This window comes from Ranitomeya variabilis, chromosome 5, assembly GCF_051348905.1.
Source record: "Ranitomeya variabilis isolate aRanVar5 chromosome 5, aRanVar5.hap1, whole genome shotgun sequence".
NCBI classification, from domain to species: Eukaryota; Metazoa; Chordata; class Amphibia; order Anura; family Dendrobatidae; genus Ranitomeya; species Ranitomeya variabilis.
The window spans coordinates 309496424-309784781 of record NC_135236.1 but is presented as its reverse complement, the minus strand read 5'-3'; positions in this window follow the sequence as shown (position 1 = coordinate 309784781).

Sequence of the window (288358 nt, the reverse complement as noted above, 5' to 3'; positions counted from 1 at the left end):
CATGTCTGCTTTGCAACATGCACGCCCCATTTTCACCTTAACTTTGGGGGAAAAAAAGGGCGTCGGTACATACGGTATGTCACTTTTAACGGAGGTAAAGGTTTTAAATATTCCAGAGTTAAAGTCTTGTAGGATATTTGATAGGTGAGATGTTCCAGATGATGCCCATTGGTTTATGAATTTTTTTGTAATGGCAATTTATAAGAATATGTTTGATATATTATGAGGATTAATCTTAAATACTTTATCCTTACATGTAAGATGTATTTTTTTCAATGCATATACTGAGGCTTTAAGTGTGGGGAAGCTTGATAATTAAGTTTTGTATCAAGAATATGAGCCTGAATTAGAGATGTGAGAGGGATGTTGCTTTTGAGGTATGTCGTCTCTATTTCTAACCAGCCTGATTCCCATGATTGGAGAAACAATTTTTGTGTCCGGTTTATTACATTGGTTAAGTAATATCTTATAAGGTTAGGTAATCTCATGCTTCCTCTTCTTTTGTTTTAACTAGAATGTGTTTTGCTAATCTGGGCTTTTATTTTTCCATGTAAATCTGGACATTTGTTGCTGTAGATTTTTTAGCCAGATGACCGGAATGATCAGGGGATTGTGCAAAGTATATAGAATATTCTGGGTACAGTCAATATTTTGTATACAGTTATCTTTCCTAACCAGCTATTATCAAAATTAGATACTGTATCTATGCCAATTCGTCTTGAATGGTTTTATATATTCTGTGTGTGTTTTCACTGATCATTGCAGGACCTGGGTTTGTGATCTGTGTGCCCAAGTATGGAATGTTGCTTTTTCCCATTTAAAGATGTATTTATTTCTGTTTTTTTGCGTGTGTTTCTTATTCAAGAAGAAACTTAGCATTTTAGATTTATCTGACTTTATTTTGTATAATAAAGTTTTTTTGAATGTTTGTATTGTTTCTGACATGACAGTGAAGTTCTTATGTCTGTTATAGAGATTAATATGTCATCAGCATATAAACTAATTTTATGCTGTGTTATGCTAGTAGATATACCTTTACTGTTATTATTTGATCTCATAGATTCTGTGAAGGGCTCCATTATCATGGCAAATAGAAGGGGTGATGAAGGGCACCACTGTTTCTTGCCACCGGAGATAAGGAAGTTGTGGATAAATTTGTATCCTTCTTCGGGTGAGTCCAGCACTACAATGGTGCCATAGCAGTTTCGTAGTGAAACTCCATCTATGTAGGATGCTGTTCTGGCAAAGTATAGATTTGACTTTTTGAAGAGTTTCCTTTGAGAAATGGAGGAAAATCTTAATCCCATTGAATGGTAGAGGGAGATCTTTATATACTCTCATGTAGGGCATGCGTTGATCCTTGATATGGAAAAAATAAGTTTTATTATAATGTCTCTTGGTAAATCTTTTGCCACAAAGCCAGGTTGATGTAGACAGTGAGGCGGGTCTATCATGCAGTCCATGTCGTTGGTATCTGGCAGGGCTTCCTGTATCAGATCCTTGATGAATTGTGATAGGTTCAGATGGAAGATTGGTTCATGTATGCCTCTGTGCTTGAAATCATTCCTTCTGTTCCTGTCCTCTATATCTGCATTTTTCGTTTTTAGTTTTGTGACTTCTTTTAGAAGGATGCTATGTATGGCAATTTGAAATTTAGGAATGACACCAATTTTCTTCCCAGACTTCAAAACTCTGATTTTAATATCATCAATATCATCAATGGAAGCTAGCAGTTGATCAAACTTCTTGCTGAGATTTTTTTCTATGGTATTGTTAGGTGCCGCAATTATATCTTTGATGCTTGTTGCATCCAAAGTGGAACCAGAGTTGTTGAGATCTGATTGGTAGTTCCTTTAAATGTGCTGGAATTGTTTTAGGTCCAGTCTGGGCTTTTGCATATTGGAGAATGTGAATCCTTGTCTTCATCATGTTTTGGGTCATTTATTGACTCATCCTTGTCAGTGTATATAGCAGCAGAGTTCATGGTCATGGCTCCTTTCATGCCCTCACCGTCACTCACATTAGTCTTAATTTTAATTCTGTTACTCACGATTGGTGAGTCTGTGTCTTCCTCGGTGTGATGGAGTTTGGGAAAGTTTTCTGTGGATTTCTGCAGACCAGTAACTGGCATGGATGGGGAATCTAGTATTGCAAGCCACTGATAGGACTTGTGGTCTGGCAAAGGCAGCCTACTAGAGGCTGAGGCTTCATTCCTTTTGCAGTGTTGCCGGCTGAGACCCAGTACTCTTATCTTTCTTCCTGGTTTAAATCATACCAGTGCCTGGAGTGTTCTGTCGCAAGATGGGCTCGGGCTTGGATGGAAATTATGCTTTTTAGGGCATTTTTAGTTGCTTTTTATGGGCTGAGCTGTGGAGCTGTGGAGCATCAGCACAGTGAAACCTTGCAGTAGCACTTCTAGCCATCCCACCACCCTACTCCAGTTTTGACTCAGCTTGTTGACATGACGCAAAAAACATCCCTCAAAACACTGATACAAGAAAGTGGAAGTGAATGGGAAGAGTCTTTCAAGTGGTTTTTAAGTGATTTTTGCTGTGGCGTACTCCTGAATACAGTAGTACAATTATAGTGCAGTGATCTTGCACAAACCAGAGTTTCACAGAGTTAGGGGGCCAATGTACAATTTTTACCTTGGTAGCTGGGGTGTCTAAAAAAACTACCTAGGTGTGCTCAAACCCCTTTACAAATAAGCTCCCTTTTCCATAAAAAAAATTTTGTTTTGTAAAATAAACAGTATACATAAAATTTAGTTTTGTAGATATTACTTAGCCAAGTAAACAAGGGCACAGCTGCTAATCTTATCATTTTAAATTCACTCCCGAAAAATTAATAAAAGATAATGAATAAATCATATGTTCCCTAAAAGGATGCGAAAAAGAAATGTAACTTTTCCAGTGAAGCCTCTTTCAGCAGGCTTTCTTCAGCTACATTGGGGATAAATTTAAAAAGTTATGGCTCTTGGAATTCAACCATGAAAAACAAAATAAACCATGTCTTTAATCGGTTACATTTCCTCCATTTGGGCTTAAAGGAATATGGTTATTTGCTTTTATTTTTCTTAACTAGTGGGAACCTTTTTAGAAAAACTGTGTTGTCACCAATTACAGCATGTCACTAGATTTTCAATATCCAGCAGCTCACATATACTGCATAATTGCTAAGGTGAGTACATAATGAACTCTGTTTTCTATACCTGACATTTAATTGGAATTTTTTTTTTTATATTCTTGCCATTTGATGTCAGGAGCTGACCACCGAATCAATGAAACATGCAAAATTATGCAATGTGTTTAATTTAAGCATGGTCCATTATTTGATCCGCTTTAAGAATTTTGCTCTATTATTAGGGAATTTAAATAATAATTTATTTCTTACATAGGTAAATTAGAGGGAAATTAGTTGTGAAAGGGCTCTCATTTAATGTCTTCCTCAATGTACAGTGTTTGCAAGAATTAATTGCCGTGCTCTTAGCATTTTGATGAGATGTGCCCTCTTGCCCTCAGCAAACTGGTCTGTTTTTTTTTCTACAAGCTCAAGCCGAAGTAGCTTTTTTCATAAAACTTAATGTGAAAAATACATATCGAAATAAGATTCTCTTAATGTCGCAATGTACAAAAACCTAAATAGTTTTAATGGTATTGTATATTAAATCATAATAAATGCTCCCTAGAGATTACAGGTCCAGATGTGTTCTTTTATAAATTCTTTTTAAACCCAACTATTCCAGAAATGTATGATGAGAGGTGTTCAACAAAGTAAATAGTCTCATGGCCAACACTACAGCTCTCCAGATCCCTGTTAGCACGCTAAGGTAATTTTTAGATGTAGCAATTTCTTTACCTAACACAAGAAGCATTAGCTATATACCAAATCAAAGAAAAATATCAAAGCTGTAACTGGACACTTAACCCTTTAGTGACCACCAATACATCTTTTTAAAACCTGCGATATAACGGGGGTGTGGTTTGCCAGGGGAAGCAAGCAGACGTGCTTCACAGGAGCTCCAGCTATTTCCCCCTATATAGCATACTTTAAGCTTACTGAAAGTGCTGAGACTGACTTTATTGCTATCCTAATATGCCAGGACCCACGCACAAGAAGAAAAAAACAGGCACCGGGAGTTATCACCCTCCTTCGGTGCTAAACAGCAGAGGAGCCCGCGGTGAAGACCTTGCTACACCCAGGCCTGTGATGACCGGTAATGCTGCGGCGACGCTAGTCCCAGCTCCCAGCCAGATCCCGGACAAGGCTAGATCCATTGAAGCACAGACACCGGGTAAACAATGTACAGCGAGGAAGACCGGTCTTCCCGGGGCTTGTGCAGCAGCCAGCAGCGGCGGGGACACAAGCCGGAAATCAATGCCGAGGACAGACATCGTAAAGCAGAAGCTGCATGGCGGAGACAGCACACAGGCAGTGACTGCTCAGCGGACACCCGATGGAGCTCCAGCAGGCAAACAGGACACAAGAGCGCAGCTGAGTGCTGCGCGAAGAAGCCGGAGAGAAGCGACTACCCAGCTCACGGCAAGCCAGGGTCACAGACCCAGAAGTGAATCGGCGCTCTCGCCGCCGCTGCAGTTAAGGTACGATGCGCCGGCATTTGTGGCAAAGAAGCAGGCGCTGGCTGAGTCACGGCCACAGGAGAGAGCAACGTCGGAAGAGGTCATCACCCGAGAGGTAGGCGGGTCCTACCGGGGAGACTCGGTCCTGAGGGGGCAGAGAGAAAAATCATTGAGCGGCCCGGAGCTTTCTTTGATGGGCGCATGTGGAACAGCTGCGGTGGGGGAGGAGGGAGTCCCGCCACTGCAGGCTCTGCAGAGGATTTACAAAGCAGGGAGTGGAACGTCACCACTTATTTTTAATGCCACAAAACCTCCACAATATATAATTGACTGTGTCATCCCTGACCACCAATGCGACTTTACTACTAATAAGGGGGACTGTAATGGGGACGTGGTAAATAAGAGACAATCAGGCAGAAACGGCAATGAGGAGGGAGAGGAGCCTGAGGAGGGGTAGGACAAGGAGGAGGGAATATGGCTAGCAAGCAGTGCTGGAATAGCGCCAGCAATATCGCCACTGCTACATAGCACCATACAATCTCCACTGAACTTGGAGAAATATGCCTCTCTAGTCTCACATTACAGTACCCCAAAATTCACAGTGATGAACCATGAAATCCCTAACAACGGCCAAATAAGCAGAGATCCATCTACTAAAAGGTCATCGCCTGAACCCTGGAATGATGGTGACCAGTCGTCTGTAACTTCAGAGGACGATTTGCTCGTACAAATGAAGTTACAACAAAACATAATGACGAAAAAATTCAACCTGCTATTTAAAAGAAACATCAGAGATTTTGTGACAGAATTAACCCCCCTTCTCATTGGAGTCCAAAAGGAACAGGAGGCTATGAACCATAACTCAGATAACTCCTCTGACACATCAGAGGGATCAGAAAATACCGTCTCAGAAGAATATATTAAAACAACAGACAATTCTGATAGCGAGAGCAGTGACTTTCATAATTCCACAGACTCTAACGTAACTTCTACCCAGAATTCTCTTCCAGGGAGCCCTATGGCGTTTGAGACCCATGTGCCTACAAAACAAAGTCAAAAGAACCAGGATGAGAGACCCGAGATCCATTCTCCGATTACTTTAATAGATAACATTCCAGCTTCCGACGACCACCCATCCGAAAGCTTCATGATAGACATTTGCAGAGCTCTTTTATCATTAACAAATATTTTGAAGAAGGGCAACAATCATACTGGCTATGAACCAAAAATTTCCGTTTCTCAACAACCAAACACGGAAAGAGCCTCTGAATCATTTATTAAACAGCTCTTTAAAGATTTAGCTCATTTTATTGTTGGTGACTCTAAATTTTGCCCTAACAGGGGCAGCAGTACTCTGCTTCAAGACCAAAGGAGGATGGAACCTCTGGTCTAAGATTATCGTACCTCGCTTCCTGCCCAGACTGGCAACCCGCACGTATTCTTGGACTCTCTGGAGGGGATCCAAAAAGACATCACCTTCTTCAGAGACTATTTGGCCAATTATGAGGACTTCAGAAGAAAAGACAATATTAAAATAAGGGGCATACCTGAATCGATTCAACCTACACAACTAAAAGAGTATATTTCTAAAATGATCTCCCATCTGTTACCCAAAAGAGAAGGGGAAAATTTAATTGAGAAAGTCTTCAGAATCCAAAGGCCTCCATCTCTCTCTTCACATCTTGTCTGCGACGTCATTGTGTCCTTCTTCCCCACAGGAGTTAAAAATGACCTTCTTGGGTTGACAAGATACTCAAAAGTTCTCCCAGCCCCATACAGTAACCTTTCTTTTTTTAAGGACCTGTCAAAAATAATGCTACAAAGACACAAATCTTTTCTCCAAACCACCCGGGGACTCACACACGCTGGAATCCGCTACCAGTGGACAAAGTCTTCCAACCTACATGTCAAACTTGCTTCAAAGGCGTACACCCTCTCAAGTCCGGAGGAGGGAATGACTCTCCTAAAAAGAGTGGGGCTATTGTTTTCTTCAACTCCACCTGATGCTGTCCCTCTGGCCACACCGGAATCATACCCTACTTGAAATAAGTATACTTTCCATTTGAATGTCTTACTGATACTGAACCGGACATTGCCCCCCAAGAGATTTCTGGGTCACTTAAGGTGACCCGGACCGGGCAGGTTTTCATGTTTTACTGAGTGCTACAGATTTAGTCTTGTATTTCAATTTGAGTAATTATTTTCACAAGGGAAGCGTTGTTGAACTCAATAATACATTTATCTACTTCACAAGCACAAGCTCATATATTCATATAAGAACTCATTTTAGGCTACTTTTCAGGTTTTATGAAGCTACAACACATAATCTTATATTTCAGTTACACTGTTTAAGCTTTTTCAATAATACCTTAAAAAAAATAAGTTTTGTAAATTTCCTTAAAAAATGAAAAATTACTGCTACATTGTTAAACCTTCTAAAATGCTTACAAAATAAAACCACAATTTTACAAATGGTGCTGATGTAAAGCAGACACGGGGAAAATATTATTTACTATTGTTTTTGCGTGGTATGACTATCCGGATTAATAGGATAATAATTCAAAGTTTGAAAATTGCTAATTTTTAAAAATTTTTGTAATATTTCTTATATTTTTTTTAATAAATAAAAGCAAAATATATTGACCTAAATTTACCATAATCATAAATTATAATGTGTCACAAAAAAAATCTCAAAATCAATGGGATATGTTGGAGCATTCCAGACTTATTGCCACATAAAGTGACACTGGTCAGATTTAAAAAATTTGGACTGGTCACTAAGGGGTTAATACAGTACAAGCTATTGTACATATCCGCATAGGTTACATAGTTATTAAGGTTGAAGGAAGACTTTAAGTCCATCGAGTTCAACCCATAGCCCAACCTAACATGCCCTAACATGTTGATCCAGAGGAAGGCAAAAAAAACCCACGTGGTGTGCTATACTGTTTTGCATCAATATATCTTGCTGCATTGTGGTTTATGTGTCAAGATAGAAATTGATATATCTGTCCTGTCACAATGTCACCTCTCTGGAAAAACAAAGGATTGCTAATATAGAAAAAAACTAATTCACTTCCAATTTGCTACAGGTCTTTTTTCAGACTTACATTATATGATTAAAACAATTGGGATACCTATTCTTTATGCCTACAGAAGTTTTCATGATATTCCATTCTAAATCCATAGGCAATAAAATGGAACTACTTCCCCAAACCTTTTCCCTTTGCAGCTACAAGGTAAGAATAAGATGGCTGTATAACTTGGACGAGGATCACAATGCAATACTAGGACTGACTGTCGACTCTCTCGACCCGAGCATGACAACTGCATAGAAATACATGCTGTCATATTTCGATTGGAAGAGCGTCCCTACCAGCTTCCACTTTTTTGGGAAGGCTTTCTACAAATGTTTTGCGTGTGTCTGCAAGAAATTTTGCTTAACCAAGTAGAACATTTGAGAGCTCAGACACTTGTGTTAGACAAGAGATTCTGGCTCTCAACATCTGTTCTAGTTCATCCCAAAAGTGTTTGATATTCAGGGTGGGCCATTTATATGGATACACCTGGGTGGGCCATTTATAAAGTTACATCCAAAATGGCTGACTACAAAATGGCCGCCATGGTCACCACCCATCTTGAAAAGTTTTCCCCCTCCAATATACTAATGTGCCACAAACAGGAAGTTGATATCACCAACCATTCCCATTTTATTTAGGTGTATCCATATACATGGCCCACCCAAGTTTATCCCCATATATGGCCCACCATGTAGTTGATGTCAGGATGATGTCAAATTCATCCAACCATGCATGTATAGACATTGCTTTATGCATTGGGGCACAGTCATTCCAGGAAAGAAAAGTGCCATCCCCAAACCATCCCCACAGAGATGAAAGCATACAATAGTCCAAAATGTCTTGGTAGGCTGAAGAATTAAGATTTCGCTTCACTGTAGGGTTCTAGGCCATCCTCTGAAAAAAACAGTCAGGTAATCTTCTTCTGGCCATTGCTAAACCCAGACTTGTCCATTGGAATGTCAGACAAAGAAGTGTAATTCTTCACTCCACAGAACATATTTCCTTTGTTCTAGAGTCCTTGGCAGTGTGAATTAGAACATTCCATCTGATGCTGGACACTGTGCTTGTTTACCACTGCTTGCCTATGCAAATTCTCAAAATGAAGCTCCATGAACACAGTTTTGGCCAGAGGAGGTTTGGAACAACTATTGCATTAAGAGAGCCTTGTTGACATATATGCACCATTCCTTACAGTGATGCTACTCTGTAAATTTACATGGTCTTCAACTTCATAGCTGAGTTGCAGTGGTTCCTAAAAGCTTCCATTTTTCAATAATATCTCTTGTAGTTGATCGTGGGTTATTTAGGAGGGAAGAAATATCACAAACTGTCTTGTTATCATTGTGGAATCCTATCACAATACCATGTTCTAATTCAGTGAGCTCTATATGATGACCTATTCATTCACAAATGTTTTTTGATAGCAGACTGCATAAGTTAGGTGCTGGATTTTTTAAATTTGCAAGTCAGATAAATTAGGCTGGTTTCACACTTGTGTTGGGAAGAGCTGCGGAGGGCTGCGTAGTTCCTCTGTTAAGTCCCGCACACTGCTGTACCTCTTCCATTCAGCTCCACCTATGTCAGCATGCGTCCTGCATACCTATCTTTAACATTGGGTATGCAGGCCATGCAACTGTATGCGGATGCCTCAGTTTTGATGCTGTGCCAAACTGCGCCCAATGCAACATGTTGCATTTTATTGCTGTCGGCGCAGCCTCAAAGTGACGCATGCGGAGGCATCTGCATACATTCACATGGCCTGCATACTCAATCTTAAAGATAGACACGCAGGACACATGCCGACGTAGGCGGAGCTGAATGGAAGAGGTGTGACAGTGGGCAGGGCTTAACGGTGGAACAATGCAGCGCTCTGCCCTACGCAAGTGTGAAACCAGCCTTAAATATCTGAACTCAGTGATTAAGAGATGTATCCCAATACTTTTGTCTAAATAGTGTGTATTAATTTGCGTTGTGAGACTTCATGACCTTCTAATTATGAGGAGAGAGGAGAATATAAGAGGAAACAAGCATCTTGAGTGAACTAGACACAATCTGGAAAAGACAATTTGATTTTTGGAATGAAATTATCCTTTGCAGTATGCATGGATTGTAGTATCAGGTTATAGATAGTCGCTGTGCTGTAGATGCATCCTTTCAGTGAAGACAGGTGTGTCAGAGGAGTGACATGAAACAATTTAGTACATGAATAAGGAAGGCACTCATCAGATCTTAATGCAACTATTAAACCATCACTTTTTTAGAGATATATATTCCTTTTAACATTATTTGACAGTTAACATATGGATACAATCTGCATAAAAAGTTCTGCTGGTTGCTATTGGAAACAGATGACAGGCTTATTGATTGACACATCCTTAATAGCATAGCTGAGCTCCTGTAATAAAGTGAACAGGTTAGTTTTTTTACCCACATCTCAAAGGGTGCTCTTAATACCTGTCATGAAAGGACAAGAAGGTGGGAATTCAAAGGCAAAAATGCAGCAATGAGATGAAGTGACAGCTAAGATTCATAAGAATGTTCTAGTCAAAAAGGGAAGACATTAAATGACATGGTATTTCTATGTATTCCTAATGTTGAAATTAGAATGGTTTTCTGCTTTTATTTGTGCAACCTACTATATGCATACTACAGTATCACAACTGATAGAATATGTCATAGATAAAAATGGTAAAATTCATAAAGATATCTACGGAGAGGAGACTAATCACCTTCACATTGAATATGTGGGATTAATTATAACTGAGAAAGTGAGAAAGAGCTGACACTTCAACCTCCATTAAAGTCTGACCTCCTGCCGTGAACATGTAATTTTAACGGGGATCTGCTGAGAGCCAGCCACCAAGTCTAGGATTCATTTACTCAGAGGCAAAGAAGTACAATTTTGGAGACAGGGGCTTCCTCAGATCAAATTCATTATCTCAGACACTCTGTAGCCAGTGGTCAATGATGAATATTAGAGTTTGCATCAATCCGATATTTATGGGAGATATATTTTAACCCCTTTCTGACATTAGACGTACTATCCTGTTGAGGTGGGGTGGGCCTATATGACCACCAATGGGATAGTACGTCATATGCGATCGGCCGCGCTCACGGGGGGAGCGCGGCCGATCGCGGCCGGGTGTCAGCTGACTATCACAGCTGACATCCGGCACTTTGTGCCACGAGTTGTGATGACCTGCCCCCGGCACATTAACCCCTGGCACACTGCGATCAAACATGATCGCAGTGTTCCGGCAGTATAGGGAAGCATCGCGCAGGGAGGGGGCTCCCTGGGGGCTTCCCTGAGACCCCCGGAGCAACGCGATGTGATTGCGTTGCTGCGAGGGTCTCTTACCTCCTCCTCCCTGCAGCAGGCCCGGATCCAAAATGGCCACGGGGCTGCATCCGGGTCCTGCAGAGAGGTGGCTTCACAGCGCCTGCTCAGAGCATGTGCCGGGAAGCCTCCAGGAGTGCACGTCAGATCGCTGATCTTACACTATAACATGATGCCCCCCCTGGGGCAATGTTATAGTGTAAAAAAAATATATTTACATGTGTAAGAAAATTTAAAAAAATTCCCCCCCAAAAAAATAATATATTGTTCCTATAAATACATTTCTTTATCTAAAAAAAACCCCAAAACAATAAAAGTATACATATTTAGTATTGCCGCATCCGTAACGACCCAACCTATAAAACTGTCCCACTAGTTAACCCCTTCAGTGAACACCGTAATAAAAAGAAAGAGGCAAAAAACAACGCTTCATTATCATACCGCCAAACAAAAAGAAAGAAAAAAGAAAGAAAAAAGTTATAGTCCTCAGAATAAAGCGATGCAAAAATAATTATTTTTTCTATAAAATGTTATGATCTGGTGGCCCAGGATAAGCATTGGATGTACTCTGGAGAAGGTGGTATCTATACTGACCACGGCCCCTGAACCTAACACCGCAATTAGAAGTAGCCGTGGGATGTACCTACTGATCCTAGACACCTCGACACAGCCGGAGGACTAATTAACCCTATAGATAGAAAAGGGAAAACTATCTCGCCTCAGTGAAAATTCCCAAAGGATAGGCAGCCCCCCACAAATATTGACTGTGAGAGGAGAGGAAAGAACATACACAGGTTGAAAACAGGATTTAGCAAAGGAGGCCAATCTAGCTAAATAGGAAAGATAGGACAGAGAACTATGCGGTCAGTATTAAAATACTAAGAAATATCCACCACAGAAAATACAAATATCTCCACATCTAACTAAAGATATGGAGGGTATATCTGCCGCTCCAGAGATTCCAGCTTGACTGCATAAATCCTTACACAGATTTAGCTGGACAAGAAAAAACATGAAATGCACTAAACAATGAGGCCCACAACATGTGGGCTGCAAACCAGCAGAACTTATCTTGGTGAAAAGACCAGGAAGCAGGAGAAACCATGAAGGGATGTGAATCCTCCAGAATACAATGGACAACTGGCACAGACCAAAGGGTGAGGCCAGACTAAATAGCCCAGTCCAGAGTGAACACACCTGATAACTGCTGTGAAGGACAGACAGCAGCGCTACCACTTATAACCACCGGAGGGAGCCCAAGAACAGAATTCACAACAGTACCCCCCCCTTGAGGAGGGGTCACCGAACCCTCACCAGAGCCCCCAGGCCGATCAGGATGAGCCAAATGGAAGGCACGAACTAAATCATCAGCATGAACATCAGAGGCAACAACCCAAGAATTATCCTCCTTGCCATAACCCTTCCACTTAACAAGATACTGAAGCCTCCGCCTCGAAAAACGAGAATCCAAGATCTTCTCAACAACATACTCCAACTCCCCATCAATCAACACCGGGGCAGGAGGATCAACAGAGGGAACGACGGGTACCACATATTTCCCTTACAAAGATCTGTGAAAAACATTGTGGATGGAAAAAGAAGCTGAAAGGGCCAAACGAAAAGACACTGGATTGATAATCTCAGAAATCCTATAAGGACCAATAAACCGAGGCTTGAACTTAGGGGAAGAAACCTTCATAAGAACATGACGGGAAGATAACCAGACCAAATCCCCAACCCGAAGCCGGGAACCCACACGCCGCCGACGGTTAGCAAAATGCTGAGCCTCCTCCTGAGACAAGACCAAATTGTCAACAACTAGTGTTGAGCATTCCGATACCGCAAGTATCGGGTATCGGCCGATACTTGCGGGTATCGGAATTCCGATACCGAGATCCGATACTTTCGTGGTATCGGGAATCGGAATCGGAAGTTTCCAGTGTATGGTTCCCAGGGTCTGAAGGAGAGGAAACTCTCCTTCAGGCCATGGGATCCATATAAATGTGTAAAATAAAGAATTAAAATAAAAAATATTGATATACTCACCTGTCCGGAGGCCCCTGGACTTTACCGCCGTAACCGGGAGCCTTCTTTGCTTAAAATGCTCGCGTTTAATGGTTTCCGTGACGTCACGGCTTCTGATTGGTCGCGTGCCGCCCATGTGACCGCGACGTGACCAATCACAACAAGCCGTGACGTAATTTTCAGGTCCTGATGCCTAATTCTAGGCATTCAGGATTTGAAAATTACATCACGGCTTGTGATTGGTCGCGTCGCGGTCACATGGGCGGCACGCGACCAATCAGAAGCCGTGATGTAATTTTAAAATGCGCGCGTTTACTGCCTCCCGTGACGTCACGGCTTGTGATTGGTCGCGTCGCCCATGTGACCGCGACGCGACCAATCACAAGCCGTAACGTAATTTTCAGGTCCTGATGCCTAATTCTAGGCATTCAGGACCTGAAAATTACGTCATGGCTTGTTGTGATTGGTCGCGTCGCGGTCACATGGGCGACGCGACCAATCACAAGCCGTGACGTCACGGAAACCATTAAACGCGCGCATTTTAAGCAAAGAAGGCTCCCGGTTATGGCGGTAAAGTCCAGGCTGCGTCGGAGAGGTGAGTATATCAATATTTTTTATTTTAATTCTTTATTTTACACATTAATATGGTTCCCAGGGCCTGAAGGAGAGTTTCCTCTCCTTCAGACCCTGGGAACAATCAGGGATACCGTCCGATACTTGAGTCCCATTGACTTGTATTGGTATCGGGTATCGGTATCGGATTAGATCCGATACTTTGCTGGTATCGGCCGATACTTTCCGATACCGATACTTTCAAGTATCGGACGGTATCGCTCAACACTATCAACAACATGAGCCCAAATTTGCTGCAACCTGTCAACCACAGAGTCCACCCCAGGACAATCCGAAGGCTCAACCTGCACTGAAGAAAAACGAGGATGAAACCCAGAATTACAAAAAAAAGTGAAACCAAGGTAGCAGAACTAGCCCGATTATTAAGGGCAAACTCGGCCAATGGCAAGAAAGCCACCCAATCATCCTGATCGGCAGACACAAAGCATCTCAAATAAGTTTCCAAAGTCTGGTTAGTTTGCTCGGTTTGGCCATTTGTCTGAGGATGAAATGCGGAAGAAAAAGACAAATCAATGCCCAGCCTAGCACAAAAGGCCCGCCAAAACCTGGAAACAAACTGGGAACCTCTATCGGACACAATATTCTCCGGAATGCCATGCAAACGAACCACATGCTGAAAAAACAACGGAACCAACTCAGAAGAGGAAGGTAATTTAGGCAAAGGTACCAAATGAACCATCTTAGAAAACCGGTCACAAACCACCCAGATAACCGACATCCTCTGGGAAACCGGAAGATCTGAAATAAAATCTATAGAAATATGCGTCCAAGGCCTCTCAGGGACCGGCAAAGGCATAAGCAACCCACTGGCGCGTGAGCAGCAAGGTTTGGCCCGCGCACAAGTCCCACAGGACTGCACAAAGGAGCGCACATCCCGTGACAAAGAAGGCCACCAAAATGACCTACTAACCGAATCTCTGGTACCAAAAATCCCAGGATGGCCAGCCAACACAGAACAGTGAACCTCAGAAATCACTTTGCTAGTCCATCTATCAGAAACAAACAGTTTCCCCACTGGACAGTGGTCAGGTTTATCAGCCTGAAATTCCTGAAGAACCCGTCGTAAATCAGGGGAGATGGCAGAAAGAATCACCCCCTCCTTCAGAATGCCGATCGGCTCAAGGACCCCAGGGGAATCAGGCAAAAAACTCCTAGAGAGGGCATCAGCCTTAACATTCTTAGAACCCGGAAGATACGAGACAACAAAATCAAAACGGGAGAAAAACAGGGACCATCGGGCCTGTCTAGGATTCAGCCGTTTGGCAGACTCGAGGTAAATCAGATTCTTATGATTGGTCAAGACCACAATACGATGTTTAGCCCCCTCAAGCCAATGTCGCCACTCCTCAAATGCCCACTTCATAACCAACAACTAACGATTACCGACATCATAATTGCGTTCCGCAGGCGAAAATTTTCGAGAGAAGAAGGCACACGGTTTCATCAAGGAACCATCAGAATTCCTCTGAGACAAAACGGCCCCTGCCCCAATCTCAGAAGCGTCAACCTCAACCTGAAAAGGAAGAGAAACGTCTGGCTGACGCAACACAGGGGCAGAAGTAAATCGGCGTTTAAGCTCCTGAAAGGCAGAAACAGCCGCAGAGGACCAATTCGTCACATCAGCGCCTTTCTTCGTCAAATCGGTCAGGGGCTTAACCACATTGGAAAAGTTGGCAATGAAACGGCGATAAAAATTAGCAAAGCCCAAAAATTTCTGAAGACTCTTCACAGATGTGGGTTGAATCCAGTCATGAATGGCTTGGACCTTAACAGGATCCATTTCTATAGACGAGGGAGAAAAAATAAAACCCAAAAAAGAGACCTTCTGAGCTCCAAATAGGCACTTAGACCCCTTCACAAATAAAGCATTATCACGAAGGATCTGGAATACCATCCTGACCTGCTTCACATGAGACTCCCAATCATCGGAAAAAATCAAAATATCATCCAAATACACAATCATGAATTTATCAAGATAATTGCGGAAAATATCATGCATGAAGGACTGAAATACAGAAAGAGCATTAGAGAGCCCGAAAGGCATCACAAGGTATTCAAAATGGCCTTCGGGCGTATTAAATGCAGTTTTCCATTCGTCACCCTGTTTAATATGAACAAGATTATATGCCCGTCGAAGGTCAATCTTAGTAAACCAACTAGCCCCCTTGATCCGAGCAAACAAATCAGAAAGCAAAGGTAAAGGGTATTGGAATTTGACCGTGATCTTATTAAGAAGGCGATAATCAATACAGGGTCTCAAGGAGCCATCCTTCTTGGCAACAAAAAAGAATCCCGCTCCCAATGGTGACGAAGACGGCTGAATATGCCCCTTCTCCAAAGACTCCTTAACATAATTCCGCATGGCGGCATGCTCTGGCACAGACAGATTGAAAAGTCGGCCCTTAGGGAACTTACAGCCAGGAATCAAGTTAATAGCACAATCACAGTCCCTATGTGGAGGAAGGGAACAGGACTTGGACTCATCAAATACATCCTGGAAATCCGACAAAAACTCAGGAACTTCAGAAGAGGGGGAAGAGGAAATTGACATCAAAGGAACGTCACTATGTACCCCTTGACAACCCCAACTAGTCACAGACATAGATTTCCAATCCAGCACCGGATTATGTCACTGTAACCATGGAAAACCCAGTACAACAACATCATGCAAATTGTGCACCACCAGAAAACGGCAATCTTCCTGATGTGCTGGAGCCATGCACATGGTCAGCTGAGCCCAATACTGAGGTTTATCCTTGGCCAACGGTGTAGCATCAATGCTCCTCAAAGGAATAGGGCTCTGCAAAGGCTGCAAGGAAAAACCGCAGCGCCTGGCGAATTCCAAGTCCATCAAGTTCAGGGCAGTGCCTGAATCCACAAATGCCATGACAGAAAAGGACGATAATGAGCAAATCAAGGTCACAGATAAGAGAAATTTAGGCTGTACAGTACTGATGGTAACAGACCTAGCGACCCTCTTAGTACGCTTAGGGCAATCAGAAAAAACATGAGCAGAATCACCACAGTAAAAACACAGCCTATTCTGGCATCTGAATCCCTGCCGTTCTGCTGTAGTCAAAATCCTATCACATTGCATAGGCTCAGGACTCTGCTCAGAGGATACTGCCATATGGTGCACAACTTTGCGCTCATGCAGGCGCCGATCAATCTGAATGGCTAGAGACATAGATTCGCTCAAACCAGCAGGCGTGGGGAACCCCACCATAACATCTTTAAGGGCTTCAGAAAGACCCTTTCTGAAAATTGCTGCCAGAGCCTCCTCATTCCATTTAGTGAGCACAGACCATTTTCTAAATTTCTGGCAGTATATTTCTGCCACTTCCTGACCCTGACACAGGGCCAACAAGGTCTTTTCTGCATGATCCACAGAATTAGGTTCGTCATACAATAATCCGAGCGCTTGAAAAAATGCGTCTACATTAAGCAATACCGGATCCCCTGATTCAAGGGAGAATGCCCAGTCCTGAGGGTCACCATGCAGCAGAGAGATGACAATTTTAACCTGCTGAATGGAATCACCAGAGGAACGGGGTTTCAAGGCAAAAAACAATTTGCAGTTATTTTTAAAGTTCAAAAACTTGGATCTGTCCCCAAAAAACAAATCAGGGGTTGGAATTCTAGGCTCTAAAGCTGGAGTCTGGACAACATAATCTTGGATACTCTGTACTCTTGCAGCAAGTTGATCCACACGAGAAAACAAACCCTGAACATCCATGCCAGTGCCAAAATCCTGAACCACCCAGAGATTAAGAGAAAAAAAAAGACAAAACAGACTGCAGAAAAAAAAATGGCTCAGAACTTCCTTTTCCTTCTTTTGAGATGCATTTAATTCATTTTTGGCCAGTTGTACTGTTATGAGCTGGTGGTTTAGGAGCAACATGGGACGTGCTCTGGAGGAGGTGGTACCTGTACTGACCGCAGTTCCTGAGCTTAACACAACACTAGAAGTAGCCGTGGGATGTTCCTGTCACTCCCTAGACACCTCGTCACAACCGGAGGACTAACTACCCCTAAAGATAGAAACAGGGAAGCTATCTTGCCTCAGAGAAAATCCCCAAAGGATAGGACAGCCCCCCACAAATACTGACTGTGAGTGGAGAGGGAAATGACATATGCAGAATGAAACCAGGATGTAGCAAAGGAGGCCAGTCTAGCTAGATAGATAGAACAGGACAGAATACTGTGCAGTCAGTATTAAAAACTAGAAAAATCCACCACAGAGTTTACAAAAATCTCCACACCTGACTAAAGGTGTGGAGGGTAAATCTGCTTCCCAGAGCTTCCAGCTTAACTGAATAAATCCATACTGACAAGCTGGACTAGAAAAAACATAGAAAGTGCAGAAAGATTAAGTCCACAACAAGTGGACTGCAAAAGAACAAAGCAAGGACTTATCTTTGCTGAACTGGACAGAATATCAGGGAAATCCAAGCAGAGATGTGAATCCAACCAGGAACCATTGACAACTGGCACAGGCTGAAGGATAGAACCAGGCTAAATAGCCGAGCCAGAAAGACAATCAGTGGAAGCAGCTGCTGACTACTAAATCCAAGGAGCAGCAGTACCACTTAAAACCACCGGAGGGAGCCCAAGAGCAGAACTCACAAAAGTGCCACTTACAACCACCGGAGGGAGCCCAAGAGCGGAATTCACAACAGATCAGCTCATGTTACTGAAACCCAATAACACTGGGTCATGTGTTTTGACTGTGCAGACGGCACTTCTGAGCATCAACAGGCGTTGTTGGAGCCCAGGGATTACAGTTCAGGTGGTAGAAAGATGAACACAACAGGAGACCTGGATACTGTAGACTCCCAATTATTTAATCGGGAAGAGGAGAGGCAAATTCCTGCGAGATCCAGGCCTGGTTCATTTTCAGAAAAGTAAGCTGGTCAACGTTATCGGAGGATAGTCGCATGCGACGGTCTGTTAGTACACCACCTGCAGCACTAAAGACGTGTTCCGATAATACACTAGCCGCAGGGCAAGCCAGCACCTCCAATGCATACTGGCTTAGCTCTGGCCATGTATCCAGCTTAGAGACCCAAAACTTGAAAGGGGAAGAGCCGTCTGGGAGTACAGTAAGAGGGCAAGACATGTAGTCTGTCACCATTTGACGGAACCGTTGCCTCCTGCTGACTGGAGCCGCCTGTGATGGTGTAGACATTTGTGGCGAGCACACAAAACTGTGCCACAGTTGGGCCATACTGGTCTTGCCTTGGGCAGAGGCACTGCTTCTGCTCCCTCTTTGTGCAGAGCCTCCTCCACTGCCTCGACGCACTGAGCTGCTTTGTAAAGCACTAGCAGCACTGCTCTCAGTTGGACTGGAGAAGATGATGGAATTCACCAGTGTGTCTTGGTACTCCCACATTTTACGCTCACGGTTCAACGGTGTGATGAGGCTTTGTAAGTTGTCCCGGTAGCGAGGATCTAGGAGGGTGTACACCCAATAATCAGCCATGTTGAGAATGTGGGCGATGCGGCGGTCGTTTCTCAAGCACTGCAGCATGTAATCAACCATGTGCTGCAGACTGCCAACTGGCCAAGAAACGCTGTCCCCTGCTTGAGGCGTGATCTCTGCCTGCTCTTCATCACCCTCGCTGTACACACTGACTACTGGACAATTGTGTAACTCCCTCCTCTGGACAGATGTCTTCCTCCTCCATTGACTCCTCCTCATCCTCCTCACAAAGTGTCCCCTGCCTACGCATATATGAGGAACCATGTAGCGCTGACTGTCCAGAAGCTGATGGAAATGGTGACTCCTCCTCATCCTCCACCTCTTCCACAACATCATCCCTTAGTGCTTGCAGTGTTTGTTGAAGCAGGCAGATAAGGGGGACAGTCATGCTGACTAGTGCATCATCTGCACTCGCCATCCGCGTGGAATAATCGAAGGGACGCAAAACCTGGCAGACATCCTTCATAGTGTCCCACTCTGTGGTTGTGAAGTCTGAACGGCGCGGAGTGCGACTTCTTTGTGCCTGATGCAGCTGGTACTCCATTACTGCTTGCTGCTGCTCACACAACAGCTCCAACATATGTAATGTGGAATTCCACCTGGTGGGTAGGTCACATATGATGCGATGTTCCGGAAGGCGGAATCGGCGCTGCAGAGCTGCAATGCGCGATCTTGCCATGCTGGAACGCCGCAAGTGAGCACACTCTAGGAGGACCTTGTGCAGCAGTGCATCAAGATCTGGATAGTCCCTCAAAAAACTCTGCACGACCAAGTTGAGCACATGTGCCAGACATGGGATGTGAGTGAGGTTGCCTAGGCCCAGAGCTCCCACCAGATTTCGGCCATTGTCACACACTACCATGCCTGGCTGGAGATTCTCTGGCACAAACCACACGTCGATCTCCTGCTTGACGGCATTCCAGAGCTCCTGCGCTGTGTGGCTTCGATTCCCCAAAGAAATTAATTTCAAGACGGCCTGTTGACATTTGGCCACAGCTGTGCTCATGTCGGTCATAACAGGTAAACGTTCACGGGTCCATGTGGAGGTGGACTGTGACGGCTCCTGCAGCGATGATTCTGATGAACATGTGTATGAGGAGGAGTCAATGCGTACAGACTGGATTCCTGCAATCCTTGGAGTTGGCAGAACACGTCCTGCACCACTCGCACGATCTGTACCCGGCTCAACAACATTAACCCAATGGGCAGTGAGGGAAAGGTATCGCCCCAGTCCATGGTGACTGGTCCACGCATCGGTGGTGAGGTGGACCTTGCTACTGACGGCATTCAGTAGCGCGTGTTTTATGTGTCCCTCCACATGGTTGTGCAGGGCAGGGATGGCTTGCCTGCTGAAATAAAAGCAGCTGGGCACGTTGTATTGTGGGACTGCCAATGCCATCAAGATACGGAAGCTGTCAGTCTCCACCAGCCTGAATGAGAGCATTTCAAGGGACAGTAGTTTTGCAATGCCAGCATTCAAAGCCTGTGCTCGGGGGTGGTTTGCCGAGAATGGCTGCTTTTTCTCCCATGCCTGTGCTACCGATGGCTGTAGACTTGGCTGGGACTGTGAGGATAACTGGGAACGTGGTGCTGTGGGTGGAATTACAGTGGGTCTCTGGACAACAGTGCCAGAGGTACTTCTGTTGTGAATTTGGTTTCTGGGCTCCCCCGGTGGTCACTGGTGGTACTGAACTTGTGTGCTTCATCGCCTCTGTTCACCTGTTTCCATCAGGATGTGGGAGTTGTCTATTTAGTCTTGCTCCTCAGTCATTTCTATGCCGGCCAACAATGTTACCAGAAGCCTTTCTGTTGCATGTTCCTGCTCCTAGACTACTATCAGCTAAGTTGGACTTGTAGTCCTAAGTTTGTTTTGCATTTTTGTTCCAGTTCTCTGTGTTTGAATATTTCTGAGGCTGGAAGCTCTTGTGAGCTGAAATTGCCACTCTGGTGTCATGAGTTGATATTAGAGTCTTAAAGTAATTTCAGGATGGTGTTTTGAAAGGGTTTTCAGCTGACTGTGTAGTTTCCTTTTCTGTCTTCCTACTATCTAGTAAGCGGACCTCAATGTGCTAAACCTATCTTCATACTTCGTATGTCAATTTCCTCTAAAATCACCGACATTATATGTGGGGGCTACTGTCTGCCTTTTGGGGAAAATTTCTCTAGAGGTAAGCCAGGTCTGTATTTTCCTCTGCTAGGGTCAGTCAGTTCTCCGGCTGGCGCTGGGCGTCTAGGGATAAAACGTAGGCACGCTACCCGGCCACTGTTAGTTGTGCGGTAGGTTTAGCTCACAGTCAGCTCGAGTTCCCATCTTCCAAGAGCTAGTCCTTTTGTATGCTTTACTACGTTCTCTTGCCATTGAGAACCATGACAGTTTGGCCGGCCAAGGGTTAAAATAATTGGCAGAAGAAAGGAGAGAAAAGAAGTCTGCAGAGAATTTTTTTTTTTTTTTTCCCTGAGTTTGCTCATTAGTTGATTCACTAGCATCTCTGCTTACTGCAGCCTTCGTCTCTCTCTCCTTCTAATCCTTGAATGGTTCTGATTTCACCTGATGAAAATGGATCCTCAGAGTTTAGCTACAGGTTTGAATAATCTCGCTATGAAGGTTCAAAGTTTACAGGATTTTGTAATTCATGCTCCTATATCTGAACCTAGAGTACCTTTGCCTGAATTTTTCTCCAGGGATAGATCTCGCTTCCAGAATTTCAAACATAATTGTAAATTATTTTTGTCTCTGAGATCTCGCTCCGCTGGAGATCCTGCACAGCAGGTCAGGATTGTAATTTCCTTGCTCCGGGGCGACCCTCAGGATTGGGCATTTGCTTTGGCACCAGGGGATCCTGCGTTGCTCAATGTGGATGCGTTTTTCCTGGCTTTGGGGTTGCTTTATGAGGAACCTCATTTAGAGATTCAGGCTGAAAAAGCCTTGATGGCCCTGTCTCAAGGGCAAGATGAGGCTGAAATATACTGCCAAAAATTTCGTAAGTGGTCTGTGCTTACTCAGTGGAATGAGTGCGCCCTGGCGGCGAATTTCAGAGAGGGTCTCTCTGATGCCATTAAAGATGTTATGGTGGGGTTCCCTGTGCCTGCAGGTCTGAATGAGTCCATGACAATGGCTATTCAGATTGATCGGCGTTTGCGGGAGCGCAAACCTGTGCACCATTTGGCGGTGTCTACTGAGAAGGCGCCAGAGATTATGCAATGTGATAGAATTCTGTCCAGAAGCGAACGACAGAATTTTAGGCGAAAAAATGGGTTATGCTTCTATTGTGGCGATTCAACTCATGTTATATCAGCATGCTCTAAACGTACTAAGAAGGTTGATAAGTCTGTTTCAATTGGTACTTTACAGTCCAAGTTTATTCTATCTGTGACCCTGATTTGCTCTTTATCGTCTATTACCGCGGACGCCTATGTCGACTCTGGCGCCGCTTTGAGTCTTATGGATTGGTCCTTTGCCAAACGCTGTGGGTTTAATTTAGAGCCTCTGGAAGTTCCTATACCTCTGAAGGGTATTGACTCCACGCCATTGGCTAGTACTAAACCACAATACTGGACACAAGTAACTATGCGTATTAATCCGGATCACCAGGAGATTATTCGCTTCCTTGTGTTGTATAATCTGCATGATGTGTTGGTGCTTGGATTGCCATGGCTGCAATCTCATAACCCAGTCCTCGACTGGAAAGCCATGTCTGTGTTAAGCTGGGGATGTCAGGGGACTCATGGGGACGTACCTTTGGTTTCCATTTCGTCATCTATTCCCTCTGAGATTCCGGAATTTTTATCTGATTATCGTGACGTTTTTGAGGAGCCTAAACTTGGTTCACTACCTCCGCACAGAGATTGCGATTGTACAATAGATCTGATTCCGGGCAGTAAGTTTCCAAAGGGTCGTTTATTTAATCTATCTGTGCCTGAACATGCTGCTATGCGGGAATATATTAAGGAGTCCTTGGAAAAGGGACATATTCGTCCTTCGTCATCTCCCTTAGGAGCCGGTTTTTTCTTTGTATCTAAAAAAGATGGCTCTTTGAGGCCGTGTATTGATTATCGGCTTTTGAATAAAATCACGGTTAAATATCAGTATCCTTTGCCACTGCTTACTGATTTGTTTGCTCGAATAAAGGGGGCCAAGTGGTTCTCTAAGATTGATCTTCGTGGGGCGTATAATTTAGTGCGAATTAAGCAGGGGGATGAGTGGAAAACCGCATTTAATACGCCTGAGGGCCATTTTGAGTATTTAGTAATGCCTTTTGGTCTTTCAAATGCCCCTTCAGTCTTTCAGTCTTTTATGCATGACATTTTCCGTGAATATTTGGATAAATTTATGATTGTGTATCTGGATGATATTTTGATTTTTTCGGACGACTGGGACTCTCATGTCCAACAGGTCAGGAGGGTTTTTCAGGTTTTGCGCTCTAATTCCTTGTGTGTAAAGGGTTCTAAGTGCGTTTTTGGGGTTCAAAAAATTTCGTTTTTGGGGTACATTTTTTCCCCCTCTTCCATTGAGATGGACCCTGTCAAGGTTCAGGCTATTTGTGATTGGACGCAACCCTCTTCTCTTAAGAGCCTTCAGAAGTTTTTGGGCTTTGCTAATTTTTATCGTCGATTTATAACTGTTTTTTCTGATGTTGCTAAACCGTTGACTGATTTGACTAAGAAGGGTGCTGATGTTGCTGATTGGTCCCCTGCTGCTGTGGAGGCCTTTCGGGAGCTTAAGCGCCGCTTTTCTTCCGCCCCTGTATTGCGTCAGCCTGATGTTACTCTTCCTTTTCAGGTTGAGGTCGACGCTTCAAAAATCGGAGCTGGGGCGGTTTTGTCACAGAAAAGTTCCGACTGCTCCGTGATGAGACCTTGCGCGTTCTTTTCTCGTAAATTTTCGCCCGCTGAGCGAAATTATGATATTGGTAATTGGGAGCTCTTGGCTATGAAGTGGGCTTTTGAGGAGTGGCGTCATTGGCTTGAGGGGGCTAGACATCAGGTGGTGGTATTGACCGACCACAAGAATTTGATTTATCTTGAGTCTGCCAGGCGCCTGAATCCTAGACAGGCGCGCTGGTCGTTATTTTTCTCTCGGTTTAATTTTGTGGTTTCTTACCTACCGGGTTCTAAAAATGTGAAGGCGGATGCCCTTTCTAGGAGTTTTGAGCCTGATTCTCCTGGTAATTCTGAACCTACAGGTATCCTTAAGGATGGAGTGATATTATCTGCTGTTTCCCCAGACTTGCGACGGGTCTTGCAGGAGTTTCAGGCGGATAGACCTGATCGTTGCCCGCCTGGTAGAATGTTTGTTCCTGATGATTGGACCAGTAGAGTCATCTCGGAGGTCCATTCTTCTGCGTTAGCTGGTCATCCTGGAATCTTTGGTACCAGGGATTTGGTGGCTAGGTCCTTCTGGTGGCCTTCCCTGTCGCGAGATGTGCGAGGTTTTGTGCAGTCTTGTGATGTTTGTGCTCGGGCCAAGCCTTGTTGTTCTCGGGCTAGTGGATTGTTGTTATCTTTGCCTATTCCGAAGAGGCCTTGGACTCACATCTCCATGGATTTTATTTCTGATCTCCCTGTTTCTCAGAAGATGTCTGTCATCTGGGTGGTGTGTGACCGTTTCTCTAAGATGGTCCATTTGGTCCCCTTGCCTAAATTGCCTTCCTCATCCGAGCTGGTTCCTCTGTTTTTCCAAAATGTGGTTCGCTTGCATGGTATTCCGGAGAATATCGTGTCTGACAGGGGAACCCAATTCGTGTCTAGATTTTGGCGAGCGTTCTGTGCTAGGATGGGCATTGATTTGTCTTTTTCGTCTGCTTTCCATCCTCAGAATAATGGCCAGACCGAGCGAACTAATCAGACCTTGGAGACTTATTTGAGGTGTTTTGTGTCTGCGGATCAGGATGATTGGGTTGCCTTTTTGCCCTTGGCGGAGTTTGCCCTCAATAATCGGGCTAGTTCTGCCACCTTGGTTTCTCCTTTCTTCTGTAATTCGGGGTTTCATCCTCGTTTCTCTTCCGGTCAGGTGGAGTCTTCGGATTGTCCTGGAGTGGATGCTGTGGTGGAGAGGTTGCATCAGATTTGGGGGCATGTGGTGGACAATTTGAAGTTGTCCCAGGAGAAGACTCAGCATTTTGCCAACCGCCGTCGTCGTGTTGGTCCTCGTCTTTGTGTTGGGGACTTGGTGTGGTTGTCTTCTCGTTTTGTCCCTATGAAGGTTTCTTCTCCTAAGTTTAAGCCTCGGTTCATCGGCCCGTACAAGATATTGGAGATTCTTAACCCTGTGTCCTTTCGTTTGGACCTCCCTGCATCTTTTTCTATTCATAATGTCTTCCATCGGTCATTGTTGCGCAGGTATGAGGTACCGGTTGTGCCTTCCGTTGAGCCTCCTGCTCCGGTGTTGGTTGAGGGTGAGTTGGAGTACGTTGTCGAGAAGATCTTGGACTCCCGTGTTTCCAGACGGAGACTTCAGTATCTGGTCAAGTGGAAGGGCTACGGTCAGGAGGATAATTCTTGGGTGACAGCCTCTGATGTTCATGCCTCCGATTTGGTCCGTGCCTTTCATAGGGCTCATCCTGATCGCCCTGATGGTTCTGGTGAGGGTTCGGTGCCCCCTCCTTGAGGGGGGGGTACTGTTGTGAATTTGGTTTCTGGGCTCCCCCGGTGGTCACTGGTGGTACTGAACTTGTGTGCTTCATCGCCTCTGTTCACCTGTTTCCATCAGGATGTGGGAGTTGTCTATTTAGCCTTGCTCCTCAGTCATTTCTATGCCGGCCAACAATGTTACCAGAAGCCTTTCTGTTGCATGTTCCTGCTCCTAGACTACTATCAGCTAAGTTGGACTTGTAGTCCTAAGTTTGTTTTGCATTTTTGTTCCAGTTCTCTGTGTTTGAATATTTCTGAGGCTGGAAGCTCTTGTGAGCTGAAATTGCCACTCTGGTGTCATGAGTTGATATTAGAGTCTTAAAGTAATTTCAGGATGGTGTTTTGAAAGGGTTTTCAGCTGACTGTGTAGTTTCCTTTTCTGTCTTCCTACTATCTAGTAAGCGGACCTCAATGTGCTAAACCTATCTTCATACTTCGTATGTCAATTTCCTCTAAAATCACCGACATTATATGTGGGGGCTACTGTCTGCCTTTTGGGGAAAATTTCTCTAGAGGTAAGCCAGGTCTGTATTTTCCTCTGCTAGGGTCAGTCAGTTCTCCGGCTGGCGCTGGGCGTCTAGGGATAAAACGTAGGCACGCTACCCGGCCACTGTTAGTTGTGCGGTAGGTTTAGCTCACAGTCAGCTCGAGTTCCCATCTTCCAAGAGCTAGTCCTTTTGTATGCTTTACTACGTTCTCTTGCCATTGAGAACCATGACAGTTTGGCCGGCCAAGGGTTAAAATAATTGGCAGAAGAAAGGAGAGAAAAGAAGTCTGCAGAGAATTTTTTTTTTTTTTCCCCTGAGTTTGCTCATTAGTTGATTCACTAGCATCTCTGCTTACTGCAGCCTTCGTCTCTCTCTCCTTCTAATCCTTGAATGGTTCTGATTTCACCTGATGAAAATGGATCCTCAGAGTTTAGCTACAGGTTTGAATAATCTCGCTATGAAGGTTCAAAGTTTACAGGATTTTGTAATTCATGCTCCTATATCTGAACCTAGAGTACCTTTGCCTGAATTTTTCTCCGGGGATAGATCTCGCTTCCAGAATTTCAAACATAATTGTAAATTATTTTTGTCTCTGAGATCTCGCTCCGCTGGAGATCCTGCACAGCAGGTCAGGATTGTAATTTCCTTGCTCCGGGGCGACCCTCAGGATTGGGCATTTGCTTTGGCACCAGGGGATCCTGCGTTGCTCAATGTGGATGCGTTTTTCCTGGCTTTGGGGTTGCTTTATGAGGAACCTCATTTAGAGATTCAGGCTGAAAAAGCCTTGATGGCCCTGTCTCAAGGGCAAGATGAGGCTGAAATATACTGCCAAAAATTTCGTAAGTGGTCTGTGCTTACTCAGTGGAATGAGTGCGCCCTGGCGGCGAATTTCAGAGAGGGTCTCTCTGATGCCATTAAAGATGTTATGGTGGGGTTCCCTGTGCCTGCAGGTCTGAATGAGTCCATGACAATGGCTATTCAGATTGATCGGCGTTTGCGGGAGCGCAAACCTGTGCACCATTTGGCGGTGTCTACTGAGAAGGCGCCAGAGATTATGCAATGTGATAGAATTCTGTCCAGAAGCGAACGACAGAATTTTAGGCGAAAAAATGGGTTATGCTTCTATTGTGGCGATTCAACTCATGTTATATCAGCATGCTCTAAACGTACTAAGAAGGTTGATAAGTCTGTTTCAATTGGTACTTTACAGTCCAAGTTTATTCTATCTGTGACCCTGATTTGCTCTTTATCGTCTATTACCGCGGACGCCTATGTCGACTCTGGCGCCGCTTTGAGTCTTATGGATTGGTCCTTTGCCAAATGCTGTGGGTTTAATTTAGAGCCTCTGGAAGTTCCTATACCTCTGAAGGGTATTGACTCCACGCCATTGGCTAGTACTAAACCACAATACTGGACACAAGTAACTATGCGTATTAATCCGGATCACCAGGAGATTATTCGCTTCCTTGTGTTGTATAATCTGCATGATGTGTTGGTGCTTGGATTGCCATGGCTGCAATCTCATAACCCAGTCCTCGACTGGAAAGCCATGTCTGTGTTAAGCTGGGGATGTCAGGGGACTCATGGGGATGTACCTTTGGTTTCCATTTCGTCATCTATTCCCTCTGAGATTCTGGAATTTTTATCTGATTATCGTGACGTTTTTGAGGAGCCTAAACTTGGTTCACTACCTCCGCACAGAGATTGCGATTGTACAATAGATCTGATTCCGGGCAGTAAGTTTCCAAAGGGTCGTTTATTTAATCTATCTGTGCCTGAACATGCTGCTATGTGGGAATATATTAAGGAGTCCTTGGAAAAGGGACATATTCGTCCTTCGTCATCTCCCTTAGGAGCCGGTTTTTTCTTTGTATCTAAAAAAGATGGCTCTTTGAGGCCGTGTATTGATTATCGGCTTTTGAATAAAATCACGGTTAAATATCAGTATCCTTTGCCACTGCTTACTGATTTGTTTGCTCGAATAAAGGGGGCCAAGTGGTTCTCTAAGATTGATCTTCGTGGGGCGTATAATTTAGTGCGAATTAAGCAGGGGGATGAGTGGAAAACCGCATTTAATACGCCTGAGGGCCATTTTGAGTATTTAGTAATGCCTTTTGGTCTTTCAAATGCCCCTTCAGTCTTTCAGTCTTTTATGCATGACATTTTCCGTGAATATTTGGATAAATTTATGATTGTGTATCTGGATGATATTTTGATTTTTTCGGACGACTGGGACTCTCATGTCCAACAGGTCAGGAGGGTTTTTCAGGTTTTGCGCTCTAATTCCTTGTGTGTAAAGGGTTCTAAGTGCGTTTTTGGGGTTCAAAAAATTTCGTTTTTGGGGTACATTTTTTCCCCCTCTTCCATTGAGATGGACCCTGTCAAGGTTCAGGCTATTTGTGATTGGACGCAACCCTCTTCTCTTAAGAGCCTTCAGAAGTTTTTGGGCTTTGCTAATTTTTATCGTCGATTTATAACTGTTTTTTCTGATGTTGCTAAACCGTTGACTGATTTGACTAAGAAGGGTGCTGATGTTGCTGATTGGTCCCCTGCTGCTGTGGAGGCCTTTCGGGAGCTTAAGCGCCGCTTTTCTTCCGCCCCTGTATTGCGTCAGCCTGATGTTACTCTTCCTTTTCAGGTTGAGGTCGACGCTTCAAAAATCGGAGCTGGGGCGGTTTTGTCACAGAAAAGTTCCGACTGCTCCGTGATGAGACCTTGCGCGTTCTTTTCTCGTAAATTTTCGCCCGCTGAGCGAAATTATGATATTGGTAATTGGGAGCTCTTGGCTATGAAGTGGGCTTTTGAGGAGTGGCGTCATTGGCTTGAGGGGGCTAGACATCAGGTGGTGGTATTGACCGACCACAAGAATTTGATTTATCTTGAGTCTGCCAGGCGCCTGAATCCTAGACAGGCGCGCTGGTCGTTATTTTTCTCTCGGTTTAATTTTGTGGTTTCTTACCTACCGGGTTCTAAAAATGTGAAGGCGGATGCCCTTTCTAGGAGTTTTGAGCCTGATTCTCCTGGTAATTCTGAACCTACAGGTATCCTTAAGGATGGAGTGATATTATCTGCTGTTTCCCCAGACTTGCGACGGGTCTTGCAGGAGTTTCAGGCGGATAGACCTGATCGTTGCCCGCCTGGTAGAATGTTTGTTCCTGATGATTGGACCAGTAGAGTCATCTCGGAGGTCCATTCTTCTGCGTTAGCTGGTCATCCTGGAATCTTTGGTACCAGGGATTTGGTGGCTAGGTCCTTCTGGTGGCCTTCCCTGTCGCGAGATGTGCGAGGTTTTGTGCAGTCTTGTGATGTTTGTGCTCGGGCCAAGCCTTGTTGTTCTCGGGCTAGTGGATTGTTGTTATCTTTGCCTATTCCGAAGAGGCCTTGGACTCACATCTCCATGGATTTTATTTCTGATCTCCCTGTTTCTCAGAAGATGTCTGTCATCTGGGTGGTGTGTGACCGTTTCTCTAAGATGGTCCATTTGGTCCCCTTGCCTAAATTGCCTTCCTCATCCGAGCTGGTTCCTCTGTTTTTCCAAAATGTGGTTCGCTTGCATGGTATTCCGGAGAATATCGTGTCTGACAGGGGAACCCAATTCGTGTCTAGATTTTGGCGAGCGTTCTGTGCTAGGATGGGCATTGATTTGTCTTTTTCGTCTGCTTTCCATCCTCAGAATAATGGCCAGACCGAGCGAACTAATCAGACCTTGGAGACTTATTTGAGGTGTTTTGTGTCTGCGGATCAGGATGATTGGGTTGCCTTTTTGCCCTTGGCGGAGTTTGCCCTCAATAATCGGGCTAGTTCTGCCACCTTGGTTTCTCCTTTCTTCTGTAATTCGGGGTTTCATCCTCGTTTCTCTTCCGGTCAGGTGGAGTCTTCGGATTGTCCTGGAGTGGATGCTGTGGTGGAGAGGTTGCATCAGATTTGGGGGCATGTGGTGGACAATTTGAAGTTGTCCCAGGAGAAGACTCAGCATTTTGCCAACCGCCGTCGTCGTGTTGGTCCTCGTCTTTGTGTTGGGGACTTGGTGTGGTTGTCTTCTCGTTTTGTCCCTATGAAGGTTTCTTCTCCTAAGTTTAAGCCTCGGTTCATCGGCCCGTACAAGATATTGGAGATTCTTAACCCTGTGTCCTTTCGTTTGGACCTCCCTGCATCTTTTTCTATTCATAATGTCTTCCATCGGTCATTGTTGCGCAGGTATGAGGTACCGGTTGTGCCTTCCGTTGAGCCTCCTGCTCCGGTGTTGGTTGAGGGTGAGTTGGAGTACGTTGTCGAGAAGATCTTGGACTCCCGTGTTTCCAGACGGAGACTTCAGTATCTGGTCAAGTGGAAGGGCTACGGTCAGGAGGATAATTCTTGGGTGACAGCCTCTGATGTTCATGCCTCCGATTTGGTCCGTGCCTTTCATAGGGCTCATCCTGATCGCCCTGATGGTTCTGGTGAGGGTTCGGTGCCCCCTCCTTGAGGGGGGGGTACTGTTGTGAATTTGGTTTCTGGGCTCCCCCGGTGGTCACTGGTGGTACTGAACTTGTGTGCTTCATCGCCTCTGTTCACCTGTTTCCATCAGGATGTGGGAGTTGTCTATTTAGCCTTGCTCCTCAGTCATTTCTATGCCGGCCAACAATGTTACCAGAAGCCTTTCTGTTGCATGTTCCTGCTCCTAGACTACTATCAGCTAAGTTGGACTTGTAGTCCTAAGTTTGTTTTGCATTTTTGTTCCAGTTCTCTGTGTTTGAATATTTCTGAGGCTGGAAGCTCTTGTGAGCTGAAATTGCCACTCTGGTGTCATGAGTTGATATTAGAGTCTTAAAGTAATTTCAGGATGGTGTTTTGAAAGGGTTTTCAGCTGACTGTGTAGTTTCCTTTTCTGTCTTCCTACTATCTAGTAAGCGGACCTCAATGTGCTAAACCTATCTTCATACTTCGTATGTCAATTTCCTCTAAAATCACCGACATTATATGTGGGGGCTACTGTCTGCCTTTTGGGGAAAATTTCTCTAGAGGTAAGCCAGGTCTGTATTTTCCTCTGCTAGGGTCAGTCAGTTCTCCGGCTGGCGCTGGGCGTCTAGGGATAAAACGTAGGCACGCTACCCGGCCACTGTTAGTTGTGCGGTAGGTTTAGCTCACAGTCAGCTCGAGTTCCCATCTTCCAAGAGCTAGTCCTTTTGTATGCTTTACTACGTTCTCTTGCCATTGAGAACCATGACAGTTTGGCCGGCCAAGGGTTAAAATAATTGGCAGAAGAAAGGAGAGAAAAGAAGTCTGCAGAGAATTTTTTTTTTTTTTCCCCTGAGTTTGCTCATTAGTTGATTCACTAGCATCTCTGCTTACTGCAGCCTTCGTCTCTCTCTCCTTCTAATCCTTGAATGGTTCTGATTTCACCTGATGAAAATGGATCCTCAGAGTTTAGCTACAGGTTTGAATAATCTCGCTATGAAGGTTCAAAGTTTACAGGATTTTGTAATTCATGCTCCTATATCTGAACCTAGAGTACCTTTGCCTGAATTTTTCTCCGGGGATAGATCTCGCTTCCAGAATTTCAAACATAATTGTAAATTATTTTTGTCTCTGAGATCTCGCTCCGCTGGAGATCCTGCACAGCAGGTCAGGATTGTAATTTCCTTGCTCCGGGGCGACCCTCAGGATTGGGCATTTGCTTTGGCACCAGGGGATCCTGCGTTGCTCAATGTGGATGCGTTTTTCCTGGCTTTGGGGTTGCTTTATGAGGAACCTCATTTAGAGATTCAGGCTGAAAAAGCCTTGATGGCCCTGTCTCAAGGGCAAGATGAGGCTGAAATATACTGCCAAAAATTTCGTAAGTGGTCTGTGCTTACTCAGTGGAATGAGTGCGCCCTGGCGGCGAATTTCAGAGAGGGTCTCTCTGATGCCATTAAAGATGTTATGGTGGGGTTCCCTGTGCCTGCAGGTCTGAATGAGTCCATGACAATGGCTATTCAGATTGATCGGCGTTTGCGGGAGCGCAAACCTGTGCACCATTTGGCGGTGTCTACTGAGAAGGCGCCAGAGATTATGCAATGTGATAGAATTCTGTCCAGAAGCGAACGACAGAATTTTAGGCGAAAAAATGGGTTATGCTTCTATTGTGGCGATTCAACTCATGTTATATCAGCATGCTCTAAACGTACTAAGAAGGTTGATAAGTCTGTTTCAATTGGTACTTTACAGTCCAAGTTTATTCTATCTGTGACCCTGATTTGCTCTTTATCGTCTATTACCGCGGACGCCTATGTCGACTCTGGCGCCGCTTTGAGTCTTATGGATTGGTCCTTTGCCAAATGCTGTGGGTTTAATTTAGAGCCTCTGGAAGTTCCTATACCTCTGAAGGGTATTGACTCCACGCCATTGGCTAGTACTAAACCACAATACTGGACACAAGTAACTATGCGTATTAATCCGGATCACCAGGAGATTATTCGCTTCCTTGTGTTGTATAATCTGCATGATGTGTTGGTGCTTGGATTGCCATGGCTGCAATCTCATAACCCAGTCCTCGACTGGAAAGCCATGTCTGTGTTAAGCTGGGGATGTCAGGGGACTCATGGGGATGTACCTTTGGTTTCCATTTCGTCATCTATTCCCTCTGAGATTCTGGAATTTTTATCTGATTATCGTGACGTTTTTGAGGAGCCTAAACTTGGTTCACTACCTCCGCACAGAGATTGCGATTGTACAATAGATCTGATTCCGGGCAGTAAGTTTCCAAAGGGTCGTTTATTTAATCTATCTGTGCCTGAACATGCTGCTATGTGGGAATATATTAAGGAGTCCTTGGAAAAGGGACATATTCGTCCTTCGTCATCTCCCTTAGGAGCCGGTTTTTTCTTTGTATCTAAAAAAGATGGCTCTTTGAGGCCGTGTATTGATTATCGGCTTTTGAATAAAATCACGGTTAAATATCAGTATCCTTTGCCACTGCTTACTGATTTGTTTGCTCGAATAAAGGGGGCCAAGTGGTTCTCTAAGATTGATCTTCGTGGGGCGTATAATTTAGTGCGAATTAAGCAGGGGGATGAGTGGAAAACCGCATTTAATACGCCTGAGGGCCATTTTGAGTATTTAGTAATGCCTTTTGGTCTTTCAAATGCCCCTTCAGTCTTTCAGTCTTTTATGCATGACATTTTCCGTGAATATTTGGATAAATTTATGATTGTGTATCTGGATGATATTTTGATTTTTTCGGACGACTGGGACTCTCATGTCCAACAGGTCAGGAGGGTTTTTCAGGTTTTGCGCTCTAATTCCTTGTGTGTAAAGGGTTCTAAGTGCGTTTTTGGGGTTCAAAAAATTTCGTTTTTGGGGTACATTTTTTCCCCCTCTTCCATTGAGATGGACCCTGTCAAGGTTCAGGCTATTTGTGATTGGACGCAACCCTCTTCTCTTAAGAGCCTTCAGAAGTTTTTGGGCTTTGCTAATTTTTATCGTCGATTTATAACTGGTTTTTCTGATGTTGCTAAACCGTTGACTGATTTGACTAAGAAGGGTGCTGATGTTGCTGATTGGTCCCCTGCTGCTGTGGAGGCCTTTCGGGAGCTTAAGCGCCGCTTTTCTTCCGCCCCTGTATTGCGTCAGCCTGATGTTACTCTTCCTTTTCAGGTTGAGGTCGACGCTTCAGAAATCGGAGCTGGGGCGGTTTTGTCGCAGAAAAGTTCCGACTGCTCCGTGATGAGACCTTGCGCGTTCTTTTCTCGTAAATTTTCGCCCGCTGAGCGAAATTATGATATTGGTAATCGGGAGCTCTTGGCTATGAAGTGGGCTTTTGAGGAGTGGCGTCATTGGCTTGAGGGGGCTAGACATCAGGTGGTGGTATTGACCGACCACAAGAATTTGATTTATCTTGAGTCTGCCAAGCGCCTGAATCCTAGACAGGCGCGCTGGTCGTTATTTTTCTCTCGGTTTAATTTTGTGGTTTCTTACCTACCGGGTTCTAAAAATGTGAAGGCGGATGCCCTTTCTAGGAGTTTTGAGCCTGATTCTCTTGGTAATTCTGAACCTACAGGTATCCTTAAGGATGGAGTGATATTATCTGCTGTTTCCCCAGACTTGCAACGGGTCTTGCAGGAGTTTCAGGCGGATAGACCTGATCGTTGCCCGCCTGGTAGAATGTTTGTTCCTGATGATTGGACCAGTAGAGTCATCTCGGAGGTCCATTCTTCTGCGTTAGCTGGTCATCCTGGAATCTTTGGTACCAGGGATTTGGTGGCTAGGTCCTTCTGGTGGCCTTCCCTGTCGCGAGATGTGCGAGGTTTTGTGCAGTCTTGTGATGTTTGTGCTCGGGCCAAGCCTTGTTGTTCTCGGGCTAGTGGATTGTTGTTATCTTTGCCTATTCCGAAGAGGCCTTGGACTCACATCTCCATGGATTTTATTTCTGATCTCCCTGTTTCTCAGAAGATGTCTGTCATCTGGGTGGTGTGTGACCGTTTCTCTAAGATGGTCCATTTGGTCCCCTTGCCTAAATTGCCTTCCTCATCCGAGCTGGTTCCTCTGTTTTTCCAAAATGTGGTTCGCTTGCATGGTATTCCGGAGAATATCGTGTCTGACAGGGGAACCCAATTCGTGTCTAGATTTTGGCGAGCGTTCTGTGCTAGGATGGGCATTGATTTGTCTTTTTCGTCTGCTTTCCATCCTCAGAATAATGGCCAGACCGAGCGAACTAATCAGACCTTGGAGACTTATTTGAGGTGTTTTGTGTCTGCGGATCAGGATGATTGGGTTGCCTTTTTGCCCTTGGCGGAGTTTGCCCTCAATAATCGGGCTAGTTCTGCCACCTTGGTTTCTCCTTTCTTCTGTAATTCGGGGTTTCATCCTCGTTTCTCTTCCGGTCAGGTGGAGTCTTCGGATTGTCCTGGAGTGGATGCTGTGGTGGAGAGGTTGCATCAGATTTGGGGGCATGTGGTGGACAATTTGAAGTTGTCCCAGGAGAAGACTCAGCATTTTGCCAACCGCCGTCGTCGTGTTGGTCCTCGTCTTTGTGTTGGGGACTTGGTGTGGTTGTCTTCTCGTTTTGTCCCTATGAAGGTTTCTTCTCCTAAGTTTAAGCCTCGGTTCATCGGCCCGTACAAGATATTGGAGATTCTTAACCCTGTGTCCTTTCGTTTGGACCTCCCTGCATCTTTTTCTATTCATAATGTCTTCCATCGGTCATTGTTGCGCAGGTATGAGGTACCGGTTGTGCCTTCCGTTGAGCCTCCTGCTCCGGTGTTGGTTGAGGGTGAGTTGGAGTACGTTGTCGAGAAGATCTTGGACTCCCGTGTTTCCAGACGGAGACTTCAGTATCTGGTCAAGTGGAAGGGCTACGGTCAGGAGGATAATTCTTGGGTGACAGCCTCTGATGTTCATGCCTCCGATTTGGTCCGTGCCTTTCATAGGGCTCATCCTGATCGCCCTGATGGTTCTGGTGAGGGTTCGGTGCCCCCTCCTTGAGGGGGGGGTACTGTTGTGAATTTGGTTTCTGGGCTCCCCCGGTGGTCACTGGTGGTACTGAACTTGTGTGCTTCATCGCCTCTGTTCACCTGTTTCCATCAGGATGTGGGAGTTGTCTATTTAGCCTTGCTCCTCAGTCATTTCTATGCCGGCCAACAATGTTACCAGAAGCCTTTCTGTTGCATGTTCCTGCTCCTAGACTACTATCAGCTAAGTTGGACTTGTAGTCCTAAGTTTGTTTTGCATTTTTGTTCCAGTTCTCTGTGTTTGAATATTTCTGAGGCTGGAAGCTCTTGTGAGCTGAAATTGCCACTCTGGTGTCATGAGTTGATATTAGAGTCTTAAAGTAATTTCAGGATGGTGTTTTGAAAGGGTTTTCAGCTGACTGTGTAGTTTCCTTTTCTGTCTTCCTACTATCTAGTAAGCGGACCTCAATGTGCTAAACCTATCTTCATACTTCGTATGTCAATTTCCTCTAAAATCACCGACATTATATGTGGGGGCTACTGTCTGCCTTTTGGGGAAAATTTCTCTAGAGGTAAGCCAGGTCTGTATTTTCCTCTGCTAGGGTCAGTCAGTTCTCCGGCTGGCGCTGGGCGTCTAGGGATAAAACGTAGGCACGCTACCCGGCCACTGTTAGTTGTGCGGTAGGTTTAGCTCACAGTCAGCTCGAGTTCCCATCTTCCAAGAGCTAGTCCTTTTGTATGCTTTACTACGTTCTCTTGCCATTGAGAACCATGACAGTTTGGCCGGCCAAGGGTTAAAATAATTGGCAGAAGAAAGGAGAGAAAAGAAGTCTGCAGAGAATTTTTTTTTTTTTTCCCCTGAGTTTGCTCATTAGTTGATTCACTAGCATCTCTGCTTACTGCAGCCTTCGTCTCTCTCTCCTTCTAATCCTTGAATGGTTCTGATTTCACCTGATGAAAATGGATCCTCAGAGTTTAGCTACAGGTTTGAATAATCTCGCTATGAAGGTTCAAAGTTTACAGGATTTTGTAATTCATGCTCCTATATCTGAACCTAGAGTACCTTTGCCTGAATTTTTCTCCGGGGATAGATCTTGCTTCCAGAATTTCAAACATAATTGTAAATTATTTTTGTCTCTGAGATCTCGCTCCGCTGGAGATCCTGCACAGCAGGTCAGGATTGTAATTTCCTTGCTCCGGGGCGACCCTCAGGATTGGGCATTTGCTTTGGCACCAGGGGATCCTGCGTTGCTCAATGTGGATGCATTTTTCCTGGCTTTGGGGTTGCTTTATGAGGAACCTCATTTAGAGATTCAGGCTGAAAAAGCCTTGATGGCCCTGTCTCAAGGGCAAGATGAGGCTGAAATATACTGCCAAAAATTTCGTAAGTGGTCTGTGCTTACTCAGTGGAATGAGTGCGCCCTGGCGGCGAATTTCAGAGAGGGTCTCTCTGATGCCATTAAAGATGTTATGGTGGGGTTCCCTGTGCCTGCAGGTCTGAATGAGTCCATGACAATGGCTATTCAGATTGATCGGCGTTTGCGGGAGCGCAAACCTGTGCACCATTTGGCGGTGTCTACTGAGAAGGCGCCAGAGATTATGCAATGTGATAGAATTCTGTCCAGAAGCGAACGACAGAATTTTAGGCGAAAAAATGGGTTATGCTTCTATTGTGGCGATTCAACTCATGTTATATCAGCATGCTCTAAACGTACTAAGAAGGTTGATAAGTCTGTTTCAATTGGTACTTTACAGTCCAAGTTTATTCTATCTGTGACCCTGATTTGCTCTTTATCGTCTATTACCGCGGACGCCTATGTCGACTCTGGCGCCGCTTTGAGTCTTATGGATTGGTCCTTTGCCAAATGCTGTGGGTTTAATTTAGAGCCTCTGGAAGTTCCTATACCTCTGAAGGGTATTGACTCCACGCCATTGGCTAGTACTAAACCACAATACTGGACACAAGTAACTATGCGTATTAATCCGGATCACCAGGAGATTATTCGCTTCCTTGTGTTGTATAATCTGCATGATGTGTTGGTGCTTGGATTGCCATGGCTGCAATCTCATAACCCAGTCCTCGACTGGAAAGCCATGTCTGTGTTAAGCTGGGGATGTCAGGGGACTCATGGGGATGTACCTTTGGTTTCCATTTCGTCATCTATTCCCTCTGAGATTCTGGAATTTTTATCTGATTATCGTGACGTTTTTGAGGAGCCTAAACTTGGTTCACTACCTCCGCACAGAGATTGCGATTGTACAATAGATCTGATTCCGGGCAGTAAGTTTCCAAAGGGTCGTTTATTTAATCTATCTGTGCCTGAACATGCTGCTATGTGGGAATATATTAAGGAGTCCTTGGAAAAGGGACATATTCGTCCTTCGTCATCTCCCTTAGGAGCCGGTTTTTTCTTTGTATCTAAAAAAGATGGCTCTTTGAGGCCGTGTATTGATTATCGGCTTTTGAATAAAATCACGGTTAAATATCAGTATCCTTTGCCACTGCTTACTGATTTGTTTGCTCGAATAAAGGGGGCCAAGTGGTTCTCTAAGATTGATCTTCGTGGGGCGTATAATTTAGTGCGAATTAAGCAGGGGGATGAGTGGAAAACCGCATTTAATACGCCTGAGGGCCATTTTGAGTATTTAGTAATGCCTTTTGGTCTTTCAAATGCCCCTTCAGTCTTTCAGTCTTTTATGCATGACATTTTCCGTGAATATTTGGATAAATTTATGATTGTGTATCTGGATGATATTTTGATTTTTTCGGACGACTGGGACTCTCATGTCCAACAGGTCAGGAGGGTTTTTCAGGTTTTGCGCTCTAATTCCTTGTGTGTAAAGGGTTCTAAGTGCGTTTTTGGGGTTCAAAAAATTTCGTTTTTGGGGTACATTTTTTCCCCCTCTTCCATTGAGATGGACCCTGTCAAGGTTCAGGCTATTTGTGATTGGACGCAACCCTCTTCTCTTAAGAGCCTTCAGAAGTTTTTGGGCTTTGCTAATTTTTATCGTCGATTTATAACTGGTTTTTCTGATGTTGCTAAACCGTTGACTGATTTGACTAAGAAGGGTGCTGATGTTGCTGATTGGTCCCCTGCTGCTGTGGAGGCCTTTCGGGAGCTTAAGCGCCGCTTTTCTTCCGCCCCTGTATTGCGTCAGCCTGATGTTACTCTTCCTTTTCAGGTTGAGGTCGACGCTTCAGAAATCGGAGCTGGGGCGGTTTTGTCGCAGAAAAGTTCCGACTGCTCCGTGATGAGACCTTGCGCGTTCTTTTCTCGTAAATTTTCGCCCGCTGAGCGAAATTATGATATTGGTAATTGGGAGCTCTTGGCTATGAAGTGGGCTTTTGAGGAGTGGTGTCATTGGCTTGAGGGGGCTAGACATCAGGTGGTGGTATTGACCGACCACAAGAATTTGATTTATCTTGAGTCTGCCAGGCGCCTGAATCCTAGACAGGCGCGCTGGTCGTTATTTTTCTCTCGGTTTAATTTTGTGGTTTCTTACCTACCGGGTTCTAAAAATGTGAAGGCGGATGCCCTTTCTAGGAGTTTTGAGCCTGATTCTCCTGGTAATTCTGAACCTACAGGTATCCTTAAGGATGGAGTGATATTATCTGCTGTTTCCCCAGACTTGCGACGGGTCTTGCAGGAGTTTCAGGCGGATAGACCTGATCGTTGCCCGCCTGGTAGAATGTTTGTTCCTGATGATTGGACCAGTAGAGTCATCTTGGAGGTCCATTCTTCTGCGTTAGCTGGTCATCCTGGAATCTTTGGTACCAGGGATTTGGTGGCTAGGTCCTTCTGGTGGCCTTCCCTGTCGCGAGATGTGCGAGGTTTTGTGCAGTCTTGTGATGTTTGTGCTCGGGCCAAGCCTTGTTGTTCTCGGGCTAGTGGATTGTTGTTATCTTTGCCTATTCCGAAGAGGCCTTGGACTCACATCTCCATGGATTTTATTTCTGATCTCCCTGTTTCTCAGAAGATGTCTGTCATCTGGGTGGTGTGTGACCGTTTCTCTAAGGCTGGTTTCACACTTGCGTTTTTGTCTGCATGCGTTTTTTAAAAAAAACGCATGTGTGAAAAACGCATGTAAACGCGGTAAAACGCATGCGTTTTTTAGACGCATGCGTTTTTATAGAAAAACACAAGAAAACACAAAACACAAGAAAAAACAAGAAAACCCTAACCCTACCCCTACCCCTAACCCTAACCCTATACGTGACTGAAATACGTGGCACTGAAATACGTGCAACTGAAATACGTGGTACTTAAATACGTGGCACTCAAATACGTGGCACTTAAATATGTGCCACGTGGCACTTAAATACGTGGCACGTGGCACTTTAATACGTGGCACTTAAATATGTGGCACGTGGCACTTAAATACGTGGCACGTGGCACTTAAATACGTGGCACGTGGCACGTGGCACTTTAATACGTGGCACGTGGCACTTAAATATGTGGCACGTGGCACTTAAATACGTGGCACGTGGCATACGTGGCACTGAAATACGTGATACGTGGCACTTAAATATGTGGCACTTAAATACGTGGCACGTGGCATATGTGGCACTGAAATACGTGGCACGTGGCACTTAAATACGTGGCACGTGGCACTTAAATATGTGCCACGTGGCACTTAAATACGTGGCACGTGGCACTTAAATACGTGGCACGTGGCACTTAAATATGTGCCACGTGGCATTTAAATACGTGGCACGTGGCACATGGCACTTAAATACGTGGCACGTGGCACTTAAATAGGTGGCACGTGGCATACGTGGCACTGAAATACGTGATACGTGGCACTTAAATACGTGGCAATATGACTGTCAGAAAATGTTCATTAAACGGTTAGGGGTGAGGTTAGGGGTAGAGTTAGGGTTAGGGTTTGGATCCCTTTATCACCTTGATGGTGGTGGGTGGCTTTTCAGTGTGTTTTCTGGTTTTTTTCTATAAAAACGCATGCGTTTTTAGCGCAAACAAACGCATGTGCTTAAAAACGCATGCGTTTACATAGACAGCAATGCATTTTTTTGCCGCGAAAAAACGCATGCGTTTTTTCGCGGCAAAAAAACGCGCAAGAAAATACTGCAGGTAGCATTTTTGAAAATGAACGCATGCAGACAACAAACGCATGCGTTTGAAAACGCGACCAAACGCATGTGCAAAAAAACGCATGCGTTTTCAATGTTAAATATAGGGAAAAAAAACGCATGCGTTTTTTGTGCAAAAAACGCTGCAGACAAAAACGCAAGTGTGAAACCAGCCTAAGATGGTCCATTTGGTCCCCTTGCCTAAATTGCCTTCCTCATCCGAGCTGGTTCCTCTGTTTTTCCAAAATGTGGTTCGCTTGCATGGTATTCCGGAGAATATCGTGTCTGACAGGGGAACCCAATTCGTGTCTAGATTTTGGCGAGCGTTCTGTGCTAGGATGGGCATTGATTTGTCTTTTTCGTCTGCTTTCCATCCTCAGACTAATGGCCAGACCGAGCGAACTAATCAGACCTTGGAGACTTATTTGAGGTGTTTTGTGTCTGCGCATCAGGATGATTGGGTTGCCTTTTTGCCCTTGGCGGAGTTTGCCCTCAATAATCGGGCTAGTTCTGCCACCTTGGTTTCTCCTTTCTTCTGTAATTCGGGGTTTCATCCTCGTTTCTCTTCCGGTCAGGTGGAGTCTTCGGATTGTCCTGGAGTGGATGCTGTGGTGGAGAGGTTGCATCAGATTTGGGGGCATGTGGTGGACAATTTGAAGTTGTCCCAGGAGAAGACTCAGCATTTTGCCAACTGCCGTCGTTGTGTTGGTCCTCGTCTTTGTGTTGGGGACTTGGTGTGGTTGTCTTCTCGTTTTGTCCCTATGAAGGTTTCTTCTCCTAAGTTTAAGCCTCGGTTCATCGGCCCGTACAAGATATTGGAGATTCTTAACCCTGTGTCCTTTCGTTTGGACCTCCCTGCATCTTTTTCTATTCATAATGTCTTCCATCGGTCATTGTTGCGCAGGTATGAGGTACCGGTTGTGCCTTCCGTTGAGCCTCCTGCTCCGGTGTTGGTTGAGGGTGAGTTGGAGTACGTTGTCGAGAAGATCTTGGACTCCCGTGTTTCCAGACGGAGACTTCAGTATCTGGTCAAGTGGAAGGGCTACGGTCAGGAGGATAATTCTTGGGTGACAGCCTCTGATGTTCATGCCTCCGATTTGGTCCGTGCCTTTCATAGGGCTCATCCTGATCGCCCTGGTGGTTCTGGTGAGGGTTCGGTGCCCCCTCCTTGAGGGGGGGGTACTGTTGTGAATTTGGTTTCTGGGCTCCCCCGGTGGTCACTGGTGGTACTGAACTTGTGTGCTTCATCGCCTCTGTTCACCTGTTTCCATCAGGATGTGGGAGTTGTCTATTTAGCCTTGCTCCTCAGTCATTTCTATGCCGGCCAACAATGTTACCAGAAGCCTTTCTGTTGCATGTTCCTGCTCCTAGACTACTATCAGCTAAGTTGGACTTGTAGTCCTAAGTTTGTTTTGCATTTTTGTTCCAGTTCTCTGTGTTTGAATATTTCTGAGGCTGGAAGCTCTTGTGAGCTGAAATTGCCACTCTGGTGTCATGAGTTGATATTAGAGTCTTAAAGTAATTTCAGGATGGTGTTTTGAAAGGGTTTTCAGCTGACTGTGTAGTTTCCTTTTCTGTCTTCCTACTATCTAGTAAGCGGACCTCAATGTGCTAAACCTATCTTCATACTTCGTATGTCAATTTCCTCTAAAATCACCGACATTATATGTGGGGGCTACTGTCTGCCTTTTGGGGAAAATTTCTCTAGAGGTAAGCCAGGTCTGTATTTTCCTCTGCTAGGGTCAGTCAGTTCTCCGGCTGGCGCTGGGCGTCTAGGGATAAAACGTAGGCACGCTACCCGGCCACTGTTAGTTGTGCGGTAGGTTTAGCTCACAGTCAGCTCGAGTTCCCATCTTCCAAGAGCTAGTCCTTTTGTATGCTTTACTACGTTCTCTTGCCATTGAGAACCATGACATTCTTCCATGGCGTTCCTGTGAGGAAGCCGAACCAGCTGTGTGTGAGCTGGAGGAAGAGGCAACAACACGAGCTGAAGAGGTGGTAGGTGCCGCTGTTGGTTGGCCTAGGTCTTCAGTGTGTTTTTGTAACTCCGCCGCGTGCCTGCTCCGCACATGTTTCCACATATTTGTGGTATTGAGGTTGCTGACATTTTTCCCTCGTTTGACTTTCTGATGACACACCTTGCATTTGACAAAGCAAATGTCATTTACTACTGTGTCAAAAAAGGACCAGGCACTGCAAGTCTTGGGAGCGCCCGTTTTGGCTTTTGGAAGAGACATGCTCCTAACGGGTGCCAAAGTGGAGGATACAGGCTCCGCAGTCTTCCCCCTCCCTCTCCCTCTTTGGGCCGTTCGGGGAATCTCTTCCTCAGATCTGCTCCCACCACCTTCCTGTACCTCACGCCATGATGGGTCCAGGACCTCATCTTCTACACTCCCCTCTTCCACCAACTGCTTCTCCTGGGTAGTCTCGGCAGCACAGTATGCACCAGAAAGTGGCACCTGAGTCTCATCATCAGATGCGTACTGAGGTGTGCTGACCGGAGGCACTGGCCCACCCATCTCTTCAGAGTCAGAGAGACAAAGCTGTTGGGCATCACTACATACTGCCTCTTCTTCCATTTCTCCAATGCTGCTTGGCTGGCCCCCTGTTTCCAAGCCAAGAGATTCAGAGAACAGAAGTAGACACGGCTCCTGTCCTGGGCTCTCTGACTGCCTGGGCAATTTGGCAGGTGGTGAAGAGACAGATGGGTGCTCTGTGCCTGAGAGGATGTGGAACTAATTGTAGTCGATGCGTTAGCTGTCATCCATCCGACAGCGGCTTCAATTTGGTCTTCACGCAGCAGCGGTGTACGGCGCTCTCCTACAAAGCTGCGCATGAAGGACTGTTCCCTGCTGAAACTGGGTGATGATGAGTCACCGGTGCCCGCAGCAGGCACAGAATTCCCATGTCCTCTCCCTGCTCTGCGCCCACGCCCACGTGCCTTACTCCCTGCCTTCTTCATCTTGATTGACTGATAAAGATAAGCAGAAAAGTACTACTAAGGGCTTAGTGTGCTTATTCCTGAACAGCTCCTAACAGGTATAAGAAACACTGATTTTCTAGAGTGTGGACTAGACTTTAATATGAGCTAATGTGGCCTACACAACTGTAAAGTGGTGTGTTTGGTGAACTTTTTTCATTTTTTTTTTTTGTTGCAGAACTGACTACAGAGTGAGCTGCAGTCAGACAAAGACCGTGCAGACAGCCGTAAACGGCGCTGCAAGGCCCAAAAAAGCTCCTCTATGTTATCCTATGTAGTGTTTTTCCAAAATTTTGTTGGATACGGATGGAAAGCCACTAATAGGAAATATTTGAAAAAATGTGCAGCAGGCTGCACTATTTGTCAAAAAAGGACAATGGATTTAACTGTATGAGGCTGTGACGCACCCTGAGCTGACTCCAACCGGCTGTGGCTGCAGACAGACTACAGAGCGATATGCACTCACACAGCGACCGTGCAGACAGCCGTAAACGGTGCTGCAAGGCCAAAAACAGCTCCTCTCTGTTATCCTATGTAGTCTTTTTCGAAAATTTTGCTGGATACGGATGGAAAGCCACTAATAGGAAATATTTGAAAAAATGTGCAGCAGGCTGCACTATTTGGCAAAAAAGGACAATGGATTTAACTGTATGAGGCTGCCTGTGACGCACCCTGAGCTGACTCCAACCGGCTGTGGCTGCAGACAGACTACAGAGCGATGTGCACTCACACAGCGACCGTGCAGACAGCCGTAAACGGTGCTGCAAGGCCCCAAAACCCTCCTCTCTGTTATCCTATGTAGTGTTTTTCCAAAATTTGGCTGGATACAGATGGAAAGTCACTAATAGGAAATATTTGAAAAAATGTGCAGCAGGCTGCACTATTTGGCAAAAAAGGACAATGGATTTAACTGTATGAGGCTGTGACGCACCCTGAAGTGACTACAACCGACTGTGGCTGCAGACAGACTATAGAGCGATGTGCACTCACACAGCGACTGTGCAGACAGCCGTAAACGGCGCTGCAAGGCCAAAAAAACCTCCTCTATGTTATCCTATGTAGTGTTTTTCCACTATTTTGATGGATACGGATGGAAAGCCACTAATAGGAAATATTTGAAAAAATGCGCAGCAGGCTGCACTATTTGGCAAAAAGGACAATGGATAGAACAGTATGAGGCAGTGACGCACCCTGAAGTGACTACAACTGGCTATGGCTGCAGACAGACTACAGAGCGATGTGCACTCACACACACAGAGACCTTACAGACAGCTGTGAACAGCGCTGCAAGGCAAAAGCAAGGTTCTCACACAGCGGTTGCTAAATTAGCCTGGGTAAAGCACAATGAAGCAAATCGCTATCTCTAAACTGGCCCTTAGTCAGAACACAGCGTCCTGTCCCTAACTGAATTCACAGCAGAGTGAGCCCGAAATGGCGGCAGCGATTTTTATAGTGCATCATGACATCATTTCAGCAGCCAATCACAGCCTTGCCAGTAGTTACATGCCCACCATGCAGAACAGGATGTGCCCACACTTGTAATCATTCCTTATTGGCTGAATTAGGCAGTTTGAATTATGGGAACTTCCGATTCCGTATCAGATATGCGGAAAATATCGGAACTCGGTATCGGAATTCCGATACCCCAAATATCGGCCGATACCCGATACTTGTGGTATCGGAATGCTCAACGCTACCCATGAGCCATGTAGGTGCAGTTTTTTTGCCACTCAGGCACTGGCTCATCATATTGCTCAGTCTGTTACTATCATGGTTGCTAGGGGGCTTCACATTGCTAGCCTGAGGGATTGTTTTTCTGGCTTGCTTCTATTAACTTTTCTTTGCCTATAGCTATACAGGCTGGCATTCAGGTAGGCCTTATTACACTATTTTGTTGGGTATTTACTCTTATATTCAGATCTATATGATTGTGTATGGACAAGGCTCTTTTGCTGTTTTTAATTATGTTTTATATTGTGTGTTGTGTGTCAATAAAAATCTTGTTTTTCATATAATTTAGTATTATGTCTCTTATTTTTGTGTATGTGGTGTGCATACTTGGAGTGATGCTTTTTTCTCTCTTATTATGTCGATATGGGTGTCAAAAGAACCTTTTAGTTCATTTTTACCTTCTGGGGTAGGTGGTCATCTCAGATCAAATATAGAAGGACATAAGGGCTTTTGCCATAGCACATCATCCTTTCCAGGGGGTGTACAGTCTGGGCCTAATTTTCATGTCACACATAGCCAATACATGTCAGGTAATAGGTAAATTTGGCCTACCAATAAAGAATCATTGTATGACCTTCCTGCCTGGACCTGGATGACATGATTGCAATAGTCAGATGGTAGCTTATCTACATATACCTCGGGAGCATCACGTTCAAAACAGGTGTAAATCCTTGGATAAGGGGTTATCCCATAGCCAGTTGGATCCTTACTTTGGTAAGGTGGGTTTAAATGGGATACAGCTTGGCATTTTTGTGAGTTACCTGGGTGGTTGTTCATGTACAGTGATATGGCACATGTGAATCCCTCTTCATCTATCCTTGGGTCTATTGGGAAAGGCACTTTGCCTAAATGAGGTCATGCAGTGGTACATTGTTGACAGTGTATTTTACCCATTCTAGCCAGATGTTGGAGTCAGAAAATCCTGTGTATATGGTTAGTTTATCCTCATAGGTCAGATCTAGTAGGAATTGAGCTCCTGGTATTGGTTTATCTATCTCTTCAGTTTGTGTGGCTGAGATAGACTTGGTACTGATGTCTCTTAACCTAAATTTGCCCATTTTGTCACCATTCCCCTCTCTCTCACAAGTTTGGTACTTGTGCCTAGTACATATAACCCTGGGTCATTCTTTGAGGGGTCAATGGTGAGGTACAGAAATATGCATCCCTCCTTGGGGCAATGAGTGACAGGGGTTGGGAGTATTGAACCCAGAAGGCCCTTCTTGCCCTTAAAGGGGGCTTTGGTCAGAGTCATGCTAGTTAATAGGCTGATTCCCCATTTGTCTCTGCATTGCAGAGTCTGGGCTGGTTAATACTACCAGTCACTTTCTCCAGTGTGCCACCCAAAAAGTGACCAATCCTCACAGTTTGACCTTTCCCCTGTTTCAGTAGTGGTGACACATATGAATTGTGTGCCTAACCAGATGTCAAACTGTGCCATGGGGCCTGGGCATTCTACTAATAGGCAATAGTCAAATTGATATCTTACTCTTGAGATAGAGACATTATACCAGAAGGTCACTATTCCCTCTTCATGGGTGATTGCACCATAGTGACTGGCTACACCATGGGCTAGATAAAGTATAAGTGGTAGATGGATGAAGAGTGGCAGACACCACTAGCCTCTGTATCTGGCACCTTCTTACAGTGGGAAGTGTAGATCCATGTGGGCTTTCCTTCAAGCTTGACTGCTATTGCAGTGGTAAACAGAAATTGGAATGGGCCGTCATATCTGGGCTCGAGGGTACGTCTGTTGAACCTCTTGATGAGGACCCAGTCATTGGGCAGGATCTGATGGGTTCCTTCTAGGTCCTCAGGATCTGGGAAGGATGAAAAAATGTGAGAATTTATTTTAGTTACAGTAGGTGTTTGGTCAATTCAATCACAAACTTAGTCAATGTGTCACATTGCATAGACATCTGCTGTGGGAAGTGCAATCCTAGCCTGGGAGCACTTCCAAATAGAATGTCATATGGGCTAAGTTTGGTTGGACCAGCTGGTGTGTGTCTGACACTAAACAATGTGAGGCGGTCTCTTGTGCTGCTTTGAGCATGGTACCTTTTAGTGTCCCATTTAACCTCTCCACCTTGCCACGGCTCTGTGGATGGTACTAAGTGTGCAGGGCTAACTCTTCCCCTAGGGCCTACCATATCTCTTTTGTGAGATTGGCTGTGAATGCAGGCCCTTGGTCACTTTCTATGGTCTCTGGGAGCCCATATCTGCACACTGTCTCAGAGAGTATTCTTGCAGTGGTTTTGGTTGATTTTTTTCACAAACGAAAACTTCTGTCCACCCTGAGTATATGTCTCCCACCACTAAGGCATACTCAAACTCCCCTGAATGCAGCATCTGTATGTGATCTATCTGTATGAGCTGGAAAGGTTAAAGGGGTCTGAATGTGAACTTCTGGGATGTCTTTTCTGTTTTCCCTGGATTGCAGCAGGCACAGGCAAGACATCCCTTTGTGACATTTGCAGCTATTGTTGAGAAGCCTGGTGCATGGCAGTACTGTTTCACAAGATTGTGCATCTTCATTTTGGACTGGTGGGCTGTGCCATGGGCCCATTTGGCCACAATAGGGTAGAGGACTCTTGGGAGGCAGGGTTTTCCTTTGTTCATCATTAGGTATTTTTTATCCTGTGTGGCTCCATCTTGGATTCATTTCTCCTTTTCTTCTTTGGATGCCTGCTTCTGAAGTGTCAAGAGCAGCTTTTCCCAGGATTGTTCCGTCACCTCTGTTTCCTGGTCCATTAGAGAGTACAGCTAAGATGTTTCTGTGTCAAGTAGTAGCATTGCTGCTTCTTTTGCTGTTGCATCAGCCAGTCTGTTGCCCACTGCTTCCCTTGAGGTAACTCCGGTGTGTGCCTTATCCTTTACCACTGCAACTCTTTCTGGCATCAATAAGGACTCCATCAGTTCTTGTTCGGCTTTGTGGTGTCTTATAGGTGTTCCATTAGCTGTGATGAAGTCTCTTGCCCTCCAGATTGGTTCATAGTCATGACACACGCCATGAATGTGATGAGAGTCAGAGTATATCATAGCTTTGCGTTGGGCAGACATCTTGGATGCTTCTGTCAAGGCCCGCAATTCTGCCTCATGGGGAGAGAATGATGGAGGCAGTGGTTTTACTAGCAGCACATTATTTTCTGTGACTACTGCTATACCAGTGTGGAAATGGCATTCTTGGTCTGCATACCTTGAGCCATCCACAAAGAGAATCAGGTCATAATTTTCCAAAGGTACATGAGTCAAATCCAGAGGTTTCTTGCCTCATGAGAGCGAGACAATCTTGTTGAGCCATCTCAGAGTTGACTACCTCTTCCACTAGTGTGTCAGAGATGGGATCTTCATCCTCTTCCCCCTTTGCAGAGGTAGGAGAGCAGCTGGGTTAAAGACAGCACATCTAGAGATGGTGACATAGTCTGGAAGCAGAAAAGAGCATTGTTCACGTAGAAAGTGGGCAGCAGACACGTGTTTTGGCTGTGTCTGGGCCAGAATGGCAGTAACGCTATGGGGTGCCATTATCTTCAGCTGGTAGCCCAGAAAGATATCAGAAGTCTTATCCATCAACAGGTGTGTTGCAAACACGGCTCTCATGAAGGTTGGTGATCCACTGACAACTAAGTCAAATCTGACAGAGTAGCACCCAAGAGGACATTGTTTTCCTCCTTGAAGTTGTTTCAGGACTCCAGTTGCATGGCCTTGCTTCTCCATGACAAACAGGCAGAACATTTTGTTGTAGTCTGGTAGTCCTAGATCAGGAGAGAATGTGATTGCTTTAGCATGTAGAATCCATCAATAGCATTCTTGGTTAGACTGAAGGGAGTGTCCCTGAGGCATTCATACAGGGATTGCATGTGTAGAGCAGCATCAAGGATTCAGAGATGGCAGCAGGATACAAGTCCAAGTAAGGACTGTAGCTGTGTTGTCTTTGAGTGGTATGTTCTGCACAGCTGCCTTCCTGTCTTCAGTCAGGTGTTTTGTTTGGTGGGAGAGGCAGTGTTTTAGGAACACAATTTTTTCCTGGCCTAACTGTAGTTTGTCTTTGGATGCCTTGCATCCATAGTGCACAAGGAACTGATGTAAGTAGATGGATTCCCTTCCAGGGCTCCACGACTGTGGTCATGGCCTGGGTGAACATATAGGGGCTGTTTTGTGCCCCTTGAAGCATCGTAATCCAAGTATATTGTTGGCCATCATGTGAGAAAGCAAACAGATACTGGCTGTCAAGGTGTAGTGGAACACTGAAGAAGGCATTGGCTAAATAAATCAACGTGAAGTATGGGGAGTTAGGCAGTATTTATGAAAGCAGAGTGTGTGGGTTTGGCACAATTGGTGGGTCCAGTACTGGGGCTTCATTGACAGCATGCAAGTCATGAACCATGCAGAACATGGTAAGTTGCCCCTTTGGTGATTTCTTCTTCACTGGAAACAAGGTGGTATTAAAAGGTGAGTTGGTGGGGATGATTGCTCCATTCCCCAGGTAGATTTTGAGTTGTTAGGTAATAGCAGCAGACTATGGAAAGGAGAGTGGCTATTGTGGTTTCCATGGTAGCAGGGCTCCTGGTTTCCGTTTAGCTTTCACAGGCTGGACCTGGAGCCTGCCAGTATCTTCTGGGCCTTGTGCCCACAGTGTGTCCAGGACTTGTGCTATCAGTTTAGCATCTACTGGGTCTACATGAATGTCCTGTAAAGAGAAGAGGCCATACACTTCTGCTGAGTGTTCCTGTGAGAGTGAAGTGGTGAGGGTGACAGTTCCATCCTCATGAAATAGAATGCTGGCTTGGAGTTTTTACAGCAGATCTGATCCTAGCAGATTGACAGGTCAAGTTGAGGAGACTACTAGTTGAGACAGCATACTCTGTGTGGGTTGTAGGCCTATGTGTATGGGTCTGGTCATTGGGGTGTACCATGTATTACCATCCGCCCCTACACAAGGCACCACTTCATCCGTGAGACAATCCGCATCTGGTAAGTCAATGTTCCTGATTACACTTCTGGCTGCACGGGTACCCAACAGGAAATTGAGGCATTTACCCTCAACCCCTATCTGGATGGTAGGTGTTGGTTCACTTGGCTGTTTTGTAGAGTGTAAGAGAATCAATGTTCCTGGTGTGTAGTGGATCTGGCCTGCCAATTTCCTATTGTGGCTGGTGTCCAGGTGGCCCCTGTGGCTGACATTGCTGTCTTGACTCAGTGGAACTGATCTGCAGTTCCTTTTCAGGTGTCCTCACTTGCCACAGTTGTAGCAGGTGATCCTAGGCCTTTTGCGCATTTGTGTTGTGTGAGGGGTCTTGTGACAGCAGAAGATTGATGCAAGACCAGGCTGGCTGATTCATCTCCAGCCCTTTTGCCACTGTGTGGAGTACCTCTGAGCCTAGCCTCTGATACTCTGGTCTTGTGGTCTGCAGTTGTGTATAGGTTCTCAGAGGCCTTGTACAAAGGCTTGTTCCTAGATCTGGTGGTGGGATTTCTCATTAATGTCGAACCCCAGATCTGTCAACATTTGCTTTAATCTGTGGAAACATTTTTCCACAGTTTCACCTTTTTCTTCCATGGTATCCTGCAAAGAGGTGGCTTGGACTGCTAGGCAGTCTTTAGCCCAAGCATGGAGCTTGTCAAGGAAATGATGCCCTGAATCCAATGATATGAACCAGTCCAGTGTTCCATAATCGGGCCTCAAGGCTGATTCCATCACAGCCCAGAAAGAATCTCCTGCTTTAATCTCAGTTAGTCCAATCAAGTCTATCCATAAAGCAGAGTGTGTTTTTTGTATCTGACTCATTTTGCTGTAGAAGGGCATAGGTAAACTGTTCATCAGAGTAGCAGCTTCATGGGGTTACGTATTGGGTGCCACGTCTAGGAGGAGGTCGGCAGGTGTCACCTGTAAGAGCTCGGTAGATGTCACCTGTGGATTCCATTCTGCTTGGGGTGGCATCACTGTATTAGGACATATACCCCTTGTTTGGTGTGCTCTTGTCCCATTGTGCTACTGCTAGGCTCTGTATCCCCATTCTGTAGTGGGGGTGAGGTTGTGGCATGAGGGGATTCTATATCTTCCTTCTTAGCTGTTCATTCATCCTCTTCATCCTCTTCATCCTCAACCTGTGTGCATAGTGTGTGCTAGATACTTCTGGAGCTAAAATGGCCACTGGGTTGGGCATGCCCCTACCTAAGGTGGCTGCCTTTTTTGGTTGTGGCTTACTTAAGATTGCCACTAGTGTAGGTGTGGCCTGACTTAATATGGCCACTGGTGTAGGTGTGGCCTGACTAAAGATGACTGCTGGTGTGGGTGTGACCTGACTTAAGATGGCTGTTGGTGTGGGTGTAGCCTGACTTAAGATGACCGCTGGTGTGGGTGTGGCCTGACTGTGCAGCGTGGTGCCCCACAGACAAAACACTTGTCCCTCCTATCTGGGTTCTGGTTTTGGCAGACTGCACATGTCCACCCCTCTGGGGAGTATGGGGGTTGTCTGTGCGGTGTGGGTGGAGCTGCCAAAGTCAGATCCATTTTTTCGGGAGGTGGTTGGTACATACTGCATATTCACCAGTTACAGATTCACATATTTCACATTTGTTTCTTAACTTCCCTTACCGTTCTATACCATACCTCTGCATTCTTCAATACATTGTGGTCCTGTAGAAGGCCTTTTTTGCTTATCAACATACATTTCCTTTCCTCCTCATCAAGTCTCCCTAATCGGGTTGTAGATCCCGAGAACTTCAAGAGAACGTTTGCATTTTTAATACAGTGTTTTCCTTCTCTCTCTGCCACTAACTCCTTTGCAGAGAACTGACTGGTTTTAGACTAATTGGTACCCATGTTACAGTTTGAATCCCAACCACTGTACTGCCTTCCTTGCCAAAATCTCATAAATTTTTGTACTGAAGTAATTATGGCTACACCTGAAGGGTTCTACTACGTGTGTGAGATTATACAGCCTTCTGGATGTCGTGTAGTAATGTGCTTTCTGGACTGGGAATAGTTAGTCTAGCGTGTATGTTTAATCTAAACACTTTAAATTCCAGATATTCAATTGAAAAAGCAGTATGACCAGTAAGAAATCTGGTGAGGGGTGTGTCTAGTACTCTGGTAACGTGCCAACCTTTGTGGGAAATGCTAAGCTCTAAAGTCTGCACACATTCATTGCACGACATCTGACCGATGTGGCAAGTAGTGAAATGGTTAATAATTTTACACAAAACAGTTAACATTCTTATCACTGCTACTTTGCAAACTCTGCCTTTGACAGATCAACAGTGGTAGTGTCCAGCTAATACATTTGTCACCACGGCACCCTGGATTCAACCTTTGGGTTAAGCCCAGGGGGGTTAAAAGCCCAGCTAATGATTAGCTATCTTGGATCTTTTTACTCTGGTTTTACCAATTCATATGCAAGCAGGGAGAAGTATAACAATGCCTCTATCGTGATTCATTGCGATGGTCACGCAGCCGGACGTGAGCACACCTGAGGTCATCGATCGTGGAAGATCGGAACCAGGGTAATTGTCCTGTTCTATTATGCCACTACTCCCTCTGTTGATGGCGCTGTGCAGTATACACACCCTCTCGCTTGTCCCAAGAATACACACAGATTCACAGACAATTAAGGAAATGAATTTGACCGATTCATAGGCTCAGGACTTTCCAGTTATGGTCAATTATTGTCCAGAGATGACAGCAGACTATCTCTAACCCAGCCCGGACATGCATTAGAGGGTCATTAGGTAAGAAGATGTATTTTCTTACCTCCTGTGGAGCTGCAGTCTCCTGGCCCAAAAGTGGTGTCCGTCCTGGGCAGAGATGAGGTGCTGCTGTGGTCATCTGGAGGCTTCGCACTGGCCCCTCGTTGATGCACCAAAATTAGTGATGAGCGAGTGTGCTCGTTACTCAAGATTTCTGAGCATGCTCAGGTGTTCGCTGAGTATTTTGGGTGTGCTCGTAGATTATGTTTGTGTCGCCGTAGCTGAATGATTTGCGGCTGTTAGACAACCTGAACACATGCAGGGATTGCCTGTTAGGGAATCCCCACATATATACAGGCTGTCTAGCAGCCTCAAATCATGCAGCTGTGGCAACACAAACATAATCTACGAGGACGCCCGAGATACTCAGAGAACACCTGAGCATGCTTGGAAATTTCAAGTAACGAGCACACTCACTCATCACTAGCCAAAATGTTAGGGTCACTCTAAATGAGTGATCATCTTAATTGTCTGTTGCAAAATTGTATCTCTCGGAGAGATTAACGAGTGCATGGAAACGAACTACTCTTGATTGAAGACATAGTACTTTTACGCCGATGGCAGTATCCCCCCCTTTGATGCAGGCTCTGGCGGTGAGCCTTATCAAAGCCGGGACATGTCAGCTGTCCAAAACAGCTGACATGTGCCCGCAATAGGCACGGGCAGAATAGCGTTCCGCCTGCACCTATTAACTAGTTAAATGCCGCTGTCAAACTCAATAGTTTCAGACAATAGTGTCAATAGATCAGAATCGCCTGATCTATCAGTAAAAAACAGTATTAACCTGATCGCTAAACTGGGTAGAGAGAAAAAATTCAAAACACCAGAATTATGTTTTTTTGATAGCCGCAACATTGCATTAAAATGCAATAACGGGCAATCAAAAGAACGTATCTGCACCAACATGGTATCATTAAAAACATCAGCTCGGTACGCAAAAAAATAGCTCTCAACCAACCCTAGATCACGAAAAATAGAGATGCTATGGGTAATGGAATATTGCGCAATATTTTAATGAAAACTTTGGAATTTTTTTTCACCACTTAGATAAAAAATAACCTTGACATGCTTGATGTCTATGAACTCATAATGACCTGTAGAATCATAATGCCAGGTCAGTTTTAGCATTTAGTGAACCTAGCAAAAAAGCCGAACAGAAAACAAGTGTGGGATCGAACTTTGTTTTGCAATTTCACTGCACTTGGAATTTTTTTCCCATTTCCTAGTACATGACATGTGACACAAAATCAATGATGTCATTCAAAAGTATAACTCTTCCCACAAAAATAAGCCCTAAAATGGCCATATTGACAGAAAAATTATAAAGTTATGGCTTTGGGAAGGAGGGGAGCGAAAAACGAAAACACAAAACCAAAAAAAGCTCTGGGGGTAAAGGGGTTAATCAATATTCATTAGTTTTATGATTTTAGTCTTTTCTTAGACACTACTTCATTCTTGATTAGCTCAGTGGACATGTTGGCAGACCAAGGTCCACCTGAGTGTTCTAAAACCTGCTGACAGGTATGACTTCGAGCACGTACACACATTAATCAGTATCTGTGATTCTTATATATATATATATATATATATATATATATATTCAACTAAGTGTCCATTTTGTCTGCAAGTGTCCATTTTGGATATCTTGAAATCAAATACATATCCGTATCACCTTGGCCTGGGATAACTTATAGAGTTCCACGGCTTCAAAAACCATCTGTACGCTGATGGCACTCAGATCTACCTCTCTGGGCCATCTCTCTACTTTTCAGAATCCCGGAGTATCTATCAGACATATCTTCCTTCTTCTCTTCTCACTTCCTCAAGCTCAATGTGGATAAATTTGAACACATTATCATTCTTCCATCTCACATATCTTCCCTACCTGATCTATCTATCACAATAAATGACATCACGCTTTCCCCTGTACCTTAAATCTGCTGCCTTGAAGTAAGCCTTGACTCTGCCCTGTCCTTCAAACCACGCAGCCAAGCTCTAACCACCTCCTGTCTCCTCCAGCTCAAAAGCATTTCCAGAATCTGTCCTTTCCCCAGCCTTCAATATACTAAAATGCTTGTGCTTGCCGTCTTCATCTCCCTCTTTGCCTACTGCAAGATCCTTCTATGTGGCCTACCTGCTAACACTCTTGCATCTCTCGAGTCCATTCTTAACTCTGATGCCCGACTAATCCATGCAACCTCTTCTCATGTACTGCACCTTGGAATAAATGGTGCTATATAAATAAATAATATAATAATAACAATAATTCCTCTCTTCAGTCATCCTGACAGGACACTAAGTGGAGCCGGACTATAGGAAAAGTTAAACACCTTTCTTCAGCTGACTAAGAATGAACATCCATGTCAGTCAGCCTGACAGTTTTAGTGTGTGTGTCTGCTTCATGCAGTCTGTCCTACTCCATGTCCTGACAGTTGCCATGTTTAAAATGCTGACAGAGTGCACTACATAAAGCATACCTGACTGCTAAATAAAGTTGTTTAGAAAAATGTTTCATAGTTAAATGTGTATTATTTATTTATTTAATTACATTTATTGTAGCACCCTCTCCCCTGCCTTGACACATGCTATTGGACATCCCGTTATCAATTGACACATGAAAATGCATCCTCTGGTTCCCTCCCAAAACCCACTCATTCTAACAACTCACGTCTTGCTACTAGTGTTGAGCATTCCGATACCGCAAGTATCGGGTATCGGCCGATACTTGCGGGTATCGGAATTCCGATACCGAGATCCGATACTTTTGTGGTATCGGGTATCGGTATCGAAACAACATTAATGTGTAAAAGAAAGATTAAAATAAAAAATATTGCTATACTCACCTCTCCGACGCAGCCTGGACCTCACCGAGGAACCCGGCAGCGTTCTTTGCTTAAAATGCGCGCGTTTACTTCCTTCCGTGACGTCACGGCTTGTGATTGGTCGCGTGCCGCCCATGTGGCCGCGACGCGACCAATCACTGCAAGCCGTGACGTAATTTTCAGGTCCTCAATGCCTAATTCTAGGCAATCAGGATTTTAAAATTACGTTCCGGCTTGTGATTGGTCGCGTCACGGTCACATGGGCGACCCGACCAATCACAAGCCGTGACGTCACGGGAGGCAGGAGATGCGCGCATTTTAAAATTACGTCGCGGCTTGTGATTGGTTGCGTGCCGCCCATGTGACCGCGACGCGACCAATCACAGCAAGCCGTGACGTAATTTCAGGTCCTGAATGCCTAATTCTGCATTCAGGACCTGAAAATTACATCACGGCTTGCTGTGATTGGTCGCGTCGCGGTCACATGGGCGGCACGCAACCAATCACAAGCCGTGACGTATTTTAAAATGCACGCGTCTCCTGCCTCCCGTGACGTCACGGCTTGTGATTGGCCGTGTCGCCCATGTGACCGCGACGCGACCAATCACAAGCCGGAACGTAATTTTAAAATCCTGAATGCCTAGAATTAGGCATTGAGGACCTGAAAATTACGTCACGGCTTGCTGTGATTGGTCGCGTCGCGGCCACATGGGCGGCACGCGACCAATCACAAGCCGTGACGTCACAGAAGGAAGTAAACGCGCGCATTTTAAGCAAAGAACGCTGCCGGTTCCCTCGGTGAGGTCCAGGCTGCGTCGGAGAGGTGAGTATAGCAATATTTTTTATTTTAATTCTTTCTTTTACACATTAATATGGATCCCAGGGCCTGAAGGAGAGTTTCCTCTCCTTCAGACCCTGGGAACCATCAGGGATACCGTCTGATACTTGAGTCCCATTGACTTGTATTGGTATCGGGTATCGGTATCGGATTAGATCCGATACTTTGCCGGTATTGGCCGATACTTTCCGATACCGATACTTTCAAGTATCGGACGGTATCGCTCAACACTACTTGCTACATGTATGTACATATTGGCATGTAATGAGTGGGGTGGGTGAAAATAAAGTAATTTTCTTTTTTAACTACATAGCTGCAGAAGTCATAGGTGACTATGGCATCAAATGAGACTTTACTATGGCAACTGGGCAGCTTGACTAGCACTCCCAAGTATGCCAGAGGACTATCAATTAAAATGAATTATGCATAGGGTGGAGCCACATAATAAAAATAAATTGCACAAAGCAGAATAAAGAAACCACACGCAACAAAAGCAAAAAAACCATTACATTTTAAAAACTGGCACATTCAAAAAATATTGTATAAAAAAGTTTACTTTTTTCTACATTTATGCAAACAAATAATGGACCAAGATATGTAATTTAAAACCAATAAATTAATCAGCAATATAAGCAAACCAAATGGTGTCTGATAATAATATGTTGCTAGACACAGCTTACAAAAGAAGACCCCAAAAATTATAAATATTTGATTGCTAAGACATGAAAAAATACACCCATCAAGTATGATGGGCAGGTATAATGAAAACACCAGAATTTTTGGGATTTGACTCCATCCCAGGTGTAGATATGAGGAAAATTTCACATCACTCAATTTGTTTACATTGCTGTGTATTTTAATTAGTTTTAAATTGTCCGTCTTGGCTTATTATTTTTTGCATATACATAAATAAAGTTGATTCTATTAATGCTGTATTGTTTTGGATGTGACAAATTTATATAGATTCTTCAACAAAAGCAAAGAATAAAAGGTAAAAGTTATTGATGCTTTGGATTGATATGTTTTACGTAAATGATCAAAGCACCACAGCTTGAAGTGATCCTCTTCCATAAAAAGTAAAAAAAAGGATTATACTATAAAAAGTTGATTCTATTCATACTATAAAAGTATATAGATTTTTTTAGTTAAAACTGTTTTATCATGTGCTTTTGTTTTAGAAACCCAACAGTTAATGCTTTGATTACTATGTATAATATAAGTGATCAAAGGATTACAATTTAAAGTCCAGCTCCCTCCAAAAAAGAAAAAAAAAGAAAAAACTTATTTCATGAAAAATATATATTTAAATTGAAATAAAATAAAGTAAAATACATTCCTAATTGAAATTGCTGCACCAAGTAGGAAATTATGAAAATCACAGTATCGATGGACCTGATATGCGAATAATGAAAATATGGAAATAAAATGTTCTAAATATCTTGCCACACACAGAAATATACGCACTGACACCCCATGGCATGCTATCAGTTAGGTTATTAACCCCTTAGTGACAGAGCCAATTTTGTGCTTAATGACCAAGCCAATTTTTGCAGTTCTGACCACTGTCACATTTTAATTTTTTCACAAATTTTTTTACTTTGGAACAATTTTTTTTAATTTTCACAAGGTTATCAGGAGAAAATGGACCAAAAAACTTGTTTTGCAATTTCTCCTGAGTACGCCGATACCCCATATGTGGGGAAAAGCCACTGTTTGGGTGCACGGCAGGGATCAGAAGGGAGGGAGCACATTTGTCTTTTTGAACGCAAAATTGGCTGGAATCAATGGTGACGCCATGTCACGCTTGGAGACCCCCTAATGTGCCTAAACAGTGGAATTCTAACTCAAACCCTAACACACCCCTAACCCTAATTCCAACCCTAACTATAACCTAACCTAACCACTAACCTAGCCCCAACACACTCCTAACCCTAATCATAACCCTAACCATAAACCTAACCCTAACCCTAGCCCCAAACCTAGCCCCAAACCATATCCCTAACCCTATCCCTAACTTAACCCCAGCCCTAACCCTAACTTTAGCCCCTCTCACTTTAGCCCAACTCTAACCCTAATGGAAAAATGGAAATAAATATATATTTTTATTGTATTATTTTTCCCTAAGGGGGTGATAAAGGGGGTTATATTTACTATTTTTTATATTTTGATCACTGTCATAGGGTCTATCACAGTGATCAAAATTAATCAATAGGAAAAATGTCCTATTGTTGCCGGGTGCCGGCCGGCAGATCTTGGCAGGCACACTGCGCATGCGCCTGCCATTTTCTTCCAGAAAAAGACACCAGTGTTCCGGGGGACTTCATGGGGGCATGCCTGGATACCAGAGGTACTGGGGGGGGGTGATCAGGGGACCGGGAGACCTTATTTCTCTCCTCTGATGTGCAATCACATCAGAAGAAAGAGAAATTAAATGGAAAATCTGACTTTTTTTGCGGTCATCTATATACCATTAATAATGGTCATTGCAACACCAGGGTCAGTAAAAACCGACTCAAATCATGTTCTCTGGGGTCTTAACCAGGTAGCCAAGACCCTGGAGAAATTCTGATGCTGGGGGGTACTATACACTTAAACCTCAGCGCCGTTAAAAAGCGGCGCTGTGGTTTAAGTACCCTTAACTGTCACTGTTAAAAGGTGTATAGGCGGTCGTTAAGGGGTTAATAACTGTCTGAGGAATTTTCTACCAAGCTGAATACATTTGGGCATGGAAACCATCAAGATCGACTGCTAACAACTTACTTTGCAAATGTTGACCAAAGACACCTAATTTAAGCTTGGCATTTGGAGATACTGCAGGGCAACTTAGCACGTTTAGGGCATGCTAGTTACTCACAATAACATGAGCAACATGCAGCCTGGCATTGTCCTGTTAAGAAACACCTCGTGACTTTTCTAAGTTCTCTCATGAAGGTCTCTTAATGACATTGCGCTTACGACCTCCAGACCAATCTCCAGCTATCATTGCTCCTAAGACAAAAGCAGGACTCATCGATAAAGAGGATTGCTCTCCATAACAGGCTCCATTGCCATCTTTCTCTGCACCATGATAGACTTTGAGAACGGCGGAGTTAGGTGTTGTGAATTCTGTTCTCGAACTCCCTCCTGTGGTCATGAATGGTACTTCGGCGAGGTCTGTCCGTGGACTCCCTCTGGTGGCTGTGAGTGGAACTGCTGGTTCTGAGGTTGCTTCCTCAGCTGCCCTCGTTTGCGGCTGGCTGGCTTCTCTATTTAACTCCACTCAGATCGTTACTCCATGCCAGCTGTCAATGTATCAGTACTGGTTCAGATCTCTCTCGGATCTTTCTGATGACCTGTCTACTCCAGCAGAAGCTAAGCCCCTGCTAGTTCATTTGTTGTTCATTGTGTACTGAATATGTTTCTTAGTACTTGCTAAGTTCTAGTCCAGCTTGCTATCATGATATTGCCTTGCTAGCTGGAAGCTCTGGGTTGCAGAGTGGCACCTCCGCACCGTGAGTCGGTGCGGGGGTCTTTTTGCACACTCTGCGTGGCTTTTTGTAGTTTTTTGTGCTGACCACATAGATCCCTTTCCTATCCTCAGTCTATCTAGTAAGTCTGGCCTCCTTTGCTGAAACCTGTTTCATCCCTGTGTTTGTGACTTTCCTCTTAACTCACAGTTAATATATGTGGGGGGCTGCCTTTACCTTTGGGGAATTTTTCTGAGGCAAGGTAAGGCTTATTTTCCTATCTTTAGGGGTAGTTAGCTCTTAGGCTGTGAAGAGGCGTCTAGGGAGAGTTAGGTACGCTCCACAGCTATTTCTAGTGTGTGTGTTAGGATTAGGATTTGCGGTCAGCAGAGTTCCCACTTCCCAGAGCTTGTCCTGTCTTCTAGTTTAACCATCAGGTCATTCCAGGTGCACCTAACCACCAGGTCCATAACAGTTAGGTAAATGGAACACCTGTTTCTGGCCATCTGTTTGCAGCCCACTGTCTTGTAAATTCCTTCTTAATGTTTGTGTAGACACTGTTAGACACCTTAGCCTTGGTATGTGATGTCTAATTTGACTTGCAGTACAAAATGGTATCATTATTTGTCATTCTTAGAATCTGACAAGACCAGTTTGGCAAAGCCATGAAGAAGCCATCACAAAGGAACCTCACACTGGTCCTGTTTCTGAGATTATCGTGTGGAGTAGCATAATGTACAGTAGATGGACCAATTTAGTCTTTATTCCAGGTACACTAAGGGATCAGCATTGCATTCATTTGTTTGTGGAACAAATGGTACGTCAATTTCTTTAGAATGTTCCAGAAGCTATTTTTCAATGCAACGCCAAGAAGCATATTGCTCATGCAACTGTGAACAGCCTTTGTGGCCTAAACGTGCTCTGCAGCACCTCCAGGTTTGTCTTCCATCAAGCATATGTAGAATGTCATTTGTGTCCAATTACATAGTGAACTGCGAGTTGTGCATTTTGATGATTTACGTGCCAAAGTACATTCAGCGTGGCAGACAATTCCTCAGACAACCATTTACAACCTCATTGATCGCCTGCTAAAGCATGTAAGTACATGTATTTCTGTGAATGGAGCTCATACTCAATACTGATTATATCGAAATGTTTTGAAAATTTTGCTTCCAATTTTCACCATTTACCTGTCATTAACATGTCTGTCGATGCTGTGATTATAATAATTCCATGATGCTTTTTTCTTGATGTTTTAATTTCAATTTTGAGGAGTGTAGATATAAAGTATTAGCCAAATCATGACACGCCATCAAAATATTTAAACAAATTGTGCACAGGATGAAAAAAGAGCAAAAACAAAAGCAGGATTGCTACTTTTTCCTAATCCTACTTATGGAAAATAATCAAACAACAAATGTATTCTATAAAAAATATTCAAACTATTCAGTAAAAAACAAACGCTCATAAACATAATCGGGGTTGATTAAACAAAATATAGGATAGAAAAAAGGTGTAAAACACTTTGAAAAGTCAACACTTTTTTGCGCATTGCAGAGTTGCGCAAAAAAATGTGCGACTTTTGGCATTTTCATGTCAGATGGAAGCAGCTCTTTCAAAATGGATTGCCAGGACCGAATGTGATGTAGCTACGCTTAGCTATCAAATTCATCAAAAGTGTCGGTGTTTTTTATGCTAGTAAAATTACTCTAGTGAGGCACACACAACTGAGATGATGCTCCAAATGTATTACCGTATATACTCGAGTATAAGCCGACCCGAGTATAAGCCGACCCCCCTAATTTTGCCACAAAAAACTGGGAAAACTTATTGACTCGAGTATAAGCCTAGGGTGGAAAATGCAGCAGGTACCGGTGAATTTCAAAATTAAAAATAGATGCTCCATACCGTTCATTATGGCCCCATAGATGCTCCACATAAAGCTGTGCCACATATAATGCTCTGCACCGTTCATTATGGCCCCATAGATGCTCTACATAAAGCTGTGCCATATATACAATGCTCTGCACCGTTGCCCCATAGCTGTGCCATATATATAATGCTCTGCACCGTAGCCCCATAGCTGTGCCATATATATAATGCTCTGCACCGTTGCCCCATAGCTGTGCCACATATATAATGCTCTGCATCGTTGCCCCATAGCTGTGCCATATAGTGCTCTGCACCGTTGCCCCATAGCTGTGCCATATATAGAATGCTCTGCACCATTGCCCCATAGCTGTGCCATATAGTGCTCTGCACCGTTGCCCCATAGCTGTGCCATATAGTGCTCTGCACCGTTGCCCCATAGCTGTGCCATATAGTGCTCTGCACCACTGCCCCATAGCTGTGCCATATAGTGCTCTGCACCGTTGCCCCATAGCTGTGCCATATAGTGCTCTGCACCGTTGCCCCATAGCTGTGCCATATAGTGCTCTGCACCGTTGCCCCATAGCTGTGCCATATAGTGCTCTGCACCATTGCCCCATAGCTGTGTCATATATAGTGCTCTGCACCGTTGCCCCATAGCTGTGCCATATAGTGCTCTGCACCATTGCCCCATAGCTGTGCCATATATATAGTGCTCTGCACCATTGCCCCATAGCTGTGCCATATATATAGTGCTCTGCACCGTTGCCCCATAGCTGTGCCATATAGTGCTCTGCACCGTCCATTATTGCCCCATAGCTGTGCTGCTGCTGCTGCTGCAATAAAAAAAAATAAAACACATACTCACCTGTCTTGCTTGCAGCTCCTCGGCGCCATCTTCCCGGCGTCTCTCTGCACTGACTGATCAGGCAGAGGGCGGCGCGCACACTATATGCGTCATCGCCCCCTCTGCCTGAACAGTCAGAGCGGAGAGACGCCGGGAAGATGGAGACAGCGCCCGGCGTGTGGAACGAGGACAGGTGAATATGCGATACTTACCTGCTCCCGGCGTCCCGCTCCTTCCCCCGGACAGCTGGTCTTCGGTGCCGCAGCCTCTTCCTCTGTCAGCGGTCACCGGCACCGCTGATTAGAGAAATGAATTATGCAGCTCCGCCCCTATAGGAGGTGGAGCAGCCCATTCATTTCTCTAATGAACGGTCCCACGTGACCGCTCAGGGGAAGAGGCTGCGGCACCGAAGACAGTGTGACAGGCAGGGGGAGCGCCAGGAACGCCGGGACTAGGTGAGTATATGACAGTGCTCACCCGCCGACCCCACCACATATCATGACTCGAGTATAAGCCGAGAGGGGCACTTTCAGCCCAAAAATTTGGGCTGAAAATCTCGGCTTATACTCGAGTATATACGGTATGTGGTGTGAGTCTTAATAAATTTGTCTCATTGTATGCCAGCAAGCCCATCATTAAGACTGGCGTGCACAAAGCCAATTGTCTTGAATTAGCTACTTTGAGCCTTAAAGTAGGATCCCAAAAAGGATGTTGATTTTTTTTCTTTAACCCCTTAGTGACAGAGCCAATTTGGTACTTAATGACCAGGCCAATTTTTACAATTCTGACCACTGTCACTTTATGAGGTTATAACTCTGGAATGCTTCAACGGATCCTGCTGATTCTGAGACTGTTTTTTCATGACATATTGTACTTCATGCTAGTTGTAACATTTCTTCGATATTACTTGCGATTATTTATGAAAAAAACAGAAATATGGCAAAAAAAATTAAAATTTTGCAATTTTCAAACTTTGTATTTTTAGCCCCTTAAATCAAAGAGATATGTCACAAAAAATAGTTAATAAATAAAATTTCCCACACAAAATACTTAATACGTAATATTTTCCACATGTCTACTTTACATCAGCACAATTTTGGAAACAACATTTTTTTTTGTTAGGGAGTTATAAGGGTTAAAAGTTGACCAGCAATTTCTCATTTTTACAACACCATTTTTTTTAGGGACCACATCACATTTGAAGTCATTTTGAGGGGTCTATACGATAGAAAATAACCAAGTGTGACACCATTCTAAAAACTGCACCCATAAAGGTGCTCTAAACCACATTCAAGAAGTTTATTAACCCTTGATGTGCTTCACAAGAACTGAAACCATGTGGAAAGGCAAAAATTAACATTTAGCTTTTTTTTGCAAACATTTTACTTCAGAACCATTTTTTTTTATTTTCACAAGTGTAAAAACAGAAATTTAACCATAAATGTTGTTGTGCAATTTCTCCTGAATACGCCGATACCCCAAATGTGGGGGTAAACCACTGTTTGGGCGCACCGCAGAGCTTGGAAGAGAAGGAGCGCCGTTTGACTATTTCAATGCAGAATCGGCTGGAATTGGGATCGGATGCCATGTCACGTTTAGAGAGCCCCTGATGTGCCTAAACAGTGGAAACCCCCCAGAAGTGACCCCATTTTGGAAAGTAGACCCCTTAAGGAACTTAACTAGATGTGTGGTGAGCACTTTAAACCCCCAGGTGCTTCACGGAAGTTTATAGCGTAGAGCCGTGAAAATAAAAAGTCGCATTTTTTCTACAAAAATGATCTTTTTGCCCCCAAATTTTTATTTTGACAAGGGTAACAGGAGAAATTAGACCACAATCGTTGTTGTGCAATTTCTCCTGAGTATGTCGATACCCCATATGTGGGGGTAAACCACTGTTTGGGCGCACCGCAGAGCTTGGAAGAGAAGGAGTGCCGCTTTACGTTTTCAATGTAGAATTAGCTGGAATTGAGATCGGACACCATGTCACGTTTGGAGAGCCCCTGATGTGCCTAAACAGTAGAAACCCCCCACAAGTGACCCCATTTTGGAAACTAGACCACTTAAGGAACTTATCTAGATGTGTGGTGAGCACTTTAAACCCCCAAGTGCTTCACAGAAATTTATAAAGTAGAGCCGTGTAAATAAAAAATCCTTTTTTTCCCTCAAAAATGATTTTCTAGCCTGCAATTTTTTATTTTTTCAAGGGTAACAGGAGACATTGGACCCCAAAATCTGTTTACCAGTTTGTCCTGAGTACGCTGATACCCCATATGTGGGTGGGGGCACTGTTTGGGCACCCATCGGGGCTCCGAAGGGAAGTAGCGCCGCTTGGAATGCAGACTTTGATGGGATGGTCTGCGGGCGTCATGTTGCATTTGCAGAGCTCCTGATGTACCTAAAAAGTAGAAACCCCCCACACGTGACCCCATTTTGGAAAATAGACCCCCCAAGGAGCTTATCTAGATGTGTGATGAGCACTATGAACCCCCAACTGCTTCACAGAAGTTTATAATGTAGAGCCATGAAAATAAAAAAAATCATATTTTTTCCACAAAAATGATTTTTCACCCCCAAATTTTTGCTTTCACAAGGGTAACAGGAGAAATTGGACCCTAAAATTTATTGTGCAATTTATGCTGAGTAGGCTGATACCCCATATGTTGGGGTAAACCACTGTTTGGGCGCATGACAGAGCTCGGAAGGGAAGGAACGCCATTTTGGAATGCAGACTTTGATAGAATGGTTTGAGGGCATTATGTTGCATTTGCAGAGACCCTAATGTACCTAAACAGTAGAAACCCCCCACAAGTGACCCCATTTTGGAAACTAGAGCCCCCAAGGAACTTATCTAGATGTGTGGTGAGAACTTTGAATGCCCAAGTGCTTCACAAAAGTTTATAATGCAGAGTCGTGAAAATAAAAAAACATTTTTTTCCTACAAAAAAGATTTTTTAGCCCCCAAGTTTTTATTTTCACAAGGGTAACAGGAGAAATTGGACCCCAAAAGTTGTTGTCCAATTTATTCCGAGTACGCTGATGCCCCATATGTGGGGGTAAACCACTGTTTGGGTGCACGGCAGAGCTCGGAAGGGATGGAGCAACATTTGACTTTTTGAGCGCAAAATTGGCTGTGGCGTTTAGAGACTCCCTGATGTACCTAAACAGTGGAAACCCCCCAAATCTAACTCCCACCCTAACCCAATGCCAACCCGATCCATAATCCTAATCACAACCCTAAGGATAACGCAACCCTTACCCCAAAACAACCATAACCCTAATCAGAACCCTAAATCCAACACACCCCTAATCCTAATCTCAACCCTAACCTCAAACCTAACCCTAATTCCAATACACCCCTAATCCCAACCCTAGCCTTAACCCTAATCCCAAACCTAACCCTAATCCCAAACGTAACCCTAATGTCAACCCTAATCCAAACCCTAATCCCAACTCTAACCCTAAATTTAGCCGCAACCCTAGTCCTAACTTTAGCCCCAACCCTAACCCTAAATTTAGCCCCAACTCTAACCCTAGCCCTAACTTTAGCCCCAACCCTAACCCTAGCCCTAACCCTAAATTTAGCCCCAGCCCTAACCCTAAATTTAGCCCCAACCCTAACCCTAAAATTAGCCCCAACCCTAACCCTAAATTTAGCCCCAACCCAAACCCTAGCCCTTACCCTAGCCCTAACTCTAGCCCTAACCCTAACCCTAACCCTAGCCCTAACCGTAACCCTAAATTTAGCCCCAACTCCTCTAGCTGCCAGCCGGCAGATCATGGCGGGCGCACTGCGCATGTGCCCACCATTTTCTTACAGAAGGAAGAAGCCGGCGGCCAGAAGATGACACAGGAGGACCCAGGGACACCGGTAAGTATGATAGGGTCCCCGAATCCCCCTATTTCTCTGTCCTCTGATGAGAGATCACATCAGAGGACAGAGAATTACACATCGCTTTTTTTTTTTTTTTGCGGTCGCTGGTGAATAGGGTTGAGCGAAACGGGTCGTTCATTTTCAAAAGTCGCCGACTTTTGGCTAAGTCGGCGTCTCATGAAACCCTATCCGACCCCTGTGCTTGTCGGCCATGCGGTACGCGACTTTCGCGCCAAAGTCGCGTTTCAATGACGCGAAAAGCGCCATTTCTCAGCCAATGAAGGTGAACGCAGAGTGTGGGCAGCGTGATGACATAGGTCCTGGTCCCCACCATCTTAGAGAAGGGCATTGAAGTGATTGGCTTGCTGTTTGCGGCGTCACAGGGGCTATAAAGGGGCGTTCCCGCCGACCGCCATCTCACTGCTGCTGATCTGAGCTTAGGGAGAGGTTGCTGCCGCTTCGTCACAAGCAGGGAGAGCGTTAGGCAGGGTCCATAAACCACCAAACCGCTTGTGCTGTAGCGATTTCCACTGTCCAACACCACCTTCGGTGTGCAGGGACAGTGGAAGCTAATTTTTTTTTTTTCTCTCAGCGCTGTAGCTCATTGGGCTGCCCTAGAAGGCTCTGTGATAGCTGTATTGCTGTGTGTACGCCACTGTGGAAACCAACTGCTTTTTTCAAAGAACATATCCTCTTGTTCCTTCCTTTCTGCACAGCTATCTTTTTTGTTTGTCCACACTTTTTATTTAATTTGTGCATCAGTCCACTCCTATTGCTGCCTGCCATACCTGGCTGAGATTACTGCAGGGAGATAGTAATTGTAGGACAGTCCCTGTTTTTTTTTTTTTTTTTGTGGGAGGTTAAGATTGGCATTTCTGCTAGAGTGCCATCCCTGTGTGTGCCGTCTCTCACTCAGTGGGCCATAGAAAGCCTATTTATTTTTTCCTTGATTTGGGTTTTAAAATCTACCTTAACAAAAAAACACTACATCAATCAGTGGGAGAAAAATATTGGCCTCAGTCAGGGCTTGTGTGCCACTCCTGTGTGTGCCATCTCTCATTCAGTGGGCCATAGAAAGCCTTTTTTTTAATTTTATTTTATTATTTGGTTTCTAAAGTCTCCCTGAAAAAAAAAAATTAAAAAAAAAACAGTGGGAGATTAATATTGCCCTTTCAGCTTGTGTGCCAGTCTTGACTCCTGGGTGTGCCACCTCTCTCTCTCAAATTGTGGGCCATAGAAAGCCTATTTATTTTTTTCCTTGATTTGGGTTCGAAAGTCTACCTTAAAAAAAAAAAACTCCATCAATCAGTGGGAGAAAAATATTGGCCTCAGTCAGGGCTTGTGTGCCACTCCTGTGTGTGCCATCTCTCACTCAGTGGGCCATAGAAAGCCTATTTATTTTTTTGCTTGATTTGGGTTCTAAAATCTACCTTTAAAAAAAATACTACATCAATCAGTGGGAGAAAAATATTGGCCTCAGTCAGGGCTTGTGTGCCACTCCTGTGTGTGCCATCTCTCACTCAGTGGGCCATAGAAAGCCTATTTATTTTTTGCTTGATTTGGGTTCTAAAATCTACCTTTAAAAAAAACACTACATCAATCAGTGGGAGAAAAATATTGGCCTCAGTCAGGGCTTGTGTGCCACTCCTGACTCCTGTGTGTGCCATCTCTCACTCAGTGGGCCATAGAAAGCCTATTTATTTTTTTGCTTGATTTGGGTTCTAAAATCTACCTTTAAAAAAAACACTACATCAATCAGTGGGAGTAAAATATTGGCCTCAGTCAGGGCTTGTGTGCCACTCCTGACTCCTGTGTGTGCCATCTCTCACTCAGTGGGCCATAGAAAGCCTATTTATTTTTTTGCTTGATTTGGGTTCTAAAATCTACCTTTAAAAAAAACACTACATCAATCAGTGGGAGAAAAATATTGGCCTCAGTCAGGGCTTTTGTGCCACTCCTGACTCCTGTGTGTGCCATCTCTCACTCAGTGGGCCATAGAAAGCCTTTTTTTTTTAATTATTATTATTTGGTTTCTAAAGTCTCCCTGAAAAAAAAAAAAAAAAAAACAGTGGGAGATTAATATTGCCCTTTCAGCTTGTGTGCCAGTCTTGACTCCTGGGTGTGCCACCTCTCTCTCTCAAATTGTGGGCCATAGAAAGCCTATTTATTTTTTTCCTTGATTTAGGTTCGAAAATCTACCTTAAAAAAAAAAAACTCCATCAATCAGTGGGAGAAAAATATTGGCCTCAGTCAGGGCTTGTGTGCCACTCCTGTGTGTGCCATCTCTCATTCAGTGGGCCATAGAAAGCCTTTTTTTTATTTTATTTTATTATTTGGTTTCTAAAGTCTCCCTGAAAAAAAATAAATAAAAAAAAAACAGTGGGAGATTAATATTGCCCTTTCAGCTTGTGTGCCAGTCTTGACTCCTGGGTGTGCCACCTCTCTCTCTCAAATTGTGGGCCATAGAAAGCCTATTTATTTTTTTCCTTGATTTGGGTTCAAAAATCTACCTTAAAAAAAAAAAACTCCATCAATCAGTGGGAGAAAAATATTGGCCTCAGTCAGGGCTTGTGTGCCACTCCTGTGTGTGCCATCTCTCATTCAGTGGGCCATAGAAAGCCTTTTTTTTTATTTTATTTTATTATTTGGTTTCTAAAGTCTCCCTGAAAAAAAATAAAAAAAAAAAAAACAGTGGGAGATTAATATTGCCCTTTCAGCTTGTGTGCCAGTCTTGACTCCTGGGTGTGCCACCTCTCTCTCTCAAATTGTGGGCCATAGAAAGCCTATTTATTTTTTTCCTTGATTTGGGTTCGAAAATCAACCTTAACAAAAAAACACTACATCAATCAGTGGGAGAAAAATATTGGCCTCAGTCAGGGCTTGTGTGCCACTCCTGACTCCTGTGTGTGCCATCTCTCACTCAGTGGGCCATAGAAAGCCTATTTATTTTTTTGCTTGATTTGGGTTCTAAAATCTACCTTTAAAAAAAACACTACATCAATCAGTGGGAGAAAAATATTGGCCTCAGTCAGGGCTTGTGTGCCACTCCTGTGTGTGCCATCTCTCATTCAGTGGGCCATAGAAAGCCTTTTTTTTATTTTATTTTATTATTTGGTTTCTAAAGTCTCCCTGAAAAAAAAATAAATAAAAAAAAACAGTGGGAGATTAATATTGCCCTTTCAGCTTGTGTGCCAGTCTTGACTCCTGGGTGTGCCACCTCTCTCTCTCAAATTGTGGGCCATAGAAAGCCTATTTATTTTTTTCCTTGATTTGGGTTCAAAAATCTACCTTAAAAAAAAAAAACTCCATCAATCAGTGGGAGAAAAATATTGGCCTCAGTCAGGGCTTGTGTGCCACTCCTGTGTGTGCCATCTCTCATTCAGTGGGCCATAGAAAGCCTTTTTTTTATTTTATTTTATTATTTGGTTTCTAAAGTCTCCCTGAAAAAAAAAAAATAAAAAAAAAACAGTGGGAGATTAATATTGCCCTTTCAGCTTGTGTGCCAGTCTTGACTCCTGGGTGTGCCACCTCTCTCTCTCAAATTGTGGGCCATAGAAAGCCTATTTATTTTTTTCCTTGATTTGGGTTCGAAAATCTACCTTAACAAAAAAACACTACATCAATCAGTGGGAGAAAAATATTGGCCTCAGTCAGGGCTTGTGTGCCACTCCTGACTCCTGTGTGTGCCATCTCTCACTCAGTGGGCCATAGAAAGCCTATTTATTTTTTTGCTTGATTTGGGTTCTAAAATCTACCTTTAAAAAAAACACTACATCAATCAGAGGGAGAAAAATATTGGCCTCAGTCAGGGCTTGTGTGCCACTCCTGTGTGTGCCATCTCTCACTCAGTGGGCCATAGAAAGCCTTTTTTTTATTTTATTTTATTATTTGGTTTCTAAAGTCTCCCTGAAAAAAACATTTTATCTTATTTGGTTTCTAAAGTCTCCCTGAGAAAAAAAAAAAAAATAGGAGGGAGATTAATATTGACATTTGTGCTTGAGTGACAGTCCTGCGTGTGTGTCATCTCTGTGATTTGGTGCCACAGAAAACAGAGTGTGTAACATTGTGCCTGATTTTCCTTGTGGTCTCACCAACCTGTTAAGGGATATTGAAATCATACTGAAGTTATAGCTCAACATGTAAGTTGTTTGACAGCAACAAATAAAGTTAATTTGGTTAAGTTTTTCAAACAATGAGGAAGTCTGGTGCAAGAGGTCGTGGCCGTGGGCGTTCATTGTCAGCTGGTAATGATGGTAGTGGTAGTGGAGCATCAGGTGGTCGTGGGGATAAAAATATTCCACCTAAGTCTGGAGCTGTGGAGGCTGTTTCGTCATCTGGCTACACAAGGCCTCGAAAGCTTTCTTTTCTGGGAGTAGGAAAACCTCTTTTAAAGCCGGAGCAGCAACAGCAAGTTTTGGCTTACATTGCAGACTCAGCCTCTAGCTCTTTTGCCTCCTCTTCTGAAACTGGTAAATGTAAAAGCAGCGCGTCGCTTGTGGATGTTCACGGTCAGGGACAAGTCGCTTCCTTGTCCTCCTCAGCAAAAACAACAACAAGAGAGAAGGATGCAGCAGGCGACACAACGGGTTACTCCATGGAGCTCTTTACACATACCGTCCCTGGCTTAGAAAGTGAAACACTTAACAGGCCATGCCCATTACAAGTAGATTCTGACATGGAGTGCGCTGATGCACAGCCACAGCCAGAGTACTATGCTGCTCCTTTGACTGAGACCACAACATTGCCCTCTCAGGGTACTGATCCGCAATCAGACCCTGATGAGACTATGTTGCCCCGCCACGAACGTTATACCACTGACCGACACAGTGACACAGACGAAGTTGCACACGAGCTCGAAGAGGAGGTAATAGATGACCCAGTTGTTGACCCCGATTGGCAGCCATTGGGGGAACAGGGTGCAGGCGGCAGTAGTTCAGAAGCGGAGGTGGAGGAGGGGCCGCAGCAGGCATCAACATCGCAACAGGTTCCATCTGCCGGGCCCGTATCTGGCCCAAAACGCGTGTCAAAGCCAAAACCTGTTGGAGGACAGCGTGGCCATCCGGTTAAAGCTCAGTCTGCAATCCCTGAAAAGGGATCCGATGCTAGGAAGAGTGCAGTCTGGAATTTTTTTAAACAACATCCAATTGATCAGCGCAAAGTCATCTGTCAAAAATGTTCAACTAGCTTAAGCAGAGGTCAGAATCTGAAAAGTCTCAATACTAGTTGCATGCATAGACACTTAACCACCATGCATTTTCAAGCCTGGACTAACTACCAAACGTCCCTTAAGGTTGTAGCACCCTCGGCCAATGAAGCTAGTCAGCAACGCAACATCCCTTCCGTCACTGTAAGGCCACCATTTTCCGCACCACCGGCAGTATCTGTGCAGGTTTCTTTGACAGCCAAAAGCAGTCAGGGTCAGGGAATCACCAGTTTTGTAGGAGGAAATATTGCATCTAGGGCACCGACAGAAACAATACCGTCTCCAACCGTCTCTCAGTCTGCCAGGTCCACCGGCACACCCGCAAGTTCCACGATCTCCATCTCTCCAGTTCAGCTCACACTACATGAGACTCTGGTTAGAAAAAGGAAGTACTTATCCTCGCATCCACGTACACAGGGTTTTAACGCCCACATAGCTAGACTAATCTCGTTAGAGATGATGCCCTACCGGTTAGTTGAAAGCGAAGCTTTCAAAGCCCTGATGGAGTACGCTGAACCACGATACGAGCTACCCAGTCGACACTTTTTTTCAAGAAAAGCCATCCCAGCCCTGCACCAGCACGTTAAACAGCGCATCGTCCATGCACTCAGGCAATCTGTGAGTACAAAGGTGCACCTGACTACAGATGCATGGACCAGTAGGCATGGCCAGGGACGTTATGTGTCCATCACGGCACACTGGGTGAATGTGGTGGATGCAGGGTCCACAGGGGACATCAATTTCGGGACAGTTGTGCCTAGCCCACGGTCTAGGAAACAGTTGGCTGTAGGCGTTCGCACCCCCTCCTCCTCCTCCTCCTCGTCCTCCTGCAGAAGCTACAGCTCTTCCACAGACCGCAGTCGGCCAACCACTCCATCGGCAGATGACACTGTTGCACACCAGTTGTCCCATTATGGGCCAGCTACTGGCAAGCGTCAGCAGGCTGTATTGGCTATGAAGTGTTTGGGCGACAACAGACACACCGCGGAAGTTCTGTCCGAGTTCTTGCAACAAGAAACGCAGTCGTGGCTGGGCACAGTAGATCTTGAGGCAGGCAAGGTAGTGAGTGATAACGGAAGGAATTTCATGGCTGCCATCTCCCTTTCCCAACTGAAACACATTCCTTGCCTGGCTCACACCTTAAACCTGGTGGTGCAGTGCTTATTGAAAACTTATCCTGGGTTCTCCGACCTGCTCCTCAAAGTGCGTGGACTTTGCTCACATATCCGACGTTCGCCTGTACACGCCAGCCGTATGCAGACCTATCAGCGGTCTTTGAACCTTCCCCAGCATCGCCTAATCATAGACGTTGCAACAAGGTGGAACTCAACACTGCACATGCTTCAGAGACTGTGCGAACAGAGGCGTGCTGTTATGTATTTGTGGGAGGATACACGGGCAGGCAGTTGGATGGCAGACATGGAGTTGTCAGGTGTGCAGTGGTCGAAGCTACAAGACCTGTGTCAAGTCCTTCAGTGTTTTGAGGAATGCACACGGCTGGTTAGTGCAGACAACGCCGTAATAAGCATGAGCATCCCCCTAATGCGTCTGCTGATGCAAAGTTTGACGCACATAAAGGAACAGGCGTCTGCACCAGAGGAAGAGGAAAGCCTTGATGACAGTCAGCCATTGTCTGGTCAGGGCAGTGTACAGGACGAGGTAGCGGGCAAAGAGGAGGTGGAGGACGAGGAGGATGATGGGGATGAGTATATTTGTAATGCGGAAGCTTTCCCGGGGGCACTGGAAATTGGTTGCGTGGCAAGGCCGGGTTCTGGTTTTTTGAGGGACACAAGTGACGTAGATTTGCCTGAAACTGCCCCTCAACCAATCACAACCGGAGATTTGACAACTGGAACTTTGGCCCACATGGCGGATTATGCCTTACGTATCCTAAAAAGGGACACACGCATTACGAAAATGATGAACGATGACGATTACTGGTTGGCCTGCCTCCTTGATCCACGCTATAAAGGCAAATTGCAAAATATTATGCCACATGAGAACTTGGAACTAATATTAGCAACCAAACAATCAACTCTTGTTGACCGTTTGCTTCAGGCATTCCCAGCACACAGCGCACGTGATCGTTCTCACACGAGCTCCAGGGGGCAGCAGACTAGGAGTGTTAGGGGTGCACACATCAGAAGTGGCGTTGGACAGAGGGGTTTTCTGACCAGGTTGTGGAGTGATTTTGCTATGACCGCAGACAGGACAGGTACTGCTGCATCAATTGAAAGTGACAGGAGACAACATTTGTCCAGTATGGTTACTATTTTTCATCCCTTATCGATGTTCTCCCTCAACCGTCATTCCCATTTGATTACTGGGCATCAAAATTAGACACCTGGCCAGAATTGGCAGAATATGCATTGCAGGAGCTTGCTTGCCCGGCAGCAAGTGTCCTATCAGAAAGAGTATTCAGTGCTGCAGGTTCAATATTAACCAAAAAAAGGACTCGTCTGGCTACCCAAAATGTTGACGATCTAACATTCATTAAAATGAATCACAACTGGATTTCGAAATCTTTTGCCCCACCTTGCCCGGCCGACACCTAGCTTTCCTATGAAAAGCTCTTGCCTGTGAATTACTTTTCTAATGTCTAATTTGCTGCAGCTGATTGTACAGCATACGACATGTTTACACCTCCCTAAATGGCCAAACTCCCCACACGGGGCCGTGGTATCGCGACTTGGCGCAAGCACCCGTGAGACTGCTGTTTGTCTGAAGAGGTGGGTGTGCTCGCTTTTGGTTGACGGCATTGCTACTGGGTCCCTCATAGTACAATGTAGTGTCTCTGGCGGTGGTGGTGCGCACCCAACGTCAGACACACCGTTGTAACATGAGGGGCCCTGGGGCGGTCCCGCCGGCCTCAAGAGAGTTCCCCCCTCCCCCAGCTCAAACTGTGCTCTACCACGTGCAAAATTATGTCGCACAGCTCCACCAATCTTTAGTCTATTCGCTGACATCATTCAATGTCTGGCACTGACAATACAAATTTGTAGACATCTATGATGCAACTTAAAGTAGTCTGTGTCTGTGTCCTATATTGGCACCATTAAATAGTTACTGCCAAATTACTTTGTCAGAAACTCAGCAGATGAGCCCACCCCTGTACCTAAGTATGCCACCTTTTTTTTTTTTTGGTTGTTTTGCGAGACATTAACATCTATTTATATTTTGGGAGTACTGGGACAGACACTCCTTGCAATACTCCTCCACTGACCACAATGCTGCCTGTGTATCCATGTAACCGATGTAAAACTGCCATGAGCCTATTGTTTGTTATTTTAGGCCTTTGATAGCCTGTCTGCGGTCCCTACTTTAAATACTCCTCCACTGACCACCAAGCTGCCTGCCCGTGTATCCATGTAACCGATGTAAAACTGCCATGAGCCTATTGTTTGTTATTTTAGGCCTTTGAAAGCCTGTCTGCGGTCCCTACTTTAAATACTCCTCCACTGACCACCAAGCTGCCTGCCCGTGTATCCATGTAACCGATGTAAAACAGCCACGAGCCTATTGTTTGTTATTTTAGGCCTTTGATAGCCTGTCTGCGGTCCCTACTTTAAATACTCCTCCACTGACCACCAAGCTGCCTGCCCGTGTATCCATGTAACCGATGTAAAACTGCCATGAGCCTATTGTTTGTTATTTTAGGCCTTTGATAGCCTGTCTGCGGTCCCTACTTTAAATACTCCTCCACTGACCACCAAGCTGCCTGCCCGTGTATCCATGTAACCGATGTAAAACTGCCATGAGCCTATTGTTTGTTATTTTAGGCCTTTGATAGCCTGTCTGCGGTCCCTACTTTAAATACTCCTCCACTGACCACCAAGCTGCCTGCCCGTGTATCCATGTAACCGATGTAAAACTGCCATGAGCCTATTGTTTGTTATTTTAGGCCTTTGATAGCCTGTCTGCGGTCCCTACTTTAAATACTCCTCCACTGACCACCAAGCTGCCTGCCCGTGTATCCATGTAACCGATGTAAAACAGCCATGAGCCTGTTGTTTGTTATTTTAGGCCTTTGATAGCCTGTCTGCGGTCCCTACTTTAAATACTCCTCCACTGACCACCAAGCTGCCTGCCCGTGTATCCATGTAACCGATGTAAAACTGCCATGAGCCTATTGTTTGTTATTTTAGGCCTTTGATAGCCTGTCTGCGGTCCCTACTTTAAATACTCCTCCACTGACCACCAAGCTGCCTGCCCGTGTATCCATGTAACCGATGTAAAACAGCCATGAGCCTATTGTTTGTTATTTTAGGCCTTTGATAGCCTGTCTGCGGTCCCTACTTTAAATACTCCTCCACTGACCACCAAGCTGCCTGCCCGTGTATCCATGTAACCGATGTAAAACTGCCATGAGCCTATTGTTTGTTATTTTAGGCCTTTGATAGCCTGTCTGCGGTCTCTACTTTAAATACTCCTCCACTGACCACCAAGCTGCCTGCCCGTGTATCCATGTAACCGATGTAAGACTGCAGTATTTTGCTTATAAAAAAGAAAATACTGGAGAGATATCAAATGCAGACATTTTAACATTAAAAACAAAAACACATACAACAAAAAACTGGTACAGTACAAAAATTGGCCACCAGCTACAAAAACTTTCTCCTGCAAGTAGTTAACTGAAAGGTTTTTTTCCATTGAAAACACAGATATGGCATCCACCGAGTGTTGTCCTGTCGCGTCTTCTTTATATTATTGCCAAGAAGCTGCAACTGAATAAAGCTGAGCTTCTACCTTCTGCCTCTTATTAACTGCTTTTTTTTAAAAAAAATTGGCCACCAGCTACAAAAACTTTCTCCTGCAAGTAGTTAACTGAAAGGTTATTTTCCATTGAAAACACAGATATGGCATCCACCGAGTGTTGTCCTGTCGCGACTTCTTTATATTATTGCCAAGAAGCTGCAACTGCATAAAGCTGAGCTTCTACCTTCGGCCTCTTATTAACTGCTGTTTTTTAAAAAAATTGGCTGTTCCGGCCTACTAAAGGTGTCTGCCCCTGCCTGGTGTTGTCCTCAACTGAATAAAGCTGTGCTTCAACCTTCTGTTCCAAATTATGATTTTTAAAAATGAAATTGGCTGTTCCGGCCTACTAAAGGTGTCTGCCCCTGCCTGGTGTTGTCCTCAACTGAATAAAGCTGAGCTTCTACCTTCGGCCTCTTATTAACTGCTGTTTTTTTTTAAAATTGGCTGTTCCGGCCTACTAAAGGTGTCTGCCCCTGCCTGGTGTTGTCCTCAACTGAATAAAGCTGTGCTTCAACCTTCTGTTCCAAATTATGATTTTTAAAAATGAAATTGGCTGTTCCGGCCTACTAAAGGTGTCTGCCCCTGCCTGGTGTTGTCCTCAACTGAATAAAGCTGAGCTTCTACCTTCGGCCTCTTATTAACTGCTGGTTTTTTTAAAAATTGGCTGTTCCGGCCTACTAAAGGTGTCTGCCCCTGCCTGGTGTTGTCCTCAACTGAATAAAGCTGTGCTTCAACCTTCTGTTCCAAATTATGATTTTTAAAAATGAAATTGGCTGTTCCGGCCTACTAAAGGTGTCTGCCCCTGCCTGGTGTTGTCCTCAACTGAATAAAGCTGAGCTTCTACCTTTGGCCTCTTATTAACTGCTGTTTTTTTAAAAAATTGGCTGTTCCGGCCTACTAAAGGTGTCTGCCCCTGCCTGGTGTTGTCCTCAACTGAATAAAGCTGTGCTTCAACCTTCTGTTCCAAATTATGATTTTTTAAAATGAAATTGGCTGTTCCGGCCTACTAAAGGTGTCTGCCCCTGCCTGGTGTTGTCCTCAACTGAATAAAGCTGAGCTTCTACCTTCGGCCTCTTATTAACTGCTGGTTTTTTTAAAAATTGGCTGTTCCGGCCTACTAAAGGTGTCTGCCCCTGCCTGGTGTTGTCCTCAACTGAATAAAGCTGTGCTTCAACCTTCTGTTCCAAATTATGATTTTTAAAAATTAAATTGGCTGTTCCGGCCTACTAAAGGTGTCTGCCCCTGCCTGGTGTTGTCCTCAACTGAATAAAGCTGAGCTTCTACCTTCGGCCTCTTATTAACTGCTGTTTTTTTAAAAAAATTGGCTGTTCCGGCCTACTAAAGGTGTCTGCCCCTGCCTGGTGTTGTCCTCAACTGAACAAAGCTGAGCTTCCACATTCTGGCTTTCGGCCTATACTATCAGATATTAAACTGCATTTGGCCTACTAGTATGGTTAGGCCCTTGAAACAGTGTCTGCTGCTCTTGGGTTTGCTACTCCACTGAACAAAGCAATGCCGCCTGTTTAGTCCTGTTACCAATTTTGAACTGCATTTAGCCTACTTTATTCTTTGGCCCTATATCTGTTTCCTCCTCATCCTGCCCATTGCCCAGCCACTGCTAGATGAGTCTGCTGGTACATTGACCTAGACCACTACATTCCCCTTGTACTCTACACAGCCAGAATCTGACCCTGCTGAAAGTAAGGTTCCCCTTCCCGCATGTTATACCACCTTACACAGGGACAAAGAGGAAGGTGCAGATGAAAGTGCAGGTTCCTTCATCAGGTGGGGGGGCATACTCGTTGGCGACGTCACTGGCACAGGGCCCATCAGAGTACGCAAAAGTGTCGCTGCTGGTGGGAGGCGCCCCCACCATGCAAACACACCGCCGTACTTTGAGGGGCCCTGTGCCAGTGCCAATGCGAACGAGTGGCCCCCCCTGCTTGCTCAGGATCACAGCACTTGCAACGTTGAAATACTTACCTCTCCCTGCAACACCGCCGTGACGTAGTCCGCATTTCCTGGGCCCACGAAAAACTTGAGCCAGCCCTACTCCCCCCACAACTTTTGCCAAATGACCCCCAATTTCCTATGCCCAACTATTATTATAAAGTTAATTAAGATTGACAAGCTTCAGAAACAAGAATGGATGTTTTTGGCATTAAAATGGGCACTGTAGGTGTTTTCCTGGCCTCCACTCACTGCCGACTATGCTTCCCCATTGACTTGCATTGGGTTTCGTGTTTCGGTCGATCCCCGACTTTTAGCGATAATCGGCCGACTGCACTCGACTCGACTCTGGACAAAGTCGGGTTTCACAAAACCCGACTCGATCTTAAAAAAATGAAAGTCGCTCAACCCTACTGGTGAACAGTTAATTACCGGCGATCGCAAAACAGGGGTCGGTAAAAACCGACCCCGATCATGATCTTTGGGGTCTCGGCTACCCCCGGCAGCCGAGACCCCAAAGATCTCCCGGGTGCCGGCCGGCGGGCGCACTGCGCATGCGCCCGCCATTTTTTTGCCGGAAGAAGATGGCGGCGCCTATCGGGAGCCACGAGGAGCACCGGGGGAGACAGGTGAGTATCGGGGGGCTATCGGGGGCGATTGGGAACCCCATTCCTCTGTCCTCTGATGTGCGATCAAGTCGGAGGACAGAGAAATTAAATGGGAAATCGCGTGTTTTTTTTTTTTTTAGACCGCCGGTAAAAGGTTAATTACCGGCGATCGCAACTCGGGGGTCGGTAAAAAACCCCCGAATCATGTTCTCTGGGGTCTCGGCTACCCCCGGTAACCGAGACCCTAGAGAAAATCCGACTCTGGGGGGTGCTATTCACTTTTTCCGCAGCGCCGTTAATTAACGGCGCTGTGGTTTAAGTACCCTTAGCAGCCGCCGTTAAAAGGCATATCGGCGGTCGTTAGGTGGTTAAACATGTTTTTATTTAGTACTAAATCATAAAAATGCTGTTAATATGATATCGCTGTAATCAAATCAACTCATGGAATAAATGTCTGCTTTCCTTGATCACATGCATAGAACACTGAAATATTCCTTTATTGAAAAGCTAATATGCAGTCTAATAGGCTCTGGTACATGGCAGAACTGATAGCCATTGATGGCCATCAATGCCCATGTCCATCAGCTGCCCATGACTTACAGAACATTGACCTAGATTTCTATTTGATTTTTTAAATTTTCAATAATTACATTTAGCCAAATTGAGACATAATTTCTCATATTAAGGCTAGGGCCACACCAGTGTAGATTTTCTCTCACCTGAGAGAATCAGGCATATTATGATATGCACACTCTTACTAGACTCTTATCTTACATTGATCAGAGTGTGATCACAGTGTGACACAACCTTCCTGGATAAGGAAAGTGTGGAAAAAGAGATTTCTCACCTTTCTCCATTCTACTAGTCTGTGAAAATCAGACTACACTCAGTTATCGTCCAATGTGTCACGATTCATTTTTGGATCTGTGGCAGATTTGGCATTTCATATTAAAACTTTTTTCCTTTCAGGCCACCGGGAGTTGATGTCAGGTTTTCCTCCCCTCCCGGTGTTGTCTGTCTTACCTAACATTGTGTTGTTTTAGTGCAGCGGTTGGACCACTGTCTTCATTTGCCAATTCCCTACTTAGGGATATTAGCAGGGCAAGTGAGGGTTTAGGTATCCTGCTCGGTGATGGGGTGAAAGAACCCATATAGGGACATCTGGGAGATTAAGTTACAGCCTCAGGTGAGTGCAGGAGGTGTCCATTTCCCCATTCCCAATTGTCAAGGCCCACCGTTGTTATTGTGTCCCCGGTGTACCCTTGTGTGTTTCGCCATTTGGTGACCTTCCACTCGTCGGGTCGTGTCACGCTAGGGCAGTCACTTTGTGACACAATGTTTTCCGCGGATTCATTGACTTGCATCTGATTTACGGGCTGACTCGGTGTAAGGAAAAAATTGGATATGTGCACTGCCCTAGAGAACAACATTGATCCAAGTGTGATCTTATCTGTCTTGTCGGATCGCACTTAGACTGATTATACGGTCATCTGCATGAGCCCTAATTTAACACCTTCATGACCTTTAAAGCATATATTTACATCAAAGGTCATATCCGTGCCTTTGATGTGGACTCGCATGAAAAGCCAACATTTTTACCCATACATCTTTAACCAGTTAAATCTCACTGTCAATCTCTGTGGCTGTTGGAATAAAGGGATAAAAAAACGAAAGCGCAAAAAGTCAAGAAGGGATTACAAGGATTAACTCATCTAGACAACCACTTTACATATTCCATATTGTACCATTTGGATATAATAGGGTTTGAAGTGTAATAATACGGTATGTTCTCCTTCTAGTTGGTGTGGCAGCACCAGGGTGGCTGTGATTAGAGAGGCCACCTTTAATACATTTTATATATGCCTATTTGTTTTTTTCTGTCCATTTAGTGAACTAAAATAAATAAATAAAAATTTGATATAAGGGTTACCCCATAAGTGGGGAGTATTTTAAACTGCAGTTATTTCACTTATTCTAGAACTCAGCATTTTACAATGTGTTAAAAAATACATTTTAATAAGCTATATAAAACAACAACAGGTTTACCATATTTGGCATGTTGCGAAAATTATAGAAAATTCACTGAACAATAATTAGATAACGAACACTTTCATTAAAATAGAAGAACTGGTGTGGGTAGTTTCATATGCCCATACTCGAAAGTCTGAAAATAACAAAAATATGAAACAAAACTAACAAGCTTCAGAATATTCAGGTGCCCATAGGAATTCTCCACACAGTATCAATAAATTTAATTATTTTCTTTATATCCTTTGGTTGGTGAAATAAGTGACATGTAATTAGGAGCTAAATAGCTTCAGTTTCCTTCTGGTAATTTACTGCAGCTAATTTTGTTAATAAGACTGGTAATTGTTTTACGCTCATTCAGAATGTAAAGTTTACCTAATACTACAGCCTATCTGGAGAAGAAAATAAAGATATTTTTCAAGAAATCAGTGCCATTATTGAACATAATAGGAATGCAGAGTCAGATGAACGCAAATCTCCCGTGGGCTTATTTCACTTTTATATTCATGGCTAGGATAAGGTTATTATGAAAGAATATTCGTGTGATGATTGAAAAAAAGCATACACTTGGATCTAGAGCCCTTGCTGATTTTTGCAGATTTTATGGAAATTACCTTTCAGTTGCATTTGCCTTCTTCAGATCATTAACCCATTGTAATCTTTACAGTGATTTCAATTTATCTAAGTATGTGCTACTGCTTGGAAAAAATATTACTTGTTAAACATGCATTTCATTGTTTTATTCTGTCCTGATGTAATCCTGTGTAATTTTTATGCTGTAAGGCAAACGAGGATGAATACTTTTAGAAAAGTAATTTGTGCATTGTGGTTCAAAGTATTTTCAAAAGGTCAGGATGAAAATAGTTATGGCTAGTGTTGAGCATTCCGATACCACAAGTATCGGGCATCGGCCGATACTTGCGGGTATCGGAATTCCGATACCGAGATCCGATACTTTTGTGGTATCGGGTATCGGTATTGAAACAACATTAATGTGTAAAATAAAGAATTAAAATAAAAAATATTGCTATACTCACCTCTCCGACGCAGCCTGGACCTCACCGAGGGAACCGGCAGCGTTCTTTGCTTAAAATGCGCGCGTTTCCTGGTTCCCGTGACGTAACGGCTTGTGATTGGTCACGTGCCGCCCATGTGGCCGCGACGCGACCAATCACAGCAAGCCGTGACGTAATTTTCAGGTCCTGAATGCAGAATTAGGCATTCAGGACCTGAAATTACGTCACGGCTTGCTGTGATTGGTCGCGTCGCGGTCACATGGGCGGCACGCAACCAATCACAAGCCATGATGTAATTTTAAAATGCGCGCGTTTCCTGCCTCTCGTGACGTCACGGCTTGTGATTGGTCGCGTCGCCCATGTGACCGCGACGCGACCAATCACAAGCCGTAACGTAATTTTAAAATCCTGAATGCCTAGAATTAGGCATTCAGGACCTGAAAATTACGTCACGGCTTGCTGTGATTGGTCGCGTCGTGGTCACATGGGCGGCACGTGACCAATCACAAGCCGTGACGTCACGGGAGGCAGGAAACGCGCGCATTTTAAGCAAAGAACGCTGCCGGTTCCCTCGGTGAGATCCAGGCTGCGTCGGAGAGGTGAGTATAGCAATATTTTTTATTTTAATTCTTTATTTTACACATTAATATGGATCCCAGGGCCTGAAGGAGAGTTTCCTCTCCTTCAGACCCTGGGAATCATCAGGGATACCGTCCGATACTTGAGTCCCATTGACTTGTATTGGTATCGGGTATCGGTATCGGATTAGATCCGATACTTTGCCGGTATCGGCCGATACTTTCCGATACCGATACTTTCAAGTATCGGACGGTATCGCTCAACACTAGTTATGGCCCTTGATTTTTAGGGCTTGCTCAGAGGAGTGTATTTTCCGTGAGCACAACAGACTGCACATGGATCAATGTAAGTGAATAGTGTAGATCAAATGAATGGCCAGTGTATAAAAACCCCCCATAACATATGCTTATTTCAGACTGCCCTTAAACTTGATGGATGGGTAAAGAAAATGGATGCCATAAGGACAATATCCGTGTGTCTAAAATGTACATTTCAATGACTCATGGAACAGCATACAGATCAAAAATCTTCCATTTGTTTTTGGATGATAAAAAGAAAATTTTTCATGTGGTCGTCTAACCACAGTCTTTGGGCCCCTCCAAACATCAGTGTATCCAGTACATGTGGTGTCAGTTTTCACACGTACCGGAGATACCTACACACACACACCCATTATAATCTATGGGGCTGCGAACATGTCCATATGTTCACAAGGGCCGTTTGTCCATGTGACCTACATGTGGACATGCTGGTTTTTTTTTTCCAGCAGCACAGACACCAGTACATTCCACACACGTGCACACGGTTGACCTAAAGTATGTAATCTGTGTCACACATACCGGAATAGAATGCAGAAAAGAAAAGACAGATTTTTAGGTGTTAGATGTCTTTGACAAAAGAAAAAGAAAAAAGAGGGACGGCACTACCTTCCACTTGGAGACCTTCAGCCTCTGTGCACATCAAGTGCTTTCATGCAGAAAAGCAGTCAAAATTCCACCACAAGCTACCGGGTGCTCCTCCAGAAATCACATGAAAATCAATGCACTGCTGTTATGACCCCAATGGCAGAGGGTCTCAGAAATAATTACTAAGTCTGCAAACACCAAAAACCAGCTCATAGGGCAGTGGTAACTGAGCTGACCATATATCTAATCCTAGCACCACAAATAGCAGCAGCCGGGGAACGTGCCTACGTTGGTTCTAGACGTCTCGCGCCAGCCGGAGAACTAACTAACCCTAGAAGGGAAAAGAAAGACCTTTCTTGCCTCCAGAGGAAAGACCCCAAAAGTTGGATACAAGCCCCCAACAAATAATAACGGTGAGGTAAGAGGAAAAGACAAACGTAAGAATGAGCTAGGTATTTAGCAAAGAGAGGCCCACTAGCTAATAGCAGAATATAGTAAGATGACTTATATGGTCAGCAAAAACCCTATCAAAATATCCACGCTGGATATTCAAGAACCCCCGAACCGTTTAACGGCCCGGGGGGAGAACACCAGCCCCCTAGAGCTTCCAGCAAAGTCAGGAATCACATTTAGTACAAGCTGGACAAAAAATAAGAGCAAAGAAAATAACCAAAAAACAAAGAAGCAGGACTTAGCTTAATTTTGCACGAACCAGGATCAGCAGACAGGAGCAAACAGAAAGGATCTGATTACAACGATGCCAGGCACTGGACTAAGGATCCAGGAAGTTTATATAGCAACACCCCTGGACTAACGACCCAGGTGGGTGCCAAACTGAGGAAAGACAATCCCAGAGTCATATCACTAGTAACCACAAGAGGGAGCCAAAAAGTCTAATTCACAACAGTCCCCCCCTCTTAAGGAGGGGTCACCGAACCCTCACCAAGACCACCAGGGCGATCAGGATGAGCAGCGTGAAAGGCACGAACTAAATCGGCCGCATGCACATCAGAAGCAACCACCCAGGAATTATCCTCCTGACCATAGCCCTTCCACTTGACCAGATACTGAAGCCTCCGTCTGGAGAGACGAGAATCCAAGATCTTCTCCACCACGTACTCCAACTCGCCCTCAACCAACACCGGAGCAGGAGGCTCAACAGAAGGAACCACAGGTACAACGTACCGCCGCAACAAAGACCTATGGAACACGTTGTGAATGGCAAACGACACCGGAAGATCCAAGCGAAAGGACACAGGATTAAGGATTTCCAATATCTTGTAAGGACCGATGAAGCGAGGCTTAAATTTAGGAGAGGAGACCTTCATAGGAACAAATCGAGAAGACAGCCATACCAAATCCCCAACACGAAGTCGGGGACCCACACCGCGGCGGCGGTTGGCAAAACGCTGAGCCTTCTCCTGTGACAACTTTAAGTTGTCCACCACATGATTACAGATCTGCTGCAACCTATCCATCACAGAATCTACCCCAGGACAGTCAGAAGGCTCCACATGTCCCGAGGAAAAACGAGGATGGAAACCAGAGTTGCAGAAAAATGGCGAAACCAAAGTAGCGGAACTAGCCCGATTATTAAGGGCAAACTCAGCCAACGGCAAGAAGGTCACCCAATCATCCTGATCTGCCGAAACAAAACACCTCAAATAAGCCTCCAGAGTCTGATTAGTTTGCTCCGTTTGTCCATTAGTCTGAGGATGAAAGGCAGACGAAAACGATAAATCAATGCCCATCCTAGCACAAAAGGATCGCCAGAACCTGGAAACAAACTGGGATCCTCTGTCAGATACAATATTCTCAGGAATGCCGTGTAAACGAACCACATTCTGAAAGAACACAGGAACCAGATCGGAAGAGGAAGGCAGCTTAGGCAAAGGCACCAAATGGACCATTTTAGAAAAGCGATCACATACCACCCAGATGACAGACATGCCCTGAGACACCGGGAGATCTGAAATGAAATCCATGGAAATGTGTGTCCAAGGCCTCTTCGGGACAGGCAAGGGCAAGAGCAACCCGCTGGCACGAGAACAGCAAGGCTTAGCTCGAGCACAAGTCCCACAGGACTGCACAAATGACCGCACATCCCGTGACAAGGAAGGCCACCAAAAGGACATAGCCACCAGATCTCTGGTGCCAAAAATTCCCGGATGCCCTGCCAACACCGAGGAATGAACCTCGGAAATGACTCTGCTGGTCCACTTATCAGGAACAAACAGTCTGTCAGGTGGACAAGAGTCAGGTCTACTGTTATGACCCCAATGGCGAGGGTCTCAGAGGAACGTGGAAGTCTGCAGAATACAAAAATCCAGCTCATAGGGCAGTGGTAACTGGGTTGACCATATATCTACTCCTAACGCCAACACTAGAAGTAGCCGGGGATCATTCCTACGTTGATTCTAGATGACACGCGCCAGCCGGAGAATCTAGCTACCCCTAGTAGAGGAAAACAAAGACCTTTCTTGCCTCCAGAGAAGGGGACCCCAAAGCTGGATAGAAGCCCCCCACAAATAATGACGGTGAGGTAAGAGGAAATGACAAACACAGAAATGAACCAGGTTTAGCACAGAGAGGCCCGCTTACTGATAGCAGAATAAAGAAAGGTAACTTATATGGTCAACAAAAACCCTATCAAAATCCACACTGGAAATTCAAGAACCCCCGAACCGTCTAATGGTCCGGGGGGAGAACACCAGCCCCCTAGAGCTTACAGCAAAGGTCAGGATACAGATTTGGAACAAGCTGGACAAAAATACAAAACCAAAACAAATAGCAAAAAGCAAAAGGCAGACTTAGCTGATATAACTGGAACCAGGATCAGTAGACAAGAGCACAGCAGACTAGCTCTGATAACTACGTTGCCAGGCATTGAACTGAAGGTCCAGGGAGCTTATATAGCAACACCCCTAACTAACGACCCAGGTGCGGATAAAAGGAATGACAGAAAAACCAGAGTCAAAAAAACTAGTAACCACTAGAGGGAGCAAAAAGCAAATTCACAACAGTACCCCCCCCTTAGTGAGGGGTCACCGAACCCTCACCACGACCACCAGGGCGATCAGGATGAGCGGCATGAAAGGCACGAACTAAATCGGCCGCATGAACATCAGAGGCGACCACCCAGGAATTATCCTCCTGACCATAGCCCTTCCACTTGACCAGGTACTGAAGCCTCCGCCTGGAGAGGCGAGAATCCAAGATCTTCTCCACCACGTACTCCAACTCGCCCTCAACCAACACCGGAGCAGGAGGCTCAGCAGAAGGAACTACAGGCACAATGTACCGCCGCAACAAGGACCTATGAAATACATTGTGAATAGCAAACGACACAGGAAGATCCAGACGAAAAGATACAGGATTAAGGATTTCCAATATCTTGTAAGGCCCAAGAAAACGAGGTTTAAATTTGGGAGAGGAGACCTTCATAGGAACAAAGCGGGAAGAAAGCCATACCAAATCCCCAACGCGTAGTCGGGGACCCACACCGCGGCGGCGGTTGGCAAAGCGCTGAGCCTTCTCCTGTGACAACTTCAAGTTGTCCACCACATGATTCCAGATCTGCTGCAACCTATCCACCACAGAATCCACCCCAGGACAGTCAGAAGGCTCCCCATGACCCGAAGAAAAGCGAGGATGGAAACCAGAGTTGCAGAAAAAAGGCGAAACCAAGGTGGCGGAACTAGCCCGATTATTAAGGGCAAACTCAGCCAACGGCAAGAATGTCACCCAATCGTCCTGATCAGCAGAGACAAAACACCTCAAATAAGCCTCCAAAGTCTGATTGGTTCGCTCCGTCTGTCCATTAGTCTGAGGATGGAAAGCAGACGAAAACGACAAATCAATGCCCATCCTACTACAAAAGGATCGCCAGAACCTAGAAACGAACTGGGATCCTCTGTCTGACACAATATTCTCAGGGATGCCGTGCAAACGAACCACGTTCTGGAAAAACACAGGAACCAGATCGGAAGAGGAAGGCAGCTTAGGCAAAGGAACCAAATGGACCATCTTGGAGAAGCGATCACATATCACCCAGATAACGGACATGCCCTGAGATAGCGGAAGATCAGAAATGAAATCCATGGAGATATGTGTCCAAGGTCTCTTCGGGACAGGCAAGGGCAAGAGCAAACCGCTGGCACGAGAACAGCAAGGCTTAGCTCGAGCACAAGTCCCACAGGACTGCACAAATGACCGCACATCCCTTGACAAGGAAGGCCACCAAAAGGACCTGGCCACCAGATCTCTGGTGCCAAAAATTCCCGGGTGACCTGCCAACACCGAGGAATGAACCTCGGAAATGACTCTGCTGGTCCACTTATCCGGGACAAACAGTCTGTCAGGTGGACAAGACTCAGGCCTATCAGCCTGAAATCTCTGCAACACACGTCGCAGATCCGGAGAAATAGCTGACAAGATAACTCCATCTTTAAGAATACCAACAGGATCAGCGACTCCAGGAGCATCAGGCACAAAGCTCCTAGAAAGAGCATCGGCCTTCACATTCTTTGAACCTGGTAAATACGAGACAACAAAATCAAAGCGGGAGAAAAACAATGACCAGCGGGCCTGTCTCGGATTAAGGCGTTTAGCAGACTCGAGATACATCAGATTTTTGTGATCAGTCAAGACCACCACACGATGCTTAGCACCCTCGAGCCAATGACGCCACTCCTCAAATGCCCATTTCATGGCCAACAACTCCCGATTGCCCACATCATAATTTCGCTCTGCCGGCGAAAACTTCCTAGAGAAAAAGGCACAAGGTTTCATAACAGAGCAACCAGGGCCTCTCTGCGACAAAACGGCCCCTGCCCCAATCTCCGAAGCATCCACCTCAACCTGAAAGGGAAGTGAGACGTCAGGCTGGCACAAAACAGGCGCCGAAGTAAACCGGCGTTTCAACTCCTGGAAAGCCTCCACGGCAGCAGGAGCCCAGTTAGCTACATCGGAGCCCTTCTTGGTCATATCCGTCAAAGGTTTCACAATGCTAGAAAAATTAGCGATAAAACGACGGTAGAAGTTAGCGAAGCCCAAGAACTTCTGAAGACTCTTAACTGACGAGGGCTGAGTCCAATCAAGAATAGCTCGGACCTTGACTGGGTCCATCTCCACAGCAGAAGGGGAAAAAATGAACCCCAAAAAGGGAACCTTCTGTACACCAAAGAGACACTTTGAGCCCTTGACAAACAAAGAATTTTCACGCAAAATTTTAAAGACCAACCTGACCTGCTCCACATGCGAATCCCAATTATCAGAAAAAACCAAAATATCATCCAGATAAACAATCAAAAATTTATCCAGATACTTCCGGAAAATGTCATGCATAAAGGACTGAAAAACTGAAGGCGCATTGGAGAGCCCAAAAGGCATCACCAAGTACTCAAAATGACCTTCGGGCGTATTGAATGCGGTTTTCCATTCATCACCTTGCTTAATGCGCACAAGGTTGTACGCACCACGAAGGTCTATCTTGGTGAACCACTTGGCACCCTTAATCCGGGCAAACAAGTCAGACAACAGCGGTAAAGGATACTGAAATTTGACAGTGATCTTATTTAAAAGCCGATAATCAATACAAGGTCTCAAAGATCCGTCCTTTTTTGCCACAAAAAAGAATCCCGCACCAAGAGGGGAAGAAGATGGACGAATATGTCCTTTCTCCAGAGACTCCTTGATATATGAACGCATAGCGGTATGTTCAGGTACCGACAGATTAAACAGTCTTCCCTTAGGAAATTTACTGCCTGGGATCAAATCTATAGCACAGTCACAGTCCCTATGAGGAGGCAGTGCACTGGACTCAGACTCACTGAAGACATCCTGATAATCAGACAAATACTCCGGAACTTCCGAAGGCGTAGAAGAAGCAATAGACACAGGCAGGGAATCCCCATGAATACCACGACAGCCCCAACTTGAGACTGACATAGCCTTCCAGTCCAGGACTGGATTATGGGTCTGTAACCATGGCAGCCCTAAAACAACCAAATCATGCATTTTATGTAAAACCAGGAAACGTATCACCTCGCGGTGTTCAGGAGTCATGCACATGGTAACCTGTGTCCAATACTGCGGTTTATTTGCTGCCAATGGTGTAGCATCAATACCCCTAAGAGGAATAGGATTTTCCAATGGTTCAAGAGTAAAACCACAGCGCTTAGCAAATGAGAGATCCATGAGACTCAGGGCAGCACCTGAATCTACAAACGCCATGACAGGATAAGATGACAGTGAGCAAATCAAAGTTACAGACAGAATAAATTTAGGTTGCAAATTACCAACGGTGACAGGACTAACAACCTTAGCTATACGTTTAGAGCATGCTGAGATAACATGTGTAGAATCACCACAGTAGTAGCACAAGCCATTCCGGCGTCTATGAATTTTCCGCTCATTTCTAGTCAGGATTCTATCACATTGCATTAAATCAGGTGTCTGTTCAGACAACACCATGAGGGAATTTGCGGTTTTTCTATCACATTGCACCGAATTAGGTGTCTGTTCAGACAACACCATGAGGGAATTTGCGGTTTTGCGCTCCCGCAACCACCGGTCAATTTGAATAGCCAGTGCCATAGTATCATTCAGACCTGTGGGAATGGGAAAACCCACCATAACATTCTTAATGGCTTCAGAAAGGCCATTTCTAAAATTAGCGGCCAGTGCACACTCGTTCCAATGTGTCAGCACGGACCATTTCCGAAATTTTTGGCAATACACTTCAGCCTCGTCCTGCCCCTGAGACATAGCCAGCAAGGCCTTTTCTGCCTGAATCTCAAGATTGGGTTCCTCATAAAGTAAACCGAGCGCCAGAAAAAACGCATCAAGATCAACCAATGCCGGATCTCCTGACGCCAGCGAAAAAGCCCAATCCTGAGGGTCGCCCCGTAAGAACGAAATAACAATTTTTACTTGCTGAGCAGAATCTCCAGATGAACAGGGTCTCAGGGACAAAAACAATTTACAATTATTCACGAAATTCCTAAACTTAAACCTGTCTCCGGAAAACAGTTCAGGAATCGGTATTTTAGGTTCTGACCTAGGATTTCTGATAACATAGTCTTGTATGCCCTGCACACGAGTAGCCAGCTGGTCCACACTTGTAATCAAGGTCTGGACATTCATGTCTGCAGCAAGCATAGCCACTCTGAGGTAAAGGGGAAGAAGAAAAAAAAAACTCAGAATCTTCTTTCTTATAATCCCTCTTCTGCAATGCATTAAACATTTAATATTGGCCTGGCAAACTGTTATGACCCCAATGGCGAGGGTCTCAGAGGAACGTGGAAGTCTGCAGAATACAAAAATCCAGCTCATAGGGCAGTGGTAACTGGGTTGACCATATATCTACTCCTAACGCCAACACTAGAAGTAGCCGGGGATCATTCCTACGTTGATTCTAGATGACACGCGCCAGCCGGAGAATCTAGCTACCCCTAGTAGAGGAAAACAAAGACCTTTCTTGCCTCCAGAGAAGGGGACCCCAAAGCTGGATAGAAGCCCCCCACAAATAATGACGGTGAGGTAAGAGGAAATGACAAACACAGAAATGAACCAGGTTTAGCACAGAGAGGCCCGCTTACTGATAGCAGAATAAAGAAAGGTAACTTATATGGTCAACAAAAACCCTATCAAAATCCACACTGGAAATTCAAGAACCCCCGAACCGTCTAACGGTCCGGGGGGAGAACACCAGCCCCCTAGAGCTTACAGCAAAGGTCAGGATACAGATTTGGAACAAGCTGGACAAAAATACAAAACCAAAACAAATAGCAAAAAGCAAAAGGCAGACTTAGCTGATATAACTGGAACCAGGATCAGTAGACAAGAGCACAGCAGACTAGCTCTGATAACTACGTTGCCAGGCATTGAACTGAAGGTCCAGGGAGCTTATATAGCAACACCCCTAACTAACGACCCAGGTGCGGATAAAAGGAATGACAGAAAAACCAGAGTCAAAAAAACTAGTAACCACTAGAGGGAGCAAAAAGCAAATTCACAACAGTCTACCAGCCTGAAATCTCTGCAACACACGTCGCAAATCAGGAGAAATGGCCGACAAGATAACTCCCTCTTTAAGAATACCAACTGGTTCTGCGACTCCAGGAGAGTCAGGCACAAAGCTCCTTGAAAGAGCATCAGCCTTCACATTCTTTGAACCTGGTAAATATGAGACCACAAAGTCAAAACGGGAGAAAAACAATGACCAGCGGGCCTGTCTAGGATTCAGGCGTTTAGCAGACTCGAGATACATCAAATTTTTGTGATCAGTCAAGACCACCACACGATGCTTAGCACCCTCGAGCCAATAACGCCACTCCTCAAATGCCCACTTCATGGCCAGCAACTCCCGATTGCCAACATCATAATTCCGCTCAGCAAGCGAAAACTTCCTAGAGAAGAAAGCACATGGTCTCATTACCGAGCAACCAGGGCCTCTCTGCGACAAAATGGCCCCTGCCCCAATCTCAGAAGCATCCACTTCGACCTGAAAGGGAAGTGAGACATCAGTCTGGCACAAAACAGGCGCCGAAGTAAACCGGCGCTTCAACTCTTGGAATGCCTCCACGGCTGCAGGAGCCCAGTTAGCAACATCAGAACCTTTCTTGGTCATATCCGTCAAAGGTTTAACAACGCTAGAAAAATTAGCGATAAAACAACGGTAGAAGTTAGCAAAACCCAAGAACTTCTGAAGACTCTTAACTGACGTGGGTTGAGTCCAATCATGAATAGCTCGGACCTTGACTGGGTCCATCTCCACAGCAGAAGGGGAAAAAATAAACCCCAAAAAGGGAACCTTCTGTACTCCAAAGAGACACTTTGAGCCCTTAACAAACAAAGCATTCTCACGCAAAACCTGAAACACCATCCTGACCTGCTCCACATGTGAGTCCCAATCTTCAGAGAAAACCAGAATATCATCCAGATAGACAATCATAAATTTATCCAGATACTTCCGGAAAATATCATGCATAAAGGACTGAAACACTGAGGGAGCATTAGAGAGCCCAAAAGGCATCACCAAGTACTCAAAATGACCTTCGGGCGTATTAAATGCTGTCTTCCATTCATCTCCTTGCTTAATGCGCTCAAGGTTGTACGCACCACGAAGATCTATCTTGGTGAACCACTTGGCACCTTTAATCTGGGCAAACAAGTCCGACAACAGAGGCAAAGGATACTGAAATTTAACAGTGATTTTATTCAGAAGCCGATAGTCAATACAAGGTCTCAAAGATCCGTCCTTCTTGGCCACAAAAAAGAATCCCGCACCAAGAGGGGAAGAGGATGGACGGATATGCCCCTTCTCCAGAGACTCCTTGATATACGAACGCATTGCGGCATGCTCAGGTACAGACAGATTAAATAGTCTTCCTTTAGGAAATTTACTACCTGGAATCAAATCTATGGCGCAGTCACAGTCCCTATGAGGAGGCAGAGCACTGGACCTGGACTCGCTGAATACATCCTGATAATCAGACAAATACTCAGGAACTTCCGAAGGAGTAGAGGAAGCAATAGACACCGGCGGGGAATCAGCATGAATTCCCTGACAGCACCAACTTGACACAGACATTGCCTTCCAATCCAAGACTGGATTGTGGGTCTGTAACCATGGCAGACCCAAAACGACCAAATCATGCATTTTATGCAGAACAAGAAAACAAATCACCTCCCGATGTTCAGGAGTCATGCACATGGTTACCTGCTTCCAAAACTGCGGTTTATTTTCCGCCAATGGCGTAGCATCAATACCTCTAAGAGGAATAGGATTTACCAACAGTTCAAGAACAAAACCACAGCGCTTGGCAAATGACAGATCCATAAGACTCAGGGCAGCACCTGAATCCACAAACGCCATAACAGGGTAAGAAGACAATGAGCAAATTAAAGTCACAGACAAAATAAATTTAGGTTGAAAATTACCAATGGCGACAGGACTAACAACCCTTGTTAAATTAAACAAAACCCAGCACTCAACTTTGTGGTGAGCAACTATAGAATTTATTGATCCCAATGCGTGATAAGACGTTTCGGTCCCTACACGGGGCCTTCATCAGTAACTAAAAGATTGCATACAGAAATATACAATATCACAACCAACATAAACAAAATTAGAACAGAAAAGCAGAGGGAATATCAAAGGAAACAAAAGTATATACAAGCAAATATCACAAGACCATATTGGTAGTGGCAGAATTGCAGACAATGATATATTTACTATAGAGAGCTGTAACAAATCATGGCACAACGCAACATATTTAGTATAGAACATACCGTACAGAGGGATGTGTGGTGAGGAGGACGGCTATGGAAGCCTGTGAGAAAGAGATTATGGTGGTATTTTAAGCGCCTATAAGTGATTTTGAGTCGTGATAAAGAGTTGGTATGGTCTTACCTATTAGCATGGATAAGAAGCGAGGGTTTCCACTTAAGGTAGGGACAAGGCCTATATATGGGGATGTATTAGCAGGGATTGAGATATGGCATACATAAAGGCACCTATATGAACATCTATGCACTATATTAGTGCATGCTAGTATAGTCAAGGCACGTATAAAAGCCGGGTTGTGCATACCTGTGTCCTGTGGTGCCGCGGTATCCACCGCTGTGGAGGGGACACGAGGAGACGGGCTCTTTTATGCCGTGGTATGGAGGATCCGGCCGGAAAGTAGTTTCCGGTTACAGACGCAGGTCGGGGTATACTACGCATGTGCGGAAGTGACGTCTATGTAGAGCTGTCACTCCTTGCGTTCCACCGCCGAGTGGTCTATGTGTTCCACATAGAATAGCGTCGGCTGCGCTTGACCGCGCATGTGCGGAAGTGACGCATGCATGGGGGTGTAATCACTTGCGTTCCACAGCCGAGTGGTCCTTGCGTTCCACACTGAATTATATGGGCCAGACCGCCCCCTTATGTGTGGGAGTGACCTATGGATTGTCACTAGGAATGTCAGGAGCTTTATGTGTGCCACTCAAATATAGCGGACGTATGTGCGCCTTGTGACTAATGGGGCAGGAAGCTGTTAAGTGGATATAATAGGGTGACATGACCATGTAAGTAGATACTAGACAGGGTACTAGATGACCAGGTGCACTTAACAGGTCGGGAAGTGTTACAAACCGGTACATGATAGACCCATGGGTGAGTGAAGAGACGCTAGACGTGCAGGATTCTATTCAGTGCACAGCAGTGTCCGTGGGTCAATATAGGTGACTCTGGAGAAATAAAGAAGAGGTATTAGTATATGTACAGACAAGCAACCTAAACACTTTACAAGAATGCCATCAGGTCATAATCTTTATTTAGACCCTTAGGAGAAAGGGTTTCTAATGTGTGGATCCAAAAAGCTTCCCGTTTTTTCAATAAAGTAACCCTGTCACCACCTCTCCTGGGGGGTGGGACTGAATCGATGACTTGGTATCTAAGTTGTGATACTGAGTGCCCATGAGACTGAAAATGATTGGGGATTGGTAATAACAGATTATTGCACCGGATTGTAGATTTGTGCTTCGAGATCCTGTTTCTAATGGGCTGCGTGGTTTCGCCGATATAGAGGAGGCCACATGGGCACTTTATCAGATATACTACAAAGGAAGACTCGCATGTGAAGAAATCTTTGATGTAAAAGGTTTTACCAGACCTGGGGTGACGGAATGTGTTACCTCTTTGGATATTGTTGCACTGGGCACAGTGCAAACAGGGGAATGTGCCTGTTTTGGGTTTGGCTAGAAAACGTTGTCTTTGAGGGATGCCCGGGCCAATGTCGGCCCTGACTAGACTGTCCCTAAGATTAGGCGGTCTCTTAAAACAGGGTAGGAACGGTGCCCTGAATTCCGGCACAGTGGGGTAAGCGGTGGCTAGCAAGTGCCAGTGTTTCCTGATGGACTTATGTAGTATATAAGAAGCAGGATGATAGAGATGGACAAACGGAATCCGTTTGTCCGTATTTCTGACAGGGGTGGTGAATGGGGGGTCCCTTGATTGTTCTAAGACCTCAGGAGGGTAACCCCTCTTTTCAAATTTGTCGGTCATATCCTGGAGTCGTTTATTTCTTAAAGGGCCATCCGGGACAATACGTTTGACTCTGTGGAACTGGGATCTAGGAATAGAACGTTTAATCGGAGGAGGATGGAAACTTTGAAAATGAAGTATACTGTTCCTATCCGTTGGTTTAATATACAAATCGGTGGATAGTAAACCCTCACTGTCCTTGAGGACCATAGTATCCAAAAAGTTGATGGCGTGATGGTCATAATTCATGGTGAATTTAATCCCTGGCCAGGTCTATCATGTACCGGTTTGTAACACTTCCCGACCTGTTAAGTGCACCTGGTCATCTAGTACCCTGTCTAGTATCTACTTACATGGTCATGTCACCCTATTATATCCACTTAACAGCTTCCTGCCCCATTAGTCACAAGGCGCACATACGTCCGCTATATTTGAGTGGCACACATAAAGCTCCTGACATTCCTAGTGACAATCCATAGGTCACTCCCACACATAAGGGGGTGGTCTGGCCCATATAATTCAGTGTGGAACGCAAGGACCACTCGGCTGTGGAACGCAAGTGATTACACCCCCATGCATGCGTCACTTCCGCACATGCGCGGTCAAGCGCAGCCGACGCTATTCTATGTGGAACACATAGACCACTCGGCGGTGGAACGCAAGGAGTGACAGCTCTACATAGACGTCACTTCCGCACATGCGTAGTATACCCCGACCTGCGTCTGTAACCGGAAACTACTTTCCGGCCGGATCCTCCATACCACGGCATAAAAGAGCCCGTCTCCTCGTGTCCCCTCCACAGCGGTGGATACCGCGGCACCACAGGACACAGGTATGCACAACCCGGCTTTTATATGTGCCTTGACTATACTAGCATGCACTAATATAGTGCATAGATGTTCATATAGGTGCCTTTATGTATGCCATATCTCAATCCCTGCTAATACATCCCCATATATAGGCCTTGTCCCTACCTTAAGTGGAAACCCTCGCTTCTTATCCATGCTAATAGGTAAGACCATACCAACTCTTTATCACGACTCAAAATCACTTATAGGCGCTTAAAATACCACCATAATCTCTTTCTCACAGGCTTCCATAGCCGTCCTCCTCACCACACATCCCTCTGTACGGTATGTTCTATACTAAATATGTTGCGTTGTGCCATGATTTGTTACAGCTCTCTATAGTAAATATATCATTGTCTGCAATTCTGCCACTACCAATATGGTCTTGTGATATTTGCTTGTATATACTTTTGTTTCCTTTGATATTCCCTCTGCTTTTCTGTTCTAATTTTGTTTATGTTGGTTGTGATATTGTATATTTCTGTATGCAATCTTTTAGTTACTGATGAAGGCCCCGTGTAGGGACCGAAACGTCTTATCACGCATTGGGATCAATAAATTCTATAGTTGCTCACCACAAAGTTGAGTGCTGGGTTTTGTTTAATTTATCACTACGGTTTGGGAACCTACCCATGCACCTTACAGTTGCTGTGCACACGCTTCTTTGTTACTTGTACTTCCCATACGTGTAGCACGCACTTGTGGCAATGTCTTCGGCCACTTTCTCTTATAACACAGAGGAAAGCTCTACTATCTTGGCACAATCCACATACTCTAGTGATTTTTTGAAGGTTCCCCCCAGTGAAACACGGGGACGTGACCTGGAACGGGCACTGAGGCACCAGGTGAACATTGAACTCCACTGCGCCACACTCTCTGAATATCTCAGAGTTAAAAGAATTCCACGTGGTCTAAGGGTCCCTCTACGTCCCACTCTCTTTCACGATTCCCCTGAGTTTTGTTGTAAGTTCGAACAGATACTTAACAAGTGCTCTTTTGATCTGATAACACTCACCCTAGAGCATCTCCATAAAGCCATCGAGTCCAACGCGGCACAGATCAAGAATATCGAGGCGCAACTCGCCACCGTTGGCACACCTGACGAACTTCAATCTTTGAAAACTCAAATCCAGGACCGCATTAACTTACACAAAAGGGATACTGAGAACCGTAAACGCAGCAAATTCTCAAGGGACACAATAGACTACGAGACCAACCAAGTGTATCGATGGCAGGGCAACTCTTCATCAAGACGTCAATTTACACGCAACCCAAGATCCTCTACGGACTACTCCACATCGGGTTCGGAGCCGGACAGGAGCTCACTCCCCTCTACCTCTGCTCCTTTTTTAGGACCTCGTCGTCGCTTCCCCAGAAGAAGACCAGACGGGGCCACGGAAAGAAAAACCGCTCCGGACTTTACAAGGATCACGAGATCCAAGGTATAGAATCGATTGTTGTTAACATTTCGTCCAGGTCTCTGAGCATTGCCGAATTGAGTGTCCTTCAAAAAGGCCTATCCTTTTGTCCCTCATATCAGTGTAAAACATTCCAACTTGAAATGGAGTTACAGCGTTTCTTCCGTCTTCTTAGACTTAAAGCTCACTTCGCTGCATTACCTATCTCTGACACTGTCACTACTAACATCAATTCCATGTCCATCTCTAATTTGGGTCTCCGGAATAAAAGTTCTTTTCGCCCACCCCAGACGTCCCATGCGGTAGAAACATTCGTAAGTTTCGTTCAAGATTCATTCCATGCTATACGTAATGATATTGAAAAGAATAGATTATTCTTTCCTCATAATCTGTCTTCTACTGAGTTACAAGCGCTGTCAACACTACAAAAGGATGACAGCCTTGTTATCAAACCAGCAGACAAGGGCGGTGCCCTCGTAGTGATGGATAAGGTGGCATATATTTCTGAGATTAATAGACAACTAAGTGACACTACGGTATATACCAGACTCACTAAGGATCCCACTTCAGAGATCCGTGCGAAAATTGAATCCATCCTGTCCAAATACTCTTTGCTCGGCATCCTAGACGCCAAGACTCTTCAATTTCTTAAAAAGGAGAACCCCACAACACCGGTATTTTATACCTTACCTAAAATTCACAAAGATTTACACAACCCTCCGGGGAGACCTATAGTTGCGTCCACCGACTCTATCCTGTCCCCACTGTCCATCTATTTAGAGAAAGTATTGACCCCCATCACTCAGTCCTCACCATCATTTCTTCTAGATACAGGGGGATTCCTACAGTGTATTTCACAAATCCAACAAGTTCCAACCGATACCTTATTGGTCACTTTCGATGTCAAAGACCTCTATACCTCTATCCCACATATCAACGGCATTAACTCAGTGCACCATTCATTGACCAAATCTGGCTTTGACACCGATCAAATTAACCTGTGTGTGGACCTTCTGACGACTGTGTTGTTTAACAACTTCTTTCTATTTCAGAGTACCTTTTTTCTGCAGACCCGTGGGACCGCTATGGGCTCCAATGTAGCGCCCCCCTATGCTAATACCTATATGTCTGAATTCGAATCTTCTATCATCTACCAACATCCCCTATACATCAATAACGTTTCCCTCTGGAAACGTTATATCGATGATATTTTTTGCATTTGGGGGGGCTCATTGGAGTCCCTACATGAGTTTTTTACATTTCTTAATGATGCCTGGCCAGGGATTAAATTCACCATGAATTATGACCATCACGCCATCAACTTTTTGGATACTATGGTCCTCAAGGACAGTGAGGGTTTACTATCCACCGATTTGTATATTAAACCAACGGATAGGAACAGTATACTTCATTTTCAAAGTTTCCATCCTCCTCCGATTAAACGTTCTATTCCTAGATCCCAGTTCCACAGAGTCAAACGTATTGTCCCGGATGGCCCTTTAAGAAATAAACGACTCCAGGATATGACCGACAAATTTGAAAAGAGGGGTTACCCTCCTGAGGTCTTAGAACAATCAAGGGACCCCCCATTCACCACCCCTGTCAGAAATACGGACAAACGGATTCCGTTTGTCCATCTCTATCATCCTGCTTCTTATATACTACATAAGTCCATCAGGAAACACTGGCACTTGCTAGCCACCGCTTACCCCACTGTGCCGGAATTCAGGGCACCGTTCCTACCCTGTTTTAAGAGACCGCCTAATCTTAGGGACAGTCTAGTCAGGGCCGACATTGGCCCGGGCATCCCTCAAAGACAACGTTTTCTAGCCAAACCCAAAACAGGCACATTCCCCTGTTTGCACTGTGCCCAGTGCAACAATATCCAAAGAGGTAACACATTCCGTCACCCCAGGTCTGGTAAAACCTTTTACATCAAAGATTTCTTCACATGCGAGTCTTCCTTTGTAGTATATCTGATAAAGTGCCCATGTGGCCTCCTCTATATCGGCGAAACCACGCAGCCCATTAGAAACAGGATCTCGAAGCACAAATCTACAATCCGGTGCAATAATCTGTTATTACCAATCCCCAATCATTTTCAGTCTCATGGGCACTCAGTATCACAACTTAGATACCAAGTCATCGATTCAGTCCCACCCCCCAGGAGAGGTGGTGACAGGGTTACTTTATTGAAAAAACGGGAAGCTTTTTGGATCCACACATTAGAAACCCTTTCTCCTAAGGGTCTAAATAAAGATTATGACCTGATGGCATTCTTGTAAAGTGTTTAGGTTGCTTGTCTGTACATATACTAATACCTCTTCTTTATTTCTCCAGAGTCACCTATATTGACCCACGGACACTGCTGTGCACTGAATAGAATCCTGCACGTCTAGCGTCTCTTCACTCACCCATGGGTCTATCATGTACCGGTTTGTAACACTTCCCGACCTGTTAAGTGCACCTGGTCATCTAGTACCCTGTCTAGTATCTACTTACATGGTCATGTCACCCTATTATATCCACTTAACAGCTTCCTGCCCCATTAGTCACAAGGCGCACATACGTCCGCTATATTTGAGTGGCACACATAAAGCTCCTGACATTCCTAGTGACAATCCATAGGTCACTCCCACACATAAGGGGGCGGTCTGGCCCATATAATTCAGTGTGGAACGCAAGGACCACTCGGCTGTGGAACGCAAGTGATTACACCCCCATGCATGCGTCACTTCCGCACATGCGCGGTCAAGCGCAGCCGACGCTATTCTATGTGGAACACATAGACCACTCGGCGGTGGAACGCAAGGAGTGACAGCTCTACATAGACGTCACTTCCGCACATGCGTAGTATACCCCGACCTGCGTCTGTAACCGGAAACTACTTTCCGGCCGGATCCTCCATACCACGGCATAAAAGAGCCCGTCTCCTCGTGTCCCCTCCACAGCGGTGGATACCGCGGCACCACAGGACACAGGTATGCACAACCCGGCTTTTATACGTGCCTTGACTATACTAGCATGCACTAATATAGTGCATAGATGTTCATATAGGTGCCTTTATGTATGCCATATCTCAATCCCTGCTAATACATCCCCATATATAGGCCTTGTCCCTACCTTAAGTGGAAACCCTCGCTTCTTATCCATGCTAATAGGTAAGACCATACCAACTCTTTATCACGACTCAAAATCACTTATAGGCGCTTAAAATACCACCATAATCTCTTTCTCACAGGCTTCCATAGCCGTCCTCCTCACCACACATCCCTCTGTACGGTATGTTCTATACTAAATATGTTGCGTTGTGCCATGATTTGTTACAGCTCTCTATAGTAAATATATCATTGTCTGCAATTCTGCCACTACCAATATGGTCTTGTGATATTTGCTTGTATATACTTTTGTTTCCTTTGATATTCCCTCTGCTTTTCTGTTCTAATTTTGTTTATGTTGGTTGTGATATTGTATATTTCTGTATGCAATCTTTTAGTTACTGATGAAGGCCCCGTGTAGGGACCGAAACGTCTTATCACGCATTGGGATCAATAAATTCTATAGTTGCTCACCACAAAGTTGAGTGCTGGGTTTTGTTTAATTTATCACTACGGTTTGGGAACCTACCCATGCACCTTACAGTTGCTGTGCACACGCTTCTTTGTTACTTTAACAACCCTTGTTAGGCGTTTAGAGCATGCTGATATAACATGTGTAGAATCACCACAGTAAAAACACAACCCATTCTGACGTCTATGATTTTTCCGCTCATTTCTAGTCTGAATTCTATCACATTGCATTAAATCAGGTGTTTGTTCAGACAACACCACCAGAGGATTAGCGGTTTTGCGCTCCCGCAAACGTCGGTCAATTTGAATAGCCAGCGCCATGGAATCATTCAGACTTGTAGGAATGGGGAAACCCACCATCACATTCTTAATGGCTTCAGAAAGGCCATTTCTGAAATTTGCGGCCAGAGCACACTCATTCCACTGAGTAAGCACGGACCATTTCCGAAATTTTTGGCAATACACTTCAGCTTCATCCTGGCCCTGAGAAATAGCCAGCAAGGCTTTTTCTGCCTGAACTTCAAGATTGGGTTCCTCGTAAAGCAATCCAAGCGCCAGAAAAAACGCATCAATATTTGCCAATGCCGGATCTCCTGGCGCTAGCGAGAAGGCCCAATCCTGAGGGTCGCCCCATAAAAAAGAGATAACAATTTTAACTTGCTGAGCTGAATCTCCAGATGAACGGGGTCTCAGAGATAGAAACAATTTACAATTATTCCTGAAATTCCTAAACTTAAATCGGTCTCCAGAAAACAGTTCAGGAATAGGTATTTTAGGTTCAGACATTGGACTACTGGTAACAAAATCTTGTATGCCCTGCACACGAGCAGCAAGCTGGTCTACACTTGTAATCAAGGTCTGGACATTCATGTCTGCAGCAAGCACAAGCCACTCAGAGGTAAAGGGGAGGAAGAGAGGAAAAAAAAAAAAAAAACTCAGAGTTTCCTTTCTTATTATCCCACTTCTGCAATGCATTAAACATTCAATGTTGGCCTGGCATACTGTTATGACCCCAATGGCAGAGGGTCTCAGAAATAATTACTAAGTCTGCAAACACCAAAAACCAGCTCATAGGGCAGTGGTAACTGAGCTGACCATATATCTAATCCAAGCACCACAAATAGCAGCAGCCGGGGAACGTGCCTACGTTGGTTCTAGACGTCTCGCGCCAGCCGGAGAACTAACTAACCCTAGAAGGGAAAAGAAAGACCTTTCTTGCCTCCAGAGGAAAGACCCCAAAAGTTGGATACAAGCCCCCAACAAATAATAACGGTGAGGTAAGAGGAAAAGACAAACGTAAGAATGAGCTAGGTATTTAGCAAAGAGAGGCCCACTAGCTAATAGCAGAATATAGTAAGATGACTTATATGGTCAGCAAAAACCCTATCAAAATATCCACGCTGGATATTCAAGAACCCCCGAACTGTCTAACGGCCCGGGGGGAGAACACCAGCCCCCTAGAGCTTCCAGCAAAGTCAGGAATCACATTTAGTACAAGCTGGACAAAAAATAAGAGCAAAGAAAATAACCAAAAAACAAAGAAGCAGGACTTAGCTTAATTTTGCACGAACCAGGATCAGCAGACAGGAGCAAACAGAAAGGATCTGATTACAACGATGCCAGGCACTGGACTAAGGATCCAGGAAGTTTATATAGCAACACCCCTGGACTAATGACCCAGGTGGGTGCCAAACTGAGGAAAGACAATCCCAGAGTCATATCACTAGTAACCACAAGAGGGAGCCAATAAGTCTAATTCACAACACACTGCATAAGAAAGGAAGGAGGTCACTCACCGATCTGTGAAGACGACAGCTGTTTCGCGCTCTCACTGCGCTTCCACGGGTCTGTATACAGACCCGTGGAAGTGCAGTGAGAGCGTGAAACAGCTGTCGTCTTCACACTGCTCACAGGAGCTCCTTGTTTACTCTCCCAGCCATGATGTTTTAATGAACATTTAATAAAGCAAAGTCAAGCTTCAGATCGGTGAGTGTCCTCCTTCCTTTCTTATGCAGTGCATTGATTTTTAGGTGTTAGATGTGCAAAGATAGAGAATAAATATGTAGAGGATAGATAGATAGGTACTTCATTTACATCTTAGTCTTTTAATTTGAAACAACAAATAGTGGCATGCAGAGCCCAAATCACAAAGATTCAGACAATGTCCAAATATTTCTTGACCTAACAGTTCAAAACAATTGTTTGGAAATCTCACGCCTATGGCAGAATACTGAAGAGTAATGCTGGGTGATGGCATGCTCAGGTGCAAGATTTTCAGACAAATACTCAAGGTCACAGGAACAGAGTGACAATATGGGAGGTGATACAAATGATAATGAAGTGCCGAGGCAGAGTTTTCTTATGGGCAGCATCCTACCCATAGCCTGGAAGATCTCATTTACAACATTGTATAAAAGCGAATTTATCAACAAAGCATCTAATTTGAAACATACAAATATGACTTTCTCATCAGTCTATATACCCATATTAATAGTTTAGATAGCTCAAATGTGGTTACTAGGGTTGAGCGACTTTCATTTTTTTAAGATCGAGTCTGGTTTTGTGAAACCCGATTTAGTCCAGAGTCGAGTCGAGTGAAGTCGGCCGATTATCGCTAAAAGTCGGGGATCGACCGAAACACGAAACCCAATGCAAGTCAATGGGGAAGCATAGCCGGCAGTGAGTGGAGGCCAGGAAAACACCTACAGTGCACATTTTACTGCCAAAAACATCCATTCTTGTTTTCTGAAGCTTGTCAATCTTAATTAACTTTATAATAATAGTTGGGCACTGGAAATTGGGGGTCATTTGGCAAAAGTTGTGGGGGTAGGGCTGGTTCAAGGTTTTAGTGGGCCCAGGAAACATGGACTACGTCATGGCGGTGGAGCAGGGAGAGGTAAGTATTTCAACGTTGCAAGTGCTGTGATCCTGAGCAAGCAGGGGGGGCCCACTCGTTCGCATTGGCACTGGCACAGGGCCCCTCAAAGTACGGCGGTGTGTTTGCATGGCGGGGGCGCCTCCCACCAGCAGCGACACTTTTGCGTACTCTGAGTGGCCCTGTGCCAGTGACGTCGCCAACGAGTATGCCCCCCCACCTGATGAAGGAACCTGCACTTTCATCTGCACCTTCCTCTTTGTCCCTGTGTAAGGTGGTATAATATGCGGGAAGGGGAACCTTACTTTCAGCAGGGTCAGATTCTGCCTGTGTAGAGTACAAGGGGAATGTAGTGGTCTAGGTCAATGTACCAGCAGACTCATCTAGCAGTGGCTGGGCAATGGGCAGGATGATGAGGAAACAGATATAGGGCCAAAGAATAAAGTAGGCTAAATGCAGATCAAAATTGGTAACAGGACTAAACAGGCGGCATTGCTTTGTTCAGTGGAGTAGCAAACCCAAGAGCAGCAGACACTGTTTCAAGGGCCTAACCACACTAGTAGGCCAAATGCAGTTTAATATCTGATAGTATAGGCCGAAAGCCAGAATGTGGAAGCTCAGCTTTGTTCAGTTGAGGACAACACCAGGGAGGGGCAGACACCGTTAGTAGGCCCTAACCACCATTTTGTTTTTTAAAAAACACTTAATGAGAGCCAGAAGGTTGAAGCTCAGCTTTATTCAGTTGAGGGCAACACCAGGCAGGGGCAGACACCGTTAGTAGGCCGGAACCAGCAATGTGTTTAAAAACAGCAGTTAATCAGAGCCGGAAGGTAGAAGCTCAGCTTTATTCAGTTGAGGGCAACACCAGGGAGGGACAGAAGCCGTTAGTAGGCCCTAACCACCATTTTGTTTTTTAAAAAACACTTAATGAGAGCCAGAAGGTTGAAGCTCAGCTTTATTCAGTTGAGGGCAACACCAGGCAGGGGCAGACACCGTTAGTAGGCCGGAACCACCATTTTGTTTTTTAAAAAACACTTAATGAGAGCCAGAAGGTTGAAGCTCAGCTTTATTCAGTTGAGGGCAACACCAGGCAGGGGCAGACACCGTTAGTAGGCCGGAACCAGCAATGTGTTTAAAAACAGCAGTTAATCAGAGCCGGAAGGTAGAAGCTCAGCTTTATTCAGTTGAGGGCAACACCAGGGAGGGACAGAAGCCGTTAGTAGGCCCTAACCACCATTTTGTTTTTTAAAAAACACTTAATGAGAGCCAGAAGGTTGAAGCTCAGCTTTATTCAGTTGAGGGCAACACCAGGCAGGGGCAGACACCGTTAGTAGGCCGGAACCACCATTTTGTTTTTTAAAAAACACTTAATGAGAGCCAGAAGGTTGAAGCTCAGCTTTATTCAGTTGAGGGCAACACCAGGCAGGGGCAGACACCGTTAGTAGGCCGGAACCAGCAATGTGTTTAAAAACAGCAGTTAATCAGAGCCGGAAGGTAGAAGCTCAGCTTTATTCAGTTGAGGGCAACACCAGGGAGGGACAGAAGCCGTTAGTAGGCCCTAACCACCATTTTGTTTTTTAAAAACACTTAATGAGAGCCAGAAGGTTGAAGCTCAGCTTTATTCAGTTGAGGGCAACACCAGGCAGGGGCAGACACCGTTAGTAGGCCGGAACCACCATTTTGTTTTTTAAAAAACACTTAATGAGAGCCAGAAGGTTGAAGCTCAGCTTTATTCAGTTGAGGGCAACACCAGGCAGGGGCAGACACCGTTAGTAGGCCGGAACCAGCAATGTGTTTAAAAACAGCAGTTAATCAGAGCCGGAAGGTAGAAGCTCAGCTTTATTCAGTTGAGGGCAACACCAGGGAGGGACAGAAGCCGTTAGTAGGCCCTAACCACCATTTTGTTTTTTAAAAAACACTTAATGAGAGCCAGAAGGTTGAAGCTCAGCTTTATTCAGTTGAGGGCAACACCAGGCAGGGGCAGACACCGTTAGTAGGCCGGAACCAGCAATGTGTTTAAAAACAGCAGTTAATCAGAGCCGGAAGGTAGAAGCTCAGCTTTATTCAGTTGAGGGCAACACCAGGGAGGGGCAGAAGCCGTTAGTAGGCCCTAACCACCATTTTGTTTTTTAAAAAACACTTAATGAGAGCCAGAAGGTTGAAGCTCAGCTTTATTCAGTTGAGGGCAACACCAGGCAGGGGCAGACACCGTTAGTAGGCCGGAACCAGCAATGTGTTTAAAAACAGCAGTTAATCAGAGCCGGAAGGTAGAAGCTCAGCTTTATTCAGTTGAGGGCAACACCAGGCAGGGGCACACACCGTTCGTAGGCCGGAACCACCATTTTGTTTTTTAAAAAACACTTAATGAGAGCCAGAAGGTAGAAGCTCAGCTTTATTCAGTTGAGGGCAACACCAGGCAGGGGCAGACACCGTTAGTAGGCCGGAACCAGCAATGTGTTTAAAAACAGCAGTTAATCAGAGCCGGAAGGTAGAAGCTCAGCTTTATTCAGTTGAGGGCAACACCAGGGAGGGACAGAAGCCGTTAGTAGGCCCTAACCACCATTTTGTTTTTTAAAAAACACTTAATGAGAGCCAGAAGGTTGAAGCTCAGCTTTATTCAGTTGAGGGCAACACCAGGCAGGGGCAGACACCGTTAGTAGGCCGGAACCAGCAATGTGTTTAAAAACAGCAGTTAATCAGAGCCGGAAGGTAGAAGCTCAGCTTTATTCAGTTGAGGGCAACACCAGGGAGGGGCAGAAGCCGTTAGTAGGCCCTAACCACCATTTTGTTTTTTAAAAAACACTTAATGAGAGCCAGAAGGTTGAAGCTCAGCTTTATTCAGTTGAGGGCAACACCAGGCAGGGGCAGACACCGTTAGTAGGCCGGAACCAGCAATGTGTTTAAAAACAGCAGTTAATCAGAGCCGGAAGGTAGAAGCTCAGCTTTATTCAGTTGAGGGCAACACCAGGGAGGGACAGAAGCCGTTAGTAGGCCCTAACCACCATTTTGTTTTTTAAAAAACACTTAATGAGAGCCAGAAGGTTGAAGCTCAGCTTTATTCAGTTGAGGGCAACACCAGGCAGGGGCAGACACCGTTAGTAGGCCGGAACCAGCAATGTGTTTAAAAACAGCAGTTAATCAGAGCCGGAAGGTAGAAGCTCAGCTTTATTCAGTTGAGGGCAACACCAGGGAGGGGCAGAAGCCGTTAGTAGGCCCTAACCACCATTTTGTTTTTTAAAAAACACTTAATGAGAGCCAGAAGGTTGAAGCTCAGCTTTATTCAGTTGAGGGCAACACCAGGCAGGGGCAGACACCGTTAGTAGGCCGGAACCAGCAATGTGTTTAAAAACAGCAGTTAATCAGAGCCGGAAGGTAGAAGCTCAGCTTTATTCAGTTGAGGGCAACACCAGGGAGGGACAGAAGCCGTTAGTAGGCCCTAACCACCATTTTGTTTTTTAAAAAACACTTAATGAGAGCCAGAAGGTTGAAGCTCAGCTTTATTCAGTTGAGGGCAACACCAGGCAGGGGCAGACACCGTTAGTAGGCCGGAACCAGCAATGTGTTTAAAAACAGCAGTTAATCAGAGCCGGAAGGTAGAAGCTCAGCTTTATTCAGTTGAGGGCAACACCAGGGAGGGGCAGAAGCCGTTAGTAGGCCCTAACCACCATTTTGTTTTTTAAAAAACACTTAATGAGAGCCAGAAGGTTGAAGCTCAGCTTTATTCAGTTGAGGGCAACACCAGGCAGGGGCAGACACCGTTAGTAGGCCGGAACCAGCAATGTGTTTAAAAACAGCAGTTAATCAGAGCCGGAAGGTAGAAGCTCAGCATTATTCAGTTGAGGGCAACACCAGGGAGGGGCAGAAGCCGTTAGTAGGCCCTAACCACCATTTTGTTTTTTAAAAAACACTTAATGAGAGCCAGAAGGTTGAAGCTCAGCTTTATTCAGTTGAGGGCAACACCAGGCAGGGGCAGACACCGTTAGTAGGCCGGAACCAGCAATGTGTTTAAAAACAGCAGTTAATCAGAGCCGGAAGGTAGAAGCTCAGCTTTATTCAGTTGAGGGCAACACCAGGGAGGGACAGAAGCCGTTAGTAGGCCCTAACCACCATTTTGTTTTTTAAAAAACACTTAATGAGAGCCAGAAGGTTGAAGCTCAGCTTTATTCAGTTGAGGGCAACACCAGGCAGGGGCAGACACCGTTAGTAGGCCGGAACCACCATTTTGTTTAAAAACAGCAGTTAATCAGAGCCGGAAGGTAGAAGCTCAGCTTTATTCAGTTGAGGGCAACACCAGGGAGGGGCAGAAGCCGTTAGTAGGCCCTAACCACCATTTTGTTTTTTAAAAAACACTTAATGAGAGCCAGAAGGTTGAAGCTCAGCTTTATTCAGTTGAGGGCAACACCAGGCAGGGGCAGACACCGTTAGTAGGCCGGAACCACCATTTTGTTTTTTAAAAAACACTTAATGAGAGCCAGAAGGTAGAAGCTCAGCTTTATTCAGTTTAAGACAACTTGAATTAGGGACTGCATACAGACTTAGCAGGCTGTCCCCTGTGTGGACCATGCATCCAATACATTAACCCATTGAGCCACAAAGGACACGTAACCTTCCGTGGCCATGCCTACAGGTCCATGTGTCTGTTGTCAGGTGTACCTTTGTCAGTGTAGGCCTATTGGAAGGAGGGACCGCAGACAGGCTTCAAAGGCCTAACACAATAAAATGGGCTGGCTGTAGGCACTTTAAAATTGGTTCCAGGGGTACACGGGCAGCAGTGGTCTGGTCAGTGGAGGCCTAGTGGAAGGAGGGACCGCAGACAGGCTTCGAAGGCCTAACACAATAAAATGGGCTGGCTATAGGCACTTTAAAATTGGTTGCAGGGGTACACGGGCAGCAGTGGTCTGGTCAGTGGAGGCCCAGTGGAAGGAGGGACCGCAGACAGGCTATCAAAGGCCTAAAATAACAAACAATAGGCTCATGGCAGTTTTACAGCGGTTACATGGATACACGGGCAGGCAGCTGGTGATGAGTGGAGGAGTATTTAAAGTAGGGACCGCAGACAGGCTATCAAAGGCCTAAAATAACAAACAATAGGCTCATGGCAGTTTTACAGCGGTTACATGGATACACAGGCAGCTTGGTGGTGAGTGGAGGAGTATTTAAAGTAGGGACCGCAGACAGGCTATCAAAGGCCTAAAATAACAAACAATAGGCTCATGGCAGTTTTACAGCGGTTACATGGATACACGGGCAGGCAGCTGGTGATGAGTGGAGGAGTATTTAAAGTAGGGACCGCAGACAGGCTATCAAAGGCCTAAAATAACAAACAATAGGCTCATGGCAGTTTTACAGCGGTTACATGGATACACAGGCAGGCAGCTGGTGATGAGTGGAGGAGTATTTAAAGTAGGGACCGCAGACAGGCTATCAAAGGCCTAAAATAACAAACAATAGGCTCATGGCAGTTTTACAGCGGTTACATGGATACACAGGCAGCTTGGTGGTGAGTGGAGGAGTATTTAAAGTAGGGACCGCAGACAGGCTATCAAAGGCCTAAAATAACAAACAATAGGCTCATGGCAGTTTTACAGCGGTTACATGGATACACGGGCAGGCAGCTGGTGATGAGTGGAGGAGTATTTAAAGTAGGGACCGCAGACAGGCTATCAAAGGCCTAAAATAACAAACAATAGGCTCATGGCAGTTTTACAGCGGTTACATGGATACACGGGCAGGCAGCTGGTGATGAGTGGAGGAGTATTTAAAGTAGGGACCGCAGACAGGCTATCAAAGGCCTAAAATAACAAACAATAGGCTCATGGCAGTTTTACAGCGGTTACATGGATACACGGGCAGGCAGCTGGTGATGAGTGGAGGAGTATTTAAAGTAGGGACCGCAGACAGGCTATCAAAGGCCTAAAATAACAAACAATAGGCTCATGGCAGTTTTACAGCGGTTACATGGATACACAGGCAGCTTGGTGGTGAGTGGAGGAGTATTTAAAGTAGGGACCGCAGACAGGCTATCAAAGGCCTAAAATAACAAACAATAGGCTCATGGCAGTTTTACAGCGGTTACATGGATACACGGGCAGGCAGCTTGGTGGTGAGTGGAGGAGTATTTAAAGTAGGGACCGCAGACAGGCTATCAAAGGCCTAAAATAACAAACAATAGGCTCATGGCAGTTTTACAGCGGTTACATGGATACACGGGCAGGCAGCTGGTGATGAGTGGAGGAGTATTTAAAGTAGGGACCGCAGACAGGCTATCAAAGGCCTAAAATAACAAACAATAGGCTCATGGCAGTTTTACAGCAGTTACATGGATACACAGGCAGCTTGGTGGTGAGTGGAGGAGTATTTAAAGTAGGGACCGCAGACAGGCTATCAAAGGCCTAAAATAACAAACAATAGGCTCATGGCAGTTTTACAGCGGTTACATGGATACACGGGCAGGCAGCTTGGTGGTGAGTGGAGGAGTATTTAAAGTAGGGACCGCAGACAGGCTATCAAAGGCCTAAAATAACAAACAATAGGCTCATGGCAGTTTTACAGCGGTTACATGGATACACAGGCAGCTTGGTGGTGAGTGGAGGAGTATTTAAAGTAGGGACCGCAGACAGGCTATCAAAGGCCTAAAATAACAAACAATAGGCTCATGGCAGTTTTACAGCGGTTACATGGATACACGGGCAGGCAGCTGGTGATGAGTGGAGGAGTATTTAAAGTAGGGACCGCAGACAGGCTATCAAAGGCCTAAAATAACAAACAATAGGCTCATGGCAGTTTTACAGCGGTTACATGGATACACGGGCAGGCAGCTGGTGATGAGTGGAGGAGTATTTAAAGTAGGGACCGCAGACAGGCTATCAAAGGCCTAAAATAACAAACAATAGGCTCATGGCAGTTTTACAGCGGTTACATGGATACACAGGCAGCTTGGTGGTGAGTGGAGGAGTATTTAAAGTAGGGACCGCAGACAGGCTATCAAAGGCCTAAAATAACAAACAATAGGCTCATGGCAGTTTTACAGCGGTTACATGGATACACGGGCAGGCAGCTTGGTGGTGAGTGGAGGAGTATTTAAAGTAGGGACCGCAGACAGGCTATCAAAGGCCTAAAATAACAAACAATAGGCTCATGGCAGTTTTACAGCGGTTACATGGATACACGGGCAGGCAGCTGGTGATGAGTGGAGGAGTATTTAAAGTAGGGACCGCAGACAGGCTATCAAAGGCCTAAAATAACAAACAATAGGCTCATGGCAGTTTTACAGCGGTTACATGGATACACAGGCAGCTTGGTGGTGAGTGGAGGAGTATTTAAAGTAGGGACCGCAGACAGGCTATCAAAGGCCTAAAATAACAAACAATAGGCTCATGGCAGTTTTACAGCGGTTACATGGATACACGGGCAGGCAGCTTGGTGGTGAGTGGAGGAGTATTTAAAGTAGGGACCGCAGACAGGCTATCAAAGGCCTAAAATAACAAACAATAGGCTCATGGCAGTTTTACAGCGGTTACATGGATACACAGGCAGCTTGGTGGTGAGTGGAGGAGTATTTAAAGTAGGGACCGCAGACAGGCTATCAAAGGCCTAAAATAACAAACAATAGGCTCATGGCAGTTTTACAGCGGTTACATGGATACACGGGCAGGCAGCTGGTGATGAGTGGAGGAGTATTTAAAGTAGGGACCGCAGACAGGCTATCAAAGGCCTAAAATAACAAACAATAGGCTCATGGCAGTTTTACAGCGGTTACATGGATACACGGGCAGGCAGCTGGTGATGAGTGGAGGAGTATTTAAAGTAGGGACCGCAGACAGGCTATCAAAGGCCTAAAATAACAAACAATAGGCTCATGGCAGTTTTACAGCGGTTACATGGATACACGGGCAGGCAGCTTGGTGGTGAGTGGAGGAGTATTTAAAGTAGGGACCGCAGACAGGCTATCAAAGGCCTAAAATAACAAACAATAGGCTCATGGCAGTTTTACAGCGGTTACATGGATACACGGGCAGGCAGCTTGGTGGTGAGTGGAGGAGTATTTAAAGTAGGGACCGCAGACAGGCTATCAAAGGCCTAAAATAACAAACAATAGGTTCATGGCAGTTTTACAGCGGTTACATGGATACACGGGCAGGCAGCTGGTGATGAGTGGAGGAGTATTTAAAGTAGGGACCGCAGACAGGCTATCAAAGGCCTAAAATAACAAACAATAGGCTCATGGCAGTTTTACAGCGGTTACATGGATACACAGGCAGCTTGGTGGTGAGTGGAGGAGTATTTAAAGTAGGGACCGCAGACAGGCTATCAAAGGCCTAAAATAACAAACAATAGGCTCATGGAAGTTTTACAGCGGTTAAATGGATACACAGGCAGCTTGGTGGTGAGTGGAGGAGTATTTAAAGTAGGGACCGCAGACAGGCTATCAAAGGCCTAAAATAACAAACAATAGGCTCATGGCAGTTTTACAGCGGTTACATGGATACACGGGCAGGCAGCTGGTGATGAGTGGAGGAGTATTTAAAGTAGGGACCGCAGACAGGCTATCAAAGGCCTAAAATAACAAACAATAGGCTCATGGCAGCTTTACAGCGGTTACATGGATACACAGGCAGCTTGGTGGTGAGTGGAGGAGTAGTGCAAGGAGTGTCTGTCCCAGTACTCCCAAAATATAAATAGATGTTAATGTCTCGCAAAACAACCAAAACAAAAAAAAAGGTGGCATACTTAGGTACAGGGGTGGGCTCATCTACTGAGTTTCTGACATAGTAATTTGGCAGTAACTATTTAATGGTGCCAATATAGGACACAGACACAGACTACTTTAAGTTGCATCATAGATGTCTACAAATTTGTATTGTCAGTGCCAGACATTGAATGATGTCAGCGAATAGACTAAAGATTGGTGGAGCTGTGCGACATAATTTTGCACGTGGTAGAGCACATTTTGAGCTGGGGTAGGGGGGAACTCTCTTGAGGCCGGCGGGCCCGCCCCAGGGCCCCTCATGTTACAACGGTGTGTCTGACGTTGGGTGCGCACCGCCACCGCCAGAGACACTACATTGTACTATGAGGGACCCAGTAGCAATGCCGTCAACCAAAAGCGAGCACACCCACCTCTTCAGACAAACAGCAGTCTCACGGGTGCTTGCGCCAAGTCGCGATACCACGGCCCCGTGTGGGGAGTTTTGCCATTTAGGGAGGTGTAAACATGTCGTATGCTGTACAATCAGCTGCAGCAAATTAGACATTAGAAAAGTAACTCACAGGCAAGAGCTTTTCATAGGAAAGCTAGGTGTCAGCCGGGCAAGGTGGGGCAAAAGACTTCGAAATCCAGTTGTGGTTCATTTTAATGAATGTTAGATCGTCAACATTTTGGGTAGCCAGACGAGTCCTTTTTTTGGTTAATATTGAACCTGCAGCACTGAATACTCTTTCTGATAGGACACTTGCTGCCGGGCAAGCAAGCTCCTGCAATGCATATTCTGCCAATTCTGGCCAGGTGTCTAATTTGGAGGCCCAGTAATCAAATGGGAATGACGGTTGAGGGAGAACATCGATAAGGGATGAAAAATAGTTAGTAACCATACTGGACAAATGTTGTCTCCTGTCACTTTCAATTGATGCAGCAGTACCTGTCCTGTCTGCGGTCATAGCAAAATCACTCCACAACCTGGTCAGAAAACCCCTCTGTCCAACGCCACTTCTGATGTGTGCACCCCTAACACTCCTAGTCTGCTGCCCCCTGGAGCTCGTGTGAGAACGATCACGTGCGCTGTGTGCTGGGAATGCCTGAAGCAAACGGTCAACAAGAGTTGATTGTTTGGTTGCTAATATTAGTTCCAAGTTCTCATGTGGCATAATATTTTGCAATTTGCCTTTATAGCGTGGATCAAGGAGGCAGGCCAACCAGTAATCGTCATCGTTCATCATTTTCGTAATGCGTGTGTCCCTTTTTAGGATACGTAAGGCATAATCCGCCATGTGGGCCAAAGTTCCAGTTGTCAAATCTCCGGTTGTGATTGGTTGAGGGGCAGTTGCAGGCAAATCTACGTCACTTGTGTCCCTCAAAAAACCAGAACCCGGCCGTGACACGCAACCAATTTCCTGTGCCCCCGGGAAAGGTTCGGCATTAAAAATATACTCATCCCCATCATCCTCCTCGTCCTCCACCTCCTCTTCGCCCGCTACCTCATCCTGTACACTGCCCTGACCAGACAATGGCTGACTGTCATCAAGGCTTTCCTCTTCCTCTGGTGCAGACGCCTGCTCCTTTATGTGCGTCAAACTTTGCATCAGCAGACGCATTAGGGGGATGCTCATGCTTATTACGGCGTTGTCTGCACTAACCAGCCGTGTGCATTCCTCAAAACACTGAAGGACTTGACACATGTCTTGTATCTTAGACCACTGCACACCTGACAACTCCATGTCTGCCATCCTACTGCCTGCCCGTGTATCCTCCCACAAATAAATAACAGCACGCCTCTGTTCGCACAGTCTCTGAAGCATGTGCAGTGTTGAGTTCCACCTTGTTGCAACGTCTATGATGAGGCGATGCTGGGGAAGGTTCAAAGACCGCTGATAGGTCTGCATACGGCTGGCGTGTACAGGCGAACGTCGGATATGTGAGCAAAGTGCACGCACTTTGAGGAGCAGGTCGGAGAACCCAGGATAAGTTTTCAATAAGCACTGCACCACCAGGTTTAAGGTGTGAGCCAGGCAAGGAATGTGTTTCAGTTGGGAAAGGGAGATGGCAGCCATGAAATTCCTTCCGTTATCACTCACTACCTTGCCTGCCTCAAGATCTACTGTGCCCAGGCACGACTGCGGTTCTTGTTGCAAGAACTCGGACAGAACTTCCGCGGTGTGTCTGTTGTCGCCCAAACACTTCATAGCCAATACAGCCTGCTGACGCTTGGCAGTAGCTGGCCCATAATGGGACAACTGGTGTGCAACAGTGTCATCTGCCGATGGAGTGGTTGGCAGACTGCGTTCTGTGGAAGAGCTGTAGCTTCTGCAGGAGGACGAGGAGGAGGAGGAGGAGGGGGTGCGAACGCCTACAGCCAACTGTTTCCTAGACCGTGGGCTAGGCACAACTGTCCCTAAATTGATGTCGCCTGTGGACCCTGCATCCACCACATTCACCCAGTGTGCCGTGATGGACACATAACGTCCCTGGCCATGCCTACTGGTCCATGCATCTGTAGTCAGGTGCACCTTTGTACTCACAGATTGCCTGAGTGCATGGACGATGCGCTGTTTAACATGCTGGTGCAGGGCTGGGATGGCTTTTCTGGAAAAAAAGTGTCGACTGGGTAGCTCGTATCGTGGTTCAGCGTACTCCATCAGGGCTTTGAAAGCTTCGCTTTCAACTAACCGGTAGGGCATCATCTCTAACGAGATTAGTCTAGCTATGTGGGCGTTAAAACCCTGTGTACGCGGATGCGAGGATAAGTACTTCCTTTTTCTAACCAGAGTCTCATGTAGGGTGAGCTGGACTGGAGAGCTGGAGATCGTGGAACTTTCGGGTGTGCCGGTGTACATGGCAGACTGAGAGACGGTTGGAGACGGTATTGTTTCCGCCGGTGCCCTAGATGCAATATTTCCTCCTACAAAACTGGTAGTTCCCTGACCCTGACTGTTTTTGGCTGGCAAAGAAACCTGCACAGATACTGCCGGTGGTGCGGAAAATGGTGGCCTTACAGTGACGGAAGGGATGTTGCGTTGCTGACTAGCTTCATTGGCCGAGGGTGCTACAACCTTAAGGGACGTTTGGTAGTTAGTCCAGGCTTGAAAATGCATGGTGGTTAAGTGTCTATGCATGCAACTAGTATTTAGACTTTTCAGATTCTGACCTCTGCTTAAGCTAGTTGAACATTTTTGACAGATGACTTTGCGCTGATCAGTTGGATGTTGTTTAAAAAAATGCCAGACTGCACTCTTCCTAGACTCGGATCCCTTTTCAGGGATTGCAGACTGAGCTTTAACCGGATGGCCACGCTGTCCTCCAACAGGTTTTGGCTTTGACACGCGTTTTGGGCCAGATACGGGCCCGGCAGATGGAACCTGTTGCGATGTTGATGCCTGCTGCGGCCCCTCCTCCACCTCCGCTTCTGAACTACTGCCGCCTGCACCCTGTTCCCCCAATGGCTGCCAATCGGGGTCAATAACTGGGTCATCTATTACCTCCTCTTCGAGCTCGTGTGCAACTTCGTCTGTGTCACTGTGTCGGTCGGTGGTATAGCGTTCGTGGCGGGGCAACATAGTCTCATCAGGGTCTGATTGTGGATCTGTACCCTGAGAGGGCAATGTGGTGGTCTGAGTCAAAGGAGCAGCATAGTACTCTGGCTGTGGCTGTGCATCAGTGCACTCCATGTCAGAATCTACTTGTAATGGGCATGGCCTGTTAAATGTTTCACTTTCTAAGCCAGGGACGGTATGTGTAAAGAGCTCCATGGAGTGACCCGTTGTGTCGCCTGCTGCATCCTTCTCTCTTGTTGTAGTTTTTGCTGAGGAGGACAAGGAAGCGACTTGTCCCTGACCGTGAACATCCACAAGCGACGCGCTGCTTTTACATTTACCAGTTTCGGAAGAGGAGGCAAAAGAGCTAGAGGCTGAGTCTGCAATGTAAGCCAAAACTTGCTGTTGCTGCTCCGCCTTTAAAAGCGGTTTTCCTACTCCCAGAAAAGAGAGCGTTCGAGGCCTTGTGTAGCCTGACGACGAAACTGGCTCCACAGCTCCAGACTTAGGTGGAATATTTTTATCCCCACGACCACCTGATGCTCCACTACCACTACCATCATTACCAGCTGACAATGAACGCCCACGACGACCTCTTGCACCAGACTTCCTCATTGTTTTAAAATCTTAACCAAAGTAACTTTATTTGTTGCTGTCAAACAACTTACACGGTGAGCTATAACTTCAGTATGATTTCAATATCCCTTAACAGGTTGGTGAGACCACAAGGAAAATCAGGCACAATGTTACACACTCTGTTTTCTGTGGCACAAAATCACAGAGATGACACACACGCAGGACTGTCACTCAAGCACTAATGTCAATATTAATCTCCCACCTAATTTATTTTTTTTTTTTTCTCAGGGAGACTTTAGAAACCAAATAATATTAAAAAACAAACAAAAAAAACAACAACAAAAAAAAGGCTTTCTATGGCCCACAATTAGAGAGAGAGAGGTGGCACACCCAGGAGTCAAGACTGGCGCACAAGCTGAAAGGGCAATATTACTCTCCCACTGTTTTTTTAAGTTTTTTTTTAATTATTTTCAGGGAGACTTTAGAAACCAAATAATATTAAAAAAACCAAAAAAATAAATAGCCTTTCTATGGCCCACTGAATGAGAGAGAGAGGTGGCACACCCAGGAGTCAAGACTGGCACACAAGCTGAAAGGGCAATATTACTCTCCCACTGTTTTTTTATGTATTTTTTGTTTTTTAAGGGAGACTTTAGAAACCCAATAATATTTAAAAAAAAAAAAAAAAGGCTTTCTATGGCCCACAATTAGAGAGAGAGGTGGCACACCCAGGAGTCAAGACTGGCACACAAGCTGAAAGGGCAATATTACTCTCCCACTGTTTTTTTATGTATTTTTTGTTTTTTAAGGGGGACTTTAGAAACCAAATAATATTTAAAAAAAAACAAAAAAAAAAATGCTTTCTATGCCCCACAATTAGAGAGAGAGAGGTGGCACACCCAGGAGTCAAGACTGGCGCACAAGCTGAAAGGGCAATATTACTCTCCCACTGTTTTTTTATGTTTTTTTTTTTTTCAGGGAGACTTTAGAAACCAAATAATATTAAAAAAACCAAAAAAATAAATAGCCTTTCTATGGCCCACTGAATGAGAGAGAGAGGTGGCACACCCAGGAGTCAAGACTGGCACACAAGCTGAAAGGGCAATATTACTCTCCCACTGTTTTTTTATGTATTTTTTGTTTTTTTAAGGGAGACTTTAGAAACCCAATAATATTTAAAAAAAAAAAAAAAAAAAGGCTTTCTATGGCCCACTGAATGAGAGAGAGAGGTGGCACACCCAGGAGTCAAGACTGGCACACAAGCTGAAAGGGCAATATTACTCTCCCACTGTTTTTTTATGTTTTTTTTTTTTTCAGGGAGACTTTAGAAACCAAATAATATTAAAAAAACCAAAAAAATAAATAGCCTTTCTATGGCCCACTGAATGAGAGAGAGAGGTGGCACACCCAGGAGTCAAGACTGGCACACAAGCTGAAAGGGCAATATTACTCTCCCACTGTTTTTTTATGTATTTTTTGTTTTTTAAGGGAGACTTTAGAAACCCAATAATATTTAAAAAAAAAAAAAAAAAAAGGCTTTCTATGGCCCACTGAATGAGAGAGAGGTGGCACACCCAGGAGTCAAGACTGGCACACAAGCTGAAAGGGCAATATTACTCTCCCACTGTTTTTTTATGTATTTTTTGTTTTTTAAGGGAGACTTTAGAAACCCAATAATATTTAAAAAAAAAAAAAAAAAAAGGCTTTCTATGGCCCACAATTAGAGAGAGAGGTGGCACACCCAGGAGTCAAGACTGGCACACAAGCTGAAAGGGCAATATTACTCTCCCACTGTTTTTTTATGTATTTTTTGTTTTTTAAGGGAGACTTTAGAAACCAAATAATATTAAAAAAAAAAAAAAAAAAAAGGCTTTCTATGCCCCACAATTAGAGAGAGAGAGGTGGCACACCCAGGAGTCAAGACTGGCGCACAAGCTGAAAGGGCAATATTACTCTCCCACTGTTTTTTTAAGTTTTTTTTTTTTATTTTCAGGGAGACTTTAGAAACCAAATAATATTAAAAAAACCAAAAAAATAAATAGCCTTTCTATGGCCCACTGAATGAGAGAGAGAGGTGGCACACCCAGGAGTCAAGACTGGCACACAAGCTGAAAGGGCAATATTACTCTCCCACTGTTTTTTTATGTATTTTTTGTTTTTTAAGGGAGACTTTAGAAACCCAATAATATTTAAAAAAAAAAAAAAAAAAAGGCTTTCTATGGCCCACTGAATGAGAGAGAGAGGTGGCACACCCAGGAGTCAAGACTGGCACAAAGGCTGAAAGGGCAATATTACTCTCCCACTGTTTTTTTATGTTTTTTTTTTTTTCAGGGAGACTTTAGAAACCAAATAATATTAAAAAAACCAAAAAAATTAATAGCCTTTCTATGGCCCACTGAATGAGAGAGAGAGGTGGCACACCCAGGAGTCAAGACTGGCACACAAGCTGAAAGGGCAATATTACTCTCCCACTGTTTTTTTATGTATTTTTTGTTTTTTTAAGGGAGACTTTAGAAACCCAATAATATTTAAAAAAAAAAAAAAAAAAAGGCTTTCTATGGCCCACTGAATGAGAGAGAGAGGTGGCACACCCAGGAGTCAAGACTGGCACACAAGCTGAAAGGGCAATATTACTCTCCCACTGTTTTTTTATGTTTTTTTTTTTTTCAGGGAGACTTTAGAAACCAAATAATATTAAAAAAACCAAAAAAATAAATAGCCTTTCTATGGCCCACTGAATGAGAGAGAGAGGTGGCACACCCAGGAGTCAAGACTGGCACACAAGCTGAAAGGGCAATATTACTCTCCCACTGTTTTTTTATGTATTTTTTGTTTTTTAAGGGAGACTTTAGAAACCCAATAATATTTAAAAAAAAAAAAAAAAAAAGGCTTTCTATGGCCCACTGAATGAGAGAGAGGTGGCACACCCAGGAGTCAAGACTGGCACACAAGCTGAAAGGGCAATATTACTCTCCCACTGTTTTTTTATGTATTTTTTGTTTTTTAAGGGAGACTTTAGAAACCCAATAATATTTAAAAAAAAAAAAAAAAAAAGGCTTTCTATGGCCCACAATTAGAGAGAGAGGTGGCACACCCAGGAGTCAAGACTGGCACACAAGCTGAAAGGGCAATATTACTCTCCCACTGTTTTTTTATGTATTTTTTGTTTTTTAAGGGAGACTTTAGAAACCAAATAATATTAAAAAAAAAAAAAAAAAAAAAGGCTTTCTATGCCCCACAATTAGAGAGAGAGAGGTGGCACACCCAGGAGTCAAGACTGGCGCACAAGCTGAAAGGGCAATATTACTCTCCCACTGTTTTTTTAAGTTTTTTTTTTTTATTTTCAGGGAGACTTTAGAAACCAAATAATATTAAAAAAACCAAAAAAATAAATAGCCTTTCTATGGCCCACTGAATGAGAGAGAGAGGTGGCACACCCAGGAGTCAAGACTGGCACACAAGCTGAAAGGGCAATATTACTCTCCCACTGTTTTTTTATGTATTTTTTGTTTTTTAAGGGAGACTTTAGAAACCCAATAATATTTAAAAAAAAAAAAAAAAAAAGGCTTTCTATGGCCCACTGAATGAGAGAGAGAGGTGGCACACCCAGGAGTCAAGACTGGCACAAAGGCTGAAAGGGCAATATTACTCTCCCACTGTTTTTTTATGTTTTTTTTTTTTTCAGGGAGACTTTAGAAACCAAATAATATTAAAAAAACCAAAAAAATTAATAGCCTTTCTATGGCCCACTGAATGAGAGAGAGAGGTGGCACACCCAGGAGTCAAGACTGGCACACAAGCTGAAAGGGCAATATTACTCTCCCACTGTTTTTTTATGTATTTTTTGTTTTTTAAGGGAGACTTTAGAAACCCAATAATATTTAAAAAAAAAAAAAAAAAGGCTTTCTATGGCCCACTGAATGAGAGAGAGAGGTGGCACACCCAGGAGTCAAGACTGGCACACAAGCTGAAAGGGCAATATTACTCTCCCACTGTTTTTTTATGTATTTTTTGTTTTTTAAGGGAGACTTTAGAAACCCAATAATATTTAAAAAAAAAAAAAAAAAAGGCTTTCTATGGCCCACAATTAGAGAGAGAGGTGGCACACCCAGGAGTCAAGACTGGCACACAAGCTGAAAGGGCAATATTACTCTCCCACTGTTTTTTTATGTATTTTTTGTTTTTTAAGGGAGACTTTAGAAACCAAATAATATAAAAAAAAAAAAAAAAAAAAAGGCTTTCTATGCCCCACAATTAGAGAGAGAGAGGTGGCACACCCAGGAGTCAAGACTGGCGCACAAGCTGAAAGGGCAATATTACTCTCCCACTGTTTTTTTAAGTTTTTTTTTAATTATTTTCAGGGAGACTTTAGAAACCAAATAATATTAAAAAAACCAAAAAAATAAATAGCCTTTCTATGGCCCACTGAATGAGAGAGAGAGGTGGCACACCCAGGAGTCAAGACTGGCACACAAGCTGAAAGGGCAATATTACTCTCCCACTGTTTTTTTATGTATTTTTTGTTTTTTAAGGGAGACTTTAGAAACCCAATAATATTTAAAAAAAAAAAAAAAAAGGCTTTCTATGGCCCACTGAATGAGAGAGAGAGGTGGCACACCCAGGAGTCAAGACTGGCACACAAGCTGAAAGGGCAATATTACTCTCCCACTGTTTTTTTATGTTTTTTTTTTTTTCAGGGAGACTTTAGAAACCAAATAATATTAAAAAAACCAAAAAAATAAATAGCCTTTCTATGGCCCACTGAATGAGAGAGAGAGGTGGCACACCCAGGAGTCAAGACTGGCACACAAGCTGAAAGGGCAATATTACTCTCCCACTGTTTTTTTATGTATTTTTTGTTTTTTAAGGGAGACTTTAGAAACCCAATAATATTTAAAAAAAAAAAAAAAAAAGGCTTTCTATGGCCCACTGAATGAGAGAGAGAGGTGGCACACCCAGGAGTCAAGACTGGCACACAAGCTGAAAGGGCAATATTACTCTCCCACTGTTTTTTTATGTATTTTTTGTTTTTTAAGGGAGACTTTAGAAACCCAATAATATTTAAAAAAAAAAAAAAAAAAAGGCTTTCTATGGCCCACTGAATGAGAGAGAGAGGTGGCACACCCAGGAGTCAAGACTGGCGCAGAAGCTGAAAGGGCAATATTACTCTCCCACTGTTTTTTTAAGTTTTTTTTTTTTTATTTTCAGGGAGACTTTAGAAACCAAATAATATTGAAAAAGCCAAAAAAATAAATAGCCTTTCTATGGCCCACTGAATGAGAGAGAGAGGTGGCACACCCAGGAGTCAAGACTGGCACACAAGCTGAAAGGGCAATATTACTCTCCCACTGTTTTTATGTATTTTTTGTTTTTTAAGGGAGACTTTAGAAACCCAATAATATTTAAAAAAAAAAAAAAAGGCTTTCTATGGCCCACTGAATGAGAGAGAGAGGTGGCACACCCAGGAGTCAAGACTGGCACACAAGCTGAAAGGGCAATATTACTCTCCCACTGTTTTTTTATGTATTTTTTGTTTTTTAAGGGAGACTTTAGAAACCCAATAATATTTAAAAAAAAAAAAAAAAAAGGCTTTCTATGGCCCACAATTAGAGAGAGAGGTGGCACACCCAGGAGTCAAGACTGGCACACAAGCTGAAAGGGCAATATTACTCTCCCACTGTTTTTTTATGTATTTTTTGTTTTTTAAGGGAGACTTTAGAAACCAAATAATATTAAAAAAAAACAAACAAAAAAAGGCTTTCTATGCCCCACAATTAGAGAGAGAGAGGTGGCACACCCAGGAGTCAAGACTGGCGCACAAGCTGAAAGGGCAATATTACTCTCCCACTGTTTTTTTAAGTTTTTTATTTTTTATTTTCAGGGAGACTTTAGAAACCAAATAATATTAAAAAAACCAAAAAAATAAATAGCCTTTCTATGGCCCACTGAATGAGAGAGAGAGGTGGCACACCCAGGAGTCAAGACTGGCACACAAGCTGAAAGGGCAATATTACTCTCCCACTGTTTTTTTATGTATTTTTTGTTTTTTAAGGGAGACTTTAGAAACCCAATAATATTTAAAAAAAAAAAAAAAAAAGGCTTTCTATGGCCCACTGAATGAGAGAGAGAGGTGGCACACCCAGGAGTCAAGACTGGCACACAAGCTGAAAGGGCAATATTACTCTCCCACTGTTTTTTTATGTTTTTTTTTTTTTCAGGGAGACTTTAGAAACCAAATAATATTAAAAAAACCAAAAAAATAAATAGCCTTTTTATGGCCCACTGAATGAGAGAGAGAGGTGGCACACCCAGGAGTCAAGACTGGCACACAAGCTGAAAGGGCAATATTACTCTCCCACTGTTTTTTTATGTTTTTTTTTTTTTCAGGGAGACTTTAGAAACCAAATAATATTAAAAAAACCAAAAAAATAAATAGCCTTTCTATGGCCCACTGAATGAGAGAGAGAGGTGGCACACCCAGGAGTCAAGACTGGCACACAAGCTGAAAGGGCAATATTACTCTCCCACTGTTTTTTTATGTATTTTTTGTTTTTTAAGGGAGACTTTAGAAACCCAATAATATTTAAAAAAAAAAAAAAAAAAGGCTTTCTATGGCCCACTGAATGAGAGAGAGAGGTGGCACACCCAGGAGTCAAGACTGGCACACAAGCTGAAAGGGCAATATTACTCTCCCACTGTTTTTTATGTATTTTTTGTTTTTTAAGGGAGACTTTAGAAACCCAATAATATTTAAAAAAAAAAAAAAAAAAAGGCTTTCTATGGCCCACAATTAGAGAGAGAGGTGGCACACCCAGGAGTCAAGACTGGCACACAAGCTGAAAGGGCAATATTACTCTCCCACTGTTTTTTTATTTATTTTTTTTTTTTTCAGGGAGACTTTAGAAACCAAATAATAAGAAAAAAAATAAATAAATAAATAGGCTTTCTATAGCCCACTGAATAAGAGATAGCACACACAGCAGTGGCACACAAGCCCTGACTGAGGCCAATATTTTTCTACCACTGATTGATGTAGTGTTTTTGTGTTGAGGTAGAATTTAGAACACAAATCACGGAAAAAATAAATAGGCTTTCTATGGCCCACTCAGTGAGAGATGGCACACACAGGGATGGCACTGTAGCAGAAATGCCAATCTTAATCTCCCACAAAAAAAAAAAAAAAAAAAAAAAAACAGGGACTGTCCTACAATTACTATCTCCCTGCAGTAATCTAAGCCAGGTATGGCAGGCAGCAATAGGAGTGGACTGATGCACAAATTAAATAAAAAGTGTGGACAAACAAAAAAGATAGCTGTGCAGAAAGGAACAAGAGGATATGTGCTTTGAAAAAAGCAGTTGGTTTCCACAGTGGCGTACACACAGCAATACAGCTATCACGGAGCCTTCTAGGGCAGCCCAATGAGCTACAGCGCTGAGGAAAAAAAAAAAAAAATAGCTTCCACTGTTCCTGCACACCGAAGGTGGTGTTGGACAGTGGAAATCGCTACAGCACAAGCGGTTTGGTGGTTAGTGGACCCTGCCTAACGCTCTCCCTGCTTCTGACGAAGCGGCAGCAACCTGTCCCTAAGCTCAGATCAGCAGCAGTAAGATGGCGGTCGGCGGGAACGCCCCTTTATAGCCCCTGTGACGCCGCAGACAGCAAGCCAATCACTGCAATGCCCTTCTCTAAGATGGTGGGGACCAGGATCTATGTCATCACGCTGCCCACACTCTGCGTTCACCTTCATTGGCTGAGAAATGGCGCTTTTCGCGTCATTGAAACGCGACTTTGGCGCGAAAGTCGCGTACCGCATGGCCGACAAGCACAGGGGTCGGATCGGGTTTCATGAGACGCCGACTTAGCCAAAAGTCGGCGACTTTTGAAAATGATCGACCCGTTTCGCTCAACCCTAGTGGTTACAGATTCCCTTTATAAAAAACCAGAGCACTCACATTAATATTTTCACCAGTGACATTAAACACAGGAGTTCTCTATATAGTGTAAGAGTACAGGTAACATAGTGACTCACTCATGGTATCTCCAGTTGAAGTAATTATTCTTCACTTTTCCTCTTCATCCAGTGCAGATTGCTAGAAATTCTTTGGCTGCATGCCCGCGATCAGGAATAGCAGCGTTTTGGATCCAGCACATTTGCGCTGTATCCATAATGCTGCGTTTTAGGTTACAAGCACAGTAGAGGGGATTTATAGAAATTCCATGCCCACTGTGGGTATAATTATTATGAACCATAATAATTATATGCAGATTACACGTGCGATTATGCTGCAGCGCAGGTGCCACGACTGCCACCTGCCTGCAGAAAGGATTTTTCTTTTCAGTATGTATATATAATATTCATTATATAAACTAGGGGGCAGGTCAGTGAGGGATCAGTGACCTGTCAGCAGTAGTGTAGTGTTGAGCGATATCTTCCGATACTCAAAGGTATCGGTATCGGATGGTATCGGCCGATATCCAAAAAGTATCGGATATCGCCGATACCGATACCCGATACCAATGCAAGTCAATGGGACACAAGTATCGGAAGGTATCCAGGATGGTTCCCAGGTCTGAATGAGAGGAAACTCTCCTTCAGGCACTGGGATCCATATTCATGTAAAAAATAAAGAATTAAAATAAAAAATATGGATATACTCACCTCTCCGGCGGTGTGACCGCTCACGCGACCAATCACAAGCCGCGGCATCATCGCAGGTCCTTCACGCGCTCATTCTTAGGAACGGAGGCTGCCGGTTACAGCGGTAAGGTCCAGGGGCCGCCGGAGAGGTGAGTATATCCATATTTTTTATTTTAATTCTTTATTTTTTACATGAATATGGATCCGATTCCGATTTCCGATATCACAAAAGTATCGGAACTCGGTATCGGAATTCCGATACCGCAAGTATCGGCCGATACCCGATACTTGCGGTATCGGAATGCTCAACACTAGTCAGCAGTCTTCATTATGAATACCTAATCAGAGCACCACATGAAGACCCCCCACAGGCCACCCCGGAGCACGAGCATATCATTAACCTCAAACTGAAAATGAGATTAAACAACAACCACAAAACATCATTGTAATCAGTATAACGGCGCCAACCTGACAGTGGCTGTAGGTTACTGAGCACAATCCTACTGACAGGTTCCCTTTCAGAAGACTCACAGCAATGCCTATACAGTATCTACATGATCAAAATTAGTAATTCAGGATATGGACAAATCCCGATTTCTACTTTTTGCTGTATGGTGAAATGTTTGGTTGTATGTTGTATGTTTAATTCACTCTTAAGTGCCATAAAGCAGCACGTGACAGACATCATCATCACTGTCCGCATTTGGGCTTGCAATCTAATTTACCTATCAGTAGGTCTTTGGCGTGTGAGAGAAAACCCACGCAAACATAGAGATAATATACAAACTCATTCCAGATGTTGTCCTTGGTGGAATTTGACCCCAGCGCTGCAAGGCCACAGTGCTAACTACTGAACCATCGTGCTACCAGGTAGTAGGATTAAAAAAATGTTTTGGTTAGTGAAGGTTTTGGAAAGATTTTTGGAGTAAGTGTGACAAGCCCGAGTTAGGAAATTTTTCTCAAAACACTTAAACAAAATATGTCCCCCAAAAAATATTTTTTAGGAGAAAATTTAACAAAATTACTTTAAGACCATGTTCTCACATAGCGTCAATACTGTATTTTTTCTGCTGTGCTTATTTGTGCAGCTTATTGAGTGCCCCTTTGTTTTCTAAAGACGCTGTTGCACTGTGTGGGTTTTTTTCATATGCTTCTACTTGGATCTTGAAAAAACACATATAAAATGCATTTAAAAATGCACAGAAAAAAGTACAGTTTTACGTCCAGAGTCAAAACTTTTCTGTAAAAAAACAAAATAAAACCACAGCTTTAAATATGCACCAAAAACACATCAAATAAAAGGGAACATGCAATATTCAGAAAAGATTCTTATTGCACATTTTGGTATGGGAAAACATTGGGATAAAACCAGCAGAAAAGCACACCAAAGTTGCGAACAAGCCATAAATGTTTAAATATTTGTTAACTAACAAAGAGGAGCAATGTGTGTTTAGGTCAACACTGCTTGAATATTTCTGGCTTGGAATTCCATTTCTCTTTGGAGAGACCACAACTCTGACAATCATTTTGCACTCAAATCTATATATATAATTGTCTAAGGGTTTTTCCGTCTGTCTGTCTGTCTGTCTGTCTGTCCTGGAAATCCCGCGTCTCTGATTGGTCGAGGCCGCTAGGCCTCGACCAATCAGAGACGCGGGATTTCCATTATGACATCATCGTCGCAATGCTGTGCCCGTCTCTGATTGGTCGAGGCCGCCAGGCCTTGACCAATCAGCGACGGGCACAGTATCGACGTAGATGTCATAATGGTTGCCATGGCGACCATGATGTCATAAAGGTTGCCTTGACCAATCAGCGACGGGCACAGCCAGCTGCGAATTCTGGAATCATCATTGTCCATATACTACGGGGACATGCATATTCTAGAATACCCGTGGCGGCCTCGACCAATCAGAGACGCCAGGCCTCGACCAATCAGCGACGGGCACAGTATCGACGTAGATGTCATAATGGTTGCCATGGCGACGATGATGTCATAAAGGTTGCCTCGACCAATCAGCGACAGGCACAGTCTGCCGCGAATTCTGGAATCATCATTGTCCATATACTACGGGGACATGCATATTCTAGAATACCCGATGCATTAGAATCGGGCCACAATCTAGTCTACTATATAATTGTCTAAGTGTCACTTCCATCTTTCTGTCTGTCTGTCTTTCTGTCTGTCTGTCACGGATATCCATTGGTCGCGGCCTCTGTCTGTCTTGGAATCCAAGTCGCTGATTGGTCGTGGCAAAACACCCACGACCATTTCCACAACCAATCAGCGACGGGCACAGTCCAGCAGCAAAATGGCTGCTCTTTCCTCCCCGCAGTCAGTTCCCGCTCCATACTCCCCTCCAGTCATCCAGTCAGCCCTCACACAGGGTTAATGCCAGTATTACCGGAGTGCGGTGTAATGCACTTCGGTTACGCAGCTATTAACCCTGTGTGACCAACTTTTTACTATTGATGCTGCGTATGCAGCTTCAATAGTAAAAAGATGTAATGTTACAAATAAGAATAATAAAAAAAGGTTATTCTCACCCTCTGATGTCGCCTGCTGTCCTCAGCAGTGCAAGCGGCAGGTTCCGGTGCCAAGGATGCTATGCGAGAAGGACCTTCCATGACGTCACGGTCATGAGACCGCGACATCATCACAGGTCCTGCACTCATACCAACCCTGGGACCAGAAGCTGCCGCGTGCACCGCACACAGGGCCGGGACTTCAAGGGGCCTTCGGAAGGTGAGTATATGTTTATTTTTTATTTTAAGTCTTTTCTAACCACGCATATAGTGCCCACATTGCTATATACTACGTGGGCTGTCTTATATACTGCATGGGCTGTGTTACATACTGCGTGGGCTCTGTTATATACTACATCTCTGTGCTATATACTAACGTGGCTATAATATAGTAAAGCACGGCACTCTAGGTATCTGGGAGGTGCTCAAGTTAGGTATCCAACCCGTAGTATATCAGTAATAATATACTTGGCACTCAGGAGAACTTTGTAGTGAAGTAAAACATGATTTATTCAGTGCATCCAGTTCAACATGAACGTTTTCAGTCCAAACATAGGACCTTCATCAGACAGGATTTTTGAATACTGCAATATACATATACAAAAAATACAAAAAGATTTTTTTAGAGACAAAATACATGATGCAAAATACATGATGCACATTGAGGCTACAATGTATTCTATTTAGAAATATATAGCACAAAAACCAAACATCACGAGTAGAGTTACCAAAAAACAACAATGGTGACGGACTTTAGTGAATCCTGACTTGGTGATACGTGAGTTGTGAGCTTCATTACGGAGATACAGAAAGCTGTGAGTGTGTTGATGAGAGAATTACGACAAGGTGACCATGCTTAGGTCTGGATAATAGCCTGTCAGAGTGGGGAGTTACTGGTGAGATTGCCCCAGGGTCGTGCCGGGTAAGCTGCCTAAAATACAAGAACACAGATGCATAAAGTATGTGACAACATATAAAAAAAGAGAAGGTATATCAAGATATCAAACTGCCATAAATAAGAGTAAGTGCTAGAATATGTAGCGTGAGGTCACCCTAAAAAATGGTGACCCTGACGTGTGACCACCTGAGCTGCGTCCGAGCTACTATAGGTAGTGTGGCTACCAAGCCTTATGGTGGCATACTGAGGGTAGGTGTAAAACTGTCCCCCCACACACAAGAAGTGATATACCGTATATACTCGAGTATAAGCCGACCCGAGTATAAGCCGACCCCCCTAATTTTGCCACAAAAAACTGGGAAAACTTATTGACTCGAGTATAAGCCTAGGGTGGAAAATGCAGCAGGTACCGGTGAATTTCAAAACTAAAAATAGATACTCCATACCATTCATTATGGCCCCATAGATGCTCCACATAAAGCTGTGCCACATATAATGCTCTGCACCGTTCATTATGGCCCCATAGATGCTCCACATAAAGCTGTGCCATATATACAATGCTCTGCACCGTTGCCCCATAGCTGTGCCATATAGTGCTCTGCACCGTTGCCCCATAGCTGTGCCATATATATTATGCTCTGCACCGTTGCCCCATAGCTGTGCCATATAGTGCTCTGCACCACTGCCCCATAGCTGTGCCATATAGTGCTCTGCACCATTGCCCCATAGCTGTGCCATATAGTGCTCTGCACTGTCCATTATTGCCCCATAGCTGTGCCATATAGTGCTCTGCACCATTACCCCATAGCTGTGCCATATAGTGCTCTGCACTGTTGCCCCAAAGCTGTGCCATATAGTGCTCTGCACCGTTGCCCCATAGCTGTGCCATATAGTGCTCTGCACCGTTATTGCCCCATAGCTGTGCCATATAGTGCTCTGCACCATTGCCCCATAGCTGTGCCATATAGTGCTCTGCACCATTGCCCCATAGCTGTGCCATATAGTGCTCTGCACCATTGCCCCATAGCTGTGCCATATAGTGCTCTGCACCATTGCCCCATAGCTGTGCCATATAGTGCTCTGCACCATTGCCCCATAGCTGTGCCATATAGTGCTCTGCACCATTGCCCCATAGCTGTGCCATATAGTACTCTGCACCGTTGCCCCATAGCTGTGCCATATAGTGCTCTGCACCATTGCCCCATAGCTGTGCCATATAGTGCTCTGCACCGTCCATTATTGCCCCATAGCTGTGCCATATAGTGCTCTGCACCGTCCATTATTGCCCCATAGCTGCTGCTGCTGCTGCTGCAATAAAATAATAAAACGCATACTCACCTGTCTTGCTTGCAGCTCCTCGGCGCCATCTTCCCGGCGTCTCTCTGCACTGACTGATCAGGCAGAGGGCGGCGCGCACACTATATGCGTCATCGCGCCCTCTGCCTGAACAGTCAGAGCGGAGAGACGCCGGGAAGATGGCGCGATGCCCGGCGTGTGGAACGAGGACAGGTGACTATGCGATACTTACCTGCTCCCGGCGTCCCGCTCCTTCCCCCTGCCTGTCTTCGGTGCCGCAGCCTCTTTCTCTATCAGCGGTCACCGGCACCGCTTCATTAGAGAAATGAATTGGCGGCTCCGCCCCTATGGGAGGTGGAGCCGCCTATTCATTTCTCTAATGAGCGGTCCCACGTGACCGCTCAGGGGAAGAGGCTGCGGCACCCGGAGACCGTGGGACGGGTAGGGGGAGCGCCAGGAGCGCCGGAACTAGGTAAATATATGACAGTGCTCACCCGCCGACCCCACCACCGATCATGACTCGAGTATAAGCCGAGAGGGGCACTTTCAGCCCCAAAATTTGGGCTGAAAATCTCGGCTTATACTCGAGTATATACGGTATATAACTGGAATATACAGTATGTCTGTATGGGCCCACGAGTGGTGCCAGTGTCAGACAGAGTCCAGGAGGTGTAGTACCGCCGAAAAGGGGGATATCATATAGTAGGTATAGGTAAATGCCAAGAGGCACTAATGAGGACCATTAGTCCTCATTAGTGCCTCTTGGCATTTACCTATACCTACTATATGATATCCCCCTTTTACGCGGTACTACACCTCCTGGACTCTGTCTGACACTGGCACCACTCGTGGGCCCATACAGACATACTGTGTATTCCAGGTATATATATCACTTCTTGTGTGTGGGGGGACAGTTTTACACCTACCCTCAGTATGCCACCATGAGGCTTGGTAGCCACACTACCTATAGTAGCTCGGACGCAGCTCAGGTGGTCACACGTCAGGGTCACCATTTTTTAGGGTGACCTCACGCTACATATTCTAGTACTTACTCTTATATATGGCAGTTTGATATCTTGATATACCTTCTCTTTTTTTTATATGTTGTCACATACTTTATGCATCTGTGTTCTTGTATTTTAGGCAGCTTACCCGGCACGACCCTGGGGCAATCTCACCAGTAACTCCCCACTCTGACAGGCTATTATCCAGACCTAAGCATGGTCACCTTGTCGTAATTCTCTCATCAACACATTCACAGCTTTCTGTATCTCCGTAATGAAGCTCACAACTCACGTATCACCAAGTCAGGATTCACTAAAGTCCGTCACCTTTGTTGTTTTTTGGTAACTCTACTCGTGATGTTTGGTTTTTGTGCTATATATTTCTAAATAGAATACATTGTAGCCTCAATGTGCATCATGTATTTTGCATCATGTATTTTGTCTCTAAAAAAATCTTTTTGTATTTTTTGTATATGTATATTGCAGTATTCAAAAATCCTGTCTGATGAAGGTCCTATGTTTGGACCGAAAACGTTCATGTTGAACTGGATGCATTGAATAAATCATGTTTTACATCACTACAAAGTTCTCCTGAGTGCCAAGTATATTATTACTGATGTACTACGGGTTGGATACCTAACTTGAGCACCTCCAAGATACCCAGAGTGCCGTGCTTTACTATATTATATATTGGATCCGTTCACGAGCACCTAGGACGATGTCAAGTGAGACCTTCTCCTTCAACGCAACAGAAGTGGCGGATATTCTCTCCAAAGTGACCGCTCCAAGTGACTTTCTTCAAATCCCCACAAAAGAGTTAAAGAATCGTGACCTGGAACGTGAGTCCAGACGAGCAGTTAACCTAGAACTGCATATTATCACAATAGCTGAGTACCTCCGAGTCCAGAGGATCCCACGGGGCCTACGGGTCTCTCTTCAACCGACCTTCTTCAGGGAAGATAAAGATTACTGCACCAAGTTTGAACACATCCTGAACAAATGTTCAGCAGATCTGATGGCTCTAACTCTTTCTTACCTCCAAAAGAACCTGGAAACGGTGAACAATCAAATAAATGCCATAGAAAACCAACTGATCAGTACCATGCCCCAGGAAGAGTTCCAAGAACTCAAACTAAAGAATCAAGATCTCTTAAAATCGCACAGAATGGAAGTAGAAATGAGGAAAAGATCAAAATTTTTACGAGATACCGAGGACTACCTACAGAACCGAGTCTACCAGTGGTGAGATACTCGCCATTCTTACAGACGACACAGCTCTTTAAGCTCATCCGGCTCTGTCGACAGCAGACCTGGCACCTCAAACTCTTCCACTTTCCACTCTTCTTCTTTTTTAGGGCACAATCGTGGCCGTCAAAGGGGAAAACGAGGCGGGGGGGCCAATGCCGCCGTGGAAACCAGAAACCAGATGGCGACACGCTCGCAGGTAAGGACCTCCCACTGGTAGTTAACATTTCCTCAAAAATCCTGGACACACATCAATTGGCTGTACTCCAGAAAGGCTTGTCCTTCTGCCCAATGTATAAGTTCAACTCGTTTGAACTCAATATGGACCTACAGAGGTTTTTTCGGAACCTCAGACTGCGTGTCCATTTTTCGGAACTGCCTCCTGTATTGAACCCTTCAAGGCAGGACAAGACCCTACTCGAACTTCATGACTTGGGGCTACGAACCCACAGTGAGTACATGCCTCCACGGTCCAACCCACCAGTGGAAACTTTCGTTTCCCTCGTTGAAAGAGATATCCACAGGCTGACTCGCGATATGGACCGGGGGAGGTTCCAGTTCCAGACTAATCTCTCACTCTCAGAGAAACTCTCGTTGGAGCAACTAGCGTCTCTCATAATCAAACCAGCTGATAAGGGTGGGGCAAAGGTAGTTATGGACAGGACTGACTACCTTGAGGAGGTCACTAGACAATTGAATGACACCACGGTTTACAAGGTAATACCCCATAATCCCCTAAACCGACTGGTCCAACAAATTGCACCAATTATAGACTTTCATTTTCAAATAGGTACGATCCATAGCAAAATGAGGGATTTCCTTATCAAAAAAGATCCCATCACTCCTATATTCTACATCTTGCCTAAAATTCACAAAAGACTAAACAAACCACCGGGCAGGCCCATTGTTTCCTTGACCGATTCTGTCCTGTCACCTCTGTCTATGGTGCTTGAAAAGATCTTGACACCACTAATTAAAACCACACGTTCCTTTGTGTTGGACACCAATGACTTCATACAGGTCATTAGGTCCTTGGGCCCCATATCTTCGTCTTCCCTGCTGATTACCTGGGATGTCAACAGTCTGTACACGTCAGTAGTACATGAGAAAGGTCTGGCAGCCACGGACAGACTCCTGAGTAACAATAAGGTAGACACTAAAATACGTCATTTTTGTGCTGACCTTTTAGGTTTGGTACTTAAAGAAAATTATTTCATGTGTCAGGACACCTTTTATGCCCAGCAACAAGGCACTGCAATGGGCGCGAACGTAGCGCCCCCTTATGCCGTGGCCTATATGGCAGCCTTTGAGAACGACTACGTGTACGACCACCCCCTTTTTAAAGACCACTGTAGGGTATGGCGGAGATACATCGACGACATATTCTGTGTCTGGGATGGCCCTATTGAGTCACTCCTTTCCTTTGACCAACACATCAATAACATCTGGCCCGAGCTTAAATTCTCCAGACAACATGACACACATAGGATTAGCTTTCTGGACACCCTGGTATATAAGGAAAGGGACGGTACCCTAGCGATTGACTTATTCACCAAGCCAACTGACCGCAATGGCCTCCTACACTTTACCAGCTGCCACCCACCCTCGGTTAAGAACTCAATTCCGAAATCGCAATTCCATAGGGTAGAGAGAATTGTCTCAGACAGGGAAATCAAAAAGGTCAGACTCACCGAAATGGAACACAAGTCCATTGAGAGGGGGTACCCCCGGGGAGTATTGACAGAGGCCAAAAGAAACCTGTCCAACACTAGACCAAAGGACAATCAAAAGAGAATTCCTTTCGTCTCCACTTTCCATCCGTTTTCTGGTTTAGTGCAATCTACCATCAAAAGACACTGGAACATCCTAACAAGAAGTTACCCCAATATCCCAGAGTTCAGTAAGCCCTTCCTCTCATGCTTTAAGCGAGCTAGAAATCTCAAAGACAGGCTTGTAAAGGCAGATATTGGTTCAAGCACAGTGGTCCCTAGGCAGACTTTCCTTCAAACTCAAAGACAGGGCACGTTCCCCTGCTTGAATTGTCTTCAATGTAGCAACATACAGAAGGGCTCATGTGTCTTTCACCCACAAACTGGAAAGGCAATTCCCATAAAAGGATTCTACACCTGTGAATCCACGTTTGTGGTATATCTCATAAATTGCCCATGTGGTTTGGCCTATGTGGGGGAGACTACTCAAATGGTGAGGGATAGAGTGGCCCAACATAAGTCCACGATCCGATGCAAAAAGACACATCTCCCCCTCCCACATCATTTTTCCGAAAAAAATCATAGCATCGCCCAACTCCGATTCCAGGTTCTGGAACAAATTGATGTCCCTAGGAGGGGCCAGAATCGCATCAAAATGCTCCAGAAAAGAGAAGCTTTCTGGATCTACACGTTGCAGACTTTAGAACCTAAGGGATTGAATAGGGACTACGACGTCTCAGCTTTTTTGTAAAATTATTGTGAACATTGTACTGTAATTCCGGTTATGTTTTTCATGCTGTATTGATTTTACTTCCTCCTTTTGTATCCTCACAGAATCGCTAGTTGCACCTCTATGCACCGAGCACCGACTATCCTTCACATGGTATAGTATTTCTACATCATGCCATATTAATATAGAGTATTAATATTGTCTCTATATTACAGTTGTGTGACCACCAATAGGGTCCCCCCAGGGTTTGACTGATTAAATTCCTTATGTGCACGTATAGCTCTCACATGCAGTCACCCTGCGGTCTTCATTCCTCATGTTTACGCTCCAATACCCACAAAACCTCCCCAAGTGGCATTTTCACTGACGCTCCAGCTCTGCTGTGTACTAACACACTACAGCTACAACATATAGGCGCCCTTTGGCTTGTATTCTTGCCCAGCGCTCCCCTATGGCTGCCACCTGGCCTGCGCATGCGCGCTCGGCACCGTCAGCTGACCCCCTGCCGGCGAGCACATAAACCCGGAAGTACCGCTGGTGTGCCAGCATCTCCGGGAGGGCTCTCTGCAGTACGGCGCCATTTCATCGCAGCAGCATCAGGTACAGCGGCGCCATGTTATTTAGTCATCCCCCTAGCCTTGCCTCGCATGTCCGGATTATTCATTTGTTTGGCACCACCTTTATTCCCTGCAGCGCTCCCTGCACCAGCAATTATCTCGCCCATCTACAGCGCATTTCTTATTTTCTGCACAAGGTAATGTGTCCTCCTGTTCAATACTTACCATGGGTCCTCATTAGTGCCTCTTGGCATTTACCTATACCTACTATATGATATCCCCCTTTTACGCGGTACTACACCTCCTGGACTCTGTCTGACACTGGCACCACTCGTGGGCCCATACAGACATACTGTGTATTCCAGGTATATATATCACTTCTTGTGTGTGGGGGGACAGTTTTACACCTACCCTCAGTATGCCACCATGAGGCTTGGTAGCCACACTACCTATAGTAGCTCGGACGCAGCTCAGGTGGTCACACGTCAGGGTCACCATTTTTTAGGGTGACCTCACGCTACATATTCTAGCACTTACTCTTATATATGGCAGTTTGATATCTTGATATACCTTCTCTTTTTTTATATGTTGTCACATATTTTATGCATCTGTGTTCTTGTATTTTAGGCAGCTTACCCGGCACGACCCTGGGGCAATCTCACCAGTAACTCCCCACTCTGACAGGCTATTATCCAGACCTAAGCATGGTCACCTTGTCGTAATTCTCTCATCAACACACTCACAGCTTTCTGTATCTCCGTAATGAAGCTCACAACTCACGTATCACCAAGTCAGGATTCACTAAAGTCCGTCACCATTGTTGTTTTTTGGTAACTCTACTCGTGATGTTTGGTTTTTGTGCTATATATTTCTAAATAGAATACATTGTAGCCTCAATGTGCATCATGTATTTTGCATCATGTATTTTGTCTCTAAAAAAATCTTTTTGTATTTTTTGTATATGTATATTGCAGTATTCAAAAATCCTGTCTGATGAAGGTCCTATGTTTGGACCGAAAACGTTCATGTTGAACTGGATGCACTGAATAAATCATGTTTTACTTCACTACAAAGTTCTCCTGAGTGCCAAGTATATTATTACTGATGTACTAACGTGGCTATGTTATATACTGCGTGGCTGCTATATACTGCATGGGCTGTGTTATATATTACGTGGCCAGTAGTGTTGAGCATTCCGATACTGCAAGTATCGGGTATCGGCCGATACTTGCTGTATCGGAATTCCGATACCGAGATCCGATATTTTTGTGGTATCGGGTATCGGTATCGAAACAACATTAATGTAAAAATGTGTAAAAGAAAGAATTAAAATAAAAAATATTGCTATACTCACCTCTCCGACGCAGCCTGCACCTTACCGAGGGAAGCGGCAGCGTTCTTTGTTTAAAATTCGCGCTTTTCTTTCCTTTACTGAAGTCCCGGCTTGTGATTGGTCGCGTGCCGACCATGTGGCCGGGACGCAACCAATCACAGCAAGCCGTGACGTAATTTCAGGTCCTTCAGGATTTTAAAATTACGTTCCGGCGTTGTGATTGGTTGCGTCGCAGTCACATGGGCAACGCAACCAATCACAGCAAGCCGTGACGTAATTTCAGGTCCTTAAGGATTTTAAAATTACGTCCCGGCTTTGTGATTGGTTGCGTCGCAGTCACATGGGAGACGCAACCAATCACAAGCCGTGACGTCACGGGAGGCTGGACACGCGCGCATTTTAAAATGGGCGCGTGTCCAGCCTCCCGTGACGTCCCGGCTTGTGATTGGTTGCGTCGCGGTCAACCAATCACAAGCCGGGAGGCTGGACACGCGCGCATTTTAAAATGACGTCACGGCTTGTGATTGGTTGCGTCTCCCATGTGACTGCGACGCAACCAATCACAAAGCCGGGACGTAATTTTAAAATCCTTAAGGACCTGAAATTACGTCACGGCTTGCTGTGATTGGTTGCGTTGCCCATGTGACTGCGACGCAACCAATCACAACGCCGGAACGTAATTTTAAAATCCTGAAGGACCTGAAATTACGTCACGGCTTGCTGTGATTGGTTGCGTCCCGGCCACATGGTCGGCACGCGACCAATCACAAGCCGGGACTTCAGTAAAGGAAAGAAAAGCGCAAATTTTAAACAAAGAACGCTGCCGCTTCCCTCGGTAAGGTGCAGGCTGCGTCGGAGAGGTGAGTATAGCAATATTTTTTATTTTAATTCTTTCTTTTACACATTAATATGGTTCCCAGGGCCTGAAGGAGAGTTTCCTCTCCTTCAGACCCTGGGAACCATCAGGAATACCGTCCGATACATGAGTCCCATTGACTTGTATTGGTATCGGGTATCGGTATCGGATTGGATCCGATACTTTCCGATACCGATACTTTCAAGTATCGGACGGTATCGCTCAACACTAGTGGCCAGTGTTATAGACTACAGGGGCTGTGCTATATACTGCGTGGCTGCTATGTACTGCGTGGGCTGTGCTATATATTACGTGGCTAGTGTTATATACTGTGGGGGCTGTGCTATATACTGTGTGGCTGCTATATACTGCATGGGCTGTGCTATATATTATGTGGCCAGTGTTATATACTACGTTGCCTGGGTTATATACTGCGTGGCTGCTATATACTGAGTGGGCTGTGTTATATAGTACGTGGGCTGTGTTATATACTGCGTGGCCACTGTTATATACTGTATTTACATACAGAAAGAAGCCATCTGCTTAAAAAAATGGAACAGTCTCACCCAGGTGTCATGTGCATCGACTCAAAACATTATCCCCATGGCCTCCCTCCTTGGGAGGCCATGGGGTTAATGTTCTGAATCTGGGAGTCCTAGTGGTGGGTTTGAAGTTTGTGGGCTTTGATGCACGCCCATTCCCCACCTCTGGATCAACAGAGAAACCACTGGAGCTGTTCTTGAGACCAGGAAGAGTCGATGCACATGACACCTGGGTGAGACTGTTCCATTTTCTTAAGCAGATGGCTTCTTTTTGTATGTAAATATGGCTACCATGCAACAAGTGATATTCATGTAGCACCGGTATGTTTTCTTATTCATATATGGTATAGAGAGCAATCGCATGGTGCCAAAAGTCACGGCTGGGATATTGCTTTTTATGAGTTTACTGGCTGAGAGGCTGAGAGACTAAGATTTGAATACTCATCTGAGCAATATTGAATCTTAATATACCCATAGGATTTGTATATTTAATATTGGGTGTATAGTGTTGTTTGTAATGTAGTGTTTGATTTGTTGTTCTTGTCCTAATTGGGTTTTAAACAATATAATTAAAAGTTAAATTTTAGTCCAATTTAGTACCATTACTACCTTGCTGTAAATCATACTATGTGGCTGCTATATTCATATATACATACATATTCTAGAATACCCGATGCGTTAGAATCGGGCCACCATCTAGTACCAAAATAACCAACAGAAATTAAATATTTCTATTTTACATTGCAGTGGCATAAAGTATTTAACACATGGCCACTTGTAGCTATTACCTGATCCTTTCAATATCCCATTAGAGCTGCAAACATCCACGTTTTATTGATATTTATTGCAGATCATAAATCATTCTGGAAACATTTAAAGAGAAACTTTAGCAGACAAATAAAATTATGGTTTTCCCCTTTGAAGGAAAAAAAAATGTTTTTTTCATTATACTGATATGGAAAAAAAAGTGATCCAAAATTCGTATAGAAAAAAATAATATGTCTGAAAACATCATCTTAACCCCTTCATGACCCAGCCTATTTTGACCTTAATGACCTGGCCGTTTTTTGCAATTCTGACCAGTGTCCCTTTATGAGGCAATAACTCAGGAACGCTTCAATGGATCCTAGCGATTCTGAGACTGTTTTTTCGTGACATATTGGGCTTCATGTTAGTGGTAAATTTAGGTCGATAATTTCTGAGTTTATTTGTGAAAAAAACGGAAATTTGGCGAAAATTTTGAAAATTTCACAATTTTCACATTTTGAATTTTTATTCTGTTAAACCAGAGAGTTATTATGTGACAGAAAATAGTTAATAAATAACATTTCCCACATGTCTACTTTACATCAGCACAATTTTGGAAACAATTTTTTTTTTTGCTAGGAAGTTATAAGGGTTAAAATTTGACCAGTGATTTCTCATTTTTACAACAAAATTTACAAAACCATTTTTTTTAGGGACCACCTCACATTTGAAGTCAGTTTGAGGGTTCTATATGGCAGAAAATACCCAAAAGTGACACCATTCTAAAAACGGCACCCCTCAAGGTGCTCAAAACCACATTCAAGAAGTTTATTAACCCTTCAGGTGTTTCACAGCAGCAGAAGCAACATGGAAGGAAAAAATTAACATTTAACTTTTTAGTCACAAAAATTATCTTTTAGCAACAATTTTGTTATTTTCCCAAGGGTAAAAGGAGAAACTAGACCACAAAATTGTTGTGCAATTTGTCCTGGGTTTGCTGATACCTCATATGTGTGGGTAAACCACTGTTTGGGTGCACGGCAGGGCTCGGAAGGGAAGGAGCGCCATTTGACTTTTTTAATGAAAAATTGGCTCCAATCTTTAGCGGACACCATGTCGCGTTTGGAGAGCCCCCGTGTGCCTAAACATTGGAGCTCCCCCACAAGTGACCCCATTTTGGAAACTAAACCCCCCAAGGAACTTATCTAGAAGCATTGTGAGCACTTTAAACCCTCAGGTGCTTCACACATTGATCCGTAAAAATGAAAAAGTACTTTTTTTTCACACAAAATTTCTTTTAGCCTCAATTTTTTCATTTTCACATGGGCAACAGGATAAAATGGATCCTAAAATTTATTGTGCAATTTCTCCTGAGTACGCCGATACCTCATATGTGGGGGTAAACCACTGTTTGGGTGCACGGCAAGGCTCGGAAGGGAAGGCGCGCCATTTGACTTTTTGAATGAAAAATTGGCTCCAATCTTTAGCGGACACCATGTCGCGTTTGGAGAGCCCCCGTGTGCCTAAACATTGGAGCTCCCCCACAAGTGACCCCATTTTGGAAACTAGACCCCCCAAGGAACTTATCTAGAAGCATCGTGAGCACTTATAACCCCCAGGTGCTTCACAGAAGTTTATAACGCAGAGCAGTGAAAATAAAAAAATAATTTTTCTTTCCTCAAAAATGATTTTTAGCCCAGAATTTTTTATTTTCCCAAGGGTAATAGGAGAAATTGGACCCCAAATGTTGTTGTCCAGTTTGTCCTGAGTACGATTATACCCCATATGTGGGGGTAAACCACTGTTTGGGCGCACGGCAGGGCTCGGAAGGGAAGGCACGCCATTTGGCTTTTTGAATGGAGAATTAGCTCCAATCATTAGCGGACACCATGTCGCGTTTGGAGAGCCCCTGTGTGCCTAAACATTGGAGCTCCCGCACAAGTGACCCCATTTTGGAAACTATACCTCCCAAGGAACTAATCTAGATGTGTGGTGAGCACTTTAAACCCCCAAGTGCTTCACAGAAGTTTATAACGCAGAGCCATGAAAATAAAAAATAATTTTTCTTTTCTCAAAAATGATTTTTTAGCCCACAATTTTTTATTTTCCCAAGGGTAACAGGAGATATTGGACCACAAAAGTTGTTGTCCAGTTTCTCCTGAGTACGCTGATACCCCATATGTGGGGGTAAACCACTGTTTTGGCACACGTCGGGGTTCGGAAGGGAAGTAGTGACGTTTTGAAATGCAGACTTTAATGGAATGCTCTGCGGGCATCAGGTTGCGTTTGCAGAGCCCCTGATGTGCCTAAACAGTAGGAACTCCCCACAAGTGACTCCATTTTGGAAACTAGACCCCCAAGGGAACTTATCTAGATGTGTGATGAGCACTTTGAACCCCCAAGTGCTTCACAGAAGTTTATAACGCAGAGCCGTGAAAATAATAAATGCGTTTCCTTTCCTCAAAAATATTTTTTTAGCCCAGAATTTTTTATTTTTGCAAGAGTAACAGGAGAAATTGGACCCCAAAAGTTGTTGTCCAGTTTCTCCTGAGTACGCTGATACCCCATATGTGGGGGTAAACCACTGTTTGGGCACATGCCGGGGCTCGGAAGGGAAGTAGTGACGTTTTGGAATGCAGACTTTGATGGAATGGTCTGCGGGCATCATGTTACGTTTGCAGAGCCCCTGATATGCCTAAACAGTAGAAACCCCCCACAATTGACCCCATTTTGGAAACTAGACCCCCCATGGAACTTATCTAGATGTGTGGTGAGCACGTTCAACCCCCAAATGCTTCACAGAAGTTTACAACGCAGAGCCGTGAAAATAAAAAATCATTTTTCTTTCCTCAAAAAAGATGTTTTAGCAAGCAATTATTTATTTTCACAAGGGTAACAGGAGAATTTGGACCCCAATATTTGTTGCCCAGTTTGTTGTGAGTGTGCTGGTACCCCAAATGTGGGGGTAAACCACTGTTTGGGCACACGTCAGGGCTCGGAAGGGAAGTAGTGACATTTGAAATGCAGACTTTGATGGAATGGTCTGCGGGCGTCACATTGCATTTGCAGAGCCCCTGATGTGCCTAAACAGTAGAAACACCCCACAAGTGACCCCATTTTGGAAACTAGACCCCCGAAGGAACTTATCTAGATGTGTGGTGAGCACTTTCAACCCCCAAGTGCTTCACAGAAGTTTATAACGCAGAGCCGTGAAAATAAAAAATAATTGTTCTTTCCTCAAAAATTATGTTTTTGCAAGGGTAACAGGAGAAATTGGACCCCAACAGTTGTTGCCCAGTTTGTCCTGAGTACGCTGGTACCCCAAATGTGGGGGTAAACCACTGTTTGGGCGCACGTCGGGGCTTGGAAGGGCGGGAGCACCATTTGACTTTTTGAACGCAAGATTGGCTGGAATCAATGGTGGCGCCATGTTGCGTTTGGAGACCCCTGATGTGCCCAAACAGTGGAATCCCCTCAATTCTAACTTCAACACTAACCCCAACACACCCCTAATCCTAATCCCAACTGTAGCCATAACCCTAATCACAACCCTAACCCCAACACACCCCTAACCACAACCCTAACCGCAACACACCCGTACCCTAATTCCAACCCTAACCCTAATCCTAACCCTAATCCCAACCGTAACCCTAATCCCAACCCTAACCACAACTGTAACCCCAACACACCCCTAACCCTATCCGTAACCCTAACCACAAGCCTAATCTTAACCCTATTTCAAACCCTAGCCCTAATTCCAACCCTAACTCTAATTCCAACCCTAACCCTAAGGCTATGTGCCCACGTTGCGGATTCGTGTGAGATTTTTCCGCACGATTTTTGAAAAATCTGCAGGTAAAAGGCACTGCGTTTTACCTGCAGATTTACAGCAGATTTCCAGTGTTTTTTTGTGCGGATTTCACCTGCGGATTCCTATTGAGGAACAGGTGTAAAACGCTGCGGAATCCGCACAAAGAATTAACATGCTGCGGAAAATACAACGCAGCATTTCTGCACGGAATTTTCCGCACCATGGGCACAGCGGATTTGGTTTTCCTTAGGTGTACATGGTACTGTAAACCTGATGGAAAACTGCTTCGAATTCGCAGCGGCCAATCCGCTGCGGATCCGCGGCCAATCCGCTGCGGATCCGCGACCGATCCGCTGCGGATCCGCGGCCGATCCGCTGCGGATCCGCGGCCGATCCGCTGCGGATCCGCGACCGATCCGCTGCGGATCCGCGGCCGATCCGCTGCGGATCCGCGGCCGATCCGCTCTGTGTGCACATGCCATAACCCTACCCCTAACCCTAACCCTACCCGTAACCCTAACCCTACCCCTAACCCTACCCCTAGTTCTAACCCTAGTTCTAACCCTAACCCTAGTGGAAAAAGAAAAAAAAATATTTTCTTTATTTTATTATTGTCCCTACCTATGGGGGTGATAAAGGGGGGGGGTTTATTTATTATTTTTTTATTTTGATCGCTGTGATAGAACCTACCACAGTGATCAAAATGTACTTGTAATGAATCTGCCGGTTGGCAGATTCGGCGGGCGCACTGCGCATGCGCCCGCCATTTTCCAAGATGGCGGCGCCCATGGAGAAGACGGCCGGACACCGGGAGGGACATGGAAGCTAGGTAAGTATGGGGGGGTTGGATCGGAACACGGGAGGGGATCGGAGGACCGGGGGAGCGGACAAGAGGACCGGGGGAGCGGACAGGAGGGAGGAGGGGAGCGGACAGGAGAGCGGGGCAGAAAGGACGACTGGGGGGGCGATCGGTGGGGTGGGGCGATCGGTGGGGTGGGGGGGGGGGGCAGATCGGGGTCTCCAGCCATGGCAGATGCTATTGCAGCATCGGCCATGGCTGGATTGTAATATTTCACCATTTTCATAGGTGAAATATTACAAATCGCTCTGATTGGCTGTTTCACTTTCAACAGCCAATCAGAGCGATCGTAGCCACGGGGGGGTGAAGCCACCCCCCCTGGGCTGAAGTACCACTCCCCCTGTCTCTGCAGATCGGGTGAAAATGGAGTTAACCCTTTCACCCGATCTGCAGGGATGCGATCTTTCCATGACGCCACATAGGCGTCATGGGTAGGATTGGCAGGGGTTTTCATGACGCCTACGTGGCGTCATGGGTCGGGAAGGGGTTAAAATAGTTTATTCTTAATGTGTGTGTTTTTTTAACCCATTCAGACTAGTGGCTTAATAATGGATAGGTGTCTTATTGACACCTCTCCATTATTAACCAGGCTTAATGTCACCTTACAATTGCAAGGTGACATTAACCCCTTATTACCCAATATCCCACCACTACGCAGGAGTGGGAAGAGGGGCTAAGTGCCATAATAGGCATATCTTACAGATGTGCCTTTTCTAGGGTGGCTGGGGGCAGATGTTTTTAGCCGGGGAGGGGGGGCAATAACCATGGTCCCATTCCAGGCTATTAATACCTGCCCTCAGTGACTGGATTTCCTACTCTGGGGGGAGAAAATTGCACGGGAGCCCACGCCAGTTTTTTCCATGATATAACCCTTTATTTTAACATCAACAGCTCCCAAATTTTGCACACAGACACTACTAACATTATTAGTGAGGAATATGTAAAAATGTAACGGATATAAAATGGTTTACCGTATGTAAACTATGTCTCATATCCTGTCTGGTTCAGTAAGGACTTAGCGAAACTCGACAATTGAATTACCGGCTTTTATGCTATCTAGCTCTGTATTAAATATTAATATATATATATGTGTGTGTGTCAATGACATATATATGTATATATATATATATCTACCTATACTATGTGTAGACATTTATTTTATCTATTCTACTTTTAACCTGTCAGTGTGATTTTACTGTACACCGCACTGAATTACCGGCTTTTACCGGTGCGTATTTCTCGAAAGGCAGACGTGTTATCTGTGTGTAATCCATATTTTTCTCACTCCCATAGACTTGAATTGGCATATTTTTGAAGGAATATGCTGACAATTGCAGCATGCTGCAACTTTCTCAGCCCGTTAAATACGGCCGAGAAATATATGGCTGATGGAAGCTGCCCCATAGAGAAACATTGGTCAGTGTTCAATGCGTTGTTTTTGCGCCTCTCACTCGTCCGTATTTCTCTCTAGTGTGACCCAGGCCTTAATCGACAAACCAGCCCTGCTTCACCCCATGAATCGCTGAATCTGTCCCCACTTGAATGGAACTCTGACAATATGAGGGAACTGAACAAGCTCCGATTTTTGTTAAACCTTTACAATGTATTCACTTACACATTATATTTGATGCCATTGGCATAATAGCTTAGCGGACCTGCTCCTTTTATATGTTGATCTTGCCAAAGGCTATATATTTTAAAAATACATCCACCTAAATCTTAAAAACAATGAAATGAATGAAAATAACAAGCTGGCAGGAAAACCTTAAAAAAAGGAATCACAGGTGCACACACATCATTATACAAGATTTACAAAGGGATTTATTAATCAGATGGTGTCACTTCTTGTGAATGTTTATTAATGGGAGATAGAAGCACTTCAAAGACACTAATCCATTCCCTCTGTAGATTTTTTAATCAGGAGTAAAATACAACAGATTATTTCTATATGGCGATTTGAAATTTGCTGTTGATTTTAAAAGCTAATTTGTGCTATCCATTATATAGAAACAGGACTAGTGGGTACATTGATTTTTTATCATTATTTATATAGGTAAGAACATTTTAACACAAACATATACCTGTTACTAGAATTGGTACAATACAGAATCATTTAAATAATGCAGTACCCATAGTATTAGACAATAGATAATTGAAAAAGCTTTAGTGAATGGCAAAACTGATTAGTATAATGCTTGAGGTCTGTCCTTTGTTCTCCATAATGGTTGATGGTAAATACTCCCGAACCATCATTTCTTACAATTGGTACAGTATTTTACAAGGAAGATCAGGCATGCTAATGAATGTCATGCTTGATGCAACATTCACATTAGTAATGCTTCCATCCTCCACTGAATACAATAATAAAATGGCCAGAACAGCTTAGAAGTTGTTGCTTCAAATGTGATAAAACATGGAAAGATAATGCTAGGTAAAAGGTTCCAGTTTTATCACTGTACAAATGTGTAAATAATGCATAAAACAAGTTAATTTGTATACTCTAAAAATAATATGATGCTTTCCATTAGTACAATATGAAATAGACCCCAAAACACCTATTCAAATAGATTCAAGGTAGTGAAAAAGAGTATAAAGAAAATCAAGACCATGTTCACGTGATGTGTTTGTGAATTTTGGTGGGAACCTGATCCCTCAAACTAGGGGGCACCTTAGGGTACTGTCACACAGTGGCACTTTGGTCGCTACAACGGCACGACCCGTGACGTTCCAGCGATATAGTTACGATATCGCTGTGTCTGACACGCTACTGCGATCAGGGACCCCGCTGAGAATCGTACATCGTAGCAGATCGTTTGAAACTTTATTTCGTCGTCAAGTGTCCCGCTGAGGCGGCATGATCGCAGCGTGTAACAAAGGTGTGCACGATATTCCCAATGTCCCGTATGACTTCTACATCGCAACTACGTCATTAAATTATCGCTCCAGCGCCGTGCATTGCAAAGTGTGACCGCAGTCTACGACGCTGGAGCGATAATCAAGCGACGCTGCAACGTCACGGATCGTGCCGTCGGAGCGATCAAAGTGCCACTGTGTGACAGTACCCTTAGTCTATCTCTGTCCCTCTGATAACCCAGGATGCTGGGGTCATGTTCCTTGCTATGATCCTATCTTAATCCTAATCTGTTCCCTCCCCCACCCAGGTAGGTGTAAGGCTGAAGTGTATAAGATTACACTAACCAGACAGACAAATTTAGACAGACAACGATGAAATAAAACTGCAATAATACAAATATACTCACAAAACAACAGAGCAGAACACAGGGGAGGGATAGGTAGAAACCAAATAGGAGATGATGAAGATAAGCATGCAAACCAACTCCAAGCAGAAATCTCCTGAACAACTCTCCAACCCCCTACTCCAAACACTGAATTTCTCCTCAAACACATAACCAGAAAGTAGACCTATCACTGGCAATGCCCAAGTGCCAGTGGTGAGTTTGTATACTTGAGAGGAGTGACCAACACAGAAGAGCTGAGACAATTCATGGTGGAGAGCTCCAGAAGGTAAGCTGAACTCATTAATGCTTGCTATGGAAGAGCAATGAAAAAACCTGCACTGTTTAATAGGATAGTGAAGCAGTTCTGATCAGTGCAGTATTTCAGGTGACCAGACGCTGCGATCTTCTGGCACCTCTCTGTCACGGAACCACCAAGACAGGTGGTGGTACAGAGCCACAGAATGTATTTATTCATTGACAGATATCTTTAAAATATTTTGAAAACACAAATATTTTTTTTAAATGCGCTTTTTCAATTTAGAATGATTAAAGGGGTCATTTGTTTTAGTTTATCACTTTTTGTTAGCTATGTTGTTGATAATATGGTGTTTTATGATGACAAAACCTGACAGCAAGTATTTCACTTTCTGCAATCCAAAGGGTGAACAAAAATGTACAAGTTAAATCACAAAAGTAAAACTCCTTTTGTCAATTTTTGGTTCTTGTGGCCTCATTAGTAGTGTTGAGCGATACCATCCGATACTTGAAAGTATCGGTATCGGATAGTATCGGCCGATACCCGAAAAGTATCGGATATCGCCGATACCGTTACCCGATACCAATACAAGTCAATGGGACACCAAGTATCGGAAGGTATCCTGTATGGTTCCCAGGGTCTGAAGGAGAGGAAACTCTCCTTCAGGCCCTGGGATCCATATTAATGTGTAAAATAAAGAATTAAAATAAAAAATATTGACATACTCACCTCTCCGACGCAGCCTGGACCTTACCGATGTAACCGGCAGCTTCCGTTCCTAAGAATGAGCGCTTGAAAGACCTTAGATGACATCGCGGCTTGTGATTTATATAAACCCACGTGTGTGCAGGACTCCCTGACGAAGCGGCGAGCGAAACGCGCGTTGGAGTGGTGTGTGCGGGGCAGTGGCAGTCCTGACTGGTTAGTACTACAGCACTTTATCCTGGCACTAGTCTCGGTATTTGGCAGCATTGTGGTATAGATATATTCACATTGTGGTGAAGGATTTTTTATAAAGTTCACTTATTGATTGATTAAATTTGGTATATATTAGGTTCCAAATATTTATTTATTGTTTGCACTATTGCACCTTATTATAAATTGTATATTTGGTTACCATACACCAAGGTGGTTTGCTTTTTTTATATATATATGTATGTACATTGTTTGCACCATTGCACCTTATTATAAATTGTATATTTGGTTACCATACAGTAAGGTGGTATTATTATTTTTATAAATTCAATGCTGCATATTTATTTTATGTGCTGATCGATTGGGACTTGCCCTGTCCTGCACACACGTGGGTTTATATAAATTATTTTAATATTTAAAAATACGTGAAAAACCTCTATTTGAGGAGAGAAATTTATCTACATAAATATTTTATGAATTTTTATATTGGTGTTATATTCTGTTTTAATTATTTTTTAACAAATAAAGATTTCCATATATTTTGGTGATATCACTATTGTTGTTGCTATTGAATATAAATAAAATCATAATTTTAAAATAATTTTTTGGTCTGATGGAATTTTTTAAGGGTTTATTCTTATGAGTTTTTTTCATTGACCATACAAAGGTGTTATTTTTGGTGTCTTTTTCTATATAGGTTGTTGTTTTTTTAATGTAGGAAAAGAAACTCTAATTCCAACTATGTATCACTTAGTTTATTGTGTGCTGTGGTTGCGATGCAATCAGAGTTTTTAGATGTAGCTCGTAAAGCTAACCCTATCCACACTGCAGCTTTCTATGCACATTGAATCTGTGAAGATGGCCAGTTGTTATAAAAAATTTAATATTTTATTGGATCATTGAAAACATAGGTGGTAGAGACAAACAGCATAAAATTGTGCATAATTGGAATTAAGTAGAAAAAGAGAGCACAAAACTGTAAGCAATGTGTTTTGGACCTGGACGGTCCTGAGTCTGAGCCAGACATCTATTTCACGGTACCAGTGCAGTGCACCAGACAGATGAGCTGACTTGAACCCAATTTTTCCCATTTCTATGTACATTATCTATTGACACTGAGCTGCTTATCAGAGGAGGGGGAGTATTAATGTATATTTACCTTCCTCATTTACTTGTCTTGACAACATTAATAATATTGAATTATGCAGCAAAAATTACGTTTTTTTTTTTTAAATAATTTAATATCATATTCATTGTAGGTTTATTCTTTGTACAAAAAAAAGTAAAATAAGAAATGTACTTGTCATGAGAAAAAAATAGATCTTTGCAATTAGCCTGCAGCTAGTATTTAGAATGCAGCACTTTGTATTGACTATAAGAAAATCCAAACACTGTATATAAAGTATTAAAAAGAAAGAAAACACAAAAAGAATTGATTTCTTTTAAAACATGAATTCTATTGATTTACACAATTTTACCCATTAAATGATCTTATAAATTGCTTTAACTAGAAGGATGCATACTCTATGTAAAGTTGTACGAATACTATTTAAAAAAGAAAAGTGTATTAAGTAAAAAGTTGTTGTACAAGGCATTGTTCCAAACTAATATAATACAGGGTGGGCAATTTATATGGATACACCTAAATAAAATGGGAATGGTTGGTGATATCAGCTTCCTGTTTGTGGCACATTAGTATATGGGAGGGGGAAGGTTTTGAAGATGGATCATGACCATGGTGTCCATCTTGTAGTCAGCCATTTGGATCCAACTTTATAAATGGCCCACCCAGGTGTATCCATATAAATGGCCCACCCTGTACATCATATGTCAATAAGTGGTTAATGTGCATTTGGCAGCAAGGTGTATACTGGCAAGAAGGACAGTAAAATTTACCTAACAAAAGGGGCCAGTGACACATCAAATTTATTGAGAATTTCACAAGAAAAACAATGGTGTGCTTAGTTTAACATAACTTTATTCTTTCATGAGTTATTTACAAGTTTATGACCACTTATAAAATGTGTTCAAAGTGCTTCCCTAAGCTTCCAGTATCCGTTGTTTCAGATGCTGCACATCTCGTATCTTCACAGCATAGACAATTGCCTTCAGATGACCCCAGCATCTGAAACAATGGATACTGGAAGCCTGTGCTAGCATTTCACCTGTGATGTTGCTATCAGTGTGTCAAGAGTGGGAGAAGAGGGTTGCATTGACAATCCTACACAATGGGCAGCACCTTGAACATTTTATAAGTGGTCATTAATTTGTAAATAACTTTTGAAAAATAAAGTGACATTAAAATCAAGCACGCCATTGTTTTTCTTGTGAAATTCTCAATAAGTTTGATGTGTCACATGACCCTCTTCCCATTGGAAAAAACAAAGTTGGATCCAAAATTGCCAACTTCAAAATGGCAACCATGGTCAGCACCCTTCTTGAAAAATTCTCTCCCTCCCATATACTAATGTGCCACAAACAGGAAGTTGATATCACCAACCATTCCCATTTTATTTACGTGTATCCATAAAAATGAACCATCCTGTACAATTAGCTTCTAAAGAAAATGTTCATCAATATACCAAAATATCTCCTGTCACTCATGTACAGTACAGACCAAAAGTTTGGACACACTTTCTCATTTAAAGATTTTTCTGTATTTTTATGACTATGAAAATTGTAAATTCACACTGAATGCATCAAAACTATGAATTAACACATGTGGAATTGTATACTTAACAAAAAAGTGTGAAACAACTGAAAATATATCTTATATTCTAGGTTCTTCAAAGTAGCCACCTTTTGCTTTGATGACTGCTTTGCACACTCTTGGCATTCTCTTGATGAGCTTCAAGAGGTAGCCACCGGAAATGGTCTTCCAACAATCTTGAAGGAGTTCCCAGAGATGCTTAGCACTTGTTGGCCCTTTTGCCTTCACGCTGCGGTCCAGCTCACCCCAAACCATCAGGTCATCTGGCGTAGCACCCCATCACTCTCCTTCTTGGTCAAATAGCACTTACACAGCCTGGAGGTGTGTTTGGGGTCATTGTCCTGTTGAAAAATAAATGATGGTCCCACTAAACGCAAACCGGATGGAATAGCATGCCGCTCCAAGATGCTGTGGTAGCCATGCTGGTTCAGTATGCCTTCAATTTTGAATAAATCCCCAACAGTGTCACCAGCAAAGCACCCCCACACCATCACACCTCCTCCTGCATGCTTCACAGTGGGAACCAGGCATGTAGAGTCCATCCGTTCACCTTTTCTGCGTCGCACAAAGACACGGTGGTTGGAACCAAAGATCTCAAATTTGCACTCATCAGACCAAAGCACAGATTTGCACTGGTCTATTGTCCATTCCTTGTGTTCTTTAGCCCAAACCAGTCTCTTCTGCTTGTTGCCTGTCCTTAGCAGTGGTTTCCTAGCAGCTATTTGACCATGAAGGCCTGCTGCACAAAGTCTTCTCTTAACAGTTGTTGTAGAGATGTGTCTGCTGCTAGAACTCTGTGTGGCATTGACCTGGTCTCTAATCTGAGCTGCTGTTAACCTGCAATTTCTAAGGCTGGTGACTCGGATAAACTTATCCTCAGAAGCAGAGGTGACTCTTGGTCTTCCTATCCTGGGGCGGTCCTCATGTGAGCCAGGTTCTTTGTAGCGCTTGATGGTTTTTGCAACTCCACTTGGGGATACTTTCAAAGTTTTTCCAATTTTTTGGACTGACTGACCTTCATTTCTTAAAGCAATGATGGCCACTTGTTTTTCTTTACTTAGCTGCTTTTTTCTTGCCATAATACAAATTCTAACAGTCTATTAAGAAGGACTATCAGCTGTCCATCCACCAGAGTTTTGCTCAACACAACTGATGGTCCCAACCCCATTTATAAGGCAAGAAATCCCACTTATTAAACCTGATAGGGCACACCTGTGAAGTGAAAACCATTCCCGTCGACTACCTCTTGAAGTTCATCAAGAGAATGCCAAGAGTGTGCAAATCAGTCATCAATGCAAAAGGTGGCTACTTTGAAGAACCTAGAAAATAAGACATATTTTCAGTTGTTTCACACTTTTTTGTTAAGTATATAATTCCACACGTGTTAATTCATAGTTTTGATGCCTTCAGTGTGAATTTACAATTTTCATAGTCATGAAAATAAGGAAAAATCTTTAAACGAGAAGGTGTGTCGAAACTTTTGGTCTGTACTGTACATCTAACAAATTCACCTAATATTTACTAGGAAATGCTGGAACATATTGCTAATTGTTTCACCCTCTCTTTTCAGTATAGTGAATGGACACTTCTGAAATTTATTAGGTCCATGGTCATCTAATGGTATAACATTATGTCACTGGCCCCTTTTGTTAGGTACATTTTACTGTCCTTCTTGCCAGTATACACCTTACTGCCAAATGTACATTCAACCCCTATTGACATATGATGTACAGGGTGGTCCATTTATATGGATACATCTGGGTGGGCCATTTATAAAGTTGGATCCAAAATGGCCGACTTCAAAATTGACGCCATGGTCACCACCTATCTTGAAAGGTTTTCTCCCTCCCATATACTAATGTGCAACAAACAAGCAGTTGATATCACCAACAATTCCCATTTTATTTAGGTGTAACCATATACATGTCCCACCCGGATCTATCCATATATATGGTCCACCCTGGACATACAGTGGAGATAATGAGTATTTGACACACTGCTGAATTTGCAAGTTTTCCAAAATACAAAGAATGGGGAGCTTTGTAATTTTTTATCGTAGGTATACTTCAACTGTGAGAGATAGAATCTTAAAAAAATATATAATATATGATTTTTACATAATTATTGTGCATTTTATTGCATGATACAATAGAAAAAGAGAACTAAATATTTGATTCAGAAACCTTTGTTTGCAATTACAGAGGTCAGATATTTCCTATAGTTCTTGACCAAGTTTGCACACATTGCATCAGCGATTTTGGCCAATCCTCTATACAGATCTTCTCCACATCTTTCATGTTTCGGGGCTGCCTCTGGGCAGCATTGAGTTTCAGCTCCCTCCAAAGATTTTCTTTTGAGTTCAGGTCTGTAAACTGACTAGACCACTCCAGGATCTTGAAATGCTTCTTATGAAGCCGCTCCTTAGTTGCCCTGGCTGTGTATCTTGGGTCATTGTCATACTAGAAGACCCATCCATGACCCACCTTGAATGCTCTCACTGAGGGAAGGAGGTTGTTTGTTAAAATCTCTCAATAAATGATCCCATCAATCCTAACCTTTAATATGGTGCAGTTTTCCTGTCCCCTTTGCAGAAAAAAAAGTTGTTTCCCCCATCATGCTTCACGGTTGGGACGGCATTCTTGGGGTTGTACTTATCCTTCTTCCTCCAACTACAGCGACTGGAGTTGATACCAAAAAGTTGTACTTTTGTCTCACCTGACTACATGACTGTAACAAATGGAAACGGAGGCACAGAAGTTGAAGTTCACATTCGTTTTAACTAGAATTTCACGTGGAACCTCGGGACCACGGTCCGGGCGGCTCCAAATGGGGCATGACTATGTGAGCCCCAAACACCCGTGGTAAGTCCCCTTGAACAGGGTCAGAATGGAATGCCTGGGGGACACGGGTTCTACCTCCATTTAGACCCTGAACTCATAGCAACTGTCCCAGCAGGACAAACGGACAAACAGGGTTAGCGTGAGACGTGGAGCTAACCAGGTGATACCCGGTGGATGGGTAGAAGCAGGTTCCAGCAGTACTGGCGTTGTCCGGAGATGAGGATGGCAGATTGGTGGAACAAGATGGATCTGGAATAGACAGAGCGAACGTTGTCCAAGATAGCTGGGTATTTGGTACCTGATGATCTGTGGAGACAGAGAGTATAAGCAGAGCACTGACAGAGAACTTCATAAACAGAAGCACATGCTGACAGGAACCGGAAGAAGCAACAGTGGATACTTGTTGCTCCGGTGCCCTCCCTATGGTGGAGGAACTAGAAATAGCAATGAACAACACGCCATTGGCCAGAAGCATCTTTTTAAATAATGCGCGCTGTCTCTTTAAGAGACTGTGAGTGAGCACGCGCATGACCTAAGCACTCTGCCTGAGAACCTGCTGGCAGCGCACGAGGAAGCAGGAGAGGAGGGAGAGACGGAGGCTGCATCCTAACAGCATGGAACTAGCACAGAGCAGGAGTCCCGACGGGGACCCCGCAAAGGTACAGAAACCGAACCGGGTGTAACAATGACCTTCTCTCATGCCTCCTATGGACCATCCAGTTTGTCATTGATGAACTTCAAATGGGCTTAGACATGTGCTGGCATGAGCAGTAGAACTTTGGTGCCCTTCATGATTTTAATCCATGACACCATAGTGTGTCACTAACTGTAATGTTTCAGACTGTGGTCTCATCTCTCTTCAAGTCATTGACTAGGTCCTCCTATGAAGTTCTGGGCTGATTCCTGACCTTTCTCAAAATCATCCTTATCCCAAGAGGGGAGATCTTACATGGAGCCACAGACCGAGGACTATTGACAGTCATCTTTTGTTTCTTCCATTTTCTAATAATTATGCCAGCAACTGTTACCTCCTCACCAAGCTGCTTGCCTATTTTCCAGTAGCCCATCCCAGCCTTGTGCACTTCTAAAATTTTGACTTGTTGGCACAAGATGATGTGCTGCTGAGGATGATAAGCTATTATTTATTGTGCACAAAAAAATCATTTCACTAGACGTGCAAGTGTTTTGTACTTTCATCAGGTGCATTGCAGCTTCTTTAGACTGCATGATATTTAAAATTGTACTTGTTATTATTTATTTATTTTCTATTCCTGGTTGAACCCATCTAACCTCTTAAGGAACTAGCAATTTTTTAATTTTGTGCTTTCATTTCTCCCTCGCCTTCTTCCAAGAGCCGTAACTATTTTATTTTCCCACTGATAAAGCCAAGTGTTGTGAATTTTGCTCTTGGGCTCCCTCCGGTGGTTGTTGGTGGTAGTGCAGTTGTCTTGGGGTTGTAATCCAGGGCAGGTGTTTCTGCTGATTGCAGCTCTATTAGGTATTTAGGTGTGCAGGATCCATGAGTCCTTGCCAGTTGTCCATTGTTCTTGGAGGGATTGCATCTCTCCCTGGTTCCTCATGCCCTGCTGCCAATTCAGCTAAGATAAGTGTCTGGATTTTTGTCTCTGTGCACACATGCAGTGTGCTTTGCAATTCAGTGCAATTCATTGTGTTTTTGTCCAGCTTAGACTTTGTTTGGATTTTTCAGTCATGCTGGATTCTCAGGAGATGCAGATATACTTTCTATGTCTTTAGTTAGATGTAGAATATTTGTATTATCTGCTGTGGATATTTTTAGGATTTTAATACTGACCGCTTAGAATTCTGTCCTATCCTTTTTTATTTAGCTAGAAGTTCCTCTTTTGCTAAATCCTGTTTTTCTGCCTGCGTGTGTCTTTCCTCTTATACTCACAGTCAATATTTGTGGGGGGCTGCCTATCCTTTGGGGTTCTGCTCTGAGGCAAGATAGAATTCCCATTTCCATCTATAGGGGTTAGGGTTGAGCGACTTTTATTTTTATTTCTCAAAAGTCGGGTCGAGTGAAATCGGCCGATCCTATAAAAAAGTCCGGGTCGGGGTCGGCCGAAACACGAAACCCAATGCAGTGCAATGGGATACTATGGTTCCCAGGGTCTGAAGGAGAGGAAACTCTCCTTCAGGCCCTGGGATCCATATTAATGTGTAAAATAAAGAATCAAAATAAAAAATATTGATATACTCACCCTCGGACGCGCCCTGGTACTAACCGTCAGCCTTCCTTCCTAAGAATGAGCATGTGAATGACCTGCGGTGACGTCGCGGCTTGTGATTGGTCGCGTGAGCGGTCACATGGGCGGTCACGCAACCAATCACAAGCCGCGACATCATCTAAGGTCCTTCACACGCTCATTCTTAGGAAGGAAGGCTGCCGGAAAGAAGCAGGGCGCGTCCGAGGGTGAGTATATTCCTATTAGGTATATACTCACCCTCGGACACGCCCTGCTTCTTTCCGGCAGCCTTCCTTCCTAAGAATGAGCGCGTGAAGGACCTTAGATGACGTCGCGGCTTGTAATTGGTCTCGTGACCGCCCATGTGACCGCTCACGCGACCAATCACAAGCCGCGACGTCACCGCAGGTCATTCACGCGCTCATTCTTAGGAAGGAAGGCTGCCGGTTAGTACCAGGGCGCGTCTGAGGGTGAGTATATCAATATTTTTTATTTTGATTCTTTATTTTACACTTAAATATGGATTCCGATACCGATTCCCGATATCGCAAACATATCGGAACTCGGTATCGGAATTCCGATACCAGATTCAGAAGATCGCCGACCTCATGGCCGACCCCACACAGGGGTCGGGTCGGGTTTCATGAAACCCGACTTTGTCAAAAGTCGGCGACTTCTGAAAATGGCCGACCCGTTTTGCTCAACCCTAATAGGGGTATTTAATCCTCCGGCTGTGTTGAGGTGTCTAGGATGTGTTAGGTACATCCCACGTCTACTTCTAGTTGCGGTGTTAGTTTAGGGTTTGCGGTCAGTACAGGTACCACCTACTCCTGAGAAAGTCTCTCATGCGGCTCCAAGGTCACCGGATCATAACAGTGAAGGCTTGTTTTTTGAAGAACTAGTTGATGACCCCATCCATTTTATGATACGGTGTACTGGAAAATGTGGAAAAAAATTCCAAGTGAAGGGAAATTGTGAAAAAAACACAATTCTATAATTTTTTGGGGGGGGTTATTTTTTTTGTGTTCATTCTGCAGTAAAAATTACCTGGAAATGTTATTGTCAAAGTAAGTATGATTGCAACGATACTAAATTTGCTAATTCTTTTTAATGTGACAAAAAAATTCAGACAATCACCTTTCACAACTGGTTCAGGATCCAACAAGAAGGGGGGCACTGCTAGACCTAATATTAACCAGCAGGCCAGACCGAATATCAAATATAAGGGTTGGGGGTTACTTGGGGAATAGTGATCACAAAATAATAAGTTTTCATGTATCCTTTAATAAGATGCGTAGTAGAGGGGTTACAAGGACACTAAACTTCAGGAGGGCAAATTTCCAACAGATGAGAGATGATCTTGGTGCAATTAACTGGGACGATATCCTGAGACATAAAAATACACAAAGAAAATGGGAGACGTTTATTAGCATCCTGGATAGGACCTGTGTACAATATATATCGTACGGAAATAAGCATGTTAGAAATAGGAGGAAACCAATATGGCTAAATAGAGCTGTAAGGGGCACAATAAGTGACAAAAAGAAAGCATTTAGAGAATTAAAGGAAGTAGGTAGTGATGAGGCATTAAATAAATACAGAAAATTAAAGAAATTCTGTAAAAAGCAAATCAAGACAGCAATGATTGAGATAGAGAGACTCAGTGCCAGAGAGAGTGAAAATAATCCCAAAATATTCTTTAACTACATAAATAGTAAGAAACTGAAAAATGATAGTGTTTGGCCGCCTTAAAAATAGTCTGGCTGAAATGGTGGATGAGGATGAGGAAAAAGCCAATATGCTAAATGAATTCTTTCAACAGTATTTACACAAGAAAATCCCATGGCAGATAACATGATTAGTGATAACAAAAATTCCCCATTAAATCACCCCATTAGTACGGCGGCGTCTAAAAATCACAAAAATTGACAATCTCCGGGCCCAGATGGGATACACCCACGAGTACTGCAGGAATTAAGTACAGTCATTGATAGACCATTATTTTTAATCTTTTAAGATTTCATAAAAACAGGGTCTGTACCACAGGACTGGCGTATAGCAAATGTGGAGCCAATATTCAATAAGGGGACAAAAACTGAACTTGGAAATTATAAGCCAGTAAGCTTAACCTCTACTGTGGGAAAATCTTGGAGGGCATTCTAAGGGATGCTATACTGGAGTATCTGAAGAGGAATAACCTCATGACCCAATATCAACATGGGTTTGCTAAGGACCGTTCCTGTCAGACTAATCTGATCAGTTTCTATGAAGAGGTATGTTCCGGACTGGACCAAGGGAACCCAGTGGACGTAGTGTATATGGACTTTTCAAAAGCTTTTGAAATGGTGCCACACAAAAGGTTGATACATAAAATGAGAACAATGGGGATACAGAAAAAATATGTGTAAGTGGGTTAAGAGCTGGCTCAGGGATAGGAAACAAAGGGTGGTTATTAATGGAGCACACTCAGACTGGGTCACAGTTAGCAGTGGGGTACCACAGGGGTCAGTATTGGGCCCTCTTCTTTTTAACGTATTTATTAATGACCTTGTAAGGGGCATACAGAGTAGAATTTGAATATTTGCAGATGACACTAAACTCTGCAGGATAATCAATACAGAGGAGGACAATTTTATATTACAGGAGGATTTATGTAAACTAGAAGCTTGGGCTGCTAAACAGCAAATGAGCTTTAATGGGGATAAATGTAAGGTCATGCACTTGGGCAGAAGAAATAAGATGTATATTTATGTGCTTAATTGTAAAACTCTGGGCAAAACCATCAATGAAAAAGAACTGGGTGTATGGGTGGACGACAAACTCACATTTAGTGGCCAGTGTCAGGCAGCTGCTACAAAGGCAAATAAAATAATGGGATGCATTAAAAGAGGCATAGATGCTTATGAGGAGAACTTAATTTTACCTTTATGCAAGTCACTAGTTCGACCGCACTTAGAATACTGTGTAGAGTTCTGGTCTCTGGTGTATAAGAAAGACATAGCTGAACTAGAGCGGGTGCAGAGAAGAACGACCAAGGTTATTAGAGGACTGGGGGGTCTGCAATACCAAGATGGGTTATTACACTTGGGGTTATTTAGTTTGGAAAAACGAAGGCTAACGGGTGATCTAATTTTAATGTATAAATATATGAGGGGACAGTACAAAGACCTTTCTAATGATCTTTTTACTCATAGACCTGAGACAGAGACAAGGGGGCATCCTCTACATCTGGAGGAAAGAAGGTTTAAGCATAATCACAGATGCGGATTATTTACTGTAAGAGCAGTGAGACTATGGAACTCTCTGCTGTATGATGTTGTAATGAGTGATTCATTACTAAAATTTAAGAGGGGACTGGATGCCTTTCTTGAAAAGTATAATGTTACAGGTTATACATACTAGATTCCTTGATAGGGCGTTGATCCAGGGAACTAGTCTGATTGCCGTATGTGGAGTCGGGAAGGAATTTTTTCCCCAATGTGGAGCTTACTGTTTGCCACATGGGTTTTTTTTGCCTTCCTCTGGATCAACATGTTATAGCATGTTAGGTTAGGCTATGGGTTGAACTGGATGGACTTAAGCTCTTCCTTCAACCTTGAAAACGATGTTACTATGTTACTATGTAGAATGTAATGAAACACATACCAAAAATTTGCTTGAGTCTCCCATTTTCAAAACACTTACATTTTTTTTATGAAGGTTTGTGAGGGCTCAGTGCATGGTGATTTAATGGTTTTATTGATACGGTTTGTCGTATACTGAACGCTTTGTTTGCTTTTAATTTTTTTATGTGGAGTTGTAGCAAATAAAAACACATAATCCTGGCATTTCCATTTGTTTTTCTTTTTACAGATCGGGTTAATTAATTTTATATTTTCCATTTGTAATGTTAATCCATATTTAGATGCCAAATATGTCTATTTCTTCCATTTTTAATGTTAGCTGTGGAAAAGAGGGAGGATTCAAATTTTAATATTTTTTCTTTACTTTTTAAATTACTTATTAGTTTTCTTAGAGGACTTGAACCCATCATTGAAACTGACATTGCTTGGTCACTTGTACTATATACAGCAATATCATACCTTGGAGCTTGTGGGATGGCTTTTAAGCTTTTTTGGATCAAAAACAGTGTTTACGAAGGACCCAATGATATTTATGTGTACTATTGAATTTTACTTACAGCAGGGTATATGGTAGAAAATCATCAGTAGCAAATGCCATCTCCTATCACAGTAAGGACTTCTTCACATTTCTGTTTCTTATGTCCGTATGAGGTCCATTTTTTAAGGACATTAATGGTGGTGCACACGTCAGGTTTTTCACATGGGCGGACCGTGTGTTCATATGAAAATCACACAAACATATATCAATTTTTAATGTACCATGGACAAAATGGGTTTTGTACACGTGCACACTGATGGCACATGGATAATATCCATGTGTCATCAGTGTGACACATACCGGCCCCTGGGAAAAAGCAGTACAATTCACTGTTCCCAAGCGCCGGTTGGTGAATCCAACTCACATCATCCTTGCCTATTCTACCTGCAATTAGTGAGACCAGGAGAATCTGATGACAGTTGTAGTCAGTGGCTGCCATCTGTGTCTAGTGCTTATTACGACTCTCATCATTGTTGCCTGGTGTCCTTGCGACCATCTTTGTCTAGCACATCATATGTCATCATATGTCGTGTCTCCCCCTTAGATACAGGCTTTGGTTCTGAGCCCACATATTTTTCGCCACATGACAGCTGATTTCATCAGTTGGGTAATAGCTGCCCAATGGTATAAAATTTTGTGACACATCTTTGATGTCAATATGTTCACTGCACCCCTAGACGAATTCATTGAGAGGTGCAGCTTGTAAAATGGGGTCACTTACCGAATGTTCCGCTGTTTTAACACCTCAGGGTCTCTACTAATGTGATATGGCACCCTCAAACCAGACCAGCAAGATCTGGACTCCAATATGGCACTTCTTTCCTTCTGAGCTTTGCACTGTGCCTCAAAAGTAGTTTTTGACTACATATGGGATATCAGAGTACTCAGGAGAAAATGTACATCCTGCTATCCTTGTGAAGATGCAAAAAGTTGGGGCTAAAACAACATTTTTGTGGTAAAAATATAATTTTTTTTCACAGATCAATGTTGTAAAATTCTGTGAGGCCCCTGTGGGTTCAAGGTGCTCCCCACACATCTAGATAAATTCCTTGAGGGGTCTAGTTTCTAAAATAGGGTCACTTGTGTGGGATTTCCACTGTTTAGTCAAATCAGGGGCTCTCCAAGTGCGACATGACACCCACAGAACATTCCATCAAAATCTGCTTTTCAAAAAGTCACTCCATCCTGTCACTCCATCCTAGTTCATTAGGATTCATGTTCTGATTCTCGAACATTTTCCCTCAAATTCGGCAAAATTCGGGCACAGTTTGGTAAATGATTGAGTTTCCACTAATCCTTTTGTTAGGACTTTGGCTAGGATTGTGGTGTTGTATGATGAGTGGCATGGGGGGACGTGTTTTATGAGGGGAGGGATTTGGAGAGGTCAGGGGACTGTTATTTTTTTAGATTTCTTAATGTGTGGTGATTCCATCAGCCTATCAAGGCACAGAAACCATCCACAACATCCAGATGCAAGGGCTTCTGTCATTGGCTGCCTGAAGTCACATGTCCCTCTCCATAAAAAAGCAGACACGTTGTTTTGGTGGTGCCATCTTGTCATTGTAACAGCTTAGGTAGGTTGATCTTGCTGCAAGTTGTCAGATAGTTAGATTTAGTGGTTTATTGTCAGCTAGTTCAGCTAGATAGAATCCTGTGTGAAATCGATCCTCCAGCATCTAATTTATTTGTGCTAATATTGTAATGCAGGCAGGAGTCCATATTTGCGTATCTAAATCTTTTGGACTAATACTGTTTGCAGGCACAAGGCCACATTTCCTAATTTAAATCATTTGTGCTAAAATTGTGGTGCACAGAACACTCTAGGAGAGAAAAAGCACAAATAGGGTCTTATCCGATGATAGTTTCAAGAATAAATATCAGTTTGCACTCACCTAGTCTTCCATATTATAAAATGCCTTAGGACTCATCAGTGCCAACAGCTGCCACAGATCCACAGATCAAACCATTTGACCAATTCACAATAGCAGATAGAAGGAAACATGGATATTGACCGCGCTGCTGTAAAAATCACAACTCCAGTCTATGGATAAATAAATTGGTATTTTATTCACTATTCTCTCAACGTGTTTGAAGTTCACATGACTTCTTCCTCAATAGATGCAGTAAGACAGACATCACAGTTATAGACTTTCAACCGCGGGAATGTAGTCGTCAACACAAAATCATTAGGCAGCAGCAGTGTAAGTGGCAGAAGCAATTTCTGTGAGTTGGTTCACAAATTTTTTAGACCCCAACCTGTTCGCCTAAACTGCAAAGTACAAATCTGACATGTTGTGAATGGCTGGAGAGGATGTTGCAGTAGTATCTCATGCTCACTATTACTGTCATCAGGGGGAATTTGGTCTATTTTGCAGTTTGGTCTTCCAAAATGAAAAAGTGGCCTGAGCAAGCCTGTCACACCTTGGAGGTTTTGTCATACATGGCAGCCAGTGTTTTCTCAGAATGTATCTTCAGTGCTACTGTTGGTGTCCTGACGGTTAAGCGCATTCGGCTGTGTAGACCGTCTAACTTAGATCAAGATAAACAAGCCATGGATCTCTAATAACTTTTGCACCACAATCACAGGCTGGGCAGACTAGGCAATGATGTACTTTTTAGGGTGCTGCATTGATCTTACGTTATTGCAGTCTGTGATACCTTTGTCATGGCTTCTGTGCCTGCTTTGCTACTGCTGCTGATGTTACAAACAATTTTTTGACATGTGGAGACTCCCAGTTGTGTTCTCCATCTGGATGGCTGCCTGTAGTGGAAGGGATGTCAACCCCATTATACTATTTCTACTCTGGGGAAAATGATACTGTTTTATTGGTGTCTGGCAATAATTTTTCAAAATGTGAAGACTCCAAGTTGGGTCTCCATCTGGTGGGTTTTCAGTAGTGGAAAGGGAGTCAGAGCCCCATTTTCCTATTTCTACTCTCTGGAAATTGATGCTACTTTAGTGGTGTGTGACAATTTTTTTTTAAATATGGAGTGTCATGATTCCCAATGGCAGGGAAACATCAAAACACAAAGATAACGGACGAGCTCTGGGTGATGGAATCTCGAGCTGACCGTGAGCTAAATCTACCACACAACTAATAGTAGCCAGGGAGCATACCTGATTAACCCTAGATGCCACGCGCCAGCCGGAGGACTAACTACCCCTGGTAGAGGAAGGAACAGACCTGGCTTACCTCTAGGGAAATACCCCAAAAGATGATAGCAGCCCCCCACATGTAATGACGGTGAGTTTAGAGGAAAAGACATACACAGTATGAAGGTAGATTTAGCAAAGAGAGGTCCACTTACTAGATAGCAGAAGGATACAAAAGAGGACTTCACGGTCAACTGAAAACCCTATCAAAAAACCATCCTGAAATTACTTTAAGACTCCTGTGTCAACTCATGACACAGGAGTGGCAATTTCAGCCCACGAGAGCTTCCAGCTACAGAGAATAACAAAACTGCAAACTGGACAAAAGATACAAAACAAAAGGACTAAGTCCACTTAGCTGATCAGCAGACTAGTAGCAGGAACATGCAACCGAAGGCTCTGGTTACAATGATGACCGGCAAGGAAATGACTGGAGAGCAAGGCTAAATAGGAAACTCCCAAACACTGATGGGAGCAGGTGAACTGAGACAGCAAAGACACACAAGTCACCAGTACCACCAGCAACCACCAGGGGAGCCCAAAAGCGGATTCACAACAGTACCCCCCCTTAAGGAGGGGGCACCGAACCCTCACGAGAACCACCAGGACGATCTGGATGAGCCCTATGAAAGGCACGAACCAAATCCGAGGCATGAACATCAGAGGCAGTTACCCAAGAATTATCTTCTTGACCATAGCCCTTCCATTTAACCAGATACTGAAGTCTCCATCTGGAAATACGGGAGTCCAGGATCTTCTCCACAACGTACTCCAATTCACCCCCTACCAGCACAGGAGCAGGAGGTTCAGTAGAAGGAACCACCGGTACCTCATACCTCCGCAACAACGACCGATGGAATATATTATGGATAGCGAAAGATGCCGGGAGGTCCAAACGAAAGGACACAGGGTTAAGAATCTCCAAAATCCTATAAGGACCGATGAACCGGGGCTTAAACTTAGGAGAAGAAACCCTCATAGGGACAAAACGGGAAGACAACCACACCAAGTCCCCAACACGAAGGCGAGGACCAACACGACGCCGGCGGTTAGCAAACTGCTGAGTCCTCTCCTGGGACAACTTCAAATTGTCCACCACTTGTCCCCAAATCCGATGCAACCGATCCACTACCGCATCCACTCCAGGACAATCCGAAGATTCAACCTGACCAGATGAAAAACGCGGATGAAACCCTGAATTGCAAAAGAAAGGAGAAACCAAAGTGGCAGAACTAGCCTGATTATTAAGAGCAAACTCTGCCAACGGCAAAAAGGCAACCCAGTCATCCTGATCCGCAGACACAAAACACCTCAAATAAGTCTCCAAAGTTTGATTAGCTCGCTCCGTCTGGCCATTAGTCTGAGGATGGAATGCAGACGAAAAAGACAAATCAATTCCCAACCTGGAACAGAATGTCCGCCAAAATCTAGACATGAACTGGGTTCCCCTGTCAGAAACGATGTTTTCCGGAATCCCATGCAGGCGAACCACATTTTGAAAAAACAGAGGGACCAATTCAGATGAGGAAGGCAACTTAGGCAATGGCACCAAATGGACCATTTTAGAAAAACGGTCACACACCACCCAGATGACAGACATCTTCTGAGAAACAGGGAGATCAGAAATAAAGTCCATAGAGATGTGCGTCCAAGGCCTCTTCGGAAAAGGCAAGGGCAACAATAACCCACTAGCCCTAGAACAACAAGGCTTGGCCCGAGCACAAACATCACAAGACTGCACAAAAACACGCACATCTCGAGACAGGGAAGGCCACCAGAAGGACCTAGCCACCAAATCTCTAGTACCAAAAATTCCAGGATGACCTGCCAGAGTAGAAGAATGAACTTCCGAGATGACTCTACTGGTCCAATCATCAGGAACAAACAGTCTATCAGGTGGACAACGATCAGGTCTATCTGCCTGAAATTCTTGCAAAGCACGTCGCAAGTCTGGGGAGACAGCAGACAAAACCACCCCATCCTTAAGGATACCAGCAGGTTCAGAATCCCCAGGAGAGTCAGGCTCAAAACTCCTAGAAAGAGCATCTGCCTTCACATTTTTAGAACCCGGTAAGTATGAGACCACAAAATTAAACCGAGAAAAAAACAACGACCAGCGTGCCTGTCTAGGATTCAGGCGCCTGGCAGACTCCAGATAAATCAGATTCTTGTGATCAGTCAAAACCACCACCTGATGTCTGGCACCCTCAAGCCAATGACGCCACTCCTCAAACGCCCACTTCATGGCCAAAAGCTCCCGATTACCAACATCATAGTTTCGCTCGGCGGCCGAAAATTTACGAGAAAAGAACGCACAAGGTCTCATCACTGAGCAATCAGAACTTTTCTGCGACAAAACCGCCCCTGCTCCGATCTCGGAAGCATCGACCTCAACCTGAAAGGGAAGAGAAACATCCGGCTGGCGCAACACAGGAGCAGATGAAAAGCGGCGCTTAAGCTCCCGAAAGGCCTCCACAGCAGCAGGGGACCAATCGGCAACATCAGCACCCTTTCTAGTCAAATCAGTCAAAGGTTTAGCAACGCCAGAAAACCCAGTTATAAATCGACGATAGAAATTAGCAAAACCCAAGAATTTCTGAAGACTCTTAAGAGAAGTAGGCTGCGTCCAGTCACAAATAGCCCGAACCTTAACAGGGTCCATCTCAACAGAAGAAGGGGAAAAAATGTACCCCAAAAAAAGAAATCTTTTGAACCCCAAAAACCCACTTTGAACCCTTTACACACAAAGAACTAGTCCGCAAAACCTGAAAAACCCTCCTGACCTGTTGAACATGAGACTCCCAGTCATCAAAAAAAATCAAAATATCGTCCAAATACACAATCATAAATTTATCCAAATATTCACGGAAAATATCATGCATAAAGGACTGAAAGACCGAAGGTGCATTTGAAAGGCCGAAAGGCATTACTAAATACTCAAAATGGCCCTCAGGCGTATTAAATGCGGTTTTCCACTCATCCCTCTGCTTAATTCGCACCAAATTATACGCCCCACAAAGATCAATCTTAGAGAACCACTTAGCCCCTCTTATGCGAGCAAACAAATCAGTCAACAAAGGCAACGGATACTGATATTTGACTGTAATTTTATTCAGGAGTCGATAATCAATACAAGGCCTCAGAGAGCCATCCTTCTTAGACACAAAGAAAAAACCAGCTCCTAAAGGAGATGAAGAAGGACGAATATGTCCCTTTTCCAGGGACTCCTTAATATACTCTCGCATAGCAGCATGTTCAGGCACAGATAAATTAAACAAACGACCCTTTGGAAATTTACTGCCAGGAATCAGATCTATGGCGCAATCACAATCTCTGTGGGGAGGGAGAGAACCAATCTTAGGCTCTTCAAAAACATCACGATAATCAGACAAAAATGCTGGAATCTCAGAGGGAGTAGATGACGAAATGGAAACCAAAGGTACATCCCCATGAGCCCCCCGACATCCCCAGCTTATCACAGACATTGTTTTCCAGTCAAGGACTGGGTTATGAGATTGTAACCATGGTAATCCAAGCACTAAAACATCATGTAAATTGTACAACACAAGGAAGCGAATCACCTCCTGATGGTCTGGAGTCATATGCATAGTCACTTGCGTCCAGAATTGTGGTTTATTACTAGCCAAAGGGGTAGAATCAATACCCTTCAGAGGTATAGGGACTTCCAGTGGCTCTAAATCAAACCCACAGCGCCTGGCAAAGGACCAATCCATAAGACTCAGGGCGGCGCCAGAGTCCACATAGGCATCCACAGTAATAACTGATAATGAACAAATCAAGGTTACAGACAGAATAAATTTAGACTGTAAAGTGCAAATAGACTTGTCAGCCTTCTTTGTGCGTTTAGAGCATGCTGATATAACATGAGCAGAATCACCACAATAGAAACATAACCCATTTTTACGCCTGTAATTCTGCCGCTCGCTTCTGGACAGAGTTCTGTCACATTGCATATTCTCTGGCGACTTTTCAGAAGATACCGCCAAATGGTGCACAGGCTTGCGCTCCCGCAAACGCCGATCAATCTGAATAGCCATTGTCATGGACTCATTCAGACCTGTAGGCGCAGGGAACCCGACCATAACATCCTTAATGGCATCAGAGAGGCCCTCTCTGAAATTTGCCGCTAGGGCGCACTCATTCCACTGAGTAAGCACAGACCATTTACGAAATTTTTGGCAGTATATCTCAGCTTCATCTTGCCCTTGAGATAGGGCTATCAAAGCTTTTTCAGCTTGAATCTCCAAATTAGGTTCCTCATAAAGCAAGCCTAAAGCCAGAAAAAAGGCATCCACATTGAGCAACGCAGGATCCCCTGGTGTCAATGAAAATGCCCAGTTTTGAGGGTCACCTCGCAGCAAAGAAATCACAATCTTAACCTGCTGGACAGGATCTCCAGAGGAGTGAGGTCTGAGAGAAAGGAATAATTTACAATTATATTTGAAATTCAGAAACCGAGATCTATCTCCGGAAAACACCTCTGGTGTAGGAATCTTAGGTTCAGACATCGGAGTATGTATAACAAATTCTTGTAAATTTTGAACCTTAGTAGCAAGATTATTTAAACCTGCAGCCAAGCTCTGAGGATCCATCTTTAAACAGGTGAGATCAGAGCCATTCAAGGATTAGAAGGAGAGAAAGGCAAAGGCTGTAATTAGAGCTGAAATACAACTGATCCAACTATGGAGCAAACATAGGAAAAAAAAAAAAAAAAAAACCTCTACAGACTTCTTCTTCTCTCCTTTCTTCTGCCAGTAACTTTAACACGGGCCGGTCATACTGTCATGATTCCCAATGGCAGGGAAACATCAAAACACAAAGATAACGGACGAGCTCTGGGTGATGGAATCTCGAGCTGACCGTGAGCTAAATCTACCACACAACTAATAGTAGCCAGGGAGCATACCTGATTAACCCTAGATGCCACGCGCCAGCCGGAGGACTAACTACCCCTGGTAGAGGAAGGAACAGACCTGGCTTACCTCTAGGGAAATACCCCAAAAGATGATAGCAGCCCCCCACATGTAATGACGGTGAGTTTAGAGGAAAAGACATACACAGTATGAAGGTAGATTTAGCAAAGAGAGGTCCACTTACTAGATAGCAGAAGGATACAAAAGAAGACTTCACGGTCAACTGAAAACCCTATCAAAAAACCATCCTGAAATTACTTTAAGACTCCTGTGTCAACTCATGACACAGGAGTGGCAATTTCAGCCCACAAGAGCTTCCAGCTACAGAGAATAACAAAACTGCAAACTGGACAAAAGATACAAAACAAAAGGACTAAGTCCACTTAGCTGATCAGCAGACTAGTAGCAGGAACATGCAACCGAAGGCTCTGGTTACAATGATGACCGGCAAGGAAATGACTGGAGAGCAAGGCTAAATAGGAAACTCCCAAACACTGATGGGAGCAGGTGAACTGAGACAGCAAAGACACACAAGTCACCAGTACCACCAGCAACCACCAGGGGAGCCCAAAAGCGGATTCACAACAATGGAGACTCCAAGTGGGGTCTCCATCTGGTAGGTTTCCAGTTGTGGAAGGGGTGTCAGAGCCCCGTTTTCCTATTTCTACTCTCTGGAAATTGATGCCACTTTAGTGTGTGTGTCTTCTTCATGGGTGTTGCCTGAATTTGGCAGGCCTCTCAGAGCATCAGGCCTACATCTATCACTCATCCACCTGTTACTGATCAATGCTTTAGAAATACTGGTCCAAGCCCTGTTCCAGGCCCTATCCCATGCATCCTTGCTGCACAATTATGCTATTTGTTTGCTGGGCCAATTGATGTCACTATTCCTGCTGTCTGCCCCTAATTTGAGCTGTTTTGGCAGCTTTCTGTCCCCTCTTAAGGTGTTGTCTATGCGTTTGGTTTTGCCTCCCATTGAATTCAATGATTCAATGGGGTTAGGGCATGTTCAATTAACTATTCGGCGAACATTTTCACGTTCATCAAACTGAACCGAACCTTGAAATCTTTGCTCTTCTCTAGTTATAAACTACTATGAAGCACCTGGGGATTCAATGTGCTGATCACACATCTAGAAAAGTTTATTGAGGGGCCTAGTTTCCAAAATGGTGTCATTTGTGGCGGCTTGCCACTTTTTAGGTACATCAAAGATTTTCCAAACGCTACAAGGCATCTGCTAATAATTTCAGTAAATTTGCATTCAAAAAGTCAAATCGCACTCCTTCCTTATTGAGCTATGCCACTCGCCAAAACAGTAGTTTTCTGCATATATTGGGTATTGCCATAATCAAGGGAAATTGCACAACATACTGTAAGGTGTAGTTTCTCCTGTTACCCTTGGGAAAATAAAAAAAATGGGGCTAAAAGAACATTTTTGTGGGAAAAATATGTATTTTTTCACAGCTCAACATTTTAAACTTCTGTTAAATGTGCTCACAACACATATAGATAATTTCCCTGAGAAGCACATCAGGGGCTCTCCAAATGTGACATGGTGTTCGCTAATGATTCCAGCAAATTTTGCATTCAAAAAGTCAAATGGCGCTCCTTCCATTCCTAGTCCTGCCCTGTGCCCAAACAGTAGTTTTCACTAACATGTGGAGTATGGGCGTGCTTAGGAGAAGCTGCACAATACATTTCGGGGGCCATTTTCTCCTGTTACCTTTGTGAAAATAAAACAAAAAAATGTGATTTTTAGCACCGTGAGGGGTTCAGTTTTTAGAATGGTGTAAGTTTTGGGTATTTTCTGTCAAATGCACCCCTCAAAGTCACTTCAAATTTGATGTGGTCCCTAAAAAAATGGTTTAGTAAATATTGTAGGAAAAATGAGTTATGGCTGGTCAACTTCTTAACCCTTAACCCTTCCTAACAAAAAATGATCCTTCAAAAATTGTGCTGATGTAAAGAAGACATGAAAAATGTTATTTATTATTTTGTGACATAACTCTGATTTAAGGGCATAAAAATTAAAAGCTTGAAAATTGCTAAATTTTAAACAGTTTCTCCAAATTTCCGTATTTTCACAACTAAACGCACATCATATCGAACAAGTTTTACCACTATCATGAAATGCAATATATTACGACAAAACAGTCACAGAATGACTAGGATCCTTGAAGTAATCCAGTATTTTACCTCATAAAATGACACTTGTCATGAAATCCCAATGGCTAGGGATAGCACAGGACAAGCAAGTACAAATAAATAACGGACGAGCTCTAGGGTGATGGAACCTGGGCTGACCGCTGCCCTACGCCTGACAAACGCAACTAGAGATAGCCAGGGAGCGTGCCTATGTTGGTTCTAGACGCCACGCACCAGCCTAAGAGCTAACTAGCACTGCAGAGAAAATAAAGACCTCACTTGCCTCCAGAGGAATGAACCCCAAAAGATATAGTTGCCCCCCACATGTATTGACGGTGAAATGAGAGGAAGGCACACACATAGAGATGATAGATATAGTTTTAGCAAATTGAGGCCCGCTGTAAACTAGAAAGCAGAACGATACAAAAGGGGACTGAGCGGTCAGCAAAAAACCCTAATCAAAAAAACCATCCTGAGATTACAAGAACCCATGTGCCAACTCATGGCACATGGGGAGAACCTCAGTCCACTAGAGCTACCAGCTAGCATAGAGACATAATAAGCAAGCTGGACAAAAAAACCAAACAACTGAAAATCAGCACTTAGCTTATCCTGAAAGATCTGGGAGCAGGTAGGCAGGAACCAAACAGAGCACATCTGAATACATTGATAGCCGGCAAGGGAATAACAGAAAGGCCAGGTAAAATAGGAAACACCCAGCCTCTGATGGACAGGTGGAAACCAAAGGCCGCAACCCACCAAAGTCACCCAGTACCAGCAGTAACCACCAGAGGGAGCCCACAAACAGAATCCACAACAGTACCCCCCCCTTGAGGAGGGGTCACCGAACCCTCACGAGAACCCCCAGGGCGATCAGGGTGAGCTCTATGGAAGGCGCGGACCAAATCAGTCGCATGAACATCGGAGGCGACCACCCAGGAATTATCCTCCTGACCATAACCCTTCCACTTAACCAAATACTGGAGTTTGCGTCTGGAAACACGAGAATCCAAGATCTTCTCAACAACATACTCCAATTCTCCCTCCACCAGCACCGGAGCAGGAGGCTCAACCGAAGGAACAACGGGCACCTCATACCTCCGCAACAACGACCGATGGAACACATTATGAATAGCAAACGATGCTGGGAGATCCAAACGAAAAGATACAGGGTTAAGAATCTCCGAGATCCTATAAGGACCGATGAACCGAGGCTTGAATTTAGGAGAAGAGACCTTCATAGGGACAAAACGAGAAGACAACCACACCAAATCCCCAACAAGAGGTCGGGGACCCACGCGGCGACGGCGATTAGCAAACTGCTGAGTCTTCTCCTGAGATAACTTCAAATTGTCCACCACCTGATTCCAAATCTGATGTTGCCTGTCCACCACCACGTCCACTCCAGGACAATCCGAAGACTCCACCTGACCAGAGGAAAAACGAGGATGAAACCCCGAATTACAAAAAAAAGGAGAGACCAACGTGGCAGAACTAGCCCGATTATTAAGAGCAAATTCGGCCAGTGGCAAAAAAGCAACCCAGTCATCTTGATCAGCAGAAACAAAACACCTCAAATAAGTTTCCAAGGTCTGATTAGTTCGCTCCGTCTGGCCATTCGTCTGAGGATGGAATGCAGACGAGAAAGACAAATCAATGCCCATCTTGGCACAAAACGTCCGCCAAAATCTAGACACAAACTGGGATCCCCTGTCAGAAACGATATTCTCCGGAATCCCATGCAAACGAACCACGTTCTGAAAAAATAAAGGGACCAACTCAGAGGAGGAGGGCAACTTAGGCAAGGGCACCAAATGAACCATCTTAGAAAAGCGGTCACACACAACCCAGATAACGGACATTTTCTGTGAAACCGGGAGATCAGAAATAAAATCCATGGAAATGTGCGTCCAAGGCCTCTTCGGGATGGGCAAGGAAAACAACAACCCACTGGCCTGAGAACAGCAAGGCTTAGCTCGAGCACACACTTCACAAGACTGCACAAAGGTACGCACATCCCTAGACAAAGAAGGCCACCAAAAAGACCTGGCCACCAAGTCTCTAGTACCAAATATTCCAGGATGACCAGCCAACACAGAAGAATGGACCTCGGAGATGACTCTACTGGTCCAATCATCCGTAACAAACAGTCTTTCTGGTGGACAACGATCCGGTTTATCCACCTGAAACTCCTGCAATGCACGTCGCAAGTCTGGGGATACGGCGGACAATATTACCCCATCCCTAAGGATACCAGTAGGCCCAGAGTCTCCAGGAGAGTCAGGCACAAAACTCCTGGAAAGAGCATCTGCCTTCACATTCTTTGAACCTGGCAGGTATGAAACCACGAAATTGAAACGAGAAAAAAACAACGACCAACGAGCCTGTCTAGGATTTAAACGCCTGGCAGACTCAAGGTAAATGAGATTCTTGTGATCAGTCAAGACCACCACACGATGTTTAGCACCCTCAAGCCAATGACGCCACTCCTCAAATGCCCACTTCATGGCCAAAAGCTCCCGATTACCCACATCATAATTGCGCTCGGCGGGCGAGAATTTTCTAGAGAAGAATGCACATGGCTTCATCACCGAGCCATTAGAACTTCTCTGTGACAAAACCGCCCCCGCTCCAATCTCGGAAGCATCAACCTCAACCTGAAAAGGAAGTGAAACATCTGGTTGACACAACACAGGAGCAGAAGAAAACCGGCGCTTAAGTTCCCGAAAGGCCTCCACGGCCGCAGGAGACCAATCAGCAACATCAGCACCCTTTTTAGTCAAATCAGTCAAAGGTTTAACAATACTGGAAAAATTAGCAATGAACCGACGATAAAAATTAGCAAACCCCAAGAACTTCTGAAGGCTCTTAACAGATGTAGGTTGTGTCCAGTCACAAATCGCCTGAACCTTGACGGGATCCATCTCAATAGTAGAAGGAGAAAAAATGTACCCCAAAAAAGAAATCTTCTGGACTCCGAAGAGACACTTTGAGCCCTTCACAAACAGAGAATTGGCCCGCAGAACCTGAAACACCTTCCTGACTTGTAGAACATGAGACTCCCAGTCATCAGAAAACACCAAAATATCATCCAAATACACAATCATAAACTTATCCAGATATTCACGGAAAATATTGTGCATAAAGGACTGAAAGACTGACGGAGCACTGGAGAGTCCAAAAGGCATTACCAAATACTCAAAATGGCCCTCAGGCGTATTAAATGCGGTTTTCCACTCATCACCCTGTTTTATCCGCACCAGATTATACGCACCGCGAAGATCTATCTTAGTGAACCACCTAGCCCCCTTAATGCGAGCAAACAAATCAGTCAATAATGGCAATGGATACTGATATTTGACTGTAATCTTATTCAGAAGGCGATAATCTATACAAGGCCTCAGGGAACCATCTTTTTTTGCCACGAAAAAAAAACCTGCTCCCAGAGGGGACGAAGATGGACAAATATGTCCCTTTTCCAAGGACTCCTTAATATAATTCCGCATAGCAGTATGCTCTGGCAGTGACAGATTAAATAAACAACCCTTAGGGAACTTACTGCCAGGAATCAATTCTATAGCACAGTCACAATTTCTATGAGGAGGGAGCGAATTGAGCTTAGGCTCCTCAAAAACATCCCTATAGTCAGACAAAAACGCAGGGATCTCAGAAGGAGTAGATGAAGCGATTGAAATCGGAGGTGCATCATCATGAACCCCCTGACATCCCCAGCTTAACACAGACATTGTTTTCCAGTCCAGGACAGGATTATGAGTTTGTAACCATGGCAGACCAAGCACTAGTACATCATGTAAATTATACAGTACAAGGAAGCGAATCACCTCCTGATGAACGGGAGTCATGCGCATGGTCACTTGTGTCCAAAACTGCGGTTTATTCATAGCCAATGGTGTAGAGTCAATTCCCTTCAGAGGAATAGGAACTTCCAGAGGCTCCAGACTAAAACCGCAGCGTTTAGCAAATGACCAATCCATAAGATTCAGGGCAGCGCCCGAATCCACATAGGCATCAACGGAAATGGAAGACAGTGAAAAAATCAGAGTCACAGACAAAATGAACTTAGGCTGCAGAGTACCAATGGCAAAAGATTTATCAACCCTTTTTGTGCGTTTAGAGCATGCTGATATAACATGAGCTGAATCACCACAATAAAAACACAATCCATTTTTCCGCCTATAATTTTGCCGTTCACTTCTGGACTGAATTCTATCACATTGCATAGTCTCAGGTGCCTATTCAGAAGACACCGCCAACTGGTGCACGGGTTTGCGCTCCCGTAAACGCCGATCAATCTGAATGGCCATAGCCATAGACTCATTCAGACCTGTAGGCGTAGGGAACCCCACCATAATATCCTTAATGGCCTCAGAAAGACCATTTCTAAAGTTTGCAGCCAGGGCGCACTCATTCCACTGAGTAAGCACCGACCATTTCCGAAATTTTTGACAATATATTTCCGCTTCATCATGCCCCTGAGAGAGGGCTAATAAAGCCTTTTCAGCCTGAATCTCCAGGTTGGGTTCCTCATAGAGCAATCCCAATGCCAGAAAAAACGCATCCACACTGAGCAATGCAGGATCCCCTGGTGCCAATGCAAATGCCCAATTCTGAGGGTCGCCCCGCAGGAAAGATATTACAATCTTGACCTGTTGAGCAGGGTCTCCAGAGGAGCGAGATTTTAAAGAAAGAAACAATTTACAATTGTTCCTGAAATTCAGGAAGGTAGATCTATCTCCAGAAAAGAACTCTGGAATAGGAATTCTAGGTTCAGACATGGGAGTGTGAACAACAAAATCCTGTATGTTTTGAACTTTTGCCGCGAGATTACTCAGGCTGGAAGCCAAACTCTGGACATCCATGTTAAACAGCTAAGATCAGAGCCATTCAAGGGTTAAGAGGAGGTAAGAAGCAGCTAGACAGCAATTAAGGGCTAGGCAGCAAAACTCTGAAGGGGAAAAAAAAAAAAAAAAATTCCCTTAAACACTTCTTTTTCTCCTGCTTCAGCCCAAACAATTAACACTTTGTGGGCCGGCTATACTGTCATGAAATCCCAATGGCTAGGGATAGCACAGGACAAGCAAGTACAAATAAATAACGGACGAGCTCTAGGGTGATGGAACCTGGGCTGACCGCTGCCCTACGCCTGACAAACGCAACTAGAGATAGCCAGGGAGCGTGCCTATGTTGGTTCTAGACGCCACGCACCAGCCTAAGAGCTAACTAGCACTGCAGAGAAAATAAAGACCTCACTTGCCTCCAGAGGAATGAACCCCAAAAGATATAGTTGCCCCCCACATGTATTGACGGTGAAATGAGAGGAAGGCACACACATAGAGATGATAGATATAGTTTTAGCAAATTGAGGCCCGCTGTAAACTAGAAAGCAGAACGATACAAAAGGGGACTGAGCGGTCAGCAAAAAACCCTAATCAAAAAAACCATCCCGAGATTACAAGAACCCATGCTTATCCTGAAAGATCTGGGAGCAGGTAGGCAGGAACCAAACAGAGCACATCTGAATACATTGATAGCCGGCAAGGGAATGACAGAAAGGCCAGGTAAAATAGGAAACACCCAGCCTCTGATGGACAGGTGGAAACCAAAGGCCGCAACCCACCAAAGTCACCCAGTACCAGCAGTAACCACCAGAGGGAGCCCACAAACAGAATCCACAACAGACACTGGTCAGAATTGAAAAAATTGGCCTGTCTCGAAGGTGAAAACATGCCTCCGGGGTGAAGGGGTTAAATACTGCTATCAACAATTGACAGCGACATTTCAGGATGATAATACAGTAACAGCAATCAGAGGGCACGCCGAGCTCTGTTAGAGGCAGATATCAGCTATATAATATAGCCAGTATCTGCCATCTGTGGAGCGATTTCTGCTTCTGCGCCGGCTCCAAAGTCTCTGACGCGATCCTTGATGGATATATCCATCATAGGGCATTAAGGGGTTAAGATAAACCATCTGTTTTCTTCAATTGGAAAACTCCTTTACCAATTATTTGTTACAGAGCCGATGGGACATACAAGATGAATGTTAATAATAGATTGAAAATAGAAATGATACAATATGTGCATACAAAAATAATAAGAACAATTAAAATGATGGAAATTGTCATATAGCTATAGGTTTTCTTCTGAACAGGATAATTAAACCTACAAAATATTTTGAAGTATTGTAAAACATAATATTTCAACAAGAAAGTATTGCAGCACAAATGCTACAACATAAATAGTGTTTGTAACTTAAGCACTTTAGTACATAAATACATATATGTATCAATGATTGATGCCCAGTTTTTGTGCTTGTTCTATTACTGCTAATGACTGTATTGATTTTACATTAGCATATGTGAACTCTGTGAATGATATAAGTAACTATTAGCCTTTTTTCACGTTTTAACTTTAACCCATTCCCTATATTTGCCTTACTTGTACGGCACAAGACAGGAGCAGGAGTATGGGGTTGCCTCACGGGATCAGCCCACCCAACAGATACTGCTTGAAACGTAGTGGAACTATTAACTCAATGAAGCCCCTAACATATAATGTATATCTATATTTCTATGAAACAGGTCAAAAATGAGCATTTTTATTTAAACATCTAAATTTTATATAGTTTTGTGAATCATCTGTAGGGTAAAAATGCTCAGAACACTCTTAAATTAATTTCTTGAGGGGTCTAGTTTCCAAAATGGTGTCATTTGTTGGGGGTTTCTGCTGTTTAGGCACCTTAGTGGCCCAGCAAATGCAACATTGCACCACTATCTATTTCATCCATATTTGTTTCCCCAGTGGTTGTAACCTCTTAATGGCTAACCGAAAAGATGGTAACAAATTGCAAGCTTTCGAGACTCAGGTCCCTTCATCAGGCAAAGACTAACACAAAATCTGAAGAATCGCATATTTTTGTATAAAAGTATGTGATTCTTCAGGTTTTGTATTAGTGTATGCCTGAAGAAGAGATCTGAGTAGTCTCGAAAGCTTGCAATTTGTTACCATCTTTTCAGGTAGCCATTAAGAGGTATCAACCACTGAGGACTCTCAATTTTAACTATTTTTCTATCTCCTGGCTAACATGGTACAAAGATATATATCTTTCCTGCATCATATTTGTTTTCCAAAATGTAAACAGTGCTCCTTCACGTCCGAGCCCTGCCATTTGTCCATCTATTGAACACAGGTGAATCCGCATTTGTTCACTGAACCATATGGATTGATTCACCGCATTCAATACAATCTATGGGTGAAATTTCTCTCTTGGAGAAATTGACATGCTGCGGTCTGGAGAGACGCGCCGTATGTCCGTGTCTGTGGATGCATAGTGGTCATGGGATTTCTTGAAATCCCATCCTCTATGCTGTAACAGCTGGTCACTGTGGGTTTGATGCTGCTAATTATGCAGCATTAAACCCACAGCATTTACTGATCTTCTGCACATACCCTTAGAGATTAACACAGAAAACCACCATGGAATGGTGCCATGGTGGTACAAAGTGACTAGAAAGGATATAAGAATAAAAGCAATGATTTTTTATTGATACAAAGTAAAAAATTGTTAAAAAGACGGGAAAAGGAACTTCAAAAGAACCAGGGGAGGGCACAGCAGTCCCAAAATTTAACAAAGATATGCATCTATTATATATATATATATATATATTTCGCAAAAACAGGCAGCACTCCATGGTCTTTAGGTAAATATGCAGGTGTTTATTGTGCCCACATCTTTATGCAGTTGCATTAACAAAACAATATCATATTCCTTTGCCATGAAGGTTTGTATATAGTCAGCCTAGATGGTGGCTTATTTTTCATACTTCTAGCCCTCTATCTGTAGGGCCACATTTATTTAATTTTTTTTTATATATAGTAGGTGCATATCTTTGTTAATTTTTGGGACTGCTGTGCCCTCCCCTGGTTCTTGTGAGGTTCCTTTTCCCCTGTCTTTTTGACAATTTTTAACTTTTCATCAATAAAGAATCATTGATTTTATTCTTATATCCTTTCTAGTCACTTTGTACCACCATGGCACTATTCCATGGTGGTTTTCTGTGTTAATTTCTAATTGAAGTGCATTTAGCCTGATTTAAAGAGGATTATGGGACTAACATACCCTTGGAGGCATACATTTTTTCATTCCACTTCCATTAATTTCAGTGTAGCACCTGAAGAGTTAAAAATTTACTTTTGTTAAGTGTTTGAGGGGTGCTGTTTTTAAAATGGTATGACTTTTGGGGAGTTTTCAATATATAGGACCTTCAAAATCTATTTAAATCTAAATAGGTTCATAAAGAAACAGGTTTTGTAAATTTCTTGAAAAACTTAGGATTTGCTGCTAAACGTTAAACCCTTCTAACATCCTAACAAGATAAAATGACATTTGGAAAACGGTGCAGATGTAAAGTAGACATATGGGAAATGTTCTTTATTACTTATTTTGCACAGCATGACTAACTAGTTTAAGGATATAAATATTAAAAGGTGGGAAATTGTGAATTTTTCAAAATTGTCACCAAAATTACACTATTTTCACAAACAAACGCAAAACATATTGACCTAATTTTACCAATAACCTGAAGTATAATGTGTCATAAAATAATTCCTCAGAATCACTCGGATATGTTGAAGTGTTCCAGAGTTGTTACCACATAAAGTGACACTGGTCAGATTTAAAAAATTTGACTTGGTCAAAGTTTGCTCGGTCATTAAGGGGTTGCAAGGGAAAAAGGAACAGTAGACAGGACAGAGTAGACTATGCAGTCTTTTCTGTTATCTAAACTCCATAAGGGAATTTATTATTAAAGGGAACCTGTCACCCCCAAAATCGATGGTGAGGTAAGCTCACCGTCATCAGGGGCTTATCTACAGCATTCTGTAATGCAGTAGATAAGCTCCCGATATTACCTGAAAGAGGAGAAAAAGACGTTAGATTATACTCACCCAGGGGCGGTCCCGCTGTGGTCCGGGTCTGATGGGTGTCTCAGGTCGGGTCCAGAGCCTCCCATCTTCATTCCATGACGTCCTCTTCTGGTCTCAATGCTGCGGCTGCGGCGCAGGCGTACTTTGTCTGCCCTGTTGAGGGCAGAGCAAAGTACTGCAGTGCGCAGGCGTCGGGACAGGTCTACAGAATGCTGTAGATAAGCCCCTGATGATGGTGTGCTTACCTCACCATCGATTTTGGGGGTGACAGGTTCCCTTTAACATAAAGTCGATAATAGTTGACATAGATCTGAATTTCAGAATTGCTCATGCACACCAAGAAATGCACCTAATTTTTTAAGAAGTGTGGTTTTACTAACTCCTTTATGACATATGACGTATATTTATGTCATATGTCATGCCCCTGACTTTGATGTGGGCCATAGTGCTAAAAAATTAACCATACATGTTTGGTATTTGCATAGTCATACTGACTTGGGGAATCATATTTCCACATCAGTCTTACCATACATTGAACATGGTAAATAAAAAAAAAACAATTGTGGAATTGCACTTTTTTTTTCTGCTTTACAGTACACTATATGGTGTACTCAATGGTATCATTCAAAAAAACAACTTGTCCTGTAAAAAACAGGCCCTCATTGTTAGGGTTGGCGGAACGCACCGAATATATTTATTAGATGGGATAGGTGCGTTCGCAACCCAGGATCCACCGTGCAGGAAAGAACCTGCTGCTAAGTAAGGCTGCGAAGCAATAAAGAATAAACAAACTCTTTTACTTCACAGAGCCCATAGCAAAGAGAACGCTGTGCCCTGTTTAGATCACAGGGAACACAGCTACTGTGTAGAGCCGACAGTGGTCATGCAGTCAAACCAACACGCAGCTCCTCTTTGGTGGAGCCGGAATTTTATCGGCTATTAGCCAGCCCTGAATTCACACATAAACTCCTCGCCAGAGGTGCCAGCATTCTAGGGGCTTATTTCAGCCGGGTCCCTGACCACGCACATGACCACACTGGCGCTGAGCTCGTACATATTTGTCATTAGCGCATGGCCGTGCGGTCATGAGAACCTTATATAGCTGCAGCACCTACAGGACCTTCCAAGAAGGACCAATGGAAGGCTGCCACAGAACTAGATCAGGTACAGGACCTTCCTGGAGGACCAATGGAAGTTGCTGCAGTACCTGAGCATGTGACCCTTGATCTCCACTGAGAGATCTTACCCTGGGCATGCTCAGTGTGTGCAAAGCAGGACTTGGTCCCAGAAAAGCCTGCTCACCGCAGATCAGTGCAGGGTACAATAGCAGAGCCTGGAGAGGCAGCAGTAACCCTATGCACAATATCAGACTCAGTGAGACACTGGGACCAACATCTCCGCTGAGCAGGCTCCACTGCGGCCAATGCAGATTGGGAGACCGCAGCAGACACAGCTCAAGATTCCCCCTGTGCAGCAGCGGCAACTCGACTCCCAACATTACCCCCTCTCCTAGGGCCCCCCTCCTTGAGCCTTGCTATGCTCAAAAGCTGCAATGAGCAGCGGAGCCCGAATGTGCTCCACAGGTTCCCAGGTTCTATCTTCTGGACCGTGACCCTTCCAGTCCACCAGATAAAATTTCTTGCCATGTACCACCTTGCACCCCACGATAGCATTCACCTCAAACTCATCCGAGGATGAACCCGATGTCCCGGCAGATGACTCAGAAAACCGGGACAAATGAACGGGCTTTAAGAGGGAAACGTAAAAAGAGTCGGTGATACCAAGGCGTGGAGGAATAGCCAAACAGTAGACCACAGGTTTGACCTGTTCCAGAACCTTGAATGGGCCAATGTAGCGAGGCGCAAACTTAGTGGACTCAACTCGCAACCTGATGTTACGGGCGGAGAGCCACACTAAGTCGCCAGGAGCAAAGGTCGGAGTGGGGCGCCGATGTGTATCAGCAGAAACCCACATTCTCTCCTTGGAGGCCCGGATGGCATCCTGTGTGTGGTCCCAGATGTCATGTGCCTCCACCGCCCAGTCTGCCACCCTAGAATCGGTGGATGACACGGGCATGGGCACAGGGACACGCGGATGCTGGCCGTAATTAAGGAGAAAAGGAGTCTGCCCAGTGGAATCGGCTACGGCGTTGTTCAAGGCAAATTCCGCCCAAGGTAGCAAAGATGCCCAATCATCCTGCCTAACAGAGACAAAATGTCACAAGTATGTCACCAGAGTCTGGTTGGTCCTCTCTACCGACCCATTCGTCTCGGGATGGTATGCAGAGGAGAGATTCAACTCTATGCTGAGTAAACGGCAGAGCTCTCTCCAAAACCGAGACGCGAACTGGGGACCCCGGTTGCTGACAATTTTATCAGGCATTCCATGTAAACAGAAAATGTGCTTTATGAATAATGCCGCCAAGGCCCATGAAGAAGGTAACCGTGGAAGCAGCACCAAGTGCACCATCTTAGAGAAATGATCGGTGACAACCCAGATAACGGTGCAGCTACGCGACTTGGGTAAGCCCACCATGAAGTCCATCCTGACACCGGTAGGGAGTAAAGCAACCCAGCAGGCCGTTGCCGAGGAGACCGATTCTGGGCGCAGGAAACGCACGCCCGAATATAGTCCCTGACATCACGGGCCATATGCGGCCACCAGTACGTTCTCGCCAAAAGTTCGGATGTCCTTTTGGTCCCAAAATGCCCACCCACTCTGGACGAGTGAGCCCAAGAGAGAACCTCTGGTCACAAATTCGCTGGCACAAAAGTCTTGCCCGGGGGCACAGACTCTAGCGAAACCGGAGCTACAGTTCTCAGGCTCTCAGAAGGGACAATAAGCCGAGGCTCCTCCTCCTCCTCAGATGACACTACGGAGCGGGAGAGAGCGTCGGCATGAATGTTCTTCTCCCCGGAGAGAAAATGAAGAGTAAAATGAAACCGGGAGAAGAACAGGGACCATCTAGCCTGGCGAGAATTCAGCCGCTGGGCCGTCTTTAGTTATACCAAGTTTTTGTGGTCAGTGAAAACCTGGAAGGGAAAGCGAGCTCCCTCCAAGAGATGTCTCCACTCTGAGATAGCCAACTTCATGGCTAGCAACTCCCTGTCCCCGATGGAATAATTCCTCTCCGCCGGTGTGAAGGTCTTGGAGAAGAAGAAGCATGGATGCTTCTGACCTTGAGCATCCTTTTAGAAAAGGATTGCTCCAGCACCAACGGATGAGGCATCCACCTCCATGATAAATGGCTTATCTACATCGGGGCGATGTAGAATGGGAGCGCTAGTGAAGTGTGACTTAACAGAGAGGAAGGCCTTGGAGACATCCTCTGACCACGACTTGGGATTTGCTCCCTTCTTGGTGAGGGCAACCAAGGGAGCTACCAAAGTTGAGAAGTGTGGGATGAACTGACGATAGTAGTTAATGAACCCCATAAAGCGCTGCACCACTTTAAGTGAATGGGGTTCCTGCCAGTCCATCACAGCCTGTAGCTTGGCAGGATCCATAGCCAAACCCTGGGCAGAGATGACATAACCAAGGAAAGGCAAGGACTCCTGCTCAAAGACACACTTCTCCAACTTGGCGTAGAGGAAGTTTGCCCGTAAGAGGTCGAAGACTTTGCGAACATCTCTCCGATGCGAGTCAATATCTGGAGAGTAGATGATAATATCATCCAGATAGACTACGACCGAGGAGGTGAGCATATCCCGGAATATGTCATTCACAAAGTCTTGGAAAATGGCTGGGGCATTACAGAGCCCGAAGGGCATCACCAGATATTCTTAGTGCCCATCCCTGGTGTTAAAAGCCGTCTTCCATTCATCCCCTTCACGGATGCGAATCAGGTTGTAAGCACCTCACAGATCTAATTTTGTAAACACCCTTGCTCCCCGTAGCCTATCAAAAAGCTCAGATATCAGGGGTAATGGGTACTTGTTCTTAACAGTGATGGCGTTAAGACCCCTGTAGTCTATGCATGGACGTAAGTCTCCACTCTTCTTCTGTACGAAGAAGAACCCAACCCCTGCAGGTGACACTGACTTCCTAATGAATCGTCTTGTCAGATTCTCTTGGATGTACTGAGACATTGCCTCCGTCTCCGGGAGAGATAATGGATAGACTCGACCCCGGGGAGGCTCAGCACCAGGCAAGAGGTCAATAGGACAGTCATAGGGGCGGTGAGGCGGAAGGGTCTCTGCAGCCCTTTTGGAGAACACATCCGCATAGGGCCAATAGTGCTTGGGGAGAGAGGAAAGATCTGCGGGTACCTCTGTTGTAGCAACCTGAACGCACTCCCTCTGACATCTACCCTCACAGGATTTACTCCATCCCAATATTCTCCCTGAGGACCACTCTATATGAGGAGAATGATTGCATAGCCATGGTATCCCCAACAGGACCTCATCAATTCCCTCAGGAATGACTAATAGGGAGATAATCTCCTGATGTGATGGAGACACAGAAAGAGTGAAAGGAATGGTTTGGTGGGTAATCTGTGAGGGTAGTGATGACCCATTTACCACTCGAATAGTTACTGGTTTGGCGAGCATCATCAGGGGTATTGTGTGACGCTGGGCGAAAGTGGATGACATAAAATTACCCTCCGCCCCAGAGTCCACGCATAGCTCTACCATAAGAGTGGATGGGCCTGTGGTAATTGTCCACTTGAAGGACAACTTAGAGGCAAACGTCGCCGTGTCTAGTGTACCTCCTCCAACTGACACTAGACGCTGACATTTCCCAGACCACTGAGGACACTTGGAGGCAAGATGTCCTGACTGCCGGCAAACATGACAGACCTTAAGTGCTCGAGCGGACTGGGACTTGGATCCCGCTTGTGTCACCTCTATGGCCTCATGTGACTCGGATGCCTGGACTGGAGATTCCAAAGGTCTGGCGAATGTGGGAGCCAGCCGAAACCTCTGCCTACACTGGGCTCGCTCCAAACTTTGCTCGTGAAAACGAAGGTCTATGCGAGTTGATACAGCTATGAGTTCCTTCAGTGTGGCGGGAATCTCCCTAGTGGCCAAAGCATCCTTCACATGGTCAGCCAGCCCTCTCCAAAATACGGGAATGAGGGTTTTATCTGACCATTCCAACTCAGACGCTAATGTCCGGAAGCGAACGGCAAAATGGCTGACCATGGTTGAACCCTGAGTCAAAGCCAGCAGTTGGAGCGCTGTATCATGGGTGACTTGAGGTCCTACAAAGACCTGTTTCAGAGTGTCCAGAAACTGAGGAACACTCCGCACCACATGATCGTTGCGCTCCCACAGCGGCGTAGCCCACTCCAACGCTCTGTCTGACAGGAGAGAGATTATGAATCCCACCTTTGCCCGCTCTGTGTGAAAACGTGCAGCCAGGAGCTCGACGTGTATACCACACTGGCTCACGAAACTCCTACAGGACTTACTGTCCCCAGAGTATTTCTCAGGCAATGGGAGGTGAGATAAAGTCGGAACAGAGGTGGCAGTGGGTAAAGCTGTGTTATGGACCTGGTGGTTAGGTGCACCTGGAATGACCTGATGGTTAAACTAAAAGACAGGACGAGCTCTGGGAAGTGGGAACTTTGCTGACCGCAAATCCTAATCCTATAACACACACACTAGAAATAGCTGTGGAGCGTACCTAACTCTCCCTAGACGCCTCTTCACAGCCTAAGAGCTAACTACCCCTAAAGATAGGAAAATAAGCCTTACCTTGCCTTAGAGAAAATTCCCCAAAGGTAAAGGCAGCCCCCCACATATATTAACTGTGAGTTAAGAGGAAAGTCACAAACACAGGGATGAAACAGGTTTCAGCAAAGGAGGCCAGACTTACTAGACAGACTGAGGATAGGAAAGGGATCTATGTGGTCAGCACAAAAAACTACAAAAAGCCACGCAGAGTGTGCAAAAAGACCCCCGCACCGACTCACGGTGCGGAGGTGCCACTCTGTAACCCCGAGCTTCCAGCTAGCAAGGTAATATCATGTTAGCAAGCTGGACTAGAACTTAGCAAGTACTAAGAAATATATTCAGAACACAATGAACAACAAATGAACTAGCAGGGACTTAGCTTCTGCTGGAGTAGACAGGTCATCAGAAAGATCCGAGAGAGATCTGAACCAGTGCTAATACATTGACAGCTGGCATGGAGTAACGATCTGAGTGGAGTTAAATAGAGAAGCCAACCCAGCCGCAAACGAGAGCAGCTGAGGAAGCAACCTCAGAACCAGCAGTTCCACTCACAGCCACCAGAGGGAGTCCACGGACAGAACTCGCCGAAGTATCATTCATGACCACAGGAGGGAGTTCAAGAACGGAATTCACAACAGTACCCCGCCCTTGAGGAGGGGTCACCGAACCCTCACCAGAGCCCCCAGGCCGATCAGGGCGAGCCAAATGAAAGGCATGAACCAACTCGGCCGCATGGACATCGGAGGCAAAAACCCAGGAATTATCCTCCTGACCATAGCCCTTCCATTTGACCAGGTACTGAAGTTTCCATCTCGAAATACGAGAATCCAAAATCTTCACCACTACATACTCCAACTCACCCTCAACCAACACCGGAGCAGGAGGGTCAACGGAGGGAACCATAGGCGCCACATATCTACGCAACGACCTATGGAACACATTATGGATGGCAAAAGAAGCTGGAAGGGCCAAACGAAACGACACAGGATTGAGAATTTCAGAAATCTTATAAGGACCAATGAAACGAGGCTTAAACTTAGGAGAAGAAACCTTCATAGGGACATGACGAGACGACAACCAAATCAAATCCCCAACACGATCCACGATGTATCCTTCTGCTATCTAGTAAGTGGACCTCTCTTTGCTAAATCTACTTTCATACTGTGTATGTCTTTTCCTCTTAATTCACCGTTATTACATGTGGGGGGCTGCTATCATCTTTTGGGGTATTTCTCTAGAGGTAAGCCAGGTCTGTTTCTTCCTCTACCAGGCATAGTTAGTCCTCCGGCTGGCGCGTGGCATATAGGAAGCCGTAGGTATGCTCCCTGGCTACTGTTAGTTGTGTGGTAGATTTAGCTCACGGTCAACTCGAGTTTCCATCACCCGAGAGCTCGTTCGTTACTTATGTGTTTTTTACGTTCCCTTGCCATTGGGAACCATGACAGTATGACCGGCCCGCAAAGTGTTAATTGTTTGGGCTGAAGCAGGAGAAAAAGAAGTGTTGAAGGGAATTTTTTTTTTTTTTTTTCTTTCCCTCAGAGTTTTGCTGCCTAGCCCTTAATTGCTGTCTAGCTGCTTCTTACCTCCTCTTAACCCTTGAATGGCTCTGACCTTAGCTGTTTAACATGGATGTCCAGAGTTTGGCTGCAGGTTTAAATAATCTTGCTACGAAGGTTCAAAATTTACAAGATTATGTTATACGTACTCCTATTTCTGAACCTAAAATCCCTACACCAGAGGTGTTTTCCGGAGATAGATCTCGGTTTTTGAATTTCAAATATAATTGTAAATTATTCCTTTCTCTCAGACCTCACTCCTCAGGAGATCCTGTCCAGCAGGTTAAGATTGTAATCTCTTTGCTGCGAGGTGACCCTCAAAATTGGGCATTGTCATTGGCACCAGGGGATCCTGCGTTGCTCAATGTGGATGCGTTTTTCCTGGCTTTAGGGTTGCTTTATGAGGAACCTAATTTGGAGATTCAAGCTGAAAAAGCTTTGATAGCCCTATCTCAAGGGCAAGATGAAGCGGAGATATACTGCCAAAAATTTCGTAGGTGGTCTGTGCTTACTCAGTGGAATGAGTGCGCCTTAGCGGCAAATTTCAGAGAGGGCCTTTCTGATGCCGTTAAAGATGTTATGGTCGGGTTCCCTGCGCCTACAGGTCTGAATGAGTCCATGACAATGGCAATTCAGATTGATCGGCGTTTGCGGGAGCGCAAACCCGTGCACCATTTGGCGGTATCTTCTGAAGAGACGCCAGAGAAAATGCAATGTGACAGAGTTATGTCCAGAAGCGAGCGGCAGAATTATAGGCATAAAAATGGGTTATGCTTCTATTGTGGTGATTCTGCTCATGTTATATCGGCATGCTCTAAGCGTACTAGGAAGGTTGATAAGTCCATTTCAATTGGCACTTTACAGTCCAAATTTATTTTGTCTGTAACCTTGATTTGTTCATTATCAGTTATTACCGTGGATGCCTATGTGGACTCGGGCGCCGCTCTGAGTCTTATGGACTGGTCCTTTGCCAGGCGCTGTGGGTTTGATTTAGAGCCTCTGGAAGTCCCTATACCTCTGAAGGGTATTGATTCTACACCTTTGGCTTGTAATAAACCACAGTTCTGGACGCAAGTGACTATGCGTATGACTCCAGACCATCAGGAGGTGATTCGCTTCCTTGTGTTGTACAATTTACATGATGTTTTGGTGCTTGGATTACCATGGTTACAGTCTCATAACCCAGTCCTTGACTGGAAAGCTATGTCTGTGTTAAGCTGGGGATGTCGGGGGGCTCATGGGGACACTCCTATGGTGCCCATTTCGTCATCTATTCCATCTGAGATTCCGGCATTTTTGTCTGATTATCGTGATATTTTTGAAGAGCCTTAAATTGGTTCACTCCCTCCTCACAGGGATTGTGATTGCGCCATAGATCTGATTCCTGGCAGTAAATTTCCAAAGGGTCGTTTGTTTAACCTATCTGTACCTGAACATGCTGCTATGCGCGAGTATATTAAGGAGTCCCTGGAAAAGGGACATATTCGTCCTTCTTCATCACCTTTAGGAGCCAGTTTTTTCTTTGTCTCTAAAAAGGATGGCTCTCTGAGGCCTTGTATTGATTATCGACTCCTGAATAAAATTACAGTCAAATATCAGTATCCGTTGCCTTTGCTGACTGATTTGTTTGCTCGCATAAGGGGGGCTAAGTGGTTCTCTAAGATTGATCTTCGTGGGGCGTATAATTTGGTGCGAATTAAGCAGGGGGATGAGTGGAAAACCGCATTTAATACGCCTGAGGGCCATTTTGAGTATTTGGTAATGCCTTTCGGCCTTTCTAATGCACCTTCTGTCTTTCAGTCCTTAATGCATGATATTTTCCGTGAATATTTGGATAAATTTATGATAGTGTACTTGGATGATATTTTGATTTTTTCTGATGACTGGGAGTCTCATGTTCAGCAGGTCAGGAGGGTTTTTCAGGTTTTGCGGGAGAATTCTTTGTGTGTAAAGGGTTCAAAGTGTGTTTTGGGGGTTCAAAAAATTTCCTTTTTGGGGTACATTTTTTCCCCTTCTTCTATTGAGATGGACCCTGTCAAGGTTCGGGCTATTTACGACTGGATGCAGCCTACTTCTCTGAAGAGTCTCCAGAAATTCTTGGGCTTTGCTAATTTTTATCGTCGATTTATAGCTGGTTTTTCTGGCGTTGCTAAACCTCTGACGGATTTGACTAAAAAGGGTGCTGATGTTGCCAATTGGTCCCCTGCTGCTGTGGAGGCCTTTCGGGAGCTTAAGCGCCGCTTTTTGTCTGCCCCTGTGTTGCGCCAGCCTGATGTTTCCCTTCCCTTTCAGGTTGAGGTCGATGCTTCCGAGATTGGAGCGGGGGCGGTTTTGTCGCAGAAAAGTCCCGACTGCTCAGTGATGAGACCTTGTGCGTTCTTTTCGCAAAAATTTTCGGCCGCCGAGCGAAACTATGATGTTGGTAATCGGGAGCTTTTGGCCATGAAGTGGGCATTTGAGGAGTGGCGTCATTGGCTTGAGGGTGCCAAACATCAGGTGGTAGTTTTGACTAATCACAAGAATTTAATTTATTTGGAGTCTGCCAGGCGCCTGAATCCTAGACAGGCACGTTGGTCGTTGTTCTTTTCCCGGTTTAATTTTGTGGTCTCGTACTTACCGGGTTCTAGGAATGTGAAGGCAGATGCTCTTTCTAGGAGTTTTGAGCCTGACTCTCCTGGGAATTCTGAACCTGCTGGTGTCCTTAAGGATGGAGTGGTTTTGTCTGCTGTCTCTCCTGATTTGCGACGTGCTTTGCAAGAATTTCAGGCGGATAGACCTGATCGTTGTCCATCTGGTAGACTGTTTGTTCCTGACGAGTGGACCACTAGAGTCATCTCGGAAGTTCATTCTTCTACTCTGGCAGGTCATCCGGGAATTTTTGGCACCAGAGATTTGGTGGCTAGATCCTTCTGGTGGCCTTCCCTGTCTCGAGATGTGCGTGTTTTTGTGCAGTCTTGCGATGTGTGTGCTCGGGCCAAGCCTTGTTGTTCTAGGGCTAGTGGGTTGTTGTTGCCCTTGCCTATTCCGAAGAGGCCTTGGACGCACATCTCTATGGACTTTATCTCGGACCTCCCTGTTTCTCAGAAGATGTCTGTCATCTGGGTGGTGTGTGACCGTTTTTCTAAAATGGTTCATTTGGTGCCATTGCCTAAGTTGCCTTCCTCATCTGAGTTGGTCCCTCTGTTTTTTCAAAATGTGGTTCGCCTGCATGGTATTCCGGAAAACATCGTTTCTGACAGGGGTACCCAGTTCGTGTCTAGATTTTGGCGGGCAGTCTGTGCCAGGTTGGGCATTGATTTGTCTTTTTCGTCTGCATTCCATCCTCAGACCAATGGCCAGACGGAATGAACTAATCAAACTTTGGAGACTTATTTGAGGTGTTTTGTGTCTGCGGATCAGGATGATTGGGTTGCCTTTCTGCCGTTGGCAGAGTTTGCTCTTAATAATCGGGCTAGTTCTGCCACTTTGGTTTCTCCTTTCTTTTGCAATTCAGGGTTTCATCCGCGTTTTTCATCTGGTCAGGTTGAATCTTCGGATTGTCCTGGAGTGGATGCGGTAGTGGATCGGTTGCATCAGATTTGGGGACAAGTGGTGGATAATTTGGAATTGTCCCAGGAGAGGACTCAGCAGTTTGCTAACCGCCGTCGTCGTGTTGGCCCCCACCTTCGTGTTGGGGACTTGGTTTGGTTGTCTTCCCGTTTTGTCCCTATGAGGGTTTCTTCTCCTAAATTTAAGCCTCGGTTCATCGGTCCTTATAGGATTTTGGAGATTCTTAACCCTGTCTCCTTTCGTTTGGACCTCCCGGCATCTTTCGCTATCCATAATGTGTTCCATCGGTCGCTGTTGCGGAGATATGAGGTACCGGTGGTTCCTTCTACTGAACCTCCTGCTCCTGTGCTGGTGGAGGGTGAATTGGAGTACGTCGTGGAGAAGATCTTGGACTCCCGTATTTCCAGACGGAGACTTCAATATCTGGTTAAATGGAAAGGCTATGGTCAGGAAGATAATTCTTGGGTAACTGCCTCTGATGTTCATGCCTCGGATTTGGTTCGTGCCTTTCATAGGGCTCATCCAGATCGCCCTGGCGGTTCTTTTGAGGGTTCGGTGCCCCCTCCTTAAGGGGAGGGTACTGTTGTGTATCCGCTTTTTGGGCTCCCCTGGTGGTTGCTGGTGGTACTGGTGACTTGTTTGCACTTTGCTTCTTCTGTTCACCTGCTTCCATCAGTGTTTGGGAGTTTCCTATTTAGCCTTGCTCTCCAGTCATTTCCTTGCCGGTCATCATTGTAACCAGAGCCTTCGGTTGCATGTTCCTGCTACTAGTCTGCTGATCAGCTAAGTGGACTTTGTCCTTTTGTTTTGTACCTTTTGTCCAGTTTGCAGTTTTTGTAATTCTCTGTAGCTGGAAGCTCTTGCGGGCTGAAATTGCCACTCCTGTGTCATGAGTTGACACAGGAGTCTTAAAGTAATTTCAGGATGGTTTTTGAAAGGGTTTTCAGTTGACCGTGAAGTCCTCTTTTGTATCCTTCTGCTATCTAGTAAGTGGACCTCTCTTTGCTAAATCTACTTTCATACTGTGTATGTCTTTTCCTCTTAATTCACCGTTATTACATGTGGGGGGCTGCTATCATCTTTTGGGGTATTTCTCTAGAGGTAAGCCAGGTCTGTTTCTTCCTCTACCAGGCGTAGTTAGTCCTCCGGCTGGCGCGTGGCATATAGGAAGCCGTAGGTATGCTCCCTGGCTACTGTTAGTTGTGTGGTAGATTTAGCTCACGGTCAACTCGAGTTTCCATCACCCGAGAGCTCGTTCGTTACTTATGTGTTTTTTACGTTCCCTTGCCATTGGGAACCATGACAGCCATGCAAACGAACCACATGCTGGAAAAATAGTGGAACCAAATCAGAGGAGGAAGGTAATTTAGGCAAGGGTACCAAATGGACCATCTTAGAGAAGCGATCACAAACCACCCAGATGACCGACATACTTTGAGAGACAGGGAGATCTGAAATAAACTCCATGGAAACATGCGTCCAAGGCCTTTTCGGGACTGGCAAGGGCAAAAGTAACCCACTGGCACGAGAACAGCAGGGCTTGGCCCGAGCACAAGTCCCACAAGACTGCACAAAAGAACGCACATCCCGTGACAAGGAAGGCCACCAAAAGGACCTAGCCACCAAATCTCTGGTACCAAAAATCCCAGGATGACCAGCCAACACCGAACAATGAACCTCAGAGATAACTCTACTAGTCCATCTATCGGGGACAAACAGTTTTTCTGCTGGACAACGGTCAGGTCTATCAGCCTGAAACTCCTGCAGTGCCCTCCGCAAATCAGGTGAGATAGCAGACAGAATTACCCCCTCTTGGAGAATACCAGCCGGCTCAGGAACTCCCGGGGAATCAGGCACAAAACTCCTTGAAAGGGCATCGGCCTTCACATTCTTAGAACCCGGAAGGTATGAAACCACAAAATTGAAACGGGAGAAAAACAGCGACCATCGAGCCTGTCTAGGATTCAACCGCTTAGCAGACTCGAGATAAGTCAGATTTTTGTGATCCGTTAAGACCACTACGCGATGCTTGGCTCCCTCAAGCCAATGTCGCCACTCCTCGAACGCCCACTTCATAGCCAACAACTCCCGATTGCCAACATCATAATTACGCTCAGCAGGCGAAAACTTTCTAGAAAAGAAAGCACATGGCTTCATCACAGAGCCATCAGAAGATCTTTGAGACAAAACAGCCCCTGCTCCAATCTCAGAAGCATCAACCTCGACCTGAAAAGGGAGCGAAACATCTGGCTGACACAACATAGGGGCCGAAGAGAAACGACGTTTCAACTCCCGAAAAGCCTCAACGGCCGCAGAGGACCAATTCACCACATCAGCACCTTTCTTGGTCAAATCAGTCAACGGTTTAACAACACTAGAAAAATTAGCGATGAAGCGACGGTAAAAATTAGCAAAGCCCAAGAATTTCTGAAGGCTCTTCACAGATGTAGGCTGAGTCCAATCATAAATGGCCTGAACTTTAACAGGATCCATCTCGATAGTAGAAGGGGAAAAAATGAAACCCAAAAAGGAAACCTTCTGAACTCCGAAGAGACATTTAGACCCCTTCACAAACAAAGAATTAGCACGAAGAACCTGGAACACCATTCTGACCTGCTTCACATGAGACTCCCAATCATCCGAAAAGACCAAAATATCATCCAAATATACAATAATGAATCTATCCAAATACTTTCGGAAGATGTCATGCATAAAGGACTGAAACACAGATGGAGCATTAGAAAGCCCGAATGGCATCACCAGGTACTCAAAATGGCCCTCGGGCGTATTAAATGCTGTTTTCCATTTATCGCCCTGTTTAATACGCACCAGATTATACGCCCCTCGAAGATCTATCTTGGTGAACCAACTAGCCCCCTTAATCCGAGCAAACAAATCAGACAGTAGAGGCAAAGGGTACTGAAATTTGACCGTGATTTTATTGAGAAGGCGGTAATCTATACAAGGTCTCAGAGAACCATCCTTCTTGGCCACAAAAAAGAACCCTGCTCCCAACCGTGATGACGACGGGCGAATATGCCCTTTCTCCAAGGACTCCTTTATATAACTCCGCATAGCGGCGTGTTCCGGCACAGATAAATTGAAAAGTCGTCCCTTAGGAAATTTACTACCAGGAATCAAATTAATAGCACAATCACAATCCCTATGAGGAGGTAGGGCACTGGATTTGGGCTCATCGAATACATCTCGGTAATCCGACAAAAACTCAGGGACTTCAGAAGGAGTAGAAGGAGAAATTGACAACAACGGAACGTCACCATGTACCCCTTGACAACCCCAACTGGACACAGACATTGATTTCCAATCCAATACTGGATTATGGACCTGTAGCCATGGCAAACCCAACACGACCACATCATGCAAATTATGCAACACCAAAAAGCGAACATCTTCCTGATGTGCAGGAGCCATGCACATGGTCAATTGAGTCCAGTACTGAGGCTTATTCTTGGCCAAAGGCGTAGCATCAATTCCCCTTAATGGAATAGGATACTGCAAGGGCTCCAAGAAAAAACCACAGCGCCTGGCAAACTCTAAGTCCATCAAATTCAGGGCAGCGCCTGAGTCCACAAATGCCATAACAGAGTAGGACGACAAAGAGCAAATCAGAGTAACGGACAAAAGAAATTTAGGCTGTACAGTACCAATGGTGACGGACCTAGCGAACCGCTTAGTGCGCTTAGGACAATCAGAGATAGCATGAGTGGGGTCACCACAGTAAAAACACAGCCCATTCTGACGTCTGTGTTCTTGCCGTTCAGCTCTGGTCAAAGTCCTATCACATTGCATAGGCTCAGGCCTCTGCTCAGAGGACACCGCCAAATGGCGCACAACCTTGCGTTCACGCAAGCGCCGATCGATCTGAATGGCCAAGGACATTGATTCATTCAGACCAGCAGGCATGGGAAACCCCACCATAACATCCTTAAGGGCTTCAGAAAGAACTTTTCTGAAAATTGCTGCAAGGGCACACTCATTCCATTGAGTAAGTACAGACCACTTTCTAAACTTCTGGCAATATACCTCCGCTTCATCCTGACCTTGACACAAAGCTAGCAAGATTTTCTCTGCCTTATCCACAGAGTTAAGTTCGTCATAAAGCAATCCAAGCGCCAGAAAAAACGCATCTACATTAAGCAATGCAGGATCTCCTAGCGCAAGGGAGAATGCCCAGTCTTGTGGGTTGCCACGTAACAAAGAAATAATGATTTTTACTTGCTGAATGGGGTCACCAGAGGAGCGGGGTCTCAAAGCAAGAAACAGTTTACAATTATTTTTGAAATTCAGAAATTTTGATCTATCTCCAAAAAACAAATCAGGATTTGGAATTCTAGGCTCTAACATAGGATTCTGAACTACATAATCTTGAATGCTTTGTACCCTCGCAGTGAGGTGATCAACACAAGAGGACAGACCTTGAATGTCCATATCTACACCTGAGTCCTGAACCACCCAGAGGTTAAGGGGAAAAGAAAGACAAAACACACTGCAGAGAAAAAAAATGGTCTCAGAACTTCTCTTATCCCTCTATTGAGATGCATTAACACTTTGTGGGCCAGCTGTACTGTTATGGACCTGGTGGTTAGGTGCACCTGGAATGACCTGATGGTTAAACTAAAAGACAGGACGAGCTCTGGGAAGTGGGAACTCTGCTGACCGCAAATCCTTATCCTATAACACACACACTAGAAATAGCTGTGGAGCGTACCTAACTCTCCCTAGACGCCTCTTCACAGCCTAAGAGCTAACTACCCCTAAAGATAGGAAAATAAGCCTTACCTTGCCTCAGAGAAAATTCCCCAAAGGTAAAGGCAGCCCCCCACATATATTAACTGTGAGTTAAGAGGAACAAACACAGGGATGAAACAGGTTTCAGCAAAGGAGGCCAGACTTACTAGACAGACTGAGGATAGGAAAGGGATCTATGTGGTCAGCACAAAAAACTACAAAAAGCCACGCAGAGTGTGCAAAAAGACCCCCGCACCGACTCACGGTGCGGAGGTGCCACTCTGCAACCCAGAGCTTCCAGCTAGCAAGGCAATATCATGTTAGCAAGCTGGACTAGAACTTAGCAAGTACTAAGAAATATATTCAGAACACAATGAACAACAAATGAACTAGCAGGGACTTAGCTTCTGCTGGAGTAGACAGGTCATCAGAAAGATCCGAGAGAGATCTGAACCAGTGCTAATACATTGACAGCTGGCATGGAGTAACGATCTGAGTGGAGTTAAATAGAGAAGCCAACCCAGCCGCAAACGAGAGCAGCTGAGGAAGCAACCTCAGAACCAGCAGTTCTACTCACAGCCACCAGAGGGAGTCTACGGACAGAACTCGCCGAAGTATCATTCATGACCACAGGAGGGAGTTCAAGAACGGAATTCACAACAAGCTGCTACAGCCAAGCTAGCAGCCTGAACAGCTATTACGGTAACATCCACCGCCAAGGTTGCACGCTCAAGAGACGTCAACCGGCCCTCCAGCAGCTGGATGTACCCCTGCAATCGCTGTTCATCCGCCATTACTTAGCCAGATCCTGGCGCTAGTGTGCTGTTAGGGTTGGCGGAACGCACCGAATATATTTATTAGATGGGATAGGTGCGTTTGCAACCCGGGATCCACCGTGCAGGAAAGAACCTGCTACTAAGTAAGGTGGCGAAGCAATAAAGAATAAACGAACTCTGTTACTTCACAGAGCCCGTAGTAAAGAGAACGCTGTGCCCTGTTTAGCTCACAGGGGACACAGCTACTGTGTAGAGCCGACAGTGGTCATGCAGTCAAACCAACATGCAGCTCCTCTCCGGTGGAGCCGGAATTCTATCGGCTATTAGCCAGCCCTGAATTCACACATAAACTCCTCGCCGGAGGTGCCAGCATTCTAGGGGCTTATTTCAGCCGGGTCCCTGACTGTATACACAAAACTCCTCGCCGGAGGTGCTAGCATTCTAGGGGCTTATTTCAGCCGGGTCCCTGACCACACACACGACCACACTGGCACTGAGCTCGTACATATTTGTCACTAACGCATGGCCGTGCGGTCATGAGAACCTTATATAGCTGCAGCACCTACAGGACCTTCCAAGAAGGACCAATGGAAGGCTTCCACAGAACTAGATCAGGTACAGAACCTTCCTGGAGGACCAATGGAAGTTGCTGCAGTACCTGAGCATGTGACCCTTGATCTCCACTGAGAGATCTTACCCTGGGCATGCTCAGTGTGTGCAAAGCAGGACTTAGTCCCAGAAAGGCCTGCTCACCGCAGATCAGTGCAGGGTAAATTAGCAGAGCCTGGAGAGGCAGCAGTAACCCTTTGCACATTATCAGACTCAGTGAGATGCTGGGACCGACATCTCCGCTGAGCAGGCTCCACTGCGGCCGATGCAGAATGGGAGACTGCAGCAGACACGGCTCGAGATTCCCCCTGTGCAGCAGTGGGAACTCAACTCCTAACACTCATACAGCTTTATTGATGGAAAAATAAAAAAGTTATGGCTCTTGGAAGAAGAGAAAGAAAAAACAAAAGTGGAAAATCACAAGGCCATGAAGGGGTTAAAGTAAATTGAGACATTTAACTGCACAGATTTGTTTTCCCAAGAAGTTTAAATTGTCAAATTGGAGGCACATATATGCACACTAATATTTTGGGCATACTTTGGTTGAATTATTCCTTTTGTCCATCACCTAAACCATGCTACACCCTAGCATTTCAACTTGATGTCATATTTTTTTGAAATTGGCAAAGTTTGTCAACAAAGTTTGGAAATGAATTAAGCCATGTACACACGTTGCGTTTTTGAGGATTTTTTTTTTCCTGCAGTTTAAACCTGCTCTCTTGGCAGTAAAGAAGCTGCTTACAAAAAGCAGGTTTTGCTGCATTTCTTGCTAGGCATTTGTTGCGTTTTTGTGGCTTTTTGTTGTCTCTTGTGCATGCTGATAATGTTTAGTGCCCTCCAAAAAAACATGATGCGACTTCCTAAAGGTTTTTGCAACAAAAACGCAAAAACAATGCAAAAAAGCTGAAAAATGCTGAAAGAAGTGACATTGTGCAGTTAGCAAAAACGCAGAAGATTTCCACATCAGTCAAGAAAAAAGACCAATATGTGTGCATGAGATTTCTGAATTCTCATAGCCTTTGCTTGCACTGTAAAATACAGGTTAAAATTTGCACAACAAAAAAGGCAGCCAAAACTCCACATGCTAGCATAGCCTTAAACAGTATCATTGTGTCCAAAATGCATGATAAGCTCAAATAAGACATGAGCAACGGACTTGGGAGGATGTAAGAAGGAAAATAATATCATGAATAAAAATGTGTTAGCTGCTAACACTAGCACCACTAGAATTTTTTCCCGTTTTTCCAGCACACTGTATGGTAAGTTAAATGGTGTCATTCAAAAGTAATATTCATCCCTTAAAAAAAGAAGCCCTGATACGGCTATATTGATGAAAAAATAAAAACGTTATGGCTCTTGGAAGTGGGGGAGAAAAAAACGAAAATGGAAAATGGTCATGATCTGAAGGGGGAAGACAAGCAAAAAAAATGCAGTATCTATAATTTCTCCCTATGGTATTTTGTGTTTTTACTCCAAATTACTATTGAGTATTGACTAAACTTAAGGAATTCTAAAATCTTCTATAATGTTTTACTACATAGTTGGATTTCATAATTTATTCTACTATTAGTGATCTCAGAGAAGATGATCATGGTAACCTTTTATACCGCTTCTGATTGGGCTCAGTTTAAGGATGCTGTGTGATTAAATGTCCAATTGTATGTAGTTAATTCTACCCCTAGTCATAAATATCACAGTCATATTTCATGTTACATTCATTGCTTCAGTAAGCATGCAACGATTTATCAAATGCATTTACATATTTGAAGCATCTCAAACAAAATTGTTTCAAAGCTGTGTATTATAGCGGTTTCAGCTACTTGATAATTAGATAAAGTGTCTGACAGTGTATGCACTGCTCAGTGGTGTAGAAAATCAAATATGTTTCATTTAGGTCCATTAGTATGGGAGTGCCCATAAGATCTCAGGACAGATTGTCCATTACAATGATATATCATAATGGGAATTGACTGCTCTATGATGTATTTCCTTACCATATGACTAATGGCTCAGTTATGGCTTAACCATAAATGCATCATTCTATAATTATAAACAGTTTTAATTTGTCTTACAAAAAGCATATGACATTTGACCTTATATATTATTAACTAATCCATTGCATTATATTCATGGTAAATGGTTTCATGGTTTATGTTGGATGCTTATATTGACACATGCACAGGCACGCACGCACATGCTGACATCTATCTACAGTATATATTTATTTTATTCCTCTCTATGTAGATAGATAGATTCTCTTTCAGATAACTTTTCCAAATAAACAGTTATGTGTGTACTTTAGGAATAACTAGGTATCTAATTTTGCGTTTTCTGAGCTTGTGGGCAGTTGATGCAGTTTTGGAAGTAAAGCGTGCATAGGCAAATTAATGGTGTTTTGAAGCAAGGGTTCAAATCATGATCACATGTGTTAGGAGTCGAATTCCCGCCTCTGCACAGGGGGAATCTCGAGCCATCTCCTCTGAGGTCTCCCATTCTTCTCCAGCCACAGTGGAGCCTGCTCAGCAGAGACGTTGGTCCCAGCATCTGGCTCAGCCTGATACTGTGCGGATGGTTTCTGCTGCTTTCCCTTCTCAGCCATTGTAGCCAGTACTGGTCAGTGGCGAGCAGACGTCTCTGGGACTAAGTCCTGCTTTTTCCCTTCTGAGCATGCCCAAGGTAAGAACTCTCATTGGAGGTCCGGGGTCACATGCTCAGGTACTGCTGCAGCTCCCATTGGTCCTCTAGGAAGGTCTTGAAGTTGCTCTGGTATTGTAGCAGCTTCCATTGGTCCTCTAGGAAGGTCCTGAAGCTGCTGCAGCTGTAAAAGGTTTGCATGGCCACACGGCCATGTGCTAGTATCACTTCATGTTATGAGCTTGCTATTTGTGGTCGCGCCTGTATGTGGATAGGGTTTGGCTGAAATAAGCCCCTAAAATACTGCCACCTCCGGTGAGGTGTTTGTATGTATGTATTTAGGGCCCCGGCTGAAATAAGCCCCTAGAATACCGGTACCTCCGGTGAGGAATTTGTATGTATGCTTCTCTGTGTGCATGACCACTGACTGCCATCAGCTCAGCAGTTAAGTGTGTTCCTCTGTGACGCTAACAGGGCACAACATGTTCTTTTCAGTGCGACTCAGTGAAGTAACTGAGTTCACTTATACCGCCATATAGTGCCATCATCTTCTAGCAGCAGGTTCTCTCCTGCACGGTGGACCCCGGGCTGCGAACGCACCAATTTTATCATCTATATTAACTCGGTGCGTTCCACCAGTAATAAAAACATGTATTGATTTGACCCAGATTAGTAATGGGCTAACAAAACAGTAAAGTTTGGAGTCGAAGAACACATAGCCTCCTTGCATGGACCCCGGACACGGACTTCTCCAGGAGGTCTGTGTTACTGCTCGGGTTTGGCAGCCCGAACATTGGATGTTTCCCACACTTTCATTCTGTGTGACAGCATGAGAAAACCAGCTCAGAGCGGTGGTAAGTTTGTTATACAGGTGACAGCATGTCAGCCAGTCGCTTTGACCGGTTGTACAAAGGTTAATGCTGGTCACAGGTGTCGGTTGATGAGAGGAAAAATGTTATCATTGTACGCCGACTCCCACTGATAACAGCAAAAGCAGGCATACGATGATGAGAGTATTAATTAGCCAGCACCTGTGCAATAAATAAATAAAAAAGAGCATGGGGTCCCCTCTATTTTTGACAACCAGCAAAGGCAAAGCCAAGAGCCTGCAGCTTCTCAGCTGTCAGCTTTATCTTGGCTGGTCATCAAAAATATAGGGGTCCCCATGCGGTTTTTTTAAATTATTTAAATAAATAATTACAAAAAATGGCATAGGTTCACCCATTTTTGATAACCAACCAAGTTAAAGCAGACAGCTGGGCGCTGGTATTCTTAAACTGGAAAGGGACCATAGATATTGGCCCTCCCCAGCCACCCCAGAAAAAGCACATCAATTTGATACACCAATTCTGGTGCTTTGCCTGGCTCTTCACTCTTGCCACTTTCCCTGGTTTAGTGGCAAGTGGGGTAATATTTGTGGGGTTGATGTTGATTACTAACCCCATAATCATATTGTAATGAAGACACAGCAAGAATAAAGTAATTTAGTTGAAATAAACACACATACTCCTTTATTTGAAATAAAATTACCCACCGTTTTTTTAAATAAATATATTACTGTAAAATAAAAAATAATAAAACACCATATTCCTCACCTGTCCGACAATAATTCATTGACGGCCATGTCCCACTACGAGCCGGAAGGTTTAGTGAGCAGTTACATCAGTGATGCGCCACTCTCCAATCCAGCTAGAACACATTGAGCAGAGTGTGAGAAGCTCTGCCTGTGACGACGGTAACTTCAATGACGTCAAAACAGGGTGGGGTGGTTTATTTCTAATAAAGGAGTCTGTGTTTTTAATTCAAATAAAAGACTGTATTCTGCTTGTGTCTTCTTTATTATAATCTGACTATGGAGTTAGTAATGGGAGCACCTTATATGCACCTAACCATTACTAACCTCTGGACTTGATGTCAGCTGACATTACAAAGCTGACATCAACCCCACAAATATTACCCCACTTACCACCACACCAGAGCAAGTGGGAAGAGCCAGGCTGGGGCATCAAATAGATGCAAACCAACTGGGGCGGCTCCAAGCTGTTATTTTTAGTCTGGGGTGCCAATATCCATGGCCACTTACCAGTACGAGAATAGTAGCACCGTCTGTCTGCTTTCGTTTGGTTGCCAAAAATGGGAGGACTCTATGACATTTTTTGGAATTATATATTTAAATTATTTTTAAGAATGGCGTGGGACCCCTCTATTTTTAATAACATGCCAATATAACGCTGACAGTAGATGGATGCAGACCACAGCTGTCAGTTTTGCCTGCGCTGGTTGTAAAAAATACAGGGGATCCCACACCTTTTTTTATGTATTATTTATTTACTGCACATGTGCCGGCTGATGAATACCCCCATGTAGAGATCAGCAAACGAGAACAGTAAAGGTACTTTCACACTCAGCAACTTTACAATGAGAACGACAATGATCCGTGACGTTGCAGCGTCCTGGATAGCGATCTCATTGTGTTTGACACGCAGCAGCAATCTGGATCCCGCTGTGATATCGCTGGATGGAGCTAGAAGTCCAGAACTTTATTTGGTCGTCAGGTCGGCGTGTATCGTCATCTTTGACAGCAAAAGCAACGATGTCAGCAATGTTTTACATGGAGCTAATGAACTGTGAGAACGATAAGTGAGTCACCGTTACGTCACAGGATCGCTCTTGCATCGTTGTGGAGCTGCTGTGTTTGACGTCTCTACAGTGACCTAAACAGCGAAGCTGCAGCGATCGGCTCGTTGTCTATATCGCTGCAGCGTCGTTGAGTGTGACGGTACCTTTAAGTTCGACGTCCATGCCGAACACCTACTGTTCAGGCACGGACATTGAACACGGACTTCAACAGGAAGTCCATGTTACTGTTCAGGTTCGGCCCCCTGAACACCATGTGTTTGTCGTACTGTCATGTGCATGACATCGTGACAAACACTCCTTCTGATTGGCGGTAAAATTATCACCGCCAGTCAGACAGCCGCGGTTCACATGCTGACTTTTTCTCACTGTGCTAGAGGGGATCTCGCCGAGGTCACCGCAGTTCATTGGCCTGCCTCTAAATGCAGTCTCAGTGACCTGCGGTAACCTCGATGATGTCACCGCTGGTCACTGATGCTGTGCTTGCACAGCTCATTCATCAGTGGTTCTCAGCCTGGATGGTCGCATCTTGGCACCGTTCAGGTTGAAAACTGTTCATCCCCCAGACATGGATTACGTCATGGGACAGAATGACGGACAGGTGAGGGATATTGTTGTTTTTTATTTCTGTTTTATTACCGAAGATGAGGGCTTTGGTGGAATGGGTGTTAGGTGAGTATAATTGTATTTGTTATTTTTAAATTAAAATGGAAAAGTGTGGTTTGTTTTATTTCAAATGAAGGATTTTATTCTAGCTGTATTTTTATTCCCCATACAACTATAGGATTAGTAATAGATAGGCGTTTTATAGATGCCTCTCAGTTACTGATCCATGGGCCTGATTTCACCGGACAATACAAAGGTGACATCAACCCCACAAATATGAGCTCCACTTCCCACCACTACAGGGCAAGTGGGAAGAGCTGGGCAAAGCTCCAGAATTGGCGCATCTAATAGATGTGCCTTTCCTAGGAGGCTGTGGGCTGCTAATTTTAGGCTAGGGGTGGTGATGATTTTACCACTGATCAGGAGCGATATTTGCTGCACTATTATGCACATGATAGCATGGCAAACACTGGATGTTTGGGTCCCCCATTAAAGTGAATGGGGTCCATGTTTGGGTACCAGAACAGAACTTTTGTAACTGTTTGGCTGAACCCGAACATCCAAGTGTCTGACCATCTCTACTCCCATCATTATATGCCTGCTCTTGCTGCTACGATGATGAATGTAGCATAGTATTCTCATCAGCCGAGGGTTACCTTTTTACTGCCAGTCACAGCTGCTAGCTCACACTCTGTCATTTGTATGACAGTGTGGGAATGCAGGTTCTAGGATGTTTCGGCCCCAACAGTTCGCCCCCAGCAGTTTGCCCCCAGCAGTTTGCTCCCAGCAGTTCGCCCCTGGGTACATTTCACCCCCGCACATTTCGTCCCCCAGCCTTTTGCCCCAGGATGTTTCGCCCCCGCACATTCACCCCCACATATTTCACCCCAGCAGTTCACCCCCAGCAGTTCGCCCCAGCAGTTCGTCCCTGGGTACATTTCACCCCCGCACATTTCATCCCCAGCATTTGGCCCCCAGGATGTTTCGCCCCCGCACATTTCACCCCCAGCAGTTCGCCCCTGGGTACATTTTGCCCCCGCACATTTCTTCCCCAGCATTTGGCCTCTGGATGTTTTGCCCCTGACAGTTCACCCCTGGATGTTTCACCCCCAGCAGTTTGCCCCAGATGTTTGTACCCTTGAGGTTCATGAATTCCTTTCCATCATCAATGTTTCGCCCCCAGAAGTTTGCCCCCAGCAGTTCGCACCCGGATGTTTGTACCCTTGTGGTTTATGAATTCCCGTCCATCATCAATGTTTCACCCCCAGCAGTTCGCCCCCGGAAGTTCACCCCTGGATGTTTGTACCCTTGTGGTTCATGAATTTCTGACCGTCATCAGTTTCGCCCCCAGCAGTTCACCCCCGGCAGTTCACCCCCGGATGTTTGTACCCTTGTGGTTCATGAATTCCCGTCCATCATCAATGTTTTGCCCCCAGAAGTTTGCCCCCAGATGTTTCACCCCTGAATGTTTCTCCTACAGCATTTTGTCCCTGGATGTGTCACCATCTGGTGTTTTGCACCTAACATTTTGACCCCAGATGTTTCACCCTCAACTTTTGGAGTCAACATGCAGGGATCAAAACATCTAGGGCTGAACATACCTGGGGGTAAAATATACAGGACCCCAATTGCTGGGGATTCCTGTGGCTGCCTTTTCAGCAGCTCACCCAGTGTCTCTTCTGGCTGGCCTTAAAGGAGTAGTATCACGCTAGAACAAAAAAATGGACATACTTACCTGTCGCAGCTGCAGCTCCTTGGGTCACGTGCAGTCTAGCAGTTCCCCTTGATGTCTTCTCCTGCTTCTGGTTGTCTTTTCATCTTCCCTGGATCACTGATCCATGAAGCATCATGAATGCCACAGCAGTGAGGCCGAATGTCTCCAGGCCGCTCACTGACATGACGTCACTCCTGCCTCATTCATCAGTCAATCCAGGGGGCAGGATGCCTCTCCTGTCACCAAGGAATTGCATATATAGATCAATAGTTGGCGGTTTGTAAGTAGAGTGCTGGCAGTAGTCCCAGGAAGGGGAAGGCAGACAGACAAGTCCCCGCAGCTCCAGCCGGGCACCCCCATTAGAGGATATAATAACAGGTTATAGAAGAAAAAGCCGGTCCTAGAAGCCCGGAAAAAGGACTCTGACACCAGTTTGAGTTGAGCCACAACGCGTTTCAATGGCATACCCCGTCTTCTTCAGGTGGTCCACCTGAAGAAGACTGTGTATGTAGTTGAAACGCGTTGTGGCTCAACTCAACCTGGTGTCAGAGTCCTTTTTTCAGTAGCTCATAGGACCGGCATTTTCTTCTATCTCCTGTCACCAAGACTCATGGTGGCCTCCAGATCCAGCATGGCCATCGCCAGCCCACACAGCCAGGAGAAGATTAGGCAAAGATGAGCAGAAAACCTCTAGTTAAGTACCAGGAGGGGAAGATCGGCAGCATGCTTACTGCAACATAATTGCTGAAGCATGCTGCCTTATTTTGATTTTGCTGTTCGGCATGAGAATACCCCTTTAATGCAGGCTATGTATGGAAGCAGGGGGATTGTTGACTGACTACAAGGTTAATCCCACCAACCATCTCTGCAGAACTGAGATATTGACTTTGCTGAACTAAAGTGGTGATTAATCAGCTTCTACAGAACCTCTTTATAAGGTCTTCAGATGGGGGGTTTTGGGATTAGCCCTCACAGAACACTCTGCCAGTATACAAAAGCATGGAGCAGCAGATAAAAGTGGTATTCTCACTTCAGGATCCGTTTTTCTATAGACACTAGTGTTGAGCATTCCGATACCGCAAGTATCGGGTATCGGCCAATACTTGCGGTATCGGAATTCCGATACCGGGATTCCGATACTTGCCGCGTATCGGATACCGGAATCGGAAGTTCCCAGATTCAAACTGCATGAATTCAGCCAATGAGAATGATTCCAAGTGTGGGCACATCCTGTTCAGCATGGAGGGCATGAAACTACTGGCAAGGCTGTGATTGGCTGCTGAAATGATGTCATGCTGCAGTTTAAAAGTCGCTGGCGCCATTTTGCGCTCACTCTGCTGTGAATTCAGTTAGTGACAGGACGCTGTTTGCTGACTGAGGGCCAGTTTAGAGATAGCGATTTGCTTCATTGTTCTTTTCCAAGGCTAATTTAGCAACCGCTGTGTTCACCTACTAATCACCTTGCTTTTGCCTTGCAGCGCTGTTTTCACAGCAATCTGCAAGGTCTCTGTGTGTGTGTGTGTGTGTGCAGCCCACTCTCTAGTCTGTGTGCAGCTATAGGCCATAGCTGGTTGTATTCAGTTCAGGGAGGGTGGTTCACTGCCTCATACTGTTCAATTTTTTTTTTTTTCAAGTAGTGCAGGCTGCTGCACATTTTTTAAAAAAATTCCTATTAGTGTCTTTCCACCCGTCTCCAGCTAACTTGTGGAAAAACACTACATAGGACAACGTAGAGGAGTGTTTTTGGGCCTTGCAGCACCGTTTACGGCTGTCTGCACGGTCTCCGTGTGACTGCAGCTTGCCCTGTAGTCTGTGTGCAGCCATAGCCGGTTGTATCCAGCTCAGGGTTCTTCACTGCGTCATACCGTAAAATAAATTTTCCTTTTGTTTTAAGTAGTGCAGGCTGCTGCACATTTTTTCAAAAAATTCCTTTTAGTGTCTTTCCACCCGTATCCAGCTAACTTGTGGAAAAACACTACATAGGACAACGTAGAGGAGTGTTTTTGGGCCTTGCAGCGCCGTTTACGGCTGTCTGCACGGTCTCCGTGTGACTGCAGCTCTCCCTGTTGTCAGTTCAGCCCCCAAAAAATAAATAAATAATAAAGTTCACCAAACACACCACTTTACATTTGTGTAGGCCACATTAGCTCATATTAAAGTCTAGTCCACACTTTAGAAAATTAGTGTTTCTTATACCTGTTAGGACTCGGAGCTGTTCAGGAATAAGCACACAAAGCCGTTAGTACTTTTCTGCTTATCTTTATCAGTCAACCAAGATGAAGAAGGCAGGGAGTAAGGCAGGTGGGCGTGGGCACGGAGCAGGGAGAGGACGTGGGGATTCAGTGCCTGCTGCGGGCACCGGTGACTCATCAGCACCCACTTTCAGCAGGGAACAGTCATTCATGCGCAGCTTTGTCGGAGAGCGCCGTACACCGCTGCTGCGTGAAGACCAAATTGAAGCCGTTGTTTGATGGATGGCAGCTAATGCATTGCCTTTAATTAGTGCCACATCCTCTCAGACACAGAGCACTGGAGAGCACCCATCTGTCTCTTCACCACCTGCCAAATTGCCCAGGCAGACAGAGAGCCCAGGACAGGAGCCGTCTCTACTTCTGTTCTCTGAATCTCTTGGCTTGGAAACAGGGGGCCAGCCAAGCAGCATTGGAGAAATGGAAGAAGAGGCAGGGTGCAGTGATGCCCAACAGCTTTTTCTCTCTGAGTCTGAAGAGGCGGGTGGGCCAGTTCCTCCGGTCACCACATCGCAGGACGCATCCGCTGATGACACTCAGGTGCCACTTTCTGGTGCATGCTCTGCTGCTGAGACTACCCAGGAGGAGCAGTTGGTGGCAGAGGGTAGTGTAGATGATGAGGTCCTTGACCCATCTTGGCGTGAGAGACAGGAAGGTGGTGGGAGCAGCTCTGAGGAAGAGATTCCCCGAACGGGCCAAAGAGGGAGAGGGAGGGGGAAGACTGCGGATCCTGCAGCCTCCACTTTGGCACCCGTTAGGAGCGTGTCTCTTTCAAAAGCCAAAAAGGGCACTCCCAAGACTTGCAGTGCCTGGTCCTTTTTTGACACAGTTGCAGATGACATTTGCTATGTCAAATGCAAGGTGTGTCATCACAAAGTCAAAAGAGGTCGAAATATCAGCAACCTCAATACCTCCAACATGTGGAAACATGTGCGGACCAGGCACGTGGCGGAGTTAGAAAAACACACTGAAGAGCTAGGCCAACCAACAGCGGCAGCTACCACCTCTTCAGCTCGTGTTGCCTCTTCCTCCAGCTCACACGCAGCTGGTTTGGCTTCCTCCCAGGATCGCCGTGGAAGAACCTCTGGCCCTGTTGTCCAGAGACCCACTGTAATTCCACCCGCAGCACCATGTTTCCAGGCATCCTCACACTCCCAGCCCAGTCTACAGCTATCGGTAGTACAGGCATGGGAGAAAAGGCGGCCTTTCTCGTCAAACCACCCACGAGCACAGGCTCTGACTGCAGGCATTGCCAAACTTCTGTCACTGGAAATGCTGTCATTCAGGCTCGTGGAGACTGACAGCTTCCGTGACTTGGTGTCATTGGCAGTCCCACAGTACAATGTGCCCAGCCGCTTTTACCTCAGCAGGCAAGCTGTCCCTGCCCTGCACAAGCATGTGGAGGGACACATAAAACACGTGCTACTGAACGCCGTCAGTAGCAAGGTCCACCTCACCACCGATGCGTGGACCAGTCAACATGGACAGGGGCGATACCTTTCCCTCACAGCCCATTGGGTTAATGTTGTTGAGCCGGGTACAGATCGTGCGAGTGGCGCAGGACGTGTCCTGCCCACTCCAAGGATTGCAGGAATCCAGTCTGTACGCATTGACTCCTCCTCTTACACCAGTTCCTCAGAATCATCGCTGCAGGAGCCGTCACAGTCCACCTCCACATGGACCCGTAAACGTTTACCTGTTACGACCGACATGAGCACAGCCGTGGCCAAACGTCAACAGGCCGTCTTGAAATTAATTTCTTTGGGGAATCGAAGCCACACAGCGCAGGAGCTCTGGAATGCCATCAAGCAGGAGAGTGATGTGTGGTTTGTGGCAGCGAATCTCCAGCCAGGCATGGTAGTGTGTGATAATGGCTGAAATCTGGTGGCAGCACTGGGCCTCGGCAACCTCACTCACATCCCATGTCTGGCACATGTGCTCAATTTGGTCGTGCAGAGTTTTTTGAGGGACTATCCGGATCTTGATGCACTGCTGCACAAGGTCCTCCTAGAGTGTGCTCACTTGCGGCGTTCCAGCACGGCAAAATCGCGCATTGCGGCTCTGCAGCGCCGATTCCGCCTTCCGGAACATCGCATCATATGTGACCTACCTACCAGGTGGAATTCCATGTTACATATGTTGGAGCGGTTGTGTGAGCAGCAGCAAGCAGTAATGGAGTACCAGCTGCATCAGGCGCAAAGAAGTCGCACTCCGCGCCGTTCAGACTTCACAACCACAGAGTGGGCCACTATGAAGGACGTCTGTGTGATGTTCTAGACGAACGGAGAGAGAGTGGACCCTCAAGGTCACGGTTCAGATGGGCCCAAGGACGAGCGACCCCGGGGAGGAGCTACCCCTATACAGGGATAGTGGGGAACAGGCCCAAGGGGGTCAGCACCGCAACAGCTGGTACAAGAGGGACGGCTCAGAAAAGGACGGAGGAGAGGGTAATAAATCAAGGCTGAAAAGAGAGAGGTAGGGAGACGAGGTACGGAACAAAAGAGACTGGACTGAAACAAAAGGACACGGGGGAGCAAACAGGGAAATAGCCAAAAATGACAGAAGCTAGACGTGAGCAGGCAGGAAGGGAACAAGACCTAACACCGAGCACAAAAGCACAACAGTAATCAGGCGCCACCATTATGGAGAGGACGCCAGATAAAGGTAAAGGAATCACCTGATTGGTGGAGGTTGAACAGGCAAGGACGCGGAAGGGGTTAAGTAGGAGGAAGAGCGCGCGCCCGTGACCTAAGGCGCATGTGCGGCGCAGACGCCGGCCGGAGGAAGGAGGAAGCACGGACGCCATGCTGAAGACCCCCAGCAGCAGCAAGAGAGACCGGAGTAGCGGCGCGATGCCCAGGGCGGGGAGCAGGACTGCGGCGGGAGGAGCCGATGGAGGAAGCGGCCGCAGCGTCAGGAGCGGCAGGTATAACAGTACCCCCCCTTCTAAGACCCCCTCTTCCAAGGCTAGTCAAGAACCTTTTCAGAATCCGTGGAGCATTAATGTTCTCTCTAGGTTCCCAAGATCTCTCCTCAGGACCAAATCCCTTCCAATCAATAAGATAGAAGACTCTTCCTCTAACCCTCTTCATAGCCAGAATATCCCTTACTTCAAAGTCATTATTGATGCCAAAAGGTTGAGGAGAGTCCAGTGGCGCTGGGCAAAATCGATTAAGGACGAGAGGTTTCAAAAGCGAGACATGGAAGACGTTAGGGACTCGGAGCGAAGCCGGCAACCTCAATCTATAAGCCACGTTGTTAATTCGACCCAAGACCTCGAAGGGACCAATGTATCGAGGACCCAACTTGTAAGAGGGAATCTTCAAGCGAATATGCTTGGTTGATAGCCAGACCTTGTCACCAGGATGATATGGAGGAAGATCCTTCCTTCTCTTGTCCGCATGTCTCTTCATCAGAGCTGCAGCTCGTACGAGGGACTCCTTGGTCTCCCTCCAAACTTGGGAAAATTCAGAAGAAAGGGCATCTGCAGCAGGGACACGAGAAGGAGAAGACATTGGAAGAGGTACTCCCGGATTCAGACCAGAAACCACAAAGAACGGAGATTTGGAAGTGGCCTCGCTGACATGATTGTTATGGGCAAACTCAGCCCAAGGAAGAAGGGTCACCCAATCATCGTGGTGGGCGTTGGTAAAGTTACGTAGGTAGGAGGTCAAAACTTGATTTATCCGTTCTACTTGCCCATTGGTCTGAGGATGGTATGCGGAAGAGAAATCCAAAGAAATGCCCAAGAGCTTACAGAGAGCTCTCCAGAATCTGGAAGTAAACTGGACTCCTCGATCGGACACGATTCGTTGAGGAAGGCCATGTAATCTGAAAATCTGATGAATGAAGATTCTTGCCAATTCTGGAGCTGAGGGTAATCCGGGCAAGGGAACGAAGTGGGCCATCTTGGAGAACCGGTCTACCACCACCAAGATGGTCGTGCACCCAGAGGAACGAGGCAGATCCGTAATGAAATCCATGGCGATTTGCTGCCAAGGAGCTTCGGGTATGGGTAAAGGATGCAAGAGACCTGAAGGCAACTCTCTTGGTACTTTGTTCCTGGCACAAGTCATGCAAGAGGCTACAAAATCCGAAGTGTCTTGTCGAAGAGATGGCCACCAGTAGTACCGGGAAAGAAGAGTTAGGGTCTTCTTGGTACCGACATGTCCGGCAATCTTGGAAGAATGCCCCCAACGCAAAACCTCAGTTCGTTTGTCACACGGGACGAAGGTCTTGCCTGGTGGCACCGAGAGGAGATTCGAAGGGGCCACCACGAGTCTGGCGGGATCAATGATATGTGAAGGATCCTCTTCCATCTCAGGAGATTGCAAAGACCGGGAAAGGGCGTCTGCTTTAGTATTCTTAGCTCCGGGCCGAAAATGAAGTTTAAAATCAAAACGAGAAAAGAACAAAGACCATCTGGCTTGCCTGGAGTTGAGTCTCTGAGCGGACTGGATGTAGGCCAAGTTCTTGTGGTCAGTGAAAACCGTAAAGGGATGAATGGCCCCCTCCAAGAGATGACGCCACTCCTGTAGAGCCAACTTAATAGCCAGCAACTCCCGGTCCCCAACTGAGTAATTGCATTCTGCGGGAGAAAAAGACTTAGAAAAGAATCCACAAGGAACCAGACGTCCGGAAGGGGTTTTCTGGGAGAGTACCGCTCCAGCTCCAGTAGAGGAGGCATCCACCTCAAGGGAGAAGGGTCTGCTGGCCACAGGTCGATGAAGAACTGGAGCCGAAGCAAAGGCCTGTTTCAAGGCAAGAAAGGCGTCTTCCGCCTCTGGAGGCCAAACATGAAGCTTCGCTCCTTTCCGGGTTAGGGCGACAAGAGGCTTGGTCACGGAGGAGAAATGCGGCACGAATTGTCTGTAATAGTTTGCGAAGCCCAAAAAACGTTGAATGGGCTTAAAGGGAGGGTGCCGTGATTTTAGTTTTTGTATTAATAATTATTGATTATACAATCAGTTATTTTTAATACAAAAGTAAATGTACCTCTTTCATACTTTTTTATTTATTCACTTTTACATTCACCACTGGAGGCCGCCATTTTCATTAGTGTGGGTGTAAGTGTCTGGGCACGACGCTTGCACACCTCACTTACGGCAGCCATGTACATAGGAGACTGCAGTCGGCCCCCGACCGCATCTCCTGCCTCTCAGCTGTGACTTGGCCACGCCCACTGAGCTGCCACGTCACAGCTGTGAGAGGAGATCGCGGCCATTTTGTTTATTTCCCTCTGCCATCGCACACACAGCTCAGTGCGTGCGATGGCAGAAGCTGCTGCTGGGAGAAGCTGCTGCCGAGGGTCCAGGGTAAATATCTGCAGCGAGGAGCTGTGATTGCAGCCTGTACTTAGTATTACGTTACAGGCTGCAATCATTGCCGACCTGTTCAGAGCAGAGCAGGGAGATCGTCACACTTCTCTGCCCTGAACATGACTCAGCACTTCCTGGTAGAGGAAAGAAGGTAAGTACAGCGTTTTTATTTTCTTATGCATCTACCACTGCTACCAGCCCCTATATACCACCTAGCACTGCCTGCCTGCCTGCCTCTGTATACCACTGACTGCCTCTGTATACCACTGCCTGCCTGCCTCTGTGTACCACTGCCTGCCTGCCTCTGTATACCACTGCTACCTGCCTGCCTCTGTATACCACTGTCTGCCTGCCTCTGTATACCACTGCCTGCCTCTGTATACCACTGCCTGCCTCTGTATACCACTGCCTGCCTCTGTATACCACTGTCTGCCTGCCTCTGTATACCACTGCCTGCCTCTGTATACCACTGCCTGCCTGCCTCTGTATACCACTGCCTGCCTCTGTATACCACTGCCTGCCTCTGTATACCACTGCCTGCCTCTGTATACCACTGTCTGCCTGCCTCTGTATACCACTGCTACCTGCCTGCCTCTGTATACCACTGCCTGCCTCTGTATACCACTGCCTGCCTGCCTCTGTATACCACTGCCTGCCTGCCTCTGTATACCACTGCTACCTGCCTGCCTGCCTCTGTATACCACTGCCTGCCTCTGTATACCACTGTCTGCCTGCCTCTGTATACCACTGCCTGCCTCTGTATACCACTGCCTGCCTGCCTCTGTATACCACTGCTACCTGCCTGCCTGCCTCTGTATACCACTGCCTGCCTCTGTATACCACTGTCTGCCTGCCTCTGTATACCACTGTCTGCCTGCCTCTGTATACCACTGCCTGCCTCTGTATACCACTGTCTGCCTGCCTCTGTATACCACTGCCTGCCTCTGTATACCACTGTCTGCCTGCCTCTGTATACCACTGCCTGCCTCTGTATACCACTCTCTGCCTGCCTCTGTATACCACTGCCTGCCTGCCTCTGTATACCACTGCCTGCCTGCCTCTGTATACCACTGCCTGCCTGCCTCTGTATACCACTGCCTGCCTGCCTCTGTATACCACTGCCTGCCTGCCTCTATATACCACTGCTACCTGCCTCTATATACACCTACCACTGCTACATCTGTCCTGGGTAGCTAATCGTGTACTGTGTCCTCAGCAGTCAGTATCACACAGGACAGGATTAGATACACGGCTCAGCAGTCGGTATCACATAGGACAGGATTAGATACACGGCTCAGCAGTCAGTATCACACATGACAGGATTAGATACACGGCTCAGCAGTCGGTATCACACAGGACAGGATTAGATACACGGCTCAGCAGTCGGTATCACACAGGACAGGATTAGATACACGGCTCAGCTGTCGGTATCAACAGGACAGGACAGGATTAGATACACGGCTCAGCTGTCGGTATCACACAGGACAGGATTAGATACACGGCTCAGCTGTCGGTATCACACAGGCCAGGATTAGATACACGGCTCAGCAGTCAGTATCTAATCCTCTCCTATGCACTCCTCTCCCCCCTGCGTGTCTTTCCTCAATGTGGTTTATTATTTTTGTTGTGGGAGATGAGGGAGTCGAGGATTATGCGTTCGGTATGGTTTAAAAAAGATTAATAAAGGACTTTATTCTGGCCGAGTCTTTATTTACAATACAACTATAGGATTAGTAATGGATGGGTGCCTTATAGACGCCTCTCCATTACTAAGCCGTGGGCTTGATGTCACCGGACAATATGGAGGTGACATTAACCCCACAAATATGAACCCCACTTGCTACCGCTACAGGGTAAGTGGAAATTGCCAGGCAAAGCGCCAGAAAAGGCGCATGTAAAAGGCGGCTGAGAGCTGATGTTTTTAGCCTGGGGGGGACAGTATCCATGGCCCCTTCCTAGGCTATTAATGTCAGCCCGCAGCTGTCTGCATAATATTTGATGGTTATTAATTATAAGGGGGCCCCACGTCTTTTTTGGGGGGGTGTCCCCCATTTTAATAGCCAGTAAAGGCTATAAGTATACAGTTGCGAGCGTGTGAGTGTGAGCACACCCTCCCACCCACAGACCAGTACACTGCTGTCCTGAAATACTGTGCTCCTGTCACCCTGCTCCTTCCACCATACGTCTCTCACCTCCCTAGAGCAGAACAATACCATATGGATCACGTATAATGCCGATATATATATATATATATATATATATATATATATATATATCTAATATATAAAGCTGAATGTGTGTGTGTGTGTATGTATGTATGTATGTATGTATGTCCGGGATTGGCATCTGAACCGTAGCAGCTACAGCCACAAAATTTTGCACAGTCACACGTCTGGACCCCGAGAGCGTCATAGGCTATGTTGTGAGGTGAAATTTTAACCCCGCGCTTTCCAATTCACCAAACAATTTTGCCCCTATCTACATAATGGGGAAAAAGTGAAAGGAAAAGTGTTGGAGGCGTCGCAGCTACAGGCACAAAATTTTGCACAGTCACACGTCTGGACCCTGAGAGCGTCAAAGCTATATTGTGAGGTGAAATTTTAACCCCGCGCTTTCCAAGTCACCAAACAATTTTGCCCCTATCTACATAATGGGGAAAAAATGAAAGGAAAAGTGTTGGAGGCAAATTAACAGCTGCCAGATGTGAACAAGGGGGACTTAAAGAATGACAGCGATGGCACCAAAGAGTATATACTGTACAGTTGCTAAGGTAGGGCCCCAACATGGGATAATCACACCACCACGGGGATATGAACACACACACAAAATGCGCCACACACTACCACGTGCTCGAACACATATACCACCCTCAGTGCACATTTCACCACACATACACCAACCTCGCCACATAAAAGTAGAAACACAAAAGTCGCCGCTCAAAACTCGCCACGCGCAAAACTCTCCACATGCAAAACTCGCCACACGTGCAAAACTCGCCACACGCAAAACTTGCACACGCAGAAAAATTGCCACACGCAGAAAAATTGCCACATGCACAAAAGTTGCAACACATGCAAAAGTTGCCTCACACAAAACTTGCACATACTCAAAAGGCACCACACATAAAACTCGCCACGCGCAAAACTCGCCATGCGCAAAACTTGCTGCACACAACTTGCTACACTAACCTGTCACATGCAACTCGACACACAAAAAGTTGCTACACGCATGTCGCCACACAAAACTCATCTCACAAAAGTCCCTACATGCATGTCGCCACACGCAACTCAACACACACAACTTGACACACGAAACTCGCCCTAAAACACACACAAGTCTGGTATCCTTCAAAAATAAAAATCTGATTAATAAGCAGACAAACTACAAGAGCAACAAATGTACCATATAGGAATCCGGCAGCTGTCTGTCACATGACCAGTCTATTATGTGTATGTGTGAGCTAATATATACTGCCAGGGGGTGGGCTTACTGTTGGCTGGGGATTTATCAGGCTGCCATTTTAGCTTACAAATACTGAGGTAAAAATACTGACCAAATAACGTGTGAACGAGGGCTAATACAGGAGGAGATGGCATACAGCTATATACTATATACAGGAGATGACACACAGGTATATACTATTTACAGGGGAGATGACACACAGGTATATACTATATACAGGAGGAGATGACACACAGATATATACTATATACAGGAGAGATGACACACAGGTATATACTATATAGAGGAGGAGATGACATACAGGTACATACTACATACAGGAGGAGATGACATACAGGTATATACTATATACAGGAGGAGATGACACACAGGTATATACTATATACAGGAGCAGATTACCTACAGGTATATAGTATATACAGGAGGAGATGACACAGGTATATGCTATGTATAGGAGGAGATGACATACAGGTATATACTATATACAGGAGATGACACACAGATATATACTATATATAGGTGAGATGACACACAGGTATATACTATATACAGGAGATTACATACAGGTATATCTAATATATAAAGCTGAATGTGTGTATGTATGTATGTGTGTATGTCCGGGATTGGCATCTGTACCGTCGCAGCTACAGCCACAAAATTTTGCACAGTCACACGTCTGGACCCCGAGAGCGTCATAGGCTATGTTGTGAGGTGAAATTTTAACCCCGCGCGTTCCAATTCACCAAACAATTTTGCTCCTATCTACATAATGGGGAAAAAGTGAAGGGAAAAGTGTTGGAGGAAAATTGACAGCTGCCAGATGTGAACAATGAGGACTTAAAGAATGAGAGCGATGGCGACAAAGAGTATATACCGTACAGTTGCTAAGGTGGGGCCCCGACATGGGATACTCACCACACACGGGGATATGAACACAAACACAAAATACGCCACACACTACCACGTGCTTGAACACATATACCACCCTCAGCACACATTTCACCACACACACACACCAACCTCGCCACATAAAAGTCGAAACACAAAAGTCACCACTCAAAACTCGCTACATGCAAAACTCGCCATATGCAAAACTAGGCTCACGCAAAACTCGCCACACGTGCAAAACTCACCTCATGGAAAACTCACCTCATGCAAAACTTGCACACACAGAAAAATTGCCACATGTACAAAAGTTGCACCACATGCAAAAGTTGCCTCACACAAAACTTGCACATACTCAAAATGCACCACACATAAAACTCGCCACGCGCAAAACTCGCCATGCACAAATCTTGCTGCACACAACTTGCTACACTAACCTGTCACATGCAACTCAACACACAAAATGTTGCTACACGCATGTCGCCACACAAAACTCATCTCACAAAAGTCGCTACATGCATGTCGCCACACGCAACTCAACACACACAACTTGACACATAAAACTCGCCCTAAAACACACACAAGTCTGGTATTGTCCTTCAAAAATAAAAATCTGATTAATAAGCAAACTACAAGAGCAACAAATGTACCATATAGGAAATACGGCAGCTGTCAGTCACATGACCTGTCTATTATGTGTATGTGTGAGCTAATATATACTGCCAGGGGGGAGGGCTTCCTGTTGGCTGGGGATTTATCAGGCTGCCAATAGCAACCAATCACAGCTCAGCTTCTATTTTGCTACAGTTAATTAACCTGAGCTCTGATTGGTTAATATAGGCAACAAAGACATTCTCAGTATAACAAAGCTAATATATGTTGTGAAATGCTTCTATTTGCTTAGTTTTTGCCTTTTAATAATTACATTTCTATCTATTTGTTTTGTGGTTTTTGTGTGCAGAATAAATTTTTGTTAACACATTCTATTTTGCTAACAGCAGTCATTAACCCGGGCGAAGCCGGGTAGTACAGCTAGTATATATATATATCTATATATATATATCACATATACTCCCATAAAGACCACACATTATGCCGGGATATTATAATATATATATAATATCACACATTATGCCGCCAAGTATTGTGTGATCTATGTGACGGTATTATATGTGATCTATATGGCAATATTATGTTTGCTCAGTGTTGTGGAATGATGTAAAAACTATATGACGGTGGTATATGAGAACTATATTGTGGGATTATGTGTGATCTATGTGGAAGTACTAGGTGAGAATTATATGGCGGTATTATTTGTGATCTATATGGTGGTATGTGAGAACTGTATGACAGTATTGTGTGATCTATTTGATAGTATTGTGTGTGATGTATATGGCGGTATTATGTGTGATCTATATGGTGGCATTATGTGAGAACACTATGGCAGTATTATCTTCAGAAAGCGGACCCATTCTATGGTGGTTCTGGCTGAGCACCTGCACGCGGGTCTGGGGTAATAGAGGGGGCAGCATGACCTCCAGTTAGGTGCAGTCAGGGCTAGTGAGGCAGCTGAAGAGAGGGGTCTCATTTTTATCATTACTCTATGGCTACATTTCCCCCAGCGTCACCCCGGACTTCGCCTGACGTCTCACTTTCACACATCGCCAGGACAGGATGGAGAAGACAGGATCTGAGGAGGGGAATGGGGTCTGCATGCAAAGTCTGGATCAGAACAGGCCATCAATCCGCAGAAATGTTTCCTGGATTTCTGTGGAGCAGACGGTCCATCCATGTGTATAAAAGACAGTGCTCTATGTACAATCCCTGGCTGCTCTGCGCACTGAACATGGTGCCCCCTCCATAGACCAGCACACTGCTCTCCTGAAATACTCTGTGCTGCTGTCACCCTGCTCCCTCCACCACATATCTCCCAGAATCCTTGCTGCCTGCCATCCTCGGTGACTGTCTACTTGTCAGTACAAGGCTGCCGTCACACATTCAGTATTTGGTCAGTATTTTACCTCAGTATCTGTAAGCAAAAACCAGGAGTGGGTGATAAATGCAGAAGTGGTGCAGATGTTTCTGTTATACTTTTCCTCTATTTGTTCCACTCCTGGTTTTGGCTTACAAATACTGAGGTAAAATACTGACCAAATACTGCTAGTGTGACGGCAGCCTTACTCTGCAGTCACCAACAAAATGGCTGCTCACTGGGTTCCTGAATATCATCCTCTTATCCCTTAGCAAACACCTAGAAGGGAAGGAGAGGAGACATCACACATGTCAGCAGACTCCGCCCATAATTACTGCAGTGCTGTAATGTGAGCTAGTTGTACACTAGGTTTTTCTGAAATTTCAGCAGCTGCTCCCCCTAGTGTTTAAAAGTGGAAATTCCAAAACTTTTGAAATTATTTTTTCATATTTTACTAAATTATAAACAAATGAAAATATTTTTTAAGAAAATTTAAACATTAATTCTTTACATTTTTACAATTGCTGTAAAAAATTTTTTTTTTATGGCACCTTCCCTTTAACTCCAACGGGACGGGGCCACTTGAGTACTGCAGACAACTTCTCAGGATCCATCTTCAACCCCACGTCAGAAATAATATATCCCAAGAAGGGCAAGGAAGTCTGTTCAAACAAACACTTCTCGATCTTGGCGTAAAGACGATTCTCCCGGAGTCGTTGCAAGACCAAACGGACGCTTCTCCTGTGGGAGGACAGGTCGGGCGAAAAAATAAGGATGTCGTCAAGGTATACCACCACGCAGGAATACAATAGGTCACGGAAGATCTCGTTTACGAACTCCTGGAAGACTGCTGGAGCGTTACAGAGACCAAAGGGCATGACAAGGTATTCGTAATGACCATCGCGAGTGTTAAAGGCGGTCTTCCACTCGTCTCCCGCGCGGATACGAACCAAATTATAGGCCCCTCTCAGATCAAGTTTGGAAAAGATTCGGGCTCCTCTCAGTCGGTCGAAGAGTTCAGGGATGAGCGGGAGAGGATATCGATTCTTGACCGTGATGGCATTCAGACCTCGGTAGTCAATACAAGGACGAAGGGTCCCATCCTTCTTCCGAACGAAGAAAAACCCAGCTCCAGCCGGGGATGAGGACTTCCGGATGAATCCCTTAGCCAAATTCTCTTTGATGTACTCGGACATAGCTAAAGTCTCCGCCGGAGACAAAGGATATGTTCTACCCTTGGGAAGGGATACTCCGGGAATTAGCTTGATGGGACAGTCATAAATTCGATGCGGTGGAAGGGACTCTGACTCCTTCTTATCAAAGACATCGGCAAACGAGTGATAGGCAGCAGGAAGGCTGGAAGGTTTGGCGGCTGCTTGAAAAGAACCTGGAGGAAAGACGGGCTGTAGACAATGTTCATGACAACCATGACCCCAGCGGAGTACTTCTCCAGAGCGCCAATCAAGAACTGGCTCGTGCGATCTGAGCCAGGGCAGACCCAAAAGCAGGGCATGAGACAGATTGGGCAATACGTAGAAGGCAATCTTTTCCCGGTGTAGGGCTCCAATATGCATCTCCAACTCGAGAGTAACCATGGTGATAGGATCTGGTAAGAGTTTGCCGTCTACAGCAGAAATAACACGCGGAGTCTCCAAGGTAACTACTGGTATCTGAAGCTTGCACACCTCCTCTTCACGAATGAAGTTACCAGCCGCACCCGAGTCCACATACGCCTCCACAGATCTACGCTCAAGACCTAAAGAAATCAAAGCTGAAATAGTTAAGGGTAGAGAGGAATTTGAGTCACCTAGGGAAGCCTCCCTTACCTGGCCTAGGTGGAGGAGTTTCCCGGTCTCTCTGGACAGGAGCGCAAAAAATGATTAACCCCTCCGCAGTAGAGGCACAAACCCTGTGCTAACCTCTCCTTACGTCGCTGCTCAGATAACTTAACTCGGTCCACCTGCATAGGTTCAGGTATGGAAGAAGCGGAGGACTTGCTAGGAGAAGGACCAGGTGCCCAGTTTGACCTGACGGGCCTCCTCTCCCTGAACAATTCCCGAGAACGCTCCTGGAAGCGTAAGTCTATACGCGTGGCCAGGGATATGAGATCCTCCAAGGTAGTAGGAGTATCACGGCCAGCGAGCTCATCCTTAATCTTGGATGAAAGCCCTCTCCAAAAAGCCCCTACCAAAGCCTCATTATTCCACCCGAGCTCAGAGGATAGTGTCCGAAAATGGATGGCGTACTGACCAACAGTAAGGTTCCCCTGTTGGAGGCTAAAGAGGGACTCGGTAGTAGAGGCCAGCCGTCCGGGCTCATCAAAGACTCTACGGAATGTGTCCAAAAAAATCTGAATACTGGCAACTACCGGGTCGTCCCGCTCCCACAAAGGGTTTACCCAGGATAAGGCCTCCCCCTCAAGATGAGACACAATAAAGGCCACCTTAGCACGATCGGAAGGGTACTGCTGGGGCAGAAGTTCGAAGTGAAGGCGGCACTGGTTCAAAAAACCCCGACACAATTTGGGATCTCCGCTATATCTAGGGGGTTTTCCCAAACGAGGAGGAGGAAGAGATACCGGATCTCTATGAGAGACTGAAGCAGTGGCCGAAGACTGCAGAGAATGTAAACGGTTGTCTACGGATGCCATATAGGTTAGAATATGGGACTGTGTATCACGCTGCTGTGCGAGCTCCTGCTGGAGTCCCGCCAGCAAAGGAGCGTTAGCAGGATCGGAAGTCTGAAGGGCAGTTAATCGAGAATCCATGGATTTCATGACAGACATGATCCGGGTCTGGTTCTCCCGTAAGAATAACAACTCCTTCTGCGTAGCTGCAGAAGTACCAGCGGGGTCCATGGCCTGATTACACTGTGACGTTCTAGACGAACGGAGAGAGAGTGGACCCTCAAGGTCACGGTGCAGACGGGCCCAAGGACGAACGACCCCGGGGAGGAGCTACCCCTATACAGGGATAGTGGGGAACAGGCCCAAGGGGGTCAGCACCGCAACAGCTGGTACAAGAGGGACGGCTCAGAAAAGGACGGAGGAGAGGGTAATAAATCAAGGCTGAAAAGAGAGAGGTAGGGAGACGAGGTACGGAACAAAAGAGACTGGACTGAAACAAAAGGACACGGGGGAGCAAACAGGGAAATAGCCAAAAATGACAGAAGCTAGACGTGAGCAGGCAGGAAGGGAACAAGACCTAACACCGAGCACAAAAGCACAACAGTAATCAGGCACCGCCATTATGGAGAGGACGCCAGATAAAGGTAAAGGAATCACCTGATTGGTGGAGGTTGAACAGGCAAGGACTCGGAAGGGGTTAAGTAGGAGGAAGAGCGCGCGCCCGCGACCTAAGGCGCATGTGCGGCGCAGACGCCAGTCGGAGGAAGGAGGAAGCACGGACGCCATGCTGAAGACCCCCAGCAGCAGCAAGAGAGACCGGAGTAGCGGCGCGATGCCCAGGGCGGGGAGCAGGACCGCGGCGGGAGGAGCCGATGGAGGAAGCGGCCGCAGCGTCAGGAGCGGCAGGTATAACAGTCTGCCAGGTTTTGCGTCCCTTCAATTATTCCACGCGGATGGCGAGTGCAGATGATGCACTAGTCAGCATGACTGTCCCCCTTATCTGCCTGCTTGAAAAATCACTGCAAGCGCTAAGGGATGATGTTGTGGAAGAGGTGGAGGATGAGGATTCACCATTTCCATCATCTTCTGGACAGTCAGCGCCACGTGGTTCCTCACAAACGCGTAGGCAGGGGACACTTTGTGAGGAGGATGAGGAGGAGTCAATGGAGGAGGAAGACATCCGTCCAGAGGAGGGAGTTACACAATTGTCCAGTAGTCAGTGTGTACAGCGAGGGTGGGGTGATGACGAGCGGGCAGAGATCACGCCTCAAGCAGGGGACAGCATTTCTTGGCCAGTTGGCAGTCTGCAGCACATGGTGGATTACATGCTGCAGTGCCTGAGAAACGACTGCCGCATCGCCCACATTCTCAGCATGTCTGATTATTGGGTGTTCACCCTCCTCGATCCTCGCTACCGGGACAACGTAGAAAGCCTCATCACACCGTTGAACCGGGAGCGAAAAATGTGGGAGTACCAAGAGACACTGGTGAATTCCATCATCTTCTCCATTCCAACTGAGAGAAGTGCTGCTAGTGCATTACAAAGCAGCTCAGTGCGTCCAGGCAGTGGAGGAGGCTCTGCACAAAGAGGGAGCAGAAGCAGTGCCTCTGCCCAAGGCAAGACCAGTATGGCCCAACTGTGGCACAGTTTTGTGTGCCCGCCACAAAAGTCTACACCATCACAGACGGCTCCAGTCAGCAGGAGGCAACGGTTCCATCAGATGGTGACAGACTACATGTCTTGCCCTCTTGCTGTACTCCCAGACGGCTCTTCCCCTTTCAAGTTTTGGGTCTCAAAGCTGGATACATGGCCAGAGCTAAGCCAGTATGCATTGGAGGTGCTGGCTTGCCCTGCGGCTAGTGTACTATCGGAACGCGTCTTTAGTGCTGCAGGTGGTGTACTAACTGACTGTCGCATGCGACTATCCTCCGATAACGTTGACCGGCTTACTTTCCTGAAAATGAACCAGGCCTGGATCTCAAAGGAATTTGCCACTCCTTTTCCTGATTAAATAATTAGGTGACTGTCTACAGTATCCAGGTCTCCAGTTGTGTTCATCTTTCTACCACCTGAACTTTAATTCCTGGGCTCCAACACCGCCAGTTGAGGCTCAGAAGTGCCGTCTGCACAGTCAAAACATACGACCCAGTGTTATTGGGTGTCAGTAACGTCAGATGATCCCCAGCTGTGTAGCCGGCAATGTGTCCTGCGACCGCCAAGCTGACACAACAACTGAAATGTAAGGGAACCTGTCCCCCCCCCAAGGCGTTTGTTACTGAAAGAGCCACCTTGTGCAGCAGTAATGCTGCACAAGGAAAAGGTAGCTATTTTTGTTTAGCTCCTTGCACACGCAGAACTTAACACTTATAAAATGTGTTCACTGATACCGTAAAACCGTCCCGGAGGTGGGACTTTCCTTCATAATGTGACGCAGCACAGCCGTCATTCTTACCCCCCCGGCACCGTGCGCCGGCTCCTCAGCGTTGTTTGATTCTGTCTCGAAGCCTGCGCTGTTATGTTATCCCTTGGCCAGGCACACTTAGCGCTGCCCCTCTTCTGACATCATTTGGTGTCATGCTGACTGCGCCTGTGCGGCCGCGCTGGCCGAGATCCCGCCTCGCAGTGGCATGCGCAGTGCATATCTTCACCTCCGCCTCTCACTCATCTCCCTTCGCCTTCTTCAGACTGTGAGCCAGCTGATCCCTAATAGCATGCCACGGCCGTGACACCGCACAGTCTGAAGAAGCCGGAGGGAGGGGAGTGAGAGGCGAGGATATGCACTGCGCATGGCTACGGATACCAGGCCCGCGGTGGGATTACATTAGACGACACTGCGAGTCGGGATCTCGGCCAGTGCGGACGCACAGGCGCAGCCAGACTGACACCAAATGATGTCAGAAGATGGGCAGCGCTAAGTGTGCCTGGCCAAGGGATAACATAACAGCGCAGGCTCCGGGACGGAATTAAACAACGCTGAGGAGCCGGGGCACGGCGCCAAGGCATATCTTTACATCCGCCTCTCACTCATCTCCCTACGCCTTCTTCAGACTGTGCAACGTCAGCTGATCCCTAATAGCATGCCACGGCCGTGACGCCGCACAGTCTGAAGAAGCCGTAGGGAGGGGAGTGAGAGGCGAGGATATGCACTGCTCATGCCCATGGATCACAGGTCCGCATAGTGATTACATTAGATGACACAGTGAGGCGGGATCTTGGCCAGCGCGGCCGCACAGGCGCAGCCAGCCTGACACCAAATGATGTCAGAAGACGGGCAGCGCAAAATGTGTGCATGGCCAAGGGCTAACATACCAGCGCAGGCTCCGGGACAGATTCAAACAACGCTGAGGAGGCGGCGCATGGCGCCAAGGGGGTAAGAATAACGGCTGTGCTGCGTCACATTACGAAGGAAAGTTCCACCTACCGGACGGTTTAACGGTGTGAGGGGACACCTTTCATAAGTGTCAAGTACAGCGTTTGCAAGGACCATAATTAAAAGAGCTAAGTTTACCTTTTCCAGCATTAGTGCTGTACAAGATGCCTCTTTCAGCTACAAACGCCTTGGGGGGGGTTAAAGGTTCCCTTTCAACTTGCTCCAGTGCAGGCTTCGGCCTACACTCTGCTCCTCCTGCTGACCCTGGGCTCTAACACCGCCAGTTGGCGCCTGGGAGTGCTAGCTGCACAGAGAAAAACACCCGCCACTCTGTCAGTGGGGTTCAGCACCGCCAGCTGTTCTTCTGCTGTGTAGCTGGCAACGTGTCCTGCAAAACCCACTCAGACACAAAGCTGCCGCCAGTGCAGGCTTCGGCCTACACTCTGCTCCCTCTACTCCTCCTGCTGACCCTGGGCTCTAACAACGCCAGTTGTCGCCCGGGAGTGCTAGCTGCACAGAGAAAAACACCCGCCACTCTGTCAGTGGGGTTCAGCACCGCCAGCTGTTCCCCTGCTGTGTAGCTGGCAACGTGTCCTGCAAAGGCCACGCAGACACAAAGCTGCCACCAGTGCAGGCTTCGGCCTACACTCTGCTCCCTCTACTCCTCCTGCTGACCCTGGGCTCTAACACCGCTAGTTGGCGCCCGGGAGTGCTAGCTGCACAGAGAAAAACACCAGCCAATGTGTCAGTGGGGTTCAGCACCGCCAGCTGTTCCCCTGCTGTGTAGCCGGCATCGTGTCCTGCAAAAGACACGCAGACACAAGAACTGAAATTGAAGGGAACCTGTCGCCCCTCCCTCAGGTGTTTGTATGTTTTACAGCCACCTTGTACAGCAGTAATGCTGCATGTGTGCAAGGTGGCTCATAAACTTATTCTCCTTGCACACGTGGAACGGAACACGTCTACAATGTGTCCCCTGAGACCATTAAAACGTCCCTGAGGTGTGACTTTCCTTTGTAATGACATGCAACAACCCCCTTGGTAGCACAGCCCTTCTTCTGACATCATTGTTTGGCTGGCTGCGCCTCTGCGGCCGCCCTTCCCGACACTACGCCCCTCGGTGTCTTATTTATTTTGACTGCGAGGGTGTGATTGACGGGCATGAGCAGTGCATATCTTCGCCAGGCTGTCACTCAGCTCCTTCCGCCTTCTTGAGACTGTGCGGCTTCATGGCCGTGGCATGCGATAAGGGATCAGCTGACGCCGCACAGTCTGTAGCAGGTGTAAGGACCCGAGCGAGAGGCGAACATATGTACTGCGCCAGGCCATGAATCCCAGCCCCGCAGTGTGAAACACTGTAAAGACACTGTGGGGCTGGGATTCATGGGCATCGCGAACCGCACCAGCCGACATGAAATGATGTCAGAAGACGGGCAGCGCATGGCCAAGGGATAACGCAACAACACAGACTCCTGTACATCAAAATGCGATGCTCAGGAGGCCGCACCAAGCACCAAGGTGGTATTTTTTCCAGCTGTGCTGCGTCTCATTACGAAGGGAACTCCCGCCTCCAAGACAGATTGACTGTATAAGGGCCAAAATGTTGTACGTGTTTCATTCAGCTTGTGCAAGGAACAAAATTAAAAGAGCAACCTTTGACTTGTGCAGCACTACTGCTGCATAAGGCGTGGCTCTTCTAGTTTGTAAGACCTGAGGGGGGGTTAAAGGTTACCTTTAAAATTGGTTCAATTAGGCTTCGGCCTACACTCTGCTCCCCCTGCAGAGCCTGGGCTCTAACACCGCCAGCTGGTGCCCCGAAGTGCTGGCTGCACAGAGAAAAACACCCGCCAATGTGTTAGTGGGGTTCAGCACCGCCAGCTGTTCCCCTGCTGTGTAGCCGGCAACGTGTCCTGCAACAGCCACGCAAACACAAAGCTGCCGCCAGTGCAGGCTTCGGCCTACACTCTGCTCCCTCTCCTCCTGCTGACCCTGGGCTCTAACACCGCCAGTTGGTGCCCGGGAGTGCTAGCTGCACAGAGAAAAACACCAGCCAATGTGTCAGTGGGGTTCAGCACCGCCAGCTGTTCCCCTGCTGTGTAGCCGGCATCGTGTCCTGCAAAAGCCACGCAGACACAAGAACTGAAATTGAAGGGAACCTGTCGCCCCTCCCCCAGGTGTTTGTATGTTTTACAGCCACCTTGTACAGCAGTAATGCTGCATGTGTGCAAGGTGGCTCATAAACTTATTCTCCTTGCACACGTGGAATGGAACACGTCTACAATGTGTCCCCTGAGACCATTAAAACGTCCCTGAGGTGTGAATTTCCTTTGTAATGACATGCAACAACCCCCTTGGTAGCACAGCCCTTCTTCTGACATCATTGTTTGGCTGGCTGCGCCTCTGCGGCCGCCCTGCCCGACACAACGCCCCTCGGTGTCTTATTTATTTTGACTGCGAGGGTGTGATTGACGGGCATGAGCAGTGCATATCTTCGCCAGGCTGTCACTCAGCTCCTTCCGCCTTCTTGAGACTGTGCGGCTTCATGGCCGTGGCATGCGATAAGGGATCAGCTGACGCCGCACAGTCTGTAGCAGGTGTAAGGACCCGAGCGAGAGGCGAACATATGTACTGCGCCAGGCCATGAATCCCAGCCCCGCAGTGTGAAACACTGTAAATACACTGCGGGGCTGGGATTCATGGGCATCGCGAACCGCACCAGCCGACATGAAATGATATCAGAAGACGGGCAGCACATGGCCAAGGGATAACGCAACAACGCAGACTCCTGTACATCAAAATGCTCAGGAGGCCGCGCCAAGCACCAAGGTGGTATTTTTGCCAGCTGTGCTGCGTCTCATTACGAAGGGAACTCCCACCCCCAAGACAGATTGACTGTATAAGGGCCAAAATGTTGTACGTGTTTCATTCAGCTTGTGCAAGGAACAAAATTAAAAGAGCAACCTTTGACTTGTGCAGCACTACTGCTGCATAAGGCGTGGCTCTTCTAGTTTGTAACACCTGAGGGGGGGTTAAAGGTTACCTTTAAAATTGGTTCAATTAGGCTTCGGCCTACACTCTGCTCCCCCTGCAGAGCCTGGGCTCTAACACCGCCAGTTGGTGCCCCGAAGTGCTGGCTGCACAGAGAAAAACACCCGCCAATGTGTCAGTGGGGTTCAGCACCGCCAGCTGTTCCCTTGCTATGTAGCCGGCAATGTGTCCTGCAAACGCCACGCAGACACAACAGACCTACAAATGCCTCCAGTGCAGGCTTCGGCCTACACTCTGCTCCCCCTGCTGACCCTTTGCTCCAACAACGCCAGTTGGGGCTCTAGGAAGACAAGCTTGAATAGGTCCCCATCTTGGTTCCAGCACCGTCAGCTGGTTCTGGGCAGAGTCTTTGGCTTAGGTGCCTCCTTCTGGGTATCCGAGTTCCACCAACGTCAGGTGGTCCTTGGTAGTGCTTTCAGGCACAGGTACCTCCTGCTTAGTAACCGGGTTCCAGTAACGTCAGCTGGTCCTCGGTAGTTCCATTGGCTCTTGGACCTTCGGCTACCCATCCGGGTTCCAGTACCATCAGCTGGTTCTCGGCAGTGTCTTTTGCTCTTGTACCTTCTGCTCCACATCCTGGTTCCAGTACCGTCAGCTGGTTCCGGGCAGAGCCTTTGGCTTAGGTGCCTCCCTCTGGGTATCCGAGTTCCACCAACGTCAGGTGGTCCTTGGTAGTGCTTTCTGGCACGGGTACCTCCTGCTTAGTAACCAGGTTCCAGTAACGTCAGCTGGTCCTCGGTAGTTCCATTGGCTCCTGGACCTTCGGGTAGCCATCCGAGTTCCAGTTCCATCAGCTGTTTCTCGGCATTTTCTCAGCCTTCTTGTACCTTCTGCTACATTTCCAAGTTTAAGACCCTAAAGACGACGACCCGGAAGACCACCCCTAAGATGACGACGACACCAGAGACGACAACCGCTGAGATGACGACGACCCTGGAGACGATGACCCTGAAGACCACCCCGATGATGACGACCCCGGAGACGACGACCCTGGAGACGACGACCCTGGAGATGACGACGACATGGGAGACCAAGAAGCAGAAGAATAAGAGGCTGCAGAACAAAGAGCAGAAGAACATTAAGCATAACACTAAATATCAGAGCAAAAGATATTATCTAAATTATAAGCAGAAGAAGACTAAGCAGTGTATGGGGGTGAGTCCGTTCCTCCTCGTGGTGCCCCTGGATAAAGCCTGATGCTGCAGGCCAAACTGAACACGGAGAAATGTAACTCTTTTGTGACAGGCAGAACGGAAGGTGTAATCTTCAAACTTTTATAGATAACAACTACGGGAATGCCTGTCACAAATAAGAATATGATGAAGAAGTTGAATATGAAGAAGAACAATAGTTAAATAAAAAGAATATGAACAATGTAAAAAAAAAAATTATAGGTAGAAGATGAAGAAGATGAATAAGGTGAAGAAGAAATTGATGTCAAAGATGCTGATGATGATGAAGATAAAGTGTGGGAGAAGTAAAAAAGAGGGTGAAGGGCGTGGAAGTAGTGAAACATCAATATCTGACAAAATAAAAAAAATCTTAACATAGTCAATATCTTTGTAACTCCAAACGTCTTTAAAAAAAATTAAAATTCATGCTGTTCTATTTGATTGGGCTAAACCTCTATGCCTTTAATGTCTCCGCCACCTCCCCCAATACATCCTACATTATTCTTAGTTATTTTCCTTCATGTAGAATGAACCTACAAGGAAAGAAAGGGTTTATTTTAATTCCGATATTCTCGTCCCATTGACTTGCGTTGGGATCGGGTATCGGAATCGGCGAGATCCGATACTTTGACGGTATCGGCCGATACTTTCCGATACCGATACTTTCCGATATCGGAAGGTATCGCTCAACACTAATAGACACCCATTCCTCAGATTAGGCCAAGAATAGGGTCCAGTTGTATTCTGCATTGAACCAGCTGTTTATCAGCAACTTTCAGCACCAACGACAATGACAAGTGACTGGAAGCTGCAGCCATAGCTCTCCATGATTTCAGTGAGATCCAGGGAAGATGTGACAGTGCCTGGCAAAAGCTGATCCACCGTGCCATGCCTTATACAGGGGCAGCTATAGGGAAAAAAATGGAGACACAAAGCACAAAATAGGGTCTTATCCTTTAGATAACCAAGAGAGCTTTCTTAGAATTGCTGACCTGATTTTGTTGAATGAAGAGCATGTAGCGATTTCGGCTGCTGCAGATCCACAAGCCGATCAACGGCCGTATGAAAATATAAACTGTGCAGGAGGTGTGGGTTAAATCCGCGCTGCCTTAATGATGAAGTTCCAAGGATAATAAATTTAAAAGGTGGTTTATTCAACGCGTTTCAAGGTCAGTGCGACCTCTTCTTCAGGAAATTCCACATGCAACATACCTATGGTATGTTGCATGTGGAATTTCCTGAAAAAGAGGTCTCACTGACCTTGAAACGCGTTGAATAAACCACCTTTTAAATTTATTATCCTTGAAACTTCATCATTAAGGCAGCGCGGATTTAACCCACACCTCCTGCACAGTTTATATTATACAGGGGCATGCACTGCTCTGTGCAGAGAAATGCATGTTCTGGACGGGACTCGGTTGTGTGCATTCGGTCTTTCAGCAACAAATGGCCCTTTGGGGACAACCATTAAATTGGTGTGGCCCTTGGTGAATATGAGTTTGACATCCCCGATCTAAGACAAGTGACCATCATTTTACTGTCGTACTAGTGGTGTTTCACTTAATGGCTTCTTTTTGCCATCCATTACATATCATACTGTATCTAGAGATGAGCAAACCCGATCTGGAAAGTTCAGGGTTTGTATCGAACATTGCCTGCTCGGGTTCAACCACACCAACCACAAACACGCAATGTTCGGAGTTTGCTCATCAGAAAATAAAAATTACTTTTCTCCCTTTTGCTGAGGTCCCGACCTGTGTGGAGAGTCTTTTTGACCAAGGGAATCCCTAGCTAGGAATCCTGAAAGGGATTCCCTCGGGTAGGATGACCTATTCACACAATGTGGAAGTGCATGGAAGAAGACTGAAGAGGACCCTCCGCGTCTGCTGGTACCTCAGCAAAGGGGTAAGTAGCAATAAATATATTTTCTTTTTATTATCTGTTAGTGATGAGGATGTGGTGGACAGATCCTCCACTCCTCTGAGTCTCCATACCCATTGAGTTCAATGGAGATGATAGTTTGGGGGTGCTGAATCTGGCAGGTTCATTTCTCACTAATCATATTTTGGGTCTAAGATGTATAAATGTGATCAAGTTAGTTTTTTTTTAATTCCAAAACTTTGAGTTTTCTAGATAAGTAACTTTACAGACAGAAAAATATTAACAATTGGTCAAACCAACCAACATTGCAGAACAATATACTTAAAGCGTAACTCTAAAAAAAGCCCAAAAACTTTTGATATGTTATAGTACCTGGGTCACTGATCTTTTCCAATGGAGAACCCCTTCCAGCAGCTTTAGTAATTTTTTTAAATATAATATTTTGTAAATTTTATTTAGTTTTGTGTGAAAAGTCGCATCCGAGTTACAGCAGCAGGCTCTATGTGCTGCAGGATTTCAGTGGTTACTAAGGAAGTCGGGCCCCCTTGGTATCAGAAATTGTGGGCGTATTCAGGCTTCCTGTGACAAATTCAGGGCTGTTCGATCACAGCCCTCTGGAAAGTTCCCCTTCCCCCTCCCCTCATGTGCTAGGTCCTGGACAAGAGGAGGGCTTCCCCCATGTAAAGCCAGTAAAGGACTGAGCACATGGGGCGTTGGGGAGCTTTGCAGGGGGCTGTGAACCAGCAGCCCTGTATACATTATAGGGAGCACGTTGATGCCTCGTTCAGACTTGCTGTTTTCCTTCGATTACCGTGGCGGTTTAAAACCGGCGCGGTAATCGCCAGGAAGATAGAACATTTTTTAAAATGGGAAACCATTCAGCTTTTGCTGCACAGTTTTCCTGCGATTTGAGCCCATTCACTTGCATTGGGCAAATCGAGTGCTATGTAGTGGTTTTGCTGGCGACTACTGCCGCGACTACCATAGTTGCACGTCCCATGTAGCCATTCCCCCTAGAGTCCAACCACAAGTTCTGCTACTAAGGCGAAACGACCTCCTTATTAGCCACTGAAATCCTGCACAACACATGGAGCTGCTGCTGAAACTTGGATGGGACTTTTCACACAGAAGTGAAGTTGCTGGAAGGGGTTCTCCATTGGAAAAGAAGATTTGTGCCACAGGTACTATAACATAGCAAAACTTGTTTTTTTTTTTAGACTTACGCTTTAACTATAAATTAAAACTGTTAAACAAGAAACATGAACGGTATAGAGGGGGAAGGGTTAGAGAAAAAGAGGAAAGAAAAGAAAAATTGCAGGTTTTAATGTTTGAACTATTTTACAGCTAAATATGTGACCATCAACTAAAATTCAAAGCTGTAGGCGATGCCTCTCAGATAATCTATCAAGCTTCTATTGCTGAAATCGTGCACAAAACGTTTAACCCTTGCTGAAATTGCAGCATATTTTTTGTTTCTTGCAGTGGTGGGATTTCCTGCTATTATCTGAATAATTTCGAAACTGTGGAGCTCTTGCTGATGTTTCAGACAGTTAATGAACCGGTATATATTTGGGAAAAGAGTACCACATGTTTCTTGAAAGCTACGGTGCCATCTTTTAACATCATTATTTGTTCGCTGTTGATCATTTAATGTTTGTTCATACATATTCCACAGTTCAATGGAAACAAAGGTGCCTGACGTCCTCTGCGAGTCATTTGACCAATATAAGTATCTTCCAGGGGGGCGTGGCTATGTAGTGAAGGAGAGAGGACGCATCGTGGGAGAGCTCCTAAATCCTCTCATTATCCTGCACCTAAGACCCCTAAATACGGCGATATATTCACCACTGCTGGACCCCTCTGGTTCCGGGCGGCTCTTTTGGACCTTGTGGGGAAATCGCCATGGCCGAGAAGCTCCGGAGATCGAGGAGCTCTGGACGGGCACACAGCGAGGAGGTGGCCATTTTCAGCAGCACACGCTCTGTTGCGAAGAAGCGCGGTGCTGCTCCCTGCCGGAGACAAAATCTTACCCTGGTCCTCGGGTGATTACCGGCGCTTGCGGTGAGTGCTGGGAGCCTGTGGTGCACCGGGAGCAGCAGAGGCTCGAGCGGAGGCGGTGCCTGCGTGGAGTGGCTGCCATCTTCAGAGCGCACGCTCCAGCAGGTGGAGACGCGGCGCCATCTTTTCATCCCTGCAGCGCTGTATGGGTGAGTGAGTGAGCACATACCCTGGACACACTGAGGGGACACGCGGAGTGTGCTCTGAAAAATTGGGCCTTGCGCTCCCCCCACACCTTTAATAAGATGCGCTGCCTATTAGCGCCTTTACTTTGGAGGGCCCCTGGACCCCCCCTCCTGGCTGCTACCACTGCAGGCACAGTGAGTCCTTCCTGGTGCGCAGCACCCTAGTGGAGCCCCGAAATTGCCATACTTATAACTTTTCGGTTCACTGCAGATACCATCCTCCCATAGCCCTGCTGTTTCTGCACGACTTGTAACTCTGACCTTACTAACCATGCAGCGCACAAAAGGATCTGGGGCAGCTGATAAATTCAAAGAGTTTGCCAGAGTTGATCCCTCTGATAACGTACGAGCCCTTAGAAATAACCCCTCTCAAATGCAACGTAAAAATCGTCTCTCTGATAGTGCTGAGGGGAATGATCAGGAGGAACTGACACTTAAACAAGCGTCTGACCAATTATTGCAAGCTATTTCCCTAACCAGAACATCTCTCAGCGAAAAAATAGAGGATGTACATACTGAGGTGGGACGCCTCCATCAGGATATGCAAGCTATGAAGGGACGCATTGCAGAGGTGGAGACGAGGGTATCCCGTGCTGAAGATACCATTGCACCCATGGAGGCCAAGTTGACAAAAGTAGCTGGCTCTATAAATGCCTGGAAACAAAAGGCTGATGACCTAGAGAATAGACTGCACCGGAACAATATTCAAATTATTGGCCTACCAGAACGCTCGGAGGGTCAACAACCTGAGGTTTTTCTGGAGGGGTGGCTCAAATCTGCTCTGGGAGACGAATTTTCTTCAACGTTTGCTGTGGAAGGAGCCCATCGAGTACCCACGAGGCCTCTTCCTCCCGGGGCCCCAGCTAGACCTTTTCTGGCACGGATCCTTAATTGCAAGGTCAGAGACACTATTTTGCGACTGGCACGGCAAAAAAGCCCCATTAAATTTAATAATGCTGTAATTTCGATCTTTCCGGATTTTTCCATGGAACTTCAAAAGCAAAGAGCCAGATTTATGGAGATCAAGAAGCAACTCAGGGATAGAAACATTATTTACTCTATGATATACCCGGCTTGACTCCGAGTTGTTCACAAAGGTTTTTCTGTGTTCTTCACGGATCCAGCGGAAGTGGCTGAATGGCTATGATCTCATGGGGTGTCTTGTGCAAAGGAATCCTGAATACACCTAATCCAGTAAAATTCTTTTGATCTCTTAATACAGAGCTCTCTCTGGAGATGTCCAGATTACCAACAATACTGGACGCTGACTCCAGCGAGGGTATCCCCTTACTTCTTTGATAATGGGAGCACAGGACGTTGCTCCTATATTGTTTGGTTCTTGTACTATTTTTTCTTTCCTATCGGTTTTATCTGTTATTTACGTATTCTTATTCTCTGTGTGCTATCCTTAATCTTTGCCTGAGTGATAACGCATATCATATTTGGATAAGTAGGCATGGGATCTGAGATAGTGTGCTTGACGTGGAATGTACGAGGTATAAAATCTCCTCGAAAGAAAATTAAGGTTTTTTCGCAGATCAGACGTCATCACCCCCATATAGTAGCCTTGATGGAGACACACCTGACCAGAGATACGGCCCGATGTGTGCAGAAACCATGGGTGCAATGGCATATCCACGCTTTCCATACTAGCTACTCAAGAGGTGTTTCGTTATTAATACACAGAGATGTTAGATGGGAAGATAGAGAGGCCCGAAGGGATTCTGAAGGTCGCTTTGTTTTTGTGCATGCGCTAATTAATTCTAGTGAATACGTAATTTTATGTATCTACAACCCTCCCCCGGCGAATCTATCAATCCTCCGGATGGCAATGAGCTTTGCTCTAAATTACCCAGACGCGCAAGTTATCTGTATGGGAGACTTCAATTTGGTTATGGATAATAGCCTTGATAGAATGAGATTAGATGATGGAGGATCTGGGGAACTCCCCTCTTCAACCCCGACCCAGTTGGCATCATTTATGGAGGGTAGTGGATGGTTGGATCTATGGTGGATGCGTCACCCAGGAGTGAAAGGATATACCTGCCACTCATCTACTAAACGGTCTTTATCCCGCATAGATTACATATTAAGTTCTGGTGGGTTGGCGACGTAGGTGGATAGTGTGGAACACGGCAATAGGGGGATATCAGACCATAGCCCGATTATACTTAAACTTAAATTTGGGCAACCGAGGAGCGGCATGGTCTGGAAGCTGAATCCCTTTTGGCTGAAACTAATGGATAAAGATGCGGAAGCTGTGTACATATCTAACCAAACTAATGGTAATAGAATTGAGTGGTTGACCTCACAGAGATTGTATACTCAACATATAGATACCAAGTCTAAGCGTAAGCTGTTTTTTACACGCCAGTCATATTTTGAGTTGGGAAATCAAACCGGTAAATTTCTAGCCTATTTGGTATGTCAGCATAACACATCTAATACAATATTGCAGATTCGCGCTCCAAATGACTCATTGATGTCCACGACAGAAGAAATACTTCAATGTTTTTATGATTACTATGAGTCGTTATATAACTCCAAAAATGGTCTTGGTGTTTCGTAATGTATGGATTATTTGTCAAATATCATATTTCCCACATTGAGTCCCACTCAGCAAGATTTTATGGATGCTAAGTTCACATTGGAGGAGGTAGAGCATGCAATAATGGAAATGTCCTCTGGAAAAGCTCCTGGGCCAGATGGGTTTCCCATTGAGTTATATAAGAGATATTGGGGTATACTAGCGCCACTCCTATTGAAAGTATTCCAGGGTATATGGGAGGGAGGATGCATGCCCGAAACTTTCTATGAGGCAAATATTGTCAAACTCAAAAAAGAGGGAAAGGACCCTCTGGAATGTGGCTCCTATCGACCCATATCATTGGTAAACGTAGATTATAAAATTTTCACTAAAATCCTAGCCATTAGACTGAATTCCATTATACTGGATCTTATTCACCCAGATCAAACTGGCTTTATGCCAGGTAAAAATACCTCTATTAACATCAGGCGAGTTCAATCAATAATTCAATATAGTTCTCTGGTGCCAGATAACAACTGGGCATTAGCATCCCTGGATGCGGCTAAAGGTACCTTCACACTAAGCGACTTTACAACGATAACGATAGCGATCCGTGACGTTGCAGCGTCCTGGATAGCGATATCGTTGTGTTTGACACGCAGCAGCGATCTGGATCCTGCTGTGATATCGCTGGTCGTTGCTGAAAGTTCAGAACTTTATTTGGTCGTCAGATCGGCGTGTATCGTCGTGTTTGACAGCAAAAGCAACGATGCCAGCGATGTTTTACAATGGTAACCAGGGTAAATATCGGGTTACTAAGCGCAGGGCCGCGCTTAGTAACCCGATATTTACCCTGGTTACCATTGTAAAAGTTAAAAAAAACACTACATACTCACCCTCTGATGTCTGTCACGTCCCCCGGTGTCCGCGCTGCTGCTCAGAGCTTCCTGCACTGAATGTGTCAGTGCCGGCCGGAAAGCAAAGCACAGCGGTGACGTCACCGCTCTGCTGTTAGGGCCGGCGCTCACACAGTGCAGGGAAGCGGACGCCGGGGGACGCAAATGTAAGTATGGAGTGTTTGTTTTTTTACATTTAACACTGGTAACCAGGGTAAACATCGGGTTACTAAGCGCGGCCCTGCGCTTAGCAACCCGATGTTTACCCTGGTTACCCGGGGACTTCGGCATCGTTGGTCGCTGGAGAGCTGTCTGTGTGACAGCTCTCCAGCGACCAAACAGCGACGCTGCAGCGATCGGCATCGTTGTCGATATCGCTGCAGCGTCGCTTAGTGTGAAGGTACCATAAGGCTTTCGATTCTCTGGAGTGGCCCTTTTTATCAGCATGCTTACAGAGATATGGCTTCGGAGATGTTTCTGAGGTGGATCAATATATTATATATGAAACCTAAGGCACGTATAATTATAAATAATTCTATCTCTAAGCCCCTCTTGCTATTCAGGGGGACTCGTCAGGGGTGCCCCCTCTCGCCGGCTCTTTTTGCTCTTGCGATAGAGGCATTAGTAATACGTATGAGATCCTCCCCTGATATTAAGGGCATAGATATAGCGGGTCGGGTGGACACCATCGGCTTATAAGCTGACGATATGGTGATATTTATGGACAAGGCAGAGGAAACATTACCACGAGTGATTGCCACTATAGATGTCTTTAGTAAATACTCCGGCTTGTATATAAATTGGGACAAATCTGCTCTATTGCCTCTCTCTTGTGCCCCAATGCCAGATCTTGAAACTTTATCCTTGTTACCTGTCATATCCAATTTCAAATACTTAGGTATCTATATGTCCCGAAGCAGTAATTCTGATCTACAGCTTAATGTCTACCCATTGTTAGAATTAGTCAAATCCAAATTTGCGTCTTGGAGCAAACTACCACTATCTGTTGCAGGCCGTATTAACCTAATAAAAATGATTTTACTCCCTAAACTTCAGCATAGCGCAGTACCAATACCTAAGTTCATCTTTGCCAATTTAAATTCCCAAATCACTTCTTTTATATGGGGGAAATCTAGGCCCAAACTTAGACTGTCTGTTTTGCAGAGACCCAAACAGGGAGGTGGAGCGGCGTTGCTGGATTTTTTTCTATATTACCTGGCCGGACAGGCTAAAGCATTGGGTACATGGATGCCTTGTCTCCCCAACTCTGAACACCATCTGCTTCACTCTGCTCGAGTGGAGTGCCCATTGAGTTTTTTAGAGTCAGAAAGAACTAACACACCCCACTCACTGCCCATGCTTCGACTGGCACGATTGGTTTGGAGACAAATAAAAAAAGTTGTTGGATTTACGGATATTATAGCGGAAATGCCCCTATGGAAAAATAATTACTTTCCGGCGCTGCTGGATCATCGATCTACTGATTTTTGGGTGCTACATGGTGTTACCTTGGTGGGGGATTTATATGACCAGGGGACCTTTGTGTCCTTTGAACAGTAGCAGACTAAGTATGATATTCCAAGATCCCAATTTTTTTGTTTCTTACAATTAAGATCAGCTTTCCAGTCATTTATGAGGGGGGTGGACACAGGCCGCACGATTTTGTCTCTGCCTCTGATAGGAATCCTCAAATCCCAGGGACCCCAGGGCCTTATTTCTTCTTTATATACCTATATGCTATCAGTGGGGACTGGATCCGCTATAAGACTCATCAGGGGGAAATGGGAGAGACTCATTCCTGAGGTACAGGAAGAAGAATGGGAGGAAATTTTAGAGTCCCCACTTGGGGTATCCCCATCAATTAACAACAGAATGACTCAACTATATATAATATACCAGTCATATTTGACTCCCATATGGCTTTTTAAAATGGGTCAACTCCACCCCTTGGAATGTCTGAGTTGCCATTCACCAGACGCAGATTTTATCCACATGATGTGGAATTGCCCTATTATCCTTCAATATTGGAAAGAGGTGACATCGTTACTTTCGTCCATAGTAGTACCTCCTGTTCCTCTTGAGCCATTAATTTGTTTATTTGGGGTATGGGATGAAGAGACTTGGGGACACCATATTGGGATCTTTTTAAGGGAATCACTTTTTATTGCAAGGAAGGTAATAGCAATGCGATGGATGGGGGGTTCATGCCCCTCCCTGAGAGCCTGGGTGGAGTTGGTAAATTCGGTCATTCCATATGAACGCACGCTATATCAAAATAGAGGATGTCCAAGTAAATTTGAGAAAATTTGGAGCGGATGGAACTCCTCTCACCTTACTTTATAAATTTAAATTCATAGTTAATTACTCTAAGGCAAGGTATTAAATTCCCATAGACGTTACGCAGAGATAGATGCGAGTTTAGTATTAAGCGGCAGAAAGGTAGTTAATAGGATATAGTTGCAGTTGTGGTTCAATGACTGTAAATTCTCAAGACTCCATGTTGTGTTTGTTTGGTTCGAATGGAGTAAATGATATGCTAAGCACAGTTGTGATACTCAGTTATGCATACAATGTACATGTTCCATATTGAATGTATTACCAATGAATACAAATGTGCATGTTGTCTACTTTCCCTTTGTGGTTAATAAACGAATTAAAAAAAAAATATATAAGTATCTTCAAAATAGTTGGCAATGGGTATGGTTTCTTGTGGAAATTCAGGATTTTCCACTAACTCTTCAAATGAAGGCACAACATTCTGTGTTGATAGAAAGGCAAGGGCAGGTATCATGCGTTTACAACAAGCAAATTCATGGTCACCTTGATATTGCACCTTGAGTCCTTGATTTTGAACTTTACGCCAAACTGACTGTGATAGGTGGAAGAAGCAACCAGTCATCTTGAGGTTGGGGAATTCATTATCAAATGCCTGGATTGCAGCTAGCTCAAAATCCAACATCAGGTTGTGTGGCTGCAGTCCAGGTTGCATGTTCTTCAGCTCTTGTAGCAACCTCTGGTATGTTGAACGGCTCTTGTCCATCAGTAAGGCGTACACTACAAGAACAACAAGGCTGCTGTGGACTACATGATTTGTATAAAGTTGCTTGAACAGGGATAGTGTAGTGGAAAAAATGCCATCAACAAACCACTCTTTGCTTTGGGCCAGTAGATGGAGATTGTACTGCAGTGCACAGGCGCCGGGCCTCTCTGACCTTTCCAGGTGCCTGCACACTGCAGTACTTTGCTCTGCCCTCAACAGGGCAGGAAAAGTACACCTGCGCTGGAGCCGCAGCATGAAGACAAGAAGAGGATGTCATCGTAAGAAGATGGGAGGCCCCAGACCGGACACCCATATGACCAGAACAGAATCGGGACCGCCCCTGGGTGAGTATAATCTAACCTCTTTTTCTCATTTTTCAGGATACATCGGGGGCTTATCTACAGCATTACAGAATGCTGTAGATAAGCCCCAGATGCCAGTGGCCACAGCTTATAGGTGAAAAATTGGGTGACAGGTTCTCTTTAAGGTCCATTCATATGCACTAAGTAGTTGCAGCAGACAATCTGCAGCTAATTTATATCAGAAAATTCTACACTAAAATTAACATCTAGTGATGCGGGTTTGATGCAACAACCTTGTCCTCTGGCTGTGGCAATGGCTGGATACCTGCAAATCATGGTTGGTGGACAAGGTTACCACTCTGCTTATGAACATGGCAGACCACTGTATCTTAAAGGCAGGACTTCTACTTTGAAGCTGAGCAGAGAATTAAACTGCAACTAAACAAGTGAGGCATAGTGGGAATCAGTAGGTCTCATCCTACATTATACTATCCTCAAAGTTTCCATTTAAGGCAAAAAAAAATCACATAGTATTCTATATCAGCTCTTTGTAATATATAATTTTTAACATTTGTGAAACATAAACTTTGCAATAATTCTGCATAATGGAAATGTTAAATGCTTACCAGAGTCATGAATAAGGAACTGGTGCTGAATGCCATCAATATTGATCCCCTGGAACTCCTGGGGAATAACATGTTAATCAAGGGTTTGGGGCAACCTTAGAATATTGCCAAGTTGCTTTGATAATCGTATTGTTCTCTTCAGTGATGCTTTCTTTGGGAGAAGTGCTACAACATTAGAATGGGCTCCTGAAATGACTTCTGTGAGAATCTGTTGTGGTGTCTCCTGTGTTGTCCTTGCCCTGGTGACCACCTCATTGACAAGTAAGATTGCTTCAGGTCTTGCTGCTTGTGCTGCGTTGTTGTGGGGATTGGTTACTTTCACCGCTTCATTGGTCCAAACACGTCCCTTGCAAGTCGACCGTTTTTCACACACCCAGATGGAATGGACATCGTCAGCCGTTCGTTTGGAAAATACGTAAATGTGATTCTCGTAGACCAACTTCTTCTTCCCACGTTTGGATAGAACTGAATTCATACTTGTAGAAAGTGAATTGCTGTGGAAGCTGACTGATTTTTTTGTGCTAGGACACCTCTCTCTTTGTAGAGATTTTAGACACTGCTATATTCTGATGTAAAGATGAAATAAGAGCTAATCTAAGGTAACTTGTAGGAGGAAACCTGACATGAAAATTGTTACATCTGCAACAAAACTTGCAAACAAGCAGGTCAGTGCTGGGTCAGGTAAAAATTCACAAAATGTTTTGATTTTAGAGTGGTTTACATTCCCCACCTAAATCAGGCCTCATTCACACTACATATTTTTTAATCCGTTTATTTTTTTCGTGTTATGTTCTTGTAGCACAAAAGCATTTTAGAAAAGTTTTGGAAAATGTCTTGTTAAATTTGCGGGCAAAATGCTCTGACACTATAATGCAATCAGTTGTGAGGTTAACAGATGGAAACAGTTGATTTAACATGTCACAAAAGTGCAGCACTCTGTACAGTACTTTTGTGGCATGTGGATTGATGACGGACGGGAATTCATGAACCACAAGGACAAACTAGCAAAACATCCAAACACAAAATTCTGGGGGCAAAACAGTGTGCAAACATCTGGGGGCGAACTCCCGGGGGCGAACTACTGGGGGCGAAACATTGATGACGGACGGGAATTCATGAACCACAAGGGTACAAACATCCAGGGGCGATCTACCGGGGGTGAAATGCTGGGAGCAAAACATTGATGACGAACAGGAATTCAAGAACCACAAGGGTACAAACATCCGGGGTCGAACTGCGGGGGGGCGAATTGCTGGGGGCAAAACATTGATGACGGACGGCAATTCATGAATCACAAGGGTAAAACATCCAGGAGCGAACTGCCAGGGGCAAACTGCTGGGGGCGAACAATTGATGATGGACAGGAATTCATGAACCACAAGGGTACAAACATCTGGGGCGAACTGCCGGGGGCGAAACATTGATGATGGACAGGCATTCAAGAACCACAAGGGAACAAACATCCGGGGGCAAACTGCCGGGGGCGTTCTGCTGGGGGCAAAACATTGTTGATGGACAGGATTTCATGAGCCACAAGGGTACAAACATCCGGGGGCGAACTACCGGGGGCAAATTGCTGGGGGCGAAACATTGATGACGGACGGGAATTCATGAATCACAAGGGTACAAACATCCGGGGGTGAACTGCCAGGGGCAAACTGCTGGGGGTGAAAAATTGATGATGGACAGGAATTCATGAACCACAAGGTTACAAACATCTGGGGGCGAACTGCCAGGGGCGAAACATTGATGACGGACAGGAATTCAAAAACCACAAGGGTACAAACATCCAGGGGTGAACTACCGGGGGTGAATTGCTGGGGATGAAACATTGATGATGGACAGGAATTCATGAACCACAAGGGTACAAACATCCAGGGGCAAACTGCCGGGGGTGAACTGCTGGGGCAAACTGCAGGGGGCGAAACATTGATCATGGATGGGAATTCATGAACCACAAGGGTACAAACATCCGGGGGCAAACTGCCGGGGGCGTTCTGCTGGGGGCAAAACATTGAGGATGGACAGGAATTCATGAACCACAAGGGTACAAACATCCGGGGGTGAACTGCCAGGGGCAAACTGCTGGGGGTGAAAAATTGATGATGGACAGGAATTCATGAACCACAAGGTTACAAACATCTGGGGGCGAACTGCCAGGGGCGAAACATTGATGACGGACAGGAATTCAAAAACCACAAGGGTACAATCATCCAGGGGTGAACTACCGGGGGTGAACTACCCGGGGCGTAACATTGATGACGGATTGGAAATCATGAATCACAAGGGTACAAACATCCGGGGCGAACTGCTGGTTGCGAAACATCCGGGGGCCAAATGCTGGGGTGAAATGTGCGGGGGCAAAACATCCTGGGGGCCAAATGCTTTGGACGAAATGTGTGGGGGTGAAATGTACCCAGGGGTGAACTGCTGGGGATGAACTGCTGGGGGTGAACTGCTGGGGGCGAAATGTGCGGGGGTGAAACATCCTGGGGGCCAAAAGCTGGGGATGAAATGTTCAGGGGCGAAATGTACCCGGGGCGAACTGCTGGGGGCGAACTGCTGGGGGCAAACTGCTGGGGGCGAACTGCTGGGGGCAAAACATCCAAATCCCGGGAATGCAGCACTCTGACAGGCGGTAACTTGAAAAGTTATGCATAGCGCATATGCACCCACTGGTCCTGGTTCAGAAACTGACAAATCCTCGCAGCACACAGTGTGTGCTCTGGGAAGATTCATAAGTCTACAGTCACACAGAATTTAGGTCGGACAACCCCTTTAAAGTAAATCTTGCTCTAGTGGCCTTGTGCAATGAAGGTCTTATTGTCAATTTCCATGGAATGAGATTGATGTCAGTATCACTACACATCAAGGCAAATTATTAATTTCAGTGTCCCTGGTGGTTTTATGTAGGAAATATAGTTGATATTTCATACCTGGTTGTCCAGTTAGTTATTCAGTTCTTCAGGCTCTGGTATTGTTACTGTGACATTAAGTTTAACACTGAAAGTTCAGCTTTCTGATTTGTATTATCGATGCAAGTAAGGTGACAATGTAGAATAATTAAAGAGCTTCTCCACTAGTGGTCTGTCAGATCCTTAGGAGAACTCAGAATGTTAGCAGATCCCTAAACCAAGGTATATTTGAAGCTGTCAGACAGCTAAGAAGTATCAGTAGTATAAATCTGCATTCATATGGTGCAACAGTGTTGCATTTTTTTCCTGCAATGTGTAAATGCAGCTTTAGGGAAGCATATCATAAACGAATATCTAATGCAATAATATTCATCACATAAATAGGTTTAAATTAATCTGCTAGGGTTTACTTTCCTGATAGCCATTTATACGAGTCTATTGTATTTATGGGTATAATTCCAAATTAATCTTGGTTAGTGTTGAGCGATACCGTCCGATACTTGAAAGTATCGGTATCGGAAAGTATCGGCCGATACCGGCAAGGTATCGGATCTAATCCGATACCGATACCCGATACCAATACAAGTCAATGGGACTCAAGTATCGGACGGTATCCCTGATGGTTCCCAGGGTCTGAAGGAGAGGAAACTCTCCTTCAGGCCCTGGGATCCATATTAATGTGTAAAAGAAAGAATTAAAATAAAAAATATTGCTATACTCACCTCTCCGACGCAGCCTGGACCTTACCGAGGGAACCGGCAGCGTTCTTTGCTTAAAATGCGCGCGTTTACTGCCTTCCGTGACGTCACGGCTTGTGATTGGTCGCGTGCCGCCCATGTGGCCGCGACGCGACCAATCACAGCAAGCCGTGACGTAATTTTCAGGTCCTGTATGCCTAATTCTAGGCATTCAGGATTTGAAAATTACGTTACGGCTTGTGATTGGTCGCGTCGCGATCACATGGGCTGTGAAGGAACAGATGATTGGCCTCGGGGAGACCAAAACATCCAACACCGCGGAGACACCATCACGTGTTTCTCAACGCAGTGATCCAGAATACTAGGCACTGCTCCTAATAGCCAGATTCCTACTCCACACTGATGAGGGGCAAACACCCCGAAACAGCTGTCTGTGGATGGATACCATGCTTGGCATAGGTGGTTTTCCTGTATTGGATGTTTTCCTTTATTGGATGCTGCCCTTCCCGTGGTTGTTCCTTCCCGGGGAAAGGTCTGGCTATTCACTGCTTGCGTTGAGAAACATGTGATGGTGTCTCCGCAGCTATCCTACATGCATTTGCATATTTCCCATAAGGGATGGGGGCAGTGTTCTGGATCACTGCGTTGAGAAACACGTGATGGTGTCTCCGCGGTGTTGGATGTTTTGGTCTCCCCGAGGCCAATCATCTGTTCCTTCACAGCCTTTTACTAGGCACTGCTCCTAATAGCCAGATTCCTACTCCACACTGATGAGGGGCAAACACCCCGAAACAGCTGTCTGTGGATGGATACCATGCTTGGCATAGGTGGTTTTCCTGTATTGGATGTTTTCCTTTATTGGATGCTGCCCTTCCCGTGGTTGTTCCTTCCCGGGGAAAGGTCTGGCTATTCACTGCTTGCGTTGAGAAACATGTGATGGTGTCTCCGCAGCTATCCTACATGCATTTGCATATTTCCCATAAGGGATGGGGGCAGTGTTCTGGATCACTGCGTTGAGAAACACGTGATGGTGTCTCCGCGGTGTTGGATGTTTTGGTCTCCCCGAGGCCAATCATCTGTTCCTTCACAGCCTTTTACTAGGCACTGCTCCTAATAGCCAGATTCCTACTCCACACTGATGAGGGGCAAACACCCCGAAACAGCTGTCTGTGGATGGATACCATGCTTGGCATAGGTGGTTTTCCTGTATTGGATGTTTTCCTTTATTGGATGCTGCCCTTCCCGTGGTTGTTCCTTCCCGGGGAAAGGTCTGGCTATTCACTGCTTGCGTTGAGAAACATGTGATGGTGTCTCCGCAGCTATCCTACATGCATTTGCATATTTCCCATAAGGGATGGGGGCAGTGTTCTGGATCACTGCGTTGAGAAACACGTGATGGTGTCTCCGCGGTGTTGGATGTTTTGGTCTCCCCGAGGCCAATCATCTGTTCCTTCACAGCCTTTTACTAGGCACTGCTCCTAATAGCCAGATTCCTACTCCACACTGATGAGGGGCAAACACCCCGAAACAGCTGTCTGTGGATGGATACCATGCTTGGCATAGGTGGTTTTCCTGTATTGGATGTTTTCCTTTATTGGATGCTGCCCTTCCCGTGGTTGTTCCTTCCCGGGGAAAGGTCTGGCTATTCACTGCTTGCGTTGAGAAACATGTGATGGTGTCTCCGCAGCTATCCTACATGCATTTGCATATTTCCCATAAGGGATGGGGGCAGTGTTCTGGATCACTGCGTTGAGAAACACGTGATGGTGTCTCCGCGGTGTTGGATGTTTTGGTCTCCCCGAGGCCAATCATCTGTTCCTTCACAGCCTTTTACTAGGCACTGCTCCTAATAGCCAGATTCCTACTCCACACTGATGAGGGGCAAACACCCCGAAACAGCTGTCTGTGGATGGATACCATGCTTGGCATAGGTGGTTTTCCTGTATTGGATGTTTTCCTTTATTGGATGCTGCCCTTCCCGTGGTTGTTCCTTCCCGGGGAAAGGTCTGGCTATTCACTGCTTGCGTTGAGAAACATGTGATGGTGTCTCCGCAGCTATCCTACATGCATTTGCATATTTCCCATAAGGGATAGGGGCAGTGTTCTGGATCACTGCGTTGAGAAACACGTGATGGTGTCTCCGCGGTGTTGGATGTTTTGGTCTCCCCGAGGCCAATCATCTGTTCCTTCACAGCCTTTTACTAGGCACTGCTCCTAATAGCCAGATTCCTACTCCACACTGATGAGGGGCAAACACCCCGAAACAGCTGTCTGTGGATGGATACCATGCTTGGCATAGGTGGTTTTCCTGTATTGGATGTTTTCCTTTATTGGATGCTGCCCTTCCCGTGGTTGTTCCTTCCCGGGGAAAGGTCTGGCTATTCACTGCTTGCGTTGAGAAACATGTGATGGTGTCTCCGCAGCTATCCTACATGCATTTGCATATTTCCCATAAGGGATGGGGGCAGTGTTCTGGATCACTGCGTTGAGAAACACGTGATGGTGTCTCCGCGGTGTTGGATGTTTTGGTCTCCCCGAGGCCAATCATCTGTTCCTTCACAGCCTTTTACTAGGCACTGCTCCTAATAGCCAGATTCCTACTCCACACTGATGAGGGGCAAACACCCCGAAACAGCTGTCTGTGGATGGATACCATGCTTGGCATAGGTGGTTTTCCTGTATTGGATGTTTTCCTTTATTGGATGCTGCCCTTCCCGTGGTTGTTCCTTCCCGGGGAAAGGTCTGGCTATTCACTGCTTGCATTGAGAAACATGTGATGGTGTCTCCGCAGCTATCCTACATGCGATCACATGGGCGACGCAACCAATCACAAGCCGTGATGTCACGGGAGGCAGGAAACGCGCGCATTTTAAAATTACGTCACGGCTTGTGATTGGTTGCGTGCCGCCCATGTGACCGCGACGCGACCAATCACAGCAAGCCGTGACGTAATTTCAGGTCCTGAATGCCTAATTCTGCATTCAGGACCTGAAAATTACATCACGGCTTGCTGTGATTGGTCGCGTCGCGGTCACATGGGCGGCACGCAACCAATCACAAGCCGTGATGTAATTTTAAAATGCGCGCGTTTCCTGCCTCCCGTGACGTCATGGCTTGTGATTGGTCGCGTCGCCCATGTGACCGCGACGCGACCAATCACAAGCCGTAATGTAATTTTCAAATCCTGAATGCCTAGAATTAGGCATTCAGGACCTGAAAATTACGTCACGGCTTGCTGTGATTGGTCGCGTCGCGGCCACATGGGCGGCACGCGACCAATCACAAGCCGTGACGTCACGGAAGGCAGTAAACGCGCGCATTTTAAGCAAAGAACGCTGCCGGTTCCCTCGGTAAGGTCCAGGCTGCGTCGGAGAGGTGAGTATAGCAATATTTTTAATTTTAATTCTTTCTTTTACACATTAATGTTGTTTCGATACCGATACCCGATACCACAAAAGTATCGGATCTCGGTATCGGAATTCCGATACCCGCAAGTATCGGCTGATACCCGATACTTGCGGTATCGGAATGCTCAACACTAATCTTGGTCAATAATGGCCTTGGTTCTGTTGCATAGTGCAAACCACAGAAGAAAAAGTGTCCCTCTAGTGGTCACATTATAAAAATCATTACTAAAAGTCTACTTATATTACTTATAATTAGTGATGGGCGAACCCGTGGATGTTCGGGCCAAGCCGGTTTAGCCCCCCAGATGAATGGGAGGCCCGAACATCCGTTGTTTGTTATGCTGTAATCTACGATCATTACCTCCAGTCAGAGAGCTGCGTTTTCCACGTTGCCAGAAGACAAGCTGTGACTACTTGTAGAAGGTTCCCATCGATCACAGCTGTCGGCTGATGAGACAGTACTACTCTCATCAGCAAGCGCCTGCTGTCACTGATAACAGAAAGAGCAGGTGCCGCTGATGGGAGTATTCATCAGCTGGTGCCTGTGCTATAAATAAATAAATAATAATAAAATAATATTGTGGGTTCTCTTCTATTTTTGATAGCCAGTGCAGGCAAAACTGACAGCTGCAGGCTGCAACCCTCAGCTTTCAATGTTATCATGACTGTTTATCAAGAAAATAGGGTCCCATTTAATTTTTTTAATTATTTAAATAAATAATTTTAAAAAACAACATGGATTCCCACCAATTTTTGACAAGCAGCCAAATGAAAGCAGACAGCTGGGAGTTGGTATTCTCAGACTGGAAAGGGGCCATGGATATTGTCCCTTTCCAGCCTAAAAATAGCTGCTCACAGCAGCCCCAGAAAGAGCACATCTATTTGATGCGCCTACTTTTTTTTGCCTACCTATTTTAATATTCCATTTTGTCAAAAGTACTCAACTTAACAATAATATGGTCCATTGCAGAAAATTTAGGCAGTGTACCTACCTCTTGACATTGGTTTTTATGTGGATCTTTTTCGCCAAGGAGAATTCATGTGCTTTGACCCAAAATTTTGAATAAATTATTAAAGAAAATTGAGACATTTAACTGTGCAGGTCTGTTTTGCCAACCTGTTTAAATTGTTAGAGACACATATACGTCACACTAATATTTTGGGCAGAATTTTGTTGAATTATCCTTTTTGCCCGTCATGTAAACCCTGCTAAACCCTAGCATTTCTGGTTGAAATCATATATTTCCAAAGTTGGCAGAGTTAGGCATCAAAGTTTAGAAATGAATTTAACACTATATCATTGTGTCCAAAATGTATGCTAAGCTCAAATATGGCATGGGCAATGGACTTGGGAGGATGTTAGAAGAAAAATAATATCATGGATAAGAATGTGTCAGCCACAAGCAACAGCACTGCTGGCTGCGTAGTGATACTAAACGCAGGTCACATTTGGCTTCCTTTGCCTACTGCAAGCGAATTAGTAGGAGGAAAGCAGGGAGAGTTGTATAACTTAATGTTGTATAAAGCGGAATTTCAAATCCATCAATTACATTTGTTTCTTTTCTGCCTCATAGACGCTAACCCACAGCACCCATTCTGCATTAGAAAAAATTTCTTCCAGATTTTTTGAAAGAGATGAAGTCCCAAAAGAGATGGTACTGAAGGAGATATTAATTCTAATATTAAGCTGTATTGCAGACTGTGTGAGCTGTGATGGTAGGCACATTCTCAGTGGTAGTAAAATTCTGAGCCAGGTCAAAAATCAAGGTGGGTCTCAGGCAGAGATGCATTTCCCACACCAAGGCAGCTGTCAGCCGAATCAGGAATAACGATAAAGATGATCATGTTTCTGTGTTGGACAAAAGCATGATAAACAGACATGAGTGAGGTGAATGTGAGGTCAGCATCATCACTGGTGATACACATTGCAGACAACATGCAAAAAAAGACCCTCTAGGGCAAAATCAACTTTTGCTGCTGTCTACTGTGGAGTAAGTGAAGCCACACATGTTATTGGTCTACAAGGTTCTACAGCACCTGAAGGGTCTTTTCATGGTGGTGGTGTCAGGGAGAGACTTGGTGAGTGAGAGCTAATAACCCGGGCTCCTGCAATTTCAACCACCTTGGAGACTTCAAACTCCAAATTACCATCCACCAAGACTGGAGGTGGCATAGGCGCCGCGTCCACAGAACCCACCACCTTCTTTAGAAGAGACCTGTGGAACATATTGTGTATCTTATACACCGTAGGAAGCTCCAATCGGTACGCAACTGGGTTAATGACGGCGGTGACCCTAAATGGACCAATAAACCGTGGACCCAATTTAAGGGACGGTATCTTGAGTCTTATGTTTTTTGTGGATAACCACACCCAGTCATCCACACTCAGGTCCGGACCTGGCACACGCCTACTGTCAGCCACACGTTTGTACCTAGCACCCACACTCAACAGGCACTGTTTAACTCTCCTCCAGACTGATGACAATTGTGTTCCTAACTGGTCCTCCTCCGGAACGCCAGAAGAGCCCCTCTGACTCAAGGTACAAAATTGAGGATGTAGCCTGTAAACACAAAAAAACGGAGACTCCCCAGATGACTCCTGGCGGTGATTATTGATGGCAAACTCAGCCAAAGGAAGAAAGGTAGACCACTCCTCCTGGTTATATGAGACAAAGCAGCGTAAGTACTGTTCCAAATTTTGGTTCATACGCTCAGTCTGACCATTTGACTGAGGATGAAATGCCGAAGAATGAGATAACTTGATTCCCAGCCGTGAGCAAAACGCTCTCCAAAATTTTGCCACAAACTGAGACCCCCTATCAGACACGATGTCAGACGGAACCCCATGAAGTCTGACCACCTCCTGCACAAATACCTGAGCCAGAGTCTTAGCGTTAGGCAATGCAGGCAAAGACACAAAGTGCGACATTTTAGAAAAACGATCAACAATCACCAAGATGACCGTGTTTCCAGCTGATGAGGGCAAATCAGTGATGAAATCCATGGAGATTTCCGTCCATGGCTTACTAGGTACCTCGAGAGGAAGTAGTGTGCCAACAGGACGGGAGCGGGGCGTCTTAGCCCTAGCACACGTGGTACAAGCGTATGAGACCACGTCCTGTCGGATCTTGGGCCACCAAAACCGACGTGACACCAACTCCAAGGTACCTCTAACCCCTGGGTGACCAGCCAGGACGGCATCATGATGCTCCTCCAAAACCTTTAGGCGGAGATGAAGCGGAACAAAAGATTTGTTGATGGGAAGCTCAGATGGTACCTCCTCCTGAGCCTCGGCAATCTCAGCCTCAACCTCGGTAGTGAGAGCCGAAACCACAACACCCTTTTGGAGGATAGGTACTGGATCCTCCTGAGGTTCTCCCCCCGGAAAACACCTGGACAGAGCATCCGCCTTAGTGTTTTTAGACCCCGGTCTGTAAGTGACCACAAAATTGAACAGCATGAAAAACAATGCCCAGCGAGCCTGCCTGGGGGACAGACGCTTGGCTGACTCCAAATACAGCAGATTCTTATGATCGGTAATAACAGTTACCTGATGGACCGACCCCTCCAAGAAGTGTCGCCATTCCTCAAAGGCCAACTTAATTGCCAACAACTCCCTGTTGCCGATATCGTAGTTACGTTCGGCGGACGACAGTTTCTTGGAGAAATAGGTGCACGGACGTAAACCACTCAAAGATGAGCCTTGAGATAGTACTGCCCCCACACCTACCTCAGACGCATCGACTTCCACAACAAATGGTTTAGATACATCTGGCTGCACAAGAATGGGGGCTGAAACAAAACTGTTCTTAAGAAAGTCAAATGCGCGCACAGCAGCCTCAGGCCAAACAGAGAAATTGGTAACCTTTTTAGTCATGTTAGTTAGCGGTTTAGCAATGATGGAAAAATCCTTGATAAATTTCCTATAGTAGTTAGAAAACCCAAGGAACCGCTGAAGTGCTTTCAGGTTATCGGGACATTCCCAATGCAGCACCGCCTGCACCTTAGCGGCGTCCATTTTAAAACCAGAAGCAGACACAATATAACCCAAGAAAGGCAACTCTTGAACAGAAAATACACATTTCTCAAGTTTAGCATACAGCTTATTCTCTCTGAGAAGCTGTAACACCTGCCAGACATGATCTAAAGGAGCCTCACGGTCGCAAGAATATGTGAGAATGTCATCTAGGTACACGATAACGAATTTCCCCAAAACATGCGAGAACACATCATTGATGAAATGTTGGAACACTGTAGGTGCGTTAGTCAACCCAAACGGCATCACCAAATTTTAAAAATGACCCTCAGGGGTATTAAAAGCCGTCTTCCACTCATCACCTTGACGGACTCTTATGAGGTTGTACGCCCCACTGAGGTCAAGCTTGGTGAACCACTTAGCACCTGCCACCTGGTTGAACAAATCTGGTATCAGAGGCATAGGGTATGGATCACGAACCGTAATCTGGTTCAACTCCCTGAAATCCAAACACAGGCGTAATCCGCCATCTTTCTTCTTCACAAAGAAGAACCCTGCTGCCACCGGCGAGGATGACGGCCTGATGTGCCCTTTGCTCAAGCTTTCCGCAATGTAATCTTTTAACGCTTGTCTCTCCGGACCGGAGATGTTAAACATCCTTGCTTTAGGTAATTTGGCCCCTGGTTTAAACCTGATAGAACAGTCATAAGGATGATGTGGCGGCAACTCTGAACAACCCTTCTCAGAGAACACATCCACAAAATCCTGAAGTGACTCCGGAACGCTTGAAGTCACCGCAGCCACACATGTGGCCAGGCAATTCTCCTGGCAGAACTCGCTCCACCGAATTATGTCCTGAGTTTTCCAGTCAATTACCGGGTTGTGCATAGACAACCAAGGAAAACCCAAAACCACATGAGCAGGAAGATTCCTGAGCACCTTACATGTAACCCGCTCAGAATGTAGAACTCCAATGTGGAGTTTCACCTCAGCCACAAATTCAGTAATCTACTCCTGAGAGAGAGAAGCAGCATTGATGGTGACCACGCGGATAGGATGAGACAGTTTTTCAATCCTAAAACCTGCTGTGCGCGCAAACCCCTCATCAATGAGATTTGTGGCTGAACCACTATCCACAAAAATAGTAATTGGCAGCTCACTGCCAGCAACAAAAACCTTAGCAGGGAGCATGCACTGAGAAACCACCATGGATGATATACATAAGCTCAGACTGGTCTCCTCCACACCCTCTGAGCTCAGAAGTTTTCCGCTGTTGCGTTTTTCTTAGGCAGCAGAGGACAGATGTTAATAAAATGACCAGTTTTACCACAGTAAAAACAGGCTCCCTGCTTCCTGAGCTCAGGGGCTCGATGCTTGACATGTGACACCCCTGCGATTTGCATAGGCTCCGTGGGCTCACCTGAAGCAACCTCACGTGAACCTAAACCTTCTCCCATAGGTGGTGTCTCATGCTCCCCCTGACACAAACGGCGATCAATGCGGACAACTAGATTCATAGCGGAATCTAGAGAAGTAGGAGTCTCGTACATCAGAAGGGCTTTTTTAACCCTTCCAGAAATCCCATGTATAAACTGACTCCGCAATGCTGCATCATTCCATTGGGTATCGATCGCCCAGCGACGAAATTCAGAACAGTTATCCTCTGCATCTCGCTCCCCCTGGCGAATAGAGCGTATCTTAGATTCTGCCAGAGCCATTCTGTCAGGTTCATCGTAGATTTTCCCAAGAGAAGAAAAAAAACTCTCCACAGAGACAAATGCCGCAGAATCAGATGGCAAAGAAAACGCCAATGCTTGGGGATCCCCACTTAACAATGACAACACCAGGCCCACATGCTGAGCCTCATTACCCGAAGATATCGGGTGCATACGGAAATATAGTTTGCAAGCTTCACGAAAAGAAACAAATTTACTGCGTTCCCCAGCAAATTTTTCAGGCAACGGAAATTTAGGCTCAGTAACTCTTCCTGTCGCTCCAGCTTGCACATTGGACACTGCTAGTCCCTGTTGCTGCACTGTCCCCCTCAACTCAGTGACCTGTAGGGACAGCGCCTCCAACTGGCGGGTTATGGAAGTCATGGGATCCATGACAAAACAAAAAAAAAGAAACCCCTTTTTTTTTCTTTGTTGTTGTTGGGCCGATTATAATGTCAGGGAGAGACTTGGTGAGCGAGAGCTAATAACCCGGGCTCCTGCAATTTCCCTAAGACTAGGGAAATCCTGACTGACCCTCTACCTGAAGTTTACACTGATGGTGTGCATGTTCAGGCCTCGAACCTCACCCTAACTCCTGAGCTCAGCCCTAGGCTGAAACCTCCACCCACCACCCAGTGAAGAGGTAATACTTAAATGCCCACAGTTAGCACAGACAAGGATAAAGGAAAATATACACCACGCCACAGACACTCAGGAATACACTATAAATGTGCAGGGCAAAATAAACACAAATATAGGAAGGAGTAAATAAGATGAAGGAATATACACCACCAGCAACGAATCTCCAACCACCAGCTCTCCACTCCAAACCGAGATAACAACGCAAGACAGAAGCTATAATCGGCGACGCCCAATGATCAGGAGAACTTCTTAAAGGCCATGGAAATGGCCCAGCTTCCAATCCGAGGATCAGGTAAATTAACCCCGGAACAGCTAGACAAAATCTAGCAGACGCCAATGAGTAAATAGTGGTCAAAAGCGGAATTACCGCTGTCTGTCGGACGACCTGGTCTGAACAGCGTCCGACATGACAGGTGGTGAGTCATATGAGCAGGCTTCACGTGTTTAGGAGTTATTTTGAACATTGGAGCCAGAAAATTATTTTGCACTCTGTAGTCTCTGTAAAAGAAAAATAAACTGTAGACTACTTGGTTCGTGTTGACCAGATACTATGGTTTCCAACAAAAGATGAAGCAAAATCACCTCCTCATTTGAAAAAGTCAAGCCTGCCAGCAATCAGAGAAAGCCTCAAGATTTCAAGTATTACCTTGCAGATAGGGCTGCCACTAGATATTTCATGGCCCCTGTTGTGAATTAGACTTTTTTGGCTCCCTCTTGTGGTCACTAGTGATATGACTCTGGGATTGTCTTTCCTCAGTTTGGCACCCACCTGGGTCGTTAGTCCAGGGGTGTTGCTATATAAACTTCCTGGATTCTCAGTCCTGTGCCTGGCATCGTTGTAATCAGTTCCTTTCTGTTTGCTCCTGTCTGCTGGTCCTGGATCTTCCAAAATTAAGCTAAGTCCTGCTTCCTTGTTTTTTGGTTATTTGCATAGCTCTTATTTTTTGTCCAGCTTGTACTAAATGTGATTCCTGATTTTGCTGGAAGCTCTAGGGGGCTGGTGTTCTCCCCCCGGGCCGTTAGACGGTTCGGGGGTTCTTGAATATCCAGCGTGGAAATTTTGATAGGGTTTTTGCTGACCGTATAAGTCATCTTACTATATTCTGCTATTAGTCAGTGGGCCTCTCTTTGCTAAATATCTAGTTCATTCTTACGTTTGTCTTTTCTCCTTACCTCACCGTTATTATTTGTTGGGGGCTTGTATCCAACTTTTGGGGTCTTTTCTCTGGAGGCAAGAAAGGTCTATCTTTTCCCTTCTAGGGTTAGTTAGTTCTCCGGCTGGCGCGAGACGTCTAGAACCAACGTAGGCACGTTCCCCGGCTGCTGCTATTTGTGGTGCTAGGATTAGATATATGGTCAGCCCAGTTACCACTGCCCTAAGAGCTGGGTTTTTTGTGTTTGCAGACTTGGTATGTACTTTTGAGACCCTCTGCCATTGGGGTCATAACAGTATGCCAGGCCAAGGTTGAATGTTTAATGCATTGCAGAAGTGGGATTACAAGAAAGGAAAGTCTGAGTTTTTTTTGTTTTTTTTCTTTCCTCTCTTTTTTCCTCCCCTTTACCTCTGAGTGGCTTGTGCTTGCTGCAGACATGAATGTCCAGACTTTGATTACAAGTGTGGATCAGCTTGCTGCTCGTGTGCAGGGCATACAAGATTTTGTTACCAGTAGTCCAATGTCTGAACCTAAAATACCTATTCCTGAACTGTTCTCTGGAGACCGATTTAAGTTTAGGAATTTCAGGAATAATTGTAAATTGTTTCTATCTCTGAGACCCCGTTCATCTGGAGACTCAGCTCAGCAAGTAAAAATTGTTATCTCTTTCTTACGGGGCGACCCTCAGGATTGGGCCTTCTCGCTAGCGCCAGGAGATCCGGCATTGGCAAATATTGATGCGTTTTTTCTGGCGCTCGGATTGCTTTACGAGGAACCCAATCTTGAAATTCAGGCAGAAAAAGCCTTGCTGGCTATTTCTCAGGGTCAGGATGAAGCTGAAGTGTATTGCCAAAAATTTCGGAAATGGTCCGTGCTTACTCAGTGGAATGAGTGTGCTCTGGCCGCAAATTTCAGAAATGGCCTTTCTGAAGCCATTAAGAATGTGATGGTGGGTTTCTCCATTCCTACAGGTTTGAATGATTCCATGGCGCTGGCTATTCAAATTGACCGGCGTTTGCGGGAGCGCAAAGCCGCGAATCCTCTGGTGGTGTTGTCTGAACAAACACCTGATTTAATGCAATGTGGTAGAATTCAGACTAGAAATGAACGGAAAAATCATAGACGTCAGAATGGGTTGTGTTTTTACTGTGGTGATTCTACACATGTTATATCAGCATGCTCTAAACGCCTAACTAGGGTTGTTAGTCCTGTCGCCATTGGTAATTTGCAACCTAAATTTATTTTGTCTGTAACTTTAATTTGCTCATTGTCCTCCTACCCTGTTATGGCGTTTGTGGATTCAGGTGCTGCCCTGAGTCTTATGGATCTGTCGTTTGCCAAGCACTGTGGTTTTGTTCCTGAGCCGTTGGTAAATCCTATCCCTCTTAGAGGTATTGATGCTACGCCATTGGCGGAAAATAAACCGCAGTTTTGGACACAGGTAACCATGTGCATGACTCCTGAACATCGGGAGGTGATTCGTTTTCTTGTTCTGCATAAAATGCATGATTTGGTCGTTTTGGGTCTGCCATGGTTACAGACCCATAATCTAGTCTTGGATTGGAAGGCAATGTCTGTGTCAAGTTGGGGCTGTCGGGGAATTCATGGTGATTCCCCGCCGGTGTCTATTGCTTCCTCTACTCCTTCGGAAGTTCCTGAGTATTTGTCTGATTACCAGGATGTATTCAGCGAGTCCAGGTCCAGTGCTCTTCCTCCTCATAGGGACTGTGACTGCGCTATAGATTTGATTCCAGGTAGTAAATTTCCTAAGGGAAGATTATTTAATCTGTCTGTACCTGAGCATACCGCAATGCGTTCGTATATCAAGGAATCTCTGGAGAAGGGGCATATCCGTCCATCCTCTTCCCCTCTTGGTGCGGGATTTTTTTTTGTGGCCAAGAAGGACGGATCTTTGAGACCTTGTATTGACTATCGGCTTCTGAATAAAATCACTGTTAAATTTCAGTATCCTTTGCCTCTGTTGTCGGACTTGTTTGCCCGGATTAAAGGTGCCAAGTGGTTCACCAAGATAGATCTTCGTGGTGCGTACAACCTTGTGCGCATTAAGCAAGGAGATGAATGGAAAACTGCATTTAATACGCCCGAAGGTCATTTTGAGTACTTGGTGATGCCTTTCGGGCTCTCTAATGCTCCTTCAGTGTTTCAGTCCTTTATGCATGATATTTTCCGGAAGTATCTGAATAAATTTATGATTGTTTATCTGGATGATATTCTGGTTTTTTCTGATGATTGGGACTCGCATGTAGAGCAGGTCAGGATGGTGTTTCAGGTTTTGCGTGAGAATGCTTTGTTTGTTAAGGGCTCAAAGTGTCTCTTTGGAGTACAGAAGGTTCCATTTTTGGGTTTTATTTTTTCCCCTTCTGCGGTGGAGATGGACCCAGTCAAGGTCCGAGCTATTCATGATTGGACTCAACCCACGTCAGTTAAGAGTCTTCAGAAGTTCTTGGGTTTTGCTAACTTCTACCGTCGTTTTATCGCTAATTTTTCTAGCGTTGTTAAACCTTTGACGGATATGACCAAGAAAGGTTCTGATGTTGCTAACTGGGCTCCTGCGGCCGTGGAAGCTTTTCAAGAGTTGAAGCGACGGTTTACTTTGGCGCCTGTTTTGTGCCAGCCTGATGTCTCACTTCCCTTTCAGGTTGAAGTAGATGCTTCTGAGATTGGGGCAGGGGCCGTTTTGTCGCAGAGAGGCCCTGGTTGCTCTGTAATGAGACAATGTGCTTTTTTCTCTAGGAAGTTTTCGCCTGCTGAGCGGAATTATGATGTCGGCAATCGGGAGTTGTTAGCCATGAAGTGGTCATTTGAGGAGTGGTGTCATTGGCTCGAGGGTGCTAAGCATCGTGTGGTGGTCTTGACTGATCACAAAAATCTGATGTATCTCGAGTCTGCTAAACGCCTGAATCCTAGACAGGCCCGCTGGTCATTGTTTTTCTCCCGTTTTGACTTTGTGGTCTCGTATTTACCAGGTTCAAAGAATGTGAAGGCTGATGCTCTTTCAAGGAGCTTTGTGCCTGACTCTCCTGGAGTCGCAGAACCAGTTGGTATTCTCAAAGAGGGAGTTATCCTGTCAGCCATTTCTCCGGATTTGCGACGTGTGTTGCAGAGATTTCAGGCTGGTAGACCTGACTCTTGTCCACCTGACAGACTGTTTGTTCCTGATAAGTGGACCAGCAGAGTCATTTCCGAGGTTCATTCCTCGGTGTTGGCAGGGCATCCGGGAATTTTTGGCACCAGAGATCTGGTGGCTAGGTCCTTTTGGTGGCCTTCCTTGTCACGGGATGTGCGGTCATTTGTGCAGTCCTGTGGGACTTGTGCTCGAGCTAAGCCTTGCTGTTCTCGTGCCAGCGGGTTGCTCTTGCCCTTGCCTGTCCCGAAGAGGCCTTGGACACACATTTCCATGGATTTCATTTCAGATCTTCCGGTGTCTCAGGGCATGTCTGTCATCTGGGTGGTATGTGATCGCTTTTCCAAGATGGTCCATTTGGTATCTTTGCCTAAGCTGCCTTCCTCTTCCGATCTGGTTTCTTTGTTCTTTCAGAATGTGGTTCGTTTACACGGCATTCCTGAGACTATTGTGTCTGACAGAGGATCCCAGTTTGTTTCCAGGTTCTGGCGATCCTTTTGTGCTAAGATGGGCATTGATTTGTCGTTTTCGTCTGCCTTTCATCCTCAGACTAATGGACAAACAGAGCGAACTAATCAGACTCTGGAGGCTTATTTGAGGTGTTTTGTTTCTGCAGATCAGGATGATTGGGTGACCTTCTTGCCGTTGGCTGAGTTTGCCCTTAATAATCGGGCTAGTTCCGCTACTTTGGTTTCGCCATTTTTTTGCAACTCTGGTTTCCATCCTCGTTTTTCCTCGGGACATGTGGAGCCTTCTGACTGTCCTGGGGTAGATTCCGTGGTGGATAGGTTGCAGCAGATCTGGAATCATGTGGTGGACAACTTGAAGTTGTCACAGGAGAAGGCTCAGCGTTTTGCCAACCGCCGCCGCGGTGTGGGTCCCCGACTTCGTGTTGGGGATTTGGTATGGCTGTCTTCTCGATTTGTTCCTATGAAGGTCTCCTCTCCTAAATTTAAGCCTCGCTTCATCGGTCCTTACAAGATATTGGAAATCCTTAATCCTGTGTCCTTTTGCTTGGATCTTCCGGTGTCGTTTGCCATTCACAACGTGTTCCATAGGTCTTTGTTGCGGCGGTACGTTGTACCTGTGATTCCTTCTGTTGAGCCTCCTGCTCCGGTGTTGGTTGAGGGCGAGTTGGAGTACGTGGTGGAGAAGATCTTGGATTCTCGTCTCTCCAGGCGGAGGCTTCAGTATCTGGTCAAGTGGAAGGGCTATGGTCAGGAGGATAATTCCTGGGTGGTTGCCTCTGATGTGCATGCGGCCGATTTAGTTCGTGCCTTTCACGCTGCGCATCCTGATCGCCCTGGTGGTCTTGGTGAGGGTTCGGTGACCCCTCCTTAAAGGGGGGGTACTGTTGTGAATTAGACTTTTTTGCCTCCCTCTTGTGGTCACTAGTGATATGACTCTGGGATTGTCTTTCCTCAGTTTGGCACCCACCTGGGTCGTTAGTCCAAGGGTGTTGCTATATAAACTTCCTGGATTCTCAGTCCTGTGCCTGGCATCGTTGTAATCAGTTCCTTTCTGTTTGCTCCTGTCTGCTGGTCCTGGATCTTGCAAAATTAAGCTAAGTCCTGCTTCCTTGTTTTTTGGTTATTTGCATAGCTCTTATTTTTTGTCCAGCTTGTACTAAATGCGATTCCTGATTTTGCTGGAAGCTCTAGGGGGCTGGTGTTCTCCCCCCGGGCCGTTAGACGGTTCGGGGGTTCTTGAATATCCAGCGTGGAAATTTTGATAGGGTTTTTGCTGACCGTATAAGTCATCTTACTATATTCTGCTATTAGTCAGTGGGCCTCTCTTTGCTAAATATCTAGTTCATTCTTACGTTTGTCTTTTCTCCTTACCTCACCGTTATTATTTGTTGGGGGCTTGTATCCAACTTTTGGGGTCTTTTCTCTGGAGGCAAGAAAGGTCTATCTTTTCCCTTCTAGGGTTAGTTAGTTCTCCGGCTGGCGCGAGACGTCTAGAACCAACGTAGGCACGTTCCCCGGCTGCTGCTATTTGTGGTGCTAGGATTAGATATATGGTCAGCCCAGTTACCACTGCCCTAAGAGCTGGGTTTTTTGTGTTTGCAGACTTGGTATGTACTTTTGAGACCCTCTGCCATTGGGGTCATAACAGGCCCCATACTGGCAAAATTTTTGGGCCCCTTGAGACTCTGCCCAGGCTCCACCTCAGTTGTGCCCCCTCCCCTCGAACCTTCCACAGCCCCACAGTCTACTCTTGGAACGAAACTTCTGCATAACGTCCCCACCAATCAGATATTAACAGTTCCCATCAAACACCATATCACATACATAGCCAGCAGCTTTTGTTTTGGCCAAACAATTTTTTAAGCAACCACCATGACAAGGTGGATTCTTTTAGCAGCGCCCTACTCCACTCTAACCTATTAAACATTTCTTAAACTAGCTTTTAGGTATATTATTCTTTATTTTTCTTTAAGGGAATGAGTCACATACATTTTTTAAAAATCACCGATAATACCACATGCAAGGGACAAATACAGTCACACTGTGACCAGACCACACATTGCCACCACATAGTGACCGAATACTACCACATACAGGGGAGAAATACAGCCACACCATAACTAAACCACATGCAGTAGATACGGAAATTATTTAGACTCCTTTAAATTGTTCACTCTTTGTTTCATTGCAGCCATTTGGTAAATTCAAAAAAGTTATTTTTTTTCATTAATGTACACTCTGCACCCCATCTTGACTGAAAAAAGCAGAAATGTAGAAATTTTGGTGGTCCCAGACTTCTTCTATGTAAGGATTATGGAGGCCACTGTGCTCTTAGGAACCTTGAGTACTGCAGAAATTCTTTTGTAAACTTGGCCAGATCTGTGCCTTGCCACAATTCTGTCTCTGAGTTCCTTGGCCAGTTCCTTTGACCTCATGATTCTCATTTGGTCTGACATGCACTGTGAGCTGTGAGGTTTTATATAGACAGGTGTGTACCTTTCCAAATCAAGTCCTATCAGTTTAATTTAACACAGCTGGACTTCAGCGAAGAAGTAGAACTATCTCAAGCAGGATCACAAGGAAATGGACAGCATGTTACTTAAATATGAGAGTATAAGCAAAGGGTCTGAATACTTATGAGCATGTTATATTTCAGTTTTTCTTTTTTAATAAATTTGCAAAAATATACAAATTTCTGTTTTTTTCAGTCAAGATGGGGTGCAGAGTGTACATTAATGAGAAAAAATGAACTTTTTTAATTTTACCAAATTGCTGCAATGAAACAAAGAGTGAAAAATTTAAAGGGGTCTGTTAGGAGTCGAGTTCCCGCCGCTGAACAGTGGGAATCTTGAACCATGTCCTCTGAGGTCTCCCATTCTCCTCCAGCCACAGTGGAGCCTGCTCAGCAGAGACATCGGTCCCAGCGTCTGGCTCAAGCGGATACTGTGCGCTTGGTTACTGCTGCCTTTCCAGGCTCTGCCTTTGTAGCCAGTACTGATCAGCGGCGAGCAGGCGTTTCAGGGACTAAGTCCTGCTTTTCCCATACTGAGCATGCCCAAGGACGACCTCCCATTGGAGGTCAGGGGTCATACGCTCAGGTCCTGTAGCAGCTCCTATTGGACCACTAGGAAGGTCCTTGAGTGCTATAGCTATAAAAGGTTTGCATGGCCGCACGACCATGCGCTAGTATATACTTGAAAACATGTGTGTGTAGATGTGTGATTGTCGCTCTTTAATCATCCCCCTTCCTAGTGTTGTTGACTGCTCGTGAATGTTGATAAACCATTTATCATGGAGGTGGATGCCTCTTCCGTCGGTGCTGGAGCAGTCCTCTTCCAGAAGGATGCACAAGGTCGGAAGCATCCTTGCTTCTTCTTCTCCAAGACCTTCACACCGGCGGAGAGGAATTATTCCATTGGGAACAGGGAGCTGCTAGCCATGAAGTTGGCCAAAATGTATGTAAGTGCAGCGCCCCAGAGTCCTGGTCGTTGCAGTACTGATGCTCCGCCGCTAAGGGGGGCTATGGTACGTCTGATGGCACTGAAGGAGTTCATCTGACCAGGTATCACAGACACCAATACACTTCACAGTCTGGCCTCCAGGGGGAGCTAAGGGCACTATGCATTAGGCCACTCCTCACAGTCTGGTAAAACTGGGGGTTGGATAGGAAGTGAGATCAGAAAGCTGACTGGGTTGGAACCAGGCAACACCTTGTGGCAGAAGGTGTTGTAGGGGAAGATTCAGAGGGGTCCCTGTCAGGGGTGGGATCCTGACAAAGGCCTAGCAACCAGAGAGAACGTTACGGGACCGCGCCTGCACGATATAGCGGCGGTACCCCAAGAAAGGACAAGAAGCGAGGTTTATTGTGCTGAGTGAGAAACGAGATCAACGCAACAAGGAGAATACCAGTAGGAGTCGTGCTGTAAGACGAGGCAACATCCTACTGAGGCGCGTAACCGGTGGCCGGAACGCCGAGGAAGTATAGAGCTCCAGGCCAAACTTCAAACCTATGGCAGGACAGTCAGTTATAGACGGGCTGTCTCACCCAATTGACCTAGGAAGACACAGGGGGGTAACAACAGGAGTGGGGCAACGCTACAGTCCCGGAAGAGCTCCGAGCCTCCCCGTCATACGGGTGCGTCCTAGCCATATCATCTGGGGGACGAAGAAGAACATCAGAATCTAGTTGTGAGGGAACACGAGAAACAGACACAACAGTTGTGGGGACTATCCCGTAAGCACAGCAGGGGAGGACCACAACACACAAGCGCTAGAAGGTAGGCACATATTTCCACCTGCAAAGGGAGCTCTGGAGGTGCAATCGGACCGGCCGGACTTGCGCAGCCTGGTTAACCGTATTCCGGACTGAGGACCCTGAAGCCCTCAGTAAAGAGGTAAAGAGACTGCAACCTGGTGTCCTCGTTATTGACCGCGACCAGCACTTCATAGCATCATCACCACCCACACCCTCCATTGGGCGCCCCTCAGCAGGGTCACGGACCGGGTCTAGCCACCGTGACAACCCCAGAGCAGAGACTCAGAGGCCCGGTACCGGGTACCCCTCGGCCCTGCGGCAGTGGGGGCGCTACAACTTGGCGTCACGAACAGGATCTACTTAAGCCTGAAGAATCAGGTCATGTGTGCCTTGGAACTGTGATTTATTGTACTTGGACTGTGACTTATTGCAAAGACTTTGCATTGCCATTTGCTGCCAAAACCGCCGCCATTACAGCGCTAAGGAGAGCGCAGGAGAAGAAGAGGGGCGTGAAGTGGGCATAAACAAGCTGAAGAGCGCGAAAGACAATGGCCGCCCAGTCTAAGTATTTCTGTCCCTTGAGGACGTGTCCGTCAGCAGCCGAGATCCGCCTCCTAATCCTTAATGGAGGGCGGAGGCAGAGGAAACGAAACTGCCCACGAAGGAGAGAGCGGGAAAAGGACGAGGAAGAAGAAGCGAACCACATGGAGGACGCCATGGCGAGCTGCCCGGAACCGGAGCGTGGGGTCAGAGCAGAGGACTCCCCCAGCTACCCGGAGGGACACAGTGACCAGGCCTCCACCGCTGATACTGACTTCCTGCCGGCCGGAGTGGATGAGCTCAGCGACCAACTCCTGTGGACACAGCTGAGCACTGAGGCCGGGTGGAAGAAGACCGTCATCGGGAGCCTCACCAGACATCTGTCGGCAGCCTCGTCTGGTCCGGAGCAAGAAAGAAGTTCCAGCGCTCCAAAGCCAGAAAGCAGTGCCCTGCTGAAAAGCGAGATGCTGTGAACGGAGAGGACAACGCCGCAGCACAATGCCCTGCAACCAGCGTTCCAGATCCCAGCGGAGACGGAGCAAATCGGCACCGGAGGGACCGCATCTGAAGCAGGTATGAAGAACGACCCTGCCCCGCCAGCAGAGGACCTGCTGATAGGCCCCGTCGCGGCACCCCCTCTCCCTGGGACCTATAGACTCCGGCGCCTTACACCCTGGGATCGGGCCACGAGTATGGAGCACTTCGTAAAGGCCCCGATCTCGCCGATCACCTTGCCGAGCGAGGTCTATGCGGAGCTACGGCCGCCAGAGCGAGAGTAAACCTCGATGCCATGGATATGTAAATAGTTAACTGCTTGTTTCCCTGCTTTTTGCTGCTTTAAACCCGACTAGGGTTATCCTTAAAGGGATCCCTTTGTTTACCCGGGATCCCTATTGCTTTTTATTTTTGTTTTTGTTTTCCCTTTCTGCTCCTTTTAACCCCCTATTTGGAAAAGAACTGCTGGATCATGAACACTGCATGATTACAAACTTATTGTAAATAGTTTGCACCTTCTTAAAGGTGCCCTCTACTGGTTTTATAAAAAAGAAAGGACTCTTTGCGAAGAAGCTGTTCCTGGAAGCAGTACCGGAGTCCTTGCTGCGTACGGACTTGCAGCTTGAGAAGTTGCACTACCTCATAGAGACTTGGTCCCCATTTAAAGGGAATGTTCACATATTGCACTTATGAACAGTGTTGCCTTAAGATGGTTAAATGGCAATAATGTCTTGAAAGAAGAAGTTGAATGTAGCTAACTAGTTGATTGTGAGAAATGTTTAATGATGTTGATAGAAGAATGAGGACAGAAAGTGAACCCGTACGGGGTTAGTCAGTGAGTCCTCCTAGGAGCCATACAGAGATGGCTCAGTAATCTTGAACTGAAAGATGGATGATAAGTTCTATACCATGTATAGTAGTAGAAAGGCAGTAGGCCCGGGCGGAAAGGGGCGGTCCTGTAACAGAAAGGAGAGGCAGTAGGCCTGGAGCAGTTAGGACAGGCGGTCCTGCAGATGTAAAGAAGGAGAATGCAGAAAAGTTAATTAGCCTTATAACGTTTTATAAGAAGGTCTTTAGTGGATCCAGCGAGTACGTCCTTAAAGGCAAAGATAAATTATTGTTCAAAAATTTGCACTTAGTAGAATACCCGGTTGGGTAAAAGAAGTTATTTATAGTATGTTACTTAAATATTTAACCACGTTTGTAACATTCAAGTGTCCTCACCTCCCATAAAGGGAAGTCCTGTTAAAAAGTTTACTTGTACTTGCATTTCAAAAATTGTATGTCTTTTTGCTGACATGTATTGTTGTTTTCTTCCCAGTCCAGGAGTACTGGATTTAACCGGGGGGGAGTGCAGCGCCCCAGAGTCCTGGTCATTGCAGTACTGATGCTCCGCCGCTAAGGGGGGCTATGGTACATCTGATGGCACTGAAGGAGTTCATCTGACCAGGTATCACAGACACCAATACATTTCACAGTCTGGCCTCCAGGGGGAGCTAAGGGCACTATGCATTAGGCCACTCCTCACAGTCTGGTAAAACTGGGGGTTGGATAGGAAGTGAGATCAGAAAGCTGACTGGGTTGGAACCAGGCAACACCTTGTGGCAGAAGGTGTTGTAGGGGAAGATTCAGAGGGGTCCCTGTCAGGGGTGGGATCCTGACAGAGGCCTAGCAACCAGAGAGAACGTTACGGGACCGCGCCTGCACGATATAGCGGCGGTACCCCAAGAAAGGACAAGAAGCGAGGTTTATTGTGCTGAGTGAGAAACGAGATCAACGCAACAAGGAGAATACCAGTAGGAGTCGTGCTGTAAGACGAGGCAACATCCTACTGAGGCGCGTAACCGGTGGCCGGAACGCCGAGGAAGTATAGAGCTCCAGACCAAACTTCAAACCTACGGCAGGACAGTCAGTTATAGGCGGGCTGTCTCACCCAATTGACCTAGGAAGACACAGGGGGGTAGCAACAGGAGTGGGGCAACGCTAGAGTCCCGGAAGAGCTCCGAGCCTCCCCGTCATATGGGTGCGTCCTAGCCATATCATCTGGGGGACGAAGAAGAACATCAGAATCGAGTTGTGAGGGAACACGAGAAACAGACACAACAGTTGTGGGGACTATCCCGTAAGCACAGCAGGGGAGGACCACAACACACAAGCGCTAGAAGGTAGGCACAGATTTCCACCTGCAAAGGGAGCTCTGGAGGTGCCATCGGACCGGCCGGACTTGCGCAGCCTGGTTAACCGTATTCCGGACTGAGGACCCTGAAGCCCTCAGTAAAGAGGTAAAGAGACTGCAACCTGGTGTCCTCGTTATTGACCGCGACCAGCACTTCATAGCATCATCACCACCCACACCCTCCATTGGGCGCCCCTCAGCAGGGTCACAGACCGGGTCTAGCCATCGTGACAACCCCAGAGCAGAGACTCAGAGGCCCGGTACCGGGTACCCCTCGGCCCTGCGGCAGTGGGGGCGCTACAACAGTAAGCCAAAATCCTTCTAGGAAAGAGTATTTTGGACAGATTAGCCCAAGATAGAGCTTTTTGGTAAAGCACATCATGAGGTTTACAAAGAAAAGAACACAGTACCTGTGGTCAAATATGGTAAATGATCAAAGATGTTTTGGGTTGCTTAGCTGTCTCTGGCACTGGGTGCCTTGACTGTGTGCAGGGCATCATGAAATCTGAAGATTACCAAAGGATTTGGGTCATGGATCTTTAAGCAGGCAATGACCCCAAATATACTTCAGGAAGCACTCCAAAATGGATGGAAACAAAGTGCTGGAGAGTTCTGAAATGACCAATATGAGAGACCTGAAGAGTAGAGTTGAGCGACTTTCATTTTTTTAAGATCGAGTCGGGTTTTGTGAAACCCGATTTTGTCCAGAGTCGAGTCGAGTGCAGTCGGCCGATTATCGCTAAAAGTCGGGGATCGACCGAAACACGAAACCCAATGCAAGTCAATGGGGAAGCATAGTCGGCAGTGAGTGGAGGCCAGGAAAACACCTACAGTGCCCATTTTAATGCCAAAAACATCCATTCTTGTTTCTGAAGCTTGTCAATCTTAATTAACTTTATAATAATAGTTGGGCATAGGGAATTGGGGGTCATTTGGCAAAAGTTGTGGGGGGAGTAGGGCCGGCTCAAGTTTTTCGTGGGCCCAGGAAATGCGGACTACGTCACGGCGGTGTTGCAGGGAAAGGTAAGTATTTCAACGTTGCAAGTGCTGTGATCCTGAGCAAGCAGGGGGGGCCCACTCGTTCGCATTGGCACTGGCACAGGGCCCCTCAAAGTACAGCGATGTGTGTTTGCATGGCGGGGGCGCCTCCCACCAGCAGCGACACTTTTGCGTACTCTGAGGGGCCCTGTGCCAGTGACGTCGCCAACGAGTATGCCCCCCCACCTGATGAAGGAACCTGCACTTTCATCTGCACCTTCCTCTCTGTCCCTGTGTAAGGTGGTATAACATGCGGGAACCTTACTTTCAGCAGGGTCAGATTCTGGCTGTGTAGAGTATAAGGGGAATGTAGTGGTCTAGGTCAATGTACCAGCAGACTCATCTAGCAGTGGCTGGGCAATGGGCAGGATGAGGAGGAAACAGATATAGGGCCAAAGAATAAAGTAGGCTAAATGCAGTTCAAATTGGTAACAGGACTAAACAGGCGGCATTGCTTTGTTCAGTGGAGTAGCAAACCCAAGAGCAGCAGACACTGTTTCAAGGGCATAACCACACTAGTAGGCCAAATGCAGTTTAATATCTGATAGTATAGGGCGAAAGCCAGAATGTGGAAGCTCAGCTTTGTTCAGTTGAGGACAACACCAGGCAGGGGCAGACAGACACCTTTAGTAGGCCGGAACAGCCAATTGCATTTTTAAAAATGGTAATTTGGAACTGAAGGTTGAAGCTCAGCTTTATTCAGTTGAGGACAACACCAGGCAGGGGCAGACAGACACCTTTAGTAGGCCGGAACAGCCAATTGCATTTTTAAAAATGGTAATTTGGAACTGAAGGTTGAAGCTCAGCTTTATTCAGTTGAGGACAACACCAGGCAGGGGCAGACAGACACCTTTAGTAGGCCGGAACAGCCAATTTTTTTAAAAAACAGCAGTTAGTAAGAGGCAGAAGGTAGAAGCTCAGCTTTATTCAGTTGAGGACAACACCAGGCAGGGGCAGACAGACACCTTTAGTAGGCCGGAACAGCCAATTGCATTTTTAAAAATGGTAATTTGGAACAGAAGGTTGAAGCTCAGCTTTATTCAGTTGAGGACAACACCAGGCAGGGGCAGACAGACACCTTTAGTAGGCCGGAACAGCCAATTGCTTTTTTAAAAATGGTAATTTGGAACAGAAGGTTGAAGCTCAGCTTTATTCAGTTGAGGACAACACCAGGCAGGGGCAGACATTCACCTTTAGTAGGCCGGAACAGCCAATTGCATTTTTAAAAATGGTAATTTGGAACTGAAGGTTGAAGCTCAGCTTTATTCAGTTGAGGACAACACCAGGCAGGGGCAGACAGACACCTTTAGTAGGCCGGAACAGCCAATTTTTTTAAAAAACAGCAGTTAGTAAGAGGCAGAAGGTAGAAGCTCAGCTTTATTCAGTTGAGGACAACACCAGGCAGGGGCAGACAGACACCTTTAGTAGGCCGGAACAGCCAATTGCATTTTTAAAAATGGTAATTTGGAACAGAAGGTTGAAGCTCAGCTTTATTCAGTTGAGGACAACACCAGGCAGGGGCAGACAGACACCTTTAGTAGGCCGGAACAGCCAATTGCTTTTTTAAAAATGGTAATTTGGAACAGAAGGTTGAAGCTCAGCTTTATTCAGTTGAGGACAACACCAGGCAGGGGCAGACATTCACCTTTAGTAGGCCGGAACAGCCAATTGCATTTTTAAAAATGGTAATTTGGAACAGAAGGTTGAAGCTCAGCTTTATTCAGTTGAGGACAACACCAGGCAGGGGCAGACAGACACCTTTAGTAGGCCGGAACAGCCAATTTTTTAAAAAAACAGCAGTTAGTAAGAGGCAGAAGGTAGAAGCTCAGCTTTATTCAGTTGAGGACAACACCAGGCAGGGGCAGACAGACACCTTTAGTAGGCCGGAACAGCCAATTGCATTTTTAAAAATGGTAATTTGGAACAGAAGGTAGAAGCTCAGCTTTATTCAGTTGAGGACAACACCAGGCAGGGGCAGACAGACACCTTTAGTAGGCCGGAACAGCCAATTGCATTTTTAAAAATGGTAATTTGGAACAGAAGGTTGAAGCTCAGCTTTATTCAGTTGAGGACAACACCAGGCAGGGGCAGACAGACACCTTTAGTAGGCCGGAACAGCCAATTGCTTTTTTAAAAATGGTAATTTGGAACAGAAGGTTGAAGCTCAGCTTTATTCAGTTGAGGACAACACCAGGCAGGGGCAGACATTCACCTTTAGTAGGCCGGAACAGCCAATTGCATTTTTAAAAATGGTAATTTGGAACAGAAGGTTGAAGCTCAGCTTTATTCAGTTGAGGACAACACCAGGCAGGGGCAGACAGACACCTTTAGTAGGCCGGAACAGCCAATTTTTTAAAAAAACAGCAGTTAGTAAGAGGCAGAAGGTAGAAGCTCAGCTTTATTCAGTTGAGGACAACACCAGGCAGGGGCAGACAGACACCTTTAGTAGGCCGGAACAGCCAATTGCATTTTTAAAAATGGTAATTTGGAACAGAAGGTAGAAGCTCAGCTTTATTCAGTTGAGGACAACACCAGGCAGGGGCAGACAGACACCTTTAGTAGGCCGGAACAGCCAATTGCTTTTTTAAAAATGGTAATTTGGAACAGAAGGTTGAAGCTCAGCTTTATTCAGTTGAGGACAACACCAGGCAGGGGCAGACAGACACCTTTAGTAGGCCGGAACAGCCAATTGCTTTTTTAAAAATGGTAATTTGGAACAGAAGGTTGAAGCTCAGCTTTATTCAGTTGAGGACAACACCAGGCAGGGGCAGACATTCACCTTTAGTAGGCCGGAACAGCCAATTGCTTTTTTAAAAATGGTAATTTGGAACAGAAGGTTGAAGCTCAGCTTTATTCAGTTGAGGACAACACCAGGCAGGGGCAGACAGACACCTTTAGTAGGCCGGAACAGCCAATTTTTTTAAAAAAACAGCAGTTAGTAAGAGGCAGAAGGTAGAAGCTCAGCTTTATTCAGTTGAGGACAACACCAGGCAGGGGCAGACAGACACCTTTAGTAGGCCGGAACAGCCAATTGCTTTTTTAAAAATGGTAATTTGGAACAGAAGGTTGAAGCTCAGCTTTATTCAGTTGAGGACAACACCAGGCAGGGGCAGACATTCACCTTTAGTAGGCCGGAACAGCCAATTGCATTTTTAAAAATGGTAATTTGGAACAGAAGGTTGAAGCTCAGCTTTATTCAGTTGAGGACAACACCAGGCAGGGGCAGACAGACACCTTTAGTAGGCCGGAACAGCCAATTTTTAAAAAAAACAGCAGTTAGTAAGAGGCAGAAGGTAGAAGCTCAGCTTTATTCAGTTGAGGACAACACCAGGCAGGGGCAGACAGACACCTTTAGTAGGCCGGAACAGCCAATTGCTTTTTTAAAAATGGTAATTTGGAACAGAAGGTTGAAGCTCAGCTTTATTCAGTTGAGGACAACACCAGGCAGGGGCAGACATTCACCTTTAGTAGGCCGGAACAGCCAATTGCATTTTTAAAAATGGTAATTTGGAACAGAAGGTTGAAGCTCAGCTTTATTCAGTTGAGGACAACACCAGGCAGGGGCAGACAGACACCTTTAGTAGGCCGGAACAGCCAATTTTTAAAAAAAACAGCAGTTAGTAAGAGGCAGAAGGTAGAAGCTCAGCTTTATTCAGTTGAGGACAACACCAGGCAGGGGCAGACAGACACCTTTAGTAGGCCGGAACAGCCAATTGCATTTTTAAAAATGGTAATTTGGAACAGAAGGTAGAAGCTCAGCTTTATTCAGTTGAGGACAACACCAGGCAGGGGCAGACAGACACCTTTAGTAGGCCGGAACAGCCAATTGCTTTTTTAAAAATGGTAATTTGGAACAGAAGGTTGAAGCTCAGCTTTATTCAGTTGAGGACAACACCAGGCAGGGGCAGACAGACACCTTTAGTAGGCCGGAACAGCCAATTGCTTTTTTAAAAATGGTAATTTGGAACAGAAGGTTGAAGCTCAGCTTTATTCAGTTGAGGACAACACCAGGCAGGGGCAGACATTCACCTTTAGTAGGCCGGAACAGCCAATTGCATTTTTAAAAATGGTAATTTGGAACAGAAGGTTGAAGCTCAGCTTTATTCAGTTGAGGACAACACCAGGCAGGGGCAGACAGACACCTTTAGTAGGCCAGAACAGCCAATTTTTTAAAAAAACAGCAGTTAGTAAGAGGCAGAAGGTAGAAGCTCAGCTTTATTCAGTTGAGGACAACACCAGGCAGGGGCAGACAGACACCTTTAGTAGGCGGGAACAGCCAATTGCATTTTTAAAAATGGTAATTTGGAACAGAAGGTTGAAGCTCAGCTTTATTCAGTTGAGGACAACACCAGGCAGGGGCAGACAGACACCTTTAGTAGGCCGGAACAGCCAATTGCTTTTTTAAAAATGGTAATTTGGAACAGAAGGTTGAAGCTCAGCTTTATTCAGTTGAGGACAACACCAGGCAGGGGCAGACATTCACCTTTAGTAGGCCGGAACAGCCAATTGCATTTTTAAAATGGTAATTTGGAACAGAAGGTTGAAGCTCAGCTTTATTCAGTTGAGGACAACACCAGGCAGGGGCAGACAGACACCTTTAGTAGGCCGGAACAGCCAATTTTTTTAAAAAACAGCAGTTAGTAAGAGGCAGAAGGTAGAAGCTCAGCTTTATTCAGTTGAGGACAACACCAGGCAGGGGCAGACAGACACCTTTAGTAGGCCGGAACAGCCAATTGCATTTTTAAAAATGGTAATTTGGAACAGAAGGTAGAAGCTCAGCTTTATACAGTTGAGGACAACACCAGGCAGGGGCAGACAGACACCTTTAGTAGGCCGGAACAGCCAATTGCTTTTTTAAAAATGGTAATTTGGAACAGAAGGTTGAAGCTCAGCTTTATTCAGTTGAGGACAACACCAGGCAGGGGCAGACAGACACCTTTAGTAGGCCGGAACAGCCAATTGCTTTTTTAAAAATGGTAATTTGGAACAGAAGGTTGAAGCTCAGCTTTATTCAGTTGAGGACAACACCAGGCAGGGGCAGACATTCACCTTTAGTAGGCCGGAACAGCCAATTGCATTTTTAAAAATGGTAATTTGGAACAGAAGGTTGAAGCTCAGCTTTATTCAGTTGAGGACAACACCAGGCAGGGGCAGACAGACACCTTTAGTAGGCCGGAACAGCCAATTTTTTTAAAAAAACAGCAGTTAGTAAGAGGCAGAAGGTAGAAGCTCAGCTTTATTCAGTTGAGGACAACACCAGGCAGGGGCAGACAGACACCTTTAGTAGGCCGGAACAGCCAATTGCATTTTTAAAAATGGTAATTTGGAACAGAAGGTTGAAGCTCAGCTTTATTCAGTTGAGGACAACACCAGGCAGGGGCAGACAGACACCTTTAGTAGGCCGGAACAGCCAATTGCTTTTTTAAAAATGGTAATTTGGAACAGAAGGTTGAAGCTCAGCTTTATTCAGTTGAGGACAACACCAGGCAGGGGCAGACATTCACCTTTAGTAGGCCGGAACAGCCAATTGCATTTTTAAAAATGGTAATTTGGAACAGAAGGTTGAAGCTCAGCTTTATTCAGTTGAGGACAACACCAGGCAGGGGCAGACAGACACCTTTAGTAGGCCGGAACAGCCAATTTTTAAAAAAAACAGCAGTTAGTAAGAGGCAGAAGGTAGAAGCTCAGCTTTATTCAGTTGAGGACAACACCAGGCAGGGGCAGACAGACACCTTTAGTAGGCCGGAACAGCCAATTGCATTTTTAAAAATGGTAATTTGGAACAGAAGGTAGAAGCTCAGCTTTATTCAGTTGAGGACAACACCAGGCAGGGGCAGACAGACACCTTTAGTAGGCCGGAACAGCCAATTGCTTTTTTAAAAATGGTAATTTGGAACAGAAGGTTGAAGCTCAGCTTTATTCAGTTGAGGACAACACCAGGCAGGGGCAGACAGACACCTTTAGTAGGCCGGAACAGCCAATTGCTTTTTTAAAAATGGTAATTTGGAACAGAAGGTTGAAGCTCAGCTTTATTCAGTTGAGGACAACACCAGGCAGGGGCAGACATTCACCTTTAGTAGGCCGGAACAGCCAATTGCATTTTTAAAAATGGTAATTTGGAACAGAAGGTTGAAACTCAGCTTTATTCAGTTGAGGACACACCAGGCAGGGGCAGACAGACACCTTTAGTAGGCCGGAACAGCCAATTTTTTAAAAAATCAGCAGTTAGTAAGAGGCAGAAGGTAGAAGCTCAGCTTTATTCAGTTGAGGACAACACCAGGCAGGGGCAGACAGACACCTTTAGTAGGCGGGAACAGCCAATTGCATTTTTAAAAATGGTAATTTGGAACAGAAGGTTGAAGCTCAGCTTTATTCAGTTGAGGACAACACCAGGCAGGGGCAGACAGACACCTTTAGTAGGCCGGAACAGCCAATTGCTTTTTTAAAAATGGTAATTTGGAACAGAAGGTTGAAGCTCAGCTTTATTCAGTTGAGGACAACACCAGGCAGGGGCAGACATTCACCTTTAGTAGGCCGGAACAGCCAATTGCATTTTTAAAAATGGTAATTTGGAACAGAAGGTTGAAGCTCAGCTTTATTCAGTTGAGGACAACACCAGGCAGGGGCAGACAGACACCTTTAGTAGGCCGGAACAGCCAATTTTTAAAAAAAACAGCAGTTAGTAAGAGGCAGAAGGTAGAAGCTCAGCTTTATTCAGTTGAGGACAACACCAGGCAGGGGCAGACAGACACCTTTAGTAGGCCGGAACAGCCAATTGCATTTTTAAAAATGGTAATTTGGAACAGAAGGTAGAAGCTCAGCTTTATTCAGTTGAGGACAACACCAGGCAGGGGCAGACAGACACCTTTAGTAGGCCGGAACAGCCAATTGCTTTTTTAAAAATGGTAATTTGGAACAGAAGGTTGAAGCTCAGCTTTATTCAGTTGAGGACAACACCAGGCAGGGGCAGACAGACACCTTTAGTAGGCCGGAACAGCCAATTGCTTTTTTAAAAATGGTAATTTGGAACAGAAGGTAGAAGCTCAGCTTTATTCAGTTGAGGACAACACCAGGCAGGGGCAGACAGACACCTTTAGTAGGCCGGAACAGCCAATTGCATTTTTAAAAATGGTAATTTGGAACAGAAGGTAGAAGCTCAGCTTTATTCAGTTGAGGACAACACCAGGCAGGGGCAGACAGACACCTTTAGTAGGCCGGAACAGCCAATTGCTTTTTTAAAAATGGTAATTTGGAACAGAAGGTTGAAGCTCAGCTTTATTCAGTTGAGGACAACACCAGGCAGGGGCAGACAGACACCTTTAGTAGGCCGGAACAGCCAATTGCTTTTTTAAAAATGGTAATTTGGAACAGAAGGTTGAAGCTCAGCTTTATTCAGTTGAGGACAACACCAGGCAGGGGCAGACATTCACCTTTAGTAGGCCGGAACAGCCAATTGCATTTTTAAAAATGGTAATTTGGAACAGAAGGTTGAAGCTCAGCTTTATTCAGTTGAGGACAACACCAGGCAGGGGCAGACAGACACCTTTAGTAGGCCGGAACAGCCAATTTTTTAAAAAAACAGCAGTTAGTAAGAGGCAGAAGGTAGAAGCTCAGCTTTATTCAGTTGAGGACAACACCAGGCAGGGGCAGACATTCACCTTTAGTAGGCCGGAACAGCCAATTGCATTTTTAAAAATGGTAATTTGGAACAGAAGGTAGAAGCTCAGCTTTATACAGTTGAGGACAACACCAGGCAGGGGCAGACAGACACCTTTAGTAGGCCGGAACAGCCAATTGCTTTTTTAAAAATGGTAATTTGGAACAGAAGGTAGAAGCTCAGCTTTATTCAGTTGAGGACAACACCAGGCAGGGGCAGACAGACACCTTTAGTAGGCCGGAACAGCCAATTGCATTTTTAAAAATGGTAATTTGGAACAGAAGGTAGAAGCTCAGCTTTATTCAGTTGAGGACAACACCAGGCAGGGGCAGACAGACACCTTTAGTAGGCCGGAACAGCCAATTTTTTAAAAAAACAGCAGTTAGTAAGAGGCAGAAGGTAGAAGCTCAGCTTTATTCAGTTGAGGACAACACCAGGCAGGGGCAGACATTCACCTTTAGTAGGCCGGAACAGCCAATTGCATTTTTAAAAATGGTAATTTGGAACAGAAGGTAGAAGCTCAGCTTTATACAGTTGAGGACAACACCAGGCAGGGGCAGACAGACACCTTTAGTAGGCCGGAACAGCCAATTGCTTTTTTAAAAATGGTAATTTGGAACAGAAGGTAGAAGCTCAGCTTTATTCAGTTGAGGACAACACCAGGCAGGGGCAGACAGACACCTTTAGTAGGCCGGAACAGCCAATTGCATTTTTAAAAATGGTAATTTGGAACAGAAGGTAGAAGCTCAGCTTTATTCAGTTGAGGACAACACCAGGCAGGGGCAGACAGACACCTTTAGTAGGCCGGAACAGCCAATTGCTTTTTTAAAAATGGTAATTTGGAACAGAAGGTTGAAGCTCAGCTTTATTCAGTTGAGGACAACACCAGGCAGGGGCAGACAGACACCTTTAGTAGGCCGGAACAGCCAATTGCTTTTTTAAAAATGGTAATTTGGAACAGAAGGTTGAAGCTCAGCTTTATTCAGTTGAGGACAACACCAGGCAGGGGCAGACATTCACCTTTAGTAGGCCGGAACAGCCAATTGCATTTTTAAAAATGGTAATTTGGAACAGAAGGTTGAAGCTCAGCTTTATTCAGTTGAGGACAACACCAGGCAGGGGCAGACAGACACCTTTAGTAGGCCGGAACAGCCAATTTTTTAAAAAAACAGCAGTTAGTAAGAGGCAGAAGGTAGAAGCTCAGCTTTATTCAGTTGAGGACAACACCAGGCAGGGGCAGACAGACACCTTTAGTAGGCCGGAACAGCCAATTGCATTTTTAAAAATGGTAATTTGGAACAGAAGGTAGAAGCTCAGCTTTATTCAGTTGAGGACAACACCAGGCAGGGGCAGACAGACACCTTTAGTAGGCCGGAACAGCCAATTGCTTTTTTAAAAATGGTAATTTGGAACAGAAGGTTGAAGCTCAGCTTTATTCAGTTGAGGACAACACCAGGCAGGGGCAGACATTCACCTTTAGTAGGCCGGAACAGCCAATTGCATTTTTAAAAATGGTAATTTGGAACAGAAGGTTGAAGCTCAGCTTTATTCAGTTGAGGACAACACCAGGCAGGGGCAGACAGACACCTTTAGTAGGCCGGAACAGCCAATTTTTTAAAAAAACAGCAGTTAGTAAGAGGCAGAAGGTAGAAGCTCAGCTTTATTCAGTTGAGGACAACACCAGGCAGGGGCAGACAGACACCTTTAGTAGGCCGGAACAGCCAATTGCATTTTTAAAAATGGTAATTTGGAACAGAAGGTAGAAGCTCAGCTTTATTCAGTTGAGGACAACACCAGGCAGGGGCAGACAGACACCTTTAGTAGGCCGGAACAGCCAATTTTTAAAAAAAACAGCAGTTAGTAAGAGGCAGAAGGTAGAAGCTCAGCTTTATTCAGTTGAGGACAACACCAGGCAGGGGCAAACATTCACCTTTAGTAGGCCGGAACAGCCAATTGCATTTTTAAAAATGGTAATTTGGAACAGAAGGTAGAAGCTCAGCTTTATTCAGTTGAGGACAACACCAGGCAGGGGCAGACAGACACCTTTAGTAGGCCGGAACAGCCAATTGCTTTTTTAAAAATGGTAATTTGGAACAGAAGGTTGAAGCTCAGCTTTATTCAGTTGAGGACAACACCAGGCAGGGGCAGACAGACACCTTTAGTAGGCCGGAACAGCCAATTGCTTTTTTAAAAATATTAATTTGGAACTGAAGGTTGAAGCTCAGCTTTATTCAGTTGCAGCTTCTTGGCAATAATATAAAGAAGACGAGACAGGACAACACTCGTTGGATGCCATATCTGTGTTTTCACTGGAAAAAAAACTGTCAGTTAACTACTTGTAGGAGAAAGTTTTTGTAGCTGGAGGCCACTTTTTGTATTGTACCAGTTTTCTGTTGTATGTTTGGAACTGAAGGTTGAAGCTCAGCTTTATTCAGTTGAGGACAACACCAGGCAGGGGCAGACACCTTTAGAAGGACGGAACAGCCAATTTTTTTAAAAACAGCAGTTAATCAGAGCCAGAAGGTAGAAGCTCAGCTTTATTCAGTTGAGGACAACTTGAATTAGGGACTGCAGACAGACTTTGCAGGCTGTCCCCTGTGTGGACCATGCATCCAATACATTAACCCATTTAGCCACAAAGGACACGTAACCTTCCGTGGCCAGGCCTACAGGTCCATGTGTCTGTTGTCAGGTATACCTTTGGACTGACAAATTGACAGAATGCAAGGACAATGCGGTCTTTAACATGCAGGTGGAGGGGTGGGATGGCTTTTCTCGCAAAAGAATTGTCAACTGGGTAGCTCATAGCGTGGTATATCGTAGTTCATCCTGGCTTTATTAATATTAAATTAAATAAAAAAATAGGCTCTAGGCACTTTATTATTGGTTCCAGGGGTACACGGGCAGCAGTGGTCAGGTGAGTGGAGGCCTAGTGGAAGGAGGGACCTTAGACAGGCTTCGAAGGCCTAACATAATAAAATGGGCTGGCGGTAGGCACTTTATTATTGGTTCCAGGGGTACACGGGCAGCAGTGGTCAGGTGAGTGGAGGCCTAGTGGAAGGAGGGACCGCAGACAGGCTTCGAAGGCCTAACACAATAAAATGGGCTGGCTGTAGGCACTTTAAAATTGGTTCCAGGGGTACACGGGCAGCAGTGGTCTGGTCAGTGGAGGCCTAGTGGAAGGAGGGACCGCAGACAGGCTTCGAAGGCCTAAAATAACAAACAATAGGCTCATGGCAGTTTTACAGCGGTTACATGGATACACAGGCAGCTTGGTGGTGAGTGGAGGAGTATTTAAAGTAGGGACCGCAGACAGGCTATCAAAGGCCTAAAATAACAAACAATAGGCTCATGGCAGCTTTACAGCGGTTACATGGATACACAGGCAGCTTGGTGGTGAGTGGAGGAGTATTTCAAGTAGGGACCGCAGACAGGCTATCAAAGGCCTAAAATAACAAACAATAGGCTCATGGCAGTTTTACAGCGGTTACATGGATACACGGGCAGGCAGCTTGGTGGTCAGTGGAGGAGTATTTAAAGTAGGGACCGCAGACAGGCTATCAAAGGCCTAAAATAACAAACAATAGGCTCATGGCAGCTTTACAGCGGTTACATGGATACACGGGCAGGCAGCTTGGTGGTGAGTGGAGGAGTATTTAAAGTAGGGACCGCAGACAGGCTATCAAAGGCCTAAAATAACAAACAATAGGCTCATGGCAGTTTTACAGCGGTTACATGGATACACGGGCAGGCAGCTTGGTGGTCAGTGGAGGAGTATTTAAAGTAGGGACCGCAGACAGGCTATCAAAGGCCTAAAATAACAAACAATAGGCTCATGGCAGCTTTACAGCGGTTACATGGATACACAGGCAGCTTGGTGGTGAGTGGAGGAGTATTTAAAGTAGGGACCGCAGACAGGCTATCAAAGGCCTAAAATAACAAACAATAGGCTCATGGCAGCTTTACAGCGGTTACATGGATACACAGGCAGCTTGGTGGTGAGTGGAGGAGTATTTAAAGTAGGGACCGCAGACAGGCTATCAAAGGCCTAAAATAACAAACAATAGGCTCATGGCAGTTTTACAGCGGTTACATGGATACACGGGCAGGCAGCTTGGTGGTGAGTGGAGGAGTATTTAAAGTAGGGACCGCAGACAGGCTATCAAAGGCCTAAAATAACAAACAATAGGCTCATGGCAGCTTTACAGCGGTTACATGGATACACGGGCAGGCAGCTTGGTGGTGAGTGGAGGAGTATTTAAAGTAGGGACCGCAGACAGGCTATCAAAGGCCTAAAATAACAAACAATAGGCTCATGGCAGTTTTACAGCGGTTACATGGATACACGGGCAGCTTGGTGGTGAGTGGAGGAGTATTTAAAGTAGGGACCGCAGACAGGCTATCAAAGGCCTAAAATAACAAACAATAGGCTCATGGCAGCTTTACAGCGGTTACATGGATACACAGGCAGCTTGGTGGTGAGTGGAGGAGTATTTAAAGTAGGGACCGCAGACAGGCTATCAAAGGCCTAAAATAACAAACAATAGGCTCATGGCAGTTTTACAGCGGTTACATGGATACACGGGCAGGCAGCTTGGTGGTCAGTGGAGGAGTATTTAAAGTAGGGACCGCAGACAGGCTATCAAAGGCCTAAAATAACAAACAATAGGCTCATGGCAGCTTTACAGCGGTTACATGGATACACGGGCAGGCAGCTTGGTGGTGAGTGGAGGAGTATTTAAAGTAGGGACCGCAGACAGGCTATCAAAGGCCTAAAATAACAAACAATAGGCTCATGGCAGCTTTACAGCGGTTACATGGATACACAGGCAGCTTGGTGGTGAGTGGAGGAGTATTTAAAGTAGGGACCGCAGACAGGCTATCAAAGGCCTAAAATAACAAACAATAGGCTCATGGCAGCTTTACAGCGGTTACATGGATACACAGGCAGCTTGGTGGTGAGTGGAGGAGTATTTAAAGTAGGGACCGCAGACAGGCTATCAAAGGCCTAAAATAACAAACAATAGGCTCATGGCAGTTTTACAGCGGTTACATGGATACACGGGCAGGCAGCTTGGTGGTCAGTGGAGGAGTATTTAAAGTAGGGACCGCAGACAGGCTATCAAAGGCCTAAAATAACAAACAATAGGCTCATGGCAGCTTTACAGCGGTTACATGGATACACAGGCAGCTTGGTGGTGAGTGGAGGAGTATTTAAAGTAGGGACCGCAGACAGGCTATCAAAGGCCTAAAATAACAAACAATAGGCTCATGGCAGTTTTACAGCGGTTACATGGATACACGGGCAGGCAGCTTGGTGGTCAGTGGAGGAGTATTTAAAGTAGGGACCGCAGACAGGCTATCAAAGGCCTAAAATAACAAACAATAGGCTCATGGCAGCTTTACAGCGGTTACATGGATACACGGGCAGGCAGCTTGGTGGTGAGTGGAGGAGTATTTAAAGTAGGGACCGCAGACAGGCTATCAAAGGCCTAAAATAACAAACAATAGGCTCATGGCAGCTTTACAGCGGTTACATGGATACACGGGCAACTTGGTGGTGAGTGGAGGAGTATTTAAAGTAGGGACAGCAGACAGGCTATCAAAGGCCTAAAATAACAAACAATAGGCTCATGGCAGCTTTACAGCGGTTACATGGATACACAGGCAGCTTGGTGGTGAGTGGAGGAGTATTTAAAGTAGGGACCGCAGACAGGCTATCAAAGGCCTAAAATAACAAACAATAGGCTCATGGCAGCTTTACAGCGGTTACATGGATACACAGGCAGCTTGGTGGTGAGTGGAGGAGTAGTGCAAGGAGTGTCTGTCCCAGTACTCCCAAAATATAAATAGATGTTAATGTCTCGCAAAACAACCAAAACAAAAAAAAAGGTGGCATACTTAGGTACAGGGGTGGGCTCATCTACTGAGTTTCTGACATAGTAATTTGGCAGTAACTATTTAATGGTGCCAATATAGGACACAGACACAGACTACTTTAAGTTGCATCATAGATGTCTACAAATTTGTATTGTCAGTGCCAGACATTGAATGATGTCAGCGAATAGACTAAAGATTGGTGGAGCTGTGCGACATAATTTTGCACGTGGTAGAGCACATTTTGAGCTGGGGTAGGGGGGAACTCTCTTGAGGCCGGCGGGACCGCCCCAGGGCTCCTCATGTTACAACGGTGTGTCTGACGTTGGGTGCGCACCACCACCGCCAGAGACACTACATTGTACTATGAGGGACCCAGTAGCAATGCCGTCAACCAAAAGCGAGCACACCCACCTCTTCAGACAAACAGCAGTCTCACGGGTGCTTGCGCCAAGTCGCGATACCACGGCCCCGTGTGGGGAGTTTTCCATTTAGGGAGGTGTAAACATGTCGTATGCTGTACAATCAGCTGCAGCAAATTAGACATTAGAAAAGTAATTCACAGGCAAGAGCTTTTCATAGGAAAGCTAGGTGTCGGCCGGGCAAGGTGGGGCAAAAGATTTCGAAATCCAGTTGTGGTTCATTTTAATGAATGTTAGATCGTCAACATTTTGGGTAGCCAGACGAGTCCTTTTTTCGGTTAATATTGAACCTGCAGCACTGAATACTCTTTCTGATAGGACACTTGCTGCCGGGCAAGCAAGCTCCTGCAATGCATATTCTGCCAATTCTGGCCAGGTGTCTAATTTGGAGGCCCAGTAATCAAATGGGAATGACGGTTGAGGGAGAACATCGAGAAGGGATGAAAAATAGTTAGTAACCATACTGGACAAATGTTGTCTCCTGTCACTTTCAATTGATGCAGCAGTACCTGTCCTGTCTGCGGTCATAGCAAAATCACTCCACAACCTGGTCAGAAAACCCCTCTGTCCAACGCCACTTCTGATGTGTGCACCCCTAACACTCCTAGTCTGCTGCCCCCTGGAGCTCGTGTGAGAACGATCACGTGCGCTGTGTGCTGGGAATGCCTGAAGCAAACGGTCAACAAGAGTTGATTGTTTGGTTGCTAATATTAGTTCCAAGTTCTCATGTGGCATAATATTTTGCAATTTGCCTTTATAGCGTGGATCAAGGAGGCAGGCCAACCAGTAATCGTCATCGTTCATCATTTTCGTAATGCGTGTGTCCCTTTTTAGGATACGTAAGGCATAATCCGCCATGTGGGCCAAAGTTCCAGTTGTCAAATCTCCGGTTGTGATTGGTTGAGGGGCAGTTGCAGGCAAATCTACGTCACTTGTGTCCCTCAAAAAACCAGAACCCGGCCGTGACACGCAACCAATTTCCTGTGCCCCCGGGAAAGGTTCGGCATTAAAAATATACTCATCCCTATCATCCTCCTCGTCCTCCACCTCCTCTTCGCCCGCTACCTCGTCCTGTACACTGCCCTGACCAGACAATGGCTGACTGTCATCAAGGCTTTCCTCTTCCTCTGGTGCAGACGCCTGCTCCTTTATGTGTGTCAAACTTTGCATCAGCAGACGCATTAGGGGGATGCTCATGCTTATTACGGCGTTGTCTGCACTAACCAGCCGTGTGCATTCCTCAAAACACTGAAGGACTTGACACATGTCTTGTATCTTAGACCACTGCACACCTGACAACTCCATGTCTGCCATCCTACTGCCTGCCCGTGTATCCTCCCACAAATAAATAACAGCACGCCTCTGTTCGCACAGTCTCTGAAGCATGTGCAGTGTTGAGTTCCACCTTGTTGCAACGTCTATGATTAGGCGATGCTGGGGAAGGTTCAAAGACCGCTGATAGGTCTGCATACGGCTGGCGTGTACAGGCGAACGTCGGATATGTGAGCAAAGTGCACGCACTTTGAGGAGCAGGTCGGAGAACCCAGGATAAGTTTTCAATAAGCACTGCACCACCAGGTTTAAGGTGTGAGCCAGGCAAGGAATGTGTTTCAGTTGGGAAAGGGAGATGGCAGCCATGAAATTCCTTCCGTTATCACTCACTACCTTGCCTGCCTCAAGATCTACTGTGCCCAGCCACGACTGCGTTTCTTGTTGCAAGAACTCGGATAGAACTTCCGCGGTGTGTCTGTTGTCGCCCAAACACTTCATAGCCAATACAGCCTGCTGACGCTTGGCAGTAGCTGGCCCATAATGGGACAACTGGTGTGCAACAGTGTCATCTGCCGATGGAGTGGTTGGCAGACTGCGTTCTGTGGAAGAGCTGTAGCTTCTGCAGGAGGATGAGGAGGAGGAGGAGGAGGGGGTGCGAACGCCTACAGCCAACTGTTTCCTAGACCGTGGGCTAGGCACAACTGTCCCTAAATTGATGTCGCCTGTGGACCCTGCATCCACCACATTCACCCAGTGTGCCGTGATGGACACATAACGTCCCTGGCCATGCCTACTGGTCCATGCATCTGTAGTCAGGTGCACCTTTGTACTCACAGATTGCCTGAGTGCATGGACGATGCGCTGTTTAACATGCTGGTGCAGGGCTGGGATGGCTTTTCTGGAAAAAAAGTGTCGACTGGGTAGCTCGTATCGTGGTTCAGCGTACTCCATCAGGGCTTTGAAAGCTTCGCTTTCAACTAACCGGTAGGGCATCATCTCTAACGAGATTAGTCTAGCTATGTGGGCGTTAAAACCCTGTGTACGCGGATGCGAGGATAAGTACTTCCTTTTTCTAACCAGAGTCTCATGTAGGGTGAGCTGGACTGGAGAGCTGGAGATCGTGGAACTTTCGGGTGTGCCGGTGTACATGGCAGACTGAGAGACGGTTGGAGACGGTATTGTTTCCGCCGGTGCCCTAGATGCAATATTTCCTCCTACAAAACTGGTGGTTCCCTGACCCTGACTGCTTTTGGCTGGCAAAGAAACCTGCACAGATACTGCCGGTGGTGCGGAAAATGGTGGCCTTACAGTGACGGAAGGGATGTTGCGTTGCTGACTAGCTTCATTGGCCGAGGGTGCTACAACCTTAAGGGACGTTTGGTAGTTAGTCCAGGCTTGAAAATGCATGGTGGTTAAGTGTCTATGCATGCAACTAGTATTTAGACTTTTCAGATTCTGACCTCTGCTTAAGCTAGTTGAACATTTTTGACAGATGACTTTGCGCTGATCAGTTGGATGTTGTTTAAAAAAATGCCAGACTGCACTCTTCCTAGACTCGGATCCCTTTTCAGGGATTGCAGACTGAGCTTTAACCGGATGGCCACGCTGTCCTCCAACAGGTTTTGGCTTTGACACGCGTTTTGGGCCAGATACGGGCCCGGCAGATGGAACCTGTTGCGATGTTGATGCCTGCTGCGGCCCCTCCTCCACCTCCGCTTCTGAACTACTGCCGCCTGCACCCTGTTCCCCCAATGGCTGCCAATCGGGGTCAATAACTGGGTCATCTATTACCTCCTCTTCGAGCTCGTGTGCAACTTCGTCTGTGTCACTGTGTCGGTCGGTGGTATAGCGTTCGTGGCGGGGCAACATAGTCTCATCAGGGTCTGATTGTGGATCTGTACCCTGAGAGGGCAATGTGGTGGTCTGAGTCAAAGGAGCAGCATAGTACTCTGGCTGTGGCTGTGCATCAGTGCACTCCATGTCAGAATATACTTGTAATGGGCATGGCCTGTTAAATGTTTCACTTTCTAAGCCAGGGACGGTATGTGTAAAGAGCTCCATGGAGTGACCCATTGTGTCGCCTGCTGCATCCTTCTCTCTTGTTGTAGTTTTTGCTGAGGAGGACAGGGAAGCGACTTGTCCCTGACCGTGAACATCCACAAGCGACGCGCTGCTTTTACATTTACCAGTTTCGGAAGAGGAGGCAAAAGAGCTAGAGGCTGAGTCTGCAATGTAAGCCAAAACTTGCTGTTGCTCTCCGCCTTTAAAAGCGGTTTTCCTACTCCCAGAAAAGAGAGCGTTCGAGGCCTTGTGTAGCCTGACGACGAAACTGGCTCCACAGCTCCAGACTTAGGTGGAATATTTTTATCCCCACGACCACCTGATGCTCCACTACCACTACCATCATTACCAGCTGACAATGAACGCCCACGACGACCTCTTGCACCAGACTTCCTCATTGTTTTAAAATCTTAACCAAAGTAACTTTATTTGTTGCTGTCAAACAACTTACACGGTGAGCTATAACTTCAGTATGATTTCAATATCCCTTAACAGGTTGGTGAGACCACAAGGAAAATCAGGCACAATGTTACACACTCTGTTTTCTGTGGCACAAAATCACAGAGATGACACACACGCAGGACTGTCACTCAAGCACTAATGTCAATATTAATCTCCCACCTAATTTATTTTTTTTTTTTTTCAGGGAGACTTTAGAAACCAAATAATATTAAAAAAACCAAAAAAATAAATAGGCTTTCTATGGCCCACTGAATGAGAGAGAGGTGGCACACCCAGGAGTCAAGACTGGCACACAAGCTGAAAGGGCAATATTACTCTCCCACTGTTTTTTTTTTTTTCAGGGAGACTTTAGAAACCAAATAATAAGAAAAAAAATAAATAAATAAATAGGCTTTCTATAGCCCACTGAATGAGAGATAGCACACACAGCAGTGGCACACAAGCCCTGACTGAGGCCAATATTTTTCTACCACTGATTGATGTAGTGTTTTTGTGTTGAGGTAGAATTTAGAACACAAATCACGGAAAAAATAAATAGGCTTTCTATGGCCCACTCAGTGAGAGATGGCACACACAGGGATGGCACTGTAGCAGAAATGCCAATCTTAATCTCCCACAAAAAAAAAAAAAAAAACAGGGACTGTCCTACAATTACTATCTCCCTGCAGTAATCTAAGCCAGGTATGGCAGGCAGCAATAGGAGTGGACTGATGCACAAATTAAATAAAAAGTGTGGACAAACAAAAAAGATAGCTGTGCAGAAAGGAACAAGAGGATATGTGCTTTGAAAAAAGCAGTTGGTTTCCACAGTGGCGTACACACAGCAATACAGCTATCACGGAGCCTTCTAGGGCAGCCCAATGAGCTACAGCGCTGAGGAAAAAAAAAAAAAAAATAGCTTCCACTGTTCCTGCACACCGAAGGTGGTGTTGGACAGTGGAAATCGCTACAGCACAAGCGGTTTGGTGGTTAGTGGACCCTGCCTAACGCTCTCCCTGCTTCTGACGAAGCGGCAGCAACCTCTCCCTAAGCTCAGATCAGCAGCAGTAAGATGGCGGTCGGCGGGAACGCCCCTTTATAGCCCCTGTGACGCCGCAGACAGCAAGCCAATCACTGCAATGCCCTTCTCTAAGATGGTGGGGACCAGGATCTATGTCATCACGCTGCCCACACTCTGCGTTCACCTTCATTGGCTGAGAAATGGCGCTTTTCGCGTCATTGAAACGCGACTTTGGCGCGAAAGTCGCGTACCGCATGGCCGACAAGCACAGGGGTCGGATCGGGTTTCATGAGACGCCGACTTAGCCAAAAGTCGGCGACTTTTGAAAATGATCGACCCGTTTCGCTCAACCCTACTGAAGAGTGGTCCAAAATTCCAGTTGAGAGGTATAAGAAGCTTGTTGATGGTTAAAGGAAGCGATTGATTATAGTTATTTATTCCAGAGGGTGTGCAACCAAATATTAAGTTGAGAGTGCCAACAATTTTGTCCGGCCCATATTTGAGGTTTTGAGTGAAATTATGTCCAATTTGCATTTTTTTCTGCTTTTTTGTGTTGTTCCAATACACACAAAGTGTACACATGTGTAATTGTAATTATTTTCTGGGAGAAATATTTCATTTTTTAGAACAAATTCAAGGTTGTCAACATTTTCGTCCATGACTGTATGGCAGAGCTCCATCTTGAATGGAGAGCAGGTGTGCATGCTTTGCATGCTTGGCCTCCACTCTGTTCATTGCCATTAGGAATTTCCAACATGTATGTGTAAAAATAGAAACACTAGTAAAAATAATATTTGTAAAATTCGTAGAAAACCAATTTTGGAGAGTTATCTGAAAAAAATCCATACTTTTCTTTTACAATTCTCCCAAGGCAGGTAACATTTGAATATGTCAAGCAATGCATCATGAGTTAAAAAAGTGCCAGTAGTTTCATGGATATATCAGTGTTGATTGCTTTCTTATATGAACACATTTTAGGTAGAGGTGCTCTTTAATGTAATAAATTGCAGCAATAAATTTAAACATACTGCTATTAATTACATCTGCAAGACACATTTTTAAGACAATAATAAATGTCTAGAGCTGTGACTTACATCTATCAAAGTCTCTTATTTAAAGCCAAAATTAATTTGTGGCTATTTCAATTCTTAAGTTATTCTAAAACAGCATTCTCTTTCTTTGTTATAGAACGATAAATTATTTTAATCTGCGCTCTTGTAAAATCTTTGTAAAACTGTGTTTATAATGTTAATAGTGGTCATTACCATTGTATTTTAAAAAAACGCTTGAAAAAATGTTTTATATCATGCAGACTTATCTGTTGAACCTTAGAGTTGCACTATGGAAACAAATGAAAGATATTGCTTTCCACTTTTTTCTCATACAGAAACATACATATCTTCCTACAGAAATTTGGAATAATTTTTGACTTGACAATGATATAGTCTTTAAAGCACCACTTCAGCTTTTTTAAAAAAATTTTACCTCTGGAGTGTTGCTTCTAATTTAATCTCCTGACCCTACTCTTATACTAACCTACCAGATCTTCACCCTTTATCACCTCTGCTCCCATCGGTCACAGGTACTTTGTGACCTGACGGATTGCTCCAATGTTTCATGGAGTGAGCCGGATGTCACAACCCAATGCAATTCTATGAGAACTTCACTCTGACTCTCATAGTCTCATAGACTTGCATTGAGAGCATATGATGTAACGTCTGACTTCCGGCCAGTCACAGCAAGATGGTACTGCAGGACTGAAGCAACACTGAAAAAAGCGAACACAGTGGTGGGTAAGTATAAGATGGGGGCAGGGAACTTAAATCAGAAGCACCACTCTATCGCTGAGACCCCCCACAGGAATCGCAATTTTCCTTTTTTGCATTTTCAACATCATGTATTTCATCATGTCATGTTCTGTAGAACAGGAAAAAATTCCAAATGTGGAAAAATTGTGAAAAAAATCCACAATCGTTGTTTTGGCTATGTTGTTACACAATTTCTGATATGGGAAGTTTAATCACAGCAATGCCAAACTTGCATAGCTTTTTTTAAATCTAAGTGAAAAAAAAAATTGGAAATTCATAACAAAACTAATTTTGCTTATGTCCCATTTTCTGACACGCATAGTTCTTTCATTTTGGAAATACTAATCATGTTTATTTTATTTTTTGTAATTTCTTTAACCCCTTAACGACCGCCGATACGCCTTTTAACGGCGGCCGCTAAGGGTACTTAAACCACAGCGCCGTTAATTAACGGCGCTGTGGAAAAAGTGAATAGCGCCCCCCAGAGTCGGATTTTCTCTGGGGTCTCGGTTGCCGGGGGTAGCCGAGACCCCAGAGAACATGATTCGGGGGTTTTTTACCGACCCCCGAGTTGCGATCGCCGGTAATTAACCGTTTACCGGCGGTCGCAACAAAAAAAAAAAACGCGATTTGCCATTTAATTTCTCTGTCCTCCGATGTGATCACACATCGGAGGACAGAGAAATGTGGTCCCCGATAGCCCCCGATAGCCCCCCAATACTCACCTACCTCCCCCGGTGCTCCTCGTGGCTCCCAATGGGCGCCGCCATCTTTTTCCAGGGAAATAATGTCGGGCGCATGCGCAGTGCGCCCGCCGCCCGGCACCCGGATGTTCTTTGGGGTCTCGGCTGCCGGGGGTAGCCGAGACCCCAAAGAACATGATCGGGGTCGATTTTTACCGACCCCTGTTTTGCGATCGCCGGTAATTAACTGTTTACCGGCGACCGCAAAAAAAAAAAAAAAAAAGGAAATGTCATTCTCTGTCCTCTAATGTGATCGCACATCAGAGGACAGAGAAATAGGGGGATTCGGGGACCCTGTTATACTCCTGCTTCTTCTGCTGGCCGCCGGCTTCTTGCTCTGGTAAGAAAATGGCGGGCGCATGCGCAGTGCGCCCGCCATGATCTGCCGGCCGGCAAAAGAAAATTCTTCCTCTTTTTTTATTTTGGTCACTGTGAGATCCTATCACAGTGATCAAAATAAAAAAAATAGTAAATAACCCCCCCCTTTATAACCCCCTTAGTAAGAAAAAAATAATAAAATTAAAAAAATGTATGA